The sequence below is a fragment of the Antechinus flavipes genome, chromosome 4 (assembly GCF_016432865.1).
Source record: "Antechinus flavipes isolate AdamAnt ecotype Samford, QLD, Australia chromosome 4, AdamAnt_v2, whole genome shotgun sequence".
Classification (NCBI taxonomy): Eukaryota; Metazoa; Chordata; class Mammalia; order Dasyuromorphia; family Dasyuridae; genus Antechinus; species Antechinus flavipes.
Window position 1 is genome coordinate 130,175,149 of NC_067401.1, and position 275,172 is coordinate 130,450,320.

The 275,172-nt window shown below is 38.2% G+C and overlaps 5 protein-coding genes, 1 long non-coding RNA gene and 1 pseudogene across 12 annotated transcripts; 3 read left to right on the forward strand and 4 right to left on the reverse strand.

Moving 5' to 3' along the window:
* The first annotated feature begins 18,257 nt into the window (after positions 1 to 18,257).
* Positions 18,258 to 23,954, forward strand: LOC127558760 (uncharacterized). The gene is made up of 3 exons (XR_007952972.1): positions 18,258 to 19,010; positions 22,714 to 22,781; positions 23,556 to 23,954. It is a non-coding gene; the product is annotated as an uncharacterized LOC127558760 (long non-coding RNA).
* A 34,396-nt stretch (positions 23,955 to 58,350) lies between these two features.
* ARL4D (ADP ribosylation factor like GTPase 4D) lies at positions 58,351 to 60,460 on the reverse strand. Its single transcript, XM_051992044.1, has 2 exons — positions 60,329 to 60,460; positions 58,351 to 59,698 (listed from the first exon to the last, which is right to left on the reverse strand). Exon 2 carries the CDS (start codon positions 59,587 to 59,589, stop codon positions 58,978 to 58,980), a length of 612 nt encoding a protein of 203 aa, XP_051848004.1. The 5' UTR covers positions 59,590 to 59,698; positions 60,329 to 60,460; the 3' UTR covers positions 58,351 to 58,977.
* A 17,983-nt stretch (positions 60,461 to 78,443) lies between these two features.
* Positions 78,444 to 80,559, reverse strand: LOC127561341 (heterogeneous nuclear ribonucleoprotein D-like; annotated as a pseudogene).
* A 1,019-nt stretch (positions 80,560 to 81,578) lies between these two features.
* On the forward strand, positions 81,579 to 91,438 carry CCDC200 (coiled-coil domain containing 200). The gene is made up of 4 exons (XM_051994356.1): positions 81,579 to 81,970; positions 82,618 to 83,227; positions 85,143 to 85,192; positions 91,334 to 91,438. Exons 1-4 carry the CDS (start codon positions 81,893 to 81,895, stop codon positions 91,415 to 91,417), a joined length of 822 nt encoding a protein of 273 aa, XP_051850316.1. The 5' UTR covers positions 81,579 to 81,892; the 3' UTR covers positions 91,418 to 91,438.
* On the reverse strand, positions 89,575 to 102,743 carry TMEM106A (transmembrane protein 106A). 3 transcript variants are annotated; one of them, XM_051994355.1, is made up of 9 exons: positions 102,084 to 102,178; positions 101,752 to 101,932; positions 101,183 to 101,407; positions 97,202 to 97,265; positions 93,255 to 93,408; positions 92,565 to 92,705; positions 92,405 to 92,448; positions 91,648 to 91,701; positions 89,575 to 91,208 (listed from the first exon to the last, which is right to left on the reverse strand). In XM_051994355.1, the coding sequence occupies exons 3-9, from the start codon at positions 101,388 to 101,390 to the stop codon at positions 91,088 to 91,090; spliced, it is 786 nt and encodes a 261-aa protein (XP_051850315.1). In that variant the 5' UTR covers positions 101,391 to 101,407; positions 101,752 to 101,932; positions 102,084 to 102,178; the 3' UTR covers positions 89,575 to 91,087. The 3 variants fall into 3 exon arrangements, with proteins under 3 accessions (XP_051850315.1, XP_051850313.1, XP_051850314.1); XM_051994353.1 differs by lacking the exon at positions 101,752 to 101,932 and having other exon boundaries at positions 102,084 to 102,743; XM_051994354.1 differs by having other exon boundaries at positions 101,752 to 102,176.
* A 96-nt stretch (positions 102,744 to 102,839) lies between these two features.
* Positions 102,840 to 135,257, reverse strand: NBR1 (NBR1 autophagy cargo receptor). Of its 5 annotated transcripts, none has more exons than XM_051994350.1 (22): positions 135,168 to 135,257; positions 129,184 to 129,294; positions 128,199 to 128,261; positions 127,187 to 127,205; positions 125,708 to 125,730; positions 120,383 to 120,601; positions 120,110 to 120,184; positions 119,565 to 119,779; positions 118,618 to 118,785; positions 118,259 to 118,468; positions 117,642 to 117,801; positions 117,254 to 117,544; positions 113,564 to 113,713; positions 112,830 to 112,905; positions 112,203 to 112,313; positions 111,806 to 111,970; positions 111,511 to 111,672; positions 109,936 to 110,350; positions 109,061 to 109,152; positions 107,963 to 108,020; positions 105,305 to 105,410; positions 102,840 to 104,682 (listed from the first exon to the last, which is right to left on the reverse strand). In XM_051994350.1, exons 2-22 carry the CDS (start codon positions 129,283 to 129,285, stop codon positions 104,509 to 104,511), a joined length of 3,054 nt encoding a protein of 1,017 aa, XP_051850310.1. In that variant the 5' UTR covers positions 129,286 to 129,294; positions 135,168 to 135,257; the 3' UTR covers positions 102,840 to 104,508. The 5 variants fall into 5 exon arrangements, with proteins under 5 accessions (XP_051850310.1, XP_051850307.1, XP_051850308.1 ...); XM_051994347.1 differs by having other exon boundaries at positions 109,061 to 109,155; XM_051994348.1 differs by lacking the exon at positions 135,168 to 135,257 and adding an exon at positions 134,363 to 134,741 and having other exon boundaries at positions 109,061 to 109,155.
* A 93-nt stretch (positions 135,258 to 135,350) lies between these two features.
* On the forward strand, positions 135,351 to 212,503 carry BRCA1 (BRCA1 DNA repair associated). The gene is given in 24 exon segments (XM_051994357.1): positions 135,351 to 135,675; positions 136,898 to 136,998; positions 145,177 to 145,230; positions 150,712 to 150,789; positions 151,666 to 151,754; positions 152,538 to 152,677; positions 156,011 to 156,116; positions 157,429 to 157,474; positions 159,562 to 159,638; positions 172,005 to 172,973; positions 172,976 to 175,336; positions 175,923 to 176,011; positions 181,909 to 182,080; positions 187,143 to 187,263; positions 191,025 to 191,218; positions 192,471 to 192,769; positions 195,099 to 195,186; positions 196,864 to 196,941; positions 200,832 to 200,872; positions 202,250 to 202,333; positions 205,962 to 206,016; positions 209,889 to 209,962; positions 210,364 to 210,424; positions 211,240 to 212,503. Coding segments are annotated over 23 exon segments (5,478 nt in total). The 5' UTR covers positions 135,351 to 135,675; positions 136,898 to 136,918; the 3' UTR covers positions 211,362 to 212,503.
* Positions 212,504 to 275,172: the final 62,669 nt, after the last annotated feature.

Here is a 275,172-nt window from a genome sequence, read left to right on the forward strand (position 1 = left end):
ACATTAAGACGCTGCTCCAAAAACAAAAGAAAGGGGGAGCCACAGGTAACCCTAGAGAACTACTAAATCTAACCCTTTATACCATTAACTTCTTGATTTTTGACAAAGATGCACTGGCTCTGGCAGACAGGTTTTATAACCCACTGGAAGGGCAGTGTCCAGTGCGAGCAGCTCCACTCTCTTTAGATAATCTCCAGGTGATGTGGAGAGACCCAGAAAGTGGTGAATGGAAGGGACCAGATAGGCTAACTGCTTGGGGGAGAGGGTTTGCTTGTATCTTCACAGGTGGAGAAGGAATCAGATGGATGCCAACAATCCATATTCGCCTTGTCCATCACAGAGAGACGGAGCAGACCCTTGAGACGAAGGAGAAAACCCAAGAAATATCGGATGGTTCTGTTGCTGATTGTGCTCACCATTGAAAGAGCATGGCAGTTATGGCGTTTGACTCATGGACATAGAAAATTGTTGGACTTCAAAACCCTCAGGAATCATTGGATTCTCTAAGACATGATAAGATTGTTGTAGGACTTGAAAATCCTCAGGAATCATTGGATTTTTTTTGAGACATAAGACTTGAAAGCCCTCAGAAATCATTGGATTATCTGAGAAATGATAAGACTCTTACAGAACTTCAAAATCTGCTGGAATCATTGGATTCCCTAATACATAAAAAGACTTTTGCTGGACTTCAAAAACTTGTGGGCATCATTGGATTCCCTGACATGTGAAGCAATGGACAATAGAATGGTTTTGGACTATCTCTTGGCTGCTGAAGAAGGCGTATGTGTGACTGCTGTTTACATACTCTCCTTCTAGGACTTCTGGCAATCTTTTACAACATCATGTTGATTTATATTGTTTGTTATACCGTTACTTTTGTGTACAATTCATGTTGTTACATCACATCAAGCCTGCACTGACTGTGGGGAGAGTCATCACTAATAGCCTCTGCGTTATTGCTATGTGCTTGTGTAATACTTCCCATGCTGATGGGTTTGTGCACAATAAGACCCTTCAGCCCAGAAACCCACTAGCAACCCCCACTTCCCTTTGGTGCTTTTCACCTCCTTTCCTGAGAAGTCAGGGAGAGTGTGATCACCTCCCCTTGGAGGCTCTGACCTCCCTGAGGAGTCAGGGATGGCATGACCACCTGTGTTCTAAAACAAAAGAAAGCAGGAGATGTAATGGGCTGAGGCTTGAGTTGATGCACTGAGGTCCCAAGCACATGAGGCTAAATAGTAATTGGACCATACTCTATTAATATATATGCTTGGAGAAAGAATGGCCCCCGCCCACTCTTTGTGCAAGTCCTGATGTGTTTTTTAGGAAATGACATTTTTGGTAGGTGGAGGCAAGGGAGTGGAAAGGGAAGCAGAAGGAGAGACTGCTGGCTGGCATCTTGACACAGCTGCTCACATTGTCATTGCAACGGCCCTTCAGCTCATATCTCCCTCTGCTAGCTGGCTTCCTGTTGCAGCTGCCCATATTGCTATTGCAATCCTTCTTGCCCATATTGCTATCGCAATCCCCCCTCACCTCTACTGAGAATAAAGATTGAAGATTTTTCCCTTAACCTGAATTCCTGACTCCAGCTGATTTTAAATACGCCGTCATCACAAAGTGACTTGCCCAACCCAGTAGAATTTAGAAAAAAAATAAAAATGCCAGTCTTTTTTATAATAGCTTTTTATTTTTCAAAATACATGCAAAGATAGTTTTTAGCATTCACTCCCTGAAAAAAAGTTGTGTTCTGAATTTTTATCCTTCCCCCCCTCCCCTAGACAGCAAGTAATCCAATGTAGGTTAAGCATATACAATTCTTTTAAACATATTTCCATATTTATCATGCTGCATAAAAAAGAATCAATAAATGCTAGCCTTTAGCAGTCCAGATTAGAGATGACTGAAGGTCCTCCAGGCTTAGGAGCCTAAAAGTCACAAGAACCAACTGTTACTATTTTAACCACATTTCAATGAATGCGATGCTGTCAGGGCCACAGAGTTCCAAATACAAGACCGATCAGTTTGCACACATGTAGATTATGGAAAAGTGCCACAGGAATGATCCTGACTAAGGGACTTCTTTCCCCCTCCAAGATTTCTGTACACAAGCAAATGTGTCATTCTTTCAAGAAGTGGGTCCATAAAGAGTTCACAGCATCTAACCATAGCCGCCTGGCTGTTAGCGCATTAGTGTCCAAATCCTCACAGCTTTGAAACCCTTTCCATTCTAAGAGTTGACTTCTCTGATCCCCTTTGCAGCCTCTCTGACCACACAGCTAAGGTTCAGTGTGACTCTAGTTGTTGGGTCCCAGGACTGAGGGATGCTCCAATGACAACATCAGTATCCGAGAGCTAGAGAGCACTGTGGATATAATGCTAGATCTGGAGAATCTGGAAGGTCTAAGTGTAAGCACAGTCTCAGATAGTTACCGCCTAGGAGACTGTAGGAAAATCACTTAACCACTACCTGCCTCAGTTTCCCCATCTGAGAAATGGGGATAATAATAGCACCTATCACTCAGGTAACGGAGGATACATTTGTAAATTTCTTTGCAAAACAAAAAGCACCTTATAAATGCTAACTATGATTTTTATTGATTTACTGGGGCTGAATAGATAACTGCTTCCCTGATTTTACTAACACCCAGCATGTCTCTATCCTGATCTGTAAAAGTATTACTCAGCCTTAGATACATATTAAATAAATGTTCTACAACTTGATTGTGCTTGAGTGATTTACCTCAGCCATCTAAAATGAATGGCCATACCTATCACTTTACCTAAATATCTAAATAGAACCCTATCCCCTAAAAACACATGTTTTCTCTGATTTCTTAAGATGTTGATGAAAAGAAGAAAATAGTTTCTTATCTAAAATGAATGGCCATACCTATCACTTTACCTAGATATCGAAAATGTCCTCTAAGGAGACATGTTTTCTCTGATTTCTTGAAATGCTGATGAAAAGAAAAAAATTAGTTTTTTCATCAAAAATCAATGGTTAAATTCTCCCTGTGCAACAAGAGAACTGTTCAGTTCTGCAAACATATATTGTATCTAGGATATACTGCAACATATCTAACATATATAGGACTGCTTGCCATCTAGGGGAGGGGGTGGAGGGAGGGAGGGGAAAAATCGGAACAGAAATGAGTGCAAGGGATAATGTTGTAAAAAAATCACCCTGGCATGGATTCTGTCAATATAAAGTTATTATTAAATAAAATAAAATAAAATATTTAAAAAAAGACTCAGTTAAAAAAAAATCAACTTCACTCAACTAAGTTCCCATGTAGAATATCCTTCCCTGAGAACATCTGTCCTCTCTGATTTTTTGAGATTTTGAAGAAAAGAAGAAAACAAATTTTTATTTTAAATAAATCATTTGTTAGTTCTTCTACTCAGGAAAGTCCCTTACCCCCTCTTTATGTTGATGTGAATCCTATAATCTTCAGATAGTACTCTTTTTGTGTCTCAAACTCTCCCTATCTGTTAAATGGGTTATCTCCCTCAAGATTAAATAGTTCTACTGCTAAATACCAGGTCCAACATTTGGGGTTTGGGGGAGAGAAAAGCCCCCCTTTTCCTCAAGAATGAAATCTGGGTCCTTCCCCAGTGGCCAGTTCCTGCCTTGGTATTCTGGAATATATTCAACTGGCAAGGCCAATTTTTCTGCTCCTCCAGTGACATTGCTTCCTTCGGACTCAATGAGAAACAAAAAAAGATTGTCATACTTCTAAAGAAATCCCCCGTTGTTAACATGCTGTTAATACATGAGTAATTTGTTATTTGTTCCTACCTGCTATGACTACATCAGTGAGCTAGTTGAGAGCAAGGGACAAAATTCCCTCCTCCTAATGCTACCTTACCCCCGTGCCTCCGGTCCACACACCGAGACACCAGCAACACAGAAATTGGAATTGAATAGAAATTGAAAAGAATATAACAAAATCAGCCAAGTCTCTCTCACCTCTCCAGAGGGGGAACACTATGGATGTGAGATTTTGCCTATATTGTTCTACTCCGTCAATGTGGTACTTAGTTTTGCTGAATTGAATTTTTCCCTCTCTTTGTTCCAAATATTAGTTCATTGGGTTGGGAAGAGAAGAGACCTGTATTTGGAAATGACAGTGATGGAAAACAAATGCTATAAAAATAAGATTGAAAAATCAATGCAAGGGGATAACTAGGTGATACAGTCAGTACCTCAGGAGGACCTCAGCCTCAGGCACTGGATGAGTACTTCGCATGCAACCCTGGCAAGTCACTTCACCCTAATTGCCTAGCAAAAAACAATGCAGCAACACTACAAAATAGATGAGCCATCGATGGGTATTCACCAATATGACCCAGACTGAATTATTCCAACTTGTAAGGACAGGGGACAGGAAAACAGAGGGAGTGCAAAAAGGATGGAAGGAGGAGTAATACTGGCCCCTTTACTAATTTACTTTGCACTCCCATTACCTGGTTTATACCAAAAGACAGCAGGCTATTTGCTATGAGGGCAAAGGCATTTCAATTCAACAAATATTTATGGAGGTTTGCTATCTGCAGCATGTTGACTAGGATGTATGGAATCTCAAGAAATAAATAAAACACAAAATTATCCTCAAGGAGCCTACAGTCCAGTTGAGGTGATGTATACCTACATAAGTATAATATTATTATATAACATATTGTAATATATATACTATATTATTATGTAATATTCAATAACTATAATATCAAATGAAATGTTACAAGTGAACATTTGGCATAATATATATGCATTAAATATCTGTTAAATGAATGAGTGCCTGAATGAATAGGAGAGGTAGAATGAGAAATCAGAAAAGGAAGAGTTCAACTATGGCTGGGGGAAAATCAGAGAGAGCTTTATGTAATTAGTCAACTAGCATTTATCTTGTCACTGGATACTAGCGATCCTGGAGAAGAAACTGAGGCTTGATGATTTTGTGCAACTCTATTACATATAAATCCAATTTTTATATATGATAAATATGTATATATTTCTTACATCAATATATATTATATATTGTCATAATATATAATATAGTGATTACATAAAATATATATTATATAACAATATATAACATATAAAATATTTTATAATGTTATAATACATATATAAATATTTTATATAAGCATATATTATGATATGTAATATCAAATATTGTATTATTATGTATATTATAGATATATATGTATATATAAAACCCTCTTTGAAAACAATGATGAACAATTAGAACAATCTAGTATGTGATAGGTATGTTAATCAGGTTTTCCTGATTGCAAGCTCAGGGCTTTTTCCACTGGAAATAGAATGGAAATGCTGGAAATGCAATGAAAACCCAAACAAACAAAAAAATATATATATATACACACACACACGCACACATAAAATAGCCCCTGTTCTCAAAGAGCTCACAGTTTAATGTGGTGGAATAGATGAAAAGAATTTCAAAAGAAATGGGAGCAGGAGCCCAGAGCCACATCTTCTTAGCCCCCTTAGTCGATAGATCTTATATCAAAAGTTCTTTTATTATGAGCAGAGTATTTCAGAAACCTATATCTTGGGCAAAAATAAAGAAGAAAAATCATTATTTCATCAGACAAATAATTTACAGAAAGTGAGCACATAGTCTCCCAGCTTTTTTCCAGTCTCGGAGAGTACCTAAAGAAAATGAGAAGAGGCAGTACAGGTATTTCATTGCCCAAATATTCCAGTGTGTGTAGTGTGCAGGAGCTAGATTTGAGAACACTATCCTCATCCGGCTGTCAGCCGGGACAGCAGGGTAATAAGGTTTCCCTTCCACAATATCCTAAGGCAATTCTGTGGTGCCTTATTTCTGGATCACCCTGGGAATATCGGTTCACAAATCACAGGCAGAAATTGAATCAGAATTAAAATGGGTATGAATTGAGGTCACTGAGAGACGCTCTCCTTAGCTGAAGTTTCAAAAGCCTTTCCTCCCAGTCTCTCAGGAGACATCTGTCACTGCACAACCTTTGCATCTGACAGAAGGACAGTGTTCTTTAAACAGGAAAAGAACAGCCAAGATGGGATTTTTACATTTCAGTCTTAAAGGATCCGGGGCCTTGATCATTTTTCTACCTGGACTGAAACCTTCACTCACTTCATCCATAAAATAAGGGTGTTGGATTAGCTGTTACTTAAGGTTCTGTTTAGCTTCAAATGCCTTAAATAAATAGAACAATTTCACCCAGGGAAAATGTCCTTCTCCAGGTAGACTTCTGAACTCCACAGAAAACCAAAATAGAGCTCCCACCAATCCTGAACCATATTGGTCATTCATTCAGGCACGCATTCATTTAACAAATATTTACTGACAAAAATTGCTGGGAAAATTGGAAATTAGTATGGCAGAAACTAGGCATTGACCCACACTTAACACCATACACCAAGATAAGGTCAAAATGGGTTCATGACCTAGGCATAAAGAATGAGATTATAAATAAATTGGAAGAGCATAGGATAGTTTACCTCTCAGACCTGTGGAAGAGGAAGGAATTTATGACCAAAGAAGAACTAGAGATCACTATTGACCACAAAATAGAAAATTTTGATTATATCAAATTGAAAAATTTTTGTACAAACAACACAAATGCAGACAAGATTAGAGGGGAAACGATAAACTGGGAAAACATTTTTACAATCAAAGGTTCTGATAAAGGCCTCATCTCCAAAATATATAGAGAATTGACTCTAATTTATAAGAAATCAAACCATTCTCCAACTGATAAATGGTCAAAGGATATGAACAGACAATTCTCAGATGAAAAAATTGAAACTGTTTATAGACATATGAAAATATGCTCCAAATCATTATTAATCAGAGAAATACAAATTAAGACAACTCTGAGATACCACTACACACCTGTCAGATTGGCTACAGTGACAGGGAAATATAATGTGGAATGTTGGAGGGGATGTGGGAAAACAGGGACACTGATACATTGTTGGTGGAATTGTGAACACATCCAGCCATTCTGGAGAGCAATTTGGAACTATGCTCAAAAAGTTATCAAACTGTGCCTACCCTTTGATCCAGCAGTGTTTCTACTGGGCTTATACCCCAAAGAGATACTAAAGAAGGGAAAGGGATCTGTATGTGCCAAAATGTTTGTGGCAGCCCTGTTTGTAGTGGCCAGAAGCTGGAAAATGAATGGATGCCCATCAATTGGAGAATGGTTGAGTAAATTGTGGTATATGAACGTTATGGAATATTATTGTTCTGTAAGGAATGACCAGCAGGATGAATACAGAGAGGACTGGCGAGACTTACATGAACTGATGCTAAGTGAAATGAGCAGAACCAGGAGATCATTATATACTTCAACAATGATACTGTTTGAGGATGTATTCTGATGGAAGTGGATCTCTTTGAGAAAGAGAGTTAATTCAGTTTCAATTGATCAAAGATGGGCAGAAGCAGCTACACCCAAAGAAGGAACACTGGGAGATGAATATAAACTGCTTGCATTTTTGTTTTTCTTCCCGGGTTATTTTTACCTTCTGAATTCAATTCTCCCTGTGCAACAAGAAAACTGTTTGGTTCTGCACACGTATATTATATCCAGGATATACTGTAACCTATTCAACATGTAAAGGACTACTTGCCATTTCGGGGAGGAGGTGAAGGAAGGGAGGGGAAAAATCGGAACAGAAGTGAATGCAAGGGATAATGCTGTAAAAAATTACCCCTGGCATGGGTTCTATCAATAAAAAGTTATTTTAAAAAATAATAATAATTTTCTGGCTTTCAGTCAGAAATTTTGCAAAGAAAAATGTCAAGTGGATGAAATTTGAAGGCATTATTTTTTGATGATAATAGGAGAGATAGAAGAAGAGCAAATGTCTTATGAAGTATATAAAAAGTGAATTGTCTGCTAACTTCCTTTTTTTAACTTACTTACAATTAATTGCTTTTAAAACAAACTTGTGATTCAATTGATTCCCATGCTCAGAAGTCTATCTTTCCTTGCATCCACTGGAGAAATAAAAAATGGTAATGATGAAATAAAAAAAAATTAAAAAAAAACAAATATTTACTGCATATATATTATGCCCAAGGCACTATGTTAGGTACAGAGGGAATAGACAACTATGCAATCAGCTCAATGCTACAGAGTAGTGGGACCCCAAATCAGGGAGACCTGAAGTCAACTGAACAAGCCATTAGACCTTTTCTTCGTCTCAGTCACCTTGTCAATAAAATGGAGCTAAAACTGGCACATATCCCCAGGGAAGCTGTGAGGATTTCAAATAAGATAAAATTTACAAAACGTGTTATAAACCTTAAAACATGATGTTAATGCTAGCTATGATTAAGGACAAGATCTCTGCCCTTAAGCTCATCTGTAAGGAGCTTACATTCCCAGTGGGGATTGTGGCAATGGAGAGAAAGGCAGAAGGGCTGCTTCAGACAGATCTTCACCAACTGTCGCACATTAGACAGGTCACCTTGTGTCCTAGATCTTGTTTTCGGCTTTGCAAGGTTCAGGAACTCTATTTATCCAGGGATCATGGCTCTCTTTGACAATCAGATGGAATCTATGGACCCTTTCTGAGAATAATGTTTCTAAATGTATAAAATATATAGGATTATAAAGAAAATCAATTATATTAATATTATCAAAATATTAAAAACAAATTTAAGGACTCCAGGTTAAAGAATTCCTGATTATGATATGTATTTGATTCATGTTAGTCAAATTCATGAGCAGTTAGATGGAAAGAGCCCTGGGCTTGGAATCAGAAAAACCCAAGGTCAAATCCAGCTTCACACACTTACTAGCTGTTTGGCCCGGGTAAGTCACTTAACCCTGTTTTCCTCAGTTTCTCATCTGTAAAATGAGAAAGAAATGACAAACCACTCCAGTCTCTTCAACAAGAAAATCCAAAAGTGAGATCCCAAAGAGACACCACTGAACAACAACAAACAACAAATTCATAAGACTGATACAGGGTTTTTACAAGTTTTCTGTCCTCAGAATATGTGTCCACCATCATACAACCCAAAGGTCAATTTAGTGAGATTACTGGCTCTAGAAATATCCTCTAAATCCAGCTAACTGGGGTATGAATTGTGTCATCTTGCAGAATTACCTAAGTCTGAGAGAAAGCTCCACAGTTGTCTTAGTACCACATAGCCAGCCTTTGTTCAGAGGGACTTGAGCACAGCACCTGTCCCAGATGAACATATTATGAATCATTAATCACCCAGTGACCTTGTCAATGACCTTGACAAATCTTAGAGAATGGGGACCTGTGGCCTCTGCCCTGCACACAGTTATCCAGAGGAATGAGCCCTCTTGTGATCAATCATCCATCTAAATTATACCAAAATGACCATTGTGGATGTATAATTATTTCTTCTTGGAAACACAAAGAGCCTTTATAAAACTGACTTAGGTTTCTTAAAATGCAGCAACAATAACAAAAATAAATACATACATAAACACATACATACACACAAAATCCCACAAAAAATAAAAATAAATCAAGTGATAGTGACAATTCTTTAAACCCCCTTCTAATTATACAGAAGAATTATATACTGTCAAAAAGGCAAATATAAATCAGTTCTCTTTAAAAAAAAAAAAAAGAAAAGAAAAGAAAAGAAAAGAAAAGAAAGAAAAAAGAAAAATGCCAGTTCTCATTTGACAGGATGGTATCTGAAAGCAAAGTGAGACAAATGGCTAGGCTTTTGGCAGATTTGCTCCGCCTTCACCAGAGTGAATGCTTCAATTACAATTGTTTTGCATTAACAGGGAGGGTCTCTTCTGCCCTCTGCCACAGACATTTAAATGGGAAAATTCCTCATAAAATGCTAGGAACGGAGTCAGTCATCACCCAAATGAAAGTGAATGACAACTTCCCTGCTAGTGACTCACTAAGATGTGTTAAATTTCTTATGTTATAGAGAAGACCTGAATTTAGGCATTCTGCAGACTGATTTCCTCTTGGCGACATCAGGATATCTGATGAGAATAATTGTATGTTTCAATATTTCATCATCAGTCTCTTATTAATGTCCAATTATCTTGAAATACCACAAAAAGATAACTAGTTATCTCTTGCCAGGAATGAAAAACTGAGCAAAGTTGGGGAAGGCATTTATTTTTGAATTGTCCTCTATCTAGATATTTTATTGTTGGTTTTTCTTTTTAATAACCCCTTCCCCCTCAAAAAAAAAAAACTATTATTTTTGTTTTGTTTTTGAAGAGTGAATTAAAAAAAGAAAAGAAAAGAAAAGAAAAGAAAAAAAAAGCATTGGTAAACAAAGGACATAGGCCAGTACTCTCATATTACCTTCCCAGGTTTAGTTATTGCTAGGCTTTTGTAGGCCCAGGAAAGTACTTTTGTTTTGTTCTGGATGAAGAGAAAAATAGAAAAAAAAAGTTATTTTCAAACTTCATTTCTAAAAGTAGCCTTAGTTACCATCTTGTATTTTCTCTAGTAAATCCCTCCTAAAGGTAAATGAGGATGGAAGAGTGAATTGTTGTTTGTCCTTTTTTGAAAAACCAAACAAAAGTGACATCCTAGCATGATTTAAATAAGGCAGAGTTGCATGAAGTTATCAGCTTTATAACTCTTTCAGAGTCAGAATCCGGTAGCAAGGAAAAGTGGGCATTGGATACAGAGGATGATCTTGGTGTTTTCTGTGTCTGACCAAGCTTGAGTGCTCCCACTTCAGCAGCCTTCATGTCTGCTGAAACAAATCATTCTATTCCACCAATGGGCCAAGGGAAGTTTTGACACACTTGGGGTAGATCTCCCCTAACTCACCAGTGGGCTTAAGGGTGCTGGCTTCTTCAATCTGGTCTAGCCAGTTTGCCTGGACTATTTACTGGGGTGTGACCCCTACACATGCTGTAGATTCTTAGAGCCACAAGTGAGAGCTGAATGCCAGGTGGACCCCCAAAGGGGGATGAGTAGCCCTTAAAAGGGCTGGGCAAGTCCTCCTACCAGATGTGCCGGTCCTCCCTGAAAACCCAGTCATGTCCTTTCTCAGAATGAGGTGAATTAGGAATCAGGAGATCTCTCACCATTTTCCTTAGGAAAGTGGGGTCCCTCGTTGCCCCACTCAGCTGGGGTGACTGAAACTGGTGGATTTCTTGAGATCAAGACCACTGAGATGTAGTATGATCAGAGTTGATAGAATGTCTGGCTACCAATATAAACCCAAATCTGTAAAACCAAGGTGTTAAAGCTTCCATGCTGAAGTTTAGGGATCTGGTCCACATATGGTCATTGTACTTCCAGCCTCTGCAAATTATAAAAACTAGGTCTCAAGAAAAAGGGGGAAAGGAGGCAGAAGAAGGTGAGGAAGGGCAGTAAAAAAAAAAAGGAGGGGAAAAGGGGCAGGAGAAAGTGAGGAAGGGCAGCTGAAGAATAGTAGAATGAGAGTTAGTTTCAGAGACAGAAAAGGTAGTTTGAATAGAACTACCTTCTTCACAGCATCCCCTTTAAGTTTGGGAAGTCATTCTCACCTCTCAGCTTCCTTACCTCTTTAGCATGAGGATACTAAGTCCTACACTACTTAACTCGAGGGGAGGTGGTAAGGTTCAAATGAGATGATATATGGAAAACATTCTGTCAATTTCAGCAAATATCACTAGTAATGCGAGTTATTATGGGATATTATAATCCCAAGTCTAGCACTCCATGTACACCTTCCTCTGCCCTTACGAATGACTCACCAATTTCCCGGTAACTCCCACCGTTTTTCACTTTATCCAAAGCCTGTTTTTCCTAAATCCCACATCCAGTCTTCCCTACGTGTCAATTGTCACAATTTGGAGTCCACTTATCTTAGTCTCTTGACAGCAGATCTCCTCCAAGTTCTGCTCAATGTGTTTTTTAAGCAGATTCTGGAAATTTGATTCAATATATATCATGCACTTAGAGGATTTGTGAGTTCATGGGATACATTAGGTATTTGTGCTTTATGCAAACAATATCTTTGAACAAATGTGTTTAATAAAAGTTTTGTAAATCAAAACATATTTTAAATGCATCATTAAAAAAAAGAAAAGCCAGACTCCAACTATCCAAAACTAAACAGAATCATTCATTAACTTAATTTGTGTTGTTGCTTTTCCATTCTTTATTTGGGGAAGGGGGGTGAGAGATAATAACAGCTTGCATTTCTATGTATTTTATTATTACAAAACATTTATAGTTCAATTCATCATTTCTCAAAGTATGTTCTATAATGGAGTCCAAAAGATAGCTACAAAGAAAAAAATGTAAATGGTGGAAAAGCACACAGTAAATCGATCCACTTTGCTGTTTGGTTGAGGGTTAGGGGGAGTGAAGAAGGGAGGTGCTGATAACTCCCTGCTTGAAGGAGGCTACTTTCCTGCTCGCAGAAGCCAAAGCTGGATGCACTCAAAAGTCATTCTTCAGCCAGGATCATCCCTTGCTCAGGCTTTTCCTCCCTAGTTGCTTTCCACTAATGAAGACATACTATAAACCAGCAATTCTTAAACTTTTTCTACTTGTGATCCCTTTTCATCTGACAAATTTTTACGTGACCTCAGATCTATAGGTATACAAATCAAACATTTACTGATAATAAATCATAAAGAAATTTATTTTAAATCAATTCTCTGGTATAATATTTATACCATTTAATATAATACCATATATTAATTATTATTAATATAATACCATTTATTAAAGTTGAAGGCAAATTTGCATATTGACGAGATTGATGTGCTCTCTCTGAGTAGCCAGCCCTCCTGGAGCTTTCCCAAGGCTATTCCGTATTTCCTACGATTTCCTCCCCTTCCCTTTCTCACTGACCCTCCACAGAAATGTGGAAATGACACGTCGCTTCTCCCAGTGGACTCCAGGCTCCAGAGAAGTGACAAGTACAGATGGGGACCGAGGCTGGTGTTCAGTGAGCACCTTTGCCAGAAATTGTTATATCCATTCCGATGTGCCTGCAAACCCCAGAGGAAGCTGACAGGGGTAATAATAGGTTTTCTCTCTCATGTGCATTATCTTTTCTCCCTCTGAAGACTAGAAACACCATCTTAAAAGTGTTTTCCAGGAATCTTATGGCTCATTCCTGTCCTTTGCTAGCTCCTCCTTAACTCTTTTAAATCCCGGGTGATAAATATTTTGAGATAAGCAAAGATGTGTATTGGTTCTGTTTGTTTATTTTCTCAATTAAGCAAATGTCCCTTACTTACTCACTTTCCTTGTTTATTGAAATAAACACCTGAAGGTGTTCTGGAGGAGAAATCGTCTGACACCTATGAAAAGCAAAGAATTCTTAAAGAAGCTCCCCTCAGCTATTTAGAGAAGACTTTTTTTTTTAACCTTACATCTAGAATTAGCAAATTGTGTTTATTCTTAATTTGCAACTCTTTATAATTTCAGGATAGGGTAGAAGGCCCTGTTATTCCGGGTAATCAGCCTGAAATCTGATCTAAGAAGTCAAAAGACCTGATCACTAGATCCCATTCTCCCACTAATTAGGCATGTGACCTCAGACAAGTCATATGTCTTACTCTGGATATTCATATCTCTATCAGCAAAATGAGAAAGTTACAATCATTTTATCATAAAGGCCATTCTTAGCTCTGGCATTTTAGGATAAAAAATAAATAAATAAATTCTTCTGCAAGTCAGCTTAAAATTTCTGCAACTACTAACACATAAATGATGTGACTCAGAATTGCAACCTTTTCTTAACAATTAAAAAAAAAAAAAAACAGCTTCACTAAATTGACTTTTATTCCAATCTTGTCGGTCTGTACTAGCCTTCAACATAAACTATGGTGGAAGAATGAACCACACTCCCTAGCCGGAGGCCTAGGCACTTCCTCTGCTTCCCTACAACTTCTGGTAAGTAAATGCCTTTAGTCCGAAAAGTGCTGAAGAGCAGGTTTTTCATCTTTGATTTTGATGGGGAGCACCCAGCCTCCAGGGAACTTGTCACCTTACCAGGAATTCTCTTAAACTAGGCTCTATAGTAAACTCCCTTCTTTTAGCCATTTCCTCTGCGAGGCCACTCTTATTATAATTCAACTTCAGTGTCACTCTTTTATATGTATACATATACATATGCTATTTTGTATTCCCTACTTTTCTGTCTCTGTCTCTTCTCTCTTCCCTCTTTATGTATATGGATATATATATACATAAATATATACTTACATATATGTGTGTATACATATATACATAAAAGTGAATTTATATATGTGTGTGTAAATACATAAAATGTAATCATCTATATGTACATACATAAATGTGTATGTATATATACATATGTGTAAATACACAAAATGTATTTATATATCTATATGTACACACATAAATATGTATTTATATATACATGTGTGTAAATACATAAAATGCATTTATATAACTATGTATACATACATAAATGTATGTTTACATATGTACAAACATGCATATATGAAAGAACCTGAGAAATTGGTAGATTAGAATGTAAGTTTCTTGAGGTTAAGGGCTATCTCTCTTACATTTGTATCCCTACCACTTAGCACAGTGCCTGGGACATTGTTAAAAATCACTTAGCACAGTGCCTGGGACACAGTAAAAGTTTAATTAATGATTTCTCACTCATTCACTCATGTCAAGACATGGTCTTGACTCATCCTTTTTGCTTCCTGAAGTTACAACTCTGGATCTCCCTAAGGTAGAATTTCTTTTCCAAAAATGGAGGCCACAAACTCTTTTTTGCCCTGCACTGGGGGTTAAAACTAGATGTCCTCCAAGGCTCAGTTTTAAGTCATTCTCCATTTCCATTAAAATGGTGTGCTTCCTGTTCCCCATATGCAACAGTCCGTCCCCTACCTCCCAGCTTTTGCTCTGTGGGCAGCCTTGAAACGCCCTCCTTCCTCATCTCCACTCGTAGAATCCCTGCCTTCTGCAAAGCACAAATCCAGATTTCAGTCCCTAAACGAGCTCTTTCTGAACCCTCCCCCCCCCCCCCCCGTCCCCTCCTGCCCTCCTGAATGGATTCTATTTACACCTTGCATTGTGCTTCATTACAAATTGGATCCCCTTCCTCCTCGAGGACAGGGGCTGCCTCATTTTTGCCTCTGGACCCTTGTCTAGGACAGATTTGGGCCTGTGTGTTCTCATCTCAGAGGGGGGAAGACCTCTCTGTCCCTGCACACAGGCCACTTCTCTATGATCTGTAGCCCAGAGAGAGACCCAGCACACTGAGAGTTAAATAACTCGCCCAAGAGCATAGTCAGCTTTAGACCCAGAGCCGCTGACTCCGAGGTGTTCCCTTGGAAAACTGTGTGCGCGCTGGGCCTGTGCTTAATAAGTATTTATCAAGATGAATTAAATCCTCTTTTCCTTACCGGTGGATGCAGGTCCGAGGGTCGGCAGCCATGGGGCTTGCTCTCTGGTGACAGCATCATTAGCGTGATTAAATTGTCCAGAAGTGGCGACAGATTGGAAGGCAGGCAGGCAGATGGGTCACAAAACCGGGGACTCCCCAGACCTGTGCTCCCAGACAAAAGGGGACCATCCATCACCAGAGAGGGCCTTTAGAGCCCGAGCAGTTGCTCAAGGTGGCTTTCTGTGATAAGGGGAAATGGAGTCATTAGGAGCCAGATGTTACCCGCCCTTATTTGCATCTTGGGTCCTTTGTTTCTAATCAGGAATTGATTGAAGGAGAAAGTTGGGAGGTCTTTAGTAATTTTTTTTTAATGGAAAAATGATTTCCTGCCCTGAGCAATTCTAGTCCTGTAGTCCGGGAGAATTTCACCAACACAAGTTCAGGTAATAAATAGGATTTTGCAGAGGTAGGGGACCACAGTGGAGGAGGGAAGGGTATATATATTACATATATATAATCTTTAGAAAGAATTTTTTTTTGAAAATCCAATGCAGAAATTTATTTTGCTTGACAGTACAACATGCAAAGAATACAATATTCTTTGCAAAAAGGTTTTGTTTTCCTTTCATTCGTAGTAGAGGAGTAGTATGAAAGGAAGTTAGGTTTTTGATTTAGGGTTTTGAATAAAGTTAGAGAAAATCTATAGTCAAATGCCCTCATTTTACAAGTGAGGAAACGGAACCAATCATATCACTGGTAAATGGTAGAACCTACAAACTGGGTGTCACACTAGCATATGGGGAAAACTTCTCTTTGAAAACTTATAATATAGTACCTGCCGATTAACAAGTACCTGCCTGAAGAACTAGAAATTGAAAGGATGTTTGTCAGTTGGGAAATGTCTGAACAAGTTGTACTATATGATAAGTAAGAAATGAGGAAGTGGATGGCTTCAGAAAAATCTGGAAAGACTTATATGAACTGATGCAAAATGGGACCAAGGGAGCACCGTACACAGTAACAACAATATTTAACAATAATTACTTGTAAAAGATCAATACAATGATTCACAATTCCAAAAGGCCCATAAAGAAATATGCTTTCCATCTCCAGAGAAAGAACTGATGAATTCTGAATGCAGATTGAAGCATTTTTTTTACTTAATTTTTCTTGTTTTCCCCCATAATACAAACAAGCGTAAAAATGTTTTGCATGATTTTATTGGGAGAAAAACTGTAGAGCAGGAGAAAATTTGGAGTTGAAAAATATTAAATGAATATTGATTGAATGATATAGTCTTTAAGAGAAGGTCAAACCTTATGATAATATAAATGAAAAGAACACAAATATGAAGCCCAGTGTTGGGTAATTTTAGTGACCAATCATGGGCCCAGAGAAGAGTTTGAGGAAATATTCTTCCTTTTTCTCCAAGAAGTTGGGAACTGTGGATGTGGAATATTGTATACTTTGCCAGTCACAGTCTATCGGTTTTGCTTGACCATTTTTCTTTGTTACAAGGAAAGGCCCTCTGGAAGAGATGAGGGAGACAGAATGGAAAGGAAAGGGTTAATATCCTTGAACTATTATGTTTGATAATACGCTACCTGAGAGCAGGATTGTTTCATTTATTTATTTATATCGTCCTTTTACCCCAATGTCTGGCACATACTAGACTCTTAATAAATGCTTTTTGAATAGATGAATGGATATTTTTAAAAAGGGATCAGCAAAACTTTTTTTTTTTTTAAAGTAGGTCACAATACAACGATCCAAAACAACTCCAGAGGATTTATAATGAAAAATGCTATCCATGTCTAGAGATAGAATTGATGGTGTCTGAATTCAGATTAAAGAATAAAATTTTTTCACTTTCTTTAATTTTTTTCATGTTTTTATTCCTTTTGACCTATTTCTTCTTTTGCAATATGACTAATATGGAAATATGTTTTACATGATTTGCACATATATAATCTATGTCAAATTCTTTGCTCTCTTAGAGAGTGGGGAGACAAAGAAGGCAGGGAGAAATTTTGGAGCTAAAACTTTTTTAAATGATGTTAAAATTTGTCTTTATATGTAAAAAATAAAGTGCTATTTTTAAAAAGAACAGGTCAAATTATGGTCTTACTTGAGTAAGACAGTTCTCCAGACAGGAGGGACGGATAGAATGACTTTAAAGGGTCTTCTAAGCTTCATATTAAGAACTAAGGATCGTTGTCCATAGATGGAATAAGGAAAAATTACGAAATTCACATTTGGCTGAAGATGAGGTAAAAGAAAAAAGGGGGGCGGAGCTCAGGAAAGAACAGCATCAAAGGCTTTCATTCAACCAACACACACTCCTACCGGTGGCCCCATTTCTGCCCTGTTTTAGCTGTGGGAACTTGAGCCTCAGTTTCCTCATCTGCATCTTCAGAAACCAACGTAGCCACTCACGAGTTTCCTCGCTTAGAGATTTAAGGACGCTGTTCCCGCCACTTCCCACACTCACGCTATGAGGTCCTAAGCCAAAGCAGTAAAACAGGCATAAATCAAGAACAGTTCTGTTAATAAAAACCGATCCGAAGGGCAAAGGTACCAGCAGAGCGCGGAGCGCCGACAGTTTTAGTATCTTCCAGGACAAATGACACTCGCCAGTCCGAGTCACCTCAAAGGTCACGCCCACGACGGCTCTGACCCAATTAACTCCCATTGTTCCATTAGCAAACTGTTAACAAGCTGAGCTGGCTGGCGCTCTCCCAAGCTGTCCTCCTCCGGGAACCTCTTATCTCCAGGGGAAAATAACACCGCGACTGGGAAAGAATGTAAGGAAGGGGCCCACCTCCCTCGCCTCCACCCGGCCGCGCTGGGAGAGAGACAGCTTCGCCGCGTCTCGGACTTGCTGTTTGCCAAGGACGCCAGGGGGGGCCAGAGGGGGTGGGGAAGCCGGGGGGGGGGGGGGGGGATCATCCCCTAGGCCACGAGATCAGAAACTTCGAGAAAGTTCTTTTGTTTTTTTTTTTTTTTTTAGTTTATTGATGTCCTTCCAACCACTGGAGATGCTACATAATAATGTGTTACACAGGAGCTCAGGGACACGGAGCTGAAAAGGAGCCAGCCCCCAACAAATCATGACCCAGCCTTTGACAATGATATCTCGGGATCCTAATGGGTTAGGCATCCCGCACAGCTTCGCAGCATCTGCAAACTTGGTCAACCCAGGATCTTTACACGTCCTTCATTAAAAAGCGGCCGGAAGTGGCCGGCGCAGGGGCAGGGGACACCGAGACAGTCTCCCCCCACACTGACACGGAGGGGCGCTAAGCAAAGTGTCTGGCGGAGAAAGGCGAGCCCTGCCGGGCAGGGGGTGTAAGTCCGGCCTTTCTCCCTCGCCTAGACCGCCCTCACCCTGAGAGCGGGGGCTCGCCTTGTGGGTGTCCCACAGGGTCCCGCAGCATCACATCCCTCGCGCCTCCTTCTCTGCGCAACCCCCACATTCGGGCCCCCTTTCCCAGGACTCTGAGGGCTTTTGTGGGAAAGAGAAGATCAGAACGGACACCTCCAGAGAGTGGAAAGCTGTCTGATAGGCTGGTGAGGTTTGACTGCCCGGCTCCTTCTCCTTTACTGCTAAAGGGGCCAACCCCAAATTCATAATGACTGCAGGTAAAGTGACGCTGGAGTCGGCAGCCCATCTCCTATTCCTGCTTGTTTATGAAGGAAGAGATGGAAGGGGATACAGGGATCTGTTCCTCCCCACTGCTGGCCCCACGTGGCTACCAATGCTTCTTGCCTTCTTTTGCATATATACACACAAACACACACATATATAATATCTCAGAAGGAAATATACATACATATATATATACATAATATCTCAGTGGCTAAATCAATGGGCTGAGAGTCAAGAAGACGGCTTGACTTCTTTTTGCATACACACACACACACACATATATAATACTTCAGTGGCTAAATCTTTGGGCAGAGAGTCAATGAATTCCAATCTGATCTCAAATACTTCCTAACTGTATGAGCCTGAACAAGTCATTTAATCTCTGCCTTAATCCACTGAAGAAGGGAGTGGTTTGCCATTTCCATTATCTTTGCCAAGAAAACCTCATAGGGTGATGGGGTCATAAAAAGTTGGACACAACTTAAGAACAATAATGTATGTTTTTTCCTTGGAGGCCCTCAATATCAGGGCTTTGTCTTTTTTGTTTTCTTCTGATTGTCACTTCAGTAATTTTCTATGATCAGAATTTTTTCCTGCTGTTTGCTTATTTTTCCAATCTATTTCTTGACTTTGTTACTCTTTATTAAAGTGGGGCTCTGTTTCCAGGGTGGAAGGTGCCCAATCCCTAACAAAATCCAAAGTCTATGTTGGAGAGAGGGGAGACCATGTTCTCCACTGTAGGCCATGTCAGTGCAGACCAGGCCCCAGAAAACCAGGATTTGGCCTTGGGAGCCACTGAATAAGCAGCAGCAACAGCAGCAGCTGCTTCTACAGAACAAAACACAGGCCAGGAGAAGAGTAAACATCTCTCCTTAGACCACTTTGGAAGAACTGAAAACTTAGTTCCCTAGAATTATCTCTGAAAACAACCACACAAAACTCATGAAGCTCAGAATAAGGCACCCTGCACCCCTGGAAGGAGAGCCCCACTTTAATAAAGGACAAAGTTCCAATATCCAGAGCCTCCAAGAAAAACATCAATTTGTCTCAGGTCATGAAAGAGCTTAAAAATGATTTTGAAAATCAAGTAAGAGAGGTAGAGGAGAAATTGGGAAGATAAAATAGGAGGGGTGTAAGAAAATTATGGGGGAAAAATGAAAAGATTAGTTTTTAAAAAGACAAAAAATACTAAAGAAAATAGCACCTTAAAAAACAGAGAAGGTCAAATCGTAAAAAATGTATAGAGAAGAATATCTTCAAAAGCAAAATTGTCCAAATGGAAACAGGCGCAAAAATTCACTGAAGAAAAAAACTCCTTAAAAAGTAGAATTTGACAAGTGGAAAAGGAGGTACAAAAGCTCACTGAATAATATAATTCCTAAAAATTAGAATTGAATAAAAAATGGAGGTTAATAACTTTGTGAGAAATCAAGAAACAATCAAACAAAATCAAAAGAATGAAAAAAATTAGGCAACATGAAATATCTCATTGGGAAAATAGATCGTGGAGAGATCATTCAAAAGTTATTGGATTACCTGATAGCCATCATCAAAAAAAAAAAAGAGGATAGATATCATCTTTCAAGAAATCATCAAGTAAAACTGCCTTGATATTCTAGAACTAGAGGGTAAAATAAAAATTGAAAGAATCTACTGATCACCTCCTGAAAGAGATTCCAAAATGAAAACTCTCAGGAATATTATAAGAGCTCCCAGGTCAAGGTGAGAAAATTCTAAGTAGCCAGAAAGAAACAATTCAGGTATGGTGGAGCCACAGTCAGGATAATACAAGATTTAACAGCTTTCATATTAAAGAATGTGGGGACTAGGAATATGATATTCCAGAAGAAAAAAGGAGCTAGGATTACAACCAAAAATTATCAACACAGCAAAACTGATGAAATAAAGGATGTTCAAACATTCTTGATGAAAAGCCCAGAGCTGAATAGAAATGTTGACTTTCAAATACCAGATTCAAGAGAAGCATAAAAAGTAAACACGAAAAAGAAATCATAAGGGACTTAATAATGTTAAACTGTTTGCATTCCTACATGGGAAGTTGATATTTGTAACTCGTAAAAAATTCTCATTATTAGGGCAATTAGAAAGAGGGCCCAGATGTGAATTGAATATGAAGAGATGACATCTTAAAAAATTAAATTAAGGAATGAGAAAGAGGAATGCATAGGATTAATGGAAAGGGAAGGGTATAATGGGATAAATTATCTTCCATGAAAGAGTCAAGAAAAAGTTTTTATAATAAATGTGTGATGGAGAGGAGTGAGTGAACCTTACTCTTGTCAGAATTGACTCAAAGAAGAAATAACATATACTCAATTCTATCTTATCCCACAGAAAAGTAGGAAAGGGAATAGAAGAAGAGGGGGCAGTGATAGAAGGGAGGGCATATTGAAGAAGGTGATAATCAGAAACAAAACATTTTTGAGGAGGGACAGGGTGTCAGGAGAGAGAAAATAGAATAAATGGAGTGGAGAGGCAAATAGAGTGAAGGGAAATACATTTAGCAATCATAATTGTGGGGGGAAATTGAAGCAAGTTTCTCTGATAAAGGCAAAAAATATAAAGATTGAATCAAATTTATTTTTAAGTCATTCTCCACCTGATAAATGATCAACGAATATGAACAGTTTTTAGATGAAGTAATCAAAGCGATCTATGCACATATAAAATGCTCTAAATTACTATGGGCTGGAAAAATGAAAATTAAAACAATTCTGAGATACAACCTCATACCTATTAGACTGGCTAATATTACAGAAAAGGAAAATTACAATTGTTGAAGGGGATGTGGGAAAATTGGAATATTAATGCACTCTTGGAGTTCTGAACTGCTTCAAGCATTCTGTAGAGCAATTTGAAACTTTGCACGAGGGTTACAAAACTGTGCAAACCCTTTGACATAGCAATACACTACTAGGTGTATATACAAAAAGATATAAAAGTCAAAAAGGAAAAAGACCTGTATGTACAAAAATATTTATAGCAACTCTTCTCTGGTGGCAAAAAATTGGAAATCAAGAGGGGAAATTGTGATAGAATTCTATTGTGCTATAAGGAAAGATGACAGGATGCTTTCAGAAAAAACTGGAAAGACTTACATGAGCTGATGCAGAGTGAAATGTATTGTCCCCAAAGTAAAAGAAATATTGTAAGATGACCAGCTGTGAATGACTTACTCTATTCTCAGCAAAACGATGATCCAAAATAACTTGGAAGGACTTATGATGAAAAAATGCTATCCATCCCCAGACAAAAAATTGATAGTGTCTGAATATAGATTAAAGCATACTTTTTTTAAAACTTTATTTTTCTTGAGGATTTTTTTGGCCTTTTTTTCCCCCACACCATGACTAATATGGAAATACATTTTTGCATGACCACACATATATAACCTATACGGAATTGCTTGTCTCCTCAACGAGAGGTGTGGGGAGAGAGGAAGGGAGAGAATTTGAAATTCAAAGTTTTAAAAACAAATGTTAAAAATTGTTTTTATATGTAATTGGGGAAAAATAAAATACTAAACAAAAAAAGAGATGGGAAATAACTCTTTTAATGGTAAACTGAGGCAGAGGAAGCGAGTAAGAAAGAATAGGCTCAGATGCTCTATATAAACAGAAGAAGATACAACTGTCTTTATACAAATATAAACCATAATCATATCCTCTTTATTAGCCCTGGGGAATAGAGGAGACCTGGAAACTTCAAGCAATCCTACCTCAGCGGAGACCATAAATACAACGGTGAGTTGGATGTACAGATGCTGATGGGGCTTGTGCCCGAGGCAAAGGGCACTTCCCTCCTTCCCATGAGCAATCCAGCAATCAGATAGAACTTGTCTTGGGCAGAGGGAGGGAGAGGAATAGTTTACATAGTTTACATAGCAAACATCTTTATAATTACTTTGTATTTTACAACAGTTCTATGAGATAGGCGTGTATTATTGTTCCCATTCTACAGATGAGTAGATTAAGATTCACACAATTTAAAAGACATATTAAGGTTCACACAATCGGTGAATGGAGGAACTAGAATTCACACCCAGGTCTCTTGTCCTAGCAAATCTTGCCTCTTGCTTCACTTTGTCTCCCTATTCAACAACATATATTTATTCATTTCAGCAAATATTTATTTAGGAATCACTATATGATTTCTATATTCTATGTCCCATGTTTAGGGGATATAAAAGCAAAAATCAAACAATCCTTTCCCTTGAGAATCTTATTTAGGGATACTTCCCATGTCCTGATAAGGAACTATGGAAGGAGTGAGCTCACAATTGAACTTTGAAGGAGGAGGATAATTCTGAGAAATGGAAATGCCTTCTGCACAGAATGGGTATGGGGGAGGGAGTGAGGAAGAAAGGAAGATGTCTGATACAAATGAACAGAGCAGGGAGATGGAATGTCAGGCTCCAGGAACACATGTTAGTCCAGTTTGGCTGGAATCCAACATGTAAGAAGAAATGAAAAAACACAAGGGTAATATTACTAGTTTGTTTGTTTTTTAACTTACAGTTCCTGCCCTGGATAACTTCATGCTTCCCTGCATATTCGTGCCCTACATGCATTATTTCTCCCGATAGAATACAAGCCCCTCATTCTGAATGATGTCAAATAAATACTTGAAAGAAAGATGAAGAAATGGACTAGCACAATAGTAATATTACTAGTTTGTTTTTTAACTTACAGCTCCTGCTCTGGATATCTGTGCTCTACATGTATTGTTTCTCCTATTAGAATGTAAGCTCCTCGTTCTGAATGATGCAAAATAAAACTAGAAAGATGAAGAAATGGACCAACACAATGGTAATATTGCTAGTTTTTTTTTTTTAATTTACAGCTTCTGCCCTGGATAACTTCACCCTTCCCTGCATATCCGTGCTCTACATGTATTGTTTCTCCCCTTAGAATATAAGCCCCTCATTCTGAATGATATAAAATAATACTAGAAAGAAAGATGAGAGCCAGAAGAGGAGTTTGAATTTCATCCTAGAGGCCAATGGAGAGTTGATGAAGAATTTTGAGGTAGGGAATGATTGGTCAGACTTGTGAATGTCATCAGCTTTTCAAGCTCAGCAATCAATTAAAAGACTTCAATAAATCAATAAGCATTTATTAAGCACTTACCACGTCCCAAACACAACACTGAGCACTGGGGACACCATATAGGGCATGATCTGGAAAAGGATCCAGCAAAGGAGACAGAGAAGGAGCAGTCAGGAGAGAGTAGCGTCCCAAAATCCTAGAGAGAACAGGTTATTAAGAAGGAGAGTGATCAATAGTGTCAAAAGCTACAAAGATATACAGGAGAAAGAAGCCTTTGGATTTTCCAACCAAGAGATCATTAATAACTTTGGAGAAAGCAGTTTCTGTGGATTGATAAGATTAGAAGCCAGATTATAAGAAGAGTATGAGGAAAGAAAAAATGAAGGCACTTATAATAGACAGCCTTTTCCCATTTAGCTACAGAGGTAGAAAAGAAATAGAATAAATCATGGTCAATAGGAAACAGTCAAAGGTTATCTGCATATCTCTAACGCATGGGAGAAATCACATTTTCCATCTGACTTCCACTCCATTTCCCCTGTACATCTCCATGAATATTCCCAAATATCCAAGTCTGATGATTTCAGTGTCTAGAGGATTCTAGGAAACTTTATCCAGTCTCCATGGTGATTGCTATATAGGGTTGAATTCATGAAGATTATTTTTGCAGCTGTGTGTAGGATGTATGTAAAAGGAGAGAAACTAGAAGCAGAGATATTAATTAGTTGGCAACATATCAGATGATGAAAGCCTGAATGAGAATAGTACATGAAAGTGCAAAAAAGGGAAAAGATGCAGAAGATGAGGGTTATGTAAAATAATTCTTGGGCATCAAATCTGTCTCTGCACTGCTACTTTCATCAATCTCCATGAACTATCAACAAATCTAAGCAGCTCTCATATTTCCGTTATCTCATTGAATCAACACACCGTCCAGAAGTCAATCTCTATCTCTTTCAGTTAGTTCAAAACCTCAGGTAGACAATCTCGCACTGTTTTAATATTTTATTTTCCCCAGTTACATGTAAAACAATTTTTTACATTTGTTTTTAAAACTGAGTTCCAGATTCTCTTCCTTCCTCCCTCTCCATCCCCATCCCCATTGAGAAGGTAAACTATGCAAAACATTTTCATAAAAGTCATGTTATCAAAGTAAACAGTTCTCTCTCCTAAAAATAGCGTAAAGAAAATTAAAGTTAAAAAGTAGGCTTCAATCATATTCAGATGCAGTCAGTTCTTTCTCTGAGTAGGGGTAGCATTTTTCATCATAAATCCTTCAGAATAGTCTTGTATCATTGTACTGCTGGGAATAGCAAAGTCATTCACAGCTGATTATCTCACCACATGGCCATTGCTTTGTAAGTAAAATTTTTAAATATAGTTCAAGCAAATATGGTTCCCAAATACTTGGTCTATATCTATACTCTGGCCCTACCTCTTGCTTAGAATTTGCCTCTTAGAAAGAGTGATAGGGATGATCCATTCCAACTAGCCTGGGTAATGAAAGTGATTCTCATCCCAGGGTCTAAAACACAAGTGGGCAATTTGGCCAGTTTAAAATGGCAGGAGCTCCTTTGTCAAGTCTGGCTCAGGGCCAAATGCCAAATACAGTGCCTGAAGGAGATAATAGTCCCAGCTTCCTATAACAGGCCCCAGATCCTGGATGGAAGCACCCTGATCCTCCCTTTCTATTTATGCACCCAGAGATAATAATAATGACTCACATTTCTACAATTGTTAAATGTTTATAAAACACCTGAGATCACGGTAACCTTTGTGATGTAGATAATGAAAATATTGCTATCTCTGTTCCCCCAGATGAGGAAATCAAACTCAGGCCCTTTTACAGTTGAAAAGACAAGTTTGTAGAGAGTGTCAGACAGCTCGATGGATGCAATCTTCCCAAAATTCTGGAGAATGTTCTGCTTCCTGGAGAGCTGTGATGACGTGGAAAGGAGCATTTGTACACTTTCTGTCACTGTTTCTGGTCTCATAAGTACATGGGTAGGAGAAGTCTTTTTCTGTGGACTGCATCTCCAGAACTGGAGACATCTTCAAAAAGATTTTAGTGAAAAAAAAATTTTAAAATGAATAAAAATAAAAATAAGAAAAAGACTCCAAGGAGCCTCTGCTTGGCCATTCTGCCCAGCAACTCGGTCTTGATGAATCTCACTGACTATTGCTCACAGTAACCCACAAGAAACAAAGGTATATATAAAGGGAAGGGCTTTGGGATTTGGGGTTTCTCCCTCCCAAGTCATGAGTTCCATGGATACAAGTCTGGGTTCATTGCCTACCTTGATGTTTATTCTTTTCCATTCTAGATAAAAGCACTGGGGACCATCCCAGCATCCAGCTTTGACAGCTAGCTTAGCATGGATACCCCAAGGAGGAGCCTTAGGGGAAGAAGCAAGACTACCTTTGCATATAAACTTGGCGGGACCAATTTTTGTGTAAGTTTGAGGAAACTCTCCCCACACTGATGTGGAAGAAAGAGAGCTCCCGGCTTTTTTTTTTGGAGGGGGGAGGGTATTTGCCCTATTGTTCTTGCTAGGGTTTTGAAGTAAGTATCCCTTTGTAAGTGGTGAAACAGAACTGGGGCATTAGTCACTGGCACCTAACAATGAAGAGATAGGGAGCTTGAGCCGATGACATTAACAAGAGCCATATTAGAACCTTCAAAGGCAGATGTTGCAGGGGCCACTTTGGGAAAGGGGGTCAGAGGGATTTTGTTGTCATTGTTCAGTTGTTTTCAGCCTCCAATTGGGGTCTTCTTGGCAGAGATGCTGCAATGGTTTGTCACTGCCTTCCCCAGCTCATTTTACAGATGAGGAAACTGAGGCAAATGGGGCTCAGTCCTGGTTCCAGGCCCAGTGCTCTAGCCACCTAGTTGTGCTTTCCAGACTGCTACATCAGAAAGTCCCTATGACAGGTTCCATTGTAAATACTTTTGTGTTTGTCTCCTCAGGACCCAGCGTAATGCTTAATAAGTACTTATTGATTGGTTGGTAAGAGTGAGCCCCTCTTTCATTTCCTTTCTCCAGGTTCATTGATTCCCAAGTTGTTCTCAGGGAGGGAAATTGTAAGACAAACATTTGGGGTTTCATTAAGATCCTGAGAAACCCTGTTTCCATGTGGAAGGGGTTTTTCAGCCCCCAGATGGCAAGAATAAGCTTATGCCAGAGGTACTAAAAGCTGTTTCTGTTTCCAGCTAAAAAGCGATGGAGATGTTGGAGATGGCTTTTCCTACCCCAAAGAAACTCCTCCGTCCCCTCCCCACGCAAGGCTGGAAGGACAGATTTGGCAGGTGGTGTTTATCCACAATCAAAAGCTATTCATTTTGACTCCCAGATCTCTTAAATGCAAATTGTTCATCACCATTATTATCCCTTAGAATTGATGGCATCAACTCAAGTTGTCTCCATAAACCCCTCCCTTCCAGTCTCTAAATCCTAGGAAAAACCTGCCAAGCCCCTCAGCCCCAAAAGGGTTATTGCAGCTGCTGATTTAAAAGAGCAGCCACCCCAAGGGGTGGACAGATCATCCATCCCCACCTTCAAAGGCACAGAAGTCAGTCCCCACAGAGATGTTCCCAAACAGAGAAGGTCTGATGGAAGCCAAAATAGGGAGGGGTTGCAGACTGATCTTTTTGGAAAATCTCCAGAATTTCCTTCCTATTTTCTAGGTGGGGATAATTCATTTAATTCTGCACTTGTCAATCCCTCTCTCTCTCTCTCTCTCTCTCTCTCTCTCTCTCTCTCTCTCTCTCTCTCTTTCTCTTACACATGTCTCTTGATTGCCTGGGACACTAAAAGTCAAGCAAAGTCAGTAAATTCATAAATGAACAGGCTCAGTGATTTGTTTATTTAAGTGTTCCCACTGGGAGTTCTTAGTCAAAAGACAGTATAGCCCAGGGAACAAAAGAGTAACTAGATGGACAATTTGTCACTTGGTTAGGCTCCAACAAACAGCTGTTTTGATGTGCTAATAGTCCTTGTGGAAGATGTGAATCCCTTAGTAGGTACCCATTCAAAGTCAAGTTTGTTGCCTTGATTCTGGATGTGTCCCTAAAAGTTTCTCTTCCTCTTCTCCTCTCCTATAGTATCTCCAACCAACCAAACAAACCTGAGAATTTGAGCATTGTTATTATAATATAATAATCAAAGTAATATCACCAATTATGATTACTATTGTTAATAATAATAATAATATTGAGGCTGGACTTGTGATTTTATTGGTATAGAGAATTCTCCTTATACCAATGTAGGCTGACACCTTTTCTGCCATTTATATACTTAAATACCATCATGGAAACAAAGTAATTTGCTCAGAGTCAAACAAATATATATCAGAAATAAGACTTAAATCAGGTATTCCTGGCTGCTTCTCTATTCACTATGCTATATTATTTGTTTGTTTTTTACTAGTAATAAAGGTTATAACGATAACTATCTTAAAGTTCAATATATCATCCACATTGGAAGGCGGGGAGGCAAAATGGCAAAGGAGAGAAAGTCAAATGTACTGATGTGTAGTGGGGGATTGCATGGATCCTGGGAGTGTCCTAATTGTGAAGAGCTGGAAGGAGATCAAAAACACAGGTCAGCCGGCTCTGATACCCCCTTTTAGGTGTAAAGAAGCTGCTTTTGTGAATCTAAGGAAGATGTAGTTAGAAGAGTAACTAAACAACTGTTATTTGGAGTATTCTAAACACTCAAATCAACTACGAAGGGCCTGTAGGGGAAGATGCTATTCACCTCCAAAGAAAGAACTGATAAATAGAATTATACGTTATATGACTTAATGATATATTTATATACGTTTCTGTATTAAATGGTGTCCTCGAATGCAGGGTGAAGAGGAAGAGAACAAGATAGATCTGAACTTAAAATGAACCGCCCCCCCAAAAAAAATTAATTAAATTAAAAATAAGTAGAAGGGACAGCATGGATTCCAGACTGGTCCGGTGTAAATATGAGTTGGGGAACTAGGCCCAGAGTGGATGTTACAAGTTTATAGGATAATAGACTTAGCTATCATCTCATCCAAGAGTTTTTAACCTTTTGGGGTTCATGGGCCCCTTTGGGAATCGATTAAACCTATTCTGGTGAAGTCTTCTCAGAAGAATGGTTTCAAATAAATACCTAAGATTATAAAGGAAATCAATTACATTGAAATAGTTATAAAATGTTTAAAAATTTGTAGAATCCCAATTTAAGAATTCCCCTGATCTAGACTAACTCTATAATTTTACAGATAAGAAAACCAAGGCTCAGAAATAGCTTACCTAAGTCCAAAAGAGGTAGTAAGTGGAAAACTGGAATTCTAATTTAGGTTCTCTGTCTCCTTATTTAACCCTCTTCACTATCCTATTCCCCTTCCTAAATCCTACATCTAGGCACAAAGAGGGGATTAGAACACAGATTTCTTGAACCCCAGTCCACAGCTCTTTCCATTTACCTCAGTCTGTCCTAAAAATGTAAAAGTGGGGAAACAAAGTGAGAAAGTAGTTGGAGCACCAAGGGTAGAACCTTAGTTCTCAATGTTCAATAAGTCTAAACTAACTAAAGGAAATCTGTGATCCAAAGAATCAATCTTACAAGTATGAGATCCAGAAGGTGTAGATAGTCATTTGAATGAAAAGGATCTGGGGTTTAAATGGCTCACAAGCTCAATAGGAGATAGAATCACGGTCAGGGTGACATGGGGAGTGTGATCTTCAGTTTGGAGCAGCATATTTTAGGAAAGAACACAGGAGCATGTCCAAAGAAGGTCAGTCAAGTTAGTGAAAGGCTTCAGGATGATGCTGTCTGTGCATCAGATGAAGGAACCAGGAGTGTTTAGGATGGAGATTTGGGGAAACACTGTAGCAGGCTTCAAGTGCTTAAAGGGCTGTCACATAAAAGAGAAATTAGATTTGACCCCAGAGGGCCAAACAAATTCAAGTGGACTTTGAGGAAAAATAGTACAGAGGAGAAATTACAAAATTAGATATGATAAAAATAAAAAGGACTTCCCCCACCCCAAGACAGCAAGCAATCTAATATAAGTTAAATATGTGTTATCTTTTTAAACATAATCCATATTTGTCATGTTGTAGAAGAAAAATCAGGCCAAAAAGAAAAAAAAAACATGAAAAGGAAAAACAAAACAAATAAACAGGCAAAAATACTATGCTTTGATACATATTCAATATCCATAGTTCTCACTCTGGAGGTGACTGGCATTTTCCATCCCAAATTCCCTTAATGGAATTCCCTTAATCACTGCATTGTTGAGAAGATCCAAATCCTTCACAGTTGATCATCACATCATCTTGTTATTAATGTGTACAATGTTCTCCTGGTTCTACTCACCTCACTCAGTATCACTTTTTATCTTTATGCTCATCATTTCTTATAGCACAATAATATTCCATTACCTTCATATACCATAACTTATTCAGCCATTCCCCCACTGAGGGTCATCTACTTAATTTCCAGTTCCTTGCCACTACAAAAAGAGCTGCTACAAACATAAAAAAAAAAAACTTTCTGACAATTGGAACTATAAATAATTGGAAAGTTACTAGCTCTCATTGGTAATCTTCAAGCAAAGGACCATAGATTTAGAAGTGGAACAGAAGAGACTTAGAAGATATCAGCCCCTCTGACTGTAAATCCAGAGTCCTTTCCACTTACACACTCCCTCCCTTCCCACAGCTGGACAAGTGCCTGCCCGGCAGGTTAAACTCAGTGCCCTCTAGGCTTCCTTCCAGTCTTGAGGTTCTGAGAGTCCAAATGGCTGGTTTGGTGCAGAGGAGCGAACCCCAAAGCAGCAGCAGGGACCGGGAGAGGGACCCAGCACATAACAGCACGATGCATATTCAGCGGGCATCTCCTCGCCTCCTGGAGGGAAAGCTGCAGGAGAGAGGGACCCCTCCCATCGCTGGTGCTGTGATTAATCCCAGTTTTCCTCCTGGGCTCAGCATAAAAGAAAAAACTAATTATGAGATCTCACCATCTGGGCAATTATGATCTCTCATCAGCCAGACAAAATGAGGGGTTTGTGACACATAACGGCAACCCTGCCTCCCTCACATCTGGGCTTGAATTAGCCAAATCAAGGGGAACTTGGATATTTACTACACAATTTAAGTGATAGAATAACAAGTTCCCTTGGCTAGTCACACTCCATTTCTCTCTGAGGGCACCGTGTTTAGCTGGAGATGACCAAATCAGCAGTCTGCAGAAGCTCTTTCCGTGAGGGTCTCTTAGAGTTCGATCCCTGTATTTTAAAGGGTTAACTAAGCCAGGGCCAAGGGGATAGCCTCTGGAGCATTGTCTTTAATGGGGTCATGACATATTTAACTCAACAAACATAAATTAAGTGCCTTCAAAGGCACTGTCAAGCATCAGTAATATATAGATAAAAACAAAATAATTTTTTTATCTCAAGGCAATTACCATCTTGTGGGAGTGATTGAGATGATACATAATATATGCAGTTAAATAAAAACACAAAGAATGAAACAAAGCCTACTCAAAAGATTCAAAAGGAGCCTACATTCTAAGGGAGGGATGCAAGTATATCATAGATTTTGTTGTTGACTCTCTGTGACTCTATTCAGGGTTTTCTTGGCAAAGTTACTGGAATGATTTGCCATTTCCTTCTCCAGCTCATTTTACAGATGAGAAAACTGAGGTCGACTGGACTAAGTGACTTTCCCAGGATCACACAAATAGTAAGGTCTGAAGTCAGATTTGAACTCATGAAGATGAGTCTTTCTGATTCCAAGCCCAGTGCTCCCTCTAACTGCCATTGGAGGAAGAGAGAGAAATTTATTTAAATGTTTATACTTGTTTATTCTTCCTTCCCTCTATAAATAATATATACACATATACAGCATAAAAACAAAATTAGATACAAATATATTTAAGGTGATTTGATACGAGGTACTTACTCTTAGTTGGGCAATCAAGAAAGGCTTCATGGAACTAAAGGAAAAGGACTCTGAGATGGAGATACGGAGAGAATGTAAATAAAATAGACAATTTAAAGGCACAAAGACAGGAGGGGGAGAATAATGGGCAAGGAATGGATCGAAAGTCAGTTTAGCTCGTTCACAGAATGCAGAGGTGAATGTAACAACCCATAAGGATGAAAAGATAAGATGGGGACAAGTTATATGGGAGTTTATATTTTATCATAGAGCCAGCAGCGCTTAATAAGTGATCAATAAATGTTTCTTGAGTGAGAGGGAGGAAGAGAGGAAATAAGTGTTTATATAGTATCTATTGGAGTAGCAAGATGGCACAGTGGACAAAGGGCTAGGCTCAGAAGCAGTAAGATTATTCTTTATGAGTTTATCTGGTCTTAGACACTAGCTGTGTGACCCTGGGCAAGTCACTTAACCTGTTTGCCTCAGTTTTCTCATCTGTGAAATGAGCTGGAGAAGGAAAGGCAAACTACTCTCGTATTTTTGTCAAGAAAATTCCATATGGGATCACAGAGAGTCAAAAATGACTAAAAGCCCCCTCAACAGCAAAAATAGTGCCTACTATATGCTACAGCCTAGTGCTTAGCTGTTATTTTTATTTTAGATTGTTGACTAATAATAAGAAGCCCCTGGAGTTGGTTGAATAAACCGGGGCTTCTTAAACTTTTTTTACTCTTGACCCCTTTTCACCCAAAGAATTAAATTAGGTGTGTAAATAAAACATTTACTGATAATAAATTATAATTTAATGATCCCCACAATCTTTTATGACACTTCATATGGGGTTATGAGCCACAAGTTAAGCTGGAAGATAAACAGTCATATAGTCAGATCTTCCCTTAAAGAAAATTACTTTGACATTAAGCTATGTAGGATTAACTAAAACAAGAGTCTTGAGGCAAGTAGACCAAATTTGGAAACTGTTGCAATAACCCAGGCAAGAAGTTAGGAAATAAGATAGTAGGTACATGACTAGAGGTAAGGGGTTGGATGAAAGAGATATTTCCAAGTTAGAAATGGCAATATTTAGCAACTAATTAGATATGTAAAGGTGAAAAAGAATGAGGAGTCTAGGATGTTGCCTTTGACAGAAATAGGAAAGTTTGGAAGAGGAAAAGGTTTTAGTTATTATTGCACTGACCAGAGTTATTTCAAAGTTATTTTTCTATATAATGTTATTTTACAAATTATTCTTTAAGTTTTTCTCACTTCACTCTTCATTAAGGTCACCACAGTTTTCTCTAAAAGTCCCCATTTCATCATTTCTTATGGCACAATAATACTCAATTATGTTAATATACCACAATTTATTTAGCCATTTTCTATCTTCCCAGTCTTCAATTCTGGAATACCATAAAGAGTTGCCATATAGGTCATTTTCCTTTTTTCTTAGATCTATTTGAGGTACTAGAATAGTTATAGCATAATTGGGTCAAAGGGTATGACCAGTTGGGGTTTTTTGGGGGGTTGAGTTCCAAATTGCTTTCCAGAAGGGCTTCTCCAGTTGCTTTCAACAGGTTGGGCTTAGATTGGAGGAAATATATAAGAGGAGCAATCCAGGGCTGAGTTTTGGGGAAAGACGAGTATGAAAGAGAGTCCAGAAGAAAGAACAGTATAGCATTGAAATGCATAATTATTGGGTTGCAAATAGAAAGGAAAGAAAGTGAGATCTAGTATATGGCTGAGATAAAGTGAAAACATAGGTCATAGGACTTTTACTGGTTAAAGAACTGAGAGATGAAAGCATTTGAGTAATCATCTCTAGATTTTGGAATTCCTTGGTATAAGAGCAGCAGAACATGGTAAATTTCTTTAAAAAAAAAAAAAGAGTGACCTGGGTGCTGATACTCTAACCACAATAATTAAGATTTGGTGGAAAGTTTTGATTGGGTGGACTTACAAGAAAAAAAAAGTTACTGGATATAATCAGAAAATAAATAATCTCAAAATCAGGAACAAGGAGTGTTATGATTCTCTTTTTAGGACCAGTAAGAAAAAGCACAATCAGTATGGGAGCTGATAGCTACAGAAGCAACATTTTAAGAGAGAAATGTGATAGAAAGAGATGACAAAATGAAGGAGTATGAAAGAAAGTGATCCAGGATGAAGAGGAATTTGTTCCTTATGGAACAAAAATCCTAGAGCTCATGAGAAGAATGTGTAAGGTTGTACTGGGACTGGGGAAGGTTAAGGTTGAAAAAAATAAGAAAAAAGTGATGGAAGAAGAGGTTCGGGCTGGTTTTCTTCCCATCATCTTTCATGACTAATTAATACAGGGATAGAGAAAATATTTTAAAAGCATTAAGAATAATAGTGGGTGACAGATAAATAACAAATTACACAATCCCCTTAGGGTCTTACAGAGGGGGCCAGACCAGGCTTGGGTCTGGATTTGGCCCTCCTGCAGGTACATCTGTTCCTGGATGCATTCTGGAGTGAATGATGAATCAGGCTGAGGTAATGAAGGGATAGTCTCCCCTGGAAATAGGTAAGGTCAGCAGGTCTATCTGGGACACCTGAGAGAGAAGCAGGATCACAAAAACCAAGATGGGAGAGAATATCTAGAAAAGAGATGTCCAAGAAATTAACATCAAATACTGCAGAGAAGTCAAGAGTCATGAACACTGAGAAAATGCCATTAGAAATGGAGAGAGGAGTTTCTGTAAAGTGATGACTTTGGATATGAGATTGCAAAGGGTTAAAAGTGGAGAGGAAGTTGAAAAGTTGAAAGAGGAGAGGAAGAAGAGGCAGACAGATGCTTAGGGTTTTTTTTTTTTAAGGGTTTGTCAGTGAAAGAAAACAGAAATAGAGGATGATATTTTGAAGAAATAAAGCCAACAGGGCAGGATCCTTAACACACCCATAGCACAAACCTTATCTTCCTCTTGCTCCTTCTAACAAAGCTGACTTTGATAAGGAACAATTTCCTCTAAAAAATTATAAACAATTTTGTGGACTGTTCTTTGTCTGGATTTCCTATGACTTCTATTTTGTATCTATGTTGCTGATACACATTTCTGCAGCTGGTGCTAGGATGGCATTTATAAAACCTGCTTAAAACTAGCAGATAGTCCTTTTTTATTATCTAACAATCGCAGCTCCTGCTGGGCTCGCCGGAATGGGGACAAATCTCTCCTTAGTTTTGTTCTATACCTATATATGAAATCCAGACCCAGGTCTGACCTAGGGAGACTGGGCATCTAATAAGAGCTTTAGTTTTCTCACAACTCCCACTCTGGAGATCAAAAAGGAAATTTAAGTGTGTTTTAGCTCATGTCTAGATCTCCCCATAGTAGAGGGAATAGAAAAGCACTCAGTTCACAATGTGAATTGGGTGTGGGACAGGTATTCATTTCCTACAAAAGAAATGCTGAACACAAAACACCGTACCCATGAAGAATAAGACCCAAATGGGATTCAATAACTCAATTTACAACTACTTTTCTACTCTCTTGAAAGGCTGGCACTTAATTAACTTCACCAGATCATAAAGCAGCTTTCAAGATGGTTGAATAGACAGTTATATTTCTTTCTTTGTTTTTATTCTTTTTTAAAAATAATTATAACTTTTTATTGACAGAACATGTGTCTGGGTAATTTTTTACAACATTATCCCTTGCACTCACTTCTGTTCCAACTTTTTCCTTCCCTCCCTCCACCCCTTCCCCTAGATGGCAGGCAGTCTTATACATGTTAAATAAGTTATATTTCACCTTGTCTTTGCACTGTACATGTCTTCTGTCTAAGGCTTGATCTTTTCTCATCAGAGGCTGATACTCTTTCACCAGTCAGCTCCACTAACAGACCCAGGACCTCCCAAAACACAAGGTTACCTTCAAGCTGGAAACATCCAACTGGAGATCAATATTCAGTCAGCTATTCAGGAAAGGAAACACATGATAGAAAAGGCAGCTGGGGGACCATATTCAGGCTTGCCTGAGTGAGTTTCCTCTGTTTTGCTTAACAAGTGAAAGCCATCCTCATCTCTCCACTCTCTCCATCAAGAGAGAATCAAATGATACAGAAGCGCCCAGGAATGAGAATAGAAAAGAGGATGAGGCTCCATGAATCATTAGGGCTTCCTGCTCACTGGCCAATCAGGAGAAGGCTTCATTCTCCTCAAGAATCCAAATCTTTCAGCACTGAGTCACAGGTAGCAACCCAGAAAGAGGGAGGCAGTTCAGGGAAAGAGCCTGAGAGCTGAGCCAGCACATAGAGTAGACTGGAAGCAGGCAAGGCAAACACCACATTTAAATCTTATTCCTCTGTCCCCCTATTCACTTATATAACTTTCAGAAAAAGAAGGCGGGAGGACTGCATGGAACATCCTTCTCTGTGGATATCTCTGGTACATATCTATTTGGCAGTATTGTATCTCTAAGAATTAGCTTCATTTTGGTTAGGACAGGGCTATATGCAAAGCCCAGACTCTGTGCCAACTGACTCTGGTTTCTGGTGGTATCTGAGCTGAAAGTGTACTCATTGCTGGGTAGAACTGGAGGCTTCCCTTTTTCAGAACACCAAAATCTTTGATTCTTAAGCCAAGAGTCTCAGGAGCCACTTAGAAGAGGGAAATAGCTAAAGTCCGTGTGATGTAAAGGAAGGAACCGAGCTAGAGTTAGTAGGCAGCTGCCCAGTAAAGACCTTTCTCTTTCTCATTTGGTATCATAAGGCCTTAAGACAAAGAAAATTAAGATCTTTCTATAGGATTGCAAGCAAATTTCCTTAAGCCATAAAATATTCAATGAAACATTCATTCATTTGACTGGCTATAAGGGAGAAGCCCAGAATCAAACCATGGATGACTTGGATGGAAAGGGAAAAGGAGTCTCAAAGAAGCTGTGAATTCTACTCCCAATCCCTATGAAGTTCTAGAATAGATCTTATGGAATCTCTCTATGTCTTTTAATCCATATTTTTATTTCCAATGCAATATTACCTCCTCCCTTAAAAAAAAAAAAAGATGTTGAAAAACCATCCTGAGAGTTTACATTGTGTTTTCCTTGGTAATCCAACCTTAAAGAGGCAATATAATGATGGAGGAAGGTCTAACAAGACAAGTAAATAGCAAATTGAATTTAGAATCAGGAGAACCTGTGTTCAAGTCATATTTTATTTATATATATTTAAATTTATAAATATAAATTTGTATTTACAAGTTGTATGATCAACTTATCTTTTCTGGACTTCAGTTGCAAAATGGGAAGGGAGAAGTTTCATTCAGTGGCTTCTCAGGACCATTCCAAGCTTGAAGCTATAATTGTTACTCTATGAAATCCTGCCTCTGGCCCAGCCTAGCAGAAAATCTGTAAGAATTACTTGAAAGAATTTAAAACTTGACTAGCTTGGTCCTCACACCTTAGCACACACACATTCTATTGTTGGGTCACTCTCAGGTACGTGGACAGTGGAAGGAGGATGGGACATGGAGTTCAGAAGACAGAGATGCCTTCAGACATTTACTAGCTGCATGGCTCTGAACATTGTCACTCATCTTTTGTCAGTCTCAGTTTTCTGAACTTTAAAATGTAGAAAATAACAGCATCTGCCTCACAGGGTTGTAAGGACTAAGTGACATGCTGGTGTAAAGTACTTAGCACGGTCCCTGGCACATAGTTGGTGCTTAATAACCACTTATTTCCTTCCTTTCTCTCAACTAATAATAATCACACACTTTATATCAGGTTTTATGACTTCTAAGTCACCTGGGGTGGAAGAAGAAATCCCTCCCCATTCCCAAGTCAAGAGTTCTTTCTCACAAGCCCAAGTCTCAGTTTTAGGGAACTCTTTGAAAAGGACAAATTGCTGAGAAAGTTTCAGACCAAGAGCGGTTCCTTCACTGAAAACTTCAATATTTCCAGAAAGAAGGAGAGAGAGAGAAAGAGACAGACAGACAGACAGACAGACAGAGACAGACAGAGAGAGAGAGAGAGACAGAGACAGAGAGACAGAGACAGAGAGACACAGAAAAGAGAGAGACAGAAACAGAGACAAAGAGACAGTATATATATATATATATATATATATATATATATATATATATATATATATATATATATATATATATATATATGAGAGAGAGAGAGAGAGAGAGAGAGAAAGAGAGAGAAACACAGACACAGACACAAAGACAAATAGAGACAGAGAGACAGTGTGTGTGAGAGAGAGAGAGAGAGAGAGAGAGAGTCAGAGAGAGACCGAGACAAGAAAGAGGGGAGGAGGAGGAGGAGGAGGAATGACAGAGACAGTGGCAGAGACATCTATGAGATAGAAAACCTTGTTTCTAGTTTCAGCTTTGCCTTTAATTAACTATATGTTCTTAGAATATCACCTTTCTGGAACTCAGCATCTTCCTCTATATGATGAAGGATTTGGATTAGATCTCTAAGTCCTTCCCCAGCCTAACACTTCATGACTTAGTCAGTTTAGTGACGAAGGCATCTGAGTCATTCTCTACCAGCCCCTTCTTCCTCCATCAGGTGAGCCAAAACAGGCAGCTTTTCCCGAGCCGCCTACCTGCTCTGGGGGAAGCCCTGTGGTTCCTTCTGCACGAAACAGCCACTTTCTCTTTTAATGAGACTCATTGCTATAAATCACACACTTATTTTTATTCACACACTCTCCCGTAGGCAGCTTGGTTTGAGAAAATACTCTCTGATGCCTGAGCCCCACATTATTTATTACTTTAGAAATAAAGGCTTTCCCCCACCACTAGACAGGCACAGAATAAATATTTGTTCAATGAATGAAAGAATGAATGAATATCACCCTCATTGAACATTGATCACTGCAAAAACACATTCCTCCTCCAGGAGATTCCTACATTTTACAGGTCGGGAGTGCAGAGTCACTTTGTTCAGTAGGTTTTGCTTTAATTCTTTTTTAGAAGAATTAAGCGGAGAATGGGAAGGTGAGGACTATATAGGGAAACAGTTATTTTTTATTAAAATCACAAGTAAGTCACTAATTTGGAAAAATTCCCAATATTTGATCACTACTTTTAAACCTATTTTTCTAGATCATTATCCACATCCTACCCACTTAGGGCTAGTGTTCACTAAGAGCTCTGTCTGTCCTCTCTTATAGAGTTAATCAACTACCATTGATTCAAGCAAGGTAAGGTAAGCTAGATGGTACATTAGAGCTAGGACCAGAAAGCAGGGAAATCTAAATTCAAACACGAACTCTGATCATGTTTCTTAGCTGTGTGACACTGGACAAGTTGTTTAACCTTTCTCTGCCTCAGTTTTTTCTTTTATAAAATAAGGATAATAATAACACCTATCTCCCAGATTTATAGTAAAGCTCAAATGAGAAAATATTTGTAAAGTGCTTTGCAAACTGTAAAGAGCTATAAAAGTGTTAGTTATTATTATGACATCTACGTCTAAATTTCTATACTCAGAATTCATCTCTCTCCTGAATTACCTGCTAATGATTTCCCTCAGATGGCCCACTGACATGTTAGACATAATATATGCAAACCAGAACTCATCTCCTCCTTCTCTCCAGCCCTGCCAAAAAAACAAAAAACAAAAAACAAAAAAAAAAAAAAAAAACCCTGTCCCTCCTCCAAACTCATCCTACTATTTCTTTTTAGGGTACCACCATCCTGATAATCACCCAGGTTCTCAAGCTAGGACCATTAGGTCATCAGTTTAGAACTAAAAAGACTTTAGAGGTCATCTAACCCATTACAAATCATCTAATCCATAAAGAATAGGGCAGATGATTCCTATTTTTTCTAGATGTAATAGATCAGCTGGGTGGAACAGTGGATAGAGGGCAAGACTGAGTTAGGAAGACGTGAATTTCAACAGACATTTATTAGCTGTGTGACCTTGGACAATTGATTAACCTCTCTTATAAATGAAGAATCTGAGACCCAGAGAGGTTAAGTAATGTGCCCCCATCTACCCTCCACCCCCCATGCAGATAGTAAGCAGGAGACGGACCTCTTCAAAGCTGGCATTCTTTTCCGTAGATGTCACTGCCTCCGTAATGACTGATTCTACCTAATGATAAATCTAGGACCTTTAATGTATTGGGCAACTGTGATAAGCAGTAGACTATGTGCTCCATAACGCTCAGAGAAACTTCCTGAGTTCAAATCTCATCTCAGACACTTCCTAGCTTTGACTCTGAGCAAGTCACTTAATTCTGTTTGCCTCAGGTTCCTTATCTGTCAAATGAGCTGAAGAAGGAAATGACAAGTCACTTCAGTAGGCTTGCCAAGAAAATCCCAAATGGGGTCTCCAAGAATCAGAGGTGACTGAAACATAGGAACAACAATACGGAGACAAGGAATCATCTTTGACTGTTGCTTCCCTTTATATCCAGTCATTTGCCAAGTCTTGTCCATTCTACCTCTGCGATGTGTCTCCTTTCTCTCCCCTTTCTCTCTATTCATATAGCCACCTCTCTGGGTCATCCACTCATCACCTCTCATCTGGAATGCTACAATAATCTCTTCACTGGTCTCCCCGCTTCTAGTTTCTTCCCTCTGAGATCCATACTCAATATATCTGCCAGAATAGTCTTATAAAAGCACAAAATCTAACCATGTTAATCCCTTGCTCAAAAATTTTCAATTGTTAATAACAATTGAGAGCGTTTATGTAACACTTTTAAGGTTAAAAAGTGCTTTGTATACTTTATCTCATTTGATTCTCAATCACCCTTGTAACACAGGTTCTATTATTATTTCCATTTTACAGATGAGGAAACTGAGGCTAATAGAAATTGATCAATTTGTTTAAGGTCACACAGTAAATAAAGGCCTAAGATAGAATTCAAATTCAGGTCTTCCTAATTCGGAATCCTGCCCTCTATCCACAAGTACCGCCTTGTATCTAAAATAAAATAGAAATGATCTACCCTATTCTTTAAGGTCCTCCAAAGTTTGGCTCCCCTATCTTTCCAAGGTTATATCATAACACTCTCTTTCATAAACTCTTTGTTCTAGTCACTTGTTTCCCAAACTTAATGTTTCATCTTCCAAAGATCCCCCAATTTCAGGAAGGACTGGCTGAAATGCTACCTTCTTCTGCAGGAGGCTTTTTCCAATCCCCTCAGCCCCCTAGAGTTTTCTCTACAAGGTTCCTCTCTAGACATATAGACGGTAAAATAGAGTGTTGGACCTGGAGGCAAGAAGATCTGAATTCAAATATAATCTTATATACTTGCTATCTGGGGGAGGGGGTGGAAGGAAAGTGGAGAAGTTTGGAACACAAGGTTTTGCAGAAATCAATGTTGAAAAATTATCCATGTATGTGTTTTGAAAATAAAGAGCTTTAATAAAAAAAAAGATGAAAAGAAAATCTAATCTTAGACATTAGTTAGCTAGGCAAGTCACTTCACTTCTATCTGTATTTCTTCAGCTATAAAGTGGTGATCATAATGGAACCTACTTCCCAGGATTGTAGTAAAGCTAAAATAAGATTATTTTATATATATTATACATATATATGTATATATATATATACACATATACATATATTTTACATTATATTTATTTTATATTGTATTTTATTGTATATTATAATCAACTGGTGATTATATTATTGATATAATTACATTTTGCAATTCTAAAATTGTATGGATAATTTATAATTACATTAATTATTACATGTAATAGCTATTATTATTAATTATTACATAATAGCTAGCTTATTATAAAGCACTTAACATAGTATTTGCACATAATAGTCAATAAGTATATTTTCTCCTCACCTCTACCTTTCCATCAATCTTGACTACCTGAAAAGTTCACTTCAGGGACACCAAGTCTCCCTAAAGCCTTCCCTGACCACCTCTTCATTCATGCTTTCCCTTTCTTCTCTTGTACTAGGCTGATCTTTCCACACTTGCTGCATTTCCCAGGAGACTCTAGGCTCCTAGACTTCAAGGATCCTTTGTTTTCCCAGGGCCTAGCCCAGGAAGCCCTTCAACAAGCCCTTAATTCATTGTCACATGAGTAGCTAAGGCTCTTCCATGTTTGTGTCCAGGGATCAGGCAAAGGAAGTTGTCCCTTTTGTCCTCTGGACCAAGGGGAATAGCGTTGTGGTCTTCTGAGTGGTGGGCACTGCCCACTGGTCTGACATCATGGGAATGGACCCAGATGCTTCTAGGAAAATTCGTCTCCCTCTATTCTAGGTCTTCCTTTTTTTCTCTCTCTCTTTATGACAGGTCCAAACCTGGAGCAATTTTCAGCAAAAATTAGGAGGCTAAGATTAAAAACACCGCATGTCCTACCTGTCAAAATGTGAAAAACAATGCCTCCCTAAGGCATCCTCCAAAATGGTTTCTTCCTCCTCTAGGACAAGTAGTGGATAGAACACTGGGCTTAATATCAAGAAGCCCTGAGTTCATTCACTTCCTAGCTTTGTGAACCTGAATCATTCAGTTAACTTCTCTGAGCCTCAGTCTCCTCATCTGTAAAATGGAAATAATAATAACACCTACCTCATTGAATTATTGTGAGAATCAAAGGAAATAATGTATACAGTCCCTTAGTAAACCTTAAAGCACCATGTAAAAGTTAGCTATTGGCACTGATATTCTCTACATACTCACTGGACTTAATAGACTGCCAGAGTTATTTCTTATGTGACCTTGATCTAATAAGGATTTATAGAAGGGCCTCCCGGACTAAGCTCTGGGAAAACAAAGGGCTCTTGACCTTACAGAGTCTATAATCTCTCAGGAAATGCAATATGTACAAAGATCAGTGTGGTACAATAGAAGAAGGGGAGAGCACTTTAGGGAGGTTTGGGGCCCCTGAATGAGCCTTGCAGGTAACCAAGATTTCTGAAAGGCAGAGGTGAAGAGAAAACATATTTATTGCCTATGATGTGCAAGTGCTGGGCTAACTGCTTCTTGCCTCAGTTTCCTCACCTGTAAAATGAAGGGGATGGACTTGGGAGCCTCCAAGATGCCTTCCAGCTCTAGATCCATCTCTGATTCTATGATCTATCCACATATGGCTTCCATTACCCGTGAGCCATTATCACCCACCCAAAACTCCTGAAATCACAGCTCTAAGTGCCCGAAAAGGAGAAACAGCCATCGCTGAGCAAAGGCAGAGTCAGAGAGGAAGGGAGGAGGACTGCTCCCCGCCTGCTGAGATTCTGCAGAGGAAGCACGTTGGGCACGGCCTGTTCTCAGCCAGGGTGTGGCCCCAAGGCTAGTTCAAAGAAGATCAGGGAGAAGAAAGTTTATTGATTTTTAGGGCCTCTCTCAAACTTGCCTCCCCTGCTGGGCCAATGGTAAGATCAAAGCTCTGTAGGTCAGCAATGAGCAGCAAGAGGTCATTTGTTTCCTTCCCCTCCCTTATTTCCAAGCTTGACCACCCTTTGTTTCAAAACCCTGGGAAGGGATGACTCATAGAATTTAGAACTGCAAAGAATATTAACAATCATTTAGTCCATTCTCCTCATTTTACAGAGGTGACTTAAAGCAGGGAAGTGACCAACACAAAATCACACAGGAAATTAATATAGAATATATAAATATATATGTATATGTGTGTGTATTATATATCCAGAAGTTAAATGAAAGTCATCTGACCCAGTCTTCCCACTCATATCCCTGGACCCTATTGCCTTTATACATGGGCTCTCGGGACTGATGGTCACTGGCCCCTGGCAAATGGACAATTCTTTCAAAAGTTTACCTTGATCCCTCCTACAATAATCTGCCCTAGTGCCTCCTGCAGGATTGCCCCAGGGCCCTCTTCTTTTCCCTCTGGAAACTTTCTCTCTTGATGATCTCATTAATGATCTCATTAATTCCCTTGAATTCGACTATCATTTCTATGCAGATAACATCCAGAAGTAAATACCAACCTTTATCTCCTGAGAACCATTCTTGCATAACCAAGTGGTTATTGGTCATTTCCATTTGGAGTCGCCATAGGCATATTGAACTCCAAGTATCCCAAATTATAATCTACTATCTTTTCCCCTAAATTCACCCCCCTCCCTCCACCCCTTCCCAACTACTTGTTTCTGTTGAGGGAACACTCATTCTTCCAGTCTCTCAGGTTTCCAACATTTAGAGTCATTCTCATCTTTTCTCTCTTCCTCACCTCTCACGTTCAATCATAGATCAGATTTTATTGATTCTACTTCTATAATATATCTTGACTCTGCTCCTTTCTCTCTATTCTTACATTCACTACCCTACTTCGGGTCTTCTTGGACAGTACTCTGACAGTGGGCTAATTGGTCTCTTTTAGCATCTAGTCCCTTCCCTCTCCAATCCATCCTCCCACACAGCTCCCAAATTTCTGTTCCTAATACGTGGATCTAGAAAATCCAGTGGCTCCCTCTTGTCTCTAGAATAAAATAGAAATGCCTCTCCTTGACTCTTAAAGTTCTTTATCATTTGGCTCCAGATTATTTTTCCCTACTTAACCTCCTTCATGAACTTTATGCTCCCCCTTACTATTCTCATATATGAAACCCCAGGGCCAAAGCTTATTAGCACAAGACTCTCTCCTTATTGGTGGAGATTAATGCTTCAAGGACTTCATCAAGGACTGGGCAGAGTGGGACAAAGGAAGGCTCTTTAAGCTTTCCATCTCTTCTTACTCTGTTATTCCTTGGCTTCTGAATTTCAGCTCCCCCACACATATTTCAATAGTATTTTATTTTTGCAAATACATGCAAAGATAATTTACAACATTCAGCTTTGTAAAATTTTGTGTTCCAAATGTTTCTCTCTTTTTCCCCTTCTTCCCCCAATTCAGCAAGCAATCTGATATAGGTTAAACGTGCAATTTTCCTAAACATATTTCCATTATTCCATTAAACATTACAATGTTATTGTAATACATTGTGTATTGTGAGATTTGGGGTTATCTCTAAATTGAGATGATTGAGAAAGCTCCTTCACACTGTTATCTGCTATCCATTCTCTAATATCTTTCTCTGATATCTGTTTGCTACAGACTTGAATAACTGGGTTTCTTGATTAAGTGCTACATGTGTTCATTGTGGAATTAGTATTTAGTGAAATGGGGGTCAAATCTTGGACATAAAAAGCCTTGGATAAAAAATATTGAGGATCTCCTTCCTCCGATAATGAAAGAAATCAGGAGTTAGCTCAAACTAGAAAATCACATTCCTTAGGCTAACATTATTCAAGAGAGGAGATAACTATAATTCTAATCTCGTATTTCCTGTTTCTGAGGAGAGCAGAGTGATTGCTTCTGTTCCTCTCCTGGAGGGAATGAAAGTCTCCCTTGGAGAAGGGTCAGGAGAAAAGAGACGAGATGTCTGTTCAGCTTCTTTTAGAAGCTTCCAACAAGACCTCATGCTACATGTCCAGGGACAGCCCTTGCCTCAAAGGCAACATATGTTTGCACAATCTGTCTTTTTTTACCTGGAATTTGCTCTTTCTCCTCTCCATTGGCCAACTTACATTTTGCTCTGTACAGAAGCCCTTTCCTGATCTCGACCCAAATACTGAGTTCTATAAACATTGCCCCAGTAAAATGTAAGCTTGAGGACAGACATCATTTAATTTTTATCTTTGTAGACCTAGCAGCTAGCACAGTGCTTGACACATGCATTTATTAGGCATCTTCTGTGTGCTTCCATATTACTTCATTTGAATCTCATAACAATCCTGGGAAGTAGGTGCTATTATCGTCTCCTACACTCACAGATAAATTTTACAATTGAGAAAACTGGGACAGAAAGAGACCAAGTTATTTGCCCAGGGTCAAATAACTATTAAGTGTTTGAGACTGGCTTTGAACTCAGGCCTCCCTGATTCCTTGTCCAGTGCTCTATTCACTTTGACATCTTTTTTTACTGTTGTTGTTGTTTTGTTTTGTTTTTTGATGTGTTACTCTTTCTTTCTTTCTTTCTTTTTTTTAATAGCTTTTTATTTACAAGTTATATGCATGGGTAATTTTACAGCATTGACAATTGCCAAACCTTTTGTTCCAATTTTTTCCCCTCTTTCCTCTCACCCCCTCCCCTAGATGGCAGGATGTTAATGGTAGATGTTAAATATAGATAATAACTCTTTTCATATGGACATCATAGGCTTAGTTAGGAGAAGGAACTGGAATGAGCATTTGTATATGTGTCGGCACTGTGCTAAGTGCTTTACAAATATCTCATTTGATGCTCAAAACAATCTGAAAAATAAATGTTGTGATGACCTCCATTTTCCAGTTGAGCCAGGCTGGCCCAGAATCCCACAGCTAGTAAGTGAATCTGAATTTTTCTTAACTCTAGGTTTAGAGTTCTGTCCCCAAGGCCATCTACCAAATGCATATTGCATGCATGAATGAATTGGATAAATTTCTCTTCCTCCTGTTCAGATAATGGGTACTCACTGCTCCCTCTCTTGCCTTTCTTCCTACGCTCTCCCCTGCCTGGTATTTTTAGGTTGTTCCACGCTCAAGCTGTTTTTCTCATAGGTTGTCCATATGAAGCATTTTCATAAAATCTCAATTTTCATTTTCAATACCAGCAGGAACAGACATGAGTAATCCCAGAGAAAAATAATGTAAAAATAATACTTATTTGGTCTTGTTCCTATGTCTGGAAATGGGTATGATGAAGATTTTGGGAATCCAGTGTCAGCCAAATGAATGAAGCAATCAATCAACAAACATTCATTAAACACTTGTTAATCACTGGGAATAAAAAGACAAAAATGAAACAGCGCCTACCCTCAAGGAGCTTACATTCTAAGGTTTGACTTGAAGAACAGACCCAAAGGGATTGGGCGGACCACTGTGGAGATTCCAGAGGCTGATGTATGAAAGTATTATATGAAGAAGAAAATTATGCCGAAAATTCCCAGGTGTTGGGTCTTTTGCTGACTCTGACATAAGTTTTCAAATTTCTTTCTCTTCTTTGTCTCATTTCTCTTCCCTGATGCTCTCCAAGATTTCTTCCATCTTTAACATTTTATTAGACCTAGGATCATAGATCACAGAAATTAGAGTTAAAGAATTAGACAATATCAAAGCTGACTCCTCCATTTTACAGTCCAGGTCCGGAGACATGGAATTGACTTGCACATAGTCCCAATAGAAAATGAATGCCAGAGTCAAGATTTAATCCCAGTCCTCTTCCCTTTTGTTTTTCTTTTAGCTCCCCACTCCATGTTAGAGATGAACTGTCTCTTAGAAGAATATAAGGCAACCTTTTATGGTGAAATGTTCTCTCTCTCCCTACACTCTCTCAAATGACATATTTGTAATTACATAATTTACATAATATTTACATAAATTACATAATAATTGTAAGTATTTTTACTTAAAATAATGTTCAACACATGTTGCTCAATTGTTTTTATTCATTTCTGATTCTGCATGATCCTATTCAGGATTTGCTTGGCAAAAAACTAGAGTGGTTGGCCATTTTTTTCTCTAACTCATTTTATAGATATAGAAACTGAGGCAAACAGAGTTAAATGAATTTCTCAGTGTCTGAGGCCAGATTTTAACTCAGAAAGATGAGTCTTGCTAACTTCAGGTTAAGTATTCTATCACTGGACTATCTAGCTGCCCTACTTAGCATACAGCAAACATTTAATAAATACTTGTTCCTTCACATTCCCTTCCTTTTTTCTTCCCTTCTCTTATCACCTTTTCTCTCCTTTCTCTATCTCTGCTTTCTATCTTTCTGATTCATATCTTCCCTGTGGAGAAAAAGGGCTTTTCCTCTCATATGATTCTTATAGGCACCTAAAATAAACAGACACTAAATATGGGTGAGTTTTAAACCATAACATCCCAGGCTAACCTGTATCCTTTCAGCCCCACCCACCCCCCATCTCAACACTATCCACTCTATAATTACATTTCATGGTGATGAAATAACTTGCTTAAAGATTTGGGAGCCGAGTGGGGATTACTGGGAGAAGAAGCAGGAGAAGGGGCTCAGAAATAGCATCCTAGTTCTTCCTCCCACCCAGATGCCTCTAATAGCTCAGAGGCCTGCAGCGGGAGAGAAGCCAGCTGCAAATTGCATTCATCAACAAATTACAAGAATTACAGCCTTCGCCCCAGTCTAATATGGGTTACTGCTACTTCTATCCATAATTCATCTATGGGGTAGATAGTGAACTGTCAGAAACCCTCCCACTTTCCAATCTATATCCTCCACGCTAGTTATTCTGTTTTTTTTCTGTCTACGGGCTTAGCATAGCTTCAACATTCAAGGGAATATCTTCTGATCTTAAATAGGTATCCAAGAAAGGAGTGTCCCCACCTGTCTCATCCGCTCATCTCTATGTCTCAATCTGGAAGTTTTCCCTGATGTTTAACCTCCAATCCTAGCACTGTAACTGAAATCTAGTCTTCCACCTTTGATCCTGTAGGCAATTGATCCGCTTGTCACTTAAGGGCTTGTCAATTATTTTTTTTATGGTGGCCCAGGACATGTGACCAAGGGGTGGAGTTCAGATGAAACCTGTGGAGGTGTAGTTGCGGTGTCACCTCCCGGAAGAAGAAATGTACAGACACCCACACCTGTAACCAGTTGCCACCTCCCTTTTCTCTCTAGAGGCAGCAACTCTGGTTTCATATAAATAAATATACACGAGAGTCTCTGTCAGGTGAAAAAGATGGGAGCAGGGAGAGTCCTTAGCCAGGAGAGAAGCCAAAATATCATTGGAAATTGAAGTATTTTCCTCTTTGAATTTAAGTCAATAAATTCTTGGCATTTTGTCCCAGTCACTGCGCTGGTCATTGGGAATAAAAAGGGGAAAAAAAGAACTTACATTTCATACAATTTTACACACAGACACATTCATAGTTCTATTCATTTTTAACATCTGGAAGTTTAAAAACTGCCTTATGTTCATTGTGTTAAGGTCTAATAAAGGAAGGATAGTTCCAAATTATATCAAATCAACAAGTATTCATTCAGTGGTCACTATTCATTCAGGTATTCTGCTAAGTCCTGTAGACACAAAGGTAAAAGATAGCCCTTTCTCTCGAGGGGCTCACAGTCATAGAGGAAATAACATAGAAATGACTACATATGAACAAGAGATAGACGAGATAAACTGGAGATCTTGGAGAAAAGGCACTAAGATTAAGAAGAACCTAAGAGAAAATAGGATCTCAGCTGGGATCTGAAGGAAACAAAGGAAGCCAAAAGATGGAGATAAGGAGAGAGAGAATTCTAAGCATGGGAGACAACAAAGAGAATGTCTAGAGTAGAGAGATGGAATCTTTTGTTAGGAGAAAAGCAAGGAGGATGCCAGAGTGAGATATAAGAAAACCAGAAATCGAGGAAGGATCCAGGTAATTAAGGACTTTTAAAGCCAAACAGAGGATATTATATTTTGATTCTGGAGGCAATAAGGAGCCACTGGAGTTGACTGAAAATAGTGATGACATGGTCAGGCCTGTGTCCTAGGAAGATCACTTTGACAGCTGAGAGGAAAGACCTACTGAAGTGGAGACTTGAATTGAGAAGACCATCCTATTAGGCTTTTGCAACAGTCCTAGTGCAGGGTGAAGAAGGTGTGTACCAGAGGACACACATCCAGTTCTTGGCTTTCAACAGGAAGTTGGGGATTCAGGACCAGAACTCAAGAGAGTTGAAGACAGGACAATTAGACCTGAAAATCATCCACATAAAGAAGATAATTGAATTCAGTGGCAGTTGATGAAATCCACCAGTAAAAAATGGTACTAAGAATGGAAGAAAAGAAGGCTCAGGACAAATTGTTAGAGAATATTCACTATTATAAGGAGTGTGAATTGGATGAAAACCCAGAAAAGGAGAGTGAGAAGTAGTCAGTAGGAGAAAACAGGACAGAAAACAGGAGCAAAATCACAACAACAAAGAGAGAAAACATCAAGAACAGATTATACAACAGTTCAAAGGCTTCAGGGAGATCAACAGACAATAGAATTGAGAAAGAGTCATTAAATTTGGCAATTAAGAGATCATTGGTAATTTGGAGAAAGGAGTTTCAGTGGAAGGATGATGAGGTTAGAAATCAGACCGCAGAGGTTTAAAAGAAGGAGAGGAAAAAAGAAAGTGGAGGCATCCACTGTTATTGTTCCTTCGGTTTTTCACTTGATAATTCAAAGGACCTGACAGAGAAAGCAAGGGAGAATTCAAAACTCAACCCATCTACTCCCCAGTCTCTAACTTGGGCCAAAGTTGAGAGCAGAGATATAGGGTTTTCTATTCTGAAGTTTCTAGGAAAGCAACTCAAACCTCCATGCTCACCCTTTCCATATTTCACTTTGCCAAAGAATTTGTCACAATGCCAAGTTCAAGATGCATTCCAATGTTAAGAGAACCAACTTAATCCCAAGTAAGTTTTCCTGTCCCAGGGACTTACAAACTACAAGACAAGGGAAGATGACTCAGGAATCTCCTACTTGGACCACATACAAAAGTCATTTTGAACTGGTGAGAGGCAGCAAAAGCTATTGTAGATATTTGGGAGAACATGTTTCTTTCTAAAAATGGCTAAATCTAGTCTATACAAAGGCATAGACACAGAGATAAGGGGAGCCAATATTATGTATGAGGAATAGCAGGAAGGCCGACTTGACTAGACCAAAGTGTGGATGGAGGAAAAAAAAAAATATTTTATTTGGTTAGAAAGAGAATGATGGGGTCAAGTGAGGAGTTTGGAAGGTTAAAAAGTTTAAAAGATGAATTTCTAGTCATATGAAAAAATGCTCTAAATCACTATCGATCAGAGAAATATAAATTAAGACAACTCCAAGGTACCACTACAACCTCTCAGATTGGCTAAGATCACAGGAAAAGATAATGATAAATGTTGGAGGGGATGCGGGAAAACTGGGACACTAATGCATTGTTGGTGGAGTTGTAAAATGATCCAATCATTCAGGGGAGCAATTTAGAACTATGCCCAAAGGGCTATAGACTGTGCATACCCTTTGATACAGCAGTGTTACTGCTGGGCTTATATCCCAAAGAGATCTTAAAGGACGGAAAGGTACCCACATATGCAGAAATGTTTGTAGCAGCCCTGTTTGTAGTGGCCAGAAACTGGAAACTGAATGGATGCCCATTGAGTGGAGAATAGCTGAATAAGTTATGCTATATGAATGTTATGGAATATTATTGTTCTGTAAGAAATGACCAGCAGGATGATTTCAGAGGCCTGGAGAGACTTACATGAACTGAGGTTAAGTGAAGTGAGTATCACCAAAAGAACATTGCACATGGCAACAAGATTATGTAATGATTTACTTTGATGGACTTGGCTCTTTTCCACAATCAGGTGATTCAGGCCAATTCCAATAGCCTTGTGATAAAGAGAGCCATCTGCTTTCAGAAAGGGAACTATGGGAAATGAATGTGGATCACAACCTAACCTTTGTTGTTGTTGTTTGCTTGCTTGTTTGTTTTGGGTTTTTTTTCTCATTTTTATCCTTTTGATCTGATTTTTCTTGTGCAGAGTGATAAATGTGGAAATATGTTTAAAAGAATTGAAAGTGTTTAACCTATATTGGATTATTTGCTGTCTAGGGGAGGGGAAAGGTGGAAAAAACAGGGAGAAAAATATGGAACACAAAGTTTTGCAAGTTGGATGTTGAAAACTGCATGTATTTTTAAAAATAAAAAGCTATTAGAAAAAGAAAAAAATAAAAATAAAAGGATGGATGAGACAGGGATGAGCCATTAGATAGGGAGAGATTGGAGAGGAATGAGGGGAATGCTTATATATGCAACAGAGGAGATTAAAGGAATGGAAATCAAAAGTACAAAAAGTGGAGGAGGAACTGCCTTTTATATAAACTTTATAGTTGAGGGTACACTTTACAAACTTTCTCCCAATGATCCCCCACTATGGTCACAATCTCTGCCCAGAATCCTAGGAGATCTATTCCTGACGCCAATGCTCTATCGGAACACCCGCTTCCCTCCCACTTTACAGAGCGTGGAGCCCAGGAATTTATTTTGGGAACCGCCTCTGCCGCTGTGGTATTGCCCAAAGTACTGTCGTGACTCCCTGGAGAATTCTGTTTAAGTTGCTGCTACCCAGTCTGTGCAGAGCGTGTCTACTCGCTCCCCACTTCATTCAACCTTCCATCTGCCTTGTCTTTACCCTTCTGGACCACAGCCCAGCATTCTGGCAGAAAGGAGGAAGGGAGGGAGAAAGGATATAAAGAAGGAGAAAGGCAGGAAAGAAGAAGAAAGGTACTGGAAGAAGAGAAAGAGAAACATTGAAAAAGAGAAAGAGAAAACAAAGAGGGAGAGGGAGGAATAAATAAAAAGAAATAGAATATATTTTTAAAATACACAGAAGAAAGCAGAAGGAAGCTTACAAGCACACATAAATAAGCAAAGCAGTATTTGGGTTATCAAATTAATTTTTAAATCATATTTTTAAAAAATATTCATATTGTTACACAATCCTGTGTATCTGTTCTTTGTAAAGAAATATTCATATTTGTTGACATTTGGCAAATTCATCATAATAAAAGAGGGAAATCTTAAAGATGGGATCCTGCGGGTGACTGAGAAAAAGCTAGTAAAATGCATTGTTAGTAATTCATGCAACATCATGAAGCATCTGAGGCAATAATTATGGCTCTTACCCATCCCTACTGCTTTCCAGTTCTGCAGAGAAACTAGAGTTTCAATCACCTCCCTTTATATTACTGTTCCATCATTAATTATAACGAATTAATAGTGCTCAAATTTTCTATTTCTTGTTTAGGCCAATTTTTGTCTTATTGAGCTCCATTTCTCGAGCTTCTTCCATATCCTCCTTCTTTAGAAGTTCTCTCTTTTTTCCTCTAATATATTTGCCCCTCAGTTCTCCATAATAATGTTTTCAGATTGACATTGATTTGTTTATTTTGTTTGTATTGATCTGATTCCTCATGTCACCTTAACATTTTGATTAGATCTAGAATTTCTGATACATTTGTTTCCTTACTTCCTTTCCACATTTATTTTTGCCCTTGCCTTTAACTGGGTGATATGACATTCTGATTATCTACTGTGCAATCTGCTATTTAGGATTATCATCTTTTGAGATCTTTTCCACAGATCTTTAGTAGTTCTTTCAAGTCACTTTGGATACACTGGTGTTTGACACCTGAATATTGTCCTGGATATTCCTTCATCTTGTACTCTTGACAGTCAGCCACATATACTACTATATGAAAATGCTGAAATTATGTAGGAAAATGTTCGTGATGATTATAACAAATACCAGCTTCTAACATTTTTTCTCTTTTAGGAGAGTTTTTCTGCTAGTTGGATCCATCTCATCAGACTCAAAAAGACCCTTTTAAAAATTCCAATCTAAATATAATTTTCTCCTATCCAAAATGGTTTGAGACATCAAAAATGTTTTGTATTATTGATTTAGGTAGTATTCTTGAGTTTGTATTAAATTTAGACTTTGTGTCCTCAGGTTCTTTCAATTTTTCTCTCTTTAGTTATTGGTCACTCCATGATTTCATCTCTTAGCTCAGTGAATAAAGCACTGGACCTAAAGTCAGGAAGTCCTAAGTTCAGATCCAATCTCAGACACTTTCTAGTTGTATGACATTTGGAAAAGTTGCTTTATCCCTCTTAGCATCAATTTCTTCATCTGTAAAATGGGGATAATAATAGACAGCATCTACCTCCAAAGACTGTAGTGAAAACCAAATGAGATATATTTGTAAAGCACTTTATAAATCTTAAAAACATTATAGAAATAGGGGATCTCTAGAGCCCCGAGTTCCAAGTTCTTGCTTGGTCTTCACAGTACTGTTAATAGTCTCGAGGAGAAGAAAGTCTCCAATGCACTCTACAATCCCTCCAGTCCAGCACTATTACCAATCCCCCACTTCCTTCGTGAACCATGGATTGAACTTTGAGGAGAATAATTGAATTTCATTATTTTTATCATCATCGTTAATGTTATCCCATTCTGCTCTCATTGAATCCAGCAGGGCAGAGCCTGGGATAATTGTAGAAACAACTATCCACTAGATGTGAGACCTTATTTAGGCGGGGCCCCTCTTGCCCAAGCTAGAGTGATAAGTGTATATTCTGGAGAAAAACCCAAGGGAAAAGATACAAAGAAAGGAGGAGGAAGAGAAAAGGAAGAGGTAAACTTGCCCTTAATTTAATCCTCCAAGGGAGGTGTAGAGCAAGGGCTGGGTTAGGAATGTAAAGATGCAAGGTTCCCTCCCTCCTCCTACCCCTTGCCCAGTGAGGGGCATGCTCAGTTTCATATATTCTACATAATCTTTTCTCTGTCTCAGGGCAGAAATTGGGTGTGGAGAGGGTTAGTTACACTTGATGAAGTTTCTATGACTCTTAAAGCAGGTATAAGGCACGTGGCTCCTGAACCTAAGGGGAAAACCTGCATTATTTTTCCTTCCCCAAGGCAATCAGGAGCAGCAGGGACTTAAATTCCTGGATATTCTGATATTTGAATGTGTGTGTATGTGTTAAAGATTGTGCAAAATTTTATTATTTCCATTAGACAGATGAGAAAAGACTCAGAAAACTAGACTGACCTGCCCATCATGATTGGGATTTTAGCCAAGGTGAATGGGTTCTTGTAAATGTTTAAGTTAAGTGCCAAAGCTGGTATTTGATCCTTGTTCTCCTTATTACAAATCCGGCAGTCTTTCCACTACATCAAACTTCCTAATCCCAGTTTGTCATTAACCCTGCAACCAGAAATGCACACATAGTGTGTCCAGGGACTCAGACCATTCTTGCTCTTTCTCTCCTTGGGAAGAAAATAGATCTTGTGCAAGATTTTGTCCTACAAAACTCTCTGCAGAGGTTGAGAAGGCAAGGGAAGGAAAAGAGACTTGATAGATGCCCTCAATTAAGGTCTGAGATTGTGAAACCAGAAAGAAGAGGGAGGTAGCTAGCTAAGTTTCATATAACATACTATTTGCTCAGGGCAAAATGTGGTAGAAACAAAGCAGAAGATCTAGCTCCTAAAAGTACCCATATCCATGCTAAATTAAGCCCACAAATTTATATTAATTGTCTATTGTGCTGGGTGTTAGTGGAAGGATAAAAAAATGACACAGTACCTGTGCTCAACGGAAGCCAGATGACTCAGTGACCTCTGTTTGCATTAATCCACTTGAAAATGAAATGGCAAAACCACTCCAGCATGCACCCCTGCCCAAAAATCAAAAAAGCAGCCATGGATAGTATGGTCCATTGGGTTATGAAGAGTGGGACACTGATGAATGAACAACCTTCAGAGACCTGACAATCTGTCCCAGGCTTTCCAGATCACTGCAAACATACCTCAAGAGCCTCTCCTTCAATCTCCCCTCACTTACTAGCTAGGTGACTCATATTGGTTTTCCTCAATTTCCTCATTTGTAAGAATGAGGGTAACAACTCTACATACTTGAAAGAGTTGTGAGGAAAAAATGAGATAAAAGACTCTTAAGGTGTTTAGTGAAGTGCCTAACACTACTATGGAAATGCCAGTCCCCTTCCCCTTCCCTGCTTAGAGCAGCCCTTGAAAATGTTATAGACATGCAAGCCTGTGGACTGTTTAATACCTCCATACTAACAACACATTACAATGGAGAAAATCTCTCTTCTCCACATCTGGAATCACAGCATAACAGAAGTAAAAGCACCTTTAGAGTACAATCCTCCAGAAAATTACAAAACCAAACAAAAATCAGATTACAGGAATCAGGACTAGAAACCAAATCTTTTGGATTTCTACATCACTGGGTTTTCCACTTCATTATGCTTCTCCACTTGGTCTCAACCTTAATCCAGATTCTTACTATGACTTCAGATTGTGGGGGGCAGCTTGGAAGGAAAGAAAGATTCTTGTATTTGGAATCTGGGTTCAAATCTGGCTTTGGTGACACTTATTACCTTAGAGAAGTTTTTTCACCTCTCCAGTTCTCAGTTTCCTTGCCTGTAACATGCAGGGTGTGGATTATTTGATTTTAAAGCTCCTCCAACTTTAAAGCTATGATCTTATAAGCATCACTAGGGGAAGCTCAAGATATAAGGGAGGATTGGAGGACATCTTTATTTAACTTTAGACACAGGTGTTGTTTATTCATTTCAGTGGTGTCTGATGCTTTGTGATCCCATTTGAAGATTTTCTTGGCAGAGACATAGTTTGTCATTTCCTTCTCCAGTTCATTTTACAGATGAGGAAACTGAGGCAAACCTGGTTAAGTGACTTGATGAAGATCATACAGCTAGTAAGTGTCTGAGATCAGATTTGCATTCAGGAAGATGGTCTCTAGGCTCTCCCCACCCCCCAAAAAACAGAAGATTCTGAGATGCCTTCTGCAGCCTTGAATTATATGAATTAGGGCAAAATGATTATCAGGTACTCTGTGTCCAAAAAAAAATGTGACTTTCTACTACACATATGTCTATGACTCCCCCTCTCCAGCTTGAATAACAGGGATTTTCCAACATTCACACTTTTGCTAACCCAAATAGACTTGGACTGGGAAGGATTTTTTTTAGCTCAGAAACTAGTCGAGAGATGCTCATCAATTGACTAATGGCTAAACAAAGTGTAGCACATGAATATGATGAACTATGTCTGAGCCACAAGGAATAATGACTAGATGAGGAATACAAAGAACCATAGAAAGACTTAAATGATGTAAAGTAAAATACAAGATAAGGAAAACAATATACCACACACAATAATGGAAATGTAAATAATAAAACAAAACTGAACAGTAAATAATTTTGATGGCCAAGGTTGGTACTAGAAGATGAGATGAGAAAATGTTCCTTTCCTCTTTCTTTGCACAAATGGGGAGGAATGTGGGTAGAGAGTAACGCCTAAGTCGATATATTTTGGTTAGTTTTGCTGAACTCCCTTTCTTGTTTCTCTCTCTTCCCCTCACCCCTTCATTTTGTTGTTACATAAGATGACTCTCTAGTTAGGCAAGAGGGGAGAAAAAAAACTGAAAAGTTTGAAGGTCAAGTGCATGAGATCTTTGATCAGATCATCCACAGCCTGAGATATAACTACAAATGTTCTGAGGCAGGCAGGTGTGAACTCTGTGCCCTGGATCTCTCCAACTCATGCCCAGGGAATGTCACAGGTGTGCAAGTGTACGTGGGGGAGGGAGAGGAGGAAGAGGGGGAAAGGGGAAGGTGTTCCATTCCAAGAACCTGCCCAGCAGCTCCAGCAGGCACCAGCACTGACGCAATTATTCGGTTCAGTATCCCTCCCCCTGCCAGCTGCAGAGTGCCAGGGGTCAAATCTCAATTGTCCCCAAAGAGCAAGGGGAAAAAAAAGCTAATTCCTGCCCGTCCTCTGACTTGGGACTCCTCAAGAGTCAGATTTTTAACTCACACCCTATCCTTCCCTGCTGCCTATCCCCTCAGAGTTTCTCTCTTTAATCAGTTTGTCCCTGAGGATTACATGTTTATGCTGGGTTGAAGGAGAGGAAAAGAAGGAAGGGGGATGGTACAGGAATTAGGTTAATTGTTGACATCCTTATCTTTTACCTCTCACCAAAAAGATTAACTTAATCTAATTATTGAGCTATATCTGACACAGATGGCTGTCAAACTCCAAGAACCAAGTAACAGGAATGGTCATTGAGGTGTGTGCTTTCAGGAGAGATTTTCAGATACAGATGCCATCCCTTAATTATTTTTTTAAAAATTCTATCTACCCTTGACAGTTCTCTTTCACTGGAGGGTGAGGGTGAGTTGAGAATCTTCCTCTAAGCAGCAGCAAAACCAAGAAAAGATTCTCTCACTTTGAGTGAGGAGCAGGGGAAAGGGTGAAGCAGCTGGCACACTCCACTCCTGACAGGCACAGGCACAGAGGTCTAAATCTGGTTCTGCCCTTCACATGGGAAAAGCAGCAGTTCCCAGGGCTAGAGAGATTCAGAGATTAGTCACTGAAGGCAGGCTGGCCCCAGTCAGCTCTAACTTCCCTACTTCCAGCTGCAGCTGCCCAAAATCTAAAATCCACAGGATTAGGAGGTTTGGGGGAGGGGGGAGAAGAGAGAGAGCTCCTCATTCCATTGCCAACCTGTTCGATTGATTTGTCTCTCTGGGTATGCAGGGAGGGAAAGTCCCTGAAGGAATGTCATTCTGCCTCCCAAATGAATCTTGTAAGAGTTGTCAGAAAGGGGAAGGGTCAGTGACATGTGTCAGCTCCAGCTAATAAAATTCCGAGTTACTAATTTACTATGGGTCCCTGAATAAATCCACTGCCAGCTATGACAACAGCCAAAGGAGGAAGAGAAGTAAGTATTTGGGAGAAGGAGAATAAGGTGTAGAAAGAAGACTCCACTATAGAAGGGAGACACCAGTCTACCAAGACCATAGTTTCACTATTTTAATAACTTAATACAGACAAAATCCTAAAAAAAAAGTACTGTTATTAATAATACAGAACAGACATGGCTTTTTTTTCTAGAGGAATTGGGGATAGGGTAAAAGAAGTTTCCTTTGAGAATTTCACACACATAAAAAAAATAGAGACTATTTATTGTGAACTGAAGTTCTTAGAAAATAAACCCTTAGGGTCTAAAATAGAGACTAAAAATTTAAAAATTCAGGAGGGGGGTTTAAGTTCAACTTTGTGTTCATTCTTCAAACTTCACCCCTTTCCACACAAAATCATCCTGATTTTTTTCAAACCTAGAAGGAAAAAGGTAGAAGTAGGGATGAGGTAGAGTCACAATTGAATTCTGAGCGAGTCTACAGCTCCATCAGCCTTCACTTCACATAATGGGAGATTAAGTGGGGAAGGTTGTATTATAAAATCCCAACCCCCCCAGAAGGCATTCAAAAACGAAGTACATAGAAAGTTCGTTTCCAATGTTCCCGTTTTTCTTGGAGGCTGGCAGCTCCTGGTCCTTCATGAGTGAGAAGAGCAGAGGGGGCACACAGGTCTCCAGTGTCCCAGAATAAATGGGCTTATCATTGGTCCCCGACTTCACCATCTTTTCCTCCCAGTTCCAGCCCAGGACACCTTCTTTCGTTTAAGAATCATCTCATAAAGTCTCTCTAGCCCGGGCTGCAGCCCCAGTCCATCCACAGCACTGCAGCCCTGGACGTAGGTGAGGGTGGCGGTGGCCAACTCTTTGAGGGCCAGCCGCTTCTCCACCTCTGCGGCGCTCAAAGCCCCGGGCTGGTCCTGCTTGTTGGCCAGAACCAACACCGGCACGCCTTGGTTGTCCGAGGCCCGGCTGATCCGGTGCAGTTCTATTTTAGCCTCCTCCAACCGCTCCGTCTCTGTAGAGTCCACTACAAACACCATCCCATCCGTTCGCCGAGTGTAGGAACGCCACAGTGGCCGCAATTTTTCCTGCCCTCCTACATCCCACACCTGAAAGGTGATAGTCCGAGACCCTCCCACAGGCACCCGGATCTTCTCTGTATTGAAGCCCTTAGTGGGTACGCTCTGAACAAACTCCTTGAATTTGAGGCGGTACAGTAGGGAGGTCTTTCCTGCCGAGTCCAGTCCGATGACCACCACGTGCAAGGCCTGAAAGTGGGGCAGGAATACAGAGGCGTTCGGGGCCATCTCTGTGAGGTGGTTTCCCATGGTTATGCCGGTCACCCCCTTAGGCAGCTTGTATCTTGGTTCTCACTGACAAAGGGCAGGGATGGAGAGGAAGTTTCTTAGCAAGATTACGAGGTCGGAGCTGGATTATCTGGAAAGGGGAAAAACACAAGGGAGGTGACTGGGGCTGCAAGATAGCACGTAGGCCGACAGACACAGACACCTTACCTGTCTTCCCTTCCCTTCCCTCCCCCTCTCCCAGTAAATTCCCCGCAGCCGCATTCTTCAATCCAAAAAAAAAAAAGCTTATTCTTTCTCCTCTGCAAATTTTAGTTTGCTCTATTTAGAATGCTCCACTGGGGGAGGAGATGGAGAAAGGCTGAGCGAAGAGGACCCCGCTATCACCCAGCACTGAAAAACTTCAATAAAAACAGGGACTAGAACCGAGTGACGTGTGAATTCGCAGGAGAGGAGAGAAGAGATGCCGGGGGAAGGGTCCCTAGGACCCTCCTCGCTAAGCACGTACGTGGAGCAGCCTCCAGAAGCCTTCTCCCTACTCCTAACCAGGGGATACTCCCAGGACTAGGAGGATCCCCCTCCCCAACCCGGGGGTGCCAAGGTTTTGGAGCAGTCTTATTCTCTCGTAAATCTTACCGGCGTTCCTCCAGTCATCCATCCCACCCTCCTGCTAGCGCTGATTCTCCAGTCCCTTAGCCCCGCGCCGACGCCCCGAATTCCCCCAAAGCCGGTAGCTCGGAACAGCATGACAACCCCTCCATACCTTTCTTCCGCTACTACGAGGAAGCGCTCTTCGCAGTCTGGGTCCGGGTCCCGTTCAGGGCCCGGGCCCACTTGGACTATCGGTCTGCGCTGCTGTTCAGCTCTGCCGCGAAGGGCTTCCGAGTCCCAAGCCTTAAAAACCCGCAACATGACGTCATCGGGACAACAGCCAATCAGCGATCCGGAGGCGTCCCAGTTGTCAGCATCTGGATAGCCCAGGGATTCTCCCGCTGCTTGGGCCTGTGAAAGGAAGAGAAATGAGGAATTACAGCCAAGACTCCCATCACCTACCTCCTATCCTCCCCCACACCTCCTATTTTCCTTTTTTATTTCCTTTTTTCTCCTCCAGATGTTAATGCTGAAAACTAAAATAGAGGATCAAGGAGCGCCATAAGAGGGATATACCTTTTGGCAGAAATGTCAACCCAGGAAGGGAGAGGGTGTCTTAGAGGCTAGAAAAATTCTGCCACAAGGACAGTGTATCTCCCCTTATCCTTCTAGACCTCTTCAGAGAAAGACACTCCTCATTCTGTCACTATTTCCAGTGACCTCAGACTGTCATTTCCATTGCATTCCAAGTCGGGAAGTTCCTTCTTATGTCTAACCTTACCTCCTCGCTGTAACATCAGCATATTTAAATGACAGGATTCCACTTTCTGTGTATCAAAAGTATTATGTTTCACGATAAATCGTGTGTATTACAGTGAAGACTTGAAAAAAAAAAACATCATAAGAAAATAACAAGCTATTCTCCAGTTGATAAATGGTCAAAAAATATGAACAGACAATTTTCAGATGAAGAAATTAAAGCCATTGTTAGTCATTTGAAAAAAGGCTCTAAATCACTTTTTGATAAGAGAAGTGCAAATTAAAGTACCTCTGATGTACCACAAAATTAAGACAGCTGTGAGGTACCATCTCACATCTCTCAGATTGGCTAAAATAACAGGAAAAGATACTAATGAATGTTGGAGAGGATGTGGGAAAATTGGGACATTAATACATTTTTGGTGGACTTGTGAACCATTCTGGAGAGCAATTTGGAACTATGCCCAAAGGGCTATCAAACTGTGTATACCATTTGATCCAGTATTGTCTCTACTGGGCTTATATCCCAAAGAGATCATAAAAGAGGGAAAGGGACCCACATGTACAAAAACGTTTGTAGCAGCCCTGTAAGGAACAATCAGCAGCATGATTTCAGAAAGGCCTGGAGAGACTTAAATGAACTGATGCTGAGTGAAGTAAGCAGAACCAAGAGAACATTGAACACAGCAACAAGATTATGTGATGATCAATTCTGATGGACTTGGCTCTATTCCACAATAAGATGATTCAAGCCAATTTCATTAGACTTGTGATGGAGAGAACTATCTGCATGCAGAAAGAGGACCATGGGGACTGAAATTTGAATCACAACAGTAGTTTCATCGTTTGTTGTTGTTTGCTTTGCTTTTTTTCTTGCTCATTTTTATCTGATATTTCTTGTGCAACATGATAAATGTGAAAATATGTTTATTTTTTAAAATTTTTAATAGCTTTTTATTTACGAGTTATATGTATGGGTAATTTAACAGCATTGACAATTACCAAACCTTTTGTTCCAGTTTCTCCCCTCCTTCCCCCACCCCCTTCCCTAGATGGCAGGATGACCAGTAGATGTTAAATACATTAAAGTATAAATTAGATACACAATAAGTATACATGACCAGACTGTTATTTTGCTGTACAAAAAGAATTGGACTCTGAAATATTGTACAATTAACATGTGAAGGAAATCCAAAATGCAGGCAGGCAAAAATATAGGGATTGGGAATTCAATGTAATGGTTCTTAGTCATCTCCCAGAGTTCTTTCACTGGGCGTAGCTGGTTCAGTTCATTACTGCTCCATTGGAACTGATTTGGTTCATCTCATTGCTGAAGATGACCAGAGCCATCAGAATTGATCATCATATAGTATTGTTGTTGAAGTATATAATGATTCCTGGCCCTTCTCAGTGAAAATATGTTTAAAAGAATTGTGCATATTTAATTATACTGGATTACTTGCTGTCTAGAGAGAGGATGGGAAGAAGAGGAAGAAAAATTTGGAACACAAGGTTTCACAAAGGTGAATGTTGAAAACTATCTGCATATATTTTGAAAATAAAAAGCTATGAAACAAGCAGAAGCAAGAATACATTGAACCCAGTAACAGCAAGAATATGTGATGGTCAGCTATGAAAGGCTTGATTCTTCTTAGTAGGTTAGTGATCCAAAGCAATCCCAATAGACTTTGGACAGAAAATGTCATCTGCAACCAGAGAAAGGACTAAGGAGACTGAATGTAAATCAACACATGCTATGTTCACTTCTTTTTTCTGTTTTTTTAAAATCTCTCCCAAGGTTTTTCCCTTTTACTCTGATTTTTCTCTCCCAACATAATTCATAAAACAACATATATTAAAAATAAACATTAAAAAAGAAAGAAAATAACATGGTTTGTCTCTTCTCATTTCAACATTTTTGTACACAGGATCATAGGTTTAGACCTTCAGAGAAGATGAAAAACCACTTAGTTCAACCTTTTATTTTTCAGAAAGGTAATTGAAACCTCGAGGAAATTGCTTGCCCCAAATCATATAGATAACATAATACCAGAGCTGGAAAGATATGAAGGGATCATGTTCTAAAGACCTTTCAATATCCAAACAAGAATTTATATTTCATCCTAGTGAAATATAGATGTAAAGAGAGAATATGATCATATCTGTACTTTCAAAAAGTTATTTTGGTAATTGGGGAAAACATGGAATGGAGTAGTAAGAGATTTAAGGCAGAAAGACGTATTAGAAGCCTATTGAAATTAACCAGGAGAGATATGATGAGGACCTGAACCAGCTTTAAATTTTAACCAAAAGTCTATCAGAGATTTCAGAGAAGCCTGGAAAGACTTACATGAACTGATACTAAGTGAAGTGAGCAGAACCAAGAAAACATGGTACACAATAACAACCAGATTATATGATAATCAACTGTGATAGACTCCATTCTTCTCAACAATGAAGTGATTCAAGGCAATTTCAATAGACTTGTGATGGAAAATGCCTTCTGACTCCAGAAATAGAACTATGAAGATTGGATGTGGACTGAAGCATAGTTTTTTTTTTTTTGCTTTTTGTTGATTGGGTTTTTTCTTTCTCATATTTCATATCATTTGGTTCCCTGACTGGGAAATTGAATCATTTGGTTTCCTAACCTCATCAGGTCTCTGTCTGTCTCAACAGGAATGCTTAGATATTTATAGATTGTCCCTGATAGATTTATTTTCACAATGCTTGCTTAATTTTTAATGATGTGAAATGATATAAAGTTTTTATATAATTTTTCACTCATGTCCAACTTTTTGTGGCCCTATTTGGGATTTTTTTTATTAAAGCTTTTTATTTTCAAAACATATGCATGGATAATTTTTCAACATTAATCCTTACAAATCCTTGTGTTCCAAATTTTCCCCTCCTTCCTCCCAACTCCTTCCCTAGATGGCAAATAACCCAAAATATATTAAACATGTTACAATGTATGTTAAGTCCAATATATTTTTACATATTTATGTAATGTTCTTTCTAAAATGTAATGTTCTCTGTTGAGGCTTTCTTGGGGTCTCTGGGAATCCTTTTTTTTCAAGTTCAGAGTTCTGACCCATAAGATATTTATACAATAATCTTGCTACACAAAGAAAAATCAGAACAAAAAGGAGAAAAAAATTTAAAAGAAAACAAAATGCAAGCAAACAACAACAAAAAGAGTGAAAATACTATGTTGTGATCCACACTCAAGTTTCCACAGTCTTTTCTCTGGTGTAGATGGCTCTCATCATCAAAATATCAGTGGAACTGGCCTCAATCATCTCATTATTGGAAAGAGTCACATCCATCAGAATTGATCACCTGATAGACTTTTTTATGACTTTTTTTTAAGTTATGGGAAATTTTTTTTCAGTCTGGTGCATCTTTACTTATTTATTCAACAGTGTTTTATTTTCCAAATACATGCAAAGATAGTTTTCAACATTCATTTTTGTAAAACTTTGTGTTCCAAATTTTCTCTTCTCTCTCTCACCTCCCCCTTCCCAAGACAATAAACATTCTGATAGAGGTTAAATATATGCAATTCTTTTAAACATGTTTCTGATATTGTGCAAGAAAAATCAGACCAAAAGGGCTGGGGATATGAGAAAGAAAAAACCCAAACCAACAAAAAGCAAAAAAAAAAAAATTATGCTTCAATCCACATCCAATCTTCATAGTTTGGTCTTTGGTCAATGCAGATCCAATGTGAAAGAATTCAAACCCAAAAAGTTTGACTGGCAAAAAGGGAAGTTTTATTGGCACTGAGAAGTCAGCTTTTGCTAGGAGACTGACTTCTTCAGTGACAAGGTCCTGACAGAGAGATAAAAATCCTAACAGAGAAATCCTGGCAGAGAGATAAAGAAAGGTTAACACTGAGAAGAAAATGTTTTCACAGTGGGCAGGGGTCCTGGCAGACAGCTATGCCAGAAGTCCCTTGGCATGGCATGATTTCTGCTTTTAGGCCTCTGCAAATTATGTTTAAAATTTCATGTTTTTATAAGGAATCTAAAACTGAGGTTTAATTGAATGAGATTCCTTCAATGTTGTCACTATCTCAGGCCTAGATTTTCAGTTGAATGAGATCACTTACTGGAAGTGGTCCTGAACCAATTTTCAGCTCAATAGAGACATCAGGTCCAGATCTCCAGTTAAATGAGACCACTTAAGTTTGGGCTAAGTAGGAGCGGTCCTAGACTCAACTCAATAGAGGGTCCAGCTAGTCCCACCAAGATAACAGAATGAAACCACTTTATCTTGATTCCCTGAGGGAGGATTCTCCTAGAGGAGAGTTTCTCAAGAGTTCAAGGAGAGTTCTGCTCCCCAAAGTCAGGACAATTTCAGGGTTCCCCCCATCAGACCCATAAAGAAAACCCCTACTTATTGAAAAGTTTCCCTGACCCAAGTCATGCCCACCTACATTTTTATACTAAACATGAAACAAAAGACAAAATTCCATAATAAGGAAGAGTTAGAAAGCTCAGTTTTAGGGATTTTGATTTGCTTAAATAAAACAAAAGCAATAGCAATGTCAGTGCATCCCTGGAGAAAGCAGAGTGGTCAGTTAGCATTTATTAAGCACTTACTATGTGCTAAACTCTATACTAAGTAATCCAGAATAGAAAAGTCAAACAAAGAAAGTTTTAATTGAATGGGAGAGACAATATGCAAACAGTTCTGTACAAGATATTAACAGAATAAATTGAAGGTAATCACAGAAGAAAGGCACCAGCATTAAGGACAATGAGGAATAACTTCTTATAGAAAAATGCATCAAAATACTTTTTAAAATTTTTTAACTTTGGCACTATTCTCATCTTAAATTCAGGGAATCAAGATATTCCCTCCTCAAAATCTGATTAAGCCTTTCTTTAAAAACTGATTTCAGAACAGTACATTGCCTTCTTGGAATTTGATTTAAAGTACTGATATAATTTTCCATTCAGATGAGAATAAGTATTTTAGACCAGGATACTTAATTATTATTTCTTTTTTTTTTAATTTTTAGTCTCAAATTCTTTCCCTCACTCTACCCACCCACCCATCCATTGAGAAGGCAAGCAATGATATCAATTATATGTCTGAAATAATGCAAACCACATTTCCATATTAGCAATGTCACAAAAAAGCAAGAAAAATAAGTAAAAAAAATTATACTTCATTCTGCACTTGGAATTCATCAGTTTTCTCTCTGCAGGTAAATAGCATTGTTCATTATGAGTCCTTCAAAATTGTCTTGGATCACTGTATTGATCAGAGCAGCCAAGTCTATTACAGTAGATCATCTTCACAATATTGCTGTGATAATGATCTCCTGATTCTTAGCATTTCATTTATTTGTCTCCCCAGGTTTTTCTGAAAACATCCTACTTGTCATTTCTTATAGCACAATAGTATTTCATCAGAGTCATATATCACAAACTGTTTCTCTTCTCAATTCTTCAAATGATGAGCACTTCTTAGTTTCCTAATTTTTATCACCACAAAAGAGCTACTACAAATAATTCTGTATCTATATATCCTTTTCCTTGAAACAGGCCTAAACATGATGTTGTTGATCAAAGTTTTATAACCTATTGGGCATAGTTCCAAATTGCCCTCTAGAATGGTTGGACCAGTTCACAACTCTACCAACAATGTATTAGTCTCCCTATTTTCTCAAACCCCTTCTAGTATTCGTAAGTTTCCTTTTCTATTGGGTTAGACAATCTGATGGACAATGTGAGATGGTAGCTTAAAGTTGTTTTAATTTGCACTTCTCTTGTGATTAGGATTTAGAAGATTTTTTCATATGACTATATATAACTTTGATTTCTTATTTCCAAAACCACCTGTTCATATCCATAGACTATTTATGAATCTTATTTTTTTAGTAAATTTGACTTTGTTCCTTATAAACATAATATTATTTTTTTAATATTCCCTAAAAGAAAATGAGGTACTAGTAGCCTAGCAAGGCCCCACTTATCTCTCCTCAGGCAACCCTAGATCCCATTCCTGGACACATGGAAGGCACCCACAAATGGGATTCCAATTCCCTTTCTTGTGCTCCATCTTTCATCCCCATTCATTGCCCTATTCTCTTTTTCTTTTCTCAACTGGATACTGAACCCTATCCCAACACTTCCAGTAGATAGCCAGCGACACAAGCACAGATCCTAGGGGACTTCCCCTGGTGACTTCTTGCCACCATTCAAATGGTTCTTTGAATTGTCAGCCAGTTCTGTCTCCTTCTAACTATAATAGTGTCTAATCCACATCTCTCTATCTTTCCTGGCAGCATAATAGGAGATAAGTTATCAAAAGGCTGATTAAAATCCATTCAAGGTAAATTATATCCAAAGTAATGCTATCATTTGCTAATTTAGTAATCCCATCCAAAAAAAAGAAAAAAAGGAAATGAGGTTAATCTAGCATAATCTGTTATTAATAAAGTCATGTTGACTCTTCATGACCATTGTTTCCTTTTCTAGATGAATACTGACCATACTTTTAATGATCTCCCCTAGAATTTTTCCAGGAATCAAAACCAACTCCATAGTTTTCATTCCTGTTCTCTTCTCTCTGAAAATCAAGATTTTTTTTTTTACCTCCAAGCTTTCAGTTTCCCAAGATCTTCCTGATATTACTGATAGTGGCTCAGCAATTACACTTGCTACTTCTTCAATATCTGAGGATATATAGTTCATCTGGACCATTTATACTTGAATTCATCAAGGGCAACAGTGCTTTCTTGCTATTTCCTTACCTAACTTGGTTATCAACTCCCTTTTAGTCATTTTTGTGCATAATTTCCACTGCCAAAGTTATTCTCCTTGGCAGAGAAAACAGAAACAAAATAAAAACTGAGCAGCTAGATTGTAGCCAAGTTATACAAGACTTTAAATGCCAAGTCGAGGAGTTTATTTGATCCCAGAGTCAACAGGGAGTTAGTGTAACTCCTTAAACAGGCAAGTGATATTGTCAGACTACAATGGTCATAAGAACAGATGTGTATGTAGACTAGGTTGGCAACTAGCTTCCCATAAAATGACTCAATGTCAGAAACTGATCCAATTTAATCAGTGCAAATGGCATTAAAGAAGAAACGTGACCATCTGTTTTGACACTATAGCCAAAGAATCATGGAACATTTTCCCTTTTTTTATTTTTATTTTTATTATATTTTGTGTTCTAATTTGTTTCCCTCCCTCCCAATCTCTCATTAAAGAAAGCCAACATGTAATATAGAACTATCTGTGGAACCATATAATACATATTTCCATATATCAGTTCTTTCTCTAGAGGTGGCTAACATTTTCCTTCATTTTAGCTGATTTGAATATTACTCAGAATACCTTAGTTATTTAGTTACTCTTTGAACAATATTACTGTTGCTGTATACAATGTTTTCTCGGTTCTGCTTTTCTAATTTATTCCAATTCTTTGCTGCCACAGAAAGAGCTGCTTTAAATACAAATAGATTCTTTTCCTTTTTCCCTGATCACCCTGCAAAACAAAACTAACAATGATACTGCTAGGTCCAAAGTCATATGTTGTTTTATATCTCTTTGGAAATAACTCCAAATTGCTCTCCAAAATGGTTGTATCAGTTCACAGTTTCATCAACAGTGTATTACTGTCCCAATTTTCCCATGTCCTCTCCAGAATTTATTAATTGTCATGTCTTTCATTTTAGCCAATCCGGTAGATATGAGATAATATCTCAAAATTGTTTTAATTTGCATTTATCTAAACAATAATGATTTAGAATAAATTTTCATATGATTATAATATAATGTTGATTTATTCTTTCAAAAACTACTTGTTCATAGCAATTGGGGAATGACTCATTATAAATTTAATTTTCTCTCTATATGAAATATGAGGCAAATACAATACTTTTTCCCAATTTTCTGCTTTCCTTCCAAATCTTGGTAACTTTGATCTTATTTGTACAACTACTTTTTAATTTAATGTAATTGATATAACCATTTCTTGCCAGGCTTTGTTGGTAACATATAGAAATACTGATGATTTATGTGGGCTTCTCTTATGCCCTGCTATTTTGCTAAAATTATTGTTTCAACTAATTTTTAGTGAAGCTACAGGATTTATAAGTGTATCACCCTATCATCTAATTCCTTCAATTTCTTTTTCTTCTTTTATTGCTTTTATTATTAACATTTCTAATATAATATTGAAAAATAATGGTGATAATGAGTATCCTGAGGCTGCTCTTCTGCTTTCCATCTCTAAGTTGAATGCTAGCTGATGATGCCCCCTGCTGTCTGGATCAACTCTTCAAGCCAAAGTTAAAGTAGCATTATTTTCATAACTTCTGGCTCAAACAGGTAGCCTCTTAGTGGAAGGGCTTCCTGATGAAATGGGAACTGGAATAAATCATTTGCCTTGAAAACAACTCTAGTCAAATTAAATCAAGCAACAGACAATGTTAATAACCCAATCACATTCAACAAGTATGTATTAAGTGAAAACCATGGACATGTCACAACCCCCCTGCCTAAAAAACAAAACAAAATAAACCTAGGAGCTCACAAATCTCCAACAAGTATCTTGTATAGGTTATTTACTCTTTAACCACTCCTGGAATGCAGGAAGTATTCTTCAGCTTCTCCAATTTGGTCAGAAGAATGACAGATAATGGGGCTAACTATATCCACAAAGTAGCTTTTAAACAAGCATCTTGCTCATTTTCCTAGTAAGATAAAAATGTATGAGGACAGAGTGGGGATTGTGAGCTGGCATGAAATGCAGAGTATTGATTGTTTAAGCTGAAAGGAATTTCCCACACTCTTACTCAATGGAGTAGCCAGTGTGTGTGTATGTGTATGTGTATTGGGGAGACACAAACCATATAATAGTTTCTATAATTCTCAAAATCTGGAACAACATTAAAATTTTACTTTCACATAGATTAGGGGGTTCTGAATCAGTTTTCAACATTCAACCTTGAAAACCTGGTGTTCCAAATTTTTCTCTCTCCCTTTCCCTACCTCCCTTCCCTAGACAGCGAATAATCCAATATATATTAAACAAAATTCTTTTATACATATTTCCACATTTATCATACTGCACAAGAAAAATCAGATCAAAAAGGGGGAAAAATGAATAAGACAACAAAATGCAAGCAAACAACAACAAAAAAGTTAAAATACTATGTTGTGATCCATATTAAGTCCCCACAGCCCTCTCTCTGGGTGCAGATGACTCTCTCCATCACAAGTCTATTGGAATTGGCCTGAATCACTCACTGTTGAAAAGAGCCACATCCATCAGAATTTATTATCATATAATCTTGTTGCTGAACCTTTTTTATATCATGAATTTCTTTTGACAGTCTGATGAAGTCTGTGAGCCCTTTCTCAAAATAATGTTTTAAAATGCATAAAACAACATGAATAGGATTACAAAGGAAACCAATTACATTGAAATAAAGTGATAAAAATATTTTTAAAATTAGATAATGAGACAGATTAAACCTGCATAACTATGTGTGGGTGGGATAGAAAGGGATCTGTTGTTTAATGGAACTGAGATCCCCATTTTGGCCAATGGCTAAATTAGCCACCACCCAGTGGCCAAATTATACATTATATGACTTTGTGGTTAATAAATCAATTAGTCTGTTATCAATGGGATCTAGTAGATTTTTAAGAGGCTTGCAAAAAACAGAGAGCCAAGGTAGGTTGTGGATAAGTATATATTTGGCAGCTCTGAAAAGTGTGCACCTAGTACAAATAGAGCCCATCACAGGAGAATCAATAGGAGTTGGTAAATGATTAGATGGAAGGTTTTGAAATCAAGAGAATAGTGATGCCATTGATAGAGAAGTAAGAAAGGGATCAGGCTTGTGGACAAAAAAAGGCTAAACTTGCTCTGAGGAAGGCTAAGTGATATAAGTGGAAATGATGTAAATCACAAATGATACCTGCAAATTACAGATCCAGTGTGCAGTAAGACTGAAGATAAATGGTCAAATAGTATTCTCAAAAAAAGAAATGCCATCTATTCAAAATTATAAGAAAGAATGCTCCAAGTCACTAATAATGAGATAAATGCAAATTTAAGGAGTTCTGAGGTTTCATCTCAGACAAGGATATAGAAGTTGATAAGAGTCAGGAGTTTGGTTTGCACTGCTGAAGTTATGAATTGGTCCAATCATTCTGGAGAACAATTAATACTAAATTTGGAATTATACTTTGACCCAGAGGTATAAATGCTAGGAATATCTCAGGAATATAAAAAGAAAATAGAGGGAAAGGTTTTATATGTACAAAAATATTGCGAGAAGCATTTTTTTTTGTAGTAACAAAGAATTAATAGGAAAATTGGTACTCATTAACTGAGGAATGACTGAACAAATTATGGTATATGGATGTAATGGAATATTATTATACCACTGAAAATGATAAATATGAAGAATTGAGAGTAACTTGGGGAAAATTATATGATCTAATATAAAGTTAACAAAACGAGGAGAATAATTTAAATATTATAATTGAAGTGTAAGCTTCTCTAGGACACTGAGAAATGCTTTAAAAGGGGTTAAATTCCATAGGTTGCAATGGAATTTGGGAGACTGTGATCATGAGAATGAGCATTTTGTCTCTCAGAATAGGGTTCTGAGCTGAGATAAGGGGGCAAGAAATCAGGAAGGAATATAGGAATAAGCATGGTGTAGCATTATAATAGAAAGCTTCAGTTTGATAATTACCTTTTTGAAAGGAAACTAAAACTGGAATGCACTAGAACCCTCCCCTGCTCAGACTAGTGTTGAAATCATTCTAGGGAAGTGAAGATATAATCTCCCTGCCTTTTTCCCTACCCTCCCATCTCTTTTATTGTAGTTGTTCTTAATTTTGATATAAAACTATGACTAGTCATAGCACTTCAAGTTATATGATTCATGTTATCAGTCATTTTCAGTTGCATCCGTCTCTTCTTGCCCCCATTTAGGTTTGTTGGTTTTCTGTGGTTTTTTTTGGAGAGATACTAGAGTGGTTTACCATTTCCTTCTCCAGCTCATTTTACAAATAAGGAAACTGAGGCAAATGGGGTTAAGTGACTTGCTCAAGGTCATCCAAATTATAAATTTCTGAGGAAAATTTGAACTTGGATCTTTCTGGCTCCAACTTCAGGCCTGGCACTGTCTCCATTGTGCTACCCCTCTGCCTTAATAGCCTGCATAAACAGAGGAAGCTAGTGAATGGTTTTTAATACTCAGAACTAAATAGTTTGACTTCAGTCTATTTTAGTCAGGGTTCTTTTTATCCTAGCTTGGGGATTCTATGCCACAATATTGAGAGAATTATATGTCAGAGATTGTTTCTATTTTTATTTTTACTTTTTAAAAATTTTAATAATAACTTTTAATTTTCAAAATACATAAAAAGATAATTTTCAGCATTCACTTCCATGAAACCCTATGTTTGGAGTTTTTCTTCCTCTTTTCCCTCCACTTCCCTATCCTAGATGGCAAGCAATCCAATAATGTTAAATATGTGCAATTCTTCTATACATATTTCCACATTTACCATGTTGTACAAGAAAAATCAGGTGATCTTTTTTATTAATAATTCTTATAATTTTTAATACCAAGGGAAAGTAAGCAGTGTGACTCAGGACCAATTATCCCTCTGATACTGAGTAATGAATAAAGACTAGTATAAAGAGGCTGATAACTTAGGCAAATTTGCTTCCTCAATGTTTTCTTTCTTAATTCAGAGGTCTCTGGTTACTCTGAATTTGAGGCAGAATGTAGGTATAGACACCAAGAAAAAGTTATGGTCAAGAAGCACACTGAAGTTGAGAAAGGCCAGGGGAAATCTCTCTCATTTTCCCTTTTCCAACTTTACTCAACTGTGACACCTGGTGGTTAAAAAAAGGAGGGGGATGAAAGACTTCAGAACTCTCCCCCCATTCTGTAAAACCGTATTTAAAGTCTGGTAGCTAAGCAAGCTTCTTTCACTCAGCAGACAGGTGGTAGATGCGAAGTGTGGAAAGAGGTATACATTTGTTGTTGATCAGTTTTATTGGATTATAATTGTTATAAGGGAGCCTTGCGGGGAGCAGAAGTTGAGAAATGGGGAAGGCAAGCAGAAGTCTTCGGGAAGAAACAGTGATAGCTATGTATATGTATGTGTATGTATATGTATATATAGGGGCAACTATAGGGCACAGTGGATAAAAGATCTAGACTCAGGAAGGTGAGTTCAAATCTGACTTCAGATATTTCTCACTGTATGACTCTGGGCAAGAAGGCATTAAATGCAGTCATGAAGAGACTGAAATGACTGCATGACAACACATAATTGTTAACTATTATTTTAAAATGAAAAAAAGAAAGAGGGCTGAGGACCAAAGACATAAGCAGCATCAATTCACCCTGACCTACAACATTTAACTCAACTCTTGGAAAAGATGATCTCAGGATAATTTCAGTTATTTGACTTGGCAAGTTATATGGCTCTTCAATATTTTTAACTAAATTTTTACTAGAGAAAAAAGCCTTAAAATTTCAAATTTTTGCTTGGAAAAAAAATCATCACAAGTTTACATTTCCATTTATGCTGCCCTTTGCACTGGCACTTTATTTTCCCCCAGTTACATGTAAAAAAAAAACCCATCATTTTGTTATATATCTATATTATTTTTTTATATATTTCCTTATGAATCACATTGAGAGAAAAAAATTAGAACAAAAGTGGGAAACCACAAGAGAAAAAAACAGAAGAAAAAGAAAAAAAGTGAACAAAGTGTTGATTTGCATTCAGTCTCCATATTTTCTCTCTGGATGTGGATGGCATTTTCCATTCAAAGTTTATTGGGACTGCCTTGGATCATTGAACCACTGAGAAGAACCAAGTCTATCATAATTGATCATCATACAGTCTTGTTGTTCCTGTGTACAATGTTTTCTTGGTTCTGCTTGTTTCACTCAGCATCATTTCACATAAATCTTTTCAGATTTCTAAAATCAGTTTATTCATCATTATTATGAACAATAATATTCTATTGCTTTCATACACCATAACTTATTCAGCTATTCCTCAATTGCTGTGTAACACCTTATTTTCTAATTCTTTGCTATTACAAAAAGAGTTGCTACAAACATTTTTTGCACATGTCCTTTTCCCTCTTTGACTTCTTTGAGAAACAGACCTAGTAGTAGAGCTGCTGGATCAAAGGATATGCACGGTTTTATAGCCCTTTGGGCATGGTTCCAAATTGCTCTCCATAATGGTTGGATCATTTCATAAGTCCATCAATAATGCATTAGTGTCCTAGTTTTTCCCCACTCCCTCCAACATTTATCTTCTTTTCCTGTTATCCTAACCAATCCGAGAGGTATGAGTTGATACTTCAGAGTTTTTTAAATTTGCATTTCTCCAATCAAGTGATTTAGAGCACATAAATTATTGATTCCATTAATTTATCTGAAAATTATTCATATCCTCTGATCATTTATCAATTGGGGAATGATTTGTATTCTTATGAGTTTGACTCAGTTCTTTACATATTTTAGAAAATAAGTATTTGTCAGAAACAGTGGCTGTGAAAAAATTTTCCCAGCTTTTTGCTTCTCTTTTAATCTTGGCTATATTGGTTTTGTGCAAAACCTTTTTTAACTTAATGTAATCAAAGTTGTCCATTTTGCATTTCATAATCTTCTCTAGTTCTTCTTTGGCCAGAAATTCCTCCCTTCTCCAAAGATCTAACAGATAAACTATCACTTGCTCTCCTAATTTGCTCCTAGTATCACTCTTTATCCCTAAATCATATCTCCATTTTGACCTTATTTTTATATGGGGTGTGAAGATGTAACAGGTCTATGCTGAGTTTCGACATATTTTCCAGTTTTCCCAGCAATTTTTTTAAATAGTGATTTCTTATCCCAGAAGCTGGAGTTTGGGGGTTTATCTAAGACTAGATTAAAGTTTTGGGGTTTATCAAATACTAGAATGCCATAGTCATTGATTATTGTAGCATGTGTATCTAACCTATTCCATTAATCCACCACTCTTATTTCTTAGACAGTACCATATGTTTTTGATGATTGCCGCTTTATAACAAGAGTTTTAGGTCTGGCACTGCACTAGTATCCTTTCTAAATGGAAATATCTCCTTTGCATAGAATCTGTTACTAAAATAGACTCAAAAGGAGAGGGAGAGACACACTGAAGATTATGCCCTCAATTCAATTACAGTAATTATTACGTACTTATTACAGGCAGAGAGGCCGTATAGAATAGGAGAGTCCTATGCTTAGAGTTAGGAAGATGGGCGTTCAAATTTCACTTCATGACAAAGTAGAAACTCAAGAGTATCTATCAATGGGGCAATGGCTGATCAAGTTATGATATGTTATTTGTCTTTCCTTTAGAAGAAGACCAAGGACATCATAGAGTGATGCCTTGAATTTTGAATGAATTGATTTTAAGTGGAATAGAATTGCACAAAGTCATCAACCTTGCTCTCTCTTCCAGATTCATTGAAGTCCAGTGACATGACAAAAGGTATCCCAATGCAGTGGACAACCTGTCTAGAAGAAACTTAGGAGGAGGAAGACAAAACACAGGAGGGAGCTGAAAGGGGAGATGGGGACTCGTTGACCAAGAGGTACTCAGCCCAGGGGCATAATGCTGTGGAGTTGAAACCAACCACTGGCAGAAAATAATGACTTGTAAAGTTCTGAACGTGAGCCCAGATTCACCTACGATGCAAAAGAAAGGGCAAGTTAATTAACCTCTAAGAGCCCAAAACAATTCTCAGTGTCACAGATGGAGTGCAGGTCTGTTTCTGTGGGAGGGAGTTTCCACACTGAGTGTTACTCATGAAACCCAATGAACTTACAGGTCTGGTCATAGTTTTTTGAACATTTCCTTCCTTCCCTTTCTTTGCCTATAAATAATTACTCATCCTTTCTACTTCTTCTTTGAAGAGTAAAGATTTAAAAAAACAACTTTTATTCATTTGTAGTTAGAAAAAGGACAATTTCAATATCAAACTGTTGCCTAACTATAAAATTGAAAATTACTTCCAAAAATCACTCCTAAACACAGTACCTGTGTGGTCTTTAACAATACAGATTCATACTGTCTCTATCCAGTTGCTTATGAGTGAGAAAATAGTGAAACAATTCCTAGTGAAACCCAATTTCATCACTCTGCTTGTAGGAAAAGCCATTTTGGCAACAGCAACATGGGGGACAAACGAAAATTAGGAGAATGCAAAGTATACTTGACAGCTCCGAGGAGAATGAGAAGGAAGACTTGCTTGAGAGAGCAAAAGAAAAAGAAAAAAGAAAAGGCAGTGTGAAAAAAACCAACAGACCTCAGATTAAAGTTTAACTTGATTGTATTATATTACAGACTTCAGGGTTAATACAAAAGAAATTAATCTTCTTATATGACATACTCCCTCCTTTCAAATAAGTCCAGAGAACAAACTTGTTATTTCAGGTCTAGCAAAGACCAAAATCTAGAGGGGGAGCTGTGGGAATATAAAGCAAATTTTAAAAATATACTCCCTAATTAGTCAATTAAATGTCAAGCTAAGATTTGGGTCTTGTGCTCAAGAGCAAGGAAGACTGAATTCTATTACAGTATACTACTAGAAAGTCCTGTTATAATCACAAAGAATGTGTCAAATAATGCTTTAAGTTTCTAGTTACCACATGGTGCTTCATTACTCAGAGTACAAACACTATTAACATCACTTAAAGGTGGAAAAATAACTTTTATTTAAAAGTACAAAACATAAGTTTATGGGACTTTTCATCATATTTTCTTTCCTAAAAACTTTCACAATAAAAGCCAAAGCTATCAGAAAGCTTTTCAATATGTTCCAATAGGAAAAAGCCATTGACAGTTTGGCAGCAGCAGTGATATAATGTGCTATTTCTTCAAAATACAATTTATTTATTTACAATTCTATAATGAAATCTTGCCCATGTTAATCTTGAATCCAGTTTCCTTTTCCCTCTTTTTTTTCTTCTGATTATCACCATTTCTTTATTTTTTATTATTAAATTTTATTTTTAATTTATGGAATAAAGCAAGAATGTCCATAACATAACTCAATTTTAAAAAGATGATTTGCACATAAAACTGCACAACTTGCTATTCCTTTCAAATGCACTTCAAAAATATCATGTAAAATTCTTTTTCTTCTTCTCTACTCCCACTTAGAAATAGCTACCATTATACATAAATTGGTAGGGGTGTGTGTGGATATATGTGGGTGGAGAGGGGGAGAGAGAGAAAAAGAGAGAGAAAACAGTATGCATGAGAGAGACACAGAGAGAACTCTTTGTGTCTACTGATAGCCATTTTATATATATATATATATAGATATATGTATATATATAATTATGTATATTTCATAAATTATATATAATTATTCCATATATGAATATGTAGAATTATTCTATAATTTATATAATTATTCTATACATACTTCTATCAGTTCTTTCTTTGGATGCAGATAATATCTTTCTTTAGTTAATATGTCCTTTATAGTTAATTTGGGTATTTATAATAGTCAAAATAACTTTTTTGTTCAGTCTTTCTTTAAAAAATATGCTGTTACTATATCTAATGATTCTCAAACTTTTGTTTTTTAGTATCCCTTTATACTGTTAAAAATGATTGAGCATCTGTCCAAAGAGTTTTTACTTATGTGGGTATTATTTATAGATATTTACCATGTTAGAAATAAAAAAATAAAATAAAGTAAATAAAAAATAATTTTGAATTTGTGGACCCTTTGAAAGGATTTCAGACACACCCAAGATTACCTGGTCCACACTTTGAAAACCATTGCTAAATACAACATTCTCTTGGTCTGTTCATTTTGCTCTTCATTATTTCATGCAAGTTTCAATTTCCATTTCCATCTACTTTCAATGAATATAGGAATATGCAATTTGAATTACACTAATATTCAATGGAAGTGACAAATAATCAGAATAAGATGGGTAGTTTAGGTTTGTATTCTTGCTATTTTGTTTTTTTGGGGGGAAGAGTTCTTTGCTTTATTGCTTTTGTTTTTTATACATAGACTCAAAATGCCATGTCAAATCATAAAAGCAATTATTTTATGCCTTATGATGATTAGTAAAAAAGACTCTCCTTTTGAAAATAAAAGTCAAACGATCTATGGCCTGATAGAAACAATTTCAACTACTCATAATATGATGAATTAATATTTCTCATCACAAATACCCAAAGAATGCATATGGGGCACAAACACTGCTGAATTGCACAGTAGGACCTATGGTTATTTGAAATATGGACGTGAATTCTTAGCATAGACCTTATCAAGAGAATTAGGAAACTAAGGCAAAGTTTGCTGCTTGCTATTTATAAAGAACCACTGTTTCCCCCCACTGTCCAAGAATCCCTGAAAAATAAACCGTGATTCAGTTATTTAATTACATATTTATAGAGCTCTTGAGTACACAGAAAACAATGACAAGTAATTTATTTTTGAGACTCATTTAACATGAGATATTACAAATGAAATTTGTATCAATGCAAATTCACATTTGCCGTAATACAGATGGTAAAAGTATAACATAAAAGCAAGAAGTGGACCACTATATACAATTGGACACAGTTGTATCCTGTACAGTAAAAGTCTTTTACAAAATAGTCATCTCAGAACAATAGAAAACCACTCTCCATTCAGTGTCTTTATCCTGCAAGATAGGTTGCTATAGCATCTGTACCTGTTTTCTCCAGGTCCTCTTTAATATGGCTGGTGATTATTTTGGTGGTTACCAACCCCACCCTCACCCCCCGTACTGCTTTGTCATACCTGCTTTGTTGACCACTAAAGTCTGCATATCCTTGTCCATAACCATAGTTCCCATAGTTATATCCAGTATAAACATATCTGCCATCGCCACTATAGTCTTGATCATCACCCTAGCTCCTATGGGGAAACTAGATACCTCAGTGGAGAGAAGACAAGTCTTGGACTTATTCTCATGAGTTTAAATCTGGCTTCAGACATTTCTTAAGTCTGTGACCCGGGGCCAGTCATTTAATCTGGTTTACATCAGTTTCTTCATCTGTGAAATGAGCTGGAGAAGGAAATGCAAAACACTCCATTATCTTTGCCAGGAAAATCCCAAATGGAGTCACAATGAGTATCCTTGATGATAGTTTAGCATCCTGGAGTAGTCTTGCCCATTTCCTTCTTCAGCTCTTTACAGATCAGGAAATTGAGGCAAACAGGGTTAAGTGACTTGCCCAGGGTCACACAGCTAGTATGTCTGGTCATAATAGTTATTAAATCCTGGTTCCAGTTTTGACTCTGACCTTGGGCCAAGCCCTTAGTCCCATCTCCCCTACCACCACCCCTGCCACCTGCAACATCTCTCCCTCCTGTTATTGCTGTTGCTGCCTGTATACATCTCTGGGCCGGGCAACTTCGATTTCACACTTCCCAGAAACAAGCTGATGATATCTACTTCTAATCATTCTTTCTGGTTCTTCATTTGTATATGTGATGAAACAAGATCCTCTTCTTTCATTTCCTTTTGGGTCGATAAGGAGTTCAATCTTCTCCATCCCTCCAAATGCTCCAAAGTATTCTTTGATTTGTTCTTCAGATATATCCGAGTTCACTCCACCAACAAATGCTTTTTTTCGGAGAGCTCCTTTCGCTTTAGCCCGTTTGAGGTCTATCAACTTGTCATCCAGCTTGGGCTCTTTAAGTTCCAGGACCTTATCACTGGAAGCATCTTTGAAAAGCACAAATGCAAAACCACTCGAGATTCCCTGAGAGGGGATCCATTTTAAATGCGCTGACTGCAAGGACTGCTCCAAAGCCAAACAGGTATCCGACGAGATCTTTCTGGCTCCCATCCCAGCTTACACCTCCAATAAACATTTTGCCGCCGTCCTGCCGGCTCTCGCTCGCGCGGATTTGGGAGCTCTCGTGGGGGGGAGCTCCTCCAAGTTGTCGAGCCCGTGCAGGTCTTCCGAGGAGGCTGGGGACAGGTGGCCCGGAGAGGGAGTCCCGACGCGTTGCTTAGAGCCCGATCCTTTAAAGTCCAATTCAGATGTAGCCTTCTCACGAACTTTCTCTGATCTCTCCAGTCACAATGACTTCTCCCCTTCCATAGAGCATTTTGTTTTATACTTCTATGACGCATTTACCTGCTATTATTGCGTTTTATATTTACCCGCGCTTTGCTTCTTAAAGACCGAAAACTCCATGAGAAAATTTGGTTCTATCCCAGTATAAAGCACAGTCCTTTGAACACAGTAGACCATGTAGCTCCTGGACTCAAGAAGCTCCAGGGTTTCCCCACTGCCTCTAGGAAAAAAACACTGTAAGTCTAATTGACTTTTAAAGCCCTTTCTAATTTGGCTCCAACCTCCCATTTCAAGCTAATTTAATTTTTCTTCCCTTCACACTTTGTACCTCAGACAAAGAGACTTTTGTAGCTCCTTACCCAGTAGTCTCTACTTCTCTTCTACTTTTAGGTGGCTTGCCCAGGATCACTTAGCTAGTAAGAGTCTGAGATTTCAATTTGAACTAAGATCCTCCTGACTCCAGAGCCTGTGCTCTACCCACTGGGCCACCTGGTTACCCCTCAGCCTCCATTTCTATGCATAGACTGTTTCTCACATCCCCCCTTTTAGAATCCCTAGCTCCTTCAAAGTTCTGCTGAAGCTGTAGCTTCCTACAGGAGGTCTTTCCCAGTTATTTCGTGGTCTTCCTTGGCCCCGCTCACTCGGTCTTCAGTTGGTATATATTTTGTGTTTTGTACGAGTCAGATTTTTGTACGAGTCAGATTTTGTATGAGTCTCATACCGGCTCAGGGGGGTATGAGATCCAGGTAACTTGACCTCTCTCAGGGCTCCAGACCTTTCCTTAAGATTGTAAGTTATATGAACTTGCCGATTCCATTTACTGGTAGAGGAATTCCCTCATCCAACAATCTGTACACTAATGTAATCACAGGTCTATGTTTTTATTGTATTTACTAATATGTATATGTTGTTGAATGTAAGTTCCTTGAAGGCACTTATTTCATTCTTTGCATCCCCTTGTGCCTAGCAAAGTACCTACAATAGTAGGCACTTGATGCTTGGCTGTAATTTGTTAATCTGAATAAGTGTGTTCGTTGAACTGAATCATTTCTCCTTTATTGTAGCTCAAAACTTTGAATTCTATCAAATAAAATTTCATTTAAGGTGACCAATCTTTTTTAAAATGTAAATTCCCTAAAAGGAAATTCACATATTAAAGGGAATGGGGCTTGCAGAATTCATACTTCTGTACAAAGATTCCAGAAAGGAAATGCAAAGGACCAGCCTGACTTGGCCTCCTTGAGACATTTCCCTCAATGCCATTGGTGTTTCTGAGGGAGTGGGTCAAGTAGATGGAATCTGGGAATTGTTTTCTCAAGAGACTGGAAGAGATAGAGACCCTGAGGATGCTTGTGGGGACAAGCAGTTCTCCCTCATTCCATCCACCCAGACACACACCCACATAGACACACACACACACACACACACACACATACACACACACACACATACACACCCACCCCCTCTATCCCAGTTGCCCTGACAGCAGTTTACATTATGAGGTGGCTCTGGTTACAGGTAAGGCTGAACAGGGTTTTTTCATGGAGGAGGGGACAGTGTGGTGGAAAAAGTAGTGACTTCTCTTCTCTCTCCTATCCCTTCCCCTCCTTTTCCTTTCCCTTCCTTTTCCCTACCCTCTTTTCCTTCCTCTCCCTTCCCTTTCCCTTCCCCTTCCCTTTCTTTTCCCTTCTTCCTTTCTTCTCTATTCTCTATCCATCTCTCTCTCCTTCTCTCCTCGCTTCTTCCCCCCACTTCCTCTTCTCCCCTTCTCCCTTCTCCTTTCCCCTCAACATTTCTCTTTTCCTTACCATTCTCTCCTATCTCCTTCTCCAAATTCCAACACCATGGCCAGCGCTTATCATTGGGAAGCCAGGCGCAGACAGATGGCTTTGGACAGGAGGAGACACTACCAGCTTCAACAGGTAAGTGAGGGGAAGCCTGGACCCTCTGAGGTTTGCTCTCTTTTAATCTCCTCCCCAAGTTGTTTATTTAAAATCTCCCAATAGCCAGCAGGGGAGCTGAGTCTGGGACTTGGGAAGAGATTTAACTATGAGGAGGGGAAAAGTACACATACTTGGGAGTGCCTGGGGAAGGAGCCCCTAGCAATTGCTTCTCAGCAATGAATTTCGACATTGGGGATGGCGGGGAGGGAGAAAAAGCCTCTTGGGAGCATGGTTCCTTGCATGCTATAGATGCTTAATGAATGTTTGCTGAATTGCATTGGGATTTCCTCTTGGCTTTTCCTGTCCTTGGCTCTCTTTGTTGACTCAGCTAGTTATGATGTGAGCTAGATCTTAGCTTAGGGACTAAGGGAAGTTTAGCTCTAGGACTCTGAGTTTTTAAATTCTGCTCACTGCTGAAAGTCATTTGTATTACTGGCACATCCCTTCTCCCCTCTCCCAATTCAAACTTACCCTTCCCCACCCCATTCTCCCCCCCCCACAACCATGGAAGGGTGCCATTAGCTGGGTCTGAGGGAGGTTGCTTGGTCACCCAATCACCGTCAGCACAGCCCTGGCTGGGAAAGTGAGGGACGGGATGCTGAAGCGAAGTCTCTGGAACATCTCAGGAATTGAAGAACAAAAAGATAGAAAATGACCTGGAGGAACAAAGATATTGCATGGGTCTTGAACCCTATCAGCGGTACCGTTCTCCAAGCCCTGATGCTGATTACCTCTATGGCAACCTGAGCCCAGAGACCTCTCACCGGAACACCAGCGCCTTCCTCACTGGAGAGAATCCAGATGACTTGAGAGGCTGCTTCATGTTTCCTGAACGCCATACTATGGGCCACTGCATGTGCCAGTGCCAGTGTCACTTCCAAGGTCAGGGCCAACATCAGAGCAGAAACCACGATCACGACGACGACCAGGAGGAGGACCAAGATGATGTGCAAGAAGTGGTCCACAGCAAGAGCCGAGACCGGAACCGGGACCCATGTCAGAGCAAGAGCCAGGAGCGGGAGCGGGGCCTGGGCAAGGGCCAGCGCCAGAGCAAGAGCCAGGTCCGGGACCGGGAACAAAGTAAGAGCCAACGTCAGAGCAAAGAACAGAGAGAGACTGGACATCACACTGGTCACCATCATCACAAAATTCATTCCGTGGGTCATCAGCAAGCTGCCGCCGCCGCTGCCGCTGCTGCTGCTGCTGCAGCCCATCAACCCCAAGAGTTCAAACACAGTAAGTGAGCTGTCCCTGGAGTTTGGGGGGTGGGGATGTGTGGAGTTGGGCTGAGCAGGGGGAGGGGATCACCCCATAGGGAGCACCAAGTTACCCAACCCCCTCTCGCAGACAAGCCCAACCTAAGTCTGCTTGTATGCTTGTAGGATCTGAAAGATGAAAAACCATGGGCTCCAACCAATCTGCTGCTCATCAAGCATTTCTCAAGCACCTACTGGGTAGACAGGGAGCTCCTTGAGAGCCCTTCTTTATATCCCTCCCACTTAGGGACCGATAGCCTACCCATCGCTTACATTACTGATTGCAAAGAGATGCAATAGATACAGTTCTTGTCTTCAAGAAATCTCCATTCTTTTGGGGAGGAGGTAGATGGAGAAATAAATACAAATTAGGCACTCTGAGAAAAGAGGTCCTGAGACAAATTAGGCACTCTGGGAAAAGAGGTCTTGAGTTTGAGGAGAGAGAAAGAATACAGAGAGCTGGGAAGATGTTTAGATGGCAGGCCATCATAAGTATATTAGGACTGAAAGCAGTTTAGAGTGGGAGCTTTTTTCTAGGAAATTTTCTAGGAAATTCACACCCAGAAGTGGAAACTCAGACTCTCTGGTTCTGCCCTTTCAGCCTCCACATCCAATCAAGTGTCAAAACCCCTTTTACCTCTATAATCATTCTCATTTGTCCCCTCCTTTGTGTTCCTGCTGATTCTAGACCCAGCCTATAGCATGAGCTTCTAAAATGAATCTCCCAGCTTCCAGTTTCTCTTCTATCCATCCTATAAACTGCTGTTAAAATCTTCGTGATCTCATTTTATTACTACTGTACCCAAATTCACTGGTAGGTGTCCTATTTGCCTTCTAAACAAAGTACAAATTCTCAGGCTGGAATTCAAAGCCATATTACCTGGCACCACCTTAATTGGCTAGCCTTAGTTCACACTACTTTCCTTCACTTTGCTATCCCCTCTTCCTTTCTGGCCAGTTATATCTTTCCTATCTCCATCCATATCTTTGTTCCCTAAGAACATTCCCTAAGCCTGGAAAATCTTTCTGTTGAAATATACTGAACCTTTAAATGCCAACTCTTCCTAGAAGCTTTCCTGAATCCCTTCACTTACTAGAACTTTCACACTTGGTGATTCTATGATTTCATCTGTATAAATATTGCTTCAAATATTCTCTTTGCACAAGTTCTCCCCTTGAGGCTGGAATGCACTCACTCTTCACCTCTGCCTCTTAAAAAATCTCTTCACCTGCTTCTTAAAAAATCATTTCCTTTAAAATTCAAGTCATCCCCTGCATGAGACTTTTCCTATCCCCTCCCCAGTTGTTAGTACCCTCTCCCCACAACTACTTGGTACAATTTTGTATATATTTTAATTTATGTGTACAAGTTTGTTTTCCTCTAGTATATTGTTAGCTACTTGGAAGCACTGGTTGTTTCCATTTAGTTTATTTCCCCTTCATCCAGCCCAGAATCTATTTTCTCTTCATCCAGCCCAGAATTTGACACATAGTAGGTGCTTAAGGAATGCTTGTTGAATGAAAATAATGATTGTAGTTCTTCTAAACTTATTTCTGACAGGATGAATTACTAAAACAATTGTCAGCAGATGGTCAACTTTAGCAAAGAGCCTATTCAAAAGTAATATTAATTAGCTATTGTTACTAACAATTGATCATTTGGATATCAAATACCTCCTAAAAATTTGTGGATTCTACGAGGGCAAGTGGCCTGTTTTAATTAGCTAAGTTTTTTAGTTCCTTGCATACTATGGGATTTATAAGTAAAAAGAATCTTAAAGGTCAGACCACACTCCTATAGCTAGCAATAGTAGCAATCATACAGGATTGAATGAATGAATGGATCTATTTATCAATAACTTCTGTTTTCTATTCCATTTCAACCCCACCATCAGGTGCCCCAGATTCTACTCTTCGCCATTCCAAACGTGGAAAAAGATACACGGTAAGAATGAGACAGAGAATGAGTGTGAGTGAATTGTGAGGAATGTTGGATTTGGAGTGCAAAGACTTGCTTTACTACCTATGACCCGTGTGACCCCTGGGCAGATCACCCGACCAGACAGCTAAGCCAGTTGCCCCACCTGTAAACAAAGGGGAAATTAGACCTAGATGCCCAACCCCTGAGAGAGCCCTTAAAAGGATGAAGTTGTAAGGAGAGAGGAAAGGGCAAGCAGTCCACACTCTTCCCATCACAATCCCCATATTGGAATCCAGGGCTCTGTCACTTTGCTGTGGCAAGGGAAGGGGGGGGGGGAGGTTGGTATGGTTCTCTGTAAGGGGCTTCAAATCACAATCACCAAGGGATTCCTAAGTGCATTTTATGTGTGAGATACCCTTGTAGGGGGCACTAGGAATATACAGAGAAAAGAGACAATCCAAGTCCTCAGGAGGCTTGTAGTTTCAGAGATGCAGAAGAGGTACAAAAGAAAGATTAAGATGATAAAAGGAGGTGGACATTAGGTGCCTGTGAAGAGTAAAATAGATTGTGTTATAGAAGCTCAAAGGAGAAAGACACCAAAGACTGGGCCATTGAGAAAGATGTCATAGAGATGAAAAGAAATAAGCATGAAGGGGAAGGGGGGAGGAGAGGAAAGAAGAGGAGGAGGAAAAAAGGGACAAGGAAAGAGAGAGGGAGGAGGGAAGAGAGAAGATAGGAGAAAAAAGAGAAGAGGGAGGGAGAAAGGAAGAAAAGAAAGAAAAAGGAAGGATGGGTGGATAAAAAGGAGAGAAGGAAGGAAAGAGAAAAGGAGAAAGAAAAAGAAAAAAGAAAGGAAATAAAGGGAGAAAGGGAGAGAGGGAAGGAAAAAGGAAAGGAGGGAGGAAGTAGATATGAAAGAATGGGGAAAGGAGGCAGATATGAAAGAAAAGAGGGAGGGAGAAGAAAAGCAGGGAGAAGAGGAAGTGAAGGGAAAGAAGGGAGCCAGAAAGGGAAAAAGGAAGGAAGTGGGGTGGGGGGACAATCAGTAAAAAAGGGAGATTAGGGGAAAAGAGAGGAAAGGAAGGAGGGAAGAGAGGAAAGGAAAGGAAGGAGGAAGGAAGGAAAGAAGGAAGGAAGGGAGGGAGGGTAGGAAAAAGAAAATGAGGTAGAGAGAAAGGGAAGAAGGGGAGATGGGAAAAAGGAAAGAAAGGGAGGAAGGGAAGAAGGGAGGAAGAGAAAAAGGGAAGGGAGGAAAGGAAAAAGGGAAGGGAAGAAGAGAGAAAAGGGGGAAGGGAGGGAGGGAGAGGAAAAAAGGAGGCAAGGAGGAGGGGGAAGGAGGAGGGAAGGAGGGAAAAAGGGAGGAAAAAAGGAGGGGAAAGGAGGGAAGAAATGGAGGAAGGAAGGAGGAAGGGAGGGGGAGAAGAGGAAGGAAAGGGGGAGGGGGAGAAGAGGAAGGGAAGGGGGAAGGGGGAGAGAAGGGGAAGGGAAGGAGGAGGGGGGAGAAAGGGAAGGGAAGAAGGAGGGGGGAGAAGGGGAAAGGAAGGAGGGGGGGGAGAAGGGGAAAGGAAGGAGGAGGGGGGAGAAGGGGAAAGGAAGGAGGAGGGGGGAGAAGGGGAAAGGAAAGAGGAGGGGGGAGAAGGGGAAAGGAAGGAGGAGGGGGGGAGAAGGGGAAAGGAAAGAGGGGGGGAGAAGGGGAAGGGAGGGGGGAATAAGGGAAGGGAGGGGGGGGATAAGGGAAAGGGAGAAGAAAAAGGGGGAGGGGAAAAGAAGGGGAAGAAGGTGAAGAAGAAGAAAGGAGAGGGAGGGAGAGAGGAAAGAAAGGAGAGGGAGGGAAGCAGGAAGAGGAAAGGAGAGATGAGAGGAGAAAGGAAAGGGGAAAAGGGAAAGGGCAAAAGGGAGGAAAGAAAAGAAAAGGAAAGTTTAGGGATAGGGAAGGAAAGGAAAAATGGGAAATATGAAAAAAGCTAATTTGGGCAAAAAAATCACTAGTTCAGTTTTAGGCACATTTGAAATGATAGCAGGACATCCGGGTGGAAATGTCCAACTTTAGTTGAAGATGCAGGACTGGAACTCAGCAGAAGCAGCAAGAACCCGAGATTTTGAGAGTCATTCAGGGATTGTGTTAACCATATGAGAGGTAAAAAATGTGGAGGGTAGGACTAAGGCGTTTAAGGCCCCTTCCAGCTGTGATCCAGAGAGATTGCCATGGGAGGAGGGTTGAGACTCTTCTCCAAGACCCCACCACTCTACATGTATATGTCCCCATGATCCTGTCCTATTTCATCCCCAGCAGATTGCCTCTACTTACTCAAAAGCTACACTGACAATAGGTAGTGGAGCTGGATTTAACATTGTCTTCTGATTCTAATTACCTAATTACATCCTGCCCCTAGGGTTAGTCCCTGAGCCAGGTTGGTGCCAGAACCACATGGGTTTAATTTAAATTTGTAGGTGGAGATTACAACAAAAGGTGGGGACTAATTGCCTTCAGCTGGGGAATTGGAAGAATTCAAGGGAAGGGTGCCAGGTTTTGAGGAATGATCAAATGTGTTGAATATGGCAGAAAGAACAAGGCCTGACGAAATGCCCCGCATCTATAAAAACGTGTAATTATCATGACCAATCTTGGCTCTGAAGAAAAATCCACCCCATGTCACCCTCACTTTGAAAAATGTGGAATACCACAGCGTTAATACTAAGTTGGTGTGATAATCAGATTTGCTGAATTGCTTTTTTTCCCTCCACTTTTTAAATTCTCTATTATAAAAGCCGGCTTTCTGGGTGAGAGAGAAGGGAAAGAGTGACATAAAAAACAAAATATTGAATATATATGTGTATTATATATATATATAATTGGTGCCTGACTGCAAGGCAGAGTGTGGTAAGGAAAGGGGGGGGAGGCAGTAGGCAGTGAGTATAGACAATTCCTTCTTTCTTTTACTCCAAATTCTAGACAGGGGATGTAATGCAGCCAGCTACAAAGAAGGCTCAAGAGAAGTGACAGTTGGGCAAATTGGTGGGTGAGATAAAAGGAACATAGTGGAAAGGGGGAAACATTCAAGACCTGGGTGCAAAAGAATGGGATAATTAATAACTTAAGATACTAGACCCAAAAAATGAGAAAATAGGATTAAGAAAAAACAGGTGTTGTTTTATAATTATCATCTCACTTAAATCTCAGTACACTCCAGGATTATTATTTCTTCTTCAGTGTTTGCCATTTCCTTCTCCAGTTTATTTTGCAGATAAGGAACTGAGGCAAACACAGGATTAAGTGACTTGCCCAGGATCACACAAATTGTCTGAAGCTGGATTTGAACTCAGGCCTCCTTCCTGACTCCAAGCCCAGTGCTCTATCCACTGCACCACCTGTCCCAACCCAAGAGGGAAGTGCTATTATTATTATTGAGGAAACAGAGAGATTAACCTTGTGATCAGGTGCTATTATTTAATCCATTTTGCAGATGAGGAAATTGAGGGAGAAATAAAGGTTACAAATTTGCCCTGGATCACAGGGGCTAATCAGTAATATCTTAAACAGAATTCAAACTTGCATTTTCCTGACTCCAAGTCAAACTCTAGCTAGCCCCTTCCTCGAGCTCAGTAAGTGCCTAACTTTTGCTTGCCTGCTCCATTCCTTCCCTCTCCCCTCCCTCAGGCTATGGAGTATGTCCAGCAGTGGTAGTGGAGAGAGAGGATCCAGCCTCACACTGTTGTTCATCAGGAGATCAATCAGTAATCGATAAAGTTGGCATCTAAAACATTCCCTTAACAAATCTTTCCCCCAACACTGAGGATAATGGCATGCATCAATAAAAAAAGGAAATTGTTCTTGAAATGACAAAAAAAGACTCTTGCTGGATGTGCATGGAACATTGGGAAGGACAACTAGAAGGAAGTTTGGAATGCTGCTCCTTCCTGTCCAGCAAACAAAACCAACCAGGATAATTAGGCTTCTGGGAGCTCCACCTAGTGGTCCTCAAACCATCTCTGAATTTGCTACCCCCAGAGCACATCTATGGTCTCACCCTAACTCCTTACCCTTGACATGGCACACTAAAGTTTACAAAATGTTTTTCCTACAAAGATCCTGGGCAGGTTGTTGGACTGGGCCAGCAGATGACTTGTTGGTTGGGGTTTTTGAGGCATGCAATGGGCTAGGGAGGAGAGGAGAAAGGCATTGCACTGGCATATTTTCCTTTCCAATGTTAAAAGGCACTGGGGATGGGGTGGGGGAGGGGGTGGGGGGAAGGGCAAGGGCCTAAGTGTGTACTTGCAGGTTGGGGGCACTGCTTTGGGTCAGATAAGCTGGCTAGGCCGGGAGGGGGGGCGGGGTGGTGGCTTAGGGAAGCTTTCCCCCAATACCCTCTCCCCCTTGCCAAGAAAACAACACAAATAGCCTTGACTTACAGGCTAGTCTTAGGGGTTTATTTTAGGCTTAGTTCTGGCTTCACAACAAAAAGGAGGAAAGGATAAGGATAAATCCCCCTTTCCCTACTCCCCCAGCCTCCCCCTGACGTCATAATATCAAAAAGTCTCTGGAAAAGCTTGAAGCCCTGACATAAGGCAGGGACCAACTCAGACATTCCTGAGAAGAGAGATTGTCTTCAATAGCTCCTTGTGTCCTGCCTCATGATCTGGCAAATCCATTTTGAAGAAAAAGGAAAAAAAATATCAAAATCATGACCGTCCTTTCTCTCCTTGGCAGATTCAGGTAAGAAGACAGGGCTAGTTAGTGGCAGTAAAGCTCCCTTCTCCACCACTGAAATTTAGTGTCTCAAAACAGAGAAAAAACCATGAAGGAAATCACAGACCTGCTTGCTTGTTGGGACCTGGGAGGCCTCCCTTTTCTATTTTGAAAGTGGCTTCACTATTGGTTCAAAAGCTGTGGAGGTTACACCTTCCCTCTCATTTTGTGGAGCCCTTGTCCCTGAGCCTTCACTACTGACTCTCATCACCTACTTCCAAGGGAGTGAATGTGGCTATTTTCACAAAGCAGGGGAGGAATGTTAGCTGAAGTAGAACTCGTAGTGACCGGGCAGTTAGGAACCAGTGGCCTGTGTAAAATCCATCACCTCTGCCCCCTCAGAGTTACAGCGCCTGGGTATTACCCTGTAACCAGTAGGCTCTCCTCCTCTGATGGCAGAGTACAAACTACTAGGGGAAAGACAGATTCTGGCTGTATTCTCTTTAAAATCCTCTCACATGATTCAGTGCTCAGGGGTTTCTAGCACATGTTCCAGAGACACAGGGCAAGGGTTAACAGAAAACTCAGAGGGTCTCAAATGAGGCAATCCAGCAGATACAGGCCCAGGATATAATTACCAACACATGACTATATTTTCTGCCTTAACTTTTCCCAAGATCCATAATCAAGACTTGTTAATAGGCACATGATTCCATCACAAAGGGGCTCCCTAACACTCCATAGTCTGAGGTATAGCAGACCCCACTTCCTCACACTTAGCAGAAAGGTACAAATTGAAAGTACACATGCTAAAAAGAGAAAAAAGTCACATTAAACCACAACTATCTCCACATTTAACTAAGACCCTATCATATCTTCATCTCAGTGCAAAATTTTGGTAAAAATGTTGGGGACTATGTGAGGGAGGTGCAGGATTAGGAGGTGCCACAGGACAGAGACCCTACATTGGAGAAAAGCTTAGACCAGCCTTTTCTCTTGGGTACCATTTGGTCTGGGGAGAGGCCCTTCCCACAGATAGGTCAGGATCACTGTTAGCAGCTCCCAGCACTGCCACAGCCTCCTTCCCACAGGCAATCCCGGGGTGGGGAAGGGAGAACAAGGTGGGTTTCTTCATTCGTGGCCCAAATAAGAATCAGTGGAACGCAGTCCTTTGGCAGAGGAGGCAATAGGAGGAGGGCAGGAGATGAGGGAGCTGTGGACAGCAGGCAGCATCATGGTGGGTGAGGCACCAGTGAGTGAGGGAGCGAGGTATTCCCCCGGCAGTCCACGTAGTCGTAGCTCTGGAAAGCCAGTTGTTCCGTATGGCTCAGGTAGGAGCAGGTCAGGGTGCCCCTAGAGAGGAATAAGACTATTATGTCATGTTGGCAGGAAGTCTTTTACCTCCAAGAGGAGCCTGGCCTGTTATTTTGGGCTTCTGAGGCCACCTCCACCTAACTTGTGCTCTCCTTGCCATTCAGGGGACCCTGCCAACCAACCCCGGGGCTCTCAAGAGAACCTTGGGACAGCAACAACTCAATCTCCCCCATTCTAGCTTTCAATAAACCACTGGGCATCAAAGAAGACACCACTTGCTGTATGTATCTTTAAGAGCAAAACTAAGGCCTAGAAAGGTAGCTGGGGTCTTCCAATGCAGAGGGCGCCACAGGCCCCCCTCCCACCAGGCTCTTCCTGCCAGAGAGCTCTCTAACGAAAGGCAGGGCTAAGGAGGCTAGGAGGGGGAGGGGAGGAGCCGAGGGGAAGGGCCCGCAGAGTCCCGCCCACAGACACTCACCGTATGTGCTGAAGTACATTGTGCACTTTGATTTTCAACCAGGTACAGATGTTGCTGAGAGATTAAGATACACACACACACAGATACACACACACACAGAGATACACACACACACACAGACACACACACACACAGCGCCCTGGTTATTGTTTATAGTGACAAGGGGGTCTTGTAAGGAAACAGACGTGTGCCCAGCCTCTCAAGTCCCCAGACTGTTCCTCCTTTGTATCATGTGCTGTATTATATCTATAAGACCACCAACCAAGATACCAGCAAGCATATGAGGGCGGGCTCTGGCAGGAGGGGTGTCTGCTCCCATCTGACTGACTGTAAACCCCCTGCCCCCTCCCCCCGCCCCCGGGCCTTCCCACCAGGTACCACCGCCAAACACTGCCCAACACCTACACAAGCATTCTTCCCCAAGGGCAAGCTGCCTGAGCTGCTGCTACTGCTGCTGGTTGTCCTTCATGCTCAAAGAGGACCAAATGACATCACAATTTGGAAGTTAAGGCTGGTCAGACCAAAATGAGCCCAAAAGACTGCCAGAGATTGGGCATACAACACATTCATGAACAAAACACCATTTAATAGATTCTTCTAAAGCACCCAGAATTAAACACAGTTTGGGTTATGTTTTTAATACCACTTGAAACCCTATTCCAACTGGAAATCGCTACTTAGCAGACTTCCTAATGATTAACTCATTTTGCTGAATAAGGCGGGAAGTTTTTTTGGGAGTTGTTTTGGCAATACTCACTATGTGTTTTCATCATCTATCCTGCTGGTTACCGAATAGATTATCTGCCAATAAAACATGTATAGTCAGCCATAGCTATCAAACTCCACCTTTTCCCCAAGAGACACTTGGTGGGCAGAGTTAGCCAACTCGAGGGATGCCAGTAGGGGATGAGAGTCACCTGTTCACTGCTCAAAGGGCCAATGTGCAAAAGGATGCTTTCTTCCATCTGCCCCACAACAAGCAATAAGTGCAGGACCTCGATGTTGAGCTGGGTTACAGTGATAGGATAGTAGTAGTTGTTGGTAATGTTGAGGACATTCTAAAAAGAAAATAAAAGTGTGTGTGTATGTGAGAGAGAGACAGACATGAGGTCACCAACCATTCCCTAAAAGGCAGGCTGGAACCAGTTTCTGTCTGAATGCCAACAGTCAAATAACCTGACAGTCTGACATCCTTAAATGTCAACTCTTAGGTTACAGACAACCCTATAGTGAGGAGTCCATAAGAAACACTCTTAAATCACTAAACAACCTAAAGATCAAGGCTGCTCTCCTTAAAAGGCAACTGTTCCATGACTCACATTCAGTAATCTTGTACTCTCTCTCAGCCTCTGGGATTCAAGATGCCTTGCCTTCCCTGATTACAATCCAGAGCATAACCTTTCCTCTCCTCTGATACCAATCTGGGCTCTGCCTTCATCAAGCTCCTATTCTTCCCCTAAAGGGCCTTGCTGATCACAGGATTAGGGTCAGTGATGTGACCAGCCCCACCCTACCCCAGTGTGACAGTACTGAACAGCAGACTGGAAAAAATCAGTTCAGACATAGCTCTTCCTATGTGAGCGAGAGGGTACCCAGATGGAACCTACCGTCACATTGAGGAGGATGGAGTGGTCAGTAAAGGCCACCTCTGAAGAACTCAGCCCGGCTGGCTGTACCAGGATGGATCGAGGGAATAGAAAGAAGATGATAAGGGATGTCATCAGCAGGCAGGTGAACACAGCCAGGGAAACGTAGAGCTTTCTGTGAAAAAGTAAGGAAGTAGGTCCATGAGAAAGGGGGGTTTTCCAGTTTGAGGATTACTGCTGAGCTCAGTTCCATTACAGCCAGGTGTTTTCCCAAACAGGTAGACATTAGGTCCCCCAACTGTATCGGGAAGTATGCTAAACACTAGGAATAGATACAAATAGAAAAGAGAAAATCCCTGATAAGACTAAGGCTTCTCATGCTTCAGTTAGAGAGCATGGCAAAATGTGGCCCCAAAATGCTGATGTCTGAGACATCATCTCCCATCTATCAGATTGGCTAAAATGATAGAAAGGGAAAATAACAAATACTGGAGGGATATGGAATTGGTGGAACTATGAAATGATCTAACCATTTTGAAGGATAATCTGAAATTATGATCAAACAGTTATAAAGCTGTATATATAACTTGACCCAGCAATACCACTGTTAGATCTATTTCCCAAGATTAGGAGGAAAAGGAAAAGAACTTATATATTCTAAAATATTAATAGCAGCTCTCTTTGTAGTGGCAAAAGAGTTAGAAATTGTGAGGATGCCTATCAATTGGGTAAGACTAAACAAGTTATGGTATATGATTGATGGAATATTATTGTGCTATAAGAAATGATGACCTGGTTGATTTTAGAAAAACAGGGAAGGAAATAATGAAGACTGTAATGAGAAGAGAATTGTATACAATAACAGCAATGTTGTTCAAAGAATAACTGTGAATGACTAAGTATTTTGAGTGTTATAAACTGCAAAGAATCTATGAAGGAAGATGCTATGCACTTTTAGAGAAAGTATTAACCAATAGATATATAGAACAGTTTTACATAAATATGGATATAAGTATATGCACATATATATGTTATTACATTAAAAATAAACTGAGAAATGAAGATTTATGGCTTCATAGTGAATTCTCTTTTTGTGGTGTTACACTGTACATGTAAATGGTGTTTGGTTTTTTTTGGTCTTTGTATTTGAATCGTTAAAAAGAAAAGAAAAATTCTGATGTTATTTTTCTCCTACCACCTACCAAGGAAAGAGAAGAGGGAAGAAAGAAAAGAAAGAATAACCCTTGTATCATATATAGTCAAATGTCCAAAAATGTCTCTCATTCTGCAAATTAGTTTATCATCTCTGTGTCACATAGAAAGCCTTTAAAGGTTTGTGATGAACACCAGTTTAAGTGTTCTCCAGTCTGCAGACTAGTTATATAATATTCACATTTATATTATGACAAGCCCAATATTTCTGTTCTTAACATGGGTAATTTAAAGTAATTCATTAAAAAAATATTGCCTTACTGCCATCCCATAAAAAGTCCTGGTCTGCTCCAAAGTGTCCAGTGCACGAACAAGAGTCAGAAAGGATCTCTGCCATTCTGAAGCATCCCAGGTACCAACACTACTTGGGACTATTGGCCTGGACAGCAACGGGATGAATTTCAAGTTGTCCATAATGAGCAACAAGGCTTAAAGATTGCTTTCAAAGTTCTAAAGGGCGATCACAAGAAAAATGAGTATCTGCTTTCCATCTCCACGGGCAACAAGGCAATCAAATTTCGATTACCATAGAAAGGTTAGTGATTATAGACGGTAATAATTCCCTGACAGGATGGAAGTAGCCAGAGATCTCCCTTGAGGGAAGTCTTTGAGAACAGGAAAGATCTATTCGCTCTTATCATTCAATTGTGTACAACTCTTTGTGACTTCATTGGGATTTTCTTGGAAAAGACACTGCAGTGCGATTTGCCATTTCCTTCTCCAGCTCATTTTACAGATAGGAAAACTGAGGCAAACAGGGTGAAATGATTTGTCCAGGGTCGTTAAGTGCCTGAGACCTGGGGCAGCTGGGTGGCACAGTGGATAGAGTGCTGAGCCTGGAATCAGGAGGACCTGAATTTAAATCCAGCCTCAAACACTTTAATGCTAACTAGCAGTGTGACCGTGAGCAAGTCACTTACCACCAATGCCCCCCATCTCCACAAAAAAGTGTCTGAATCACACCTTCACTCAGGTCTTCTTTCCAATGGGAGGCCCGGTGCTCCATCCACTGTACCATCCCGCTGCCCTATGCTATCTTTATTGAACTAATTAAAAGTAGAGCCTAGGTTAAGAAAAGCTTCAAAGGGTGATGACCTGTTTTTAAAGGAGTCATCTTCAATATCTGGAATTTTCTAAGTGTCAATGCTTGGAGCTAAGGAAAGACAGCAGAGCACTGGAGATAGTGCCAAAGTGAGAACAGCAGGGTCCGAGGCAGGCAGTCATGTTGGTGTCATAGTCCTGACTCACAAAGCCTTCAAGGGTTCCCCGTGGTCTACCCTTAACCTGGCAGCTAAGAGGCATGGAGGGCAGTCGGCCAAAAATCATTGACTAAGCGCCCACTATGTGTTAGGTGCTGTGCTAAGGGCTGCGTGGAGCACTGAAATTGGGAGTGAGGAAGCCCTGAGTTAGAGTTCAGCCTGACACACCTATTAGTGGTGAAACAAATCCTCCGTGCCTTCATCTCTAAAAAAGAGATGATAGCCCCAAGATGGCTGTGAGGATCAAGTGAGAGAAGATGAGGAAAGTGCTAGGTAAGCTACCACAGCCATCCTTACTGTCGCCATTACAAATAGGACAGATAAAGACCCAGCTTCTGGGACACTGGCTGGCTGACCCTGGGAAAGCCGTTCCGGTTCTCGGTGTATCAGGCCAGCTCTTGGACTCTCGGTGACACTAGTAGCTAGAGATCCTCACACCAAAGAAATCACGTGTCTGGGCCCTATCCCCATCCTGAAACTACTGAGCAAGCATCTGGCAATTCAAGGGTCTCTCATTTTATTCCTTTTTTCTTCCTTCCACCTCACCTCATCCTGTTAAGCAGACCTGCTACCCAAACCCACCCATTTTTCCACACTGGTGCCTCTGCTGACCTCATATTCCCCATAACAGTCCAAGCTTTCTTTCTCCATCTTTTTTGGAAGCTTAACTTCTCCTTCAAGAATCAATTCACGGGGCAATTAGGTGGTGCAGTGGATAGAGCCCTGAAGTCAAGAGGACTTGAGTTCAAATCTGGCCTCTAGACACTTAACACGTCCTGGCTGTGTGACACCCTGGGCAAGTCACTTAACCCCAAATGCCTCAGTAAAAAAAAAAAATTAAATTAAAAAAAAATCAATTCACTATAAGAAATGATGAGCAGGGTGATTTTAGAAAAACATGGAAAGACTTGCAGGAAATAAAGTAAAATAAGCAGAATCAAGAGAACATTGTATACAGTAATAGCAATGGTATCTGAAGAATAACTGTGAGCAACTAAGTTATTATTAGTATTCTGAGTATATAAATACTCAAATCAATTATGAAGGACCTATAATGGAAGATGCTATCCATCTTCAGTTTCTTTCTCTGAAAGTATACTTTTACATATATATAAATGCATGTATGTTTTTTAAATAGTGGCTTTTTCTAGTAGTGCAGGATGGGGAGGAAAGAAAAAAAAGACTTTGAAATTGAAAATGATTACCTCCCTCCCAAATTAAATTAAAATTTTAAAAAGTTCAAATGTCAACTCTTTCCAGAAGTCCTTCATCTGGAAAGAATATTTCTCTTCTCTAAACTTTTGTCGCACCTTCTTTGTATATGTAATTCACTAATATAATATTTTATTTAAAATATATCTTCCCCTGTTAAGACTCTGGAAGACAGAAACTATATTTAATTCATTTCCTATACTAACTCAACACTTAGCCCAGAGCCTTGCAACACAGCAGTGTCTTTGTAAAAGTTTGAAGAATGAATAATAGGGGGCCTCTTACGTTCTCCTAGGTTTTAGCCTTTGGTCTCCATATGGAATGAGTGCCACCAGCTGTTTTTCCAGCTCTGCAGAGACAAAAAAAAAAAAAAAGTATCAGTTTATACATAATATATTTGCAGTTTCATATGTAATCTTTTTTATTATACTATTTTATGGAAATGGTTGTTTTATTCCATAAATTAAAAATTAAGTTTAAAAAAAGTAGTGGGAAAGGGTTTTGGGAAATAACTAATTCTAACCCTAATATCCCAGCTTCTCAGAAAACTGCCACAATTATAAAACAGAATTGCAGTTTGGTATATAATCATACTTTTTATTATATACTATTTTATGGAAATGATTGTTTTGTTCCATAAATTAAAAATTGCATTTTTTGAAAAGAAAAAAGTAGTGGGAAAGGTTCTTGGAAAATAACTAATTCTAACCCTCACATCCCATCTCCTCAGAAAAACTCCACAATTTCACATAAGAAGGTAGTTTTTGTAGACAATTCTACCTTTGGCCTACAGCACAATTTGGCTGCAGGGAATCCCTGAAAGTCAGCAACAACAGGCATCTAATCTGCCAAAATAAGATTTTTCAATAAATTATACTGTGAAAAGATCCCTTTTAAGTCACAGGATGATAAGATATGAAGTAAGAAGGAACCATAAGATTGGGAATGGACAAAAAATTTCTCTTTCACCCAACCTTACAAGTATTCTAAAGTTCCATTCTCCTCAGACCTCAACTTGTGTCTCTTACAAGATGATGACTCTGCCTTCAAGTTTACTAGAAAGACCAAACCATCTATTCAAAGACTCTTAATTTTCTTTGTGTCATGGCCTCCCTTGGCAGTCTTGATATGGACTTATAGACTTCTCAGAACAAAGGCCTCCCCTCCCCCCATTAATTAACTAAAGCTTTTTATTTTTCAAAACATATGTGTGGACGATTCTGCAACATCAGCCCTTGCAAATCCTTGTGTTTCAGTCCCTCCCCCCCCCCCCATTCCCTCCCCTAGATGGCAAGTAGTCCAATATATGTTAAACATGGTAGAAATATATTTTAAATCCAATATATGCATACATATTTATACAATCACCTTGCTGTGCAAGAAAAATCAAATCAAACCAGAAAAAAAAAAGATGAAGAAAATAAAATGCAAGCAAACATCAACAAAAGGAGTGAGAATGCTATGTTGTGAACCACACTCAGTTCTCACAGTCCTCTCTCTAGGTGTAGACGGCTCTTTTGATGACAAGATCATTGGAACTGGTTTGAATCACCTCAAGAACAAAGTTTTTAAATGTATAAAATAAAGATTACAAAGGAAATCGATTATGTTGAAATATATTAAACAATTAGGAATGAAAAACAATTCATGGTTTGCTCGAACTCAGATTTATTACGAAGTTCCTCAGTTTCTCTACATAATAAAATAAACTGTTTTTTCCCCTCCTTTCCTCCAGATTCAGAGGATAAGGTTGTTCACATCCATTGCAAAGTTAATCCCTCAATCTGTGCCCTAGATCATATTCCTCCTTTCAGGAAGTTTACCTCCTTTTTGTCTTCAGATCTTCCCTCTCTAGTGACACTTAGCTGTTGGACCAGAATTACTCCATACTTCTCCCTTGTTTGTGTACAAGCTGTATTCTTCTAGTAATTAAGTGCTAGGTGGCACAACAAGTAAAGCTCTGGGTCTGGAGTCAGGAAGACTCATTTTCCCGAGTTCAAATCCAGACTCCGACGTTTACTAGCTGGGTAATCCTGAGCAAGTTATTTAACTCTGCCTCAGTTTCCTCATCTGTAAAATGAGCTGGAGAAGAAATGGCAAGCCACTACCATACTCCTGTCAAGAAAACTCTAAGTAGGGGCAACTAGGTGGTACAGTAGACAGAGCACCAGCCCTGGAGTCAGGAGGACCTGATTTCAAATTTGACCTCAGACACTTAACACTTCCAGCTTTGTGACCTTGGGCAAGTCACTCAACTCCAATTACCTCAGCAACAACACCCCAAAAAAAAAAAAAAAAAAAAGAAAGAAAAGAAAACTCCAAGTAAGAGTCACAAAAATTTGAACATAACTGAAAATTCATGGATTCATTTTTCATAAATCTCACATCTCAAATAGTACTCAGCACATAGGCGATACATAATAAATGCTTGTAAAACTAAACTGAATTAAAGACACCCTCCTCCAGGTTTTTGCAAGAGGAAGGAAGCAAACTTGAAAAAATCTTACACTCTAAACTGGTATTGCTTAGGTAGATAAGAAGCTGTCTAAAAATAAGAGGTGGAGGACTTCAACCAGGCTCTTTTTAAGAGCAGATTGGGATTTACCCCAGGGATATACTCATGCTTTGGTATAAACAACAGAGTGGTGGTAGAATTGACTATTTTTGAACCCAATCCAGCTCATTTTTCAAACTTTTCTATTTCTATCACAGATACCACTATCCTTGCAGTCACCCAGGTTTGCAATGGTGAGTCATCTCCCATTCTTCACTCCTCCTCACTCCACACTTTCCATTAACTGTTAGGTCTTGTGGATTCTGTCTCCATATCTGGAATTCACTTCTTTTTCTCTGCTCAAGTGGCCTGGACTATTGCACAAGCCTACTAATTGGCCCCCTTGCCTCTCCAAACCACTTAGAATTCAATATAAATTCATGTTTGACATGACCTCACTCTATACTACTTCTGAAAATTGTGTATGTGTATCTGTATATATGTGTATGTGCTCAAATACAAATTTATTCATATATCTCCCCTTCATATACTCTTTACTCCAATCAAACTGGCTTTCTTGCCATCCTTCACACCAAATTCCACCTCCTGCCTTTGTTAAACCTCTCACAAGTGGAATTCAATTCCTCCTCTTAATTTCTGCCTCACAGAATCCATTTTCCTTCAAAGGTCAGCTTGATGGGGATAGCAAGGTTGTTAGCAATAATTATATCAGCAACAATTGCTAGACAACCAGGAACCACCTAGTGCCCTGGGTAAATATATTTTAACCAATGAATGCATTATCCATATAGAATGGTGACCATAAAACCACAGAAGGGACTTTCCCCAGTGCTTTCGAAGCAACAGCAAAAACCATCCTTTGATTGAACTTATGACAAGAAGGGGTTCGTTACAACAGCATTATCATAAATACCCCTCCTGCCCCATGGGCTTTTCCGTATGCATTATAAGTAGCAGAATGTGCAGTTCCTATCTGCCTTCCTAATGAAGCGACTGTGGTCTGAACCAGACCAGCATGTTTGTGAGATTTTTCTGTTTTATCTTGTGCATTACCCCAAATACCTGCCGTTGCTTAGGCTGGAGTCATGAATTCTTTCAGAGATGACACCATAACACATGCCTGGTGCCCCAACAAACTCAGTCCTCACCTGCTACATGAGGCCTTTCCTGATTCCCTAAGATGCTAGTGCCCGCTAGAAAAATTATGCCTATTTTATACATATACATATATATACAGAGAGAGACTATTTCATTTCTTTGTTTCTAGCACAGTGCTTAGCAATATAGGCCAGGCAAGTCAAATGATAAGGAAATACATTTGATATTTTATTCTTTCTCCTATATGTACAAACACAATTTAAAGATAAATAATTTCAAGTAGATATCAATTTTACTTTGACATAAAAGTCATCATGCAGTCTGGTCCATTTAATTTCAGTCATTTTAGTGCTTAAACGCTTCACTGATTTACTCTGGGGCACTAAAATTTAGAGAGCAAAAGTACAATCTCAAAGCATACTTCCTCCCTGATCTTAAGGGAACAGATGTCTCTAATTATTAACCCCTACCCTCATGTCCTTGGGCTCAAACCCCCAGGAGTTATAGCTTGGGCAATCTCATCAGAAATCTACCTGTCCATGAAGAATGGATAGTCAAAAGTTAGGGCAACTATGGACATAAGATTCCTACAGGGCATTCAGGCCCAGCTTGTTCTGGGAAAGATTGGCTTACAAATTAAGTTCCAGACTCACCACTTGGGATCTCCCCTGAACCCTGGCAGGTAGGACAGGTCACAAAGCTTGAGTTGGCTGCGCCTGTGCAGGGCACACAGGGCAGAACAGACTTGCTGCCGTTGATGCTGGAATAACTGGAGGCTTCACTACCAACAGCTGGATCCCGGGACAGGAGACATTTGCTCTCACTCTCCTGAGAGCCAAACCTGGAGACTGTCTCACCCATCCTGAGGGAGATTTTCACTTGTGGGGGAAAAAAAAAATCACCAAAGTTTTATAAGTTTTTGCCTATGGACTTTTTGTTTTCCCGAAAATAATGCGACTTCCTGCCACAAACCCCTCTAATCTGTTAATATTCCACACAATTGAAACTTTCCTGTTTAACTTCCATCCTTTTTGGTTTAAAGTTTCATTGAGGCTTTTTGATTTTGCAAATATAACTTCTGGATATACTGCACCCTTCTCAAATGAGCTTCTTCTTGTAAAAAAAAATATTAAGCAAAACCAACCAACCCAGGGACGTCTGAAGGCAGGTGCAACATTCTGCACCTGTACTCCCCACCTCTTACAGAAAAGAGGGATCTAACCTTTTTCCTTCCTGCCTTGCACAAAAATTGGTAAGTAAACTTGTCTCTCTTATCAAAATCTTCTCATCGTTCCAACTTCTTTCGTTTTCTGAAGATGAGCAAAGGGGAAGTTCTCACGGTAGAAGGGAACACCAACAGATCATGACCATCCCTCGACAGTTAATGAATTGGGTTTGGTTTCCTGAAGAAGAAATTCGGGGGTGGGCGTGGGTGAGATCTGGAGAACTACTTTTGTTCTTTTGGGATTAAAGTTGGTGGGTGAAGCCAATGGGGGCTGCTTAAAAGACGGAAAGCTCTGGTAGACCGAACGCCCAAAGGGAATGCTCTTCTACCTTGGGGAAGCTTAAGACGCCACAAACTTGAGGAAGCAGGCGGAGGCCTAAGCAGGGCGCTGGGAATGGAAGATCGGCTCCCCCGGATCCCTGCGGGGGGCGGTGGGGGCGCAGGTGTGCGGTGTCTGTGATCAGGCCCTCCTCCCCAAGCCCCGGCTTGCCCAAATCGGATGGGAGTCGGGGGTGGGGGAAGGAAGAGGGGACAACTGGGCGGAGCTTCTGGACCAGGCCAGTAGCGCGTGAGCCCGGAGGCCAAGGTTCCGGGACGAGCCAGTGCACTCGGGGTGGGGGGAAGGAAGAGAATCATCCGACGTGGGTGTGAGGAAGTTAAAATTCAGTTCCTGCAGGGGAGGGGTTTTCTCCAGCCCCGCCCATTCCCGCTCTCCAGGTATTCCCTGGCACCCACTACCCGTCTGTTGGGGGAGGAATAGTAAAGAAGGAGCACAGCGCACAGCTGGGGGCTCAGTCAGGCGGGAATAAGGTGTGTGGAATTCCCGGAGGGACCGGGCGACCTGGCAGCGACGAAGGCAGCAGCTCCGAATTTCTGGCTCTTCGGCCAGCTGACGCGGCCCTATCAAAACCCGAGGCCGGGAAGATAGACTCCGCCTTTTGGAACCAGCCTGGGCCTAGACCAGACCACTTTCTCCAGATCCCCGCCCCACCCTCAGGGAGCCCATCTCCGGCCCCCGCCCCGGCCCCGGCCCCGCTCCCGCCCACCCCTCCCCCAATTCTTCCCTCGGATCAACCAGCCCAGGCTAAGAGTTTAAGCGACCTTTATTAAGACTATTTCAACGACAGGTTGCTTTACAGCTGCAGAGGTGCGTGGCCCAGCCCCGGTGCGCCACCCGGACCCCCACCATAAAGCCCGCGAGTTGCTCAAAGGGCCTTTTCTGCAAACAGCAAGTCTCAGGTGCCCTGATCGTCGGCCCTCTGACTAGGAGCCCCTATAAAAATACGTTTTAAATAAGAAAATGAGCTTCCTAGCCAATCTGCATCCCACAGCTTTATTTAATAGCATTCTGGGTTATACTGTAAATAATTTTTCTTTATTCACGGCTAATGATTGATTATAATCATCCTGTTAATTATAAATACCAACCAGGTAAATAAAATAACACTATTCAGCAACCAATCCCTCCCACCTAGAATCAAATAGCCCGTTCAGGGGGCCAGATTTTCCATTGTCTTTGTAATGAATATTTCAGTAATTTTTCTAAAAGGTTACATCCTCCTCCCTTCTCAGATCACACCCAAGACTGACTGGTATCCAAATGGGGTTAAATGGGATTAAACCCAAACCTTTAACTTCACATCCTGAACAAGATTATACTGCTGAACTGTTCCGTGGCACTTTGCAAAATCCATTTGTGTATCAGCCTTTCTCCATATTTTGTTGGCCCAATTAGGAATAGGGGGGCCCCAATACTACTTCTCACCAGTTTCTGTTAGAAGAAAAGTACTCCTGTGCCACATATTCTCATTTATCCATTCCAAACTCCATTGGAATTAATATAGGACCTTGCCTTTCTCTTTAAAAATATTCCTATTTCTCTCCTACTCTCTTGCGAAATAAGAGGATCTCTCCATTATCATTACTTAGGGGGAAAAGGTAATCATTAAAATTTACCTCCCCACTATTCTCTACTTATGTTAGCAAAATATTTTGTCCTACCTCTTTTTCTTAAAAATTTGTTCCTTAAAGAAAAAAGCATGTAAAATGACTACAATTGAATGCTACTCAGTAGGTGCTGGTGAGTTCAGAAATGAAGAAGGTGGTTATTCTTTAATGTTACCGGGATTCTTTGGAAAAACAAGACTTTCCAGTAACTGCTATCTGTGTAAGGAAGTGATCTTTTTTTTTCCTTCACCAAGTATACTTTATGTGATAATAGCAGTACTAGACTTGGGGTGTTATTTCAACACCCATGAGTGAGGCTGCCCTTTGAAAGTTAAAGGAGCTCTGAGACTAACTTGATAGCAGCCTAATCTTTTCCCAGGGGCTTTCATATTGAATCACAACACATCAAAAACCAACCAGACAAAAATATCAAAACCAGACAAACATACTCAACTTCAATACAAGAACAACAGTTGTTCTAAATAAAGTTCAAACCATAGTCTTCAATGCTCTCTAAAAGGGAGAAATAGATGGGGAAAGAAAGAGTCATTAATCCAAATCAATTTTTAAATTGTCTTCCTACTAATCCAGTCTAAAGTAAAAATTTAAGTTCTGGTCTTTGATTGGATCCAAAGAATACTGTGATGCAGGTGATGAAGTTGCAACGATGAACTACATATCAGACTCTTCTTAAAAATAAGGAAGCAAGGTCCTTCTACCCCACACCCCAATAACAGAATAAAGTCATCTCTGAGCAGCAGGCTGAGTTATTTAATACAACAGTTCCCTCAAGTCGAAGGCAGCTCCTCAATAGCGGTGAGTGTACCAGTCGTTATTGTTGATCTGCAATAATTCAGTCACAACCTGCAGGATGTTATGGTTGTGCTTCTTCAACAGCCTCAAGTTCAGCTGCCTATCGCAGAACCCCATTTCAAACAGATGGGCCATCAGGGCTGCTGTCTGATCTTCAGAAACTATAGGCTGTGCACAGGCAACAACAAAATCATTCCTTTACAATTTAGTCAAGCATTTTCTTCATACATTCTTTGCATATCTCTAGCACATTCCAGACATCTTTTGCAAACACAATATAAGTCCCCTTTGAGTCACATGTGTAGCAATGAAAATTGGGGAAGAGGGGACATGGGGAAACAATACAGCTCATCTAGTCCAGTCCCCTCATTTTAAATGAAGAAACTGTGGCCCAGGGAGTTTAAGTTGATGTGTTCAGATAGCACAGTAAGTGGCAGTAAGACTCAGGTCTTATGATCCCAAATTTAGTATTCTTTCCATTAGAATATACTATCTCTCAATATTTCAGAAGAGGATAATTCAGAAAGAAATATGAGTTGGCAGTTACTCTTTAAGAAGTCAAGAGGGAAGAAAAGAAGGAGCTTTGGAAATAATATTCTTTCAAAATAATGATTAGGGGTTGGAAAGGAAGAAAAAACAGAGGCTGTGATGAAAAGAAACTCAGGCAGCTATCCAAATCTAGATAAAGTACTATTTAAAAACATCTCTTCTTGAGGCCTTTATGCTTTTTACAATGATATTGGGAACTGGTGACCTGGGCACAGTTAAAGAAAATAACACACACACTGACCTGAGCAGTGACTGGTGGCCCTGCAAATAGGGCCTTGTAGGCAGAAGCAGCAAAAGACATAGCACCCTTCACCAGCCCTCCAGTAATGCTACTCCCATGGTAGTACCTGTGGAGGAAGGACCAAATTATCTCCAAGAGATAAAGTAAACAAAAAATATCCCTTTAAGATACTCTGGACTGCAGATTCCTACAAAAGAAAAAAAAAAAAAAAAAGGGGGGGGGGTATTTCTTCAAATACACACACACTCACTCACACTCTCTCTCTCTCTCTCTCTCTCTCTCTCTCTCTCTCTCTTTCAAAAGAAAATTTAATTAGGTACCTTCCTATCTGTTTTTCAAGGTGAAATTTTGGTTCAACTCTAGGGCTTAGTTTCACAGTTCTAAGAATTAAATACTAAAGAAATCAGATTCTACAGGGTACTAGCCCCACACCTATACCATGTACACACTGGGAAAGAAAAGGGAAGAAGAGAAAGAAGGGCAAGTGGCAGTTATTCTGAGTTAATCTAAGAGAAACACCTCTCAAAAAGTACAAGGAAAAGCCAACTCTAATGCTAAATTGGTGGAAATGTAAATCAACAAAACAAATCAATAGAATTCCCGAAGGGAATTCAATTCAACAAATATTTAAGGATCTATTGCATAATGAGTATTGTACTAGTACTATGAAAAAACACATTTTAATAAGATTGGAGTTTGGGGAACTATGAACAGAAATGGAATATTAGTATGGACAGTACTATGGAATTATGACAGAATGGGAAAAGGTATATTTTAAAAGACCAATAAAAATTCCATTAAGTTGGGAAAAGGAAAATAGGAAGGTATTCCAACTCTAGAGAAAATTATAAACAAAAGTCCTGTGAGAAGAAAGGTCAAGTTATGTTTTGATGACAAGCAGTCCAGTCTGGTATGAGGATAGTGCTCCCCCCCCCCCACCCCCACCCCGGCCTTTTTATTTTGCTGAGGCACAGTATCTGAGGCCGGATTTGAACTCAGTTCCTTCTGCCTTCATGGCTGGTGCTGAAGATAGAGCTCTTGGAAGAGAACAGCTACAACTCTAGACTGTAAATGGCCTTGAATAGGGAGCCACCGAAGAATTTTTACCGCAAGAGTCATATATTAAATTTATACATAAGGAAAACAAGTATGCAAGATGATTTTCAGGGTAAAAAGAATAGATGTAGAAACAATCTGTCAGTAAAACTAATGCTATTAGTACAGACAGTTGGCAATGAAGATTATATAAGAGGGTAGTACTGTGACAAGATATTAGAGGATAGAGTTGAGAAAGACTTCAAAGACTTTTATCAGCAAAAATTGGTAACTTATTGGATACAAGAGGCAGAGAAGAACCAAAGACACATCAGTTTCAAATGTGAAAGCCAGGAGGGAACAGTGATGTCACAGATAGAAACATGAAGAACAAGTTTTTAGGGGTGAGATAATCTAAACTGGGCAAACATTACATTTGGGGTGCTGACAGATGAAGATGTCCTACAGGGCAGGGGAGAGGTGCAGAGAGAACTCAGCAAGGGGTCAAGCCTGGAGGCATAAATATAGGAGTCATGTGCATAGGACAACTAATTGAAACTCTGCATGTGAAAAAGACAGTTGAGTATATATACACGAATATATGTATGGATAGAACAGATATATTTATATATGTGGGAATATGTGTGTGTATATATGTATGTATATATCTACATATGTATAAATAAATATATCTTTTCTTAACTATAGTTTGCGGGGAGGGATGAAAGGGGGAAAATAATAAAGTAAAAAAGGTGCACAGAAGAGGACAAAAGAACAATTTACAAGGAAGTAAAGAGAAGATGGACACTCATGAATACACACGTGTACACACACACACACACACACACACACACACACACACACAGAGTGAAGAGGCTGAGGACAAAACTGTGTGGAAAACAAGCCTTAAGATGCTATGGAAAGGAAGAGCAGTCAGTGAGAGCAGAGAAGAAGAAAGCAAGGGGTAGGAGGGAATCTGAGGTACGGAATACATGTTCTCTGAGATAGATCAGAGTAAAGAATAATGTTGACAAGTGCAGAAGAGAGGAGTTGAAAATGTACCCATCAGGTGGTCTCAATGTTCTCAATAAAGTAGGAGGCTAATAGCGATTTTAATTTGAGGAATGAAGGTAAAAGTAAAGCCAGGAATTTGAGAGAGGAAAAGGTTCGCAAATTTTAATCAATTTTCCTGTAGAATCATTGATTGGGGGAAAGGGGACCATGTCTCCAACCCCTTTTTTTTTTTTTTACAAATAGAGAAATTTATTTGTCAAAAGTCACTCAGGTAGTGAAGATTTTGACTCCATATTCACTGCTTTTGCCATTACACCAAGAGACTTTCCTGGTCTCTATCCTGACCACAAGGATATGATTGTATGTGCTGGGAGGCACAATGAGTGGAGGATGTTTCTGGTTTGGGAAAGTCTAAGGTCTAGCAAAATAATTTTTGCTTTATAAATTCAATTTATTACCCAACCATTTTAAAAGAAATGGAAAAGTGAGAAGAATAATGGATAGTTTTTGTTGCTTTCTAGGCACTGGTGCAAATACTCTTTAAAATGAAAATTATACTAAGGGTTATCCAACTGTTTCTGAAGGGGAAACTATGTAAGATCCAGTTACCTTGAGTTTTCATAGTTCTTCTGTCTACTATTTACAAGTCCTGATGAAGCCCTGGGCTCTGAAAGCAAAAGAATCATTGGTTATAGATACCCACAAAAAGATGGTAATGAGTTACCCAAATTCTCTTATTAACTATTTTGGGAACCTAAGCATTGTTTTCCCCTCTAAGGTTAAGTATTTGGAAAATTCTGTTGATTTACACAAATGAAAAAGAAAAGGTATCCAGAATACAAAGCATCTAATAATTGAGTAGATTCCCCCGTGGGGGAGAAAAAAACCTTCTGATCCTGTCACATAAATTAATGCTCTAAATATTTTAGACCTGCACAATACTCCATTACTTCTTCAAATTTAATAAACCTAAGTTTGGGAAGAACAGAAATAAAAGTACAAGAAACATTGAAAAAAAAAGTCAAATTCCTGAGACAACAGAATAAGATAAAAAGATTATTCAGCATCTCTTCCTATTGAAAGTAGTAAAGAAACATATATACCACAGAGTATAGCACCTTCCAAAATCTATGAAGAAATAAGGGGAGAGGGATGGGTAGACAGGAAAGCAAAAACTGAGGGAAGAAGACAAGGGAGGGATCCATAGGTTGGAGGAGGTTAAGTAAGAAGAAGGCAAGTTAGGAGCAGAACTAAAACAAAGGGTCAGCAGGGATAGAAAAGATATGTGTGTATGTGTGGGAATATGTGTGTATATGTATATGTATATATGTCTACATATGTATAAATAAAAATATCTTTTCTTAACTATAGCTTGCCTGTAGTTTGTGGGGAGGGATGAAAGAAAGGGGGGAAATAAAGTAAAAAGGTGCACAGAAGAGGACAAAAGAACAATTTATAAGAAAGTAAAAGAGAAGATGGAAACTCATGAATATAATTTATTCTACTAATATATATACTTTCTTGAACTGGTATTTGTTGTTATATATTTTGAATCCTCCCTGATGTGCGGGGCACATGGCAATGTTCTCTCTTGTTTTGCAATTCTTTTCTATTTTTCTTTTTTCTTATTCTGTTTCTTTAAATAAAATAAATTTGGAAAAATTTTAAAAAAAAATAAAGAAGAAAAAAGCACAAACTCATCAGTACCTCCTCTTACTTGATCAGGAACTGGAGAAAATTCTTGAATGGTAACTGGCAAATCTGTTTCTGCAGAATTAATATTCTGAAGAGATGAAGGACTGCTTCCAAAAAATAACATTGAAATGAAATGTGAGATACCCAGAGATGTAGTGAGAATAAACTCAGCATAATACATATGTATGGGGAATGCTCTAATCTTGGTTTAGGGCAATTTAGAATTTAGGGCACTCCACAGGACTCACAGTTAAGTTCTAATAGTACTGGCTTCCTTTTTCAGATAGTGCTCATGATACCTTTATCTCCCAATCTAGCACATAATAAACAATGGTTGAATGTTTGCTGAATTGAATATGTATTAAATAATGACAAACTCTTAAGTCCCACCTCCCTGAAGTTGATATAATTATAGTATATTCTTGATTACTTTCCACACTAATTGAAAGTGGATAATGTATAAATAATTTATGTTTGCTTTTTAAATGCATTATGCTTTTTCTACATTAGATTTAACTTTCTGATTATGCATTGCTTTTGCTAATCTATTTTCACAGCTTCTGTGAAATTTATGCATCTGTGAACCAAGTAATAAAGGTCAACCCCATACCAGATATCAAAAGGAAAGCTAGCTGGTAAAGACATTCTTAGAGATATCTGAAGTAGATATATAATCCACACAAAAAACTACCTAAATTTGCCTTTAATTTAATGTTGGCTAAAAAATTTTTAAAGTTAAAAAGCTCAAGTGGTACTTGGAAGTATAGCATCTACATCCATATTGTGGTAAGTGGTAGGAAAAATCTGTTCCCATGGTGAAGAAACATATTTCAAGATCTGGTTGACCTCTCTCCAAGCATCCAGCTGAGGGGGGAGGCAAATGATACCTGGACAGCTGTCGTGGAGGCCCCACCAGCTCTGGTGTCAGAAGCACTGCATCCAAAGTCTGTGATGTTGTCAGAATATCACTGATGCTGTGCCCTTGCAGCAGGTTTTCCCCTCTATCAAGCCCTTCATAAGCCTCAGCTGGCTCTTGCTCAGCCTTGACCACTTGCTCTATTTCCATGAGCCTTTCTAGGCCTGGCTGTGAGAGAGCAGAACTATACATGGATTCTCCCAGGGGGCGGCTTGTATCAAAGCACTCAGGCAAGATGATGATGTAATCCTCAGAAGAAGCAGAAGAGCCCTGACTTCGGACTTCATCTTTAAGTTCTTCTTCCTCTTCCTCTTCCTCCTCTACCACCTGAATAGTGTCTTTTTTTTCATCACTCCTCAGTCTCTCCTCAGAAAGAATGGAATTTGCTAAAGGATGAAAGCAACCAACTTTTAGTTGCTAGCCAGAGCAAAGCATGCAGGGAACTCAAGTGGGGATGGGAGATCAAGCACAAAATATCTGCTGACAGAATCAGGGTGATGCTCTAATCAGGAGAGAGGACTAGAGAGAGAACCATCACAGCTCAGGAAAACAAGACAAATACAATTCAAAGAAACATGACAGAGCTTAAAACAAGAAGCAGCCACTTGCAAGGGGAAGGGCTACCACTATTACTGCTCTGAGACAGGAATTCAAAGCAAAAATCTGCCTGCTGGCTTGCTATAATCATCAAAAGGTTGGAAAACAATTCTAGATAGTAAATCCTGGGTGACCCCATTTAAATAAGGCCACATTTATTTATTTATTATTTATGAAATTATTATAATGAATAATGAAAAATTATGAATTTTAAGAAAGTCACCCTTACTAGAGACTACAGGTTAAATTTTCTTTTTTTTGCTGAGGAACTGGGGTTAAGTGACTTGCCCAGAATCACACAGCTAGGAAGTATTAAATGTCTGAAGCCAGATTTGAACTCTGGTCCTCCTGACTTCAGGGCTGGTGCTCTATCCACTGTACCCCTCAACATTCATTTTTCTAAGTTTTTTGTTCCAGATTTTTTTCTCCTTTCTCCCTCTTAGCTCCTTCCTCCTCAAGATGGCAAGCAATCTGACATATAATCTTTTAAACATGTGTCTATATTTGTCATGTTGTGATAGAAAAATCAGAAAAAAAAAAATGGAAAACAGGAGGGAAAAAAGCAAACCACAAAAAAAGGTGAAAATAGTATACCATGATCCATATTATATCTCCATAATTCTCTCTCTAGATATGGAAGGCATTTTCTATCCCAAGTCTTGGATCCCTATATTGCTAAGAAGTTAAATCTATCTATCATACTTAATCATCACATAATATTCCTGTGTACAATGTTCTCCTAGGAACTCAAAATCTTACATAAATGAATGTTGAAAACATCTTTATGTATAATTGGAAAAATATAATACTACGGAGGAAAAAAAAATAAATTTAAAAAATTCTCCTTGCCTATGGTTGATGTCATAATTCCCTGTACTACTCTTTAGGAACAACTGAACAAATACTTTACAAATCCCAAGACCTCCTCTGAAGAGACCCATTGACTCACACGAGGATTTCTCTTTGCTGAAGCCATCTGACTGGGCTGGCTGCCTCTCCTCAATGAGCTGGGGCTGTGATTCTCCTTCTAAAGAAGAGGAGAACTGAGTTCTGATGGTTTCTTCACTCTTGATACCATAATTAAAGTTGTCAGGCAGCATATGCAGAGAGCCTAATGAATAATCAGGAGTTTAATCATAATCAAAATCCTTTATCTTCACTATCAGTGGATAAGATACTTTTTAAATCCTGTACTGTCACTAGAATGATAGAAGGGAGGGAGCAGATGCTACTGAGATACTCACTCTGCAGGGACTTGAGTCTTCGAGGTGGGTTATGGTCAGGAGCAGCATCCAAAGTAAGGGAGCGGATTACAGTTTCACAAACAAACTGGGTCCCACTCAGGTCTTCTTCACCTTCTTCTGCAGGAATGGTGTTCTCAGTTTTATTTTTTGATGCCATTGTGGAATCTGAAAAAAGAACAAATTCTTGTAAGCATTTTACACTTAACACATTCAGAAGTTTCAATCCAATTTATATTCATCACTTGTGATACTAGCCCAAACAACAAACAGCAGCTCCCAATGTCACTGACAGTAAGGGTTATGCGGTACAGAAAAAGTACTAAAGCACTGAGACAAGTTCAATGGCAATAGCAAAAAATATATATATGTGAGAAAATATAAACACATGTTCTCTTACCAGGAAGCACTTTAAATCCTGTCCCTTCACTCTCCTCTTGTATCTGTCCCAAACCTGGTTTCTCTATCAAAGGGCTGTCATGTGGTAAAGGAGACATGCAGGGGGTCATATCTGAAAAACAGAGACAAGAAAATGATCAACCAAGAAAAAAGTATCATCTTTCAAACATAAGTTATTAAGAGTGAGAAATAGCCATAAACCCCTCTGACGGACTGACAGACTGGTAGGAAATACCAGAAGCAAACAAACATCTGCTCAGATGTCAGTGACGGAGGCAGCCAACTATAAATCCAAATACAAAAGAAAAAATAGATACAGGCTCTAGCAAAAAGAATCTAAACATAATCATAATACATAATCATAATAATAATTTCTATTCAAGGCAGGGAAGGCTCATAGGTATATAAAATAGCCTCTCATAAGATAATGGATGAAAAGGAATCCCATCTCTCAGAACTAGGCATCTTTGACATAAGGCTGGATTCTAGAAAAAGGGACCAATATACAAAATGTACTTTCTTAGTCAAATATCAAGTTTCATAAAGCCTTAGTTGCAGTACCCATGTACCTAGAAGCTGCCTATGAAAAAAAAAAAAAACAACAAGGTGAGTTTAGTGGCATTCTTACCAACTGGGGTGTTGTGGGGTACTCGCTCTAGCTCTTGAACAATGTTTATGTCTAATAACTCAAATGACAGCAGATCCTGGAAAAGAACATGGGCAATGTTAGCAGGATACCCATGCTGGTACCAAAACTTCTCTCTGCTCAACAGCCCACCCAGAACCATAGTACCATATCCCCCAAGACTCCTCCCTTCTAATGCATGACACTCATGACTGAAGGAAAAAAGACTGAATTGAAATTGAGCTCTTAACTCTTCTAAAAAGAGGAAGGAAATGCAATGGTGGTGGAGAGGACTGACCATGTGACAAGAGCAACTAAAGGAAGTTACAAGGAGGTAGGGGATAACGTCCCAAATCCAAGACAAACTTTTAATTTTGCCATTTTCACAAGGGGGAAAGTACCAGTCATGGGTTATGAAGGATCTCCTAAATAGGTTAACCTATGGGTCAAAGTGAATACAATCTTTATTTTTTCAAATCAGGACTACGCCAGCCCCCTTTCTCTCAATATCTTTCTTCTCTTCTTTTCTTTATTTTGGCAGAGGCAATTGGGGTTAAGTGACTTGCCCAGGGTCACACAGCCAGGAAGTGTTAAGTGTCTGAGGCCACATTTGAACTCAGGTCCTCCTGACTTCAGGGCAGATGCTCTATCCACTGTGCCATCTAGCCACCAACAGAGTTATACAACTTCCCCAGGCCTCTCCTAGGCCCTGCCCTTCAAAGAGCTGCCTCTTCCACCTGCGCAGTGAGGAGGTCCACAGACGGGATGTAGAGCTCCCTCTCACTAGGAACACTTTTGATCTTCCGAGGGAGGCAAGTTTCTGCTTCCTCTGTTGATTCAATCACTTCGTCAATCTGAATTTCCTCTTTTGCAAGTGAGAAAGCTTCCTGTGGAGCCAAATAAGATGAACCTCAGACCCCCACTAGAAATTTATAAACAGAATAAAATTGTTTACTCTTACCCCTCCCCAAAAATTTAGAAAAAAAAAATAAAAGCTATTAAAACAGAATAATTGTCTAGTGAGAGTCCCTGCATCAAAAAGAGAATTTAATGGAAGTAAACAAAGAACAATGTTCTCAAAGCTACAGAAAACCACAGGTCAGAACAGGCTGAGATTCGATTCCTCTCAATATTTCAAAATTAAATTATTTTCATTAATGCTCCTAACTTCATAGAGAAGCAAAGAAATTTAATGGCCAACAGAAGCAGGACAGCTTTGAACATGTGATTCTACTGATGTGTGGAAGTTGATTCTTCATGTCTAAGAAAATATACTTCTATAGTCACTTAAGAGGCTTCTAAGTCACCTTAAAATACCTTCTTTATTCTGAGTAATTAATGGTTTGACAAACATTTACTAAGGACTTACTATTTGTACAACACTGTACTAAGCACTGGGAAAACTATAAAGCTTAGATAAGATATGATCCCCAAGTTTATAAAACATACTGTTTAGTAAGGGGATTAAACAAAACACGTATCTAGAATACACAGTATATATTAGAATGAGGCAAAATCTGCAGGGCCTCCAAGCATTCTCATGGGGTAACAGATTAACTATCAATTCTAGTTTGGGAATCCCCTGACAGAAAATTGAATCTTAAGGCGGTCCTTGTGATCCTCAAGTGGCATTTATCTATTTATCTGAAGTCAGGATGCTCTCAAGTCAGCCACACAGAGTAATTTACACATTTCATTTCATATCGTTATGCACAATCTACTGATTAGTATGGTTTGTTTGGGGAAAAGGCACAAGATGAAAATGTCTCAGTGCCAGGAATGGTCTAAGCCTGCTTCCTTATTTATTTTTAAGAACTAATGGATAGTGTAGCATACCTACATAGTGGTTTGTTGATAAAATTCATATAATATGGGATATATCATTCATCTTGAAAAATAATGTTTCTGTTTTGAATTCTTGATACTGCAAAGAAATTCTTTATTAAAGGTATTTGATATGCTAGCTGTTCTAACTCTTGCTTTATCCTATTTTCTGGTTATGCTCTTCCTTTTAAAAAACCTCTAGAAACAGGTAATTTCTGAGAACTACTGATTTGTATTGCAAATGTCCTTAGGAAATATGTAAAATAATAATTTTAACAAAAGAAATACCAATATTTTAAAAGCCAAATATAGATATTTTAAAATTTTAACTTAATACTTTAACTGTAATAAAAGAATGTTGAAGTATATTAGAGACTGGCAAGCTATGGTCCATGGAGTCACCTAAGAATTGGACATGACTAAACAGCAACAAATGGGAAAAAGATCCACTGTGAAAATATATATATTTCTGGATTTGATGTTTTCTTTGGTTTTACAAAGTAGCTTGAATTTTTAGTATTTTCTATGTAATACGGTAAAAATTTAGAACGATTATAATAAATCAATAAAATGGGTTAATTCTCTGGAAAAAAGTAGTTAAACAAAGTGCTATATGGGTAAGGAGTTTGTTTTTAATAGTATAAGGTAAGGCCTTCCTGGAAGAAGTGGCATTTGAAATGGACTTAAGAAAAGAATGGACAGGAATTCAATATATGAAGGAAGGAGAAAGAGAATTTCAGAAATAAGAGAACCATGTAAACAATGGCATGGAGTCTGGAAAATATAGGATATGTCTGGGGATAGTTTGTCTAGAAAATTAAGTAAATAAAAGTGAGTAACTGGAGCCAATGGTAGAAAGGAAGTGAAAGCCTTGAGTGTAAAACAAAGGAATCTGAAATTTACTTAGTAGGCAACTGGAAACTGCCAAGGTTGTTTAGCAGAAAAATGACGTAGGCTCTTAGGACTGAGAGCCAGAAGATACATTAGAAAAAATGCAAGCCAGGCGTTCTTAATCTAGAATCAGTGGTTTCTGAAGGGCCATGAATTTGAAAAGAAAAAAAAAATACATCTTTATTTTCACTAAAATGTAGCTTTTTCTTCAATTATGAATGTAAGCAACAAACATTATTCTAAGGAATCACTAGTTTCACCAGGCTGACCTAAGGGGTTCATAACACAAAAAAAAATGTTTTAAGCACCTCTGAATTTCCTCTTCTGACATAAGATAAGCCCAATGAGAGATTAAATGACTTGTCCATTAAACTATTATAAAAGCCTCCCTCCCTTCTCCAATCCATTCTACACAAAGCAGGCAGAGGCCTGACCATGCTACTGCCCACGTAAAGAAGCTTTAGTAACTCCCTACTAACCCTAGGGTCCTTTGTTTGGATTTAGAGTTCTTCATAACTCAGCTCCAGCCCACTTTTTCAGACACCTCCCACCTTATTCCTCTTCCAACATTCCACACTTCTCTCACATATTCCAAGCTCTGACTCAATGACTTGGTAAAGAATGGTCTGGTTCCCAGGTCCTCTAAAACTCCATTTCTTTGCATCTTCAGCTTCTTTCAAAGTTTACCTCAGGCCACACCTCTAATCTCAGGCCTTAATGGATTTCTCCAATGATTTAGTCCCTCCTTTCCCTCAACCCACCCAAGCTAATTTATACATATTTTGTTTCTATTTGTATATAAGCTGGGGGGCACAGCCTGGAGTTAGGAAGACTCATCTTCCTGAGTTAAAATCCAGCATCAGACACTGTGGGACTCTGGGCAAGTCACTTAATCTTGTTTGTCTCAGTTTCTTCATCTGTAAAATGAGCTGGAGAAGGAAATGGCAAGTAACTCTGGTATCTTTGCCAAGAAAATCCCAAACGGAGTCATGAAGGGTTGGACCAGACGGAAACAAGAACAAAAAAATCTATATATTGTTTCCCTCAGATACCTTTATAATCCCAGCACCAGGCACAGGGATTTGGCACATATAGAGTGCTCGACAACTATTTATTAAACAACTGATTGATCATAACTATGCATATGGAAAATTATTCAGGCATCTAAATGAAGGATGAGAAAAAATGGACACAAGAAGACGAGTAATTAGATGTCACTACAAGAATCCAGGTAGGGAGGAAGTAAGGAAAGCTTATAAATCATGTTGGTGGCAGTGAAGAGAGGCGAGGAAGAATGCTGGAAAGGGTACAAAAGAGGAGACATCAGTGGGCCGGATGTGAAAGATGAGAAAGTAGCAAGGGAACAGCAAAGTTTCTAACATGGGACCCTGGGTGATTGCTGATACTACTCACATGAAAAGGGAGACAAAAAAAGGAACAGTTTCAGAGGAATCAGTAATAAGCTTGCTTTGGGAGAGCCTAGATTTGAGCTGCCAACAGAAGACCCAAGAGAAGATGGCATCCAGAAGACAGTTGGAAATATCAATTTGAAAATCATAGGAGACACAGTCAAAGCTATAAGAGGAGGGGGAAATCTCAAAAGGAGAAGAGGGGCAAGGCTGACCAATGCAGGATACATTTTAGGGGAAAAGCCCCAAGAAAGAGAACACCCAGCAGGAAAAGGTAGAGGGCCAAATCTTGTTAATACTTGCCTCTTGCTGACAGGAGAGATCATCAACTTTATTTGTGCTGAAAGAGACTTTTTCGCTGTCTTCAAGATTTTCTCTAGTTGGGAAAGGGTCCACAATGATGCTGCACCAGACCCTGGGCCCAAACTGCTCACCCTTGTGAGAAAGGCGCCAGTGTGAAGTGTAAGTTCCCTCCAAGGCTGGGGCTATGAATTCAACAGACACAATTCCCACATGGCCAGCCTTTAAATAGGGCACCAAAACATCCTTCTTTTCAGTAGAAGCCAAAGTTAGGTTTCCCCACATAAATTTCAGCTGAAAAAAAGAAAACAGGAGAATGAAGAAAAATAATCACGTAAGCCCTGTTACATTTCAAATTCATGTTCTATGTTAATATCTATAAAGAAAATACCTTTGTTTCTGCACTCCATTTGACATTTCCTGTATTTTTCATCCTCCAGTGTTTAATAAATTTGGTTCCTGGTTGAAGGTGGGTCCCATCTGGCACATTCTCATCTACAAATGCTGCACTCAGAGTCGGCACAACTGGGGCACAAGGTTGCATAGGGAGCCTGCACACAGATAAAGATAACAATCTATTGATTTTCTTACTAATATAGTGTTTTGTGAATACCCAGAACAGTGAACAAAGAAGCTATCCTTGGCTCTGGGGATTTAATGGGAGCCCTTCTCAGCTATTTGTTTTAATTCACTCAGAAAAAAAAAGAAAAGAAAAAAAGAGTACATTTGAAATTTGACACAGAAAGCTAACATTAGGATGAATACAAGTAGCTGTAAATAAAACCACCACAAAGCCAGTTACTTATGATTTCTCTGCTGCATTCTTGCAGCATACAGCGATTGTGCTATCACTGATCCACAGGAATGACAGAATCTCTTTTGTATCTTTAATGACTGAGCTTTGCTGGGAAGGGTTTTTGTATTTTCAACAATCATCACAACAATACAACATAAAACTATTCAAAAAAAACCTGAGCATTTTAAAGAGTTTGGGGTCTAGAAGCTTACATCAGAGTGCTTGAATGAAGGAGGCTCTCTGGCCTACCAAGAGGTGATTTGGGACTCTGCAGCCCATGGATAGAGTTCCACAGATGAATCTTCCTATGAAGCTTAAGCTGTTTCTTAAGTTCCTTAACTTCTGCCTTTCTCTGTTTCTTCTCAGCGCGCAACCTTTGCTTTTCTGCCTTAAGAAAGTTCTTGTCCATCTGCTTCTGGAGCCTATAAAATGAGAGATTAACAAAGTCTTCACAATAACCTTTTGGAAATTAAGAAACAACCCTCACCTCCACCAATGAGAGGCTATACCTGCACAGTTAGCAAAGCCAAGCTGACAGACCAAGTGCCCAACACCACATCCATGGCCTTACCTGACTTGCTCCAGAGCAGCTGGCAGACGAGGAGGGGAGAGCTTTGTATGAGTATATGTTTCAGAAGAACCCATAATTGGTCTCCGTAGTTTCAAGAGGATATGGTTAGGATCGTGGGCATATGACCCTGCTTCACACAATTCACATATATTATAAGAGGGACACAGGCTGTAGAAAGAAGAATAAATCACATGTTTAACAAAAGACAAGTGCAAAAGGAGAAAGAGCTACAGAGTATCAAGGACCAGATTTCTGTGTTAACTGAATCATCACCTTGTCTTTCCACAAGCCATTTAATTTTTTTTACCTCCATTTCCCCAGGGCTAACAACGTCTACTCATGTCTATTTCATAAGTTATGAAAAGGACAAATGACAAATATGAAAGAAAACCCTCAGAACAACTTGGAAATAGCCCCTAAGGCCATGTTATGATGATTGTTATTTTTTTAACATTGGGAGTGGAAACTCTGACCACTGTATTGATACCAAGAATCAGAGCATATCTAGCCAAAATAATCTATGTAATCTGGCAAAAGTGAGAAAGAATCCTTGACTGGAGTTATGAGGTCAGATATCTACGTTGACTCAGTCACCAGTCCCTAATATCATACAGACCTGACTGAATCTTCTGCTAACTTCATCATCTTTGGAACACATGGAAAAAAGCACAACTGATATTTTCTAAGCCAGGATTTCAGTATCCAAAGCTCAGAGATGAAGTATTAAGCTCAACTTTCCCTACTCCTACAATAGAAGCAGAAAGCCAAGAAGGTCAATATTTTATTTATTTGCATATCCCATAAGCATACCAACTGTGAGATATGTAAAATTTTTTATTTCCCTTAACATCTAGCAAAGCATCCTAAAAATAGTATTTAATATCTATTTGCTCAATTTTTACCCTAAGGTAAATAACAGATAGCAATTCTCTGCTCTTGCTGCTCACCTACACTGATAACGTATGCCAATGATTCTTCTCTGGCAGTTGCTGCAAGTCATAAGCCAGTCACACTGGTTTCCTGGCAACGATAGTGCTTCTTCTGCAACAGGCATGGATAATGCTGAGGAACAGGATTCCAAAGATGGACCCTGGAGGACCAGCTTCTCCCTTAATTTCTGATCAAGTTTCTCAACCGTTTCTTTAACCACTTGCTCTCTAAACTGAAACCAAAACAAGAAAAAACAAAGTAATCTTGGTATACACAATGGGAAAAAAAAGAATGACACCAAATTTAGCCAAAACCCAAAGCTCTCTGGCTAATTGAATCAAACACTCAGCAGAGAGGAATTCCTACCATAGTTAATTTGGTTCAAAGAAAATATTAAAGAATAATCTTAAAGATTAAGACCTTGGATATCCTCTTTTTGGGCTTAGAGATTCTTCCTTTTTACTAAGTAAAAGAGCTTCTTCTCTCCTCCCCAACCCATTTGTCTCTTCTGTCCCCCAGTTTTTGTAACTCTTGTATGAACTGTTACAGCAAACATACTCACCGTCTCCAAGTACCTTGTGAACCAGTCTGGTGGCTTATCTTGAGGTTTGTCAGCTTCACAGGGAGTGAGTGAAAGCTATAGTAAGAAAACACATCGTAAAATCTGTTCTGTTTGTTTTAAAAATTAGATATGTCAAGAAATAAGGAGACATTGCCCAAACCCAATAAATATTCAAGGAAAGTCATGTGAATACATCAAACCTTGAACAAATCACAGACAGTGAAGCAGAAAGAAGAGAAAAATTCTCAGAGGTCAGATCCATTTCCATCACACCTGTGCTGTGGGCTCCTCTTGTGTTTTCATCTCTGATCCCAGGGCTCTCACCAATGAAGAGTAATGTGCAAGTGGCTTCTTCCCTGCTCGGACAGTTGGTCGTTTTTCAGTTCCAGGTGGATCCTGTGGATGCTTGTAACCAGGCTGTGGGGTTTCATCTACAGTGGAATGTCTCTCATAGACATTCATCTGCAGTTGGTTCCCTTGTTTAACTGCAATCTAAAAAAACACATTTTGAGAATGAAAATAGTTAAGTGGCACTGCTATCCCAAATGCCACCCAAAAAAGAAAAACACAAAATGATTCATATTGAAAAAAATCAGGATCTGTAGTTTTAAAAGAAATTAAATACCACATGCAAAATTACTTCTAACTGCTTATTTCTTTGCCAAATATGTCAATTAGCAAAAATTTGCTATTAAAACTGAATACAAATGTAAAAGATTTGCAAAGTTTTAGAAAATCCAACATAGTTTTTCATCGGTGGAATGTTTTTATTGACTAGAATTCCACCCTTTCATATTTAACTATTCTTAAAAATCACCCTAAATCCTAACTTGTATTAAAAATCAGTCATGACAAGGAAAAAAGTTTCAGAAAGACATGGAAAGTACTATATAAACTGATGCAAAATGAAGTGAGAAGAACCAGGAGATCATTGTGCACAGCAATAGCAAAGTTGTAACAATGATCAGCTATGAAAGATTTGGTTACTACAATCAATACAATGAATCAAAAGAATTCTAAAAGACTCAAAATGATTGAAATATACTTTTCTCACTTCTTGCCCTTTTTGGGGAAGTATAGCTAAATATCTTTTACATGATTTTACATATATAATTGATATAGTTTATCTTCTTCATGGTTTGGGAGGGGGCAGCACAGAGGGAGAGAATTTTAAATTCAAATTTTAAAAGAAAAGATGTTAAAAGTAAATAATAAAGCAAAATATTAAAAGAAAAAAAATATCAGTGACAAATGATATATAGACACCTGGAAGTTTCATCCTGACATCTAAGGTCCTTTTCCCCCATGGGAAAGTGTTTCCCATGGAACACTAAAAAGGGAAATAAATGTGCTTTAAGTGGCCACCTGTCTGACAATTTTCTCAGAAAAGTTTCTAGGCCAATACACAAAAAAAGATTGGAAAAGAGACTACCATTTTAATATAAAAAATCAGTTTCACATAATGATAATTGTACATTATTGATATCTATTAACTAAAAAAATCATAATAGCATTTACAAATTTAAAAATAATAATAAACATGTGTATTACTTATTCTATCAGTAGAAAATATTAGCCTATTTCAACTACTTATATTTTACTAAGTTTAGAGTCATTTGATGGGATGGCACCTTTGTAATAACTCTATAGTCCTCTAGGAGTCAGCAGCCAACAAGCTGAAAAACATTGCTTCAGACTAAAAACATTCATTCAGCTTTTATTTCTTACCATGGGGTAGAAGTGATAAAAACATATAAGATGGTTTTTACTCTTAGGGAATTACAACGTAGTAGGAATGATAATAGATATTTAGAGCTTGTTGTATAGTCGTATCCAAATCTTTGTGAGCCCACAGACCATAGCACCCCGTTATCCTCTATTATTTCTCAAAGTCTGTCCAAATTCATGGGTTTGTTGTTTCCATGATAATATCTATCCACCTTATCTTCTTCCTTCCCCCTTTCCTTCTGCCTTCAATCTTTCCCAAAATCAAGATCTTTTCCATGAATCCCATCTTCTCATTATGTGTCTAAAGTATTAAGCTTCAGTTTCAATATTTGACTTTCTAATAAGTAACCTGAATTTCTTTAAGTATTGACTGATATTTCCTCCTTGCTGTCCAAGGGACCCTCAAAAATCATTTGAGAGCACATCCCATTTAAAAGTTAACAGATTCCAGAAAAAATCCAAAATGAAATAACGGAAGGAAATTAACCCAATAAAAATTGTTAGATTATGTGCAAAAGGCTATAAAATTGTGTACACCCTTTGATCCAACAATATCATGACCAGGTTTGTGCCTCAAAGAGATTTTAAAAAAAGAAGAAAAAGGGAAAGACCTATTTGCACAAAAATATTTATAGCAGGTTTTTTTTTTTTTGTTTTGTTTTTTTGTTTGTTTTTTCTTTGTGATGGCACAGAATTGGAAATTGAAGAGATATCTACCAGCCTGGGAATGTCTGAACAAGTGTGATACATGACTGTGCTACAAGAAATAGCGAGCAAGGTGATTTCAGAAAAACTTGGAAAAACTTAACATGGATTTATACAAAGTAAAGTGAAAGAACCAGGAAAACAACACACTCAATAAGAGCAAAATTGTATGATGATCAGTTAAGCATGACTTAATTATTCTCAGCACTACAATGATCTAAGATAATTTTAAAGGACTCAAAATGAAAATGTTATCTATCTTCAGAGAAAGAAATGATGGAGTCTAATTGCAGATCAAAGCATACTATTTTTCACTTTATTTTTGTGGGGTTTTGGGTCTTTTTGGCCCGTAGTTTCTTTCATAACATGACTAATATAGAAATATGTTTTGATGATTGCATATGTATAGACTATATAAAATTGCTTACTTAAAGTAAGAGAGAGAGGAGAATTTGGAACTCAAATTTTTAAAAAATGTTAATTTTTATTTTTAATTGGTAACAAAAATAAATTATTATTTAAGAAAACTATAATAGAGATCAATGTTTCTCTTTTGGCTAGTTCTAGACCCCAGGGCGAGCATCCCTTGGAGTAAATATAACAGGTTCACTTCATGAAATGATTCAGAATAATCAATAAACATACTTTCAATAGACTGAAGTACTATTAACACATTACTAATTTAAAATGTTTATGATATAATTATACTACTTTGATTAAATACAAATAAATTTAAATGCATTACTGAACTTAGCACTTTTTGTTACTAAGCATTTTCTCACTCAAAGAACATCAAAAATACTGGAAATATTGGAGCCAGAATATCCAGTCTGCCTCACTAAAGTCCAAAATTCTATTATATCATGGTTGTATGAGATTTTGTAGAAATTCAATGAAAACTATGTCAGATAACCATGACAAAAAAGGCCACTTTTCAGTTAAATGCTTGTCTATGTGAAAAGTCTATGGAGTAAAAAAAAAAAAGTCTGGAGCAGTGATAATAGATCAAAGGGTTATCTTTATAATGTTGAAGTATACATACAGGATCTCAATGAATGAAAAAGCATGTAAGAAGCATACTTCTATGCAATGAGTATATAAATGAAAAAAGAAAAGTCAGTCCCTAACCTCAAAGATTACATTCTAATAATAGGAAGACAACAGATGTAGAGGAATGGTGCCACTACAGTTGTGTTCAGAGTTGGGAAGTCATAGGAATGATTAGGTTGACCTAAAAAGAAACACACTAATCTATTGATATGTATGTATTAAAGGTCTACAACATGCCAGGCATTGTGCAAAGCAGAAACAATACAAATAAAATGAAATGACTTCAAATTGCAAGGAGTTCATATTCTAAAGAGGAAGGTGATTACCTATGTAACTAAAGAGAATAAACACAATTAAATAAGTAGTATTGCAATACAAGGTAGTTTGAGAGGAAGGACACCAGCAGCTGGAAGAAGAGATCCAGAAAGGCTTCATGTAGAAAATAGTGTTTGAGCTACATCTTGGAGAAACAGAGGGATTCTGAGGCAGATGAGAGGAGAGAGAGTATTCCAGGCAAGAATAGAGAACTTGGGGAAATAGAGAGAAAGCCTATGTGGCTGAATTCAGAGAGCAAGGTGGAAGTGATTGCAGTGAGACTGGAAAGACAGGTTCAGGCCAAGTTATGAAGGATCTAAAAAGCTAAAAACTATCAGAAAATACGTTGATCTGATAACTGCTCTCAAAGTTGGTCCTAAGTATTTATAAAAGAATGCAATGTGGAATTCTCAAGTCCAAATAATCATTATCTTTAACACATTAATATGTTAGTTGTGAAATTCTTTAACTTGGACATCTAAGTTGAGCCAGGAGAGCTAATATAATTGGCAATGAATAAAGGAGATAGAACCATAATTGCTTTTATATCTGGTTTTCAGATCAAGAGAAGGTAGGAAGAAAGTCAGAACAAATTGATCAAGATTAAACATTTAAGGTAATTGCCTAGCATAACAGTAAAAGTGAAGGCAGGAAAGAATTAATTTTATGATTTATACTTCCAAAAAGAATTTAGACCAGAATGCAAATTGGATATACATATAAAATCAGACATTATGATATAATTAAGATAGAGTTTTAAAAAAAAATAGATATACAAAGCACTTAGTATAAGGAAGCTGATCATTGAATTTACAGTAGCTCTAAACTTCATAGCAGGTAAGGCTCAGAAGGAAACAAGCTGGGTTACATCTCATTGTCTGATAGAAAAAAGCACACCTATTCATATGAAGATACTTCTTGATTCTGAAGAGAGATCTTCCAGAACTCTTTAGTATTTTATATAGATAACTAAGGGAAACTAAGGAAAAGGGCAAAATACCTACAATCAAGAAAAAATTTAACTAAGGATTCCTAGGAGACAGACTTGAGGAACAACTGGCTGAATTGGTGAGGTATATAGCTACCTAGATAGTAATTCTGACCAGAAGCCAGAAATGATGGGCCTGAGGCTCAAATATGAAAGATTCTTGCTTCTTCCAAGATCAAAGGGGAGCCATATGGTTACTTCTCTCAATCACATGAAAGAAATAACTAAAACCTGGACTGGACAATGGAAAGGGAACACCATTCAAAAGCCAGATAACCCCAAGGTTTAGAATCTGAAAAATGGACTCTATGAATCAGAAAGAGAGAACATGAAACAGGAAAAAACTTCCCAATTCTCTAAATTTGTGCTGTGCAACATAAGACTATACTTGTTATTCATTTCAACTATGTACATTTTCAAACTATTTCCTCCATACCCGAGTAAAATTTATAGTATATTTATGTATGACTATTCATGAGCTAAAGGAAAAAGTGGAAAAAAGGTCTTATATGACTAAGGAAGCAAAATTTCTAGAGCAAACATTTCCTCTTTTTTTTTTTTTTTTTTTAAACTATTTCTTGAGTGGCAGTACCAAAACATTAATCCAAGATGAGCAATACTATAGTGAATTTGGCTGGGGTAGCCTTTATGTCATGGGTGGCCTTCTTCATAGGACTCTACATAAACAAATTTCACTATATACCCAGACATGTGATCTTCTCAGTGAATTTGGAAATTCAGGTCCAATTTTCTAATCAATATAGACATGTTTTTTAAAAAAATTCTTTGAAAATGAAAGTGGTAGTGATTACCTTAAGGGCTTCTTCATATTCTCCTACAAGAACATAAAAAAAAAAAAAAAAATACATGAGTACTTATACAACAACTAAAAAGGACAAGTGGTCCTTGAAATAAGAATATTTAACTTTTAAACAATCTATACACAAGAAAAAAGTAAAAGCTGGCCTTCTATTAGGACCCCTTTCTTGCCACACTACCTTCATGAATCTGAAAATCAGTTACCAAAACTCCCAATCCTTTACCCCTTACTCGGTTACCACTTCTGATGGTTCAAAGGAGGTCAGGTGATTTAGGAATCAAAGAGGTTCAGGATTATCATCTTAGCTACATTAAAAGTTAAAACAGCTTGTGTGGGGTGATCTGGAAACCTTATCATTACTTACAATATTGTTTTCATGGAGAAATTCTAAGTTCCAATTTGGTGCTTTTGCTGTTGAAAAGTTAGGGACTGCCTATACATCAATTCAAGATCATATGACATCATTAGAGCAATAATGCAATGTACTGCACATTAGTTGGCATAATATTCTTAAAGGAAAAACTACTAAATTCCTAAGACACTACAACACACACTCTAGAACCTTTCCATGATACTAATCTTTGAATTCATGCTAGAGGCCTACTTTGTAAATTCAAGTGCCAGATGAGGTCCTCTCAGTAACTACATGCTCTTGGATTAGATCCAATGTGAATTTACTTTCTACCTGTCACAACTGAAATTAAGGTAAACTGAGATGACAAAGTTCCAAGCACATTCAAGTTATTGGTAGAGTTAACAGTTACCAATTAAAAAGGGGCCTTTAGCTCCCCAGCAAACCAAGAGACTTTGAATGAAATATGATGTATCACTTTTACAAAAAAAAAAAAGAGCATCAAAAAAAAAAAAAAAAAAAAGGAAAGAAAAGAAAGCACTACATCATAAATGAGGAAAATAATATGGTTATAAAACCTGAAACATTAAGGTGTGGGGAGTAAAATGATGGATAGAAATCAGGAAGACAGGGCTAGCAATCCCTCATTTTCATCTTATCTCTAGAATTTCATCTGGAAATTCTGATTGATTTGGTCCACCTGCAAGAATAACTTATGATATATATAATAGATTTCCTCTAATTGGTCAAGGAGAGTGGTATAAAGGTTTTTTTTAAAACTAAAATTATTTAGAGGCAAATCAAACTTTTAAATTTAATTCTAAAAACAAAACTGAACTTCTTAACTTGAAAACTAGAAATGCAACTTAAAACATTCAGACAAAATAACAGTGGTTGGTAAAGAATAAAATCGATTACAAAATGGAATCAAATTTATTTTTTCAAATATATATATGACTATTGTAGTGAATAATGCTGGAGCAAAGCTCCAATGCAAATGAAAATATGTGAACCAGTAATTTTCCCCAGTGTTTTTTAAATTAGGGAGAACCAAGTCTCCCAAGTATGGATTGATAAACATAATAATAGTTTTCCCAGGTAGTAAAAAACAAGACTCACCTTGACTATTGATGGACACCTATAAAAGAGAAAGAACAATGAAATAAAAACATATCATTAAATGAACATTTATATTATTAGCAATGATTGCCTAATACAAAGGCAAAATTTAAAAAAGACTTCCAATTTTTTCAATATCAATAGTCTTTCCTTTGGATAGCTAGGTGGTACAGTAGATAAAGTACCTGGCCTGAAATCAGCAAGACTCATCTTCCTCAGTTCAAATCTGGTCTCAAACAGTTGTATGACCGTGGGCAAGTCACTTAATCCTGTCTACCTCCATTTCCTCATCTGTAAAATGAGCTAGAGAAGGAAATAGCAAACTACTCCAGTATCTTTGCCAAGAAAACTCCAAATGGGGTCACCAAGAGTTAGACATGACAGAAACAACTGAGTAATAATATTTTCCCACACTAACTCTTTCTTTCATTTATATGTAAATTCATGTCTGTTAGAAGCAGCTAAGAGGTATAGTAAATAGAGCCCTCAGTCTGCAATCATAAAGATCTGAGTTCAAATCTAGCCTTAGGCACTTACTGTATAACCCTAGGAAAGTCTCTTAACTCCTATTTGCTTCAGTTTCCTCAACTGTAAAAAAGGAATAATAACAAGCAACTACCTTGCAGGCTTGTTGTGAGGAACAAATGAAATAATGTAAAGAATTTAACGCAGTACCTTATATATAACAGGTACTCTTTTATATGTGCTTATTCCCATACTGCTTCCTTGCACTATTCACACTCTGCTTATGTATTTAGATTTAAAATAATTTAAAAACAAAAAGCAGCAGTTATATTAATTTTTCTTCTTTCATTCTGCTTCATTCTCTGTCTCCCAAGCCTATCATTTTCCCTAAGTCCCTATTCATGGGTAGCTATTTTCAATCAGCACTTTATGAAACCTACAAACTAAACCAATTATTTTCTAAAATTGATGAGCTCTGCTGCATTCCTAGGAAATAAGAAAATCTTTGTCCTAAAAAGTCAGCAATGAGTACTATAATATACTTTACCTCTTCACTATCCTCATCCAGGTATTTTATCTGAATGGTGTTCAGATCAAATGAAACTTTTACCTGCAAGTGAGAACACACATATTATGCAATTTGAGAACCAAAATAACTTTCAACTTTACCCATTACAGGAAAAACAAGAAACGTCACATTTCAGAAAAACAAGATCCAATTCCTAGGCAGTCATCTCTTCTATTTTAACACAATTACCTGCTTGAAGGAAAGGATTACATGATCTTTTATAACTTTTATATATATATCATATATATATATATAGCTTTTATAGCTTAATGATTCTTTTAAATTACTCCCACATGATACTATGCTCAAAAGTGGAATCTTAATTAAGCAAAGGTTCCCGTTAAATAAACTGCTACACAGGAAGTAAAACATTGACTACTGAAACCTAGACAAACATAGTAAGTACAAAGTACTTACCAAAGTATGGTATTAGTACTACCAAAGAGAGCAGATGGCCTACCATGTAAGCTCCTACAAGCAGGAATACTCCTTCTTAATTTTGGAACAAGCCACCTATGACTTAGCAATAAAGTAACCGATCAGTTCTTAGAAAAACCTACCTCCTTTGCAGTTGACAATGAACACTGACTTATCTCCTCTCATGTATAAGAACATACTACCAGAGCATAAGCAAGATGAAGTCCATACCAATTCATTCATAGTGTTCATTAAAAAAAACAAACAAAAAACAAAAGTCCTTTGAATCCCTCCCATATTAAAAAAAAAAAAATCCCATTAAGTCTTTTATCTCCCAAAGTAACCACTATTCTTCAAAGCTTCTTTTTTAAAAAGAATGCATTTTCTAATTCCCAACTAAAACATTACTTTCAAAGAAAATTTTTCATACAAGATAAATCTGGTAAGTATAAAAACTTTTTAAATCTATTTAATTTCACTATTAAAAATAATTATCTTCGGGAAAACTTTCATTTTGGTAAAGGGGGAGCAAAATAAAACCACTCACCATTGCTTCCACATCAGCCCAAGTTGTATTTTCTGAGTCTGAAACCAGGAAGCTTTGTGTTTCATTTTTAAAAGTCACATTTAGATTAACCTGCGGCTCCATGCTTTGGGACTAAAGGGAAAAAAAAACAATTATTTCAGAAAATGTTTTACAAAAGAAATGAATGCTAACTTGTAATGAAGAGTATATAACTTCACTCAAATCCCTAAGAAACAAGAACTTGTTTCTCCATAAAGCCACCATTCCCAAATGGACAAGTGGTTAAAAAAAAAAAAAAAGTATATTATCAAACAGTTCTAACAGGAAAAATTGCAAAATAATAACAATCATATGGTAGACTGCCCCAAATCACAAATAAGAAGAATATAAATCAAAACAAATCCAAGATTTCATTTCATATCCAGCAAATTAGCAAAGATGAAAATCAGCAATGTTGGTGAAGTAAAGAATTGTTCTAACCATTTTGGAAAGTGACATGAAATCATGCTGAGAAAGTGAATACCATGTCCATACAAAAAGTGCTACTAAAGATCCTAGTGTTAGGCACCTGAAGGAAAATCACAATTAGAAAAGTCCTACATATATTAAAATATTTAGAACAGCACTTTTTGTAGTACCATAGAACTGGAAACAAAGTAGATGCTCATCAAATAGAATATGGCTAAACAAATTATGATAAATAAATATAAAGAAGCATTACTGCATTGTAAGAAAATATGAATATGAAGAGTCAAGAATAAAGAAAGACATATGAACAGAGTAGAAAGTAAAGTCAGGATTATAACATATATAATGACTCTAACATTTTAAGTGGGGGTAATTGTAATGACCAAGCCTGGACTTGAAGAAGAGAGGAGAAATTCTCCTCTCTTCCTTTTTTTGTAGAAAAAAGGGATTTCAGGTATGAAAGCAAGTCAAGAAGCATTTATTAAGCACCATCTGTGTTCTACAATCTCTGTTTAGCACTGAGAATACAAAAAAAGGTAAAAAAAACCTCACTACTCTTGAGGAGTCTAAAATATAATGGAACACTGTACATATTGATATAGAGGTTAGTTTTGCTGAATTTGCTTTCCCTCCCCCTCCTAGTTCTTTTAGATTTTTTCTTCCCCCCAGGGATGATTTTTCCGGGTAAGGAGTGGGAAGGCATATCCATGGAAAAGGTGATATTTAACATGTAAAGGACTGCTTGCCATCTGGGGGAGGGGGTGGAGGAAGGGAGGGGAAAAATCGGAACAGAAGTGAGTGCAAAGGATAATGTTATAAAAAATTACTCTGGCATGGATTCTGTTAATAAAAAATTATTTAAAAATTAAAAAAAGAAAGAAAAGAAGGTGAAATAAAAACAAAGGATATCCAATAAAAATGTTAAATTTAAAAAAAAAAAAAAAGGAATATCAACATTACTACACAATGTTTAGAAAGTGAAACCTCTTACCTAAGGGGGGGAGGAAATAAAATTTCTGCATAAGAAACAAATGAATTTTTAAAGTCTTAATTTTATTTTTAATCACATCTGAACAAAGCTATTCAGCGTTTGCAAAAAACAAATGACATATACTTTCAAATGTTCTTAGAGGAAGGCAGCTAGGTGGCGCAGTGAATAGAGCACCAGTCCCGAAATTAGGAGGACCTGAGTTCAAATTTGACCTCAGGCACTCAACACTTCCTAGCAATGTGACCTGGGCAAGTCACTTAACCCCAACTGTCTCCCCCCGCCCCCCCCAAAAAAAAACCAAAAAACCCTATTCTTATACCTTTCTTAATCATTAACTTGAGATTCAACTCTAGATATTCTCTTGGGACATCAATATCATCCTGAATTTCCCCATCCAATGATCATTAATAATGGCTTCCATTAGGAACTGGTCTATTATAGATAGGTAAAAGCATTTATTATTTTCTAAGTCAGGTATGTAGCTTGTCAAGAGGACAGTTAATTCAATTTTAATAATGTTTATAAACCAGAGTTTTTATGTAGTGAAGAGGATACAGGTGATTTGGAAAATTTCTTTGGTCTCTACGAAATAATTTAAGTACCTTAAAATCAAATGTAAATTGGAAAGAACTATATAAGAACACCACCAGTCAAAGAGCAGAAGATGATATTAGTTTCATGTAACCTTGAACAAGTCATAACCTCTTTGTACCTTAATTTCTTCTTCTATAACATAGGCAAATCTTGATCAGCCCATGTAGGATTAGATATTAGATTTAGGGTTGGAATTAGGTCTGATAAGACTGGAAAGTTGATAGATTAGATAGACTCTATGTAGATAGACTGTGAAGATCAAATAACAATTTATGTGGAAACACTAGTATGGTAGAAAGAATCACGAGAGCCCTGGAGTTTTGAACCCCAGGTCTATAACAACTCACTGTATTAACTATGGACAAATCATTTAATTTCTTTTGGCCTAAATTTTCTTGTCTGCAAAATGGGAATAATGTGCCACTCATTTCTTACCCCTCTTTTTTGTTTTTTGTTATATTGTTATATTGATATATTATCAATATAAGACTATATAATATTTTTATAAACCAGTTTTTAAAATAAAATTATTTTTTCTTTAACACAGAGATAAAGCCTTGTAAAGCAAAATACTAGCTGGAATGTTCTTATTAAAGAAGACTCTATAGTGCTTGAATGAGAGATTTCTTTTGAGGTAATGACAATTTACCAAACTTACCCCAACCTAGGCTCAATTTGATTACCAAAATGTTCCTATATTTCTAACTCCAACCTTGTTGACACATAATTTATTCAAATATGAACACAAAAGTTCAATATCTATCCTTGAAAAATCAAGTGTACTTCATGATCTCCCAAGAGCTTTAGATAGGACCAGGACTCATGGTGAAAAAGGCTATCCACCTTCAGAGAAAGTGAACTAATGAACTCTGTGAGTGCAGATTGAAGCATATTTTGTTTTTCACTTTGTTTTTCTTGCCCTTTTCTTTGCAACATTGCTAATATAGAAATATGTTTTGCATGACTTCACATATATAATAGACATTCTATTTGTTGCTGGCTTTCTCAATGCTTCTCAATAGGTGGAGGAGGGGCATGAGAGGGAATGAATTTGGAACTCAAAAATTTTTAAATGAATATCAAAAAAAATGAACAACGAAAAAATTAAGTTAGGGTCATCTACAAGATTCTACCTACAAGAAATGGCTAGTCTGGCTTTCCACATTCTGAAAACCTCAGTCTAAAACTATCCTCCTTCCCCATTCTCACATTACACAAAAAGAAAAGCACAAAATAGTCTGGAATTCAGTCAGCAATTTTACTAACGGATAAAAAGCAGGAAGTGAGACCATGTGTTGAGGAAAGGAGAAAAAGGAGAGTTCTTGTCCATTTTTACAGTTTAGTTTTTTATCTGTTTCTCTTCCAAAAGGCTAAATCAGTATCCAGCATCCTCCCTTTAAGTGATCTCTGGTCAATGGTACAGATCAGGCCTAAGAGTTGGTCCATCCTAAGTCAATGCCAGTGTAACCAAATAGCCTATTCATCTCCTACATACCAGGAGTTTGACTGAGGCCAGACTCATTCAGTGATTTAAGTCTAGGTAGCAATTGAAGCAAAGACTCTTCTCTTTCACCTAGTCCAAAAAAAAAAAAAATAATAATCTATATAAATCCACCTGGGAGGGGAAGACCCTTAGAGTTTGTGGCCAAAGCAGAAAAGACTGCTATCTACATTCAATCTGAGTCGGTCAGGACCCAAATAAAGACCAAATGAGATTTGGCCTGGGACCTTTTGGTGGCCAATCAATGAAAATCATAGTGATTTAGGTTTAAGGCAAGGTCTTAATGAAAGAAATGTAGCCAAATCTAGCCAAACAGCTTAAAAAGGCCAAGATTTTCCACTGCATCCAGGTCCCTCTCCAGTCATCCTGATCTCTATCTAGCCAATGGACCCAGATAGCTCTGGAGGAGAGAGTGAATCAGGTCACCTTGCCCAGTCGTCCCTCACTTAAATCCAATTCTCTTGCATGTCATGGCATCACCTCCCTGATGTCATGGTCCTCTTCCATAAGGAAGGACAAACAGCAACAGCGGGGTAGCATTCTAAGTCAAGAGCATTGGCTCACCACTACTTGAGGTAAACCACATTTCCTCTCTGTTTCAAAATTAGGTTGAGTGACTACAGGAAAACCTAAGCTCTTATTTTTTTTTTTTCTGCATTAGAACTGTGATTCATTGACACAGGAACTCCTGATGTATAGAAATTCTCTTCTAAGAAAAACATTCAATTCCCTTATAACTTACAGCAAAAACTCTTAATCTTTTTCTTTCTTTTTTTTGGGGGGGCAGGAGGGAGAGGTCCCACTCTACCACTGTGGAAATCTATAGAGCATTTCTCCTAACATTTTTAAATGTATAAAAGTATAAAGGTTTATGAAGGAATCAAAGGGTTTGTAAAAATACATATATGATTTCTTTTTTTCCCCATCCAAATTCACCGACCCTGGAATTTACCTAAAGATCCACTGGGAGTTCATGAACTCCTTATTAAGAAACTTTTTATAGTCTTAAAAATTGCCTTGGTTGAAATCAGTCAGGCAATAAACACTTATTAACCTTCTACAGTGTGCCTAAGTGCTGGAGATACAGGGAAAAGCACAAACAGCTCCTGACCTAAAAGATCTCATAGTCTTAACAGGGAGACAACATGCAAAGAGCTAGGTACAAACAAGGGAAGGAGAGGGTACTAGCATGAAGTAGTGTGGGAAAGGCTTCCCCTAGAACACGAGATTTTTATCTGGGCCGTGAGGGAAGCCGAGAGGCGGTGTTGGCCCACAGAGAAGACTTGAACTTGAATCTTATCTCTGAAGATTCTCCTAGCTATTCACTCACTATTTTTATGTCTTTGGTACAAAAAGGATTGGAAGGTAAGAAGGATATATAGTATTAAGGAGGGGCCCGAGTCTAAAGGGCCAACGGTAACTGCAACAACCCCGGACCCTTACTGCCACAGGGCTTAGCACAGTATATAGCACACAGTAAGCGCTTACTAAATATTGACTTACTGACACAGCTTCCCTGGTTGGGGCAGGGGCCAGTTACGAGGAATTTCCCCTCCCTCCTGGACCGGGCAGAACACCGGCCGGGAGACCTCCCTCCTCTCGCGGGGCCCATCCGCCTCCTTGTCCCCTCTTCGGAACCTCCTCACCTCAGAGGCCTGGCTGGGCCTCGACCCCTCGGGTTCCGGGAGCTCCTGGCCCACTCGCAGCTCTCCGCGGTGACCTGTCCACGGCTCTCCGAAAGCTCTGCCCCAAGGCAGCGGGACACCACCTTCGGGAGGAATCTCGAGCCTCCTTACCCGCTTCCCGCCCCCGGGGGGCGCCTGCCCAACACCGGTGCAAGGACTACTTGGGGCCGGCTCAGCTGCTGCCCCTCTGGGGAGACTCTAACATGGCGGATGGAGACCAAACTCAGGGCATCTGAGCCCACGAAGGGACGATTGGTTGGGGCCCCTGTCCCTCGGAATTGACATGCCTCTGATTGGTTTAGGATAAGGCGGGGCGGGGCGGGGCGGCGAGCGGAGAAGCACAACAATAACAAACACTAAGAAAGAAGGCGTAGCGGAAGCGGGCCAGAGCGGCTTTCCTCCTACTGATCCCTTGGATAGTTGGCCTCGTCAGCTACAAGCCACCTCGGATATGATGGGACCTGTAGTTTACCCCTAACTCCCAGAATCTTTCCCCTGACCACTATTCTCCAAACACAGATATACAGATTTGTACAAATCTAAGGATTTGTATCCGCCGTGTGACGCGAACATTCTTCGACCTGTTTTTTATCGTCACCAAGTCCCACGAAAGTCCGCGATGCAGCTTCTCCTGGAGACTACGATTTCCAAGATGCACTGCACCTCATTGCTCCTCCCCCCAATACATACACACCCCTGACTACGCACGTAAGCGACTCTTGTCGCAATGCACTCTGGGTATTGTAGTCTCAGTCATTTCCTTTACCTGGCGAGATTCCCATCGCGGCGGAAGGGGTGGAGGACTCGGGACTTCTCTTGCTGCTCTGCTAAGGACAGTGTGGCTCCCGGTGGTGGTTCCGACTCTCGGAGAGCAATTACTGTGACGTAATAACCCACTGATTGAGAGAATAGAAAAGAAGAGGGCGGAGCCTAACACTCCCGTCGCAGTACGTAACCTCTTCCTTTTCCGGCTCCTTCCATTTCCGTCTTACGGAAAGTAAGGAGGGCCAATCACAGCCCTCAAAAGGAGCCAAACCCATTCTTCCCACCCTGTTTACGTGGTCGTGTGGATGTTGTGATTGGCTTCGAGGCTGTCGGCGGAGTTCCGATACCATGACAACAGAAAAGCGCGGGAAATCAGTATAAATTGAAACTGAGATTGCGCGCCAGATCCCATAGAAGACTCCGGAAAGAAGAAGGCTTTATGCGGACCAGGCACCTTGGTGTTTTACTTGGGCGGAGAGAAGAGAGAACTTGAAGAGAAAAGGACTAAAGTGAGTTTAGAGGGAAGCCTGGGGAAGAAGGGGCGAGGTTCAGTTCAATTCTGCAAGCGTTTATTAGGTGCCCATTAAACGCAAGTGTTTTGAAGTTACGAAACCAAAACAAAGCAGCCCATGCCCTCAGGGAGCTTACTTACATTGCAGTGGGAAGAAATCAGATGAATGCTGACAATAGGTGATTGAGTGTGGTTTGCGGCCTAAGGGACTGTTGTACCAACTTTTGGGCGCAAACTAGGCCTCGAGTAGTTGTCTAGGAATTGAAAGAGGTGGAAATGAAGGAGAGCGTTCCAAGCTTGGCGGGGGATCAGGCATGGAGAGGTAAAAACGAGTGAGTGACCCCTTATGAGAAAATGCAAATAAACAAGTTTGGTAAAAACAGGGAGTCCTTGTGGGGCTCTTTTGGAGCTTTATCAGGAAAGATAGAGTAAAACAACATTATCCAGCGCATTATATGCTAAATAGATATGTCTTATCTTTAAAGTATTGGGAAGCCAGTGGTCAGATATGTGCTTTAGGAATATCATTTTGATAGTTGGGTGGCAAGTGGATTGAAGAGCAGTCATAGGCCAGGAGGCTAATTATAGGTTGATATAATAGACCAGGTGATAGGTAATAAGGGTGGTAGCCAGGTCAGTGATATATTTACATACATACATATATATGTGTGTGTGTGTATGTATGTATATATGTGTGTATGTATGTATATATATATATGTGTATGTATATATATATATATATCATTAATGATGTGCAGTCTGTATGTAAGAATCTAGGATTGAAGTGTTGGGGGACAGCAAGAGAAACACTAAAGGGGATTAAGAGGTAATGATACCCTTAATCCCCTTCAGTAAAAGAAGTGAGAACACCTTAAAAGTGAAAAGCAGCAAGGGCAAATTCTATATTAGTATCCTACTTTTCTGGACAGTGGAAAACAAACTGAGGCTTGCTTTACTTGTAATACTGGGTAAAAGGTAAAAAGGTAGAAGAAAAAATCTTGGAAAGTAAAAAGGAGAGATACTTGAACGAATCTAAGTATAGCATAAAAAATACTAGATTTGATTTTGCTTTTCATAAAGGCCTTTTTGAGTACTTAATTTTGATTAAGGCTATAGTTGGAGCTCTCTAATCTTAAGACTTTGTGTTTAAAAAGCAAACTCAAAAAATGTTTCATGTGAAATATTTGTTTCCAAATCATTTTTACCTTGTGTCTGTTAAGGTTCAGTGAGAGAGAAAAGAAATGGATTTATCTACAGTCAGTATCGACGAAGTAAAGAATGTCCTCATTGGGATGCAAAAAATCTTAGAATGTCCTATCTGGTAAGTTTGTAGACCAGTCATCATTTATTTGTGATCCCTTCCTAATCCCATGCCAACACAAAAGAAGGAAAATGGCTTTAAATCATTAGAAGAATTTACATTGAATGTTAGAGAGATGAAAGTACACTGGATTAGATAATGGTTCTCAAAAGGTTTACTTACTTCAGCATACAGTATGCTGAAAACTGTATGGTATTTACCCTTGCACTTACATTCACATGCCCCCAGGTTCTACTCTAGTGATTCCTCTTAGAAAAGAATAATACTTTAGTCATAAACTAAAGAAGATTTAGAATCACTGACCACTTTACTTTTTTCAAATAATGTTGAAAAAACAAATGCAAAACCAATATCACATGATTCCCATCAGAATTTTCTTCTGAATAAATAGGTAACAATAATAAAGCATGATAGGTTAAAATACATACATGTATAAAGTTATGTCTTTATTTTTAAAAAGGAAAGGAAAAAACAATGCTTAAAACAGCCTAGTGCAAGGAAAATAGCTATTCACTTCCCAGATTAAAACAAGAGAATAAAATAATTATATCTTACTAAAATAGTAGAGACTTTTTAGCCTTTATTTATATTCATTCTGTATATTCTCATACCAGTAATATATTCATCTCTACTTCATTTGATTGAATCCATCAGTTTTGTCATGAAATTGCCACATCTCTTGTTATTTATTTCAGATAATATATTCATTGCTTAGATCCCAGGATCCCCACAATCATTGGGTTACTATAAATCCTAAAGTCTTGTTGGGCTAGATGCTGGCATATTATTTGATACTTTGCAATTTTATCAGCTCTGACTGAAAGCCACAGATCTATTCTCAAAAGACACAGTGAGTTTCTTGCGATCAAAAATTACTAGATTTAGTTGAAATTTTTTTTCAACTTGAGGATAGATTCACCTGAACCTCAATGTTTCCTGACATTCTGGGGGCCTTCACTATCTGTTTAAGGTGGCATTATGGCATGAGTGATAGCCCCAATTCAAATGATGATTACAATGGCAGAAGACAGTATGAGGAACATTTCTTTCAAGACTCTTAACAACAGTAACACTGATCTCCAGAGTCAGAGATCTCCTAGTCCCATTTAAAAGAATGCACAGTGTAACTTGGCTTTGAATAAAATACTAGTCTGCAAACTAAGTAAAGGACCTTTCTCTCATAACAAAGTTCAAGATTGAGATGACATAGAGATGACAGGAGACACCTTCCTTTGATTAAGTTTCATACGTTCCAACTTTTTCTTCTCTGGGGATTTTTTTTTTTTTTTTTAAACTACCACCACCACTCACCCAGTATACTTTCTGTCTTGTTTAGAGTGGGTATATTTCTTTTGGGATTCAATTCAATAAACAATAAACCCTGAAAAAAGCTTACAAACTATCAAGGGGAAAATAAAACATGAATGAATACAAATAGATATAATACCTCATAAAAGGGAGTAAGAAAAAGTGTGCATTATGAGAAATTATGCTACATAATATTTTCTTATCATCCTGGTAATTCTTGATTGTAAGACACTCCCAGTGCCTTTTCAGAGTAGATCCCTAGCTTTCATATTAGCCAGAGCTTGCAAGACTGGAATTTTTCTCACTGAGAAAAAGATTCCTTTCATCTGAGTAAGATCAGGGAGGGCTTCATAGAGGAGCTTTGAATCTGTACTGTACTATAAAGGAAGAAAAGGATAATAGGCTGAGGAATTTCCTCAGTCAGGGAAAGTATATGTGTGTCTCTTTTGTCCTTAAAAGGATGCTTCAGAAATCTAATATAGTAAACTAATCTGAGAAAAGAATCTTCTGCTGAAACAAAACCCTTTCTCCTTTCTTTCAAACTAAGAAAATCTGCCAGTTTGATTAATTTATTATGATTTGAAAGACTTTGCACTCTGTACTTCTCTGCTAAGCTATCTGCTGTGCTGATGAAGTAATTTCTAATATCCATTTGAATTTCAAAGTCAAATCTATGTCTACAAGTTAGACATCAAGACAAGGGCCTGGATTTTTATTGTTGTTTGTCTGTTCTCAGAGAGATCCATAACATTAGGGAGATGATGCCATGATGTGCAGGTGAGTTGGATGTCATTTAGGAGAGCACCAAATGTTGGGTTCATTCATGTGAAGAATTCATAATGGACATTCACTGTGGCAAAAGGTAGACTTATTTAGGAGAAGAGGTTACAGACAAAATGAAGAGATACAATAGACATAAGAAGTGGTAAATATGAAATTTGCTTTTTGACTTTATTTCATAGAGTGGGAGAGCATATAGTTAGGAAGGAAAGGGGTTTTAACAATTAACAATGGAAAAGACAAGTTTCCTAGTGGAACTCAGAATTAATCAGAAGAAGGGAACATGAGGAATCAGAGCCCACCATAACCTGACTCCTTCATACTTTTTTTTTTCCTGCTGAGGCAATTGGAGTTAAGTGACTTGTCCAGGGACACACAGCTAGGAAGTGTTAAGTGTCTGAGGTCAGATTTGAATTCAGGTCTTCTTGACCAGAGCTGGGGCTTTGTCCATGGAGCCACCTAGCTGCCCCCTAGATTGGAGTATTCTCTTAGACAGCAGGCTAAATCCTAAAAGAGATTTAACCCCTTAAAAAGAGTTAGCTGTAAGAAGGAGAAAGACCATAATACATTAAGAAGGGAAGTATGAGAGGAAGTTACCATGGGGGAGTGGGGAAGGGAAATAGAATGCTGTGGTGGGTTATAATCTCAAAAAGAATTCAGCAAAGATGGCATGAGCCATGAACAGTTTTATAGGGGAAATTTAATCTCAGGGGTTTGACATAATTTGGATTTCTAATTGGACACAGCAAGGGGGGGTGGGGGAAGGTAACCACTGTTTCCACAGAGGGTGGGATTATAAGATTAAATTGATGATCCCCATCCTGGTTGCTTCTGGGAGTAATTCTATTCATATTTCAGTCTTCTGTCAACCCCACCTAATTACTCAGGACCTCATCCAGTTGGATTTAAGTGGGGGAGGGCTGTGAGAGGTCACCAGCCTCACTTTCCCTTCCAGAGCCATTATTGCCCAGCGGCCAGATGCAAATCAGGGTGACTGGAGGTGGCCAGTCTCTCCGTCTAATGGGAGACCTTAGTCTTCTTAAACTAGTCTTTAACCTGTCTCAGTTTGACTGAAGCCATGCCCATTTGGTGATTAAAGCTTAACACTTGAGGCAAAGAACCACCTGTTTCATTTAATCCACATAAAAAATAAATAAATCTGGGAGGGGAAGGCCCTCAGGATTTCTGGCCAGAACTGAAATGACTATTTATATTCATTCTGAATCTATCAGGACCCAAACTATGACCCACTAGGACTTGATCTAGGACTTAGTATTGGCCAATCTTTTGGAGTACTAATGGCAATCCAAGGCATGTTGGGGCAAGGCAAAGGTCAAAACTACTGATGATGGCCCAAAGTACTACAGGGTAAGATTAGCCATTCCAGATTCTAAATTGAGGTCTTTGGACTGAGGTAACTTCCATTCAGTCACTAAAGTGTAGGTAAAAATTGAGACAAAAGATGGCCTAATTTACCATCCAGGAGGAGAACTTCAAAGTTCCTGACTCTTGCTGAAGACAAATACTATTTATACTCATTCTGTGCTATCAAAATCTAAACAGTAAGCCAGTGAGACTTGGGCTGGGGCTATAACTGACTTTTCTTTGGTGAGTTGGGTTTAAAGGGTAATCTAGTAGATAGATCCATTTGAAACATAATGGGCTTACTTAAAGATTTTTTTCATAATTGTATTTCAAGAAATCATAAATGAAAACTACACAGGTCAAAAAAGCAAATTGTCTTGTTTGGGGGAGGAGGGATAAATGAATGAATGTAGCGCCTCCTGCCCCCAACCTAAAATACCTTGCAAAATATAAGCAATCAAACATTCCCATAGAAGTATATGTGGTGAGGCAAGGAGGAGGACAAAAAGAATTCAACTTCTGCTTGAATTGACATGTTGGATCCTTAGAAGGTAGCTACCACTATGCTCAAGGTCCTAAAGATAACCCTGAGACTGGGCTGCTTCTGCTGTAGGTCCTGAACATCCCTTGTTGGACCTTTTACTTTCTATATTTGAATTATTCTTTAAGAATGGATAAGATTAAAAAATGGTCAAAGTACAGTCATGACTGAGATTGGTGTTTGTGAAGGACCAAATGGCAGAACCTTTGACTGTAACCCTATGTGAAAAAATCCTGTATTTTATATCCATACCACATGTGAGAAAATTTTGATTTAAAAAGCAAAGATAGTTGACATTGAGAATACAAATGTATAGTTAGTACTCATTGTCCCTCATGCTTGAAAAGGAAGATGACTTGAGGCTCACAAGCATTTTTCTTTCTATCACATGAAAGTGCAGAGTGTCAAAAATTTCATATTAGGGAAGTGAAAATAGGGTGAATTTGTGTTCTAAGTTTCAGTCAAATATAGGCAAAATTTAGAAAGAAAAAATCCTCTAACATTTTAGCTAAGCAATAAACCACAGGGGCCTAAAGAAATTTATGACTTTTTGCAAAGATTGCAGAGCCAGGTTAGCAGGATATGACAATATTGGGGGGAAATATCGCTTGAGAAAGCACAAAACTTGGGGTAGAATTCTTGTGGTATTTTCCTAGAATGATCAAAATGTCTTGAGTAGTATAACAGTTGGCTCTATTTATTTTGCATTTCCATCACACCAAATCACAAAAATGTAATGTGCCTTCTCTGTTACTCTGGCAAATTAAACAATCAATTAAAAACATTCATAGATTAAAAATTAAAGATGCAAAGAGGGAGGTTAATGCTTTTTTGCTTTTCAGTTTACTATTGCTGTGTATGTTACAACTGTTACTTCTGAAGCTCTTTCCTTGGAAGTATCTGTCAATTGGCTCAACTAAAGGATCCTTTAGGACAGAAATCATGTCTATTTAACTTGTTTTGTGTGGTATTTCTAAGCATCATTTGTAATTAAGTGCTTAATACATGTGTTATGATGATTATTGGAAACTGTTGGCATAATAGGAAGGCTGAATTTCAAGGACTTTTATCTCAAATAACCTGGCTACCTCACTTGTTCTAGAACTTTCATTACGTCCCTTCACTTCTCTTAGCATCTTCAGTTTTAGAATTTATAAAACAAGGAGTGGGGACAAAGGTGACCTTAAGGTGCCTTGCAGCTTTGACTTTTTTTTTTTTTAATATTATTGTTCTAAGTCCCTTTGTTTCAGAGTAACACCAGAGAATAAAATAAGTATTGAACTTAGGACATGTTGTCTACGTGGCCTTATTTTTGCTAGCACCTAAAAAAAGAGAGATGAGTTTATCAAATAAAAATAGTTGACATCAACTTCTGAGTATTCCATTTCATTTATTATTAGTTCAGACGTGATTAATCAGTATAGGTAATATCTTCTAGTAATACAGATCAGTAACTGGACCATGATTTATTAAAGTTGTAGAGAATTGTCTAGGGCACCTAGAATTTGTGTGATTTACCCACAGAAGCACAACCAATGTGTCACAATTGGGTCATTTAATCCTAAATTCACATATTTAGAGCAGAAAGAGAATCGACCTCAGAGGTCATCTGATCTGACTTGTTCATTTATGAATGAGTAAACTGAGGTCTAGTGAAATTAAGGGATTTACCTAAGACCATACAAATAGTCTAAGCTTCAAAAGCAGGGTTTGAATCCAGGTCCTTTTGTTGAGGTCCAAGGGCACTCCAAAAATGCTGGGGTTTCAGATCCCTGTCACAAGATGTCTCAAAAAGAACTTGCAGGCTCAAACCCATTTCTCAAATCAAGGTGCAAAGTTTATTATAATTGTAAGGCCAATTAAAGCTAGGATAAATTCCAAAAGAAGTTAGCCAAGAAACAGTAACAGGAAGATAAATTTATTGGGAAAAAAGAAACCAGGTGTTTCATGTCACTGATGTGCTAATTGTATGGCTTAGAGGTGGAACTGAGGAGTAGTCTGGTTCTGATCTTATGGTGTGGTATCCATAGTGCTCTGGGCAGAGTGTCATTAGGTCAAGTGATGAACCCCCAATTTTATTCTGCACCTATATCAATTTTAAGCACCTTATTATTGTTGCTCTTTAATCTTAAAAACCTTGTTATCACAGACCAACAGGCAGCCAGCAGTATTTATGGCCTTAGCATCCTGATCATGTAGAGTAAACTGGGGCAGGATAATTTAGGGGAAGAAATGTATCATTTCCAACTACATCACTAACAAGACCAGGTGGCCTTAGAGTTATTGTCATGTCATTCCTAAGCCTGTACCACATCACTTTGACCCAGTAGCCAGAGCTTTTCCCACTATACTTCGATCCTAAGTTTAGAGTCACCTAACTCCAGTATGTCTTGCTGCCTTTGCTTCTCATACCTAGATTTAAATAATTTGGGTTCTTGCTGAACTGAGTATTCTTTTTCTTTACTGAACTGTTTTCATTTTCCTACCAATCATATATAAATATGCAGTGGGCCTAAAATGGATCTATTTTGGAAAATATTTAAATTTGGATCTTTTCCTTTCTTTATTATAAACATTGACTCCATCAGTTAACTAGGAGAACAGATTTTGCCTGATTTTTTTTTTCTCTCTTATCCATCTAAATGTTCATCAACATGTATCCCAGTCTCCCATATGGAGGTACATACCCATACACACACAGTCACATATTAGAGTTTTCATCCTGAAGTTTATGTCTGTGGCATGTTTGGGTAGTTTGAATTATAATTACCTTATTAGAATGTGACTATTTCCAAATTGAGTTTTTGGATGAGAATGACAACCATCTGGTAGCAAAGCTAAATCCAATCTCTTTCACTGGTTGCTAAGAGATATAGTAGAAGTACAATAACAACTTGGAGTCTCCTGTATGCCCTAGCCCTTTGGTTTTGGTTTAATTTCATCCAAATAGTGATATTTTGTATAGTGCTTTATAATTTACACTGTATTAACACTATATAATCCTAAACATTATTTTCCCTTTTTAACCAAAACATTGTGGTATAGTACACAGAATACTGTATTTGGAGGCAGAGGACCTGGATTCAAATCCAGTTCTGTTACTTATAGCCTCTATGGCTTTAGACAGATCCTTTGTCTTCTCTGATCCTCTGTTTCTTCTATTATCTTATTGGCATCTAACCAGCAAAGTGATTAGAGTTCCTGGGCTTCAAGACCTGCCTCAGACACTCAAGCTATATAATCTTTGACAAGTCACTTAACCTGTCTCAGACTTAGTTTCTTCATATGTAGTGAGAGGTTTGGATTTGATGGCTTCTTTGATACTGCAGTATGTCAGAAACCCCATGCCCAAAGGACTGATACCAGTCCCTGCTCAAAGGATTGATACCAGTCTCTGCCCAAAGGATTGATACTAGCCCTTCCACTAAGTTTTTTTGTTTTTTGTTTTTTGTTTTTTGTTTTTCCCCCTGAGGTAATTGGGATTAAGAGACTTGCCCAGGATCACACAGCTGGGAAGTGTTAAGTGTCTGAGGCCAGATTTGAACTCAGGTACTTCTGACTTCAGGGCTGGTGCTCTATCCACTGTGCCATCTAGCTGCCCCCACAAAGGTCTTTTTATTTGAAAAGAACCATTTTCTTATCCCAATACTAGGAATATCTTTTATCCTGGTCTTTGTAAAGAGCAATGGCAAAAAATTAAAGAGAAAGCATTGAAAAACTAAGATGAAACATTAGACCATTTGTGAATAGGTAAAGAGTTTGGAGATAGATGACTGTAGATCTTGTTGAATAGTGAGCCATTTATTGAGCACCAGTTCTGTGCTGATGATTATTTACTGAAAGGGATATAAAAATAACAGAAGATAACATCACTTATAGGGTAATTAGAGAATTGGGCACGCGTGCGCGCACACGCATACACATGCATGCAAAATTATTTTACAGCATTTAACAATATACCAATGAGTATTACTTGACAGCAAGTCTTTTAAGTGTAAAATGCAGAGAAAATGAATAATCAAAATCATTCTTAAACCATTAAATCTCTACCTCAGACTAATTGTAAAATCCTGAAAGTTCTGGTTCTATGTTAATTTGGTCTTTACAAAGGATATTCCTGTTTTTAAAAAAAAATTGGGTTTTTGACTTTACAGTAAAAATAAACAATCTTTTTTATCTTTTAGTCTGGAGTTGATTAAAGAGCCTGTTTCTACGACCTGTGACCACATATTTTGCAAGTAAGTGTTAAAAGATTTCCCACAATTTCATAATAGGACTTGTCTTATTCTAGCCTCTTCCTTTAGCCATTTAAATTAAATTAAGAAGAAAAACCCAATTTCAATCTGTCACCATTTGTTTTGCAAAAGCTTTTTAATGAACCTATTTTGCCATACTTATAAGTCCAATTCCTATTAAAAGTGCTAACATATTTAACTCCTTGGCAGGGCACAAATTACTATATGGCCCAGCCTTTACACTCATTTTTATTTGTATAAGAACAAAAAAAGAGAGGTCAAAACTGAGGCAATCAGCATTTGTTCTTATTACTCAGACACTATTATTTATTTATTTTCTCTGCTCCTCCCTCCCCCCCATTAATAGCATTCCCTTGTGCCCACAATTTTCTTGCTTTCTAACCTTTTTCAAAACAAGAAAGGATATTATATTAGACATTTATATCGTGCTGACGTAGAAATGTTGATGTATTATGTTAACTCTTTATTGAGCTTTTCAAGTAATTTATATCTATGATATAGGAATGGGGGAGGGAGGAATCTTTTGTGGGTAGGAGGAATAGGAGAGTTTCTCCTTATTTTTGAAATTTAACTTTTAAAGCAGTCCTAAAGGTAAACTTGATTTAGTCTTCAGGTACCTCATTTAGAAGGGACAATGATGTTCTATTTCTACCTCTAGGAAAATAAACCTGAACTATAAGTATTAACTCTTGTTCACAGATGAAGAATGGGAAGGACTCTTAGAAATCTTCCAGTATAACCTCTTATTTTAGATTTATTAAGTGAATCCAGATTGCATAAATGTCCTGGGACCTATCAGTAGTAAGAGCAAAGCTTGGGTTTGAATCCAGGACCTCTGACTTTGGCTTCAATTCAATATTATTTCTCTTGTACCACTCTGCTTCCTTGCTGCCTCACACTGTGAGACATCTCTCCCTTTCTCTTATCCTTGAGCCCTCCTTTCTTATCCTTTTGCTCCAAGGGTTCATTTACTGATCTAGTGACTCAGAGCCCATTTTAGTCCCTCTTACCTCTCTGCTACAACCCCTGAACAAGGTTTTCCATCTTCCCGTCTCTAAAAATAATTATCTTGAGCATGAGATTTTTCACTTCTTGAAAAGTCTTTGGGATCTACTTTTCTTAAAAATTTGTCTTCCTTATCAAGGTGGAGCAAAGGAAATATAGTTGTGTGACCTCCTGAGTTGCCTTTCTCCAAAATTAATTAGGGATTCAAAGGCCTAAGCACCTTTCTCCTAACTGACTTTCTTACTCTTTAGAAAATTGTCCAAAAAAAAAAAAAAAGAAAAGAAAAGAAATGTCATCATCTTCACTATTGATCTCAGTTCTTTCATTTGTCAGCAGCATTCATAAGGATTTTTTCTCTCTCTGCATTATTAGCATAGAGGATAAGCATCTCCTCTGAAGCTTGTTTCCACTTTTCTCTTACATTTGCATTGTTTGTTGATGGGGCATGAAGATAGCATACCTCACAATTTCAAGATTTTGTTGCCAAAGTGTTTTAGACCTAGATATTATAAGGCAGGAATTCTTAACGCAGCACCCCTTCTCAGAGTCATGTTTTTAAGAGTACAAAATAAAATACGGGGCATTACAAAGTTATTGAAACATAGTTATCAAAATATATTTTTTTAAGTTCAAGCACTGTGGATTAAGAAATCCTGACCTAAAGACTACCAAATGTCATTATAAAAATATACTCCTGTAAATGATATTAAGCCACTTTCCTTCAAACTTTCCTTAATGTTTAATTTTTAAACAGAATTTTAGGCAGAAATAATATTAAAAAATATATCTTTAATATAATGATGACTGAAAGCTTTGAACATTTGCATGATTAGCTTTCTTATGAAATTTCTTCTGTGATAAATTTCATTTATGATAACATTTCATATTCTGAATGATACTCTAGTCTATAGATTGAATAATGAGGAAATACTGGGAGACGGGAAAATAATAATGTTCCCATACTCTAGCTTTACTTCTTGAATTGTGTTCTACAATTATTTAATAATGGACGTGTTTTTCTAGCTACAAGCAAGCTTACAATTCTGAAATGATCTTTCCCTGAAGGTTAAGAAAAGTCAGGAAAAAATGTCTTTCATCATGTATTTATTAACTTACGTTCTGAAGTATCAGGCAGTGTGTGCCACCCTGGGAAACACTCTGATAATGACATTTTTCATTCACCAGAGGTTGTATTCTGCAAGAGATTATACATAATTCACTGACACCCACCAGGATGGAATGGTTTCCTCCACATTTAAAATTTCTAATAAAACAGCTATGTTCAGAAACATGTTCTCTGGGAAAAGCCACAAAACTTCTCTATGATGTTATGATTTACCTGCAATTTTTTTTTTTTACCAACTATTATATCTTGTTTTCAAATACTTCTTTCAATTTGAAACACCAAAGACATTTCAAATTAATAACCACTTATTTCCTGATACATGCAATGCAATGTACTGCCTGCTAGAGATTCAGTATAGACCCTGCTGTCAATCAGTTTACCCTCCAGTGAGGGGAAAAGCAGACACAAAATACCACTGATAAATGGGACTGTGAGATAAATCCTAAGAAGAGATTAGAGGGATTATTTTAAGTTCGGGGCTAGGGCACAGTGATTAAGATAAATTTCATGAAGATAGGCCTTGAGTTGGTCCTTGAAGACAAGGAAGAAGTCCAAGAACGGAGATTGGAGGAGTAGCCATTTCAGGAATGAGTAACAAGAAGAGGGACAGCCCTGTTTGGCCAAAACATAGAATCTGGTAGGAAGGGGAATTAGGCAAAATGAGGCTGGAGCCAAATTAAGAATAACCTTAAATCTTAAGGTAAGGAGTTAATGGTTTCTTGAACAGGGAATAGAATACAATCTTTGAAAAGAAGATTGAAGTGATCAGAAATGAGGAAGTCACCCCATCTATGACTCACTTGTACCACTACCCAAAAACTTTTTACCTTTTCAATGCCTTAAGCATTGAACCTAAGAGGGTCCCAGGGTGCTCTGATTTAGATGATTGTTCCATTGCTGTAGGGTCTGGTCTTGGTGTTATTAAGAATATGAATGACTTGTCCTTTCTGAGTATATGGTTTAGAGAAACCAATGTTTTATTAATCAGGATTTTCTTGTGCTCGCTCTTTAAGTCATGGAATCCAAATTTTCTTTTTAGCTTAGTATATAATACTGTTAGGAAAGGGGGACAGGACAAGATGTTCTCTAACTGTATAATGTCTTTCACTAGAGGAAGATTAGGATCTATGTTGTTATTTACCTCCTACCAAGCACTCAGCTTGTGTGCCCAGAGTTTGTCATTGTCACAGTACCCTAGTGATGAATATGGTTTCCTTTCCCTGACTGCAGGACTATACTGGTCAATGTATTATCATGTTGGAACACTGTTATACCTTCATGGATTATTCAGGTCTAATCCTAGTGACTTGTCTCCTTCAAGCCAACATGCTAGAGTATCCTTTTTCCATAAATCAGTAATCTGTTATCTATTAGGAGATTGAATTACAGCTGCTCCTTCTGGCTTTTCATGTTCTCTACCTCTTCTTTTGGCCTTTTTCTTTTTCCCTTGCCTATTCTTGTCATTTCTCCTGGAAAAAAAGATTAGCCTTTTATAGACTTTATAGACTTCATCAGCCAATCAGAGAGTCATGGCTTTTCTCACATTCATCAAAGTAACCAATCATAACTCCTAGAATGAAATCTGGGTTTTCAGCTCTCCTTAGCTATAGTCATTTATTTCTTGGCGCTCAGGGGCTGCTGTCTTGTCCCCAGAATGGTGGTTATTTGCCACCCATATTGAGACTCAAGTCATTGCCTAACTGATTACATTAACCTGAAGATTCTCAAAATATGAATTTCAGATAGTTTAAATTTTATTTTAATACACACATAGTTAATTATGTGAAGTGCATTCTAATTCTGACAGATTGCCATGCAACACAAGTGATAGTTATATATCATTAACTAGGAATCAAACTAAATTGCTTGTAAACTTTATTTGGTTACAGCAGTACATTGTGTACATGGTTATATCCTCAGTCTTCAAAGGTCATTGCTCACACAGCATTGGCATCCAGTTGTGCAACAGCGCTGTCTGCTGACCTATTGGACCAAGTCCAAAGCAGGATATTGAAGAGACTGGAAATGTGTCATTTGAGCATCTATTGAAGAAATTGAAAGGATTAGTCTGAGGAAGAAAAGACTCATAAAATGTTTTCTTTATGTAATTTGAAGGCTTTTCATGTGGAAGAAGGATTGATTAGACTTGATCTGCTTGACCTCAAAAGGCAAATCTCAGAACAAAGGAGAGGTGATACAGAGAAACAGACTTTATTTTAATATAAGAAATAACTTCATAATTATTAGAACTCTCTGAAAGTGGAATAGGATACCTAGGAAGGAGGTAAATCTCTCCCTCAGTATAGAAGTTTTGACTTTTGTTTTCTTCTGAGTTTACATTTTGATCTTCCCTATCACCACAGTAACTTGCTATTGTCAGAATCTTTTTTTGCTGTCTGCCCATTTTCTAGCCTTTTTCTTGACTTTCAATTCTACTAAAAATGAGACCCTGCTACTAGAGTGGAAAGGACACCATCCCAAGCTTTGGCTTTTTTGTGCAGTTGTTTTCAGAAATAATTTTTCCAAGATGGAATGATTTAGGGAGGGATGCATTTATTACTCTCCTATGCCATACACTGGTCTGTAAGTGACTCCCAAACATTCTTTTCCATCCGGGAACTTTGACCAGGGTCCCAGCTTCCCTGCAGTTGCAAGTTCTAATATATTAGTGTTCCTCCTCATTGTCATCCAGAATTGCAAACAAGTATGGGTAATACCAGAGTCCTTGCTACTGCTGTGAGTAAAGGGACCCTTTACTGCCAGCAGCCTCACCTGACACAAGCCCTTACTCCTCCCCCTCATGCCCCCAAAGCCTGCTCCTGGTGGCTGGAGCCCAGTCTGCATTGTAGCTGCCTGCATTGGATTGCCTCCACTCCCACCCTGGTGCAACGGATTTTTCCTACTGACCTTCTAAGTTGTCTTGGGCCAGGAAATTGTTTCACTCTTCTCTCGGGTGGGTTCTGCCACTCTAGAAGTTATTTTGAGGCATTATTTAAAAGTATTTGAAGGGACATGAGAAAGAGCTCAGGCAGGTCTCTTTTGTCCGCCATCTTGACTCCACCTCTTCCCCTTATCACAAACAAAGTCTGGGAAGCCCCCTTACTGACATTCTAGATGGGATTTCCTCATAGCTATGAATCAGAATAGATGACTTATGAAAGCCCTTTTAACTCTGAGTGAGGTCATCTGATTACCCTAATTCCAGGGACCCTGATTGTACTTCACCTTTAACATAGATATAGTATATTATCTTGTCATGGATGACACCCTTCTCCATGGTACTCCTCAGCCACTGAAGGTAACCTGCTTTGTTTTTCCTTTTTTTAAAATAGATTTTGTATGTTGAAGCTTCTTGGCAAGAAGAAGGGACCGTCTCAGTGTCCACTATGCAAGAACAATGTAACCAAAAGGTATAGAATTGACTTGATGATGGGAGGTAGGAAAACCCACAACACAGGAGGTGTTCTTCAACAGCACAGTTGATTGTCTTTCCAATCCTAACCATCAGTAGAGCAAAGATTTAGGAAAGTGTTTTAATAGTGGAATGAGTTGTTTCTAAAAGCGATTGGAAATTTTTGAGTTCTGTTAACATCAGCCAGTTTTCCTATAGAATGTTTGAAACATTAGAAGGAACCCTGAGGAACCACTTCAACTCTTTCATTATATTGACTTACTCTAAACCTAACAACTGGTAAGCAACAGACCTACTTTTCCTGATGTCCAGGATAGACAGAGCTTGTTCCAGTCTCCTGCCCTCCCTATTTCCCTTTGTTTCTCCCACCCAAGTACAGAAGCTTCGAACCTGTCCTTTGAATCACTCTTTATTTTAAGATTTTTCTTAAGCAACACTTTTTCTCTAGGATTTCATCTAGTAATCCACATTACAGGATTTGAGAGAAGTTATGGCACTAGCTTTGGATAGAAAAAGCAACGAACTCCCTGATGACCTTGATTTATATCAGAGTTCTTTGCCCATTACAGATTTGAGACACCTCCAGTTCAGGGAGTTTTACTGGTTTTGGCTGTACTTGATTCTTTGGAGATTTAAATTATAAAAATAATGTGTGCTGTCCCTTAGTTTATTCTAATGTGAATAATTTTTTAATTATAGTGTAATGTCTGCAATAATTAGAATAATTAATTCTCTGCCCCTTGAAGACAAATTCTATCATTTCCTCCTTATATAATAATTCAGTTCCTTGTATTTATTTATTTTCTTCAAATATCTCTGAAACCATGGACAATGACTTCATTTTTAAAAAATCCATCAAATGCTTTTTCTTCAGAAGTCTACGAGAAAGTACAAGGTTTAAACAGCTTGTGGAAGGACTGCTGAAAACTATTCGTGCTTTTGAGCTTGACACGGGATTCCTTTGTAAGTGTTGGATGTCTACAAAGAATGGTGCTCTTGTAGTCAAAAAGAGGGACCGTTATTTTCTGTGGCTATAATTCATTTTTAATTTCCTGTTTGTAATTTCTATATTAGCACTCCTGACTTTGTTATTGAAAGATTTATTGGTCTTCAGTGTTGGAAAAAAAGACCCAATAATGATAACAATTATGATAATAATAATGCTATTGCTAGGAAGCGGGCTAAAGAAGAGATTTAAGGGAAAAGGCTCAGTTCAGTCTCAGGATCCCAGTAGCCTGGTCCTGGAAAGAAGCAGAGATAGCATTCAATATGCCCAAGTGAAGGGATGTTGATTTGTATCCCAGCCCTAGTTTACTTTCTACAGAACTTTGAGCTGCTTAACTTCTGTGCCTCAGTTTTTCTCATCTGAAAAGTGAAAAAGGATAGCCTGACTCAAAATCTGCTCTTGATAGCAATTCACATTTCTCTAGTGTCCTAAGGCTTGCAAAGATCTTTCTTTACTATACCTGTGAGGCAGGAAACAAGAGTAATATTATTCCGCTTTTGCAGATGAAACAGTCTTAACAGGAAGTTAAATAACTTATTCAGGGTTATTTAGCTAGTGGATGTGAAGACCAGTCTTTTCTGCTTCCCTATGTAGTACTTTGAATTATATTGTACTGGCTAATTGTTTTTTAGATTTTCTAGTAAGAGTAGACAGGTATAACTGGGTTTTTAAATTATAGATAACTATATCTAGTCACTTTAATTTTTTCCTTCATGGTTTTTTATGGTGTTATTTAACAGTTTCAAACAGTCAGGATTTTTCAAAGTGGGAGAAGAGGACTCCTGAGCCTCTGAAGAAAGAAGCCACTATCATTCAAAGTATGGGCTACAGAAACCGCACAAAAAGATTCAGAGCCAGTGAACCAGAAAACCCAACCTTGGTAAAGTCTTTTCTATCCTTTTATTTGTTTTATGCTTTTATAACTCGGTATGAGGCATTGAGAGAGAATATAAAAAGAATTGATAAATTTAGTTACAAAGGCAAGACATACATATGTCAGAACTAAGTAGTAATGCAAAGTAGTACATGATTAAATGTCCTAATAATTATTATAAATAGTAAGTATTGCAGAATTTTTTTTTCTTTTTCTTTTTTCCTTTTCTTTTCTTTTTCTTTTTTCTTTTTTTTAGGAAATTGGGATTAAGTGACTTAGGGTCACTTAGCTAGTAAGTATTTGAAGCCAGATTTGATCTCAAGTCCTCCTGACTCTGGGGCCAATGCTCTATCCACTGCACCACTTAACTGCCCCATGTGGTATAGGAATTTAAGGAAAACTGTGTCCAGCAAGAAAGCCAAGTGTTTGCCAACTATGTTCAAGCCTTAACTTTCCCAAGCAATTGTAAGATGAAAGAAAGACTCTGGGCAGTCTCCAGTGAAGATGGAAGAGTTGTTAAAAGACAAATCTAGAGTCAGAAACAGTGTTGTCCTCTTCAATGCTTTTCTCAGTCATTTGAGTAAAAGGGTAGTCACATTCTTAGAAAGTTTGTGAATGACACAAAACTGGGAAAGAGGTAACTAATAGAAATTTTTCATTTAGATTTTTTAAAAACAACTGTCCAAATGTAGGAAAGGGGATGAGAGCTAAACAGCAGTTTGTGTAGGGAGAGAAGGAGTTTTAAGAGTTCTGGACTGTTCTTTTGTTATGTTCTATACTACGATGTCTAGGTTCTGGAGTTAGATGTGTTCCTCTACATCTGTGATCCTTAAACTATCTTTGCCCATCCTTTGTAAAGTCTTATGTAGAATATATGTGGTTTTTAAAATGTTGTCTTTTGCTTTTTTTTATGTCAAATTATCCTCTACTTCAGTGTTTTTTTATTTCAGCTCTTTTACTTTTTTAGAGAGAGTCTCTATTGCAGATTCAATTTTTTATTTACTAATTGTTTTTTATTCTTAAATTGAAAATTCTAATTTCAGATTTATATTCAGTCTTTTTTTTTCATAATTATAACTTTTTATTGACAGAGCCCATACCTGGGTAATTTTTTACAACATTATCCCTTGCATTCACTTCTGTTCCGACTTTTCCCCTCCCTTCCTCCACCCCCTCCCCCAGATGGCAAATAGTCCTATACATGTTAAATATATCACAGTTATATTCAGGCTTTATTTCTTCTTTTTAATGGATTATATTACTAGATTCAATCTGAATCAATAATGTGAAGTTGCAACCCCAAAAGCTGACACAATCTTAGATTTCAGTAATTTAGGGACTTGTGATTTCATCAGTATATTTCGTTCCTCCACCAGTGCAAAATGCAACTCTCTGAGAGTAACTGAGAGTGAGTTTATCAGCCTGTACACAAATTCTTTCTAGTTTGATAGAACCCACCATATTTCACACTCTGCTGTCATAAAGTTTGAGAACAGAGTCAACCCTACACCATAATGGGGAACTGAAGTAGATCTGTCGTGATGATTCAGTCTTAAGCTATACTAATAGTAAAATAGGGACAGAACTCAGAATGCAGGTCATAGTTCCATCCTCTTAAGATCTCCTTTAAAGTTTTGTGTTTACCTGCAGAGGTTTCATTTTAGGAGAAACATCATTGTGTCCAGAACCACTCTGATGATGAGGAGATGATTACCTGAGGAAATCATGCCGTAGTGATAAGAGATCATAGCTAATGTTTACTTAGCCTGGAGAAAGAAAGCTTTGAGTGAGTGATGAGAGGTCATAGAAATGGTAGGTCTAGAACTAGAAGCCATCCAGTCCAACCCTCTTGTTTTATAGAGGAAAAATGTGAGGTGTTGGGAAGTTAAGTGACTTGTTCAAGGTCACATCTATTACATCTCAGAGGTGAGATTTGAACTCCAAAGTCCCCTCCTTCCAAGTCAAGTGCCTCTACTCTTTCCACTATACCATATTATGGAAGACAATAGTCTAAGTAAGTATTTGAAGGGCTGACACATGGAAAATAGGATTAGCCTTTTTGTTTGGCCCCAGAAGGAAAAATGAGAAGAAACAGCTGCAAAACACTAGATTTCAGCTCAATTTTTTTTGGATTTGTGATTTGTTGGTTTTGGGGCTGGAAGGGGGACAGAGAACAATTTCTTATGAATAGCCAGAAGGTAGCCTCTGGTAGATAGCCAAAGTTTCTATCACTTAGGTACTGCAAGTGGAGATTAGGTAGCCTCTCAGACATTTTATAGAAAGTATCATCACTCAAATAGGAGCCAGGCTAGACTTGTGAGATCCCTTTCAAACTTAACCTCTTGAGCCTTTCCCCTATGTTGATACTTTATTTGTCTTATAGCTAATTTTAAAGAACCTAGTATTCTCTAACTGGTTTAAAAGATAAATTCTATTTCAATTCACCAGCCATAAATTAGAACACTCTTATTTCCAAACTTTCTTGTGAAAATGATAAGGTGAAGTTAGGAGAACTTAACAAATTTGTAACAAATATAACAATGGGCAGTAGCAATCTTTCAGTGAGTGCAGGAAGATTGAAAATCAAGAAAAGAAAAAAAATTGGATAAAAGTAGTGTTAGAATCTTTCAAGTATTTTTCACTTATTCTTTGATGCTCAGACCAGTAAAAAGTTCTGCTAGGTAACTATCCTTTCAGTGTCTAATAGGTGCTGAACACTATAATAAAGGAGATTCAAAAATAAGTTGGATATGATCTCTGTCTTTATAGATCTTTCGGGTTCAATAATACCCTTTTTCTTTGCACAATCATAGAAAATAGAAAAGACTAAAAGTCTAATTCAGTGGTTCTCAAAATATGGTCTAGAGAATCCTGGGGATCTCTGAAATCCTTTTAGAGGGGCTACAAATTTTAAAAATAGTTTTTAATTTCCAATATGGTAAATGTCTATAAATATAATCCAGATAAACAAAAACGCTTTAGAGAGCTCCTCAGTAATTTTTAATAGGATAAAGATACTGAAAGCAAAAGTTTGAGAACCACTTATCTAATTGATCAGAACTAATTGAATTGTATCATTGGGGGGGTCTTGGAAGATTAGAAAACAGTACTAAATGAATCCAGATTCTATTTTCTGTTACCCTTCAAAATATTGGCTATAAAATAGCTGATTGATTTTTAACTAATTGATTATAATCAGGCAGTTCTGAGAATTTTCTTTTCTGATATAGTACAAAAATTCAGCCAGTAGTAGAGATTTTATGACATAGATCAAAGAGGTAATTTTTTTTTTTTTTATCTTTGAGTAAGTAGATAACTATTCTCTGCATTTTTTGTCAGGAGGCCAGTCTTGGTGTTCAGCTTTTTGACCTTGGCATCAGAAAAGGTTCGCTGAGGAGAAAACAAAAGAAATGCATTAAAAATAATGCTGTCTACATTGAATTAGGTAATGTTCCTCCCAGGCAAGTTATATGTGGCATTTTGGAATTGAAAAGAGGAAAGAAAATGTTTTGACTTAAGCCACTGACATTTTGAATGTAACTAAGAACTTTCAAAAGAAAAAATGCAGTGATTGATCAGGAGTTTATTTTTCCAAATACATAGAAAAATGGTTTTCCCCATTCATTTTTGTAAGTTTTGTGTTCCAAGTTTTTTCTCCTTCCTTCCCTTATATTCCCCTTCCCAAAACAGCAGACAAATCTGTTATTGGTTATATACATATATACAATCTTTTTAGACATATTTCCATATTTGTCATATTGTGCAAGAAAAATCAGACCAGGGGAAAAAATACAAAAAAGAAAAAGCTCGTTTTTTTTTTTTGTTTTTTTTTTTTTTTAAGGTATAAATTCTACACTTTGATCCAGTCTCTATAATTCTCTCTGAATGGGGATGGCATTTTTTATCCCAAGTCTATTGGAATTGTCTTGGATAACTGTATTGTGGAAAAGAGCAGTTAATTATCACATAATTTTGCTGTTATTGTATAAAGTGTTCTCCTGGTTCTTCTCACTTAGCATCAGTTCATGTAAGGCTTTCTAGGCCTTTCTGAAATCATCTTGCTCATCATTTCTTATAGAATAATAATATTCTATAACATTCCTATATCATAACTTATTCAGTCATGTGAGTAATCACTCAGTTTCCAGTTCCTTGCCATCACAAAAAGGGCCACTACAAACATTTTTGCATATGTGGGTCCTTTTCCCTTTTTTATGATCTATTTGGGATATATAGACCTAGAAGTGACACTGTTAGATTAAAGTTTATGCACATTGGTCAAGAATTTTAAAGCTTGAAATATATCGTGTGTGGTATAACTACAGCTAAACAGAATCTGTCATTTGAATTCAGTGACATTAATGTGGTATCCATTATATAGGAAGTACTATATAAATACTATAAGAAGAGAGAGATAAATAAAGAAGTTTCTACCTTGAGGTCTAAGGGAATGATGGAGCTAGAAATAGTCATTTATTTATTCCTTACATGACTTGAGAAGTGACTAGGAAGCATAGAACTAATGGGAGCCAGGAATAAAAGGGAAAATGTTGGAACGCTTGATGGCATAAAGCTTAGCGCTCAGTCTGCTAAGTGGCTTTATCTTCAAATGAAATATTATTTGTAAAGTGCTAAGCATAGTGCAGGTGATTACATGCTTATTCCTTTTTTTTAGAATGGAGGGTTTGAAAAGGATATTGTTTTTACACCTTACCTCAACTAGAAGCTTTCTAACTTATATTTTGGGGTGTTTTTAGGATCTGATTCTTCTGAAGATGGTGTGAAAAATGCTGTCTGTAACAGGTAAGTTGAAGATCAATCGACAACCATTCCTAAAGCACCTACTAAGTACTAGGTTCAGGGAATACAAATACAGAGAAAACCCTTTCTGTATATTACCTGATGTGTACGTGAAGTAAATAATTTTCTTTGATTATTATATAACAACCCTGTATGGGGTGAAGGTATTCTTATGGTCCCTATAAGGAGAGGGACTGGAAGCAGCTGCTGAGTTTATGCTACATCACATAGCTACTGAGGACATATATAGGATTCAAATCTAGGTCTTCTTGACTCCAAGTCCAGGGGTTTTATTTGCTGCACTGTTCTTCTTGTCATGTGCACTAGAGAGTAGGTGTTAAGGATTTCGTATTAAAGGAGTGTTGATGCAGAGAGTTTCCATAGATTAGAATCAGGTCTTGAAGTGACATTCAGAGGCATGTAAGCCAACCCCATCATTTCCACAAACAGCCTAAATCCAGCTACTTTGATTCTAAATATCAGGCATTGGTCCTAAAAGACTTAATAGAGGTTGCATCTTTTTTTTGGTTTTATTATTGTCTTTCATGAGAATCTTGATTTAACCCTAGAATTCTAAGAAGGGATGTAGCTGAAAGACATGTGTGTTTTCTAGCTAAGAAATAGAAGCAGCGTGAGTTGGGATGATACTGGTATAACTGGAAATGTAGCTGAAGCCAGTGCAAGTTTTGTGAGCTGCTGAGCACTTAGGGTGACCCCATTTTCATGTTATATCCCTTCCTCTCTCCTCAAAAAAGGAACTCATGCCAACTTTCATCTGTTGTCATAAATTATGTTAATCAAGTAGTCACAAGCTATTAGAGAAAACAGCATAGGTGAAGTCCTGTCTCACTGTGTCTGGTAATGGCATCACTGAGAATCTTGATATAATCAGTACTTATGACAAAAAAAACCCCAAAAGTTCATGAAACATGGGTTGCAACTAGATTTATACAAAGGAAAGGCATGTGTACATGGAAACTCCTTATATCCAGAAGCCGGCAGTTCAGGAAACTCTATGAGTATTGAAGTTACTGAGAAAAGTGGGAAAGGATTATTCTCCTCCAGAGAGGGAGGATAAAGATGATGGCAAAAGCCTCATTCTTTTCCCTAGGAACTGCTAAACCATGAAGATAAGATGGAAATTTGGCAACTCAAGAAGACCAGTTCAGGGGGCCCCTTAACACTACTTAATAGTTTATCCATTTTCCCGAGTTTTTAGAACTGGGAGTTTTGGGAGATTTTTGAAGACAGTAACAAGCACAAAGCAGTAAAGAGGTAACTTGTATCCCACTGGAGGGTTTCTGGATGCTCTATAGTTGTTGCAGCTTTATATCTTCCACAAACTCTTCTGTGGATTGAATACTCAGCCTTCTTGGGAGGAACACTGCCCTTCTCTGAATGGTACTTTTATTTTGAGATATTTTCATTATCATTTCTGAGTAGTTTGTAAGGATTTGCATAATCTCAAAATATGGCCTATCTTTACCACTTTGTCCTTTGAGACCTTCAACATTTAACCTTCTAATAAGGAGAAATGGGCAGCAATAATAGTGTAACAAGAAAAAAAGCATTGAATTGGGATTCAGAGTCTATAGCTTCCCCTAAGTAGGAGGCAAAATAGGTATAATACAAGATCTGTAGTCAAGAAGAGCCGAGTTCAAACTCAACCTTAGGTGCTAGTTTAAGTATGATTGGCCAAGTCACTTAACCTCTGTTTGCCTCAGTTTGCTCAACTGTGAAATGAGGTTAATAGCATCTATCTCCCATAATTGTTGTGAGGATCAGATGAGATAATTATAAAGCACTTAGCTTTAAAATGGGCACATAGTAGGTAAGCACTATATAAATGTTAGCTATTGTCATTATTATTAATTACCTTAATTCAAATGCTATCTACTCATTACCTAAATGAAATCACTTAGCTGCTTTGTACCCAAGTTTCTTTATGTATAAAAGGAGGGGACTCTACTAAATTATTTGTAAGACTCCTTCAAATTATCATCATAGAAGACCTATTTTAGTATTCTTACTCACTTTTAGTTCTAAGAAAACATGAATCTTTTTTCATAAGAGGCTCTTTTTTCCTATAGTGTGAAAGATCAAGAATTGTGCCAAACATCACCACAAGGAACCAGATCTAAAGCCAGAGTAAAGCCCAGGGGAAAAGGTAATAATGGTATTTTCTTGTGTTTCCAGACTTGTTGAGTGCAGAAGAAAAGGTAGATATGCTATTTTATCAGATGAATTTTGTTATTATTTTTTCTAGCTCTATGAAATAATTTTTGGCAGTTTGTTATAGCACTCAATAGGTAGACGAATTTAGGTAGAATAATTGTATTATATATATAAAATTATATTATATATTATATTATAAATATATGTAATTGTATTATATATATAATAATTTAGGTAGAATGCTACCCACTAGCAATCGATACTTTTTCAGTTGTTTAGACCTGTCTTTATTTGTGTGAAAGTGTTTTTTAATTGTGTTCATATAGTTCCTGGGGTGGGTTATCTTGGCAGATAAATAGCCAAATATTTTATTTTGTCTAAAGTTATTTTAAATGGAATTTTTCTTTCTATCTCTTGCTTTTGGAGTTTTATTGGTAACTATAGCAATGTTGGTTTTTATATCCTGAAACTTTCCAAAGTTGTTAATTGTTTCAAGTAGTTTTTTTGGGTGATTCTTTAGGATTCTCTTACATTAGATACCATTATCTCATCTGCAGAGAGGGATAGTTTTATCTCTTCATTGTCTATAATTTCTTTTTCATTTCATATTGCTAAAACCAACATTTCTGGTACAGTATTGCATAATAGTAGTGATAATGGGCATCCTTGTTTCACTTCTGATCTTAATGGGAATGCATTCGACCTTTTCCCCATTACAGAATAATGCTTGCTGATGGTTTTAGATGCTGCTTATCATTTTAAGGAAAACTTCATTTGTTTCTATGATTTCTGAGGTTTTTCATAGGAATGCATGCTATATTTTATCAAAAGCTTTTTCTTCATCTATTGATATTGCCATGTTTTCTGTTAGTTTTGTTATTGATATGGTCAATTATGTCACTAGTTTTCCTTATATTGAATCAACTCTGCATTCCTGGTCATAGTGTATTATCCTGGTTTAGGGTTAGCAGCATCATATTTGTATCATAAAATGAATTTGGCAGGACTCCTTTGCCTATTTTTACAATAATTTATGTAGTGTTGGAATTAATTTTTCTTTAAATGTTTGGTAGAATTCGCTTTTAAATTCATCTGGGCCTGAAGATTTTTTTCTTAGGAAGTTCATTCATGACTCGTTCAATTTCTGTTTCCTAAATGGAGTTTTTTAAAGTGTTTTATTTCTTCTGTTAAACTGGGCAATTTCTATTTCTGTAAATGTTCATCAGTTTCATTTAGATTGTGAGATTTGTTGGCATACAGATGGGCACAATAGCTCCTAATTATTGCTTTAATTTCCTTTTCTTTTCTTGATAAGTTCACTCTTCAATTTTGAGGCTGGCAATTTCTTTTTTTTCCCCCCTCATCAAATCAACCAGAAGTTTATTTTGTTGCAGTTTTTCCATAAAACTAACTCTTTTTCATTTTTTAATAATAGGTTTTTTAAAATTTTTCATAATACATGCAAAGATAGCTTTCAACATTCACCCTTGCAAAATCTTGTGCTCCAAATTTTTCTCCCTTTCCCCTAAACAGCAAGTAATCCGACATAGGTTAAACATGTGCAATACTTCTAAACATATTTTCACATTTATCATGCTGCACCAGAAAAATCAGATCAGAAAGGAAAGAAAAAGGGAGAGGGAAAAAAAAGCAAGTGCACAACAACAAAAAAGATGAAAATCCTATCTTGTAATCCATATTCAGTCCCCATATTCCTCTTTCTGGATTCAGATGGCTTTCTCCATCACAAGTCTATTGGAACTGACCTGAATCACTTCATTGAAAAGAGCTAAGTCCATCAGAATTGATCATTGTACTAATCTTGTTGCTGTGTACAATGTTCTTTTGTTTCTGCTCATTTCACTTAACATCAGTCTCTCCCGACCTCTCTGAAATCATTTGCTGGTCATTTCTTACAGAACAATAATATTCCATAGCATTCACATACCATAACTTATTCAGCTATTCCCCAACTGGTGGGCATCCACTCAGTTTCTAAGTTCCTTGCCACTACAAAAAAAGGCTGCTACATTTTTGTACATGTGGGTCTCTTTTCCTCCTTTAAGATCTCTTGGGAATACAAGCCCAGTAGTGACACTGCTGGATCAAAGGATATGCACAGTTTTATAGTCCTTTGGGCATAGTTTCAAATTGCTCTTCAAAATGCTTTGATCAGTTCACAATTCCGCCAACAATGTTTTAATGTCCCTGTAACTAACTCTTAGTTTTATTAATTCAATAGTTTTCTTACTTTCAATTTTATTAATCTCTCCTTTGATTTTCAGAATTTCTAATTTAGTATTTAATTAGGGGTTTTTAATTTTAATTTTTTCTTTTGGCTGAGGTAATTGGGGTTAAGTGACTTGCCCAGGGTCACACAGTTAGGAAATGGTAAGTATCAGAGACCAGATTTGAATTCAGGTCCTCTTGACTTCAGGGCAGGTGCTCTATCCACTGCGCCATCTAACTGCTCCTCTTCTACCCTTTTTAATTGTATGCCTGATTCATTGCTCTCTTTTTTCTCTATTTTATTTATGGTAATATTTTGAAATATAAAATTTCTTCTAAAAACTGCTTTGGCTGCATCTCATAAGTTTTGGTATGTTGTCTCATTATTTTCATTCTCTTAGATGAAATTATTGAGTGTTTTTATGATTTGTTGTTTGAACTACTCATTCTTTAAGTTTATTTTATTTAATTTCCAGTTGGTTTTTAGTCTATCTTTTCCTGGTCCTTTATTGGGTGTAATTTTTTTTTATTATGATCTGAAAAGAATGTTACTTCTCTCTTTCCATATTTGTTGTGAGGTTTTTATGCCCTCATACATGGTTAAAATTTTTTATTTTCTTTTTTTAAATTTTTTATTATAGCTTTTTATTTACAAGATATATGCATGAGTGATTTTTCAGCATTAACCCTTGTAAAACCTTCTGTTCCCACTTTTTCCCTCCTTCCCCTTACCCCCTCCCCTAGATGGCAGGTACTTTAACATTTTTAACATGTATTAATCTATGTTAAATACAATATAATACCATGGTCAATTGTTGTGTAGGTGCCATGTACCACTGAGAAGAAGATGTATTCCTTCCTGTCCCCATTCTGTTTTCTCCAGAGGTCTATTATACTAAGTTTTCTTTTCAATTAAAGCTTTTTAATTTTCAAAAAATATGCATTTTTCAACATTAACCCTTAAAAAAACCTTTTATTCCAATTTTCCCTCCTTTCCCCTCACCTCCATTCCCAGATAGCAAGTAATCCAATATATGTTAAACATGGTGAAAATTAGTGTCAGATTCAATATATGCATACATATTTATACAATTATCTTGCTGCACAAGAAAAATCAAATCAAAAAGAAAAAAGTGAGAAAGAAGATAAAATGCAAGCAAACACCCACAAAAAGTGAAAATGCTATGTTGTGATCCACACTCAGTCCCCACATCCTCTCTCTGGGTGCAGATGGCTCTCTTCATCACAAGGTCATTGGAACTGGCCTGAATCACCTCATTATTGAAAAGATCCTACGTCCATCAATGTTGGTCATCACATAATCTTGCTGCTGTGTACAATGAGCTCCTGTTTCTGCTCATTTCATTTAGCATTAATTCATGTAAGTCTTTCCAGGCCTTTCTTAAATCATCCTGCTGATCATTTTTTATAGAACAATAATATTCTATAACTTATTTAGCCATTCCCCAATTGATGGACATCCACTCGGTTTTCAATTTCTAGCCACTACAAACAGGGCTGCCACCAACATTTTTGCATATATGGGTCCCTTTCCCTCCTTTATGATCTCTTTGGGATACGAGCCCAGTAGAAACACTGCTGGATCAAAGGGATGCACAGTTTGATAACTTTTTGAGCATATTTTCAAATTGCTCTCCAGAACAGTTGAATCAGTTCACAGTTCCAACAACAATTTTCCCACATTCCCTCCAACATTGATCATTGTCTTTTCCTGTCATCTTAGTCAATCTGAGATGTGTTATACTGTTTTCTAAGATTCTACTAACCTTCCTAATTTCCTTCTCATTTATTTTATAGTTAGATTTTTTAAATTCTGAAGTAGAGTTTGAGGCCCCCCACTAGATAGTTTTGCTGCCTATTTCTTCCTATAACGGACTTAATTTCTCTAATAATTTAGATGCTGTATCCTTTGGTACATATACGTTTAGAATTCATATTACAAGATATAGCTTCCTTCCTTAGCTCTTTTAATTAGATCTATTTTTGCTTTATCTGAGATCTGCTTTTTTTTTTTCTTTGTATCAGCTGACGCATAGTAAATTCTACTCCAGCCTTTTACCCTTACTCTATGTGTATCTCTCTTTTAAATGTTTCTTGTAAGCAACATATTGTAGGATTCAGGTTTTTAATCCACTCTGCTATCCACTTCCATTTTATGGGAGAGTTTATCTCATTCACATTCACAGTTATGATTACCAGTTACGGATTTTCCTCTATCCTATTCTCTCCCCAGTATATATTTTTTTTTCTCTTTCCACTCTGTCCTCCTCACTAGTGTTTTGTTTCTGATCAATCCCTCCCTCAAGTGATTCCTTTTTTTCATTCACACCCTACATGAAGTTGCCTCAAATAATCCAATGTCACTTTAGAAGTACTGTCCATTTTTTTTTAACCCAACTAATGATCTTATCAGTATGGGGAACTCCCATGAAGGAAACTTTAGGTGCCTGCTCAACTTCCACGGTTGTCCAGTCACTTGGCCAGTTAGTCAAAGGCAAGATTAGAGTATCTCCTCTAATGCATTGTAAACAAACCCACATAAAACATTATTTGACTTAGCAAATGTAAATTGGATGTTCACTTTCCATAAAGTTATAAAGTAACTTTGTCGTTAGAAATAGTGGATGTCTGCTTATCGATAAGATGTTTTATACTTTGAATGTTCACCTTAATTTGTCAAATGAATATTCCAATACTCTGTAGCCTCTTGTTGCATCTTGGCAGGAAGTTAAACACCATGGCTTAGTTCTTCTGTTCCCAATGTTTTTGACCTATCCTCGCTCCCTAATTTTCTGTAGCCTTACTATACCCTTTAGGATTACAGGGTTACTTTGCCAGTGCACCCTGGTTTTATCTTCCTGCCATGCCAGAGATGACTGGTAAGGGACCCACAGTGAAAATTCTACCCCAAAATACAAGAGCTTCTTCCTTTAAGTTTTGATAAGCTGGGGCCTCCATGTCTCCAGTTTCTCATTGAAGCAATAATTTAATAATCTATCTTCATCTATTCCATTCGTTTTTCTTCATCCTTGGTAATTATACTCAAACTAATGCTGATTTTTCTTTTTAAAAATTTTAAATTTATTTCATTAAATATTTCCCAATTACTTGTTAAAAAAAATTAACATTTAAAAAAATAAAATGAGTTGCAAATTCTATCCCTTACTCTTAGCCTACACACATCCCAAATGATGAATAACATGATATTGATTATACATGTGAAGTCATACAAAGCATGTTTCTGTATTAATCATATTACAAAGGAAAACATACATACCAAACAAACATGAAGAATGAAGTTTTAAAAATGCTTCAATCTCTACTCAGAGTTCATTAGTTCTCTCTCTCTGGAAGTGGATATTATTTTTCATTATGAATCCTTTGGAATTATATTGCATTGTATTGATGAGGGCTCTTCTCACTTTTTTCATTTCACTTTTCATCAGTTCATATAAGCCTTCCCAGGCTTTTCTGAAACCATTTCTGTTACCATTTCTTACAGCACGATAGTATTCCATCACAATTTTATACCACAACTTGTTCAGCCATTCCCAATTAATGGGAATCCCCTCAATTTCCAATTCTTTCTCAATACAAAAAAAGCTTCTAAATTCTTTTTCTTTTTTTCTTTCATCTCTTTGAGATACACATCTATTAGTGTGTACCTATGTTGCTAATTAAAAAGGCATACAATTTTATAGCCCTTTGAACATAATTCCAAATTGTTCTCTAGAATAATTGGACCAGTTTACAACTTCACCAATAGTACGCTAATGTCCCAATTTTTCCATGTTTCTCACATCATTTGTCATCTGATGGGTATAAGGTATGTCTCAGAGTTATTTTAATTTGTATTTATCTCATCAATTAATGATTTATAGCATTTTTTATGTGATTATTGGTAGCTTTGATTTTTTTCTGTAAATTATTTGTTCATTTCTTTGACCATTTTTCAACTAGGGAATAACTCATATTTTTGTGAATTTGTTTCCATCTCTTAAATATTTGATAAATGAGGCCTTTATCAGAAAAATATGCTATAAAATTTCCCCTCCTCACCTCCCAGTTTCCAGTTATCTAGTTTTGGCTGCATTAGTTTTGTTTGTGCAAAACCCTTTTAACTTAATATAATCAAAATTATCCATTTTACTTCCTGTGTTTCTCTTTTATGTGGTCATAAATTCTTCCCTTATCCATAGACCTGATGGGGATATTTTTCTGTGTTTCCTTAATCTACTTTATAGAATCATTTTTTATGTCTAAATCATTTATCCATTTTTACTGTATTTTAGTATATATTGTGGAATATTGGTTTATCTTGAACTCCTTTCCAGTTTTCCCAGCAATTTTTTGTCACATGTTGAGTTCTTATTCCAAATCTTAGGTCTTTGGATTTATCAAACACTAAATTACTATAACCATTTACTACTATGTTTTGTCTGCAATTATTTTAAATGGAATTTTTTTCTCTCTTGCTGCTTGATTTTTTTGGTAATATATATAAATGCTAATGATTTATATCCTGCATTTTTGCTAAAGTTCTTCATTGTTTCAACTAGTTATTTTAGTTTATTTTCTAGGGTGCTCTTATATTTACCATCATATCATCAACAAAGAGTAATATTTTGTTTCCTCGTTATCTATTTTTTATTTCTTCAATTTCTTTTTTTTAATTTTATGTCTTATTGCTATAGGCAATCTTTCTAATATAACGATAATGATAATGGACATACTTGTTTCACTCCTGATCTTATTGGGAAGATAATGTTTGCTGGTGGTTTTAGATAGATACTACTTACCATTTTAAGGATAACTCCATTTATTCTTGTAACTTCTTTAATAGCAATGGGTACTATATTTTGTCAAAAGTTTAATCATTCATTAAAGAAATTGGTCTATAGTTTTTTTTCTGTTTTTGTTATTCCTGGTTTAAGAACCGAAACTATATTGTTATCATAGAATTTGGTAGGGCTTAGTATCTTTTCTTAGGAAGCTCATTATTTTTTTAAGATGGATTTATTTAAATATTAAATTTCTTCTCAATCTGAGCAATTTACATTATTATAAATAGTCATGCATTTCACCTAAGAGTTTCAGGTTTACTAGGATATAATTGGGCTAAATAATTCCTAATAATTGCTTTAATTTTATCTTTTTTGGTAGTACATTCACCCTTTTCATTTTTGAAACTAGCAACTTGGTTTTTTTAAATCAAATTATTTGTTTTATTGTATTTTCTCCCCATAAAATCAGATCCTAGTTTTATTTAGTTCAGGTTTTTATTTTAAATTTTATTACTCTGTCTGGATTTTTAGGATTTCCATTTTTATGTTTAATTGGGAATTTGCAATTTGTTTTTTAATTGGATGATGTGCTCTTTCTTTTTCTTTTATTGATATACTCATTTGTAGATATAAATTTTCCCTAAAACAAATTTTGGTATGTTGTCTCACTGTTGTCATTATCTTTAATGAAATTATTGGTTATTTCTCTAATTTGTTCTCTGACCCACTCATTCTTTAGATTTAGATTCTTTAGTTTCAAGTTAAATTTTAATCTATGCTATTATTGTCCTTTATTGAATATGTTTTTAATGGCTTTATGATCTGAAAAGAATGTATTTGGTATTTCTACTTTTTTATATTTGATTTTGAGGGCGGTTTTTTTTTTTTTTGCCCTGATACTTGATCAGTTTTTGTGACAATGCTCTATATAGTTGAGAACGAAACTCTTTTCAATTCCTATTCAGTTTTATCCAGAAGTCTATCATGATATATTATTCATCTCTTTCATTTTTCTTAATTATTTTTGGTTAATTATCTTCTAAGAAAGTTGAGGTCCCCCACTAATATAATTAAATTAAGGAATTAAGTTTTCCTCTAAAAACTTGGATGCTTCTGCCATTTGATACACATATTTTTAGTATTGATATTACTTCATTGTGGTTCCTTTATAGCAAAATGTAATTTCCCTGCTTATTCCTTTTTTATTAGGGCTTTTTTTGCTTTTACTTTGTCTGAGATCATAACTATTAACCCTGCTTTCAGCTGAAACATAATAGATTCTGTTTCAGTTCCTATATTTAACTCTGTGTGGCTATGTTTGTTTCAGGTACGTTTTTGGTAAACAAAATGTTGTTGGATTCTGGTTTCTAAACCATTTTCCTATCTGTGTTTCCATTTTATGTATGCATTTATCACATTTACATTTATAATTACTATGCAGTTTCCTCCTTCCTATTTTCTTCTGTTTATCCTTCTTTCTTTCTTTGTATCCTGTCCCTCCCTTAAAATTTGTTTTGCTTCTGACTCCAGCCTTCCTTTATCTACCCTTGCCACCATCCCCTTTCTCTTATTCTCTTCCTTTCCTATTTCCCTCTTGGGTAAAATAAAATGTCTATACCCAATTGAGTTTGTGAAGCTATCTTTCCATTTTTGAACCAATTTAGATAAAAGTGAGTTCAGATGTTGCCCACTGCCTAACATTTTCCACTCCATTATAAAAGCTCTTCCTAACATGCCTCTTTTATGGGAGATTATTTCCCCTATTCTTTCTCTCACTTCCTTCCTTCCTTCTCCAGGACATCTTTCCTTCTCACCATCCTTTTTTTTTTTTTTTAACCCCATCCCAACATAATTGACTTACCCCTACCCCTACCCCCCCCCACGTAGAATCCTTCTTTCTACCCTAATAATGAGAAAATTCTTTAAAGTTATGTTTCATCTTCCCATATAGAGATTATTGACTCCCTTATTTCTCTTTTATATTTTTACCTTTATATCCTTCTTGAAGTCAAATTTTCAATTTAGCCTGGGTTTGAAAATCTTCTATTTTATTAAATATCTATCTTTTTCCTTGAAGGATTATATTCAGTTTGGCTAGGTAGGCTGTCCTTGGTTGTAATCCCAGCTCTTTTACCATCTGAAATATCGTATTCTAAGTCAGAGGTCTTCAAACTTTAAATAGGGGGCCAGTTCACTGTCCCTCAGACTGTTGGAGGGCCGGACTATAGTAAAAACAAAAACTTGGTTTTGTGGGCCTTTAAATAAAGAAACTTCATAGTCCTAGGTGAGGGGGATAAATATCTTCAGCTGATGCATCTGGGCCGCGGCCATAGTTTGAGGACCCCATCTAAGCCCTCTGATCCTTTAATGGGGTAACGACTAAAATTTGTGTGGTCCTGACTCCACAGTACTTGAATGGTTTCTTTCTAGCTGTTTGAAATATTTTCTCTTTTAGTTCCAGTAGACTTGGAATGGAAAATTGCATCCACATCTAGAGAGAACAGAATGAGGAGACTGAATATGGATTGAAGTATAATATTTTTACTATTTTTAATTTGCTTTTTCTTTTTCATGTTTTTTTCTCTTTGGGTCTGTTTTTTTTTTTTTTTGTTTTTTTTTTTTGGCACGATATGACAAATACAGAAATAAGTTTAAAGAAATTGCACATATTTAACCAATATCAGATTGTTTTTTTGGGGGATGGGAAGATGTCAGGGAGGGAAGGCGACAAAATTTGGAACAAAAAATTTCACAAAAATGAATGTTGAAAACTATATTTTCATGTATTTAGGAAAATAAAATGCTGTTGAGAAAAAAATTAATTAAAATTCACCTTGCAGCAATCATGAACCTATCAAAGTATATCTAATTCACTCTTGAAATTACTGGCTTTCTAATATTGCTATTTTTAAAATGCATTTAAAGTACATTTTCTCTATGTAGAAACAACCAAAAGCATTAATTTCTCAATATTAATAAATTCTATATGCATTCCAATAAATTTAATTACAAAAAGGGGGGAAATGTTTTCTTTTTGACCTAGAAGTTCTGGAATCTCAGGAATAGTATTCCTGGGAATTTTCATTTTAGGATCTCTTTCAGGTAATGATCATAGTATTTTAATTTCCATTTTTATCCTCTGGTTTCTACTGTACTAGGACAGTACAGTAGGACAGTTTCCTTTATAATTTCTTGAAATTTGATGTTCAGGTTCTTTAATCATGACTTTCAAGTAGATCAATGATTCTTAAATTGTCTCTCCTTGACCCAGACAAATTGGTTTTCTGATGAGATAGTTCACATTTTTCCTATTTTTTCCCATTCTTTGACTTTGTCTTATTTTTTCTTGATGTCATTAGCTTCCACTTACCAAATTTTAATTTTCTTTTTTTTCCTTAATAGGTTTCTATTTTTTCAAATACATGCAAAGATATAGTTTTCAACATTTACCTCTGCAAAACCCTGTATTTCAAATTTTTCTCCATCTCTTCTTCCAACCCCCTCACCAAAACAGCAAGCAATCCACGTAAGCAAGTGCAATTCTAACATACAGATATATCTATCTATATCTATATTCATCATACTGTGTAAAAATAATCAGATTAAAAGGTGAAAGAAAAATAAACAGACAATCAAAAGAAAAAGGTGAAAATACTATGCTTTGATTCACATTCAGTATCCTTAGTTCTCTCTCTGAATGTGGATAGTTATTTCCAATCCAAGTCTACCCAATTCTAATTTTCAAGGAATTATTTTCTTCTGGGAGCTTTTGTACATTTATTTTTTCTGTTTGGCCAATTATATTTTTTAAGTGTTATTTTCTTCCTTTTTTGTGCCTATTAATTGCCTTTTCATAACTTTATACCCTCAATTTTTTTTCTTCCACTCTTATTTGATATTCAGAATCATTTTTTAGCTTTTCCAGGAATTCTAAACTCAATTTACATTTTTTGTTTAAGTTTTTGCTTGTAGCTGCTTGTTTGTGTTCTTCTGACATTGTGTTTTGATCTTGCTCTGGCAGTTTTATGATTAGGTTCTGTTTTGTTATATTCTGTTTTTGTTGTTTGCTCATTTTCTTTCCTGTTTCTTGATTTTAAATATATGTTAAAGTTGGGCTCTTTTCCCAGGGTGAACAGTAAGGGAAAGGTGGCAGTATCCCAAACTTCAGGCTTTTTTGCACTGCTGTCTTCAGGGTTGTTTCTGTGCGTTTGTAAATTTTTGGTGTTTCCAAGATGCTAGTGAGAGTTGTGGTTACTGCTCTCCTGGTCTGCACTTTAGTTCTTACCCTGGATCTCTTGGGATTGCAAGCAGTACAGTTCCTTAGGATCCCTAATCCCTTGTGACCAAGAAACCAAACCTCAAAGTCCCTCCTCCCTCTTTGCCAAAATGTTACTCTCTACCTTTGACCTGTGACCCAGAAATGGGTATAGGTAATGGTGTTGTCCAGCAGCTTCTTGTCCTGCATTTAGTATTATACACTCTCTCCAACCAGTTCTCATGTCCCTCACTGTCTCTTCATTTGAGACAGTAAGTCCGCCGCTACTTCTTTCACCATCACTTAGTCCTACCAGTAGTACTGCATTCATGTGAACTCCAGGCCACTCTCTACCCCTTTGTCAGGATCACTGATCCTAATCTTCTAAATTGTCTGAGTTGGAAGAATGTTTTACTTTGACCTTTTGCAGGTTCTGCCATGCCCAGATGTCAATTTGAGGCGTTATTTTAAAGTTGTTTGGAGGAGAATGTTGAGAGAAGTCAGCTGACTACTTCCCCAAATCTGTCGTCTTGCCCAAACCTGATTTTTCTATTTTCTATTAGACTTTGATTTTGGGGAGGCAAGATCTATCTATAATTTTATTTCTATGGAGATTACTGTTCCTATCTCCATGTTGTTTTATTAATGTACTGTTGCCTTTCATTTTATATTGTGGTATTTGTCATTTGTCTTGTGTTCTGAGTTTTTTAAATGGAGCATGGTTCAGTAGATGGAACATAATCTTGGGTGAGTGGGGCTTAACCAGTTTAGTATTAATAAACTTTTAGAAGCTGGGGGAAAAAAACCTACAATTTAGGAATAAAAAAATTCTGGGATTAAATTTTAACTCCTTTTAAATAAAATAAATTAGAATTTTAATAAATAGAGAATAAATGAAGCCATAAACAAAATTAATTATACATATTGTTTGTTGTCATTATACTTATTAATCTTTCTAGTCATTTTCTATGAAGATAACCACTTGCATGATAAAGTCCTATAAAATTATTTTAAATGAAGAATAAACCTGTAAGTGCTTTCTTTTTTTGTTGTCTTTTTGGTTTTTCAGCTGAGTTTGAGTTATCTGAGAGGACTATAAAAAGTCTACAACAGCATCATTCTAATACCAAAGATGCTCACGTCATTGAGGAGAATGCCACTGGGGAACATCCAAAGGAGCCTCAGGGTATTTCTTCTTCAAACTTGAATATGAAGCCATGTGGCACAGACGCTCATGCCAGCTCATTACTGCCTGAAACCTCCAGTTTATTGCCCAACACAGACAGAATGACTGTAGAAAAAGCTGAGCTCAGTAATAAAAGCAAACAGCCTGGGTTAGCAAGAAACCAACAGAGCAGACTGGTTGAAAGTAAAGGAATATGTAGTACTGGGAAGACCCCTAGTGTAGAAGAGCAGCCTGAATTGAATACCCATCATCTGTGTGAGAAGCAAGAACTAAAGGAGAAGCCACAAGGTCCTGAAGGCCCCAGAGGAAATCCTCAGAATTGCCTATCTGGAACCAAATTGAAAAGCAGTATTCAGAAAGTTAATGAGTGGTTATCCAGGAGTAATGACATTTTAGCCTCTGATTGCTCCCTTGACAAGAATCATAAGCAGAATGAAGAGATAGCTAGTGCCTTAGAAGATGGGCATCCAGATAACTCTGATGGAAATTCTAGCATTTCTGAGAAGACTGACGTTGTGGCTGACACTGCCGATGGAGCCTGGCTACATGTGCCTAAAAGAACTTACACCAGGCCAGCAGAAAAGAACAATATTAAAGATAAAATATTTGGAAAAACCTATCGGAGAAAGTCGGGTCACCCTAATTTGAATCACATAACTGAAAATTTGATTGTTGAGACAGTTGTTCCTGATTCTTTGGTTCCTCCAGAACCTCTGAAAAATACCAAGTTAAAGCGTAAAAGAAAGACTATATGTGACTTGCAGCCTGAGGATTTCATTAAGAAGACGGTTCCAGTTACTCACAAAACCCCTGAAAAGAAACATCACACTACTGACCAAACCCTTGAAAGAGAACAAATGACCAAGTGATGAACATGGATAATGGTCATCCTGAACAGAAAGCAATAAATGGTCATGTAGGGGAAATGAAAGAAGCTCAGACATCGGAAGTGTTCTCTGCAGAGAAAGAATCCACTCTCAGAACTGAAACAGAGCCTGCAGCTATCTTAAATGGTGAAGAAACCAACATAACAAAAAAAGACAAGCTGAAGAAGCAGCCTTCATTCAAGATTGTCTGTGCTCTTGAACTTGGAGTTGATGGAAGCCCAAGCTCTTCTAATGAGACTGAACTACAGATCGATAGCTATCCCAGCAGTGAAGAGATAAGGAGAAAAAATAATTCTGAACAGAAGCAACTTAGACGCAGCAGAAGACTTCAGCAAGTGTCAGAAGAGATTGCAATTGGAGCCAAGAAAGCCCATAAGCCAGATGACCAAGCAGAAAAAAGTTGTATCACTGAAGTTGTCTCAGAACTAAAATTAGGAAACCTACCTGCCTGTGCTCCTGACAATCTCAGTACTGATAAGGATCAAGTATTAGCTAGTTGCAGTTTCACAGGAGATGAAAGGAGTCTGGAAGTAATCCCTAGCAGCCAAGACCAAGATTTGGCATTAAGTGGAAAGGAAGGGTTGCAAGGTGAAAGATCTCAAGGAAGCCTGGGGACTGTGGAGGTTCCTGATACTGCTTGGGACACTCAGGATAGTACCTCGCTGTTTCCAGCTGATACTCCTCAAAATTCAAAAGCAGGTCCCAGTCCTCACAGAAGTCACTGTGAAATAATGGAAACCCCCAAGGAACTCTTAGAAAGTAGTTCATCCAAAAACACTGAAAGTAGTGCAGAAGATTTAAGGAGCCTGATGAAACAAGAAGTTAAAAATGCCTCCAGGACAATCACAGAAATGGAGGATAGTGAACTTGACACCCAGTATTTACAGAATACTTTCAAACGTTCAAAGCGCCAGTCATTTGCACTGTGTTCTAGCCCAAGGCAAGAATATGTGAAAACCTGTGCTGTCCCTGGGGCTGTAAGTCAGCAAAGTACAGTTCGCAGGTACCAGGAAAAAGAAAAGCAAGAAAACGGAGAATCAAACAAGCCTGTGCGGCCAAAGCCTGCTGTCGTGATAGAGAAGGGGAAGCCAGGTAATCATGCCAAATGGAGCACCAGAGAAGTCTCCAGGCTTTGTCACAATGCTTCATTAAATAGTGGCAATGACTGTGAACCCATTGCTGAAATCAACCAGGGAATTTCACAAGTTCCTGATCAAAAACAATCAGTTTCTCCAGCAAGGTCATCTGATAGTAAAACCATATATGCAAAAAACTTCCTGGAGGAAAGGCTTGACGAGCAAACCACGTGCCCTGAAACGACTATGGGAAATGAAAGCTTAGCCCAAAGCAGCATTAGTCTAGTTAGCCAAAGTAATAGCAGAGAATATATTTCTAAACCAACTGACTTAATTATCAGCATAGGCTCTAGTGGAGAAGGCACTCAGGCAGAAAAAAGTGAAAACAAAGAATCTGAATTAAATACACCACCCAAATTAAAGCTTATGCAACCCCAAGTCTCTCAACAGACCTTTCCTCAGGATAATTGCGAAAGATATAAAAGAAAAGGGAAGGGAGGAAATGGAAAATCAGCTCAGGCCATCAGTACAGATTTGTCTCCCTGTTTAGAACAAACTAAAGAGAGTACACATTCTTCTCAGGTTTGGTCTGAGACTCCCGACTTGTTGGACAGTGAAGGTGAAATAAAAGAAAACACTAGCTTTGCTGAAAGTGACATCAACGAACAATCTGCTATTTTTGGCAAAATTGGTAAACGTTTTCAGGTAAAACAGTCTAGAAAAAGCCTTAGTCCTTTCGTACATAGAAATCCCACTTTGACTAGAAAATCCCGAAAACTGGAGTCCTCAGAAGAAGAGGATGCCTCCAGTGAAGAGGGAGACCTTCCAAGTTTTCAAGATTTAATATTTGGCAAAGCAGCAAGTACACCCTCTCAGCCCACCAAAAATAAAACTATAGGCTTAGAGCTTTCAGCAAACAAAGCAGAAGAAAATCCAGACTTCTCCCTAAGCAAAAATAGAATAGATGCTAGTAGTCTTCAGCTATCATCTAGGGAGGCATCCCAGGATGATAATTCCAGCCAAGAATCTGAATGTTCTGGTAGCTTATTTTCTTCACACTCTAACTCATTAGAAGACTTAACTGGAAAAGCAAATGACAAGGATTCTGCTTTGGTGTTTGATTCTTCTAAACAAGGGAGAAATCAACCCGGAACCCAAGAAATACAGAGTGCTGATGATGTACCTAAGATTTCTGAAGATGAAGGAGAAAGGGAAATTGATCTAGATGAAGACCATCATTTCAAAGATCAAGGTGTGAACTCAAATTTAGATATTAACCCCAAGTTTTTGTGTCTATTTTGCTGACCTAAATGTGTATTTTTAATGCTTTTGGATAAGTCTGTTTAAAGAGATTTGAAAAATTACATCTCAACTTTAAACTTTCAGTCTTATTTTATCCTAAGGCAGTTTTCCTAAAGAAAAAAAAAATTTGGATGAATGACTATGAACTTAGAGGACAATTCTGTTTGAATGAGAAGTAGTAGAATTTCTTGAGATGATGACTTATTTTTTCCAAAAGAATCTTTTAGATAACTGCCTTTAAAAGTTCTAAAAAGAATTGGGGATATCATCTATGTGTATGTGCATGTACATGTGCACATATGCATTCATTATGTCAGTGTAAAGAAATATCTATTTGGTGAAAGCAACCATCTTTTTTAAAGTTTAGTTTTAACGTACATCTCATTAGCTTCATTGCACAAAATTAGAAGAGCATGATGATAACCCCTCCCCAAGAAAGTTTTTGAAAATTAAAAAAAAAAAACATTGTGCTTTACTGTATTGCTATCTCATTTTCTAATTTATATTTATTTTCTTTTTCCAAAAAATCATTTAAGGTAAATATGCATCTGAATATGATAGTGAAACAAGTCATCCTGGAGATATTTCACAGCTATCTTCTCAGAGTGATATTTTAACTACTCAGGTATGAAAATTGATAAATGATTCTGTGTTGTATTTATGTGTATGCACACACATATTCTTCTATATGACACATGTCACACATCTCACACTTGTATATTGCTGATCTTTTACTGGAGAAATCTGAGAGCTGCCAAAATGAATAACTGTTATCATCAGTTGATTTAATTTCAGATCAAAGGCTAAAAGTAGCCTTTAATAATTTCTCATATGTGTATAATCCTCCACTATACTTCTATTCTGTTATCTCATTATAGCATAATCTTGGGTTCTTAAATTGATGCCGTATGTATAAACTCAGTATGGTATAGATTGCATGTACAAACCTAATTTTAGAGAGCATATGTCTTCCAAAATCTAGCCCCTACTCGGAACAGAGAAGTTTATTATCAGAAGATTGGCTACTGTGTCATGATTTTTCCCCTAGCAATAGCAGTTCATGGGGGATCGCCTTTTAAAACAGGGTTTATTAACCTAAGGTCTGTGAACCCACTTTTTAAAAAATGTCTTGACAATTTGTAATTCAACATGTTCCTTTTGTAGTCCTTTGTATTTGATTTTATGCTTTTAAAAAATCTAAGAAAGACTCCCTACATTTCACCAGACTGACTGATGTGCATCCTCCCTGCCACACACAGTCGAGTAAGAACTTCTGTTCTAAAGTGTGAAAGAGCTTTAATTAGCAGGAGTTTTGATTATATTTTTATTTTCTCCCATAGAACCTGCTAGGGCTGTAGCAAACACTTTTTTTATTCGTTCATTATACATTGTCTTATGATTATCCTTTGTAGTAGATTGTGTGACATTCTATCACAAAATGATGTGTTTGTTAAGTATCTCATATGCTAGATGGGACAAAGAAATGACCAAGAATTTGTTCATGTGTTAAAAGACAAAAAGAAGGATACTCTTGGGACCTTTAAGGAGCTAGTAAAAAAATGTTTCCACATAAGTAGAACTCTTAACATCAAACAAAAGAGACCCAAACCAAGCTTCAAGGAAAGGTGAAGACAGAGAACTCTGAGCTGGGAGTAGGGGGGAATCAGGGAAGGTTTCTTGGAGGCGCTGCTGTAGCTCACCCTTTCTTCCTAGAGTGGAGGCACAGCCAGGGAAATATTGGAAAGCGTTGATTATTCTGGCCTTGGTTTAAGCACTTGGCGTTGGTTAGTTCATAATACCAAACTGGAATCTGTGGTTTTCTTTCTTTTTGTAAGAAGCTTATCTTTCCATTTTTAAAACATTCACTTTCCTTTCCATCCAAGACCTGTGATTTTCCTTGTTTTGTAGGTAGCTGCAATTTTTCTTTTCAACTAACAGTGGTATGTCCTGAAAATATTTGGCATAGATAGTATTGAAGAATCTCTCTTATCCTTTAAAAAATTCTTTTGGGATGTATGCTCCCAAATTTTGAGGTAAAATAGCCTGTTAGAAAATAATAATTGTAACTAACTTTTTAAATAAATGTGCTATAAAGTTTGCAATGCAATCAATGTACCTGGACTTATTTGATCACAGCAACAATTCTGTGAGAATAGGTTTGATTAACAGATTGTTGCCTTTTATAAAAGAAACCGAAGGTCAGGGAGATTGCATGATTTCATAGCTACAATACCATTACTGGTCACTTGAGAACAGGATTCAAACCTAGACTTTCCTGACATGAGCCCAGCAGTCCTTCCACTGTGACATTCTGCCTCTCAGATCCTGCCAGTACATTTTATTATTGATGAGATCTGATTCACCAAGTGAATTACCTGGGACTTCTGTTTACTCATCCCTAAAAGAAAGATCATTTCTCCTTTCCCCTGCATCTCTTTTAAAATTTTTTTTTTCCTCCTTCATTTATACCCCAAACCTGCCTCTGGTTGCCAGCAAATAAATAAGACACAAAAGCCAAAGGGAACTTGTTTTTTTCCTTTCAAAATTTTTTGCAGTGCAAGATTTTTTTTTCTCTTTTATTTTATAGTATTTTATTTTTGAAAATCCATGCCAAGATAGTTTCCAGAATTCACCTTTGCAAAACCTTGTATTTCAAATTTTTCTCTCTCTCTTTTTTTTTTTTTAAATAACTTTTTATTGACAGAACCCATGCCAGGGTAATTTTTTTTACAACATTATCCCTTGCACTCACTTCTGTTCTTTGCAGTGCAAGATTGAGTGGGGAGCAGGGAGAATAACAGTTAGTAGTGTACTTTATGATATAATGAGTCTCTTCCAGGTCCAGAAACAAATAAAGCCTCAGGGTTAATGTGGAACATTCAAGTTCGAGGTATGCTCCTTATGATTCTTAGAAGCTATTGTTGAATTTATTCATTATCTTGACTCTGGAGAAGTGGTTCCCTCTCTATGCCTCAGGGTTATCCTAAGTCATGCTGGGGGAGGAGTTACAGAACTTAATGTCTTTGAAGCCAAGCTCAAATGTAAGAGAAAACATATTAGACCAGTTTCCGGCATTAGGAAGCATGGCCATCCCTGTGAAATCACCAGTACTTAAATTGATATAACATTTGGCTGACTTTTATCAGAACAATTTCTTAAATCCTTACTCTGCTGCAAGACAGCGAAAGAAACCTTATCACCTTCAGTTTACTTTTCTTTTTTCAAATTTTAAATTGTTATCTGTTTTCCTGTTATCTTCCCTTCCAAATATATATTTGTCTTTATTCCAGTACCCAGCAAGCCATTCCTTATAACAAAGAATATAGTTCAGCAAAACTAACCAATACGTCAACTGCATCTGACAGAATATGTAGTGCTCTCTATCCATGATTCAACACCCCTGCCCAAAAAAAAAAGTCTTCTGTGGAAAGGAAGTTTCCCAAACCCTGTTTGGCTTATTGGACTATGGAGGAAGTTTATAGCACTTTTGCCTATTTTGTACCTGAGCTGAGATCATGAACAAAGCATTCTTCCCATTTGTGCAAAATTGCCATGGTGACTAGACAGATGAAGAGACTTGTGGGGCTTTTTTCTCTCTGATTTCATGATTCTTTCTGAATTTGGGAAGGTTGGGAAAAGATGCTCTCACTATCTTAGAATAAAATTTTGTTTTTTTATATCCTGAAATTGGAGGCTCTATGGTTTAGTTTCTGATCCTGTCATACATAGTACTTGCATATTCGCCCCATTTTTTGCCCCATTTTCCATTGTTAGAGACTGTATTCCTGGTCTTGGTCTCAGAAATGCTATAGATATTAACTTAAGGGTGCTTGTTGTTTGTTTGTTTTTTTAATTTGATTATTTTTTTTTTAACATTTGCCCCAAAGTTCTGAAGTCAGATTACAGATAAGCATAAGGTTTCTTAACACAAATAGATTAAGAGGTTAAATAGAACTGTCAAGAAAGCAATTCAAAACTTTTATTATTCACCAGTTCTTATGTAGCAATCTAGAGTAGTTGCTGGGGATGATGCAGAATTTAACTGTTATGGTCCTTGCCCTTCTAGTACTTACAGCTTAATAGGGATCATTTATAGTTAAAACTAACCATGGTACAACTTAATTCATAAATTGAAAGATTAAAAATGGTGCTTCCAGCATAAGAAACAATACAAATAAAGGCACAGGACATGTATGGGACCAGCATTTTGTCTTGTTTGCTTGAAACACACTTCCAAACATCCCCAGGTCATGTCCCCCTACTCCAGACTTCAGCTCAACCTCCTTCCTGCTAGAAACTTCTATTCTACTCCTGGAAAGCCTTTGGGCTTGAGTTGGCCTTCTGTCTTGTTTTGTTCTGAGCCAGAACTTTATCTCACTTCCTGGCCATCTCTATACCATGTTGTTGGCACCCTCTTCTCCTTTCCTGCCCCCTTTATGTGTTGTCTCACCCCCACTGAAATGTCCAATTGTGGCAGGGACTGTCTTGTTCATTTTTATTTGTTTTCCCAGTACTTGGAATCAGATGGGCACATAATAAGTGTTTAATGAATGCATTGTGTGTCTGTATATCTAAACAGGGCTGGATAAATGAGAGTAATCTTAAAGAAGAAGATAGGATAGAGTAGTACTAGATTGGAGAGAGAGCCTTGAATGCCAGGCAGTGAAATTTGAATCTTCCTTTTTAGTAAAGAGCCAGTGAAAGATTCTGAGCAGAAAAAATAATATAGCCAGATACAGTCATAGGGAAGATGTCTGGCATCAATGTAAATTGATGATTTATCTAAACAGTTCCCTGGTAATGTAAGGCCTTAACTACACCATAGATCGGAGATCTCCATAATGTGACTGGCAAAACCCCAACGGGATGCCCAGGAGTTGTCCAGTCAGAAAGCAGTACTTTGAACATTTAATTGGTAAAAATGGAAGGGTCCCTGCACCGTCATCCCTCAGAATACAGTTACGTAGTTATTCTTCTCTTGCTATTCTTTCCGCCTTCCTAAGCTGCTTATTAGCACATAGAAACAGGGTATAGTATGTGATATAGCAACCAGAATAGGATTTTGGAAGCATTAATCAAATGTCTTTATTGTACCGAAGCAGGGGTTGCCAAGGAAAAATCTTGTTCATTTTTGGATCATAGATGTAAATATAACCAAGCTCCACATGGTGGCAGTGCTGTTGCTACAAAAGTAATTGGCAGCTGTGCAGTCTCTGTGCAGAAGAAATCTTTGTCAAGCTCAGAATACAGTTTCCTCTCATAAAAACCTTCTGCTAAAGCAATGAATTCAACCTGGCAGGAGGAGGAACATGGCCTGTTTTTAGGAAATGGCAAAGACTTTCAATAATAAAAAGTAGAAGATAAGAACATTTTCCCCCAGATTTTTGCAATCAGTTGTTGGAATTCCTGATGCATGTGAAAAAGTGTCTATTTTAGAAAGTCCTTACTTCCGTTTGAGTCTAGTAATGACCTCTCAACCTTTGCCTTCCAAAAACCATGTCTTCATTGGCCCTTTCTTGAAATGAAGTGATGAGTAGTATGAACTTGTAAACTGAGAAAAAACTAAGTATAATGATATTAACTGGTATTTATAGAACCTGTTAAGGTTTGCAGAATGTTTTACATATATCATCTCATTTGAAATTCACAGCAGTTTTGTGAGGGGGGTTACTATAGGTATTATCTCCTTTTTACAGGTGAGGAAGCTGAGACTCGAGAGACTAAGTCAGTCATCTGTGGTTTCACAGGTAGTACTCATCAGAAGTGAGATTCAAATCTAGCATTCTTTCCATTCGAAGAGGTTGAATCTATGGGCCCATCAGTTAAATGTCCTTAAATTCAAAACAATAGCTATTCTTCCCCATTTGTATTATTTTTGTAGTGTCTCTATAGGAATCCATCAACTCATTAATATTTCTCTCATCCTTTTCTGCAGTGATCGCTAAGCACCTCATTAGCATTAGCTCCTTATTCCTTCAAAGACTCAGGGAATCCTAGAGCTAGAAGCATATTCTCTTAAGTTAAATTCAGATTCCAAGCAAGATTAAGACCTCTAGGGAGCCTTTTAAAGTATTTAATCACCTTGATAATTGGCAACTTTAATGTGGCCTAAGCTAAAACTTCTCTGTACTAACAAAATAAAGTTAATTCTTTCCTGTAACTTTAAAATATAAGTAGGACAAAAATAGTCTGTATAAAGTATGAAAGTCAAATTAATTGAATATCTTAAAAGTATTAGATTTCTCAAGCTTTTTTTTCTGTTCTCACAACTTTTAAATTAAAGTAACCACTATTGATTTTCTAGTCTCTCTTCCTTTCTCCTCCTTTCTATCTAGAAATTCACGAATGTGACTTATGTGAACTCAGTTATATTATAGGTGTTTGACAACATTAAGTCATTCAATACCTTGCAATTTGTGTTCTCTTCATGAAATCATATCTTTGTAATTAATTTCAGTGCTGGCATTTTTTCCTTTTGAGAGGAATATAATCTTCTGATATAGGATCATTTCTTTGTTGTAGCAAAGAGACACCATGCAGGACAACCTGAAAAAACTCCAACAGGAAATGGCTGTCTTAGAAGCTGTCTTGGAGCAACATGGTAGTCAGACCTCCAACAGCCCTGCCTCTCAGGAATCCAGACTGTGCCCTTCCATGGACCAGCCAGACTTGAAACAGACCAGCACAGAAAAAGGTAAACACATTTTTATCTATAGACAGTTACTGACCATTTGGTATGTGGTCCTTTGTAAGATGTAATGAGAAATTGAGAGCATAAATAAATAAGGTACTTGCCTTCAAAAGGCTTACCAGGGAGGAACCAAGAGAAAAGATCATCCAGGATCACTATGGATCATCATCTATGTATTGAATAATATGTCAAGATTTGAAAGAGAGAGGAAAAAAAAAACCTTGTCTTTGGCTAGGAATCTGAGGAGGGAGACAAAGTATTCACAAGAAAATGACTTAATGCTTTCAAAGCAGTATGCCATGTAATTCTGTATTAGCCAATTCCGTTCTGAGCATCCTAAGGAGGGACCCTGATGAGCTAAAGCTCTAGCTGAGAGAAGCAGCCAGGAAAGACCTGAAACCATTCCTTGAAATGTGGTGAAAGGAGCTGAGAATGCTTAGTGCAGCTGAGTAGTGCAGTAGATAGAGTGAAGAACCTAGAGTAAGGAATCTTCAAATCCAGCTTCAGATAGGACACTCATTGGTTGTATGACCCTATACAAGTCACTTGACAGCTATCTGCCTCCATTTCCTGATCTAAAAAATGGAAATAATAATAAACTCCTAGGGTTTTTGTGAGGATCAAATGAGATATTTGTAAAGTATTTTGCACAGTGCCTAGCACATAGTAGATTACTATATAAATGTTGTTTTCTTCATTGTCATCATCATTATTAGTACAAATAGTAAATAGATGTTACAAATAGGGAAACTGATTTTGATTTACTATAATTTTTAATAATTGAAGCTATAAAATGGACTGCCTAACAAATTAGTAAGCTCCCCCATTACTGAAGGTGTTCAAGTAGGGACTAGATGGCTACTTATTGAGGTTGTTTAGAGCCATGATATCAAACTCAAAAAGAAACAGTCCCCCATGGTGGCATAATGGCTTAGAAAACTACAAATTAACATTATCTATGTTGTATTATATTTTTATTTTGTTTTGTTGAACATTTCCTAATTACATTTTAATCTGATTTGTGCTTCGCTCCAGATCACAGTCTGCCTATGAATTGAACACTTCTTGGTTTAGAGAGTTTCATACAATATGTAAAATCAGATATCTCAAATCTCTGAGATTCCATATTTCTATTCTTTTAATATTGGGAAAAAAGAGTAAAAGAGAGAGGAAAAAAAACTCTACAAAACAACAGGTTTTAGATATTAAACTGAAAGATACATAGTGTTTAAAAGGCATGACTTGAACCCCTTAATATATTGAAATCTGTATTGTACAGCAAAGTGCGTTATGACAGGATCTTCTTATATTGATGGGCCAAATTAATTAAGGCTTAACCCAAGGACACGAGTGCTGAAAGAATACAGTCTGAAAAGTGGATCAGAGCCAAATGGAGCTATTAAAGGGGTAGTCTTGAGCTAAATTTTAAAAGATGATCCTAAAATAATTTGCCACCTAGGCTTTCTTCAACAATGAGTTGATTGAGGTCAGTTCCAATTGTTCAGTGATGAAAAGAAGAGAGCACTGTGGAAACTGAATGTGGTTCACCATAGCATTCTCACTCTCTCTGTTGTTCTTTGCTTGCATTTTGTTTTCTTTCTCAGTTTTTTTTTTCCTTCTTGATCCGATTTTTCTTGTGCAGCAAGATAACTGTATAACTTTGTATATTTATATTGGATTTAACAAGTTAATATGTATTGAACTATCTGCCATCTAGGGGAGGGAGTAGGAGGAAGGAGAGGAAAATTTGGACAGGTTTTGCAAGGGTAATTACCCATGCATGTTTTGAAAATAAAAAGCTTTAATAAAAAAAAGAGAGAATGTATTGAATTTTATATATAGAGCGAGAGAGAGACAGACAGACAGACACATAAATGAGTGGATAGGGGAAGATGAGGTGAAGACGTTTGATTTTAACTGGGGGAAAAACTTCAAAAACGTGAGAGTTCAGTCCAAAAAAATATAGAGGATAAGTAAAAGCCCAAAAGATATGTCCCCACAGAAAGTTTGTTAGTTTTTTTTTTCCCTTAAGGGAGTGAAAAGATACCATGCTGTAAAGGCTTTTGTTCTTCTGTGACTCATTCCTCCTAAGATCTCCCAAAGTTCTTCTCATTGCCCTCTGTGTGTAGGTCTGCCAAACTAAGGATCCAGATTTCCTTCTTTTGATCTTTCCCCAGACTATGGGCCATTTTTCTTTTCATATATTGTTGTTTCTTTTAGGGGTATTGGGACTTTATTTTCTCCCTTTGGGTCTTTCTAGGAACCCAAGTCATTAGCTATTCAAACTCAAGGCCTTGATTCCTCCTCGATGTATTTTTGTGTTTAGAGGGAACAGTAGCTCATGCATGAGAAGCTGGGAACTCTGTTGCTATGGCAGTGGTTCAAAATGTATTTCCTTAAATGCATTCTTTGTAACTGTATCTCCATTTAGTTCATCTCTCAAATAATGAAGCCCAAAGTCCTGTCACGATCCCCAGCACAATGCTTCTCTTTGGGGTGCTTTCACTGTCTCTAGTCTAAAAACTGACTAGACTATTAAAATCCAAGTGTGTCAGAAATAAAATGTTATTGTCTGACTGAATATCTACATAATATACTATCTCATCTTAGTTTTTGTGTGTTCCTGGAGGTCTGCAGAAAAACAGTTTCCTTTGTTCCTCTAATTCTTAAGTGTGGTTTCAACTGAATGCCAACTCTAGTTATGAGCCATCCTCCCCCCTACCAAGTTCATGTGAGCCTAACACTTAACCAAGTATAACACTCAGTAGGAAAGATGGACTTGTTTTCCTCGGTGTAAGTCCTATAAAGCCACACCCTTGGGTCCCTTTTTGAAAAGGGATGCTCCTATATCAAATGTTCTTTAACACAGAAGTATTTGTTAGCTTTAACCTGGGGGCCATCTCCAGGTGGCGTGTGTGTGTGTGTGTGTGTGTGTGTGTGTGTGTGTGTGTGTGTGTGACATGTATATGTATACACATACATATATAAGACAAAGTCAAGGTTTACATATAGTTTAAATTCTAGCTTTGTCATATGTGTGACATGTATAGTTGTGTGTCTGTATAGATAGATATAGGTACAGGTTAAATTCTGATTGTCACTCACTACCTAAATGACTTTGAGTAAATCCTGACATCTCTATGGGCTTCAACTCCTTTGTAAAGTGAAAGGAGTTGAACCTAGAGAATCTTTAAGATCCATTTTGGCTTTAAATCTGTAATCTCAAAGAATGGAAAGAGATCTGGAACTTAAGAGTTTTGTGTCTCAGTTCTGCTACTAATTAGCCAAATGAATTTCTCAAGTCATTAAATCTCTCTGAGCTTCATTTTTCTCATCTGTAAAATGGAGGTAATAGTCCTGCACAGTCCGTCTTACAGAATTGCTGTGAGGAGGAAATAAAACAATATTTATGTGGAATATGATCAGTATGTACTGATCATACAGTCATCATCTACTTTTCTTTAGAAGTATTTGTCTGGCCCCGGTCCCCTATATCATAAGACTCCAGGTCCAGACAAGGTGGACCACCGTGGCTGGAGGAGAACCTCTCTAGGTTCTAGAGGGCCCTGATAGTGCTCAAGCTCACCGGTCCAGGGCTCTTTATCTGAGCTAAAACAGCTTTCCCACAAACCTAGAAGAAGTCAAGTTCTCCTAGAGATGAAGGATTGAGGCAAAAAGATAGCCCAAAAACCTGGTGGTGTGTCCATGAGGTACCAGGTGTGATTGCCTCATAACTTAGATTAGCTTTTGTTCTTTCTCCGTGGCTTGGGGTCCATTGTAATGAAAAGAGTAATACAAAAGCTAAATATTCTAGTTATGTAATGACTTGATAATAGCGGAGCTTCTAATTTTCATGAGACTTTATTTTTTTCTTTTCCAGTGAGTAATTAATTTGACTTCATATTCGTTCTTGGGAAGCTACACAGTATTCTATCAATTACCATCCTGTATTTTTAGTAAAATGACAACAATATTGAAAGGCTTTCTATACCCAATTAAAAGGGAAAAAAAAGTGTAGGTTCATGTTTAGGCCCAAATTGTTGTGAACAGCAGCTGACTCCAGGCAGGGATCTTCTTGTGTTCCTGAGACACTCATACCTTGAGAAACCAAGATGCCAGGAGAACTATAAGCAATATATTTGAGGACTGACTCAAGAAATCATTGATTATTTTCCTCCAAGCTACACAATATCTTTAAAACTAATTAATATAAACTTTGTTTGCATTTTCCTCTTACGACATAAATGGGCTTCTGCCTTCTTAATATAAACTGAAATTTTTATTTTAATCATTAATGGTTTGTTAATAGATATGAAGAAAGTATTTATGGTATTTATATTTTTCATTTTTGCTTTCTAAGTATTTCTGCCTTTAATTCACTTCTTAGAAGGTAGTAGCATGTTCATTTTTTTGAGAATTAATAAATAAAAAGAGTATCCTAAACATGCCAGAACTTTGTCTTAGGTCTGGTCCCTTTTTTGCCTATTTCATCCTTAGTTCCATTACTTTAAGGTTCCCCATATTTTTAAATAACTGAACAACTAAAGCAAAATGTCATTGTGTTTCTTTCCTTCCTCTAGTCCTTCATCTTAATCTACCCCTACTTCCTCCCAAACTCACATTCTTTGTAGCTTTGAAGGAAAAAAATGGAGTAAGAATAGAAAGGGTGATGCTTTTATCAGTAACTCTCTCCTATTACTTTTGATTTGATTGCTTCTTCTTTGGTCAAGTCATTGATCAAAAATACTTCCCTCACCTCACATCTTCCTCACTGGGGAGAGAAAAAGATAGGTTAAGTAGCTATGGCTCAGTTGGATGTCTTTCCTTAGCAGCTTCAGCCTAAATCCGTTTTTATTTTTGAATCATTCTCCTCCATTTGGTGTTAGCATCTGTCTGTCATATCACTTGTTAATGTTTATAAGCTTTAATTTTCTCCTTCTGATATGCTTGTTTAGAAACCAATTTGATTGTCACAGGCTGCTTCTCTTTACCTGAATTATCACCAGCAAGAACTAAGCTACTAAGCGAACTATACTGTTGTGTTTTTCTTTTCATCTGTTTGAAGGAGCAGAGAAAACTGTTGAATATCACAAAAGCCAAAATTCACAAAGCCTTTCGTCAGACAAGTCCCAGGCATTTCCAGGGGATTCCAGCAGTAGTAAAAATGAAGAACCAGGAGTTGAAGGGTAAATGCATTGTGTGTGTGTATATTGGGGGGGGAGAGAGATGCTGGGAGTGGAAAACTGTGATTTCTTAAGTTCTTGTCTTATAGTAAGCATTTGTTATTTTTCTCCATATCGTCTCTGGCTTTATGCACATAGACATATATAGCTTCTTATTCCTTTATGATGTGTATCTTATTAATCACCTATAGGCTTTTAGTCTTAAGCAATGTAAACCACTATGCAGGAAAGAGTATTAAACTCTTTCTGAGGTCATGAGCCAGATATAGTTGGATGACCTGTCCTTCTAGTATAAAGTACAACAAAACTAAAATTGTGAACAATACTGGAGTTTGGTAGTAGGATGTGACAAGGCTCCCCTCATAGATCAGCCCACACCCTGCTTGTAGTTCCTGTTTTCCAGAAATAAGTTTAGATGCTAACTTCCCTTGATTCAAATCAGCAAATAGTCATTAAGCACCTCCTATGTGCTAAGTCCCAGGGATCTGAAAATGGGGAAAGAAAACAGTCCCTGCCCTCAAGAGACTGACAGTCTAATGGAAGAGGGGATCAACAATGGCTGATGGACAATGCAATGTGTATTATATACAAATAAGTGTAATCTGAGAGGCAATGGGAATAAAGTAAGGGAGAGATCTTAACCCAAGGGGTCTAGGAATAGGAGGAAGTAACCCCTTTTGGCCCTTTAGAATATTAATTAGAAGAAATAGCAGTAAGGCAGCTGGTGATGCAGTGGATAGAGCATACTGGGTCTTTTAGTCAGGAAAGCCTGAGTTCAAATCTAGCTTCAGACATAATACTGTGTGACCCTGAGCAATTCATTTAAGCTCTGTTTGCCTCAGCTTCTTCAATTGTATAATAACTACATCTATCTCCTAAGGTTGTTATGAGGATCAAATGAGATAATTCAGATTTTTTTAAAAAAACACTTAGTACAGTGCCTGTCACATAGTTAATGGTTTGTAAATACTTAATTTCCTCCCATTGTAATTGTTCTTGAGGAAAAAAAGGGCTTTAAACAGATGTGGGAGGAGTTTCTTTCAGTAAGGACAGAGGAAGATGAGTTTGGGGCAGTTTCGCAGTCCACTTTGGCATGTGACGGGAGTGTAGGATAGAATTAAATCAGAAGGAGAGGTTGCAACAAGGTTGTGGTTGTCTGAAGGGCCACAAGCAGGATGTCATCTGGGGTTTTTCCTGAAGGCAGCAGGCGGCTGACAAAGATTTACAAGCAGGGGGACAACATGGTTGGCCCCGGCTTGGGAACACTACTTTGGCAACTCTGTAAAGACTGGATTAGATGCAGAGAAGCCAGTTAAAGTAGATGACAGAGCTAGAAACAAGAATAGTGGCAGTGCTAAGGCAGATGTGGAAGATGGGAGAGGTGGGCTCTCCAGAACTTGGTGCTTCATTAAGCAGGGAAGAGCTACCTGGAAGAGGGGATGAAACTATCAACAAACCATGGGAAGCTGAGAGGCCCTGCACGTTTTAGAGAGAAGAGGAGCTCAGTTTGGGATTTTCATGAATTTCAGTTACTAGCAGGTAGTAAGAGATTGAAGAATAAACCTTCAGGGTAAATGTGAAGCTGGACATAGAAATAAAATTGTCCTCTGTATAGGAGTGATCATTTCAGTTCAGGGAGGAAATCTAGCCAAGTCCTAGGGACAGTTCTTTGGAGGAAAAATTTCAGAACATCACTTCTAGACCAAAGATGATAATAACATGCTATGTTTAAACTGTGTAAAGCTTATCCATATATTTTACCTTATCTTACTTCTACAGCATTATGAGATAGATAGGACAGATAAAATTTCCTCTACACAGTGAGGCTAATCATTATTTATTATAATAAATAATAATAATCCCACTCTGTAGAGGAAATAGAGACACAGTTTGCTCAAGGTTGCACCTCATTAGTAGTAGAGCCAGTGATCTTGACTCCTAGTCTTGCCATTTGTATTGTACCTGTAATAAAGTGCTGTCCCCTGCAAAGCCAGTGCTCCTGATTATGTGTTTTAGAATAATGATGAGTTAGATTTGATCCAGGTACACCCTGTCTGATGGCATGTATTTTTAAAGCTAGGGGCAAAGGTTTTATGGCCATGCCATAGAGCAGTGCTTTCTGGCCTTTGTGGAGACCAGGTCTTATTGCTATTGATTGAACTAGCTAGCTAGAGACTAATTAATATATAGGGACCAAACACCCTTTTGTTTTTTTGTTTTTCTAATGTATTTATTTAAAACTTAAATCCAAATGAGAAAAAAGTATTGTCATCATATTGTATCAGGGAGGATTCAAAATATGCAACAATAAATTTCCATTTCAAGAAAGCATATATAATAATAGAAGACATTGTATTCCCAACTGTCCATCTTTTCTTTGCTTCCTTGTAGGTTTTTGTTTTTGTTTTTTATTCTTTGTTCCCTACTTCTTCCTCTTTCCCACTCCACTTCCCCCCGCTCCCCCCCCAGCCCCAATTCCCCAAAGCAGGATGCATTTAAGCACAGATATATTTGTGTATGTGTATACATATACAAAGATATGAATACACAGATACATATACATAGGACATGCACCTACATACATTTGTATACATATATATATATATACATATATATATACACATATGCATATATCTAAGACAATATTAATGTGACTGACATTTAGAGCTCTCTCTTGATCGAATCTTTAAGTTTGATTTTGTCTAAGAGCAGTGATTATTATTACCCCTACTTTTTTTTCTAAAATTCTACTCCTGATCATTGTTACTATGTTTGTGTATATTTCTTATCCTCTCTCACTCCCAGCTTCTTCTGCTTTACCTCTATCTGTTAATTTGCCTTGCTATTAATTAATCTCCCCACCAGCCACCTCTACCCCTATAGAATTCTCCTTTATCTTCTCTCCCACCCTTTTCCTTCCTCTTTATCCCATTCCTGTTAATCTGCATACTCCACTCCGGTTAATCTGAACACCCTTTTGTATCCTGTCTTCTCTTAGGCCCCCTTTCCTTCCCTTTTTATCCCTTTTCCATTAATCTATACATCCTTCTGTACTCCACCTTATTCTATTCCCTCCCCCCCACTGTTTCTGTATAAATTTTGGAGATGTGTGTGATTTCTTCTTTAACCCATGCCCAATGCAAAAGCCTATTGTTAGGAATTATTACCTAAAACCTTCTCCAGTGTAGCACTTTCAGAATTCCATTAATCTTTTCAGTCTTGATTGTCAACCAGTCTTGATTCAGTCCCAAAATCTATTGGTGGGCCCTGCTTCTTCAACTCATCCTTTCACAGCTGGCTGGAATGAGACAGACAAAAGGCAAATAGCAGGAATGATGATGTAAACTGGGTTGTTGAATGTTGAAGAGAATATTTGGGAGGACTCATCAGCTCCATTTTGTGCTTCAGCAAGAGATGTTCCAGCAAAGCCATTTGGACTTGGGCAGAGTCTGTGGGATTTGAGTGAGTGACAGTAGTGGTTAATTTGGTGAAACTTGCTGACATATTGTTAGGCATTGAGCCTCAGACTAGCCCCCTAAAGGGAGATGTCATGTGTCATCCTTGACATGTCAGTGCACAACATGAATCTGGACATGTTGCTTCCGTGCCAACACACCAGCTCTCTTGTTGCCAATCATTCCCAATAGTCTGACATTAACAGCTCTTGCTTGATTCTGCCACAGCTGCTAGAGAGACCAGAGGGAGCTATTATCAGCTCTTTCAGAAGCTGTTCTGATGGTTTTCTCCTCCATCCTTATTTCCAGGTCTTCCCTTTTAGAGAACCAAATTCTAAAGGGGGTTTGGAGCCCACTTGGCCACTCCAGGAATCTTCAGAAAGTAGACTCCTCTTTCAGAGAGGGGATTGATAGGATTACTGCCCTGAAGGAAAAACAGCAGTCACCACCTGAGGAATACAGTGTAATGATGGAACAGATTTGTGTGCTGAAACCAAACCTCGGTAACGTTCAAGCTGGTCTTAGTCACGGGAGGGGCTCTTGTTTAATTCATTTGTTTTTTTCTTTCAGTGAAATTCACTAGCATTCACCCTATGGACATGTTTGTTAAGAGTCCTACCATTTAAGGCTCTTGAGAGGAAAGTCTAGTCCTGTGCTCCCTGGGTGGGCTCAGTCTTGAAGAGGAGTCAGCAGTCAGGGCGCTGAATAAATGCTACAGCTTTGACACTTAAGACAAGAAAAGTGCTGGGAGCTGGATTTTCTCAGTTTAGCAGAACCCCATCCTCTCAGGAAAAATAGGCCAGAAGACCAAAATCACTTCTCATCTGTAGATGAAGGGACTAAATGAACTACACATTTTATGTCTTCTAAATCATTTTAATGGAGTGCAAATTTTATGACATGTAAATCAGACTTTCAATCAGTCCAAAAAAAAAAGTTTTAAATTCTGAAAAGAACATTAGCACAAAAGATGCAATTTGGCATTAAAAATGCCACATTTGGCCATGTTCATTAGTGTCTTTTAAGGGCCATCATAAATTTCCTGTTTTTATGCTTAATTCCTGATGGAGTAGCATTTTGTTAAAAGGTTTTAGAAATGTTCTGTTTTGTTTTTAATTTGGTAATGAGCTCTGATGACTCTAATGCACAAACTAATTGTACTTTGGTGCGTAAAATAGCAAAAAAAAAAAAAAAAAAAAAAAAGATGGCAATATCCTCGTAACCTGAGACAACCTGTTTTCATGGACTTCTTTTCCTACTTTTATACAATAAGCAATTTATAGTTGAATACATTAGACCTGAGGTTCTTTTAGTGTCATGGATCTCTCAGAAAGTCCAATGAAACTGGTAAACTTCTCAGAATAATGTTTTGGTTTTTTTTGTTTGTTTGTTTTTATAATAACGTTTTATTGACAGAACCCATGCCAGGGTAATTTTTTACAACATTATCCCTTGCACTCACTTCTGTTTCGATTTTTCCCCTTCCTCCCTTCACCCCCTCCCCTAGATGGCAACCAGTCCTATATATGTTAAATATGTTGCAGTATATCCTAGATATAATATATGTATGTAGAACCGAACAGTTCTCTTGTTGCACAGGGGGAATTGGATTTGAATAATGTTTTTAAATGAATAAAGTAAAATACATAAGATTACAAAGGAAACCAGTTTTAACACAATTTTTAAAATAAACAAGTACAGAAATTCCAGGTAATAATCACCCTGTAAGGAAAACTATTTTTCCTCTCTCTTTAGAAGCATTTCCTGAGTCAGAATCTGGAGTCAAAGTATACCCTGAGAAGACCAAATCCAGCCCCCAAGAGCATAAGGACACTGCCCTAAGAGATATTCTCAACCTGCCCACCTCAGCTTCTGCACTAAGGTCATCCCAACTTCAGATTGTGCAAAGGACCAATCATTCTGCTCCTAATGCTCCTGCTTGGAATGGGAAGGGGCCCCTGGAGGAGGCTTCTGCCTCGAAGAGTGTCAAAAAAGGAGGGGCAGGCAGCCCCAAAATGTCCCTGGTGGCATCGGGTTTGACTCCCAAAGAACACGTGAGTGTGTCCGAGTGTGTCTGGCCAGGGGCTCTGCTGCTTCCCTGGTAACTGCGCTGTTATATTCTTCTCACAGCACATTATCGTGAGGTCCTGGAGAGAGGGTAGCCTTTGTCAAGATGACCCTGGGAAGCTAGCCACAAGTCTACACCATGTCCTTTTTATTGTTGATTTCTGAAAAATCACTGTGAGACAGTTTTGTTTTCCTGATTCTTGCTTCTTTCTTCATTATTTGACTAGTATCTTTTTCAGGTGCTAGCAAAAAGCAACTAGAGTTTGTATGGCCATGATCCAGAGCTATTAAAAATTATTTAGTTGTTGTTGTTGTTTTCTTTTTCATCTTTAGCAGAAAATAGGTGTGTCTCTCCTCTCTCCAGGAGGTAATCCTTTTTTCTTCTACATCTCGGTGTGCTTGGTGCTCCCTTGCATAAATTGACTGAATCTAGCTACTTCCAAATATAGTGCCAGACAGTGGCATTTGTCCAATGTTTATTTGTCTTTCCTCTGCCTTGTAACACAGTCATTCAGCAGCCTGCCATGTCATTTCTGCCCTGCAACACCCCCTGCTATTAGGAATTTGGCCTCTCCTCTGGCTTATCTTGCCAAAGGCAAGAATGGTTTCCTATTGTGGAAAAATACCCACTGAAATATTAAGGATGCAGTTAACCTGTTTCTGTTTGGCCCGGGTTTGAAATTCAGACACATGCAAGGCACTCACCTTCCCCATAATTTAACATAATTGGTATCACTTTATATAATTAAAACAACTTAGTAAATATTTCTTTAAGCCCCTGACAGCGATAGGGTGTCAAATGGGCTTAGGGAGTGAGCAGTATTTATTACAAGCTGAATGAAAATATTCAGTAATTCTTTTTAGTCTCTCTTAATAGTGTCCTTTTTTAAGGATAAGGAGCATCTCTAATTCTAACCTTCCTAGAGGTAACCAGTGACTCAGCATATGGCTTTCTGTGTGGCTAGAAAACCCTGCTCCAGAACTGGCTTCAAACCTAGGAGCAATAATAAATTAAGCAGCAGGCTGATGTCTTTGTGATAACTTTCTTACTATCTGACACTTAAAGCTCACATCTAGGCATTTGTATTTATTTAAGTCTCAATCACTTTTCCCACCCTGCCCAGACCTCATTGCATAAATACCAGAGTTCCCTTTGCTTGAAGGGCCATTTCAGGCATTTTTTTAAACTAATTTTTCTTACCACTAGCAGCTCTGAGCTGCAGATCAGTGCACAAGTGGCTTGGGTACATGTTGTCTTTTAAAAAAGAAAAGAAGAAAACTTTTAAGCACTATTCATACTTGCTGAAGTGTGGCAAATTTATGATGAAGCAGCTGACTATATTGCACATGATTAATTCCAAAGCTCACATTAAAATGATCTTTTCAGCAGTTACTGCTCTAACTGAATACTTCCATGGCGGGATTTCAGCAAATAATCAGTACAGAATTGCTAATGATTCTGGCAGAGGGCAATGGTAAAGAGAGGGAGGATATCATTAGCTTCTGTAAGTCGGCCCTTCTGTGAGCCCTGAGGTAGTGTGGATAGTCTGACAATTTAGAGGAATATAACCTGATCCCAATTACGTTATCATTCAATATATAAGTGGTAATATTTGTGGCATTGACTGGTAAATAATGGTGTTTGATGAACAAAGTTATTTACCAAATAGAAGTAACCAGTTATGTCAACTGTGCTTAAAATGGATCTGGTTAATTTCTTAAACTGTCTATTGTTTTTTATAAGCTTGATGGAGAATAGCTGGAAGGTGCTAGGTTTCTTTGGGGAAAGGATGAGATTCTTCTTTCAATCCTTGCCCTTAAATGTATCAGAACTGATGACTGTGACACTGATCTTTAGCATCTCTGTGACTCTAATATTTTTAACCATCAGAGACTTGAATCTTAGTTTCATGCCATATATAGTTACTGCATATTTTTCTGTGAAGGCGGGATTTCTTACTGTTCATAAATTACAGGCTGATAGATCTGAATTATAGTCTAGTGGAGTGTCACTGTACAAAGAAACTGTCTCAGGCAATCAAGTGATTTCTGCTATTTAAAGGCAAAAATCAATCCTATTTTGAAACCTTGGTTATGTTTTTCATATCTCCTGAAATGGAATACTTTAGATTTTCATCCTGGAAGTTGTACTTTTTATTAGATTGGTGTTTATTTTGGTACTTCAGCTATGTTAGAAAGCAAATCTTTTTATCCCTTAACTGATGTGAATGCAAAGCCAGAATTTCTAATGCTCAAATCTGTCTAATATTACATTGGAGGCAATTTGATGTAATTCAGTGTTTTGCTTGCTTTCAGATGCTAGTGCAGAAGTTTGCCAGGAAAACCCAAAGCACACTATCTAATCAAATTACTGAAGGAACCACTCATGTCATAATGAAAACAGGTATACAAGAGCTTTATTAGCTGAGAAAATGTGTTAACTGTTCCAGGTTAGAAGTATCTTAACTTCTGTAATTCAGCGGGAAGAAACAAAATAGACAATTGACAAAGAGTTTTTAAAAGTCCAAATTAATTTTCTCTGCTCTAGAAAGCAGTTCCTCAAGATTTACTTGAAATTCAAGTTCAGGGTCCTCAAACTACGGCTGCAGGCCAGATGTGGCAGCTAAGGACATTTGTCCCCCTCACTCAGGGCTACGACGTTTCTTTATTTAAAGGCCTACAAAACAGTTTTTTGTTTTTACTGTAGTCCGGCCCTCCAACAGTCTGAGGGACAGTCAATTGGCCCCCTATTTAAAAAGTTTGAGGACCCCTCTTCAAGTTCATTGTTATTTATGACTCAGTTCCATTGAACCCAAACAGACATTTGTATTGTATTAATTGACTATAAGTTCTAAATGCTTCTTTTTTTAGATATTTTGTTTTAAAGATCCTAGATTTAAGCTGCTCTCTTGAATACTTTATGAATTTTGATAAACCAAAGAACAAATCCTACTTTTTTAAGAGCTGATAAATTATAATTTTATTTTAAAAGTAATTGTATTCTTCTTTTTACTGGACAAAGTTAGTAGCATGGGTTTAGAGACTGGGGAGATAGAACAGAATTTTAAAAGTTGATTTGTGATAATTTGAAAATTGTTCAAATCTCATCTCTGCCACTTCATCTCTATGTAATGCTGGACATGTCACTTGACCTCTGGATTAGCTAGCCTCTCTAAAATGCCTTTCTACCCTGGATTTCTGATCCTATGAACTCGGATCCTATCCTGTGATAGAGACTTATCATGGAACCATGTACTATTAGAGTGTCTCTCAAGGAGGCCAAAAGTACTGTCCAGTTTTCAAATGGCTAATGCATTGGAATGTCTGAGTTTAAAGTTCATTATTTCATTGACTTTATTAGCAGTTAAACAAAGAAACTTTACAAAATTAAAATGTGAAGAATTTTATAAAGAGAGGCTGTTGCCGATGATTGCTTGTCTGTTGTTTCTTAAGGTTTAATTAAATGCATTTCTCCCAAATGTTTTTGCCACAGCTTTCTTAGTTCTTCAAAGAAGTCTTTGAAATACTGGGAAATGAACAGAAATTTTTCTTTAGCTATTGCTTTCTGAAGTATTGATGTGGGAAAAAGAAAGAATCATGAGATCCTTAGCCTCCAACTGGCGTATTTTTTCCAGTACCCTTTTCAGGAAGGCTAAGGAGTTAGGGCTCTCCAGGTCAAAATCCTAAGAGTAAGCCCATATTATTTGGATTATAATGTCAGCATTATAGCTTCACACATATTTCTTTTTCCTTCTAGATATAACCATCCACTGAAACAGATTTAGTCTCTGTTGATAGCAACAGTATCAGTCTACGCCATGCTGTGAATATTTTTTTAAAGGCACTTGAGTAGTTTAGGATACAGAAAATACAGTGTATGAGATATAACTTATAGAGATCCATGTTTTCCCTTTTCTCCTGTGATGATGCAAACTTCTTTAGCTTCTGCTTCCTTCCCCAGAGTAGGTAGAATTGCCAACCTTTCTCTGATGGACTAGGACCTTCTGAGCCTACTATAGCCAGACTTGTAGACTTAGTTATCAACTTGTACTGACTTCTCGTATGATTTTTTACCTTGTAGATGCTGAGTTTGTGTGTGAGCGGACTCTGAAGTATTTCTTGGGCATTGCAGGAGGGAAATGGGTAGTGAGTTTTCTGTGTAAGTATAATTTAACATATTACACCCCCCCCCCATTACCCTTCATGATTTGTTTTTTCTGTCTCTATTCTTTTTTACATTTAATGTCTTAACACCTAAGATTTCTACAGTTCTGAATCTAATACCCAAAAGGCCTTTAATGATTATACTAAATTGGTTTTATCTTTAATGTGCATTGTTTCCTTCAGATAAGCAGGCAATGTTGGGGAAATGGGTTTCTTTTCACAACTAATAGGATCTAATCTGTTCTTAGCAATTTTAGCCTGTGAAGAAGGCTTTCTTTAGATACTAGGCTAAAATCAATGTGCATCAGACAATTTCTAATATTGAACAGCAGTCATGCCTAAGGAAAAAATCTTTGCTATATATCTTTATAAATCTCTGATTTTTTAGGGTTATATGCTATTCCTTCCTCTACTATTTTGCAAGTGCTACTTTTTTTTTTAATGGGTCAGCTGAGATAATATAATAAAAATGACAATTCTGCCTAAATTAATCTGATGCAATGCCATACCAATCAAAATACCAAAAATATTTTGTAGAGCTAGAAAAAATGATGAAATTGCTCTGGAAGAATAAAAGGTCAAGAATATCGAGGAAATCAAATGAAAAAATGCAAAGGAAGGTAGTCTTGCCATACCAGGTCTAAATTTTTTTTCCTCCAGTTACATAGCAAAGGCAATTTTTTTTATTATAGCTTTTTATTTACAAGATATATGCATGGGTAATTTTTCAGCATTGACAATTGCAAAACCTTTTGTTCCAACTTTCCCCCTCCTTCCCCCCATCCCTTCTCCCAGATGGCACCAATACATGTTAAATATGTTAAAGTATAAGTTAAACAACAATATATGTATACATGTCCATACAGTTATTTTGCTGTACAAAAAGGATCGGACTTTGAAATAGTGTGCAAATAGCCTGTGAAGGAAATCAAAAATGCAGGTGGACAAAAATAGAGGGATTGGTTCATAGTCATCTCCCAGAGTTCTTTCGCTGGGTATAACTGGTTCAATTCATTACAGATGAACTGATTTGGTTCATCTCATTGTTGAAGAGGGCCACGTCCATCAGAATTGATCATCATACAGTATTGTTGTTGAAGTATATAATGATCTCCTGGTCCTGCTCATTTCACTCAGCATCAGTTCATGTAAGTCTCTCCAGGCCTTTCTGAAAATCACCCTGCTGGTCATTTCTTACAGAAAATAATAGTCCATAACATTCATATACTACAATTTATTCAGCCATTCGCCAATTGATGGGAATCCATTCAGTTTCCAGTTTCTGACCACTACAAAGAGAGCTGCCACAAACATTCTTGCACATACAGGTCCCTTTCCTTTCCTTAAAATCTCTTAGGGATATAAGCCCAGTAGTAACACTGCTGGATCAAAGAGTATGCAGTTTGATAACTTTTTGAGCATAGTTTCAAATTGCTCTCCAAAATGGCTGGATGTATTAACAATTCCACCAACAATGTATCAGTGTCCCAGTTTTCCCACATCCTTCCAACATTCCGCATTATCTTTCCTTGTCATTCTAGCCAATCTGACAGGTGTGTAGTGGTATCTTAGAGTTGTCTTAATTTGCATTTCTCTGATTAATAATGACTTGGGGCATCTTTTCATATGGCTAGAAATAGTTTCAATTTCTTTGTTTGAGAATTGTCTGTTCGACAATTTTCAGATGATGAAATTGAAACTATTACCACTCATATGAAAGAGTGTTCCAAATCACTATTGATCAGAGAAATGCAAATTAAGACAACTCTGAGATACCACTACACACCTGTCAGATTGGCTAAGATGACAGTAAAAAATAATGATGAATGTTGGAGGGGATGCGGGAAAACTGGGACACTAATGCGGTTCTTGGTGGAGTTGTGAACGAATCCAACCATTCTGGAGAGCAATCTGGAATTAGGCCCAAAAAGTTATCAAACTGTGCATACCCTTTGATCCAGTAGTGTTACTTCTGGGCTTATATCCCAAAGAAATACTAAAGAAGGGAAAGGGACCTGTTTGTGGCAGTCCTCTTTGTAGGGCTAGAAACTGGAAATTGAATGGATGCCCATCAATTGGAGAATGGCTGGGTAAATTGTGGTATATGAATGTTATGGAATATTATTGTTCTGTAAGAAATGACCAGCAGGATGAATACAGAGAGGCTTGGAGAGATTTAGATGAACTGATGCTAAGTGAAATGAGCAGAACCAGGAGATCATTATACACTTCAATAACGATATTGTATGAGGATGTATTTTGATGGAAGTGGATTTCTTTGACAAAGACCTAACTCAGTTTCAATTGATAAATGATGGACAGAAGCAGCTACATCCAAAGAAAGAACACTGGGAAATGAATGTGAACTATTTGCATTTTTGTTTTTCTTCCCAGGTTATTTTTACCTTCTGAATCCAATTCTCCCTGTGCAACAAAAGAACTGTTTGGTTCTGCAAACATATATTGTATCTAGGATATACTGCAACATATCTAACATATATAGGACTGCTTGCCATCTAGGGGAGGGGGTGGAGGGAGGGAGGGGAAAAATCAGAACAAAAGCGAGTGCAAGGGATAATAATGTAAAAAAATTACCCTGGCATGGATTCTGTCAATATAAAGTTATTATAAAATAAAATATATAAATAAAAATTTAAAAAAGAGAGAGAGAGAGAATTGTCTGTTCATATCCTTTGACCATTTATCAATTGGAGAATGGCTTGATTTCTTATAAATTAGAGTCAATTCTGTATGTATTTTGGAAATGAGGCCTTTATCGGAACCTTTGACTGTAAAAATATTTTCTCAGTTTATTGCTTCTCTTCTAATCTTGTCTGCATTAGTTTTGTTTGTACAAACCTTTTCAATTTGATATAATCAAAATTTTCTACTTTGTGATCAATAATGATCTCTAGTTCTTCTTTGGTCATAAGTTCCTTCCTCTTCCACAGATCTGAGAGGTAAACTATCCTATGCTCTTCCAATTTATTTATAATTTCATTCTTTATGCCTAGGTCATGAACTCATTTTTGACCTTATCTTGGTGTATGGTGTTAAGTGTGGGTCAGTGCCTAGTTTCTGCCATATTAATTTCCAATTTTCCCAGCAGTTTTTGTCAAACAGTGAGTTCTTATCCTAAAAGCTGGGGTCTTTGGGTTTGTCAAACACCAGATTATTAAAGTTATTGACTGTTTTGTCCTTTGAACCTAACCTATTCCACTGATCAACTAGTCTATTTCTTAGCCAATACCAAATGGTTTTGGTAACCACTGCTTTATAATATAATTATAGATCTAGTACAGTTGGGCTACTTTCATTTGATTTTTTTTTCATTAATTTCCTTGAAATTCTTTATGTTTTGTTTTTCCATATGAACTTTGTTGTTATTTTTTCTATGTCATTTTGGGAGTCTGATTGGTAGGCAATTTTTAACAATCCTTTTTTTGTTTGTTTTGGTTTGGTTTTTGAGTTCCAAATTTTCTTTCTCCCTCCTTCACATCCCTTCTTCCTGAGATGGTAAGCAATTTGTTACAGGTTATACACGTTCAATCATGTAAAACATATTACTATTATTAATCGTGTTGTGAAAGAAGACACAATTTATGTCTAAGGGAACAAAATTTTCTAAAATACAGAAAATAAAAACATATTTTCATCTGCATTCAGAATCCATCAGCATTTTTCATAATGAATCCTTTAGAATTGTCTTGCTGAGAATACTTAAGTCATTCACAGTTGATCATCATACAGTATTGTTTCTGTGTGCTCTCCTCTGCTTCTTCACATTTCACTTTCCCAAAAATGCTTCTTGACCATATTGTTGTCAGAAAGTGTTCTTTTTTTCCCTATTGTATATAATCTTTCTTTTTATGATCTTCTTTTCAGGGGTGATACAGTCTTTTAAAGAAGGAAAGGTGCTACCTGAGGTAGGTTTTTGATGTCCCAAAATTAAAGATAGGCCTTGTGCCAAGAAGTTTGAAAGACTTACTGGCGAAAGGCAGTAACAATGGTGAGAACACACTGGGCAAGTAGGAGCCTGGAGTTAGCCCACGAAAGCGTCAAGCAAGCATTTATTATGCATCCATACAAGGCATTGGGGATCCAAAGATGAGTCCCTGCTCTCGGGGAACTTATATTTTAACAGCAGAAAAATTGTGATCATTCTCTAGAACTTCAAAAAGAATAGCTCTTTTTGAGAGAGGGAGAGATAGACACCACAGAACAAGAGGGGAGAGACAGACTCAACATGACTGTACACATGGACACTTTCCCATTGCTGTGGTTAAAGCAAGATCTGTCTTTAGTAAGCCACTGGGACTTATTTAAAAGTAAAGCGACCTCAGGAAAAGGCTCCCTGTTGATCATTTAGGAGCTATGAGAAATAAATAACACGGCCTGTAGGAGGAAGAATAATTCCAGAACAGAGTTGGGGAGGCACGTTTGCCATTCATCTAATATGGCTGCTGGAGCTTCTCATGGCACGCTCTGCCCATCCAGGTGGCTCTGCGACTAGGCGTGAAGGTGACCAAAGAGGTATCACATGTTGCTGTCCTAATGCCATAGGAATGGCCACTCTGGAGCTAGAAGATGCCCTTGGAGACCACCTAATCCAGTGTCCTCATATCTCAGATGAGAAATGTTGGGCAGGAGCGATACATGCAGGGAGGGCTTAAACTGAGCTCTTCTGACTCCAGAGTTCTTTTCGGTGTCATGCTGCCTCCTTTTGTCAGAAACATAAATGCAAAGGATATCTGGCCTCCCTTCCTTTTTCCCCAACACTGATTAGCACTTTTTGGTTTGACTTTAACCAAGGACCTTTGACTTCTCCTTCTTCGCTCATTTGCTCCCTTCTCAAGCCCAAGTAGTAGCAACCTTCCATTCTCCTTCAAGCCCATTTTTTGTTTTCCAGATTTCATTAACCATGGAAATTTCTCAGTTTCTCTTCAAAAGGGCAGTATGCAATTTTATTTAAAAGATGGGGGATATTTGTTATCATTACATAGCAAAGTATTATCAGTTTAATCTAAATGCTAAGCAATATTTCAAGAAGAGATGGATGTTGGAAATTTAAATCCATTATGTCCTAGTAAGGAGGGAAGCCAGTTGCAGATTTTTGCCAACAGATTTGCCTTGATGAACTACCTGCAGCAGCTGAGGTGCCAGTCATTTCATCTAGCTAGCCTGCCAAATTTAGTGACTTTTGTGAACAAACAGCAACCCAGAAAAACTTTACCCTAAAAGTCATACAATTTCCAGCTAAAAGCCAAAGATCCATCTTTTTTCTTTCTCCTTTTCTTTTACAGTGTGATTTTGAAGTCAGAGGAGATGTCATCAATGGAAGAAACCACCGAGGCCCAGAGAGAGCAAGAGAAAGCCAGGGAGTGAAGGTACGGCCACTGGGGAGAAGTCCTCCCTGAGAGGGGAACCTTAACCAGGAAGAAGCCAGCATGGCTTCTGCCCCGTCCTGGTAACTGCTTGTGCCCCAACCTGAGCCACCTGCCCTTCCAGGCTTGCCAAAGGCTCATGCTCCTGGCTCAGGCTTTCCACCATGATGTTTTAGTTCCATCTCTTTGGAAGGAGTGCAGTCTCACATTTGAGAATGGCTCCCTTCCCACTGGAGTGCAGGGCCTATCACTCTGAATCCAAGGGTCAGTCTGGCCTCAGAAACAACCCCATTACCTACTCGGCCCTTGATTAGGCTTTTATCTCCCAGCATTGAAAAGAAACTGATGTCATTTACTTCCTATTGAACTACCTTCCCAGAGAGCTGCGCACAAGATAGCTAATTGTTTTGTTTTACCACATTGTAGGTAAGTCTGAGTTAGCCCCGGATCACCACACACACACACACACACACACACACACACACACACATACTTTAACTGTTCTTGTTGCTGCCTACTTGGGTTTTTTTTTTTTCCATGTGCAGGGACCTTTGGATGGCAGTGATGGAAAGTGGCTGGTCAGAGTGATAAAACTGTGAAGACCCTAAATGTCACAGTGGTTTTTCCCTGGCAGGGAGAAATGTATTTGTCGAGGAGCTCAAACTGCAAATCTCTTATCTTCTCATTAGAGGCCCTTGTCAGTGAATGTCAACCAAGCATAAGATTTGAAAATATCCGATCATTAAACTTTTCACGTAGCACTTGGCTCAGACAAGATGCCTACATAGAACTTGAGTATTCTGAGTGGCTTGAGTCTGTGACATTCCCAGCCAGTGGCTTTAGAGGCCATGCTGTTAAGGCACATATTTCATTCACACAGGTGGCACAGTCAGTATAAATGGGATCCATCACTTATAATGAGAGTACAGTTATTCCTTTTCATTCAAAAAGCTATAAAGTGACATTGAAGTAATAGCCTATGCAGCTCATTTTAACCTCCTTTTGGGTTTTAAGCTCTTTCCAACTTTAAGGGAAAGGGAGAAAGGAGTAGAAGTTTAGAGCGTTTTCATAATTGTCCCTTTTGAGCAGGGGGAAGAGACCTCATAGAATGCTGTGAGTAGCATGACACCCTCTTCATCTTGGAGACTTTCTCTTGGCCAAAAAAAATGGGATTGTCATTTTTTAATGTTACTAGTGTCCTCTCCTTGCATAACTTTGAAAAATCATCTATTTCAACATTCAAGAGCATTTATTAAGCATCTCAAGTATATTCAATTTCCAAAAATGCATATTTTCAAAAGAGACTTTACTCTGTTAAGGTTTAAGAGAAATTGGGAAATCACCTGTATAAGGTGATATGGGCTCCTTTCCTTAGAGACCAAACAATCAGAGCAAAAGAAGATGAATTCCCATGCTGTTTGGAAAATGATAATGTTTTCTGTACCTGACTATGAAGGAACTTTGGGCTCAGTACAAAGGCAAAGGAATGATTACTTTCAATAGTGGGGAAAGGAAGGATTCTCCCAAACTCTTACCATGAGATACCTATACTGGAGAGATACAAAACAAGAGAAAGAAAATTATAGACCAATATAGTGAGGAATATTAATAAAAAAATATTGAATAAAATATTAACAAAGAGACTACAACAGCTAAAAGGAAAATGCTGTCTGATCAGATTGGATTTTTGCCAGGAATTCTTGATTTGGTATTAGGAAAACTATAAATATAGCTGATCATATTAATAACAAAAATAGTAAAAATCACATGGTTAATAGATACAGGAAAAGCTTATGACAATACAATATTTCTTTATATTAAAAACATTTAAAGAGATAAGAAATACAGACCATTCCTTAATAGGTTAAATGATATCTATCTAAACTCAAGAATTAGCATAATCTATAATAAACCCTAGAGGCCTTTTCAGTAAGATCAAGGATAAAGCAATGATGTCCATTTATACCACTATTGTTTGAAATAAAAATCCATTTGAAACAATTATAAAATGTAAAAATATTTGAAAGTCTAGCTAAGACACAGAGAAATCCTATTAAAACTTTATAGAAATAAAGGTTAAATATTGGCAAGTCATTTTGGGGGCCTTATTAATGTAATAAAAAATAATAATTTAAAAAATGAATACTTGTATTCATTTACAGGTTCAGTATCATACCAATTGAATTACAAAAAGGTTATTTTAGAGAAGTAGGAAAAAAATAAAATTCACCTAAAACAAAAGGTCAAGAAGCTCAAAGGAAATAAAGACAAAGATTAGAAAGGAGCGGAGCCTAGTACTGCCAGATCTTAAACTATACCATAAAACAGTAATTATCAAAACTGTTTGGTACTAATTGAATATAGACAAGTGGACCACAATTGAACTCAATAGCATGGTGTTCCATAAAGCAAAGGACTCTAGGTTTTCAATAGATACTTCTGGGAAAGCAGTAAAGGAATCTGGTAGGAATTATGTTTAGACCTACATCTTACATCATTTATCTTCATAAGTTCCAAATGCTTTAAATGATGTAGATAATAAAAATCATATAAGCAAATTAGAAGAACTAGCAAAGAGATAGTGTTCAGAAACAAAGATTAGGGAAGAGTCTCTGGTCAAACAAGAAATAGAGAACTTCACAGTAGATAAAATGAGCAATTGAGGTTCCAGAAAATCCAAAATATTGGACAGAGAAAGAATTGACTTCCAGGAAAAATCACAGTAAATTCCTCTTCTCACTGTCTGTTATCCAAGGTATAGAGTTGATAAAAATGTATAGAGTCAAGTGCTTTTCCCCAATAGATAAACAATCATGGGGCATCTGGATGCCCTAGAACTGGCATAGAGCACCAGTCCTGGAGTCAGGAGGTCCTAAGCTCAAATTTGGCCTTCCTAGCTGTGTGACCCTGGCCAAATCACTTAACCTCAATTGCCTCAACAATAACAAAATTAGATAAATCGTTTGCCAATTAGTCAACAAACATTAAATAAGTGATTCCTGCATTCTAGGCACTGTGCTAAATGCTGGGGATACACAGAAAGGTGAGGTTAGTCCTCTCTTTCTCAAGAAGCTCAAATAACTAGGTGCCTACAGTTATTTTACTTTGCCCACTGCCATGCAAGATGCTGGAGATACAAAGACAAAAATTAAATAATTCCCACTCAAAAAATGTTTGCATTCTATTGCAGAAGGCCACATGTACCTGAATGATGAAATACATAACAGTCCCAAATTGAGAGAGCCTGCCAGAGTGATATAGAGGTTTACAAGTGTTTTAGCACACTTCATCTTTGATCAATCCTACCAGGTGGACCAGATAGACACAATCCTCTCCATATTATAAATGAGGAAATGGTATAATTAAATGATTTGCTCAGGGTCACAAGATTAGTAAATGGCAGAGCTGGGCTAGGAACTGAGGTCTTCTGATTCCTGGTCAAACCTTTCCGCTATATGAAATTGCCCTTGGGTAACTATAGGCAGAAAGAAAACAGAGCAAAAAGATTTGTTTCTAAGAAATAACAGTAGAAGCTATCAAATTTAAAGGAAGAGAAAAGTGTTTCTCAAGAACTTCATTCAGTGACTAAAGAATTCTTTTAATTCCTTGATTTTCATTTCCTTTTCCTTAGATCTTCAAGGGCCTTGAAATCTGTTGCTATGGACCATTTACAGATATGTCAACAGGTAAAAGACTAAGGGTCTACATAATAACATTCTCCTTATAGCTGTTCCTTTGCACCAACCAAACCTAAGGCAAGAAGAATATGGTAGAATCAACTAGCCTTTGTCCATGTCCAACTTCCCAAAGACCTCTTCAGATTGATGAGGATTCCCAGCCTCACCAACTTTGAGATTAGAGATTTTCCTGTATCCAAACCTGGAGTAGAAAAATGAGAAATAATATATTTTTTTAAAACTCTTGCATTATGAAAAAGGGAAATTAATCGGTGAGGGGGAAGATGATTTAGGTGTTTATAATAATTGAGAATCAGACAGCATTCTCTGCCCACACATTCCTTCTAATACTTTATTAACAAGAAAGAACACATGGCTGCAGTTTGACTTTGGGGTAGGGGCCTTCCATAGGCTCAGAGCAGCAGTATTGGAAGGAATGCTTTTGATAAACATTTTCTAATTTAAATTTCACCTAGATCACTCTATGCATCTCAATTATAATAATTCAGTTGATTCCTCTTCAGACCAGAGATTCCCATTTTATCTCTTTCTCATACACACATACACACCCATCCCCTGCTCAGATTCCATAGCTGAAGTCTCCTTCCTCAACTTAGAAGATGAAGCCTATATCAGTGATGCACTGAGTCAGCCACCAGGGAGTCCAACAGAGGTAGACTAAACATTTTTCTTTGTCTTTAGTTTCTTTTATTATTGGCGATTGATGGGGCTTTATTACATTTCCAGATCTATTCTTCTTAAGACATTTGAGATTAATTTGTTCTTTTATATAATGAAAACTTGCCTGAAGCATGTCCACCATACTTCCTTCAGGAAGTTTTTGTTTAAAGTTCTAATAGCCTGGTCTCAACCATCCCATTCAAAGATACACTGGAGGCTTACAACATCTCTGACCCTCATTCTTGTCATTTATATTTCTTATTAATCTGTAGGCTGATGAGAAGGGAAGCCTATATAAAACCTCATGCAAGAATTTATGCAGACATAGCAAAAAGTTAGATCTCCCATTTGTTGGCTCTTCCTCTCATTCTCCTTGCAAAAGTCACACAGTGAATCAATTCTGCAAATGACCCGACTTCAGAAAGCACTTTCTGGCTGCCACTATCCCATAAGCATGTAGATTCTGATTCTTCTTAGCATGGTGATGCTCTGTCCAGGGTGGCATTTATTTTTTGACTGAATGAATTATCCTCCTGTCTCTTGACATTTGCAGTAATTGCCACTAAGTGTGGTGCTCTCTTCTGCCATGATTGTCAATTACTGACTCAGGCTTAGGAGAAAAGGTTGCCTTTTTTTTTTTTCCCTTCTCTGTAGTTTCTAAGCCAATGATTTAGCAAATTAATAGAAATTATCTTGGATTTTTTTTCCCCACATATGTCATTCATGAGAGATTGTCAAGTCTGGTATCTCATTTGTTGAATCTATTTTCATCACATACTCTACCTTTTAAAATTAAATCCTGCTAGCTTTATAAGTAGAGTTTCCAAGTTTGATTAAAGCTGTCTTAAATCACTTTCTTTTTCTAAAAAGAACTTGTGCTTTTAGTAAGCAGTCACCAGTTCAGTGAATGATCATCCTTCTAACTAAGGCTTAGAGAGATTGCCCTGCGTCACATAGCCCCTTCAGCAGTGGAACAGCTACTAAAATGCTCTTATTCATTACTTTAACAAACACCTGTTGAATATCTGCTATTTAGATCCACTAACTAACTACATGCTACAAAAAAAAAGTAAGAAGAAAAAAACAAGGTTTGAATAAGTCTTCTCCTTCTCACAACTTTACAGACTAGCTATAGGATGAGACACAAACAGAACTGTAATATGAATGCCATATTGCATTATACATGTCCTGGAGAGTTTCAATGCAAGCTACAAACAGAAAGATTATTTCTAAAAAGGGAAGATCTGGAAAGATTTCCTAGTAAAAATGGCATTTAAGAGAGCTTTAGGATAGATGGAAATTCAGTAGGCATGGTGGAGAAGGAAAACCATCCCAGTCATAAGGCACAGTGTGGTCAAAGGGAGCAGCAAGCTGGGCTATGTTCAGGGAACAGAGAGTAAACTAACTTGGCTAGTAGAGCTTAGTGTGGGGACGTTCATGATAAAAAAAAAGGGGGAAGTCATGGGATCCCAGGTGGTGGGAGAGCATTGAATGCCACACAAAAAAAGTTCCTCTAAAGACCCTATAAAGTCACAGAAGAAATGAATAGAAAAATGTTGTAACCAGAGCTAAACATAGTAACGATCATGTGAAGGATGGGATGGATTAGGGGGAGAAAACAGTGTCAGGAGAATGGATAGGAGGAGGCTCTTGCAGTAATAGTCCAGGGAGACGCAAAAGAAGGGGATGGATATGCAAAGGCGGGATTGGCAGAGTCTTGGTGACTGGATGGGGAAGGAGGAGAACCAGCACTGCACATGTGGACGGTGGATTAGATGGTGAGAACACAGAAAGGACCCAGCCACAGGACAACCAGTCTTACCAGAGAGGTGCAAGTCCAGCACCATGTGGAGGTGATGTCAGAGTGGATGGAAAAGAGCAGAGCCCCACATTGAGAAGTCACCATGTCAGAAAACTGAGCAACCCCCAAAGGAGACAGAGAAGTTAGGAAGCTAGTTAGAGATCCAAGAAGATTGTAGTAGGAGGGCATAGTCAGCTCTGCCAGAACCAACATGAAGGTCAAGTGAGATGAGGAATGAAACAAAGGCTGATGTTCAGAGTTGACAGTAAGTCATTCATGACCTTTTGAGAAAGAAGTTTCTGAGGGAGTGGAAGGAAGGGGTTGGAGAAATTAATGAGTAGTTACTGGATGAAAGCACCAGTTGCAGACAGCCTTAGCAAAAAATTTAGTAATAAAAGGGGGAAAAGAGATAGTGTAGTAGCTGAATGGAAATGAGGGGCAGCTTTGGGGAGATTAGGGAAACTTGATTATGTTTCTAAAAACAACTGGAAAGTCAAAGACAGAAAGTATGTGAGAAAGAGGAAATAACTATCATAGTACACTCAGGTCCTGATAGTGCCAGAGAGAATGAGGTCTTAGGGTAGAGGAAAAAGGATTGACTTGTATGGCTAATGATGTAAAAAATCAGGAGTCCTTGAAATTCCAGGGTAATGAATAGTGAAAAAAAAAAAAAATAGTGGACCATGTAGTCAAAACCAAGATTCTAGGATTAAGGGCAAATGATACCCTAATGAGTCGAAATGTACTGAAAGGATAAACCTGGAAGAGGCAAAAGGAGATCATGTGGTGGGCTTGACATTGCTGTAAACCCAGGTGAAAATGGGACCTGAAGTAAACTGCCAAGATGTGAATGAAATGGCATGGAGAAGGATGTCATTAGCAGTTAATGAACTGAAAGGTCACCTGGGAATCAAATGGCTCTATTACTTAACAGCTGAGTGAGTTATAACCAGACAACTTGGGTTCAGATCCCCCATATGACTTAAATCACTTCATCTCTCTGGCCTTCAGTCTCATCATCTGCTAAATGAAAGGGCTGTATTTGGGGTCCTCTAATATTCCTTCCAATTTTGAATCTGTGATCCTAATTAGAATAGTCCAAAAGAAGTTCAAGAAGTAAGGACTTCAAGGGCAGCTAGGTGGTATAGTGGATAGAGCACTAGTCCTGGGGTCAGGAGGATCTGAGTTCAAATCTTCCTAGCTGAGTTGATTCCCTGAAGAATCTCCATGAGATCATGTCTCCTAGTCTAGTGCTCCTTTAAAGGCAGGGGGTGGCCTGGTATGGAAGGGACTTCTTCCTTGACAACAAGAGCAGAAACAATTAAGAGCAGAGGCTTGGAAAGTGCTAAGGCTGACCAAGGTGAGCGTTGTCATGGCGTGGTTTATGTGACCCCTGTAGATCACCTCGAGTGGATGGTGCGGCTGTGCGGAGCTTCGGTGGTGAGGAAGCCTTCCTTGTTGAGACCCAGGCTGGTGAGTGTTGTGTGTCAGAGCAAGGGGCTTGGGCCAGAGAGCGAGATGAACCGCTTGCTCCCCGGCAGAGCCGAGGCACTTGTGGGCGCGCCCTTCCCCTTCCCCGGCTCCCTGCCCCGTGTTTTTCAGTTTGAAGAACCCTTGGGATCACAAAAGAAAAGCTACCTTGGAGATGAGCTCATCATGCCCCCTTGCTGGACAGTATGTGTGTCAGGGGGTGTTCCCATGGCTCCCTAGGAAGAACCCAGTGCCAGAGAAGTGGGGCCATTCCCCTTCTGGGAATCCCTTAACAGCCAGATGCTGTTTCCCAGCGGCAGACCCCGGAGTAGCATGGCTGGACTCTGCCTCTTTCCCTTCCCCTTTAGGATTGAGATAATGGCTTTTCCTCTTGGATATCACAGGGCTCTTCTCCAGTCGTGGTTGTGCAGCCCGATGCCTGGGAAGATGACAGCAGCTTTGAAGGTAAGGCAGACCCCCCCTGACCACACATAACATTGTAAGAGCACCTCCGATCTAGAGCTAGGAAGGAGCGCAGACCATTGAGTCCAGTCCTTCTCCCAGAAGAGGAAACCTGTTTGGGCAGGGGCTGTAGGTCACTCAGATGGGCTACATCAGAGTCGAGACCTTAGTGCTCAGATTCACTCCTCCCTCTTTCCTCTGTAGCACGCCTCCTCCATCCTTGATGATTGTGAATCTGACTCCAAATATAATCTGTTGTTACTCCAAGATAGCAGAATCTCTTTTTTTTTTTTAATTTTTATTTAATAATTACTTTATATTGACAGAATCCATGCCAGGGTAATTTTTTTTTTTTTTTTTACAACATTATCCTTTGCACTCGTTTCTGTTCCAATTTTTTTCCTCTCCCTCCCTCCACCCCCTCCCCTAGATGGCAAGCAGTCCTTTATATGTTGGATATGTTGCAGTATATCCTAGATACAATATATGTTTGCAGAACCGAACAGTTCTCTTGTTGCATAGGGGGAATCTCTTTTTTTAAAGCAGTTTCTAGCACAGTCTCTGGCATATTATAGTACTGAACAAGTATTGATTGAGTAACAATAAGATGGCAAAGAAGTGAGACTTTGCACTATTCCCCGGAAGGTCAGCCTACGCTTTGATTTGTTAGGGTCTGTGCTAAGAGAGCTTCAGACTAAAGTGTTTGCTGGGGCCTCAAAAGCTCTTGTAAAAACTTCTCAGGGGGTGTGTCGGCCAGACCCTAAAGTCTGGGTGCCAGAGGGCACAATCCTGATTTCTGGTTCTTGTGTCATCCTCAGGAATTGGGCTGATATGTGAAGCACCTGTAGTGACCCGGGAGTGGGTGCTGGACAGCATCGCCTGCTACCAGCGCCAAGAGCTGGACACCTACTTGATAACCCAGACCTCAGGCTGCTGCTGATCCTACAGGGCAGGAGGTGGAGACTTGGTCTCCCTGTACCCTGCCAAGGCCAGCCCCGGGAGCCAGCTTCCCTGGCACATGGGGTTTCTTCCATTTGTCCTGGCCTTGTACAGTCCTGATTACAAAACATTTCGTGTGTATGTGCCTTTTTAAAAGATTTTCTGCTTCAAAGTCTCCTTTTTCAAATCCTCCTTGAGCACAAAATGTGGTGATTTGTCACCTACAAAAGAATTTAAAAGCAGATTCTTCACTGAGAGAGAAAAGATGCTGATTCATTATTTATCAGACAGCCCTGTCTCTGCTTATTTACTCCAGGGGAGGTCAGACACAGACATTTGTGAAAGTGACTCCAGGGCTTAGGGCTTGAGGTTGGGGTATGTGCTCAGCCTCCTGGGAGTCATTTGTTTCTCTGCATTAGCTGCTGTGAAATGTGGACAGGGGAGGGCTCAGCTTTCGTTGGGAGGAAGAGGCTTCCTAGGAATCGGTGTGACACTTTAAACCCTAACCAAACTCCCAACTCTAACCTTACCCCTAAATGCTCTCACTGGGTGATTTTGAGCTGTGGAGGTAGCTCTTCGTTTTCCTAAGTGTCCTATTGAATCATTTAAAAGGAATTTAGGGGAACAGAAATGGTATAATTGAAAATGTAGGGGCACAATGTGCAGAAGTTCTGGAAAAACATCCTCCAAAATCTGGCCTCTAACTGGTTAATCCCCAAAGAAACTCTTAACACTGGTGTGCTGGGTCTCAAAGGAATTGTTTCTGTATTTCACCACTGGTAATAAATAACATTTATGACCACAACTCTGATATATAGCATTAACTTAAAAATATAAGATCTTTGATATGAATATTTAGTGTCTCTAAAATGACAGGTCCTAGGACAAGAGGGGTGATATTGCTTTTCTTAAGGTGAAAAAGATGCTGAATCATAGAGCTTCATAAATAATTTTCCTTGCTGGAGAAAGAGAAAGTGTTTCTATAAACTTATTATCTAAGACCATTTATAGTCATGTGAAGGACTAGTTCTCCCCCAGAATTTCACTGTACCCAGGCAATCATGATTTGATTGTGCAAAGTAGGTTTTGTAAATATTGTGAAATCCAACAGCAAATAAACTTGATGGCAAATGCTTCTCCTAATTTAGATTGTGATTGCTGTCATGAACATTCATCTCATTTGTCTTCACACCAATCCTTTGGAAGGAGAAAGCTCCCCCACAATAGCATGTGCCCTAAGCGGAAATGACTACCCTATCCTGAGAGGGACCATCATTAGCCCCACTCACCCATTGGTGGTCATCACTTAAAACGGTCCCTGAGAGATGTTGGCGGGAAAATGGGCCGCTATAGAACTGACCACTCGCCCCTTTGGTCAGAGCCGGGACAGGAGCTGGAGGAGACTTGGACTGGAACCAAGATCTGTAGCTCCTCAACCCCAGTGCCCCTTCCCCTCCTGGCCCAAACCGAGTCCTCTCCACCACCTCGTGTCCCTTTGGCTGCCTATGGAGCTGAGCATCATCCTCAGTTGTCTAGTCCTCAACTACTCATGGCTCCTCAGGGATTTTCTTGGGATACTGGAGCACTTCACCGTCCCCTTGAAGTGGGTTGTGGTCCCTTTAAACTGTATTTCCTATTGATCTGTGCTCCTTTTCAGATTCTCAGCCCCTTCTGGGGAAGACATATTCCCCCCCCCAGATAAGTTATCTTTCCAGGATGCCAGAGCCTTTGATTCAATTAGAAATCCTAGTCAAAAAGCACCCCTTTGAAGTGTTAATTCCATAGGAGATTAGGGCTGTCCCAACCCCCACCGGGTCTGACCTGCTTGGCTGTCCCAGCCCCCACCAAGACACCCAATATAATAGTTTCCATCCACGAAGGTCTTTTTCAGATGGGCCTCTGCAGCTCACTCAGCTACCAGGACCTTTTTGTCTACTAAGAACTGCATTCTCAGCGCAAAACTCTTATTTTCCATAGATCTGCTACTATAGAAGTCAGTCTCTGGGTAAACTGATTTCTATCTAACAATAAACTTTCATTTTGCAACTAATAATTCGGGAATGAATGAATGCTTTCACTCCTAGAACCTGCAGCCGATTTAATGGGGATTCTTAATAACTCTTATAGCCACTAACCACTCAAACAGCATCGCCGGCGTCCACCTTCATTTACAGAGGAGCAAATTGGGGTGAGCAAACAGCTAGACCAAGTGGACAGTGCTCTGTGGGCTCACATAGTAATCTCGGCTTGAGCCGTCTGTCAAACCTGTACTCACTTCCTTCAGGAAGCATCTGCTGCTAGAGAGGAGAGAAGGGAGCCTGGGTTGCCATCAGCTGCCCTTTTGGACCCTGGCCTTGATTTCAGACTCAAAACTTAGAATAACTGCAATGGGGAAGTGGGGAGGGAGACTGACCCCTTATCTTTGTAGAAAGATTCTCATTAACCATCCTATAGCATTCTCTACAGGGAGCTCATTTGATCCTCACAACGGCCCTTGGAACAGGTTACTATTGTCCCCATTTTACAGATAGAAAAACTAAGGTCATCGGGTTACAGTGTCTGAGGCTGCATTTGAACATGGGTATGGCTCATTCTGGGTCCAGTAAGTGGCCTGTCCACTAGGCCACCTAGCTTATATTAATACTTACTACTCTCTCCAAAGGGCAGAGAAAACCTCTGTGAAAGTCAGCTTTAAAGCCCATTAAAATGTTTTCAATTCAAAGGGCCCAGTGAGAAACTGTCTGATGAGCAAAGACTGGACTAGCTCAGTCCGGGAAGGCTCATCCCCAGGTTGACTGCAGGGCCATAAATTTTTCAGCGTAACAATTCCCAAATCATGCCAGTCCGAGCGGAGGGAGAGCCCACAACTAAAGGAAATCTTGGACCGGGGAGTGTAATAGTCTCTAGCTGAGAAGGCTCTGTTTGATTAAGCACCTCTTGGCAAGCACTGCCAAAGGAAGCCAAAGGCACAATAAATGAGAGTGGGCCCTGCCCTCCTGCAGTTTACAATCCTTTTACCTATTCCTCTAAACTGTAAGAGCTTGAAAATAAGCCTGCTGAGAGAGCCCCGAGCCTTCCTCCGGAGGGAATTAACCAAGTGTCTGGGCTCTGCGTACAGGAGATGTTTAAAACCATGGTGGGTTGGTTTGCTTTTTTAAACAGCCCTGTTTTACAGCAATCTGCTCCTTTTGGACACAAGCCTTGACCTTTGCCTCCCTTCCCCCACCTATTTGCCAAGGACAGGGCAGCTCTCGCCCCAGCTCTGATCTTGTTGCTTCTCACAAAAAAATGAGTCCCTGCAACCAGAGCTGACAAGGAAGGGGGAGAGAAAAGGGAGGATTATTGTGCAGGAGCAGGGAGGCAGGCAAGAAAAAAGCCCCGGAGGATTATCTCTCTCCTAAAAAATGCAAGCTGTGTAGTCAACAAAGTATCTGCTCCAAACACTCGGGAGAGAAAAGAAAGGAATCAGTGTTGGAGCCGGCCAAAACGGGGCCGGTGAAGGCTGGGAAGGACAGATAAGGGCAGCCCAGAGGCTGGGGCACCGAGAGCCCAAGCTGGCCCTGGCAGCGCTTTCTGAAGGAAATATAGGGGAGAGGATTGAGGGAGGGGGAAAGACTTAATGACCGAAATGGCAGAGAGAGGGGCCTTGGCTGGCCTCCATCTCCACCCATATCTCAATAGTGTCTCAACATAATCCCCCAAACATCCCATAACAAGAAAAAATAAAATGCTTTGGCCAATTAGGTGAGGCAGCCAGCTCCAGCTGATGAGAAGGGGAAATCAAGGAAGCCCTCCTCTGAAACAGAAGTGGGAAGTCATTTGGGAGAGATCTGAGCTTAAAAGTAATAATAGCTAACATTTATATAGGGCTTTCTCTGTGCCCCTTTTTAAAATTACCTCATTCAATCTTCACATTATTATCCCCATTTTACAGATGAGGAAACTGAGGCAAACAAGTTAGGTGACTTGCCTGAGGTCACATGGCTAGTAAATATATGAACTTAGCTCTATGCTGACTCCAGGGCAGTGAGGTGGCTCAGTGAATATGACAGGATGAACCCTGAAACTGTCTCCCTGACTTTTTGGGAGGAAGCCATGGAGATGAGTTCTGAAACTCTCCTGAGACCCACTCTCCAGGGCAGTTAAGTGGTTTCATTAAGATTGGCCCAGGACCACTCACAGTAGCTGGAAATTAAGTGGTCTCATTCAGCTGGAGATCTAAGCCTGCAGATGGTGACAACATTGAAGGAATCTCACTCAAGGGAACCCCCCCCCCCCAATAGCGATAAAACGACCATTCTGAACTCCAAATCTTTGCAGAAGTCCAAAGCAGGATTATGCTTTGCCAGGGAATCTCTCTCCTTGGCACAGCTGTCTGCCAGGACTCCTGCCTCCTGCGAAGAGACCCTCTTTTCAGTGATAACCTTTTACTATTTCTCTGCCAGGACCTTGTCACTCGGAAGCCTGTCTTCCTAGCAAAGTGGCTTCTCAGTGCCAATAATCTTCCCTTTTGCCAGTCAGACTTCTTGAGTGTGAATACTTTCATGTTTGATCTGCAAGCCAAGGGGATTCCCACCTCAATTCTCACAACTCTGCACTGCCACTAACCGCATCAAATAGAGCACTGGGCCTAGCATCAGGAAGACCTGAGTTCTAAATCACTACTTAACAGAGAAATGCAAATTAAGACAACTCTGAGGTACCACTACACACCTGTCAGACTGGCTAGAAGGACAGGGAAAGATAATGCGGAATGTTGGAGGGGATGTGGGAAAACAGGGACACTGATACATTGTTGGTGGAGTTGTGAACAGATCCAACCATTTTGAAGAGCAATTTGGAATTATGCTGAAAAAGTTATCAAACTCCCACAGAGGGTGGGAGATCCCCTCTAGTCGGTGTGAAAGAATTCACAAACCCAAAATCTGTGTGGCAAAAGGAATTTAATTACACTGGGAAGCCACCCTTCTCAGTGGGCAAGGAATATAGCAAAGGTGGGTTACACTGAGAAGATATCTTCAACAGTGGGCATGGTCCCGTATCTGCAAAGATAGGTTGACCAACCCTTGGTTATATTGGGTACACCTTGGCCTGGGGGCTGGGCAGCAGTTTGAGCCACTCAGTAGAGGGCTATTGACTAGGAGATCTCCAATTGAATGAGATTACTTAACTGGGAGCTGTCTTTATAGACCAAAGGGTGTGCCTCTTCTAGAGGTTGGGGAGGGTCTGAAACCCCAATCACCTTTCCCCCATAGATTAGAGGGGACGGTTTCAGGGTTTCCCCAAAGGTTAAAGGGGACAGAATTTACATCATTTTCCCCAAAAGATCTGTTACATCATGCATGCCCTTTGATCCAGCAATGTTTCTACTGGGCTTGTATCCCAAAGAGATTTTAAAGGAGGGAAAGGAACCCACATGTGCAAAAATGTTTGTGGCAGCTCTCTTTGTAGTGGCCAGAAAGTGGAAAATGAATGGATGCTCAATTGGAGAATGGCTGAATAAATTATGGCATATGAATGTTATGGAATATTATTGTTCTATAAGAAATGGCCAGCAGGATGGTTTCAGAGAGGCTTGGAGGGACCTATATGAACTGATGCTAAATGAAATGAAGTCATTGTACACTTCATTGCACACTCCAACAACAATACTATACAATGATCAATTCAGATGGCCGTGGTTCTCTTCAACAATGAGATGATTCAAACCAGTTCCAATTGTTCAGTGATGGAGAGAGCCATCTGCACCCAGAGAGACAATTGTGGGGACTAAGTCTGGATCACAATATAACATTCTCACTCTTTTTGTTGTTTGTTTGCATTTTATTTTCTTATTCATTTTCTTTCCTTTTTGATCTGATTTTTTCTTATGTAGCAAGATAATTATATAAATATGTTTACATATATTGGATTAACCATATATTTTAACATGTATAACATATTGGATTGTTTGCCATCTAGGGGAGGGAGTAGGAGAAAGGAGGGGAAAATCTGAAACTGTATAAGGCTATGCAAGGGTCAATGTTGAAAAATTATCCATTTATATGTTTTGAAAATAAAAAGCTTTAATAAAATAAATAATATAAAAAATGAATTTTAAAAAATAAATTTTTTCTTAAAAAAAAAAAAAAGGAAGGATCTGAGTTCAAATGTGACTTGAGACACTTCCTAGCTATATGACCCTAGGCTAATCACTTAGCCTGGTTGCCTCAATTTCCACATCTACATAATAGCAAACTACTCCAATATCTTTGTCCAAAAAACAAAAAACAAAAAAAAAAAAAAAACGCAAAAAACCCAAGAAGGGTCCCAAAGAATCAAACAACTGAAAAATTACTGACCAACTATTCTGCTTCCAGGACAGGTGGAAAATCATTTTTATTTACCAAGCTTCTTTCAGCAGCTACCTTTAATTTATTCTAAATAGCTTTTAAACAAATAAGAAGGAAAGAGAGAATATTTAATTATAATAGTAACTCTGGAGTGGAAAGGCCACACTGTTTACATACATACAGATAGATATGCAAACATAGGGGTTAGATGTCTAGCTTGAGGTTTAGGTGGTTATTATTATTTAAATCATTGTGAAACTACAACTGTAGCCTCTGACTCCTGAGGAGAAATATGCAAATAAAGATTTTTTTAAAAGGCAATTATAGATAGTCCCTCTAGGTAAGGAAAACAAATGAAACAAATTATTTTGTAATTTATCTTTATTGACTGGTACTCTATCTGGCACATGCACATGCCCTGTGAGGCAGGCCTGGCAAAGAGAAAAGGGGAATAGAAGTGGAGGAGGCAGAGATGGAAGAAGCTCCCTTTCTTTAATGTTCTAAATCAAATGCCTCTTCCCAGAAGCAACGTTTGTTGTTCAGCCATTTCTGTCAGGTCCAACGCTCCCGCAAGGACACCGGAATGGTTGGCCATTTCCTTCTCCAGCTCATTTTACAGATGAGTAAACTGAGGCAAGCAGAGCCGAGTGACTTGACCAGAAAGGATCTGAGGCCATTGAACACTAAAAGATGCGTCTTCTCTAGTGCAGGTCCAGCTCCATCCATTGCACCACCAACCTGCCCTTGGGCTGAATTATACCAGCCACTAGGGAGTTGGCTTTTTCTTCCTCTGAATCCTTATCATAGCACCTTGTACCTAGAGCCAAAGCCTGTGCAGATAGAGAGGCTCTTAGGGGCTCCTCGGGTATAGAAGCTAGGGGGCGCCATAGTGCAGGGGCAGGCCCGGACGCAGGAAAATCTCGAGTTCAACCTTAGAGAAGCTCTTAGGGGCTCCTCGCGTGAAGAAGCTAGGGGGCGCTATAGTGCAGGGTGCAGGCCCGGACGCAGGAAAATCTCGAGTTCAACCTTAGAGAAGCTCTTAGGGGCTCCTCGCGTGAAGAAGCTAGGGGGCGCCATAGTGCAGGGGCGGGCCCGGACGCAGGAAAATCTCGAGTTCAACCTTGAGCCAAAGCCTGTGCAGATGGAGAGGCTCTTAGGGGCTCCTCGCGTGAAGAAGCTAGGGGGCGCTATAGTGGAGGGTGCAGGCCCGGACTCAGGAAAATCTCCTCGAGTTCAACCTTGGAGAAGCTCTTAGGGTCTCCTCGCGTGAAAAAGCTAGTGCAGGGTGGGGCCAGGACTCGGGAAAATCTCCTCGAGTTCAACCTTGAGCCAAAGCCTGTGCAGATGGAGAGGCTCTTAGGGGCTCCTCTCGTGAAGAAGTTAGGGGGCGCCATAGTGCAGGGTGGGGCCAGGACTCGGGAAAATCTCCTCAGATTCAAATCTGTTCAGATCTTCCTTGCAGTAGGGGCCTGGTCGAGTCCCTCTGCCCTGTGTGCCTCAGTTTGCTCGTCTGTAAAATGAGCTGGAGAGGGAACTGGCCAACCTCTCCAGGATCTCTGCCAACAAAACCCCACATGGGGCAGGGAGAGTCAGACATGACTAAAACCACCTCAGAACCATAATTTGGACCGACCCTGGATCAGGTCTCTGACTGCCCTTTGACGTCACAATATCTCTTACGGGTCTCTCTCGAATCCAGCTGTATTTTATATTAAAATCGGACTCAAACCACGAACCTCGAATCTTGAAGGGACGCCCTAGATATCAGCTTCCCTCTGGATTTCTGTGCCTCTTTTCTCGGCCTATCAGATCATTCTCTGCTCCCACGTCCAGCTTCCTGTGGGTGTCCCCCAAGGTTCCAGCGGGACTCTCTCATTGACACTATGTACTCTCATTTGGTGATGTTATCAGCTCAAATGGGTTCCATTATCTCTGCAAATTAATCCATCAACAACTATTTATGAAGTGTTTATTATGTCCCAAGCATTCAAGCTACAAAGAAAAGGCAAAACAGTCTCTAAGGCCCAAGGGCTCATTTTCAGGGGGGATGGATGGAAAGATAAATGATTGTAGATGGATGGATAGAGGATGGATGGATGGATGGAAAGAGATAAATAAGTAGATGGATGGACAATATATTCTATATGTGTAACATATGTAGTATGATTGTAGCATAAATATGTATTGTGATAGGTATATAGATATACACATACACACATGCATACATACACATAAGAGTTGACAAAAAGAACATAACAAGGAGAGCAAATAATTTATTTTTTTATTTTTAATAGCTTTTTATTTACAAGATATCTGCATGGGTTATTTTACAGCATTGACAATCGTCAAACCCTTTGTTCCAATTTTTCCCCTCCTTCCCCCCATCCCCTCCCCCAGATGGCAGGACGACCAATACATGTTAAATATGTTAAAGTATAAATTAGATACACAATAAGTATACATGACCAAACCATTACTTTGCTGTACAAAAAGAATCGGGCCCTGAAATATTGTACAATTAGCCTGTGAAGGAAATCAAAAATGCAGGCGTTCAAAAATAGAGGGATTGGGAATTGTATGTACTGGTTCTTAGTCATCTCCCAGAGTTCTTTATGTGGGCGTAGCTGGTTCAGTTCATTACTGCTCCCTTGGAACTGATTTGGTTCATCTCATTGCTGAGGATGGCCAGGTCCGTCAGAATTGGTCATCATATAGTATTGTTGTTGAAGTATATAATGATCTCCTGGCCCTGGAGAGCAAATAATTTAGTCTCACCAATTGTAAGGAGGAAGGCGGCCAATCAAGGATGTTACCCCTCATCCCTGCTAGGGAATATAATGGGTTCCATGTTCAAAAAACCTTCAAGAGAGTAATAGAACTGGAGAAGATTGGAAAACTTCCACTTAGAAAGCGTCAGAAAGAAGAGCTTCGGTTGCTAAATAGAGGGATTTAGATTTGATACTAGAGGTAATAGGAAGCTTGTTGTTGTTCAGTCACGCTTTCCTTCCCCTTAATCCCATCTGGGGTTTTCTTGGCGAAGATACTGGAGCAGATTGCCTTTTCCTTCTCCGGCTTATTTTACAATTGGGGAAATAGAGGCAAACAGGGTGAAATGATTTGCCCAGGGTCACACAGCTGGTGAGCATCTAAGGAAGATGAATCTTCCTGATTCCAAGACTAACACTCTACTCACTGAAAAGTTAGCTTCTCACTGCACCACCTAGCTGCCCATACAGGTTACTGGAGTATTTATTGGAGTTTATTGGGGTAGAGGAATGGATAGGTTCATACCTGCCTCTATCATACCTACCTATACGATCCATCCCTACCATTTAGGGGAAAAGATCACTTTAACTCAAAAAAACTAGAAATTACCTTATATTCAACTGAGTTTAAGGAAAATTTAAAGAGGGTGGTGTATATAGAGCCAAATAGAAAACTCCAAATAGAGCCTGACCAGGGAGGAATTCAGTGAGACTATCACCTGAAGATGAATGTATTCTATGGGAGGCCCCCACTCTACAACTCTATTCTGGCCCCTCTTCTCCCTCTATATTATTTCATTTAGTGATATCATAGACTTTATTATTATCCCTATACAGATGACTCTGAAAACTACAACATCCAGCCCTACCCTTTCTGCTAACCTCCAGACTTGCATCTCCAACTGCCCATTAGGTATTCCAAACTAGATGTCTTGTAGACATCTTCAACTCAATATATTCAAAACTGAGTTCATGATCTTTCCCCCTGCCCTCAAACTTCCCTGGCACTGTGGAGTACATCACCATCTCCCATTCACCTAGGTTTGCCATCTAGGGTATCCTCATTGATGCCTCACTCTCTCAGCCTCCAACTCCAGATCCAACCTTTTGAATATTTTATCTTCATTGTATATCTTGTGCAACTTTCTCTTCTTTAACAACGGAGGCACCTTAGTACACCAGGATTACTGAAATAACCCGCTGGTTTTTTTTTTTTTCCTTTTTGATCTGATTTTTCTTGGGCAGCATAAGTGTGGGAATATGTATAGAAGAATTGTACATTTAACATATATTGAATGGCTTACTGTCTAGGGGATGGGAGTGGGAAAAAGGAGGGAAAATTTTGAAATAAGGTTTTGCAAGGGTCAGTGTTGAAAACTATCTTTCATATATTTTGAAAATAAAAAGCTGCTATTAAAAAAAAAAAAAAAAAAGAGGAGCAGCTAGGTGGCACAGTGGATAGAGCACTGGCCGTGAAGTCAGGAGGACCTGAGTTCAAATCTGACCTCAGACAATTAACACTTCCTAGCTGTGTGACCCTGAGCAAATCACTTAACCCTGTAGCCTCAGTTTCCCTATCTGTAAAATGAGCTGGGGAAGTAAATAGTAAGTCACTAGTATTTTTGCCAACAAAACCCCAAATGAGGTCATGAAGATATGACAAAAATGACTCAACCGTAACAGTGTACGCAATAATAATCTTGAAAAACTTAAAAACTTTGGTCAATGTATTAAGTCAAGAATTAATGTTAAGGGACAGCTAGGTGGTACAGTGGATAGAGCACTAGCCCTGAAGTCAGGAGGAACCTGAATTCTGTCTCAGGCACTTAACACTTCCTAGACATGTGACCCTGGGCAAGTCACTTAACCCCAATTGCCTCAGCAACAATAACAAAAAGAACTTGCTGAATGATTTGCCTTCCCAAGTCTCCCTGGCCTCCAGTCAGCTATCAAATCACCTTTCTAAAGCCAAATCTGACTGTGTCACCCCCATATCACTCAGTAATCTTTATTGGCTCCCTATCATACCAGGATCAAATATAAAATCCTGTTGGGCATTCAAAGCCCTTCATAACCTACTTTCAAGTTTTCTTACACTTTATACCTATCCCCTACTCCTGGATCCAGTAACACTGGTCTCCTTCACACAAAACACTCTATCTCTCAGTTGAGCATTTTCTCTGGCTGTCCCCACAACTGGAATGATCTCTTTTCTTCTCTCCACATCCCAGCTGAAATTTGACCTTCCACAAAAAATCTTTCCTGATCACACCTCACATACACACCCCTTAATGTTCTTGTCCATCTATAAATTATTTCCAGTTTACTTTGTCTATAGCTTGTTTACTTGTTTCCTTGCCATCTCCCCCATTAGTTGGGGGCTCCTTGAGCATCGGGACTATCTTTTACCCTGGCAAACTCTAGCACATTTTTGTAGTTGAATCATTTTCAATCATATCTGACTTTTCATGACCCCATTTGAGGTTTTCTTGGCAAAGAAATTGGAGTGGTTTGCCATTTCCTTCTTTGGTTTATTTTACGGATGAGGAAAGCATCTTTCCTCAGGGTTAAGTGACTTGTCTAGAGTCACAGAACTATTAAGTCTCTATACCTGGATTTGAACTCAGGAAAGTGAATCCTCCAGACTCCAGGCTAACACTCTATCCCCTGTGTCACAATAATTGCCCCTAGCATATACAAGGTGCTAAATAAATGTTTATTAATTTGACTCTTGGCAGTCACAGGATCCCATTCTTCCTCTGCCTGCCATGTCATACAATTAACTTCTATTAATCTTGTTATCCAACAAACCCTCCCAGATCTTTTTCTTTTTTAGGGGGGAAAAGGGGAAAGAGGAAATTGCAAGAGGAAATTGAGATTAAGTGATTTGCCAAGGGTCACACAAGTAAGTATTTGAGGTCACATTTAAACTCATATCCTCTTAATTTCAGGGCCAGACCTCTGAGCCACCCAGCTGACCCACCCCCAAATCTTGTTCTTTAGCTACTCCTCTCCTATTTTATATTTGTGAAATTGATCTTTTTAGTAGATTTTTATAGATAAATTTTGTCTTGCACTGTCTAGTCCCTTCTCCACCTTCCCAGAAAGCCATCTCTTAGAATAATGATTTTTGTCAAAAAAAGAAAAAAGATCAATAAAAGAAGAAGAAAAAAAAAAAAAAACAGCAATTCTAGATCTTTCTACACTTGCTGAATGTGAACCAAAGGAACACAAGGACTGTCCCCAAGTATCTCCTGTTCTCATTCCAGGACTGAACTGGCCTGTCTTCTTTTCTGGGTCACAGATCGAGGGACAGTTAGATGGTACATTGGATGAAGCGCCGGACCTGAGTTCAAATCCAGATACTTACTAACTGTGTGACCTCAGGAAAGTGACAACCTCGGTTTCCTCATCTGTAAAATGGGGAATCAGAAAAGAAATGGCAAACTATTTCAATATATTTGCCAAGAAAACCCGAAATGAGTTCTTGAAGAATCAGATGTGACTGAAAACAACTGAACAACAGCAACAATAGCACCTACCTTCCTGGGTTGTAGTAAGGATTAAATGACATAAAAATTATCCCAAAGAGATCTTAAAGAAGGGAAAGGGGCTCACATGTGCAAAAATGTTCGTGGCAGCTCTTTTTGTAGTGGCCAGAAACTGGAAACTGAGTGGATGCCCATTAGTTGGGGAATGGCTGAATAAATTGTGATATATGAATATTGTGGAATATTATTGTTCTGTAAGAATTGACCAGCGGACTACTGGGCTTATATCCCAAAGAGATACTAAAGAAGGGAAAGGGGCCTGTATGTGCCAAAATGTTTGTGGCAGCCCTGTTTGTAGTGGCAAGAAATTGAAAACTGGATACCCATCAATTGGATAATGGTTGGGTAAACTGTGGTATATGAATGTTATGGAATATTATTGTTCTGTAAGGAATGACCAGCAGGATGAATACAGAGAGGCTTGGAGACACTTACATGAACTGATGCTGAGTGAAATGAGCAGGACCAGGAGATCATAACACCTGGCAATAAGAAGAAGATACAATGATCAATTCTGATGGACATGGCTCTCTTCAACAATGAGATGATTCAAATCAGTTCCAATTATTCAGTAAGGAAGAGAGCCATCTACACCCAGAGAGAAGACTGTGGGAACTGAGTGTGGACCACAACATAGCATTTTCACTCTTTCTGTTATTGTTTGCTTGCATTTTGTTTTCCTTCTCAGGTTTTTTTTTCTTTCTAAATCTGATTTTTCTTGTGCAAGATAACCATATAAATATATATACATATATTGGATTTAACATATATTTTAACATATTTAATATGTATTGCACTATTTGCCATCTAGGGGAGGGGGTGGGAGGAAAGAAGGGAAAATTTGGAACAGAAGGTTTTGCAAGGGTCAATGTTAAAAAAAATTACCTATGCATATGTTTTGTAAATAAAAAGCTTTAATAATAAATAAATAATAATAGATTATATATATATATATATACATATATACATATATATATATATATATATTTGGAAATTGTAAAGTCCTTACCACAGTGCCTGGTACAGAGTAAGAGCCACATAAATGTTAGCTGTTATTATCCTTCAATGTAATTCTTCATGAATAACATGAGCTTTAATGCTTTTAATAAGGAAGGTGTGGTCTTCTGTGACTCATGATCCTACAGCATCACCAGGAGGATACTGATATTTAAAAAAATAAAAAATATAGCTTTTGCTTCAAAAAGAAAAAGAAAATTCTGAGACCAGATTTGAATTTAGGAAAATAAGTCTTCCTAATCCAAGCCCAGAACCCTATCCACTGCACCACCTAGCTGTGCAAAATTCACTCTGAGCAAAGGTATTTACTCAAATGGTATTATAAGAACAATAGATACAAAATATTTTTCCTCTTAAAACTATAAGACACTCTCCTACAAATACAGATTGTATCCATTGGTTTAGGCGGTACAATGGTACATGCCCAGAGAGAACAATGGTGTGAGATACACGTGGAGGGAACATGTAGTCAATACAACTTACAATTCCTGAACTTGAGGGCCTCGATGGCCTTACAAAGTTCACAGCTGCCTTGAATCAAGAATGCCGGGGAATTCAAAGCAATTCCAATACTTAGATTAGAAAATGCCAATGGCATTCGGAGAGAACTAAGGTGACTGAATGTGAAATATGTTCTATATCAGATTGCTTGCTGTCTTGGGAAAGGATCTATGAGGAAGGGAGAAAATTTTAAAACACAAAGTTTTACAAAAATGAATGTTGAAAACTATTTTTACATGTATTTGGAAACATAAGATACTATTTTAAAAACACCAAAGTTCACAGCTAAGGGCATCTAGGGGCTCAGGGAATAAGAATCCTGTCCCTGGAGTCAGGAGAACCTGAGTACAAATCCATCTTCAAACCCTATCTGAATGACCCCTATTGCCTCCCCCCACATAGAAAAGTTCACAGCTATACTGGGCAAGGTGTATATTGTGCTTGATTCTCTCTTTTTTTCCCCTCTCATGAAGATCATTTTATTTTTTTTAATTGAAGCTTTTTATTTTCAAAACATATGCAAGGATAATTTTTCAACATTGTCCAATTGTATTCCAATTCCCCCCTTCTCCCTACCCCTTCCTCTAAATGGCAAGTATTCCAATATATGTTAAACATGGTAAAAAAAATTATCCATGCATATGTTTTGTAAATAAAAAGCTTTAACAAAAATAAATAAGTTAATAATTTTTTTAAAATTGTAAAGCCTTTAGCATAGTGCTTGGTACAGAGTAAGAGCCACATAAATGTTAGCTATTATTATTATTAATCTCTTACACTCCACCACTCCTTCAGTGTAAGCCCATTTGTCCAATAATCACTACAGGCAAAGCTCAGAGATATCACGGATCCCATTCTAGACCACCTCTATAAAACAAATATCACAATAAAGAGAGCCACATAATTTTTTTTGGTTTCACAGTGTATATAAAAGTTTTAGTTATACTATACTGTGGTCTATTAAGTGTGTAATTGTATTGTGTCTCTAGAAAAACTGTAATAAACATAAAGAAAAATAAAAAGCTAATATTATATAAAAAAGCAACGTACATTGTATAAGCTATAGCAGATTGATTTCTTCTTGGGGAGGGGACAGGTAAGGGAGGAAAGGAGAAAAAAATTTGGAACTCAAAATCTTACAAAAATAATCTTGAAAACTATCCTTACATGTAATTAGAAAAAATAAAAGGGCAGTAAGTGAAAAAAAAACCAATGTATATACCTTCATTAAAAAATACTTTATTACTAAAAAATGCTAATCTTCATTTGAGCCTTCAGTAAGACATAATCTTTTTTGCTAGTGGAGGATCTTGTCTCCGTGTAGATGACAGCTGACTGATCAGGATGCTAGTTGATGAAGGTTGGGGTGGCTGTGGCAATTTCTTAAAATAAGACAAGAAAATTCACCTCATCGATTGACTCTTCCTTTCACTTGAACACTCAGAGGCCATTGTAGGGTTATTAATTGACCTAATTTCAATATTGTTGTATTTCAGGGAATAGGGAGGCCAGAGAAGGACAGGGAGAAAAGAGTGGGGGAAGGGTGGGGAAGGAAAGGCCAGTAGTGGGGAGCAATTAGAATATTTATCAATTAAATTTGACATCTTATATGGATGGTTTGCATTGCCCCATTAAAGTGACATTAAAGATCACTATAAATGACCACAACATAATAATAATGAAAAAGTTTGACATATTACCAAAATGGGACACTGAGACATGATGTGAACATGTGCTGTTAGAAAAATGGTGATCTATGCAGTTGCCACAAATTTTCAACTTGTAAATAATAATAACAAAAACCACAATATCTGTAAAAGGCAATAAAATAGGGTATACCTACACAATTAGGTGGCACAGTAGACAGAATTCCAAGTCCGGAATCAGGAAGATTCATCTTCCCAAATTAAATCTGGCCTCAGACACCTACAGCTGTATGACCTTGGGCAAGGCACTCAACCCTGTTTGCCTCAGTTTCCATGGCAAACCTTTGCCAAATAAACCAAAAAAAAAAAAAAAAAACAAATAAACCTTTGCTAAGAAACCCCAAATGGGGTCACAAAAAGTCAGACCCAACTGAGCAACCTGTCCATGTACCGTTCTGAAGCTCAGTTCTTTTGTTTTGTTTTTAAATGCTTAAGAGTTCAGTTTGAAGGAGTGGTTGAGAATAGGGGGCAGAAAGAAGGGGAGAAGTCCCTTATCCTTTACTAAGTATAGAATAACCCTTGCCAAAAGGGCCAAAAGTAGTCTAAATCTCTCTTCAGCAAGTAGAGCTGAAGAATGAAAGCAGGCCCACCTGCAGACCTGTATTAAAACCAATGATAAAAAAAAATAGTAAATGATCCAGAGTAAAGCAAATATCCCTGGAGCATTTTGCCATAGACTTCCAGCCACTTTGATGGGAGATCATTGGCAACTACTCTGACACAGGCCATTCAACAGGTTCCAAATCCACCTGATTAGAACATCATCTAAGCCACATTTCTCTATCTTGTTCCCAAGAATGGCATGAGAGATGTAGACAAATTTTTTATTAAAATCTCAGTAAGCTATGTATTATTCCCTGACCTACCACTCTATTAATCCTATCAAAAACAAGAAGTGAAGTTAGTCTGGCATGATCTGGATTTTTTTGTGTGTATTTGTTTAACTTTAATTTTATTTTAATTTAAAAATCAAATTCTTCCCTTGCCCCTCTTCCTGCTCTCCATTTAAAAGAAAAAATAAAAACAAAACCTTTGTAAATAATATTCATAGTAAAGCAAAACAAATTCTCTCATTGACCATGTATAAAAAGTGTTTAACATGACCTTTCAATTATTACAATCATTACTTCCTTTTCTGTATATTCATTCCTCATCCCTTTAATAATAAACTCTAACAAAATGGTTCTCCAATTTTTTAGTCTCTGATCCCCTCACATTCTTAAAAATTGTTGAAGATTCCATAAAGAGTTTTTGTTTTCAGACAATTTTCAGATGAAGAAATTGAAACTATTACCACTCACATGAAAGAGTGTTCCAAATCACTATTGATCAGAGAAATGCAAATTAAGACAACTCTGAGATATCACTACACACCTGTCAGATTGGCTAAGATGACAGGAAAAAATAATGATGAATGTTGGAGGGGATGCGGGAAAATGGGGACACTGATGCATTGTTGGTGGAGTTGTGAACGAATCCAGCCATTCTGGAGAGCAATCTGGAATTATGCCCAAAAAGTTATCAAACTGTGCATACCCTTTGATCCAGCAGTGTTTCTGTTGGGCTTATACCCCAAAGAGATACTAAAAAAGGGAAAGGGACTTGTATGTGCCAAAATGTTTGTAGCAGCCCTGTTTGTAGTGGCTAGAAACTGGAAAATGAATGGATGCCCATCAATTGGAGAATGGCTGGGTAAATTGTGGTATATGAATGTTATGGAATATTATTGTTCTGTAAGAAATAACCAGCAGGATGAATACAGAGAAGCTTGGAGAGACCTACATGGACTGATGCTAAGTGAGATGAGCAGAACCAGGAGATCATTATACACTTCGACAACGATACTGTTTGAGGATGTATTCTGATGTAAGTGGATTTCTCTGACAAAGAGACCTAACTGAGTTTCATTGGATAAATGATGGACAGAAACAGCTACACCCAAAGAAGGAATACTGGGAAATGAATGTGAACTATTTGATTTTTGATTTTCTTCCCGAGTTATTTTTACCTTCTGAATCCAATTCTCCCTGTGCAGCGGGAGAACTGTTCGGTTCTGCAAATATGTATTGTATCTAGGATATACTGCAACATATTTAACATATATAGGACTGCTTGCCATCTTGGGGGGGGAGGAGGGAAGGAGGGGAAAAAACGAAACATAAGTGATTGCAAGGGATAATGTTGTGTAAAAATTATCCTGGCATGGATTCTGTCAATACAAAGTTATTATTAAATAAAATTAAATTTAAAAAAAAGTTTTTGTTTAAATGGGTTATGTCTACAATTTAAAGCATTGAAAATGAAGCATCTTGTATTATTATAAAATTTACATCCTATGTATGCTTATGATGGAGTACTCTTGTGCCTTAAGAAATGATGAGCAGAAGAGTTTCAGAAAAACCTGGAAAGACTTCCATAAACCAAGGCAAAGCAAACAGCAGAACCAGGAGAATATTGTACATAACAGCAATAATGACAACGATTCCTTGTGAATGACTTACCTTTTCTCAGCAGTACAAATATATAAGTCTGAGGGACCTATGATGAGAAATGCTATCTACCTCCAGAGAAAGAATTGATGGAATCTGAATGTAGCATACTGGGTTTTTAGATTATTTTTCTTTACTTTATTTTTCTTGAGGTTTTCTTTGTCTGTACTTTTTTTTCCACAACAGAACTAACATGGAAATATGTTTTTCATGACTATATCTATATAACCTTTATCAAATTGCCTGCCTTTTCAATGAGGAAGTGTGGGAGAGAATTTAGAGCTCAAAATTAAAGGTTAAAATTGTTTTTACAACTATTTAGAAAAAAGTATTAAAATTAAAATGCTAAAAAATAAAGCGAGAAAGAAAGAAAGTCAGCACTCTCAAAGGGTCTCAGGAACCCTCAGGGATTCCTAAACCACACTTAGAAAACCACTGCTTTAGAATTTTCCCACAAATAGACATTAAGCTTAATAATCCATAATTTGCAGACACTATTGCCTACCTTTTCTATTTTTTCTTTCCCTCTTCTATTTTCCACCACCTTTTTATGATATTACTTATAGTAGCTCAGTAATAGCATCTCCCAGTTCTTTATGCACCCTGAGAAGTCATCCATCTGAGCATAGTGTTTTGAACATATCAAGCACATCCTCAAGTTCTTTTACCATCTTCCTACTTATTTCATAATTATGAGCTTCTAGAATTGGAAAAGATCTTAGAACTAGACTCTCTAATCCAGAGGTTCTTAAATCGGGGTCCATGAACTTTAAAAAAGTAATTATAAACTTATCCGTGTTTCCTGAGTTCAAATCCTCTGAGACCTTTTCCTTTTTGACTTTTAAAGCATATTACAACCTGACCCAATTTCCAGCTTCATTATATAGTATTCCTCTCCTGTAATCTATGATCTAGCTGCCCTTTTATACTCGCCCTTCCTCACTTAAAGTAGGACTTTGTATCTTGCTTCCATGTCCTTCTTCCTGACTGTGTACCTCAGAGTATCCCTTTTTTCCTTCTAGAAGCACCACCTTCTGAACAAAACTCTTTCTGATCCCTCCAACTGCTACCGGCCTCCCTCCCTAACTTATATTTAACCTACATGTGTTTGTTTTGTATTTGTAGTATATATGTGTGTATATGTACATGTTGTCTCTTCTTATGAAATATAAACTCCTTGAGAGTAGAGAATGTTTCTTTCATTCTTTATATTTTTATCTCTAGAGCCCAGTATAGTATTCACAGTAGCACTTAATAAATGATCAGTGATTGATTGATTTATTGATATCTTTATGACCCTGGACAAATCACTTAATCTATTTAAATCTTAATTTCTGTATCCTTAAAATGGGACACTATTAGTAACAATTCATAGGCTGTGAAGATCAAATGTGTAAGTGGTATAAAAGAAGTGGTGAAAGAGAGAAAGAAAGAAAGAGTAGAAGGAAGAAAGGAAGGAAGGAAGGGAGGGAAGGAAGAAAGGAAGGGAGGAAGGAAGGAAGGAAGGAAGGAAGGAAGGAAGGAAGGAAGGAAGAGAAGGAAGGAAGGAAGGAAGGAAGGAAGGAAGGAAGGAAGGAAGGAAGGAAGGAAGGAAGGAAGAAGGAAGGAGGAAGGAAGGAAGAGAAGGAAGAGAAAGAAAGAAGGAAGGAAGGAAGGAAGGAAGGAAGGAAGGAAGGAAGGAAGGAAAGAAGAAAGGAAGAAAGGAAGGAAGGAAGAGAAGGAAGAGAAAAAAGGAAGGAAGGAAGGAAGGAAGGAGGTAAGGAAGGAAGGAAGGAAGAGAAGGAAGAGAAAGAAGGAAGGAAGGAGGGAAGGAAGGAAGGAAGGAAGAGAAAGAAAGAAGGAAGGAAGGAAGGAAGGAAGGAAGGAAGGAAGGAAGGAAGAAGGAAGGAAGAAAGGAAGGAAGGAAGGAAGGAAGGAAGGAAGGAAGGAAGGAAGAAGGAAGGAAGGAAGAGAAGAAAGAGAAAGAAGGAAGGAAGGAAGGAGGGAAGGGAGGAAGGGAGGGAAGGAAAAAAGGAAGGGAGGAAGGAAGGAAGGGAAGGAAGAGAAGGAAGAGGTGTAAAAAGGTCCTTATTGGAGGCCTATAGCCAGAGAAAGAGGATGACCAAGACACAGCAAGATAGATGGTTAACAGAGGCTGGCCTTCATGCTCCATTGCTCTCCACCAAAGATCTAGGCCCAGAAATTCTGCCCCTCATGCTATCTCCCCACACGGGGAGGATGAGGAGCTTCCCCCACAGAAGACTTGTGGCTGCCTGTGTGTCCAGAGCTGGGAGGATTTATAAAAAGGCTTCAGCTGGGCTTGCCTACTCTTTTCACCTCATTCTCTTGGCCGTTCTCCTCTAGGTTGATGTTTTTTAGTTGTTTCCAATCATGACCTCATTATTTGGAGTTTTCTTGGCAGAGACATTGGAGCAGTTTGCCATTCCCCTCCCCAGCTCATTTTACAGATGAGGAAACTGAGGCAGACAGGGCTAAGTGACTTTCCCAAGGTCCCCAGCTAGGAAGTGTCTAAGGCCAGATTTAAAATCAGGAAGCTAATTCCAGGCCTGCTAGCTGTGCAGGAGAGCGCACCTCTGGTATACTGGAGGGAAGTGTTTGCACTTTTGTTCTTACTGTGTCTTTGAATTAAATATCCCTGTAAAAACAAGTGTTGATTAGCTTTGTAAAAAACAATCAGTGTTAACTGGTGGAATGAAATGAGGGAGAACTCATTTGTAGGATCTTCGGCCAGTGACAGGAGAGGAGCCCCTCTGATACCCGTAAAAGTGGGGGGGATTGTAGCAGGGCTCACTGTGGGAGGGGAGGTCAATGCGTACTTGCTTTTTAAAGTGCTTTGTGAACATTAAAACACTGTAAATGGTTTCTTTCTTTTTTTTAATTATAGCTTTCTATTTACAAGATATATGCATAGGTAATTTTTGAGCATTGCCAGTTGCAAATCCTTTTGTTCCAATTTTTTCCCTCCTTCCCCCCATCCCCTCCCCAAGATGGCAGGTAGACCAGTACATAAAACACTGTAAATGTTAACTATTTTTTTGTAGTTGTTGTTGACAGATTTATGTCAGTCTTTTCTATTTCTTATTTTAAATAGCATTTATTTCTCTCCATTACCAAAAAAGGAACAACCAAAATCACTTTAACAAAATTAGCATTGTTGTTAAGAGCAGGAACTGTTTGTATTTGCATTCTAATCCATAAGCACAGTGCCAAGCATATAGTAGGTATTTAATAAAAGCTTGTTCATTGACTGGTGGTCTTAAAATAGAAAATTTAGGAAATTAGGAAAATTACGTTAGCAGCTGATGGGAAAAGATTTGAGAAATTGTTTCTGAAATGAAGGTCTATTTTTTTCAAATTTTAACGTAAGCATTTTCTTCTGGTGATTCTAAATGACTATGAGTCATAGAATATAACAACCTCCAAAGAATGAAACTTGCAAGTCACCCAAAGGGCAAAGGAAAGGTGAATAATGTGTGAGTCAGACGGGCTTCAGCATATGACCAACCAAAAAATTATACAGAAGAAATGATGTAAAAAGATATCATCAGAGAGATGCACAGGCAAAGAAGGACAGTTAATTGAGGCTCTCTTGCTCCATTGTTATTTATGCAGTGTCAAAATATCTAGCCACTAGAATGTTGGGGGGAAAATACCCTGTGGAAAATTTAAAGAGAATGAACAAAAGTCCCATAAAAGAAGAATCATTGTATATTCATTGGAGATAGTACAATCAGGAAAATCATCGTCATAAGTTCAAATCCCACCTCAGACACTTCCTAGCTAGATGATTCTGAGCAAGGCACTCAACCCTGTTTGCCTCAGTTTCCTCTTCTGTAAAATGAGCTGGGAAAAGAAATGGCAAAAGACTCCAGTATCTTTGCCAAGAAAATCCCAAATGAGGTCACGAAGACTCCAATAGGATTGATAGGACTCAATAACAACAACAAAACCCACGTTAATGAAATCACAGGTCCTTGGAAGCCTCCAAAATGAATGGGGAGAGAATGGAGGTAGCAAAACCAGTTAGGAAGTTATTATAATAATCCAGGAGGCAGATTATAGACCATCTGAATTTAGGGTGGTAACAGTGTGAGTAAAGTGGGGGGTTCAGATGAGAGGGGTTGTAGTGATTGGATTGCTAGGATTTGGCTACTAAGGTAAGAGTCTAAAGGTTTCAAGCCTGGGTGAGAAGTAAGGAAATTGAGCAGAAAAGTAGGTTTTTTGGGGGGAAAGATTAATTTAGTTTGGGATGTATGAAGTTTATGTATTATATGGAATGGGATGTAGGAAATTTAAAGTGTCAGAGAGAACTTCCAAGGTTAAAATTCCATCTGAGAGACAGAGTCAGGCTTGTAGCCTATGGGGTCATTAAGGCTAAAGTTATAGAGGTAGTACTTATATATAAAAATAATCATTGAAGCTCTGAGAGTGAATGAGATCACCAAAAGAGGTGGAAAGGTCAAAGATAGATCCTTACACACAATTAACACTCCAAAAACATTTTATTAACTTTTTAATAGAATTCTGCACCAAGGAGTTTACTAGCTGGAGGAGACCAATTAACATGAAACAATCAGAAGGCAGTAATTCAATTGAATAAACATTTATTGGTTACCTGGTACTCCAAAAACTGGTGCTGGGATCTCAAATAAGAGATAATCCTTCTTGCATAATACCGTCTAATGGGAGAAAGGAAATACTTAGAAGTAGGTGCTAAGTAATAGGAGGGGGGGGAGGTGCAGTGGATGGAGCACCAGATCAGGTCTGGAGTAAAAAAAAAAAAAGTCTGAGTTCAAATAGGGCCTCAGACACTTAGTAGTTGAGTCTCTTTACTCTGTTTGCCTCAGTTTCCTAATCTGTAAAATGAGCTAGAGAAAAAAAAAACATAAAATTATTTCAACATCTTTGCCAAGAAAACTCCATATAGAATCACAGAGTTGGTCATAACTAAAATGACTGAACACAACAAAGTAATATGGTGTCTTAAATGCAGAAAAGGAAGATCCCTGGGGATGAAGGGATCCTGAGCTAGGTCTCAGAGTCTGGATGTGGTATATTTGATAAGGGATGCAGGAGGAAGATGGAAGCAAATGACAGGCTTAATCTCCATTCTCCCAGGATTTAGTAGAAGAGTCATCTTGTCCAAACTGAATGGAAGCCTTTTAAGTCTCTTCCGTATTCACCTACAAAAGGAGAATCCTCTTAAAATCCTAAACCTTTCCCCATCAATTAAATTGAATTTTCTCCAAGTACCACTCACTGATGACCATCTCCTTACAAGATGCTCCACTCGCCCAGTGGATTCAATAACTCTTTCAAATCACTTTACTTCTTTTGCTCTGATTATCATCAAATGAGTTAACATATGAAAAGTGTTTTGCAAACATTAAAGCATTAAATAAAGGCTAGCCATTATTATTAATATCATCCTCCTCCTCGTTATCAACAAGCATTTATTAAGCATTTACAGTAATGTGCCTAGGCCCTCAGTTCCAAAGCTTTTGTGAAGAAGAGAGCCATCTACACCCAGAGAGAGGATTGTAGGAATCACAACATAGCATTTTCACTATTTTTGTTGTTGTTTGTTTGCATTTTATTTTCTCTCATTTTTTTTCCTTTTTGATTTGACTTTTCCTGTGCAGCAAGATAATTGCATAAATATATATGTATATATTGGATTTAACATATATTTTAACCATATTTTAAAAATAAATAAACTTATTATAATTTTAAAAACTCGATGTGCTAGGCCCTGTACTAAGTGCTGGGGATTCTTCCTTACTTCAGTGGATCTATGAGTTCATCCCATCAGAGAGGCAGGAAGGTATACTGAGATAATGCTGGACCTGGATTTAGGAGGAGTTAGAAATCCTACCTCAGATACTCATTAACTCTATGATTCCTAGACAAGTCACTTTCCTTATCTGTAAAATGAATGAGTCGAACTCAATAGTCTCTTAGGTCCCTTCCAGCTTTAAATCTATGTTTCTGTGTTCACCAATTCTCTTCAGCAATATAGTTTGCAATTCACTCAAGCCTTCTTTTTCTCACTCTTTCCATAATTCCTTCTTACAGCATCTCACCAAAATGCACCAACTTCTTCTAGATTCTTAACCTGGAATCCCTGAAATTGCTTTTCCAAACTATGCAGTTTGATAATTGTAGTTCAATACAATTGGTTTCTTTTTTAATCCTATGTATTTTATAGTATACACTTTAAAACATTATTCTAAGAATAGTCTACACTTATCCAGAATACCAAAGGAATTCACGCCCTAAAAAAAAGATAAGAATTCCTATTTTATATTTTAAAAAATATTTCCAGGGTACCTGTTCAGTATTTGGACTGTCCATCTATTATCTCTCCCTTTTGCTATAATGCATTTTCTGAGTGGTCTTTTTGTTGTTGCTTCTTGAGTGCAAGTCAACCCCCATGCTACATACAATATTTGATAATATATCATTATCTGTCGATGCCCTCTAAACATCTCTCTGTTGTCCTTCAAGTAACTGGCTATTTTGATTGTTCAGAGATTGTGATGTTCCATGACTCGCAGTCATTGAGAATCCCCAGGAAAATATCAGTGTTAAAAATGATGTTTTCCTGCATATGTCAGGGAGATAAAATCTTCCATTATGCTAAAAATAAATTAGTGTGTACTCCCTCTTGTTCTTCCTCCTCCCACCTTTCTTTCAACTCCCACTTTGAGTTATCCTTCCTGACAATTAGTCCGCAAAGTCCCCTTCCCCTCCCCAAACAACACACCTGCACCAGCAATCAGGATCCCCCTACCCTGAAGGTTACTCATGGTAATAAAGGGAATCAGACCAGAACTGGGCCCTGGGCCACTCTCCTAGACTAGACTCTGGTTCCAGCCTTCAGAGACACAGTGTTATGACGCTGGGAATAATAATGAGGTTCCCTTTGCAGTTTCAAAGCATTTGACAATTGTTATCTGATTCATCTTTACAATACCCTTGGGTGGGAGGGAGGGCAAAGATTATTATCCACCATTTACAGAATGCAAAATTGAAGCTTAATGATTTGTCACCAACATTTTAAGATAGTTACAGACCGGAACTAGAATCAGGGATCTTGACTCTCAGTTCCATTGACTATAAGTATGGTTTCCAAGTCCCCAAATCCAAACAATGTTATAATTAAATATGTCATCCACCTCCAGACAAAAAGGTGATGAGAGATTAATTTTTAGGTATGGCTAATAGGAAATTTATTTTGCTTGACTATACATATTTATTACATAGATTGTATTTTTCTTTTTTTTTAATTGAGGGAGAAGGGGAAGAGACCATATTGCTGTCTTCAAAATGTTGACTAAGGCTTTTTTTTTCTTCAAAGAGTAGTAGGGAGCACAAGATGAGTAGGTTGATTAAATAAGAGTTTTAAAAAATGTGGGCTGTTATGTCATTCTTAGATGCAAGGTTGAAGGGAACTTGGACTGTGACTCCAAGCAGAACTTTGGAAGATCGACTTATCCTAGGATTAAAGTGGAGAATGGAAAGGGGGAAAAATTGAAATTAATAACTGAAAACCTATAAGGGTTTGCCATTATCCTTTCAAAAAAAAAAAAGATCAAATCAAATAAGCTCCATGCACCAAGAGGTGGGCTATTCAGACTATACTACAGTTATTCTTTCTACATTATGACTTTCCCTATTATAGTTTCAATATATCATAGATCGGCATAAGAAATTTTTTCTAATTTTTTTATTATTATTATATCTTTTTATTAACAAAACATATGCATAGGTAATTTTTCAGTATTGACCCTTGCAAAATCTTCTGTTCCAACTTTTTCCATCCTTCCCTCCAACCCCTCCCCTAGATGGCAGGTAGTCCCATACATGTTAAATATGTTAAAGTATGTGTTAAATACAATATATGTATACATATTTATACAGTTATCTTGCTGCACAAGAAAAATCAGATCTAGAAAGAAAGAAAAGAAACCTGAGAAGGAAAACAAAAACGCAAGCAAACAATAACAGAAAGAGTGAGAATGCTATCTTGTATTCCATACTCAGTTCCCTCAGTCTTCTCTCTGGGTGTAGATGGTTCTCTTCATCATTCACAAGTGGAACTGGTTTGAATCATCTCAATGTTGAAGAGAGCCACGTCCATCAGAATTGATCATCATATAATCTTGTTGCTGTGTACAGTGATCTCCTGATTCTGCTCATTTCACTCAGCATCAGTTCATTTAGTCTCTCTAAGCCTCTCTGTATTCATCCTGCTGGTCATTTCTTACAGAACAATAATATTCCATAACATTCATATGTCACAATTTACCCAACCATTCTCCAATTGATGGGCATCCACTCAGTTTCCAATTTCTGGCCACTACAAACAGGGCTGCCACAAACATTTTGGCACATACAGGTCCCTTTCCCTTCTTTAGTATCTCTTTGGGGTATAAGCCCAGTAGTAGCACTGCTGGATCAAAGGGTATGCACAGTTTGATAACTTTTTGGGCATAATTCCAGATTGCTCTCCAGAATGGCTGGACCAATTTCACAATTCCACCAACAGTGTATCAGTGTCCCAGTTTTCCTCCAACATTCCGCATTATCTTTCCCTGTCATTCTAGCCAATCTGACAGGTGTGTAGTAGTATCTCAGAGTTGTCTTAATTTGCATTTCTCTGATCAATAGTGATTTGGAACACTCTTTCATATGGCTAGAAATAGTTTTAATTTCTTCATCTGAAAATTGTCTGTTCGTATCCTTTGACCATTTATCAATAGGAGAATGGTTTGATTTCTTATAAATTTGAGTCAATTCTCTATATATTTTGGAAATGAGGCCTTTATCAGAACCTTTGAATGTAAAATTGTTTTCCCAGTTTATTGCTTCCCTTCTAATCAAGACTAATCTTGTCTGCATTAGTTTTGTTTGTACAAAAGCTTTTTAACTTAATATAATCAAAATTATCTATTTTTTGGTCAATAATGATTTCTAGTTCTTTAGTCACAAATTCCTTCCTCCACAGATCTGAGAGGTAAACTACTCTATGTTCTTCTAATTTGTTTATAATCTCATTCTTTATGTCTAGATCATGAACCCATTTTGGCCTTATCTTGGTATATGGTGTTAGGTGCTGGGTCTATGCCTACTTTCTGCCATCCTAGTTTCCAATTTTTCCAGCAGTTTTTGTCAAATAGTGAATTCTTATCCCCAAAGCTGGGTCTTCGGGTTTGTCAAATACTAGATTGTTATAGTCATTGGCTATTTTGTTCTGTGAACCCAACCTATTCCACTGATCAACTTCTCTATTTCTTAACCAATACCAAATGGTTTTGGTGACTTCTGCTTTATATTAAATGAGAATCTGAGGAGTGTTTTGCAGGTGCTACAAAGCAGCAAGGAGAGAAAATTAAAGCAAGGAGAGAAAAATAAAAAGGCTGAATTCCTGGGTATGGGTAGGGGACAGGAAAACTTGATTGTCAAATTTTCAGTGTCAGCATTTATACTTCAGGAATCAGCAAAAGCCACAAATCAAGACATGATTTATTGTTTTATTGATTGTCTAGATTTAATAGAGTGTTGCTAATGAAGGTTAAATTTAAAATACATCCTTACTTTTTGTACAAAAATATTTATAGCAGTTCTTCTTGTGGTGCAAAGAATTGGACATTGAAGGGATGCCCATCAACGAGGGAATGGATGGAATACTATTGTGCTGTAAGAAATGATAGGGTAAAGTAGGGAAGTATGTCCTGCTTACATTTTCCCCCCAAAATGATTGTTAAACACTTATCAGCTAAACTCCTGAGCAGAAGATAACTTTGAGGGTCAGAGAAGGGTCTTGCTGTGTGGACAAGACAGTTTGACCAAATCTCAGACAATGAGTTGAGGATCAAATAACTCAAGATGACCATGGAAGTTCAGGAAGCTCCTGCTCAAACCCAAACTCATAGGATCCAAGATCATATAATATATTTAGAGTTAGAAGGAAACCGAAAGGCTGACTTGTCCAACCCCTTAATTTTACAGATAGGAAAATGAGACCCAAATCCAATAGATTGTGACAGAAAGTGCCATCTGCATCCAGAGAGAGAACTATGGAGACTGAATAAAGATCAAAGCACCTTTTATTGTTGTTGTTGTTGTTTGTTTACCAGTATTTTTTCCCTTTTGATTTGATTTTTCTTGCACAGCATGATGAATATGGAAATTTGTTTAGAAGAACTACACACATTTAACCTATATTGGATTGCTTGTTGTGTTGGGGAGGAGAATGGGAGTGAGAGAAAGAGAAAAATGTGCAATACCAGGTATTTGTGCAAATTGTACAAAATACCATATGCACAAGTGAATGTTGCTTTTATTTAGAGAAATAAAATACTATTTTAAAATTTAATTTAATTTAATTTTTAAAAAGAGAAAAAAAAAAAGAAAATGAAATCCAGAAAGACTAATTGTTCATGATCACATGAAGATAATAAGGAGCAAAATTTGAATCCAAATCCTCTCATTCCAAACCTAGAGCTTTTTCCACACACCATTATGATAATGGAAGAAGATTGCAAGGGGCAATTTTAAAGGGCAACTTGCACAGGCCACTTCTATGACTATGATACTATAACTGAATTTATAACAAAGCATAGAGCAAGAAAAACCCTATTCCTGCCTCTGTCTTTCTGTGTGATCTTGAATGATTCATTTCTCTCTCTGGTGTCTTTACCTATAAAGAGAGGATTTGGGCCTAGATGATACCCAAAACCTTTGTTGTTGTTTGATTTTTAAATTTCTTTTTCCCTTTTGCAATTACATATAAAAACAATTTCTAACTTTAAAAAAAAAATTGAGTGACAAATTCTCTCCTTTATTTCTTTTCCTCCTTCTTCCCTGAGAAGGCAAGCAATTTGAAATAGATTATGCATGTGCAATCATGTAAAACTTATTTCCATATTATCCATGTTGCAAAAAAAACCAGACCAAAAAAACAAAACAAAACAAAACAAAATCCACCCAACCAAAAAAATCCAAGAAAAATAAAGTTTTAAAATTATGCTTTGATTAGCATCTAGACTTTTATCAGTTCCTTCTCTGGAGATAGAGAGCATTTTTCATCATAGGTCCTTCAGAATTATCTTGGATCATTGCATTTGTGGAATAGTGAAGCCATTCACAATTGATCATTATTACAATAATGCTGTTATTGTGGCCTTGTTCTCCTGGTTCTGCTTACTTCTCATTAGTTCATTAAAGTCTTTTCCAGGTTTTTCTGAAACTATCTTGTTCATCGTTTCTTATAGCACAATAGTACTACATCACAAACACCACAATTTGTTCAGCCATTTCCCAAGTGATGGATGTCTTCTAGATTTCCAATTCTTTGCCATCAAAAAAAAGTTGCTATAAATATTTTTATACATATGGATCCTTTTCCTTTTCCTTTTTTTTTTAACCAAAGACTTTCTAGTTCTAACATTTTGTTTTCTATAAACACAAGAAGGTCTTCATTTCTGTTGAATTATGAAACTCCAGAATAGATGACTTCCCTGAAAATCTTTTAATATCAAGACCATCTCCTAAGACATAGCATGACAGTACAGGATGATCTGAGTGCTAATCCTACCCCTGACATTTAATTACAGAAATTATTTAACCTCCCTCAGCTTCAGTTTCTTCAGTCTTTCTCCTTACCTCCAGCATCAGATATAAATTCTTGCTAGACATTTAAAGCCCTTCACAGCCTAATCTTAACCCTTTATAACCCGACCTTTGTCTTATCTTTACAATATTATTGATTTTATGACATTGTTCTCTCCTCAATGTATTATACTGACTCTCATCCCAAACTCAGCATGTCCCACTCTTAATCTTTCCCCTGAAACCCACCCCCTTTTTGATCCCCACTTTAAGAGAGAGTATTCCTATTTTCCCAGTTAGCTAGGTTTGATGTTAATTCTGAGTTCCTCACCCTATATATCCAACCAACTGCTAAATCTTGGGTTCTCTATCTCTCCAATATCTCTCATATTTGTCAGCTCTCCACACTCATGACTATCCACCTTGATCAAGTCCTCATAAACTCTGGATTGATTATTATAATAGTCTTCTATTTTCTTTCCCTATCTTAGGTCTCTCTCCTCTCCAACCTAGCTGTCACCCACTAACTAAATTTATTTTCCTAAAGCCTAAATTTGAACATTTTACTGCCCTTTTCAATAAACCCCAATGGCTCTTTGCCTCCAGGATCAGATATAAATTCTTACTAGACATTTAAAGTCCTTCACAGCCTCATCTTAACCCTTCACAATCTGACCCCAATCTTATTTTTCCAACATTATTGAATGCTCCTCCCCTAAACAAACAGTCAGGTCTGGTCCCATTTACCTACTTCCTATTATTCATATACAGCATCTCCAGCCTCCTGACCATTGCACTAATTGTCCTCCACATCTGGAACATATTTTTCCTTCACCTCCATCATCTTGAACACTTAGTTTCTGTTGAGCTCAGCTTTTCCTTGAGGCCTTTTCTTTTTTTTTTTTAATTTCTACTTTTTAAATTTTTACTTTTAAAGCTTTTTATTTTCAAAATACATGCATAAGTAGTTTTCAACATTCATCCTTGCAAAACTTTGTGTTCCAAATTTTTTTTTCTCCTTCCCTTTTTCCCACCTCTCCCCTTAGATGGCAAGTAATCTGTGTTAAACATGTGCATTTCTTCTATACATAGTTCCACAATTAAGCTGCATAAGAAAAATCAGATCCAAAAAGAAAAAATGAGAAAAAACAAAAAGCAGGCAAAGAACAAAAATGGTGAAAATACTGTATTGTAATCCACACTCAGTCTCCACAATTCTGCCTCTGGATGCAGATGACTCTTTATCCCAAGTCCATTGGAACTGGCCTGAATCACCTCATTGTTGAAAAGAACCACGTCAGTCAGAACTGATCATCACATAATCTTGTTGCTGCGTACAATGATCTCCTGGTTCTGCTCACTTCAGCATCAGTTCCTGGAAGTTCTTGAAATGTTTTCTGATCTCAACTATTAGGGCACAATCACTATATATCTGTTGTATGTGCCTATATTAGTATATATTGTCTCCCCCAGTTAGACTGTAAGTTCCTTGAGACCAGGGATGATTTCCTCTTTTGTCCTTATGTCCCCAACACCCAACAGAGTATCTGTCACAGAGTCGGCACTTAATAAACGCTTACTGATTGACTTTTAATGCCCTTGCCTTATTGCATTGCTGTGAGGATCAAAGTAGATAATGCACAAAAATTTTTTTTACAAAGCTGTAGAAATGGGAGAAGTTGTTATTAGTGTCAGTATATAGCAGAGTAATTAAGATAAAAGGAAAGGACTTGTAGCAAAACTTCAGTTTAAATCCAGATTTTGTCACTTGTTAGCTGTGTGATTTTGAACAGATCACTTAAGCTCTTCTCTATAAAAAGCAGATAATAATACTTGTGTTGCTTAAGTCTAGAGGTGTGCTGGAACATCTCGAACCAGCTCTGAAGAACTGACTTACATGTTGTAAACTGGCAAATTCTACAAAACAGGGTTTGATTTATTGTTTTGTTGATTGTCTAGTCTTTAAAAATGATGGAGAAAAGGTTGATAATGCAGATTAAACTGAAAAGTGTGTCATAGGTACATTTTCCCCCCAAGAATTGGTTTTTATACATTTACCAGCTCAACCATGTAGCTATAACACAGGATTGTTCTGTGGGTCAAATGAAAGAATGTAAATAATGTCTTTTATAAATAAAGGTCTTTTAAAATTAGATTATAAAAGGGCAGCTAGGTGGTACAGTGGATAGAGCACCAGCACTGAAGTCAGGAGGACCTGAGTTCAAATCTAACTGTGTGATCCTGGGCAAATCACAACCCCAAATGCCTCAGGGAAAAAAATTGATTATAAAATATTCAGTTCTAAATTACCTCCTTCCTCTCATCCTCTCTACTTTCCTTTGAGAAAGCAAGAAATACAAAGCCCATTAAAATATGAAATCATGCAAAACAAATTACCACATTTTTTGGATATTTGGGCAGTCACATATGACTCTTCATGGCCTCACTTGGGGTTTTCTTGGCAGAGATAATAGGCACTTTGCCATTTCCTTCTCCAGCCCATTTATAGATGAGGAAACTGAGACAAATGGGATCAAGTGCTAGTAAGTACCTGAGGCCAGATTGGAAGTCAAGAAGATAGTCTTCCTGACCGCAGGCTCATCTACTGAACCATCTGGCTACTGTACATTTCTGCATTAGGCATGTTAAATCAATTATCAAAATATATGATAAAATAGTTTGATTTTTTGGTTTAAGAGGGTTGTTTTTTGTTTTTACTACTGAGAGCAGGCATAGTAAAAAGAATAGGGGATTGCCTTCAGTCTGGAAGATCTGAGTAAATCTCAAAAATGCTGATTTTCAGGTGAGTTACTCATCTGTGTGGCTGGATGTTTTCTGTACTGGAAGCCCCCTATCCTGACAAAATCTCCAGTTAATCCCTCCTCACTCACTCTACCTCATTACATTATTGAATATCTCAGCGCTGTGTGAAGAATGGTCCTGTTTAGAGGCACAGGAGACCTGAGATGACTTCAGGAATTTCAATATCCCAGAAGCTTATTGACTATAAATGGACCTAGAAAGCACTGTTGGGCAAATAGGATGGTGCAGTAGTGTGCCAGGCCTAGAGTCAGGGAAGACTCATTTCCCTGAATTCAAATCTATCCTTAGCCACTTACTAGTTGTGAGACCCCCAAGTCACTTAATCCTGTTTGCCCCAGTTTCCTCATCTTTAAAATGGGAATAATAATAGCACCTACTTTTCAGGGTCATTGTAAAAATCAAATGAGATAAAAACTGTAAAGTTTTTAGTGCATCCCTGGCACATATTAAGTGTCATATAAATATTAGCTGTTAGAAACGAGTGCAAGGGATAATGTTGTAAAAAAAATTACCCTGGCATGGATTCTGTTAATATAAAGTAATTATTAAATAAAATAAAATAAAATATTAAAAAAATTAGCTGTTATTGTTATTATTATTATTGCCTGAGAATGGGGCTCAGATTTCTGGACTGTGGCTTAAAATATAGGGATGACAGATCCCTGATCCAGGATGGAGTATACCCAATAAAGGTTGGTCAGAATGGGTTTATCTGATGTATGATTAACCTAAACATGAAAATGAAAAGGATAAGAGAAAAGAAAGGGAAAAACTCTGTCTACGTAGTTACTAAGCAAGATCCCAGCGGGAGTAGCTATAATGAAGGAAGAATAGCAGGTGAGATACCTAGAAGGTCAGAGGAGACAAAATCTAAAAAAAGGAGAAAGTATGAAAAAAACTTAGGTCCTCCATTTTCTGTCCATGCACCAAAGCTTAGGCAATACACAAGAGCAACAAAGAGGAAATTTTTACTTCATAGGTTTCTCTGAAACACAGGATAACAGGCTCACAATTCTACATCATAGAGTTCACTGAAACTCAGGATAATAGGCTCATAGACGTAGAATAGGAAAGGATATCAGAAAAGTAATCCAGTCCAATTCCTGCTTTTTACTAAAAATGCGGAAATCAAGGCTCTTGTTGGGCTAAAAAAAACGTTACTGAAATATGACTCTGGATTGGTATTTTCCTAATCCTCATACCTCTTGATCTCTCTGCAACATTTAATACTGCTGAATACCACCTTCTCCTAGATATTCCCTGCTTCCTGCATTTTTATAATATCCTTCCCTTCTGGCTTTCCCCAGACTTTTCTTCAATCAGACTTACCTGACTGACTTTTCCTTCCCAGACTTCTTTACTAGATAATCATCCATGTCTTGCCCCCTTTGTATAGCTGTATCCCAGGTGTTTCTCCTGGGTTCTTTTTTCTTTATTCACTCTTTCCCATGGTGATCTCATCAGCTCACATAGTCCCTATTATACTCTTTCTGCAGACAGCTCCTAAATGGAGGGTCTGTAAGCATCTTAAACACCCCAAACTCCAAATACCTTATTAATTTTACCCTAAACTACAAATCTACCTTTCTTCTGAACTTTTTTCTACCTGTTAGAGCACCACCTGATTTCAATATCCCATTATTAACCCTTGGGAGTCATTCTTAACTCTTCCATTATTCCTCATACCTCCTTAGTCCCCTTTTTTGGGGGGGCAGCAATTGGGGTTAAATAACTTGCCCAGGGTCACACAGCCAGGAAGTGTTAAGTGTCTGAGGCTGGATTTGAACTCAGATCTTCCTGACTTCAGGACCTGTGGTCTAATCTCTGTACCATCTAGCTGCCCCAAATCTCCAAATCTTGCTGAATGTACCTTACAATGTATTCTCTTTCCCCTTTTTACAAAGCCATCAGGCTAGTTCAAGCTGACATCCCCTCACACAATTGCAATGGCTTCTTAATTGATTTCCTGGCTGCCACCTCTCTTCTCCTCGGTCTGTTCTCCATAGCTGCCAAAATAATATTCCTAATGCAAAGGTTGGACTATGTCACTCTCCTGTATAAGTAGCTCCAGGGACTCTCTAGGATAAAAAAACAAATATATCTGTTGGTTTTACCTGTATATACATATGTGTGTATACATACATATATATGTATACACATATAAACACCTATACATATATATTTTGCAACCTGGACTATCTTTCTAAGCGAACTACATATTATTGCTATTGTTAATCAGTTTTTTAGTCATGACTCTGCTTAACCCCATTTGGGGTTTTCTTAGCAAAGATGCTGAAGGGGTTTGCCATTTCCTTCTCCAGCCCATTTTACAGATGAGGAAACTGAGGCAAGCAGGTTAAGTGACTTGCCCAGAATCACACAGCTAGTAAATGTCTGAGGCTGGATTTGAACTCTGGAAGATGAATCTTCCTGACCCAAGGCCCAGTACTTAGATGCCCACTACATATTGCTCACCTTTAAATCCTCAATGCATCTACCAAAATGCCTCACTTGCTTTGTTCATACATGCCATTTCATCTCCGGCCCTTGTGCCATAATATGGACTGTCCCCATGCCTGGAATGCACCTCATAGAATCTCTAATGCTCCCTCTTACAGAAGTCCTATCTTATTTCCCCACAGTGCTAGTATTTTTCTCATGGAAATTATGTTTTTATCTTTTATTTATTCATATTTTCATATTTTATTTATTATACATTATTTATTTATGTTTTGTTTATTATATATTATGGTTTTATTTTAATATTTTATTTATTTACATTTTAGATTTGTCTGTGCACAGGTTATTTTTCCCTAATAGAATGTAAACTTCTTGAAAAATGGAGAATATTTAGTTTTTAGCTTTGTTTCCCTACTAGGGTTGGCTAGCATAGAGCAGGCAATCAGTAAATGTGATGTATTGTAATAAGTTAAGGAAAATAAATCCAGGAATAAGATAGTAGAGAGTATTTGGGTGAAGCACAGTGGAAGAAAAAAGGGAAGCAACTTTGTCATTGGAGCATTATTACTGGAATACAAAAATGCCCTTTCTATCACAGGGTTAAGCTGCTGCAACTGTTCCTCAAGATTCCAAGGGGATATGGCATCTGTTTTTCCTACTGTGAGTGACTGGAGCCCCAACTGGCTGGGTTGCCCCAAGTGATGAGCACCACAGTTCCATTTAACTCCTTAACATCGGGTAACTTTTCCAAAGGGAATTTTACTTCAAAGATATAGCAAGAACAAAGTACAAATATTTCACTCCAATGCTTCAGAGGCATCCCCTCCCCATACCACCTCACTCTGTGGATTTGGTTCAAGTCTTAGCTCAGCTCCTGCTTAGCAGTGGTCCCCCAAGGTCATATTCAAAGGCAGCATCTGCCAGGGAGTTCTTGTTTCAGGTTGCAGACCTGAAGGTCATTCCTTTGCCCTTGGGACATGGATGCTAGGAAGTTGTAAACCCGGAGACTGGGTCACCAGAATGCCTGAGTATCTTCACGGAGGCCCCACTCCCTTTACCTAAAATAGGAAAAAACAAGCACAAAAGCCAAGAACTAGGGCCCTTTCACTGAGCCATCAGGCCTAAGGGAAGGAGAAAGGCCTAAGGTCTTTCTTTCTCTTACTGCATGATCTCTCACCAGGCTGCATAAGCAAGAGTCACTAGGATTCTTGAGTGGAGGAAGTGGAGTAAAGAGCAACAGAGAAAGTGGTTGCTACTGGCAATTAGGTATTTTTAAAATGCTTCCTCACTGGATCACAGAACTTCCTCTTTTAATATGTGTTTAATTAAAGAGAATCGGTTACGGAATATCTATGAATGTTCCCTAGTATCTACTAGACACTTCTCTTCTATGTCATTCTGTTTCTCTTGGGCCCAAGCCCCCTGGCCTCTTCAGGTAAAGAAATACTATTCCAGGTACTCTGAGCATTTGCCAGACCCAAATATATCACAAGAAACCTGAAGAAAAAAGAGGAAATAAAAAAGGACCAGAAAATACAGATTAAAAAAAAAAAACTGGTGGTAGATATGGTATAAGAGTGACAGATTATCCAGATGTTACCTGGTAGCATTACCAGAGAAATGATTCTTTGACAGCTAAGCAAACATATTTTACCCAGAATTCCCAAATTTGACATCAAATGTGACAGTGGAGAAATATATCAAGAAGGAAAACTGAGGCCATGGATCTATCTTGTTGGAGTGAAACAATAGAGAAGCCACAGGGAAGCCTCTGGTGGGTGATTGACCTCCTTTAACTGTCCAATATATTCACATAGAGTCCCAGACAGCCATCACTCCAAATGAATTCTTTCCTGATTTATTTCTGTCCTGTCTTTGTCTAGAAATGTGTTCCCATTGTTATAAAAAAAAAAAAGCTGGTGGTCATCAACCCTGACTGGGGTGATTAATGGTGTCAGCTGGGACAAGATTAGGAAAAGCTGGGTTTTTTTTCCTTTAAAAAGACAGGATAGATAGAAATAGATGATAGAGAGATGATTGAGTCAGACAAACAGATATAGATGTTGGATAGATGATAGACACAGGTAGAGAGACAGATATAGATATACTGATAAATAGGTGATAGAGAGAAACATTAAGACAATGATAAAGACAGGCAGAGAGTCAGATATATATATATATATATATATATATATATATATATATATATATATATATATATAATATGATTGAGATACAGAAAGATAGAGTTGGATATGTGTGTGAGAGAGAAAAAGACAGAGAAGCAGACAAGAAGATATAAATATTAGATAGATGAGACAGAGATAAAAAATAGAGACAGAGATATAGATGTTAGATACATAGAGACAAGCAGACAGACAAATATAAATGTTAAATGATGGAGACAGAGAGAAATAATAGATGATAGAAAGATGCATCTATAATAGATAATATATATAAATAGATGATAGAGATAGAGACAGAGATAAATCATAGAGACAGGCAGAAAGATAGATATGGATGTTAGAGACAAACAGATATTAGATGGATGATAGAAACAGAGACAAATAAATGGTAGAGACAGAGAGATAAATAATAGATGATAGGCAGATATATATATATATATATATATATATATATTATGTAGATAACATTTAAATAGATAGATATAATAGATGATAGGGACAGACATAGAGATAGATCATAAAGATAGGCAAAGAGATATATATGGATGTTAGAGATAAACAGATATAAATATTTGCTAGATGATAGAGATACAGATACAGATATAACCCTGTTATGGAAAGGGCTTTTTTGTATCCCTTGCCCCAGACATAGAGACAGATGATAGAGACAGGGAGAGTAAAATAATAGATGATAGAGACAGACATATATATAATAGATATAGATAGATGATAGAGATAGAGATAGAGACATAAAGATAGATCATACGGACAGCCAGAGAGATGGATAAGGATGGATAGAGACAAGTAGATATAAACATTAAATAGATATAAATATTAGATGATAGAGAAGAGATAGATGATAGGCATAGATATATAATAGATAAATTTAATATATAGATAGATGATAGAGCCAGAGACATAGAGATACAGGATAGAGTCAGAAAGATAAATTATTTTGTCACTTTTCGTTTCCATCACATCCAACTCTTTGTGATCTCATTTAGGTTTTCTTTGCAAAGATACTGGCGTGCTTTGCTATTTTCTTTTCCAACTCATTTTACAGATGAGGAAACTGAGACAAACAGGATGACTTATACAGGATCACACAGCTAGTAAGTGTCTGAGGTGGGATTTGAACTCTGGAACATGAGTCTTCCTGACTTCAGGCTTAGCACTTTATTCACTGCATCATCCGTTGTCTGATAGAAGATAGACAAAGAAGAAAATTTTTAAGCATTTCCTATGTGCTAGATACTGTGATAAGCATTGAAAATAGAAACAGAAGTCAAAAGAAAGACAATCTCTGGCCTCAAGGACAAAAAGAAAGACATTCTCTAACCTCCAATAGGGAAATACAACATATGAAGAAAAACTGAAAAGCTAACTGAGATATTTTTCTCCTTCAATAGGGAAAGGAAGGAATTTAGAACCAGTGGGAGAGAGTAGATGTCCCACTAGCCATAGAGAGATCCATAATGAAAGGTAAGTCAAGGAAAAGACTTTGGAGGGGAGAAGAACTGGTATATGGATGGTTTGGCTTTGTTCTTATTGAAACAACTCACCTTACTTGAGTTAGACCCCACAAGTGTATACCTAGTATACCTAGAATTCCCCCTAACATATGGGACTCTCTGCATGGAGAAATTCTCTCTTTAGTAATGTCACACATGAAAATTCATCTTTAGAATAATTGATTCTTATGGTTATTTTTCTATTTTTTTCTGCTTAGATTTTACCAAAATCACCTTGATTTCTGATTTCTTTCACTATGAAAATCATCTAATTCCTTTTTCAGCTTGAGAAAATATTAGTCCATATTGTTATTGTTTTCTTTTGAAAGAAATTTCCAACCTTTGCAAGGGAGAGGTTTGTTTTTATATTTTCAGATTCATATTTAACAACAACAAAAATATGAAATGCATTGCTTTCCTTGATAGTGGATCTCAAGTGCATATCATAATCTAAACCCTCCGTGAGAGCTATTTGAGAAAGTCAATCAACATTTAATAAGCACCTACTGTGTGCACTGTGTTAAGCCTTGGGGATATTAAAAAAAAAAAAAAAAAAAAAAAAAAAAGCAAAAGAGAGTCCCTGCCCTTGAGGAGCTCACAATCTAAGGGAAAATATCTTTATGACTCATAAGAAGGCTTAGTTCTATGGAGAACTTTGTTTTCTTCTTACAGTCATGATACCAGGAAAATTTTGCTTTTTCAGTTTATTTTGATTTTGTATTGTTTTATTCTCCCAGGGAAATTCTTTTCCTTATAATAAATTCACTGCAATCATGAAACAATTGTAACAGCAAAATTATTTTTGTTGATGCTACTGACTAATGAATTAAGTATGTTTTGATGAGATAGCATGAATGTGCAATTGATCTTGACTTATTGGGTGTTTGCATAGTTACATACTAATTATTGGTGCATGAAGGCAGACGGTTATTGAAATTCTTTCCTGTGATTTTGTGATTTCCAACTCCATTGCACTGAAGTTACATATGATTGTTTATTCACAATGTATTACTTGCTTTATTGTGTTAGCATTGTTGAATACTATAATCACAGAGCAATATCTTTAACAAATAGAGACCGACTTGGTTGAAATGCATTATTTAAGATTCTTAGAGGTCTACTGATATTAAGAGTACACTGCAGAGTCTCTATTAACAAATAAAATAACGTATGCAGAATGTTTCACAAACCTTAAGGAGCTATATAAATGTTAGCTATTAGTATTGGTATGAAACTAAGGACATCATAAAACTATGGTACAAGTTAGTAATTTTCTCCGATAGGGACCATACTCTCTAAGAGAGCAATCGTGAGAAATTTAGATCTTCCAGGCATCCAAAGCATTGACAGGTACCTGCAGTAGACAGGAAAGGTAGATTAATGAAAAGCCTTAAAACTAGCATTTAAATTTGCTCAAGATCTGAAGACTATACAACCTGAAATCACATGTCAAGCATGTCTGCAAAAGCTAGAAATACAAAGTGCTAACAGTGAGACTCCCCAGGAAGTAAGAGGCTACATTTATCTATTCAGCGTAAAAGGAATATACCAAGATTGAAACAGTGAAGCAGTCACACCTGAGAATGTAGCAAAAGGTAGGCTGCCGCAAGCAGGTGGAGATGTGAGTCCACTGTCGATCATGAGTCACAGTAGCCACTGCTATAGTTTGTCAAACTAAAGCAAATAATATTAGCAATGGAGGATAGTTGGGTTTTTTAGCAAAGAGGGGCTCAGCTTGAGGAAGTTTTACCTTATCTGGCTTTTGTGTCGTAGCTTCAGAAACAAAGTCAGGGAGCCATGTTGCAGATCCAGATTCAATGGTAGCATCCCACAACAAGGGATGTGATGGAACAAATAAAATTGTTCCCGTTGGAAGAACGAATGGAGGCAATAATGGTCTCATACAAGAATGTCACCAGCAGGATGCAGCATGGGTGGTAAAATAATGTTTTGCTACAACAATAGTCTGATGGACACATGAAGGATGCTGCACCTGAGAGAGGGATGAACAGTTGGTACATGAGATACTAAATTCCAAGGAACCAGCATTGGGGAAAAGAGGTCACTTCAGACTACTGAAACCTAAAAGAATGATTTACTAGGTTCATTATAGATCTAAAGGTTCTATGTGGACTTATAAGACCCTACACAGAAGTATAGCAACAATTAAGATTCATTGCTTTCCTTGAAAAGTGGATCTCAAATGGATAATATACTCCAATTCTTTGATAAGAGTTATCTGAGGAAAGTTAGTCAGTCATTAAGTGTTTATTAAAGCATCTACTTGTATAACCTATATCACATTGCTTGACCTTTGGGAGACTAGAGGGAAAGAGGGAGAAAATTTTGGAACTCAAAATCTTATTTAAAAAAGGAATGTAGGATATACCTCAACAACAATACTGTTTGAGGATATATTCTGATGGAAGTGGATCTCTTTGATAACGAGAGCTAATTCAGTTTCAATTGATCAAGGATGGACAGAAGCAGCTACACCCAAAGAAAGAACACTGGGAAATGATTATAAACTGCTTGCATTTTTTGTTTTTCTTCCCGGGTTATTTATACCTTCTGAATCCAATTCTCCCTGTGCAACAAGAGAACTGTTCAGTTTTGCACACATATATTGTATCTAGGATATACTGTGACATATTTAACATGTAAAGGACTGCTTGCCATCTGAGGGAGGGGGTGAAGGGAGGGAGGGGAAAAATCGGAACAGAAGTGAATGCAAGGGATAATGCTGTAAAAAATTATCCTGGCATGGGTTCTGTCAATAAAAAGTTATTAAAAAAAAAAAAAGGAATGTAGGGCAGCTAAATGGTACAGTGGCTAGAGCACCAGCTCTTAAGTCAGGAGGACCTGAGTTCAAATTTGGCCTCAAATACTTAATACTTTCTGGCTGTGTGACCCTGGGCAAGTTACTTGACCCTTCAGGGAAAAAAAAAAACTAGTGAAAGTATCTTTATGACCCTCAAGAGGGTTTTGTTCCAGGGAGAAATGAGTGACAAAAGCTACCTATAATTGAGATACATCAGATGAGCTTGAAATTTCTTTTTTTATTAAAGCTTTTTATTTTTAAAATATATGCATGAATAATTTTTCAACATTGCAAAACCTTGTGTTCCAAAATTTTCCCTCCTTTCTCCCACCTTCTCCTTAAACATGGGCAATTCTTCTACATGTATTTCTGCAATGATCATGGTGCACAAGAAGGAAAAAAAAAATGAGAAAAAAACAAAATGCAAGCAAACAACAACAAAAAAGAGTGAAAATGCTACATTGTGATCCACACTTAGTTCCCACAGTCCTCTCTCTGGATGTAGATGTGAACTTGAAATTTTTTTTAAAAGTTGTTGACAGTGATGGAAAGATGGACAACGTGGCCCTAACACACACAGATCCATACCAAACATCTCTGGATTGCCAATCTGGAATCAATTTCAGTTTATTTTAAAAAGCACAAGTAATGAACTAGGCATAATACCTGAAGGATTTGACCATCCATGGGCTTTGCAGAAGTCTACAGGGAAAGAAAAGAATGACAGAATAGGACATCATGAGAGCTACGTTCTTAATTTGAAATTAGTGACTGACTCTCCAGTACAAGAAGAATGAAAGGATCAATTGAGGCAGAAGCTCAGCAAGAAGATAGACACATTATCATTTTATGAGTAGAATGTGGGAAATGTTTGAAGAGCAATTCACAAAATCTAAGTCACCAATCCTTGACCAATCTGGAACCAATCTAGGAATAAATCAATCAATATTGATTAAGCACCTACTATGCACCAAGCACTGTGATGAGTGCTAGAATATTTTTTCATTCCAAATGGAAGACCTCAGAAACCATGCAAAAAAAAAAAAATGCTGGCCAATGCCATTATTACAGACTCTAGCTGCCTAAATGCATCACCTGTCCTAGTGTTTTAGAAGAAGGATGGAAAGATTGGGAAGAATGATGTGGATACAGAAACTCTGTGTCAATTCTTTCTTTGTCTAGGAATGTGAAGGTGATTCTAAAACAAGATATGTAATAAAATCATTCAGATTTATCATACCTACAAAAAAACCCACTAAAACTAATGCAATCGTGATACCAGAAGGAGTGGAGGTTATGTGTGTTAGCCAGGAAGCTGAAATATATCAGGTATATCTTAGTGGTGACTGATTGTTCCATCAGGTATACACAAGCATACCCATTTTTTTTTTAGCTTATGATTTTCCTTCCAACCCTGTACAGCAATTGTACAAAGACTATCTGAATCAGATGCTGATTCAAAAAATGACATCTCCAGTGAAGGAGATGTTATGTAATACAAGCCAAGAACCTAGTCTCAAACTAAGTGGAATTCTAGTTCAGAAAAAGCACTAAATCCAGAGGCAATGTTTCCCACCTGGAACTTCAGCCATAAAGACTTGTAAGGTACAGAAACAATTCACAAAATAAGAAATATCCATCCTAGTCAGACTGGGCCCTCAATAGATTTAGATTCAGGAATTCCAACCTATAGATCTGATAACAATGTTAACTAGCCCAAACCATGGGTCATCTAGGCTAGGAGCAGAAAGGTCAGCAGATAATTAAAGAGCCAGACCCATTCAGCTGGCAACCAGCCTCACTTAGGATTTTACAGGAGAAACTGTAAATTCCTCCACGAGGAATAAGATACTAATACTAATGATGGAATGGTACCTTGCTTATAATTGCAGATTTTATTGATGCATGCATTAATCATTCTATGCTTTGAGTTTTGCTTGTTTTTAACATTTTCCTGCTTTGTTTCATTGCTTATGTGTGAGTTTAGGGCACATAGGAGAGCAGCCCTTGCCTGTTAACTATGCACAGTTTCATTGTTATTTGCATGCTGTGCATAGCTATGCTTATGCACGTCTTATCACAAACCTGTGTATTTTGCTAGCTTTGTTTTATTTTTGCTGTTTATTATTATTTGCTTGTGTGTTATATATGTGCAAATTCTATCAGGACATTATAGTTACCATTTCCAGCAGGGATTATAGACATTTATTTGTTGAAGTAATCTGTCAAGCAATGCTTTGTATTGTGCTATGACTATTGCATGTCTGTTATGGAGAATTTGCTGTGAATAGCACCATAAGAAAATTCCTTGAGACTAAGATAATCGCCATTGTTAGTTTATTATATTGATATTTCTTCTGATGCTTGTGACATATATTTACAGAATAACCAAGTTGATTTTTCAAGGAAATGCAAAATTTCTGACTCTGAGGAATTAGATAATCCTCAATTGCTGGAGGTATTGCTTTGGGAATATGGGTCCCAGAAAGATCTTTTCACAACAAGCAAACATTTTTATATAGGATCTCCAAAGATCAACAGACAGTGAATTTTATCTTGGAGCAGTGCATTGAAAGGAAGAATCATCTTTTTTTTTTTTTTTTTTTTTTTGGCTACTTTGGACATTTTATTCAATAAATAGAAATTACCTATACCTGACAAGGAGTATTTTCAATCTATGGAATTTTATTCTTACTACATAATTTGGGAGTTTTTTGTTTTATTTTTTAAGCTTTTTATTTTCAAAATATATGCATAGTTTTCAACATTCACCCTTGCAAAACCTTATGTCCAAATCTTTTTCTCCTTTCCCCCAGCTCCTCCCTTAGATAGCAAGTAATCCAATACATGCTAAATATGTACAATTCTACTACTGTACTTTTTTTGGGGGGAGGGAGGCTGAGACAATTGGGGTTAAGTGACTTGCTCAGGGTCACACAGCTAGGAAGTGTTAAGTGTCTGAGGCCAGATTTGAACTCAGGTTCTCCTGACTTCAGGGCTGATGCTCTATCCACTGCTCCACCTAGTTGCCCCACTTCTAAACATTTTAAGGAAGAACTATCTTACTGGGCTATGTGAGATTGGGAGACACACAAATGGTATGGTGAGTCATCCACCCCAAACCATAACACTTTCATTTCTTCTCTTCCACGTGGGGGAGTCATCCTCCATTTACTATCCAAATATCCATTTCCTACTTCCCCTTCTTCCAGTAGAAGGGAAGAGTAAAGGAGAAAGGAACCTATTCTGTTTTCCTTTTTTTAATTAATTGGTTTTTTTCTGGTTACACATGTATATTAACTACTAAAATACACATTTCTTTATAAACCATATTGGGAGAGAAAAATCAGAACAAAAGGGGAAAAGCATGAGAGAAAAAAAAAACAGGAAAAAAGTGAACATAGCATGTGTTGATTTATATTCAATCTCTATATTTCTTTTTTCAGAATGCAGGTGGAGTTTACTTTCCAAAATTTATTGGGATTGCCTTGGATCACTGAAATGCTGAGAAGAACCAAGTCTTTCACAATTAATCATTGCACGTTCTTGCAGTTATTGTATACAATGTATTCCTGGTTCTGCTTGTTTCACTCAGCATCAGTTCATGTAGATATTTTCAGGCCTTTCTAAAATCAGCTTGTTCATCATTTTTTTATAGAACAGTAATATTCCCTTATTTTCATATACTATAACTTATTCAGCCATTCCCTACTTAATAGACACCTAGTCATTTTCCAAATCTTTGCCACCACAGAAAGAGCTGCTACAAACATTTTTTGCACATATGGATCCTCTTCCCTTCTTTATGATTTCCTTGGGATACAGACCCAGTAATGGCACTGCTGGGTCAAAGGGAATATACAGTTTTATAGCCCTTTGGGTATAGTTCTATATTGCTCTCTAGAATGTTTGGATCATTTCACAACTACACCAACAATGCATTAGTGTCTCGATTTTCCCATATCCCCTCCAATATTTATCATTACCTTTTTCTATCATTTTAGCCAATCTGAAAAGTGTGAAGTGCCTCAGAATTATTTTATTTCTCTAATCAATACTGATTCAGGGCATTTTTTCACATGATCACAGATGGCTTTAATTTCATCACCTGAAAATTGTCTGTTCATATCCTTTGACTATTTATCAATTGGGGAATGACTTGTATTCTTATAAATTTTGCACAGTTCTTTATATATTTTAGAAATGAGTCCCTTATCAGAAACACTGGCTGTAAAAATTTTTTTTTCCCATTTTTGTACTTTATAAAGGAATCTATTCTATTCCTCAAGCAGATTTAGCCCCAGGCATCTAACATCCAAATGATCTATTCGATTTTTGATTTCTGTCTTTTCTTTGTGAGTCATTCCCTCTGGCTACTTCCTAGAGATCAATTACCACTTCTAAGTTGTACAGGTGTTGTCTCTGAGGTCACTCTCCTAAGCCCTACCACTGTACTTATTAACTTTACCTTTAATAACTGGCAAGTAGTCACCATAAACTAAAAGCAAAACCTTTGATTAAGACTGAAAATTTCAGGATGTCTGTCAATTGGGAAACGGACGAACAAGTTGTTGTATATGATCACATGTACTATTGTGCTATAAAAAAATGAATTCATTGATTTTAGCATGGATAGGATCGCACAAAAAAATGAACAAAAAAACGCCATTATATACAGTGGTTATTTTTTTAAGAACAGCTTTGAGCAACTAAGTCATTTTGACTACTATAAATATTCCAATTAACTACAAGGGATATTGACAGAAGATGCCATCTGCATCCAGAGAATGAGTTAATAAATAGATGTAAAGAATGATTTTACATATATATCTAAGGACAGTCATTTCTAGGACAAGGATGAGGTAGAGAAGAAAAAAAGAGAAGGAGAAAGATGGCAAAGTAAAAATCATAACTACAAAATATTTTAACCACATACCTGAAAGTCACTCTCTCACAAATACATGTAGCATCCATGATAGGAAAAGGCACAAATGTGAACCCTAATGGTAGTGAGACAAAAATTTAGAGAATGAATATGTCTAAACCAGTTCACAGCTCTGAAACTATAGTGTCCCAATGTCCTTTCTCTCTTTGTGAAATGTCTAAGCTATGACTTCACATAGTATTACTTGCTTTCTCAAGAGAGACAACTGAGAACTCAAATTGTTTTTCAAATTTAAAAAAATGTTTAAAAAGTGTAGTTGTTTTATAAAATAAAGAAAAGAAATCTTTAGGACAGCATCTCTGCTAGGCAAGGTACTCAGGGAGACTCTCAAGATACTTTTATCTTCATGGTTCTAATCTTAATTTCCAGGGGCCAATTCTCCGTTGAATTCAAAGCTGGCTCTCTTCTCTTCTGCCAGAGGTTATAGTCTGTGAAGACGCTTCTTCCCTTTAATTATTGTCATTCTCTGTTTAGGTCTGTCTGGAAAGTGTTTTTTAGGTTTCATTGTTAATTCCTGCTTGGACTTTCCTGAATTTTCAAATTTTTAAATTGCTAAATACCAGGGCCAATGTGGTAGAAGATGGAGTGGGGGAGACATAGAAGTGGGGGGAATTCCCTTCTCCCTCTCTGCTGCCCTATGATATATTCCACAAAGTTGTTTGAGCCTAGACTGCTCCAAGCTGAGGAAAAGGAATATTTCAGGGATTTGGCCAATTTTCAGCCTATTCAATGGTTTTAACCCTTCCAATTCAGTGAAAGGTTTATACTTTGTGTGTGTATGAAGGGCAGCGATGTGTCAAAATATAGAGTTCTGAGCTTGGAGTCAGGAAGACTCATCTTCCTGAGTTCAAGTCTGGTCTCAAATACTTGCTAGCTGTGTGATCCTGGACAAGTCACTTAATCCTGTTTGTCTCAGTGTCTTTGTCTGTCAAATAAGCTGGAGAAAGATATGGTGGACCACGCCAGTATTTTTGCCAAGAAAGCCCTAAATAGAATGATCAAGAGTTAGACATAACTGAACCACAATAATAATGGGGAAGGTTTTGAAAAAAAATTATAATTTTTTTCAACTAATAAGCATTTATGTTCTCTTACTCTCACCTTCCCATCATTAAAAAGAAAAATTTGATAAGTTACCCATAGTCAAACACAACAAATTCCCATACTATACTAATCATATCTAAAAATGTATAGTTCATTGTGTATCTTCAGCCCATCAATTGACAGCATTATCTGCTGTCCTCTAGACTCCCCACTTCCCTCCCTTAAAGGAACAGAGGATATATTCATTTTCCAGCAGAAGCTGGAGTGAAGGGAAAGAGACCTAGAACCAAGAGGAGAGAAAGAATATAAAAGTTATGATTATCACTTAGGAAGAGTTAAAAAACTAATAAGAAAAGCCCACAGGTAAGAAACTGGCACAGATGACTGATGCAAAGTGAAATGAGAAGAACCAGGAGGATGTTGTACACGATAACAACAATATTGCATAATGATCAATTATGAATGACTTAGCTATTCTCAGCAATGCAAAGATCCAAGATAATTCTTAAGGATTTAAGATGAAAAATGCTATCCACCTGCAGAGGAAGAACTGATACTTTTTGAATACAAATCAAAGTATACTTTTTAAACTTTATTATTCTTGGGGGGGGTTGCTCTGTATTTTTTTGCAACATGACTAATATAGAAATATTTTGCATGACTGCATAGGCATAAACTATATCAAATTGCTTCCTCTTAAGGAAGAAGTGGGGTGAAAGTGAAGGAGCAAGAAAGAAATTAGATCACAAAATCTTTAAAAAGGGGAGGGGATGGGAGGAAGGAAGGGAAAGATTGGAACAAAAGGTTTGGCAATTGTCAATGCTGTAAAATTCCCCATGCATATAACTTGTAAATAAAAAACTATAATAAAAAAAAAGAAAAGAAAAAGATGGCAAAGGAGATAGTATTAGAGACAAGTCCTGCAAATGGTTTGTGACAAGAGTGAGACACAAGTCACCTTTCCATCTTTCTATTGATTACCTTTTATGTGGATACCATGGAGCATTGGGCTTTTGGCTCCAATTTTGGAGGCCATTGCTCAAGACTTTTAGTGCAGCATATTTTCCATTTTACTATGCTTGGAAGAAATGTATTGACTTTTTTAAAGCTTGAGATGGTAAATGAGAGCTGATGGCCTAACAATGTAAGGAACTCCAATAATAAGAATAACATTCTTTCTTCTTCTGTGTTACCACACATAACTATGAAAGGGGAAAAATTGACTAGAATCAGCTTATTGCCTTTTCTTTTGACAATACTGGTCTTTACCTAAATTCCAGGGTCTGACAATTCCACTGAGGAAAAAAATGGCATTCCAGATGAGGTATCTTAAGTATTTTTTCATTTTATATGGTTCAACCCATGACCCCATGGAATATAATTCAATTTAATTTAGTTTTTTCTTATTGAAAATAAATTTTATGTATACATATATTGTATTTAACATATACTTTCATGTATTTAACATGAATGGGACTACCATTCTAGGGGAGGGGAAGGAAGGGAAAAATTGAAACAGAAGTTTTTGCAAGGTACCGTGTTGAAAAATTATCTATGCATATGCTTTGTATATAAAAAAACTATAATAAAAAAACAAAATTTTAAAAAATGTTAAAAATTTTGTAAATGATAAGTGTCTGATTTGACTTCCTGATTTGAATTCAGGTTCTCCTTTCTTCAGGGCCAGTGCTCTAGCCACTATGTTATCTAGCTGTCCCACATACAATTTTCCAGACATATTTCCACATTTATCATGCTGCACAAGAAAAATGAGATCAAAAAGAAGAAAAGGGAAGGAAAAAACCAAGCAAGCAAACAACAACAAAAGGTGAAAATGATATGCTATGATCCACATTCAGTTCCCATAGTGCTCTCTCCAGATGCAGATGATTCTTTCCATCACAAGGCTATTAGAATTGCTTTGAATCACCCCATTGTTGAAAAGAGCCAAGTCCAGCAGAGTTGATCACATAATCTTGTTGTTGCCATGTACAATGTTCTTTTGGTTCTATTCATCTCACTCAGCATCAGTTCATGTAAGTCTCTCCATGTCTTTCTGAAATCATCCTGTTGATTGTTCCTTATAGAACAATAATATTGCATAACATTCATATACTATAACTTATTCAGCCATTCTCCAACTGATGGGCATCCACTCAGTTTTCAGGTCCTTGCCACTATAAGAAAGGCACAAACATTTTTGCACATGTGTCCCTTTCCCTTCTTTATGATCTCTTTGAGATACAGGACAAGTAGAGACACTGATGGATCAAAGGATATGCACCGTTTGATAATCCTTTGGGCATAGTTCTAAATCGCTCTCCAGAATGGTTGGATTTCACAATTCCACCAACAATGTATCAATGTCCCAATTCTCCCACATCCCCTCCAATATTTATCATTATCTTTTCTTGTTATCTTAGCCAATTTGATAGGTGTAAAGTAGTATTTTGTCTTACTTTGCATTTCTCTAATCAATAGTGATTTAGAAAATTTTTTGTATGACTAGAAATTTTAATTTCTTCATCAAAAAAATTGTCTGTTCTTATCCTTTAACCAAATAAATGTTTTTTTCATGAAGACATCTCACATTTTTGCTAATTTTCCTGTTTTTCTATAATTTTTATTTATTGTTTTAATAGTATTTTATTTTTCCAAGTGCATGCTAAAATAATTTTCAACATTCATCTTTGCAAAATCTGGTGTTTCAAATTGGAAAAAATAAATGTTAAAGAAATTGTCACAGATGCTAGTTGATTTTGGTCTTGCTACAGCTGGCCAGTGAGCTTGAAGCTACTAACTGGTATTAAAAGAGAATTCTAACCTACAACTCACAAATGAGGCTATATATTGCACCTGAACTTCCCCCATCAGCTGTGAAACTTCTTTACAAATGGAAGTTATCAAATCTTAAATTGCTCTGATTTTTGGAGGCACCCTGTAGAAATATTACAGAGACATCTGCTGAAGTTTTCTTTATGCCAAATGTGAGAGCTAATAACTCCTTGACTTGCCTTAATGATAATTTCATCCTTCAGAAGGTAAAGAAACAGATAAAGAGAATTCTATTCAGAATCTGATTTGCATTAACAAGGAAGAACTGGTTGCTGGGGTGAAGATGGGGGGAACCTTTGGGCAACTCCTTCCTGAATTTGTGACAAAGGAAAAAATATGGGCAGGGTTATTATGAGGACGCAATGAAATAATAATTGTAAAGTGTTTAGCACTGTGTCTGACTCAGTAAGCACTATTATAAATGTTAATTGGAGCATTTAGCAGATCCTGGCCTGAGCAAGTAAGTACCTTAACCCCATTTGCCTCAGTTTCCTCATCTGCTAAATGAGCTGGAGAAGGAAATGGCAAATCCCTCCAGTATCTTTGCCAAGAAAACCCCAAATGAGGTCCAAGAGTTGGACATAACTGAAAAATGACTGTTGTTAATTTGACAAAAGCAAATTTCAAAGGGTTCAGAGAAAGGACAAGATCCCATGGACTAAAATTCTTCAGGGGAAGTCACACTAAGACAGATGGGAAGCACTTAAGAATGAAATTCTTCAGAGACAAAAGGAAAACAATTCTGATGATGAAAGAGGAAAAGAGAGGTTGTCTAAATATACTTTTGTAGATAGGGAATTCACCGACCAAACAACATAGTTTAGATTTCTTTGCCCATTCTTTATTTCCACTTGTCCTTAAGCTTGTGTAATGCTAACAATTACACATGTATACCCTCTAAACAGTTTTTCATTCAGACTGAAGGATAGTATTATTGCTACTTCACACTTGAGTAGCAAATTTAGAGGGCTCTGAAATCAGTCATGGTCCTCCAGGAATGCAACAACTAAGAGCTTAATACCCACTTAGCAAGATGAATCAATATAGATTTTAAAAAGATAAATACATAAAATGGAAGCAAGAGCAGGTCACGAAATGAATACAAAAATGTTATAGTCCTGTAAAATTTGTTGTGTGAACACTCAAAATGAGATGAAAATGGGGAGGAAAACCAACCACATTTTTTCCCTAGTTTTAAAGACTATCAAAGATGGGATAAGACTGAAACTGGGGAGGAAAACCAACCACATTTTTTTCTAGCTTTAACGACTATTAAAGAAGGGAGAGGGCCATTGATTAGTTTGGATGGGCCAATGATGATTTACAATAGATCAGAATTGCTAGAATCTTATGAAACAGTGAGTCTGGCACTCCTCCCAGTTCCCTAGGATCCACTATGTTACCTTTTTCATTTCATTTTTTCCCCAGAATCTTCCTGTACCTTTCATTCTGTTGGATGCTGACAGAAGGAGAGAGTGAGATTGTCCCAATGGGATAGTTTTAAAGACTTACACAGTCTATCACAGCAACTGTAGTCACTGAAAAAAAAAAGGATCCCATCTAGATTTCCCCCCAAGTGGGAGGGAAACTCGGCATGCCTTTTTCCAAAAGTAGATCTCTGCCATCTTCCACCATGGATACCTTCATCTTACATGATCTAGACACATGCAAAACTTCATTACTCTTCTAGCTTCTTTTCTTTGCCAAATACAATGGTCTTGGCCATAGAGGGAAAAACCAGAATGAAAATGGGAATTGTTACCCAAGATACATAAGGAAATAATTAGACAACACCTAGCTGCCCTTAATGAATTCAAGTCACCTAGGCCTGATGAATCACATCCTTGAGTGTTAAAAATATTGACAGATATGATTGCTGAGCTTCTGCCAGTGATATCTGAAAAAATGATGACTAGAACTGAAGAAGAGAAAATGTTCTGATTTTCAAAAAATAAATAAGTTGGCTGATTCTTGGGGAAATTCTAAAACAGATTTTTAAGGAGGTGACTACTGAACATGTAGAAAAGAAATGAGTGATTATGAAAAGCCAGCATGACTTCATCAGAAACAAAAGCTTTCCTTTCTTTTTTTTTGATAGGGTTATTAAACTAGTAGATAAGGAAAATGCCATGGATACCTACATTCTGATAAAAATAACTCAAGCTCTTCTTGAGAAAAAGATGGAGAGAGATGTGATCTAGACACTGAGATGGATAAATACCCAGACTCAAAGGATAGTTATTAATGACTTAAAGTTACCTTGGCAGGAAGTTTTCAGGAGATTATTCCAAAGATCTGGGACTTCACCTCATCTTGTTTCACATTTTTAGCAATAACTTGGATGAAGGCACAGATGGCAGCTCATCAGATCTGTAGAAAACACAGTTTGGCCGACATTCTGAATGACAAGAGCCAGAGTCCAAAAGGTTCTCCATGGCTTAGAACACTGACCTGAATCTAATAAGAAGGAATTCAATAGCAATAATTGTGAAGTCATACTTATGTAACCTACCTTTTGGAGCCTGGACAAAAGACTTGTACAGGAGAGACAGGGCAGGGCTACCTAGTGGCAGGTAAACCCTTTTCCAAGCTTCACTGAACTCAGAGGGAATTTCCTACATGAAGGTAGGTTACCCAGAGTGTTCCTGACCCTGTCCTTGGGGAGGGGGTTTGTAAATAGCAGAAGTAGAAGCTAAACCAAGCGAGCAATATGTTAATAAGGAGAAAGGTGTGTGTCTGTGTGTGCACATACATGTAACCATAGATACACATGTGAGCATGTATGTACATTTAATAGCATCATTTCTGTTTTGACTAGAAACCTTGAGGGTTTTCCCTTCCCAAATTTATTTATGATTCTTTTTGGGGGCTAAATGAAAGAGACCATTCTTTGCCTCAGGTGCTACTCACCTTAATCCAGTTGTGGTCCAGTCAAACTGAGACCCGTTAAAGATTTTAGCTTAAAGCGGCCATGATCCCCTGCTGCATCCTGGGCCATCTCCATGGTCCTGAACTACTTCTGCCCACTGGACCCAGGTACCTCTGGGGGAGAAAGGGAGGCAAGTGCCCTTTCACACTCTCTCCTTTTATATCCACTTCACCTGCATGCCATGGCCTCCCCTCTGTGATTTCATGGACCTCTTCAAGAACAAAGAACAAACAATACAATATACATATATCATCATATGTGTACACATGCCTGTATGCATTGTGTGAACACACATACATACATAATACATAGGCCATATGTACATATATAACTGTGTCACACATGCTCATGTATATACACACATGACCACATATAAACAGAGAACTATATGTATATATACAAATGGACAGACTTACACACATATATATAACCACAAAAACATATATAACCATACTTATTTACATATACACACATATACATATATAATACACACAAATAGCTTCGTGCTCACATATACATGTGCATGCACACACCGCCATGTGCACAAATGCACATACATACACAGGTACAAACGTGTGTGTTCACATTTACAAACATGTATGTGATACGACCTGTACTTACATGCACATGTACAGACACATTCACAACCATGTGTGCACATACATGTGTGCGTGTACAGTTACAACCTACACGACCACATGTGCACAATTTTAACCATGTGTTTGCACATACAACATGTGTGTGCGTACATGTATGTGTACATGTACAAGCCACATGAATCTCTGTGTGTGCACAATATAATCATGTGTTTACACATTGGGGTTAAGAGAAAAACCAAAAGACGAGCCGTTCCCTCTCGGGGGGCTCTTCCCTTCCACCCCTCGTGGCCATGACTTTCCTTAAGTCTCCATTCCCTCTCCAGTGCAGGAAGGATGGGCCCCTTTTCACGGCCAGGAAAGAACAAAGGGGAAATCCCCACAAGGCCAGCTGCCTGGAAGGGAACAGACCCCTTCTCCTTGCTCCCCAGCCTCCTTCCACCACACAAAACTGCTCCCTAACAGCTCAGACTTTTCTCAGGGGATCACCTTTTTGCCCTGCTTTGGGAAGTGAAGGGATATAAAATCTTAAGATTCCTTTTCACTTAGTCCAGAGTTCCCTCAGTCAGGACAGAATCTCCATGAGGAATTTGTTCTCTTCCTTTCATTATATCCCTTCATACCGTGTTAGCAAATGACTTTCTAACTCAGACTCTCCATCCAAAGTAAAAACACACTTCTCTGGGACTCAGTTCCCTCTTCTGTAAAGTAAAAGCACTGGGCTAGATGGCCTTTCCTTCAGCTTTAATTCTATAATTCTCTACATAAGAATCAGGAGCTGCTGTGACCCATCAATCAAACTTTATCGGAAGCCAACATTCAGGACTAATTAAACAAATGTAAACCAATTTTAAGCAACAGAGATGAGCTTGGGGGTTACTTATTCTCCCTAGGAGGGAGAGAGGAGAGGAAGGAAGTATTCAGTATTCTGGGCAGTAATATAGGAAGCAACAGCCTCTGGCGATCTTCCATCATCCCAAGGTATATTGATAAATGGTTAACAACCAGTGGGGGGAGAAGGGGTACCCATGACACATGTCTGCATTATTAACATTTTCTCCTTTATTTTCTTAAGTCTAAGCAATCATTGGCTGGATTTCTGAAGTGCAAATACATTGAAAATTAATCGATATCTGCCATCACCCCAGGCTAGATGAACACTTGGATATGTTATACGGGCAATTTGTGGGTTGTGCTCAATGGCCACAGAGTTCCCTTCCAACTCCTTTCTCTGCCCAAATTAGCACAAAACCCCAGGAACTACTACTGGCTTTTCATCAGATACCACAGACATGAAAACAATGCCGCAGGAATTCAAGAAACTGCTCCCTGGAGCTCTGGGGCTATTTGAAGGTGTAAAAATGAGGTTCCACAGCAACTTGGACTTTCTGGTTTCCCATCAGTGCTATGACCACAATGCTGGGCCACTGCCAGCCGTTGTGACCGATGTCTTACTGATGGACTCCAGCAACTCTGTAGGCAAGAACGAAGCTGATGACTTCATTTAAATCCAATTCATTTTCAAGACAAGCCATCACTTGCCTAAAGTCCTTGGTCCTTTTCCGAGAAAGAAGGATGAACAACAACAATGGGCATTTTGGAGGAATTGCCCCATTTGCCCGGGTTCCATCCCGGTACTCAGCTCCACTCTCGTTTCACAGCCTTTTGGTTTGAGAATTCTTTGGCAGGGGGAAGAAAGAGAAGGAACTGAACTTGAGGTTTCACTGTCTATGCAGATACTGCGATTTGGGGTATCTCCCTCCAATGCACATGTTGCAATTTATGGTCTTATAGAAATGTCTGGGGATACTAGAATGTTGTCAATCAACAGTCAAAAAGTATTCAAGTACTTAATGTGAGCCAGGCACTGAAGTAAGGGCTGGGAATACAAAGAAAAGAAGGGAAGAAAGCACAGTCCCTAGTGTCAAGGAACTCTCCTTCTAATGGAAACAGCATGTAAAAAGGGACAGGCTGAGGGGACCAGGGAAGGCTTCCTGCAAGAGGTGGGATTTAAGCTCAGTCTAGAAGGAAGCCAAAAAAACCTTAGAATTCAAGGTGAGAAGATAAAACGTTCTTGGTATGGGGGACAGCAGAAATGGGAGGTGAAGGAACCAGGTAGATCAGTGTCACTGAATCAGTGTTGAAGGGAGTAAGAATGTGTAAGAAGGTTAGAAAAGTAGATTATGAAATTTTAAATGAAAAATAGAAAAGTTTACATTTGATCCTAGAAATAACAGGGACCCACTGGAGCTCCTTAAGCAGAGAGGCTACATAGTTAGATCTTTGCCTTAGAAAAATCATCTTGGCAGCTGAATGGAGGATGGAGCTGAATGGGGCAGAGAGATCAATACTATTTCAATAATTCAGAATGAGAGGTAATAAACCTGACTTAGGGTTATGGTTTCAGGAGTGAAGAGGAAGGGACATATAAGAAAAATATTTAAAATAAAAATAAGATTTGGCGATGGATTGGATATATGGGATGAGTAAGTGTAAGGAGTTGAGGATGACACAGAAGTTTAAACTTGGGTGACTGAGACATTAGTGGTATCCTCAACAATCAAAGAGAATATTTGGAAGAAAAAAGGGTTAGGAAAAGAGATAAGAATTTCTGTTTTGGATGAGTGGTTGAATTTGAGATGCCTTTAGAATATCTAGTTTAAATTGTCCAAGAGACAATTGGAGATGCTCCCCAGAGAGATGAGAGGGGGATATAGAGAGATGAGAATTATCCACAGAGATGATAATTGAACAAATGGGGTACATCTCCGATGTGAGGGCCTGCGGAGCCCTTTTTAGGGCTGCTCATCCACTTTGGTTCCACTTTTCACCCAACTCATCTCAGGTTCCAAGAAGCTCAACAAAAACCATCATGGTAGATGGACCATGTGGAGGGTTCCTGATAGACCTCAAACCCATAAGCGAATTAGAAAGATGTTTAGCCAAGCATGTGAGGAACGGTCGGGTGAGAAAATGTTGTTTCAGCAGCCATGAAGGCAGAGTGTGGAGTGCTGAGAGCTTGATCAAACAGACCTGGATGGTAGCAAGGTCATCCACCGCATCGGGTTCATCACCTGTCATCCTGACGTTTGTCTTGCCATGGGACTTCTGGAAGAGAGCGTGAGACTGATGACTTTGTGCAATTCTGCCTCACTTAAACCCATCTCATAAGCAATTCAAGTCGGCAAATCCCCCACTCCCAAAATGTCACTGGTCCTCTTCCAAAATGAAAGATATTGAACAAATGGGAGCTGAGATCTGAAATAGCAGAGAATGAAAAGAGAAGGGAACCCAGAGACAAGGAAAGAAGATTGAGCAAGAGAGGATAGACAGGCAGAAGGAGGAGAACCAAAACAGAGCAGGGCAGCTTCTCCAGGAGAAGGGAACTGACCTTGAGAGGCTGAAGAGAGATCAGAGAGGCTCCTGGTCCAGAAGAAGCTATCAGGTCTAGGCACGTAAGAGAAAAAAAGGTTAGTTAAGTGATTTGTTAAGGGTCACATAACCAGAATGTTGATCAGATAAGACTTGAATGTAGAATTGTCTTAGTACTGTTCTCTATACACTACACTAAGCTGCTTCTCTCAAGAATTATATTTTTTTAAATTATAGCTTTTTATTTACAAGTTATATGCATGGGCAATTTTTCAGCATTTACAGTTGCAAATCCTTTTGTTCCAATTTTTCCCCTCCTTCCCTCCACCCATTCCCTCAGATGGTAGGTTGACCAATACATGTTAAATATGTTAAAGTATATGTTAAATACAATATATGTATACATGTCCAGACAGTTATTTTGCTGTACAAAAAAAAAAATTGGACTTTGAAATAGTGTACAATTAGTCTGTGAAGGAAATAAAAAATGCAGGCGGACAAAAATAGAGGGATTGGGAATTCAATGTAATGGTTCTTTGTCATCTCGCAGAGTTCTTTTGCTGGGTGTAGTTGTTTTAGTTCATTACTGCTCCATTGGAACTGATTTGGTTCATCTCATCGCTGAGGATGGCCAGGTCCATCAGAATTGATCATCATATAGTATTACTGTTGAAGTATATAATGATCTCCTGGCCCTGCTCATTTCACTCAGCATCAGTTCATGTAGGTCTCTCCAGGCCTTTCTGAAATCATCCTGCTGGTCATTTCTTACCGAACAATAATATTCCATAACATTCATATACCACAATTTATTCAGCCATTCTCCAATTGATGGGCATCCATTCATTTTCCAGTTCCTTGCCACTACAAAAAGGGCTGCCATGAACATTTTTGCACATGTAGATCCCTTTCCCTTCTTTAAAATCTCTTTGGGATATAAGCCAGTAGTAACACTGCTGGATCAAAGGGATCTCTCCACATGTGTTCCACAGTTTGATAACTTTTTGAGCATAAGGAACTACATATTTTTATTACTGTGTCTTGTAACTTTTTCTAGCACAACATTCCTGGATAAAGTCCACTTCCCACCTTATCTGATAGCTGACATCCTACTTTGGGCCTCTTAGGAGGATTTAAGAATTGGGAGGGAAGGTCAACTAGGTGGTACAATGGACAGAGCACCAGCCCTGAAGACAGGAGGACTGAGTTCAAATCTGGTCTTAGACACTTCACTCTTCCTAGCTCTGTGATCCTGGGCAAGTCACTAAACCCCAATTGCCTCAGCAGGGAAAAAAAAAGAATCATAAGGGATCTTAGTTCAGGGTTTGTTAAATTTTCTCTACTCAGACCTCTTCTTATTTGAGAAATTTTTATGTAATTCTGATCATAAAAGTATATTAAAATTATATAAAATAGGTATACAAATCAAATATTTACTGATAATAAATCATAATTTCATGACCCCCACATTTAGTTATGTAAGCCCATATCGGATCCAGACCCACAGTTTAAGAAGCTTTGATTTAGTCCTCATTTTACAGAAGATGATATTTAAGCTCTATATGGGGAAAATACTTATCTAAGGTCACACAGTAATTGTAGAATAGGGTAATACGTCTGACTTTAAAACTAGTCTGCCTATCTATCAGAACTGTCCCCTTGGATAAAACATGGAACACCCACTTTCACCACCAACCAAAAGGACAATTTTCTTATTTAAAATCTTTCTTTATACATATTTTTAAATCTACCCCTTTTCCAATGAACACCCACCCCACCCCTTAAAAAAAACTATATAAAAATTAAATCTTCATCATTAAACACATACTCCAACAAAATTAATTCCCATTATTAGTCAATTCTGAAAATGTATATCTCCCTATGAACTTAAATTTCATTACCTCTCTGAAAGAAGGTGAATCCTTCAACTTCAGTTTTCTGGACCTATTGTTTATCATTGCATCTACTAGAATTTTAAATTTTTTCATTTGTTTTTCTCTGTAATGTCATTGTATAAATTGTTCTCCTAGTTCTGTTTATTTTACTCTGCATCAGTTCTTAGAATTCTTCCCAGGTTCCTCTAAAACTATTCATTCCATAATTTCTTTTTCTTTTTTTCTTGCTGAGGCAATTGGGGTTAAGTGATTTGCTGAGAGTCACACAGCTAGGAAGTGTTCAGTGTTTGAGGACACTTCACTCTTCCTAGCTACTGATCCTGGAACTCCTGACTTCAGAGTTGGTACTCTATCCACTACACCACGTAGCTGCTCCCATTTCATAATTTCTTATGGCACGATAATATTTTAACATCTTCAAATATAATTAGTTTCATTCTTCCTCAATAAGAGGACCTGCCCTTAGTTTCCAACTTTTGGTTACTACAAAAAGAGCTATTATATTTTGCTATTATAGGTGCTTTTCTTCTTTTTGATCTCTTTGGGAATTAAAACCTAGCAGTGATAATAATAATAATAATAATAGTTAGCACTTATATAGCACTTATTTTGTGCCAGGTACTGTGCTAAAAAAATATTAACAATAATAATAATAGCTGATATTATTGGATTATTTGCCATCTAGGGGAGAAGGGAAGGAAATTTGGAATACAAGGTTTTTTAAGGGTCAATGTCGAAAAATTATCCATGCATATATTTTGAAAATAAAAATAAATAATTTTAATAATAAAATATTAATAAATGTTATAAAATGATAAAAAATTTTAAAGAAAAAATATAGCTAATATTGATATTGCTCTTACTATGTTCTAAGCACTATTCTGAATGCTTTACAATTATTATTTAATTTGGTCCTCACAACAAACTTGGAAGGTAGATGATATTATTATCCTCTTTTTGCAGATGAGAAAACTGAGGCAAACAGAGACCAAGTGACTTAACCAGAATCACACAGCAAGTACCTGTCTGAGGTTAGATTTTTAACTCAAGCTCAGTTCCCTTGAGGTACCCACTGGGTGATTTAGCTGTATGTCAAAGGCCATGGCCCATTTAGTTCCAAACCCTTTACCCGGACGGCTGGACCAGGGTACAATTCCAGCCACAGTGCACCATTGGGCCTGCTTACAATTTCTTCTATCCACCCTTCCAGCCCCACCTCCTTCGCGTGCCCCCTTGGATGCTTCAGGGCCGTCCCCAGGACATTTCAGGGAGGGAGAACAGCCGTGAAGAAGGTCCCCTGGCCCCTGGGAACCCGTCCCAGATCTTTCCTCTGCCATGTTGCCCAGCTCTGGTGAGAGAGATAGAGTTTGGGCCAAGGGCAGTTCTTGGGGGAGGGATTGGATGGCCAGGGATGGAAAGGAGGGGGGTCTGAGACTCCCTTCTCCAGAAGTGGGGGGGATCAGGGTTAGGGGAGAAGCACCGGGGCAGGCCGGGGGTGGATGGGGAGGGTTGCAGCAGGCTGGCTCATTTGCATCAGAAGTGATTGGCTTTCCCCGCTCGTCCCTCAGGAGGACACAATGGACAGTTGTTTGCTGCGGCAGCAGATCCATTTACCCCAGAGAAAGAAAACTGAGCACAAGTGACTGATGGGTGATAGCACCAGCCCCCGTCTCTGCCGAGGCTGTCCTTGCATCATTCTTTCCGTCAGCTCACTGTCTCTCTGTTCCTGTGTATCTCTATGCTTCTTTTTTGTCGCTTGTAAGAAACGACAATAATAAAGATTGTATAGGACGTCCCGAAATTTTGAGTCCCTAAAGCTTAAAACTGCATTGATATATGTTTTATGGTCATTCACAAAACAAATACAAAATCAGTAATAACTTTCCTTTTTTGTTTTTAACAATTTGAAGTTTGTAATTCACTTCTGTAACATATGGGCCAAGGGATATGTGCAATTTAGTAATTTGGGGAGAATAATTCCAAATTATTTTCTAGAATAGCTGGACCAATTCATGGCTCCACAAATTGTGTTTCTATGAGATGTAAGTAAAAGGGGATGACCCCTATTGACCCTACTGAGGTCGGAAAAGAAAATATTTTCAATCGCCATTTTACAGAGAGAGGCTCAGAGATCATGCAAGATCCCACAGCTAGTCATTGACAGAAATAGGCCTTTTGCCCCTTTCCACTTCTACATTCTTCTTTCTGGGTCATTTTGTGGTTTCTCTCTTGGCCCCTCTGTCTGTCTCTGACATTTTTTTCCTGTTTTCTCTTAAAAACAGGTCTGTTTCTCCTTGTCACTGTTTCTGTATTTTTTCCTCAGCCCCGAGGTCTCGTCCTCTTTTTCTTGTGATTATGACGTTCTTGGCACATTGCTAAGCATATAATAAATATTGATTGATTTGTTTCCCTACCATTGATTGATTTTTCTACTTCAGTGAATACCTCTCTTGGTGGAATGGAAAGATCTTCATACTCAAGAGTCAAGAGATTGAGTTCAAATTCTTACTCTGACAGATAAGAGTTATGTGACATTCACAGGGAAGTTACACCTTTCTCAGGCTTGGAATTTTCATCTTATAACAAGGACCACACTTTGTATTACTTACCTTGCAGAGGTTTTGTTTGGGTTTGTTTTAAAGGGGGAGAACGCCCTTTGTAGATGTTTAAGCACTCCATGGAGGTGAATATTTTGTCTTTCTTCCTTTGACCCCATCTCTGTGCAGCTTGGATAATTACCAGGCTTATGTCCAATTAACTCCTGCCCTAACATGGTTGAGATTTGGCAGGGAGAGGTGGCAATTTGACACCCATCTGGGTGGGAGGATAAATATGGCGCCCGACAAGGGGAAAAACTCTGCCCTGATGCCCTTTCTGCAGATGTTCCCCCAGAGAAGGGCAACAGCTCTGGGCATGGGACTCAGGACCTTCAGGGGCACATAGTCTCACTTCTCTACACCTCCACAGGAACATAGATCTAGAAGTCAAAGGCCCTCTTGTTGAATCTCATTTTACAGATGAGGAAAGCCAGGCTTAGCAGATCCAGGACTCACCTGTAGTTGAAAAGGTAATCACCATCGAAGGTGAAATTTGAATCCAAGTCCTCAGACTCCAGAGCAATGGTTCTTTCCACAGAACCAACCTACCCGTTTCTTTCTGGGCCAACAAGACCAACACACGCAGGAGGGAACCCTTCAATTCAGTCTGAGCCAGAATAATCTTCTGGGGATTTTAAACTCTCTGAATAGTGTCCCCTCCCCCCACTTGAGATCCTGGTGTCCAGTACCTGTCTCTCACTCTCAGCCTGACAAAGATTCAATCTTGGCTTTTCTTCTTTCAGCCTATGTTATCAAGAGTGAATCATCTAACCCTTCCAGGCCCCAGGTCCTCATCTGTAAAATGACTGGGTTGGACTGGATGACCTTTAAGATATAATCTTTCTTCTTTAAAACTGATCCTATGACTCTTTCCCTGAAGACTACTGGACTTATCAGAGGATTAGCAACTCTGGACAAGACACTTAACCCTGTTTGCCTCAGGTTCCTCATCTGTCAAATGAGCTGGAGAAGGAAATGGCAAACCCTCTGGTGTCTTTGCCAGGAAAACCCCCAATGGGATCACAGAGTCAGAGGAGACTGAAAACAACTGAGCAACAACAAAGCCAGTCTGCAAGAATAGGGATGGGGTGGTGGGGGGAGGTAAGAGGAGGATAGCTAGTGGGTTGTATGGAGGAAAAACCTCAGAATAAATTAGACAGAGGGGTTCTCCCCTCAGAAAGACTTCCCCCTCCCCAAAATACACATCCCTTAACTGTAGCTAGAGCTTTTAGTTAACCACCTCCTATTTATGAGTGAATCAACTTGGGAGCATCTGTTTGAGTGTGTGCACTTATCTCTCTGAGTCTATTTTTCTAAAGGGATGTATGTGTGTGTGAGAGAGAGAAATAGAGAGACAGACAGAAAAAAAGACAATCAGAAAGAAAATGACAGACACAGAGAGATAGAGAGACAGAGACAGAGGGAGACAGAGGCAGAGTGGGCGTCTGTGTATGTATGTGAGAACATAAGGCCCCTAGGTTCATTCTGACACTGAATAAAAAACTTGCCAATGATTTGCCCAATTTCATTAATATGTGAACAGACATCTGTTATTTCAGAATTCACAACTCAGGGGTTTTTTGGGGGGAGGAGCTTCCCCACCCCTTTCACTCTTGTAGACATCCCCTTACTCCTCTTTGTATTCCCCACCTACCATGGGACTAATCTCTTCAGCTGATTCATAGTTTTGAAGTTTGGGGAGTGGGAAGCAGGAAAGAGAACTCAGAAAACTCAAGTGGAAGAGGGGAGAAAAGGAGCAAGAACTCAAGAGACCACCAGTTCCTTCTCCCCAACTTCTCCAGAAAGGAATAAGCATTTATA

What these genes read in the sequence shown, in the direction of transcription:
- ARL4D (XM_051992044.1), bottom strand. Translation starts at nt 59,589, where the DNA reads ATGGGAAACCACCTCACAGAGATGGCCCCGAACGCCTCTGTATTCCTG.
- CCDC200 (XM_051994356.1), top strand. Translation starts at nt 81,893, where the DNA reads ATGGCCAGCGCTTATCATTGGGAAGCCAGGCGCAGACAGATGGCTTTG. An exon ending in GACACTACCAGCTTCAACAG is followed by an intron (nt 81,971 to 82,617) that starts GTAAGTGAGGGG and finishes GGAACATCTCAG; the next exon opens with GAATTGAAGAACAAAAAGAT. An exon ending in AACGTGGAAAAAGATACACG is followed by an intron (nt 85,193 to 91,333) that starts GTAAGAATGAGA and finishes CTTGCCATTCAG; the next exon opens with GGGACCCTGCCAACCAACCC.
- TMEM106A (XM_051994353.1), bottom strand. Translation starts at nt 102,390, where the DNA reads ATGATTCTCTTCCTTCCCCCCACCCCGAGTGCACTGGCTCGTCCCGGA. An exon ending in ATAGATGATGAAAACACATA is followed by an intron (nt 91,702 to 92,404) that starts GTGAGTATTGCC and finishes TTAATCTCTCAG; the next exon opens with CAACATCTGTACCTGGTTGA. An exon ending in AATGTACTTCAGCACATACG is followed by an intron (nt 91,209 to 91,647) that starts GTGAGTGTCTGT and finishes ATTCCTCTCTAG; the next exon opens with GGGCACCCTGACCTGCTCCT.
- NBR1 (XM_051994347.1), bottom strand. Translation starts at nt 129,285, where the DNA reads ATGGAGCCGCAGGTTAATCTAAATGTGACTTTTAAAAATGAAACACAA. An exon ending in GGCATACGTTATCAGTGTAG is followed by an intron (nt 118,786 to 119,564) that starts GTGAGCAGCAAG and finishes TTCTTTCTACAG; the next exon opens with CCTGTGTCCCTCTTATAATA. An exon ending in AAGACTCAAGTCCCTGCAGA is followed by an intron (nt 111,673 to 111,805) that starts GTGAGTATCTCA and finishes ATTATTCATTAG; the next exon opens with GCTCTCTGCATATGCTGCCT.